The sequence below is a fragment of the Panthera pardus genome, unplaced genomic scaffold, assembly GCF_024362965.1.
Source record: "Panthera pardus isolate Hobbes unplaced genomic scaffold, ASM2436296v1 HiC_scaffold_22, whole genome shotgun sequence".
Lineage (NCBI taxonomy): Eukaryota > Metazoa > Chordata > Mammalia > Carnivora > Felidae > Panthera > Panthera pardus.
Genome location: NW_026526788.1, coordinates 59,936,689 through 60,219,936, shown reverse-complemented (window position 1 = coordinate 60,219,936; position 283,248 = coordinate 59,936,689). Strand labels below are relative to the sequence as shown.

The window sequence follows — 283,248 nt, the reverse complement described above, 5'->3', positions numbered from 1 at the left end:
CTTATTTAAAAAAAATAAAGGAGCGCCTGGGTGGCTCAGTCAGTTAAGCATCTGACTTCGGCTCAGGTCATGATCTCATTGGGTTTGTGAGTTCGAGCTCCGCATCGGGCTCTGTACTAACAGCTCAGAGCTTGGAGCCTCCTTCAGATTCTGTGCCTCCTCCTCTCTCTGCCCCTCCCATGCTCATGCTCTGTCTCTCTGTGTCTCTCAATAATAAATAAACATTTAAAAAATTTTTAAAAATAAAAAATAAATAAAAATACACTCCTATCCACTGTTCTGTGACTGGCTTTTTTCAAGTTTTAAACAGTGCTTGGATTTTTTTTAGCATCACTTTTTAAACCGGACAAACAATAAAATTATTTTTGTTTGGGGGAATAAAAGTGCATCAGCCAGGACAGAACATAATGCATGTGTGATCTGAGTGGCCCTGTGAAGAGAGGCGCAGGACAAAGGCTTCCTGTGTTCAGATCACCATGCTGACCAATATGGGTGGAGACCCTGACATGCTCAGTCAGCTCAGGAAATTGATTAGTGTCCTGTTCTGCCTAAATCTTTGAACCCACAGAGGGACTATCAGAGGTAGGTCCGGGGCTCAGGAAGGCCTAGACACTGGGCTGCAGCCTGTCCCAGAGATGCTTCCCCTGCATCAGGGCCCCTAGGTACAACTTCCATAGGCTCAAGCAGGACAAGGAAGAGGAAGAATACCCACCGCCGTCTGGGAGGCCCACTGCTACACGCCAGCAAACCACCACCTGCTGCTTGGGCTTGCTGCAGTCCCTCTTGAAAAGTACCCAAGGTCCTTTCTCTTTTCCTCCTCTGGTTCTAGTTTCAATTGTTATATTCCTGGAGAAGGGGCTCTGTGAGGGGTCAGAAATGCTGCTGGAACCTCATCAGAACTCTGCAGGGAGGAGCAGGCTGGCTCCTGGCCCCTGAGTCCCGGAGAGAAATCAAACAACAAGTCTGTTGCCACATCTGCCCTGTAAGGCAAAGAAGTCAGGCCTGGCCATGGAGACCTAATGCCAGGGAAGCCAGAGCAGAACTGTGTCTGGCTTAGGGAAGCCATTTATTTCCCACTGAAGAGAACTGTGAAGAAACTGAGCAAGAAAGCAGAATCCTTTGCACTGGCAGACCTCTGCATGGTATTCAAAGCTTGTTCCAGTAAACGCGCCAGAAGGCACACCCTGAGGTGGTGACTTGCCGTGTGGTAGTGGCCTGGGGCCGCTTCTCAGGGCTCACTGTCCTGTCCTCTGGACAGCTCTCTGAAAAATTCACGTGTGGTTATCCTTTTGGTTTTTCTTTTCTGATAATAACACCCATGCTCTGTGCAGAAAATTCTAAAATGACAGGAAGGTCCCAAAAGGAAAATGTCAATGACTCATAACTGTGTCATCCTAAAATGGCCTCTGTGATACATCTTCATGTGTCTCTTCCAATCATCCACGTGAACATGTATATACTGTTAACAAGATTAGGACCGGACTCTATACAGTGTTGTTTGGGTTTTTTTTTTCTTTAAGCCTGTTTCCTTTTTTTCCTGCAATATACTTCTTAAACAACAATGTAAATAATATTAATTGCTTCCATCTATTATTCCAGATATAGTACCAGGAGTGTTAAATATATTGGGAAGTAGATATTAATATTACCTCATTCCATAGATAAAATAACCAAGTCTTAGAGATGTGCACTTAAAAAAAAAATGTCTATTCATTTTTGAGAGAGAGATAGCATGAGCAGGGGAGGGGCAGAGAGAGAAGGGGACAGAGGATCCAAAGTGGCTCCGTGCTGACAGCTGCAAACCCGATGTGGGGCTCAAACTCATGAACCTCAAGATCATGACCTAAGTCGAAGTCGGACACTCAATGGACTGAGCCACCCAGGCACCCCGTAGAAATGTGCACTTTTGACCCCAGGTCCCCCAAGTCCCACAAGGTCAAGCTGGCAACCTGCCTCCTGGGCTCCTGCTCCCATCTGCACTATTCTCCAGCCCTCGTCATTGAACATCTATTCCATCATGAGCCATTTCAGGGTACCAAAGGGCTCACTCACCTCCTGCAGAGGTGCTGGGTCTACTCCTAACTCTCCAGCTGCTGGGCTCTACTTGCCCGAGGCTTGCACCGCCCCCTGCAGGGAGCATCCCTGAAATGCAGGTGCTAGAGACAAAGGAGCCACATTCTGCTTAGAGCCAACAAATTAACACTCCACAGGGGGCCAGAGATCAGAGAACTAGCCTGAGGGTGAATCATCTAGCTTAAAGGCTGTTTCAACACCCCCCCTTTTTAAAAGAGTTTATTTTTAAGTGATCTCTATGCCCAACATGAACCCCCAAAATCAAGAGTCATATGTTCTACTGACTGAGCCAGCCAGGAGCTCCTCAAATAACCCCTTACTATTAAGAAGCTCAAAGCATTTCATGCGGTTCTCCAGGTAAGATACTGATCCATGTAAGCTGAAGGAATTTGCCTCAGATCCTGCAGCAGCTCAGCAGGACATGCCTTCACCCCTCCCCAGCAAACCTCTAGGTACTGTGATCCTTCAATCCTGGGCCCGGGCACAAACCCCAGCTAAGGTAACTCATTTCACAGGGCATCTGGATATATCATAGAGATTTAAAGATGGCCACCCCTCCATGTAGGTAGTTATTCAGAAGTGGAAAACACGAAGTCAGAGGTTGGCAGACTTATTCAGTAAAAGGCCAGATATCAAATATTTTACACTTTGAGGGCCATATAATGTCTGTTATAAACTACTCAACTCTGCTGTTGTAGCACAAAATATGCCATAAGTAGTATGTAATGGGCATGGATGTGTTCCAATTTTATTTACAAAAACAGGTGGGTATCAGGATTTGGCCCGCAGGTTGTACTTTGCCAACCCCTGCTTCTGGAGTTTGAATCTTCCCTAAAAACACCTAGACTTACTATTGGATAGACTAAAATTTACATGGAAACCACCTAAATTTTAGGGCATACGCTCATTTCTGAGGGTTTGGCTCCTCCCACCCTCAGTGGAGTATCTTTCAACTATTAATCTAAAATCTTGGGAAACTGCAGAGAAGTCAAGGATTGTTTAGCCTTATAGCTGGTCGGTATTACTAACAGATGAAAGGGAAAATATTTTACAGATCCATAGCAACCAGAAAAGAGGATAAATCAGGCTGAGGGAAAGAAAACATCAGGAAAATTAAAAAGAGTACGAGGAAGAAAAATGATATTAATATAACCAGGCAGTTCCATTTGGCTTCAGTTAGCTGACTGGGGCGATGGGCAGCTTATCCAAACCAGGAAACGAGAGACCTTGACAGCTCTCATTGGCAATGATGGAGCGTCTCCTTTCAGAAAACTTTACTTGAGGCAAAGATATTAAGATCACATCCACTTGGGACCTCTAGAAAGAATGCCAGGTAAGCTGCTGCTGAGAGCTAAAGTGCTGCCTAGCAACATCTCACACCTGGGGACATGCTCTAAGCTCCTCACTCAATCTTCCTGACTTCCTTCACTCACCTGCAGAGCAGGAGTGAGGAAGCAAAGCCTGATCTGCCTCCTGGATCTGGAAAGAGATCCCTGTGGTATGCGGTTGGGCATAGGTATGCAGAGGCTGCTTACACCCCCAACAGAGAGGAGGGGCCCCTCCCTAGGCTGGAGGGCCTTACAAGAGAGGGGCTGGGGGGCAGGATTATACTAAGTTAAGGTCCCAAGCATTAGCAGGGCAGCACTGAGAGGAATCCCGGGGACTCCAAGTGCTGCAGGGGGCCGTAGCACCTTCTGGGGAAGAGCCACTCCCAAAATCAGGCAGAAAGTCTCCAATATGTCGAATCCAAGCACGTCTTAATTTTTTAAAAAGGGGGAGGATGGTTTCAATCCCCAGACTAGTCATTTCACCTTCCTCTTTCAAATGCTTTCTACTGCCCTTTGAATCAAAGTCAGACTCTTCATGAGACTTTAAGCGCCTGCAAGCTCAAGGTCCAGCACTTCCCCATGCCTGCTAAGCCTCCAGCTCTGCCTGAGCCCTCTCTGCCCCGTCCCCTACTTCCAGCCTCAGGAGCCTTCTTCCAGCTCCTCATATGCCTCCAGCTCTTCCCCTCTTCCGGGGACTACATACTGTGTTCCTTCTGCAAAGAATGCTTCTCACCTTTTGCCTTCATCGTGTCCTTGCTTGACTCTATCTCCAATTTAAAATGAGCCCACCCATCTTATTCTTTTGAAGCACCTTGATCTTTCCCTTCCATCGACCTTATAGAATCAGATATTTCTGTGCCTGTGTTTTCAGTGTCTCTCTCTAACGCCTAAGGGGAGGGACACTATATGTTCCACGCAACTTCCTTGGCATCTGGTACAGTCCTTGGCATGTAGTAGGCCTTAAATAGAAAATACAACTGATGAGGGGCACCTGGGTGGCTCAGTCAGTTAAGCGTCTGACTTTGGCTCAGGTCATGATTTCACAGTTTGTGAGTTTGAGCCCCGCGATAGACTCTGTGCTGACAGCTCACAGCCTGCTTTGGATTCTCGGACTCCCTCTCTCTCTGGCCCTCCCCCACTTGTACTCTGTCTCTCTCCCAAAAATAAAGTCGAACATTGAAAAAATAAAAATAAATAAAAAGTATATACAACTGACAAAAAAATAGCTCCTTTCCTTCAAGTCCTCTCTTCTTTAAAATGGATCCGTGGAGGCTCAAGAGACTACAGCATGCAAACCAGTGCTGGTTAGGGTGTTCCTGGAGGCTCGCTCAGCTGCAGGAAATTCTGCAAGGCTCGCCACTTCTCTGAGCCCATATTCCCATCTGAAAAGTGGTGGCAATACTAATATCTTCCTCATCAGGCCACCTACTGAGGAGGTTAAATAAGAGAATGCAAGTGTCTAGGATAGCTTGGTGCGTAATAGCTACTGTTCTATTCACTTACTTTAAATTATAAAAAAGCAAGTGAAAAAAAAAAGGGGGGGCCTCAACAGGAAAAGACTGAACTGTAAGAATAACTTTAACCTTAGAAAAGGTAGGAGAAGGCAAAAACTCAAGAAAATGCCATAATTCATTGAGATTCTGTATATAAAACCTGACCAGCTGTCAATATCTGGAAAAGTCTCTCTGACTTCAGGCAGCAGGCTGTGTCCCTCACCACTTCCAACTTCAGAGCCAAGAAGCATGATGGATGTGTTCCTGTGCTAACTATAAGCCATATGAGACACTGTATAAGGGCCTATTCCCTTCCCACCCCCAAATGTATGCCATTTAACATGTATTAACGATCTCTCTTACGCCAAAAACCTAAGAAAGGGGACCAATTCTCAAGGACTCAGGAGGCTACTTTGTCGTTATAAAAACAATTTTATATAACAACTATTCTGTTGTTTGTTGAAAACAAAAGCATTTACTACACAATCACAACAGTATTATTCTAATAATATAACCACTCATCTCAACAGCTATTAACATGTAAAATGTTCATTTCACCTAACCCAGCAATCGTGCTTCTAGGAATTCATCCCACAGAAATTCTTAGGCAAGAGTATAAAGACACACATACATGTGTGCTCACTGCAGGTTTGTGGTAGGGAAAAATTGGAAATCACCCAAATGTCCAATAATGGGAGACTAGTTAAATAAAGTACAGCGTAGGGCGCCGGGTGGCTCCATTGGTTGAGCTCTGACGCTTGGTTTCAGCTCAGGTCGTGACCTCAGGGTCGTGGGATAGAGTCCCCATCAGGGCTCTGTACTGACAACTCAGGGTCTGGAGCCTGCTTCAGATTCTGTGTCTTCCTCTCTCTGCCCCTCCCCTGCTCATGCTCTGTCTGTCTCTCTCTCTCTCAAAAATAAATAAACATTAAAAAAAATTTTTTTTTAAAAGAAAGAACATACTAACATAGGAAGATGTCCAAAGATAAAGTAAAACAAGCAAGCTGAAAAACACTATGAAAAGTATGGTCCACTTTTATAAAATAATGACTATTCTATATGGATCTATGCATTGAAAAGAAAATTTGGAAACAGGATAACCAACATTTTCTCAGGAGGGAGATGAATTATGAAGGATTTTCACTTTCTGGGTCATAAATCTCTACGTTTCAGTTTTCATAATGAGCAAATATTTCTTTTATAAATGGGAAAAGGAAAGAAAATATTAAAAAAAAAAGAAGTCTCTGTTGGCCTTAGTCTGTCAATACCACAGAGTTCAATCAGCTACCGGCTCTGGTAACTCAGGACACTCCACTGTGCTGCCCTGTCCCCCTGCTTGGGCCCGAATCACAAATTGAGCAGACTCAGCACATGTCATGAGGTTGTCATTAAACAGCAGCAAGCGAAGGCACTGGAATTTCCACAGTGTCAGTTACAAGGTTGGGGGGCCATGTTTCTCCTAAAACTCAAGTGAAATTGCCTCGGAATCTGTGGTTAAGGCCCACCAATGGCAGAACAGGGAGCAGACAGCCTCTCCAGCAGAATTCTGAAGCGCAGCTTGGAAATCAAGCCCTGCTGAGTTGGGGAATGGTTTCTCTTTAATGAAACCCAGAGGGTGGGGGGGCAGGGGAGCAGTCACTGGCAATCTGAGAAGAAGGAATAAGCTGATCATAAAATTAAAAGGGAATGGGAAGTAAGAGAAACTGGCTGCAAAGTGGGAAGGAAAGAAGCTGAAGTGTTTGCTGGTAGTTCCTGATGTATGTACTACAGAACTTACCAAATGATTCATGACGGAGGCTGGATTTGATTCTAAATCTCCTGTAGCAGGTGAAACGACAGCTCCCCTGTCCTCATGACTAGAACATTCTCTTTCCACTTGACACCTTAGTACTGGCCAAGTGTCCTGATCAATATGCAAGGGTCCTCTGACCCCAGGCCGGGAAAGGGCTCCTTGGGTGGGAGTGCAGATACTGTTTTGCCCACCTGGAGCCATTCCCTTCCTTATTAACAGAACTCCAATTTTCTTCCTCTGCCTTTCCTTGGCTGGCCCCTCAGGGCACCAGGGCCCATCTCAGCCCTAGGAGGTGGATACTAATTTGTAAACCAACATGATTGCACCTTCCTGACATAACCCTAGCCAAGGAGATGTAAGGGGAGATCAATAAGGGCAGTTCTATGCAGTTGTTTGGTCTTTAAAAGAGACACAGGGCAGAAGTGTCTCTTTTACTGCTTATAGACTCTGTCAAATGTGATTCCAAGATGCTAGAGATAATGGTAGCCATCTTTGGACTATGAAGGAACCAGTTTAAAAAGGCAAGCCAAAGTGCTGAGTAAGGCAGAGCAGGAAGTCAGATGGAACTCAGGTCCTAAACAACTTCACTGAACAGAGGACAACCAACCCAGGAACTGCCCCGCTTCTAGATGACTTGTAAGACAAGTGCCATTATTGTTAGGCCATTTTACTCAGGATGTTCTATTACCTGTGGTCAAAACCATCCCAACAGATACAACCAGGCAGAACAAAAGGCACCCGCTCAATCTATGCACTCTCTAATGATTGGACTTCCAAGCATAACTGCACACCAAGATTACTAGGTAACAGATATCCCTGTGGCCCATGAGAGCTGCTGATTTTGCCTACCCAGAACTATACCTAATCTTTTTCTTCCAGGAGTTGCTCTTTGTTTTAGAAGACTTCTTTCCTTCTCCATGTAGTTGGAAGTGAGGAGAGGGGAGAAGCTTAAACATAAATTCTGGTGCTCCATCTCAACCACCTCCAACAACCAGGGTGGTCACATGGCCCAGGCACAACTAATCTGAGTCCTTCCCCAAGACTGATGTAGGAATGTTGGAAGAAAAAAGCCTCCTACCTGCTGGGACTACAAACTGAGAGAACCAGGAACTAACTGGTGGTGTTCAATTTTCCTGGAATGTAGGGAGAGTCAGTCTATAGTACAAGACCAATACGTGAATCAGAGCCTTGAGGACACTGTTTGAACAGATAGATCAAGCCATGCCTGAAATCCTGGACATCCCATTTTCCTGAGCCATAAAGTCTGTTATTGTTTAAGGTAGTTTGAGCTGGGTTTCTGTCATTTCCTTTTTTTTTTTAATTTTTTTTAATGTTTATTTATTTTTGAGACAGAGATAGAATGCGAGTAGATTAGGGGCAGAGAGAGACACACACACACACACACACACACACACACACACAGAATCCGAAGCAGGCTCCAGGCTCTAAACTGTCAGCACAGAGCCCGACACGGGGCTCGAACTCATGAGCTGTGAGATCATGACCTGAGCCGAAGTCGGACGCTCAACAGACTGAGCCACCCAGCTGCCCCTGTCATTTTCTTACAACTAGAAGCAACCTGACTAAAATAAACACTAACCTGCCCCGCCCCTACGGCTTGAATCCTTCACCTTCTCTGGATATTCTTTCCCAGGCCTCTCTCATTTCTACTTCCTTTTCTCTACAGCTCAACTTCCCACCTCTGAGCAAACCAACCAACCGTCCTTCGGCTAAGTTTCAGGACCATTCTGAGTCATTCTTCAGAGCTGGCTTCAGAGGCAGCCTCACACGGCCCCACAACCGGGTGTGTGCCCTGCCACCCACCACCACACTCCCTAGAGCTTTGTCCCTCTTTCCCTTGCCTATCAAGTGCCCTGATGCTACTTCCAAGGCTGTGGATGCTATTTAGACCTGGAAAAGCAGGTCTAAGCATTCCACTTACTTGATGACGCTGCTCAGCATGTTCTCACATGCAAATGGGTGGAGTGCTCCATATAAAGTCACTGAGTTTAAGGTAGGCAGCACAGGTGAGGCAAAACCATCAAGCAGAATAATATTGTTAGTTACACACGGAGGTATACCTGTGTACACATCAAACCTAAAATATGTGTTCTGTATGACAGCATATGTGTAACCCTTGTAGAGGGTACCCACTCAGGGCCAGAGCAATGCCCACTCACTACAAGGGAGGTTCTCTGCAGCATCAAAAGAAGGATCTGAGAAATCCTGAAAGGCCTAAACTCAGTCTTACAAAACAGTTACAATAGGGGCAATTATTCACACTAAAAAGATTCGGGGAGCCTGGGTGGCTCATTCAGCGGTTAAGTGTTTGACTCTTGATTTAGGCTCAGGTCATGATCTGACGGGTTCATGAGTTTGGGCCCCACGTGGGGCTCCACCTCGGCGCTAACAGTAGGGAAGCTGCTTGGGATTCTTTCTCTCTCCCTCTCTCTCTGCCCCTCCCTGGCTCATGCTCGCTTGGGCATGTGCACATGCGTGCTCCCACTCTTTCTCAAAATAAATAGACTTAAAAAACATAAAAATAAAATAAAAGATTCTTCACCTAATAAAAGGAATTACTACAAGGCCCCACTAAACTGCATGGGCTCTATTGCACTTAGAATATGAATTGATCTGTGTAAGATTTTACAGGTACTGTCAACGACATAAACCAAGGAGACAGAGTTAAACTGAATTTGTTTTTTCGTTGTATGTGATGAACACAAGGTAATTTATTTGTACCACTATTACTGATTCTCTTTGTGGCAGAAAGATAATGGCATCAAATATCATCATATCAGCTGAGACAAGCATCTGATTCAGGGACAAGCAAGTCACTTCCTTCCTAACAGGGTTTTGCTGTCAAATGGCATCTTTATTGTCATTGCAAAGAAAGATCAAGGTACCGACCTTCTCCATCCATACAGTTTTTAATAAAAATATTAATAATATTACATATTTATAGTAATTGTAAATTATATATCAATTATAAATTTATATATGTTTATATTATATATAATAAATATATAATAACTACAATATTATTAATATTACAGCTAACACTTATATAGTTCTTACTTACATATCAGGTACCATTCTAAACGCTTTAGAGGTATTAGCTCATTTCATCCCCTCAATAACTTCATGTGTAGTTACTATTATTACCCCTCCTTTACAGATGAGTAAATGGGTTACACTGCCCAAAGTCAGGAGGTAGTAACTGACAAAGCCAAGAATGAAGGCAGTGGATCAGGGGCCCAGGGCCCATGCTCTTAACTGTCATACTAGGCTGTCCCCTTGATCTGGCAGTCACACACAGGATGGTGAACAGTACTCTTGGTTTAGGAGCAGAGGAGTGGAAACGGGGGCTCCTTAGCTTAGTACCAACAAGTTAAGGCATATGGCGCTCAGGACTTGTATTATGCAGTGAAATGGGGGGAAAAAAGGAAAGAAAAGAAAAGAACAAGGGACGGTGATTAAAAGGAGGCTCAAGGTAGGTTTCTGGAGAACTAGCCTGTTTCTTGATTTAGGTGCTGGTTATATGGGTGTGTTCAGTTTGTGAAAAGTCAATTTTCATATACGTGTAATTTTTATATACATTTTTTCATGAATGAAAAGTTAAAGGGTGGAAGGACGGATTTAAGAGGATTTTGGTGATATCATGAATGGTTTCTGCTCGCTCTATTTTTCAAATGTTCCAGAGTGATAGAGTGAGACATAATGGAGCTCACAGGCCATGTGAACCAGTGGATTCATCCACAGTCTCCAATCTCATTGCCCAGCCTGAGACATCCAGCGACCCAGACAGCAGCTGAGCCACAGGAAACACAGCCTCATGGTTAAAAGAACGGCATTAAGAACTAACCTGCCTGCGTTCAAATCCCGCTTTGCATCTCCTAGATGTGTGATCTTTCACATGCTACTTCACTTTTCCATACTGTCTTGCTCTCTGCAACTGTAAAGCTGGTATAACAGTGCCTAACTCATGGGGCTTCACTACATATTCAGTGAGCATCTGTAATCGTGGCTGGCACATGGAACACACAACTAAATGTGAGCTCTTGTCCTTACCATTTAGGCACACAGCCACGGTCTCCTACCTTATATTGGTTACCATATACTTTTAAAAGTCATTTTCCCATTATTTAAATAATTTATTATTCCCTGCCATGTTCCAAAAAGAATTTCAGCTAGACTTGTTTTAGCTATTATTTAAGTTGTATTATCATATTACAGAAAATCTGGAAAACAGAAAATCAAGTATCACACTTTTAGGAGTGTAGTCATCCTGCTGCTGCTGTGCAATGCCTGAAGTGATCTGAAGTCACATTAAAGACACCATGAAAGGGGCCACTGGTCCAGAAGGGACCGTGGAACATACACCAGCCAGAGTACACTCAAGGAACAGCCTCAACTTTTTATTTAAAAATTTCAGTCACATAGAAAAGTTAGGTCAGTACGGTGAATACCCATATACCCTTCACCTAGATTCACCACGGTCATTAATATTTTGCTACATTTGCTTTCTCTTCTCTCTCCACACGCTATTTTTTTGCCTAATCATTTGAAAATTAAGTTGTAGAATTTGTGTCATTTTACTCATAAGTACTTCAGCTTTTATCTCCTAAGAACAAGCACATTATCCCATATAACCATTATATTATATCACACCCAAGCAATTTCACAGTTGTATGATACTTTTATCTAATATACAGCCTATATTTATACTTTTCCAATGGACCTAAAAATATCCTTTTTTTCCCCAATTCAGGGTGCAATCAAGGATCAAAGTGCATTAAAAAAATTTTTTTAATGTTTATTTTTGAGAGAGAGAGAAAGAGAGACAGAACGAATGGGGGAGGGGCAGAGAGAGAGGGAGGCAGAGGATCTGAAGCAGGCTCCACGCCGACAGCAGACAGTCCAACGCGGGGCTTGAACTCACGAACCATGAGATCATAGCCTGAGCCCAAGTCAGAGATGTTTAACCAACTGAGTTACCCAGGTACACCCCCTGTTTTTTTAAAATTTTTTTTAATGAAAAGTTCATTTAAACTGTTATGTGTCAGGGCACCTGGGTGGCTCAGTCTGTTGAGCATCTGACTTCGGCTCAGGTCATGATCTTGCAGTTCGTGGGTTCGAGCCCCGTGTTGGAACCTGTGTTGACAGCTCGTAACCTTTAGATTCTGTGTCTCCTTCTCTCTGTTCCTCTCCTGCTCACGCTCTGTCTCTATCTCTCAAAAATAAATAAAGATTTAAAAAAAACCAACTGGGGCGGCTGGGTGGCTCAGTCGGTTAAGCGTCCGACTTCGGCTCGGGTCATGATCTCGCGGTCCGTGAGTTCAAGCCCCGCGTTGGGCTCTGTGCTGACAGCTCAGAGCCTGGAGCCTGTTTCAGATTCTGTGTCTCCCTCTCTCTGACCCTCCCCTGTTCATGTTCTGTCTCTCCCTGTCTCAAAAATAAATAAAACGTTAAAAAAATTTTTTTTAATAAAAAAAAAATACTGTTATGTGTCCTTTAATCTAGTATAGACCCCGACCCCTGCCCTTGTATTATCTTGCATAGCATTGACATTTTTGAAGGGTCCAGAAAGTTGTCTTGTAAAATATTCCTATCATCTAGATTTGTCTGACTGTTTGCTCATGATTCAACATAGGTGAAACATTTTTGGAAAAGTGCTACACACTTGATATCTTAATGATTATTTTTTAATGTTTATTTATTTTTGAGAGAGAGACAGCACAAGTGGGGGAGGGACAGAGAGAGAAGGCGACAGAGGATCCAAAGTGCGCTCCGTGCTGAGAGCAAAGAGATGAAAACAGGGCTCAAACTCACGAACTGCAAGATTATGACTTGAGCCAGTCAGGTGCTTAACCGACTGAGTCACCCAGGCACCTCTCCCACCACCGTTGATGTTTTATACTTCACACTGTCACGCATAAGAAGGTACATAAATAATAATTTATTTCATTATTAGTATTGCTATGTCCTAGCATTTGGTTAAGGTGATGTCCAACCAAATCTTGTCATTGTAAATGTATTTTTCTCTATAGCAAATACGTAAACTGTGGAGGGTTTCTCTGAGTCCCTGAGAATATCTTGCTCCCCAACAATCTTTTTATCCAATGGTTTTTTTTTTAAATTTTTTTTTTTTTAACGTTTATTTATTTTTGAGACAGAGAGAGACAGAGCATGAACAGGGGAGGGTCAGAGAGAGGGAGACACAGAATCTGAAACAGGCTCCAGGCTCTGAGCTGTCAGCACAGAGCCCGACACGGGGCTCGAACTCACGGACCGCAAGATCATGACCTGAGCCGAAGTCGGCCGCTTAACCGACTGAGCCACCCAGGCGCCCCTTATCCAATGGTTTTAAGCAACTGTTGATGATCTGCCTGAATCAATGATCGCATTAGTGGTTCAAAATGGTCACTAGTGATGTTTACTGTGTGAGTGAAATGAACCACTGCAGGTTAAATCTTACTTTTCCACTTACTTGCACTATTACTTCAGAACTATAAAGGAGAACTATTTCAGAAGTTCATCTGCTTGACTTCTCCTGACAGTGATTCATAATACCCATTTTTACCTTTCTCTGATCTCTATCTACCCGAACAGGTACATTAAATGGAAACAAACATAAATGCACTGGCTTAAGCAGTGGGCAGGGAATTACCTGTCTATACAAGCAAGACCTAGTCTTTAGAGCCCCCTTTCCTACAGCAGATCAAATTCCCCATCAAGAAAAGTCTATTTTTCCAAAGACAGGTTTTTTTTTCTAATGTTTATTTATTTTTGAGAGAGAGTGGGGTCTGAGGATCCCAAGCGAGCTCTGCACTGACAGCAGCAAGTCCGATGCAGGGCTTGAACTTGCCAACCGTAAGATCACCACCCAAGCCGAAGTCTGATGTTCAACAGACTGAGCCAACCAGGTGCCCCTCCAAAGACAGTTCTGTATTAGAGTCAGCCTCAGGCATCCCAAGAAGGGAAAGAGGGAGGACACAAAGGGTTCAGGCAATAGACTCTTGGCACAATTTTATTTTATTTTGTTATTATTATTTTTTAAATTTATTTATTTTAAGACAGAGAGAGTGAGAGCAGAGAAGGGGAAGACAGAGAGGGAGAGAGAAAAGATCCCAAGCAGGCTCCACACCGTCAGCACAGAGCCCAACATGGGGCTTGATCTCACAAACTGTGAGATCATGACCTGAGCCAAAATCAAGAGTTGGATGCTCAACCGACTGAGCCACCCAGGCACCCCTCCTGGCACAATTTAAAAGATTCTGCAAACCACATTAGGACAGTACCAAATCACATGGTCCACTGCTTCAAGCATCCTGCTCCCCCTTCCCCTGTGAATGTTACTTCTTCCTGGTCAACCATCCTTTAGACCCCAAACATCATCCCCAGACCAGCTGCATTAGAATCCCTTGGGAAGCTGATTAAGAAACAGATGCCTCAGTCTCATCTCTGATCGATCAACTGAATCACAGCCATTCAGGGGGTCTGGGAATTGGTGTGTGGACAAACTCCCCAGAGGATCTCATGAGCAGCCAGGTTTGGGAACCCTTGCTTAGAAAGGGCCTCCTATAGTCTCCCAAAGGGGACTATCCTATAGGACACACAATGGTAGATAGTAGTTAAGGATCAGTCCCATTATGTGACAGTCACCCTGCCAACAACTGACCTCAGGGGTCTGGAACAAGGACAGATGAGTGCAACCTAAAGGATCTATTGCACCTCCAATTTATAACGTACTTAAAGCTGTGGGGGGACAATCACTCTACTTATTAGAGAAGGTGCCAGATCTATGGTTCTCCAAATTTAGTCTCTACCAGAAGCATCTGGGAACATCACCTCTAAAAGACTGAGTCAGAGGTCTCCTTGGGGCCTACGAATGTGTGTTTGTAACAAGCTCTCTAGGTGCTTCTGATGCAGGGGATCCAAGGACCACACTTTGAGAGACCCTGGCCTAGATGCTGCTCATTTATGGCAACCAAAGAGCAAATGAGTTGGACAAAAAAGTCTTGGGCTTCATCTGAAGGCTACTTACCGAACCCAAGAAACAAAATCTGAGGTCATATGGGAAATGTTTCTCAGCAATTAATTAGCCGCACAGAAACATTCAGATGATAAGAAACCCTTCATAAAAGGTACTAAATTTTGCTCTAACGTTTCATCCCACTGCAAGACTATAGGCAAGCTGAGCTAAGAGCGGGAGACCAAGGTGCCAGCACAATGTCCCCACTTCAGGTACCATGTTAGCAGTCTGCAGAGGGGCAGTAGGAGCACAGGACCATCCCCTGGAAGCCACTTGAATCATGTGAATCAAATTTTTCTGACGTCAAGGTCCTGCCTGATTCCAGCTTCCCCTTTACACTCTGAGGGAGCAAACTCTTGGCAATTCTCTCTCTCTGCCACACCCTCTACTGTTAATCCAAGCCTTAACCAAGATTAACACATGAGCTTGTAACCCCAGAAATAGAGATGGCTAGGCCACTGGCAGCATGGAGCAAGGACCATGCTAATTATGGGAAATGGGACAGAGAAAGAGCTAGTCAGTTCCATGCTGAGTTGGAATTTGGCTCACTGGGCATCAGAAGAATGGCTGGCAGTCTGCAACAAGGGCTCAGGGTATTAGAATAGTGGCAGGAACCAATCTTCGACAAAGCAGGAAAGAATATCCAGTGGGAAAAAGACAGTCTCTTCGGCAAATGGTCTTGGGAAAACTGGACAGTGACATGCTGCAGAATGAACCTGGACCACTTTCTTACGCCATATACAAAAATAAATTCAAGATGATGAAAGACCTAAATGTAAGACAGGAAACCATCAAAATCCTAGAGGAGAGCAACCTCTTTGACCTTAGCTGCAACAACTTCTTACTAGACATGTCTCCAGAAGCAAGGGAAACAAAGGCAAAAATGAACTACTGGGACCTACCTCATCAAGATAAAAAGCTTCTGCACAGTGAAGGAAACAATAAAACTAAAAGGCAACGATGGAACGGGAGAAGATATTTGCAAATGACATATTGGATAAAGGGTTTGTATCCAAAATCTATAAAAAACTTACCAAACTCAACAACCAAAAAACAAAGAATCCAGTGAAGAAATGAGCAAAAGACATGAACAGACACTTTTCTAAAGAAGACATCCAGATGGCTAATAGACACATGAAAAAATGCTCAACATCACCCATCATCAGGGAAATACAAATCAAAACCACAATGAGATGCCACCTCACATCTGTCAGAATGGCTAAAATTAACAACTCAGGAAACAACAGATGTTGGCAAGGATGTGGAAAAAGGGAAACACTTTTGCACTGCTGGTGGGAATGCAAACTGGTGCAGCCACTCTGGAAAACAGTATGGAGGTTCCTCAAAAAATTAAAAATAGAGCTAAACTATGACCCAGCAATTGCACTACTAGGTATTTATCCAAAGGATACAAAAATGCTGTTTAGAAGGGGCACATGCACCCCAGTGTTTATAGCAGCATTATCAACAATAGCCAAATTATGGAAAGAGCCTAAATGTCCATCGACTGACAAATGGATAAAGAAGATGTGGTATATATACTCACAATGAGGTATTACTCAGTAATCAGAAGGAATGAAAGCTTGCCATTTGCAATGTGGATAGAACTAGAATGTATTATGCTAAGCAAAATAAGTCCGTCAGAGAAAGATAAGTATAATACGATTTCACTCATATGTGGAATTTTAGAAACAGGACAGATGAACTTAGGGGAAAGGAAGGAAAAATAAGATAAAAACATAGAGGGAAGCAAACCATAAGAGACCCTTAAATACAGAGAACAAACTGAGGTTGCTAGTGGGGTGTTGGGGTGGGGGATGGGCTAAATGAGTGACGGGTGTTAAGGAGGGCACTTGTTGGGATGAGCGCTGGGTATTACATATAAGTGATGAATCACTAAATTCTACTCCTGAAATCACTATTACACTATATGTTAACTAACTTGAATTTAAATAAAATTAAAAAAAAAAAAAAAAACTGTGGCAGGAACTCCCACTTGCTGCTGGAGGTCAGAGCAGCATATCCTTCTCTTCACTCCAGGCAAAACAAGCCACCTTCATAGCACAAATGGGATATGGAAGTCCCAGGAAAGGTCACTCCACAGCTATCAAAATATACCTAGGAGTTCCCCTTTAAAGCCAACCAGGCTTATGGCAAAAGAACCCCCACACCCACCAGCTCGTGGGGCTCTTACCTGACTGGAACACGTATCTGGCCAAGCCCTGCATTAGCTCTGCTGGCCATGTTGGGGGGGCAGACTCTCCTGTTTCTCTCTTCAGACGAAATGTCAATTCAAAGCCAAAACCACTAGGTCCGTCTGTTCCTGTAAATCTGAAAGGAATAAAAAGCAAATGTTTTTAGTTCAACTACCTTAAGAAAACACTGTTTTTAAAGTTCATTAAAGTTCTCCCCTATTTTTGGTGGACTCGGCATCCAAACCCCTTAATCAGGGGACTCTCCCTCAATAGCCTGTAAGGAGCCACAATACTAGTCTTGCCCTCCGGCCAGCCACAGTACATGGGTATGACCTTGGCCCAGCCAATCAAATTCCCCTGGTGGCACTCTAAATTATGAGTTCCACATTTTGTGGCTCTGGAACATTCCTCTGTGTGATTAAGGCTCCATTACTGAAAATCTTCCTTATTCACACTCCTTATTCCTTTGAACTGTTATTAAGTACCTACTTAGTGAGCTAAGGATACAATCCTACTGTATGCTCTGTGAGGATGAGATCCTTTCTCCACTCTCATCTGTACTCTGTCCCACAAGGGTACATACAATCTTTGAGCTGGGCTGGCTGGTCTCCAAACTCAGCAGTTGTGGACACATCCCCAGGCAGATTCCAAATACTGGGAAGGCCTGTATTCTTCCTGAAACCCAGCAAGCCACATGCACTCATCGATCGGCACATGCTCTTCCTGAAAACTGGCACCCTGTGTATACCTGTCAATCACTAGAATACGGGGGAAGTATGGTTTGCTCCCACTTCTCATCCCCAGGTGGCCAAGAATGATGACAGTTACTGCCTCTGTGGCCACACGCATCACAGTGACGATGAGGCAAGGGAAGAATGCCTGCCTCTGACGGCTAGGAAACACTCAGGGGCCCCAAGTCTTCAGGGAAGCCCCTGAAATGGACTTCTGCCAGAGAGGAAAACAATGTAGATGTGATAGCAAGGCCTGGCTGGGGAGTGGCATGCCCCCTTATGTGAGGGAAGAGTCCAGGGAAGAGTTCCTGAGAACTCAGGAGGCTTGCCAGCATGGGAAGGGTTAAAAGTTAAAATATGTTCATGATATAATTTCCAGTAATTATATCTTGTACAAACATGAGCCACAATGATTATACACATGTAAACTCCTCAGCAGACAAATACAAACCATAAACTAAGATGACAGCCAGCACCTCCTTGCTAGACAAGCTACCGGAACAGGCAGTCCGCGGCAAGAATTCTGAAGGGAGGGTGATGATGTCCAACTCTGGAATCCTGCGTGGCACCTTTCCTTCATCATCATCCTCATCAGCCTCAAGAGGCCAGGCCAGGAGACTGGACAAAAAGAGAGTCCAAAGTCTCCGAACCTCAGACACCTTGCTTGTGTGCCTGGGTGAGCTCAGCCGTCCTGCACTTGCTGCACCAGGCAGATCACCTCTGAGAAGCCACATCCTCCAAAGGACTGAAAAGGAATCCGTCCTTAAAGTTGTCATGCTTGTGCCTAATTACATCTAAAGGAGGTGTCCATGGTTTGCAACGTGGGAGACAGAATCCATTTTGAGGGTACACACCTAGAATTTCAGAGACCAGACTAGAAGTTGTTTGGCATGACACAGTATGAGCTATTTTCTTCCCCTGATGAGCTGTCAGGTTTGGGGGCAATTTGATGCAGGGGGGCTGAGGGAATAGCTAAGCAAGCAGAGGCCGGGAAAGCCACCTCCCTGCGGCTGCAAGCGTGAGAGGAGTGTGAAAATCCGAGGTAAGGCAAGACTGACTCAGAGTTAAAACTCCACCAAAGAAGATGGGTCACTAGGCCAAAGGGAAGATTTCAAGAAGCCTCCAATTAGAAGCAGCTTTGTGAAATGTATTAGACCATTATTCCAGGGCTTTCATCTTGGGCCAAGAAAAATACATGATTTCTAACCACAAAAACTTGAGAAACAGACAAAAAGAACATGTTCCTCAGGCTGCGCGATGGGGAGAACTCTCCGATGCAGAGAGAAATCATATGCATCCAAGCAACACCACCTCTCTAAGGAGGCTGTGCACACACACATGCACGTTGGGGTGTGCGTGTGCACACGTGCACATGTCCACCATCTGCCTGCACGAAGGGTGCTTTCTGGGCCAACTCTGTGGTAGGCAGGCCAGCCCTCACTTGGTTGGCTGGGAAGGACAGGCCGGGCCAGATGGTGTCCACCTGCATTTGATTACCACCCACCAGGCTGGCTGGAGGCAACCTCTAAACTCTGAAACATGCGTTTGGAATGGCCCAGCCTCAGGATAAACACACAACCTGGAGCCTGTCAGAAGGTCTCTTTTTCAAAGCAGACTGCCGAGGCAATAGCCAAGTGACAAGGTCATTCAGTCTTTAAAGTCCCCCGGAGAGGCCTGGCTTCGTCTGGACTTCCTCACGTGAGCGCTTCTCCAGCCAAACCGGTTTTGTCTGACCAGAGGACGAAGCCCCTCCTAGGGGGTGGCTGTCTCTCACATCCTCTGAGAAAGAAAAGCATGAGAGGAAACTGGCACACGCTGCAGGAGGAGGAGGGAGTTGGGTCAGAGCAAAGAATGTTTCTAACACAGAAGGCTGCTAAAATACTAGCTGGTGGTAAAGAGGGCCAGTGGAGTTTCTTCCTACGGAGATTTTAAAGGAATACAATACAGACTCTCCCCAATCTGGTAGGAGGGGGTGAGGGGTTCTAACGGTCTTGTTGCAGAAGGATGGTTGAGACCGTTTTCAGCTGAAGAACTTCAGATCCTGCTCACTGAGGTCCCCAGGGGAGAGGCTGGCTTTGTCCCAGCAGTTTGGTGAGCCTAAGAACGGATGTGGCAGCCTCAAGAGTAACACCAACCTGTGCACAGAGAGAACCTGTGCCTTTAATCCCAGACACAGCTGCCCGGCACTGGAATCTGCCCCAAAAGCCTGCCCCAAGCACCTGGACTAAGAAGGTATCAGTCAGCCTCCAAGAGGCCAGAATGACCACTAACACCAGGCAGAAGATGAACAGGAAACCAGGAGACACTTTCTGGAGGAAACACAGCAGCTGGGGTGGGCAGAAAAGAGCTGACCTAAAAGCTGGCATCTCACGCGCAACACTGTTAGTTAATAGGGAAATTCAAATCAAAACCACAGTGAGGTACCACTTCATATCCTCTAGGATGACTAAAATAAAAGACAAGAACAAGTCTTGACAAGGATGTGGAGAAACTGGAACTCTCACACGCTGCTGGTCAGAATGTAAAATGGCAGAGCTACTTTGTAAGACAGTTTGGCAGGTCCTCCTAAAGTTAAACATAAACTTGCCATAGGACCCAGAAGCTCCACTCCTAGGTGTACACCCAAGAGATGGAAAATATACGTTTATACAAAAACTTGTACATTAACGTTCACAGTAGCATTATTCGTAATAGCCACAGAAAGTGGAAGCAACCCAATGTATCAATGGATGGACAAACAAAATGTAGTCTATTCGTACAATGGAATAAAGAAGAATGACGTACCGATACAACACAGATGAACCCTGAAAACATGATGCTAAGTGAATAAAGCCAGATACAAGAAGCCACATAGTGTATGATTCCATTTATACAGAATGTCCAGAATAAACAAATCCAGAGACAGAAAGTAGATTAGTGGTTGCCAGGAGCTAGGGGGAGTAGAGAATGGGGAGTGACTGCTAATGGGTACAGTTTCTTTTTAGGGTGATGGAAATGTTCTGGAATTAAATAGTGATGATGGTTGCACAACCTTATGAATATACTAAAAAAACACTGAATTGTATACTTTAAAAGGATAAATTTCAGGGTATGTGAATTATATCTTTAAAAAAAGGAAAAAGCTGATGTCTCAGGTACAACTAAGTGCTAGAGGAGGTAAGGCCAACCACACCAAGTAAGCTGGGTTTACCTGACTCTACCTATTAATAACCACTATGATTAACTGAATGCCTGTTAAGTCTGAGGCCTTGGGCTAAGCACTTTTCTTATAGCATTTAATTTTCCAAGACTCACCCACTGTTATCTTCATTTTAACTCACATGAGAAAAAGACACCAGAGAGAGTTTAAGTAATATTCCACATGTCACACAGCAAGCAAGTGATAGAGCTTGGACTTGAAGTCTGCCTGACTCCAAAGTCCATCCTCTTATTGCTATGTGACCTTAGTGAGATATTTAACCTCTCTGTGCCTCACTTTCCTCATCCATTAAATGGGGATAATAACAAAACAGTCACTATATCAGAGTTGTTATGAGGATTAAATGTTAGAAACGACCTGGAATACTGTAAGCATTACATCACTTACGGTAAGTAAAAGGAGCCAGTCACAAAAGACTATATACCGGGGCATCTGGGTGGCTCAGTCGGTTGAACATCCAACTTCAGCTTAGGTCACTATCTCCCAGTTCCTGAGTTTGAACCCCACACTGGGCTTGCTGCTGTCAGTGGCAGAGCCCACTTCATATCCTCTATCCCCCTCTCTCTGCCCCTGCCCCACTTGTACTACCTCAAAAATAAATAAACACTTAAAACACATTTTTAAAAAGACCACATATTGTATGATTCCATCGATATGTGACGAATGATATAACTTGTAATATATAATACATATTATGTGTATATTATATAAAATGCCCAGAATAGGCAAATCTGTAGAAACAGAAAGCAGATTAGTGACTATGTAGGGCCAGGGGACTGAGGACAAACGTGGAGTGTCTGCTAATGGCTATGGGGTTGCTTTTTAGGGTAATGAAAAAGTTCTAAAATTAGATAATGATGATGGTTACATAACTCTGTGAATGCACTAACAACCACTAAATTATACACATACATGATATATGACAAGTATGTATTATATATGACAGGTTTATGTTAGGTGGGTGAACTGTATGGTATGTAAGTTATATCTCAATAAAGCTGTTCTTAAAAATTGAGAGGGAAAAGAAAAGATTGATAGTAAAAAAAAGGACAAACTATAGATATATAGATATAGGTACAGATGTATCTGCTGTAAGCATACAAGGAGATGTTCAACCTCACTCATAAGAGAAATGCAACTTAAATACAAATTAAAACAAGAGACACAATTCTCATCTATCAGGTTGGCAAAAATTAAGACGTAGGATATCATTCTCTCGATGAGGCTGTGGGCAAAGAGGTATTCTCATACACTGCTCGTGGGGATACAAGTTAGCACAACCGTTTTGGAGAACAAGGTAGCAATACCTAACAAAATTATATATATTTTACCTTTTCTTAGAGAGAGAGAGAAAGGTTGCAAGTGAGAGAGGGTGAAGAGAGAGAGAGAGAGACAGAGAGACAGAGAGAGAGAGAGAGAGAATCCCACAAGGGGCAGAGAGAGAAGCGGGGCTCGAACTCACCCAATGTGGGACTTGAACTCACGAACCGTAAGATCATGACCTGAGCCAAAGTCAGATGCTTAATCCACTGAGCCACCCAGGTGCCCTATATTTTACCTTTTGACCCAGAAATCCCACTTCTAAGAATTTGTAATTGCAAAATAGCGGATATAATCTAACTGCCATTCAAAGAGTATTAGGCAACTATGAGGGAGAGCTAACAAACTGATATGGATACTGTCAAGTAAAAAAAAAAAAAAAAAAAAAAAGTACTACAGAATACTACCTGTTGAGGAAGAAAGAGGGGGAAGATAGGAAAATATACATATATCTGCTCATTTGTGCAAAAAGCAACACAGGAATAATAAATCAGAAACTAATAATATTGGCTGTCTACAGGCAGTAGGCAGGAACTAGGTGGAAACGACTGCAGAGCAGGGAGCAGGGACACTTCTCTGAATATATATCTTGGTGTACAATAGGTGCTCAGTAAAGACGAAAAGAATGAGCTAACAGACTCAGGCAGCAACCCTTTCCATCAAGAACGAGCCTGACCCCAGAAGAAGTGGTCCCTGCTGGTCTCGAGATACTCTAATATCCAGTGGAAGTGCTCTGGCAATCCTATAGTGTAGCTGGCAACAAGCCTTATCCCTCTCACGTCACAAATGTGACCACCCACCTATCTTTTCAAGATGTGTTTGCCTACTGCCAGCCCACAGCTCAGGATGTTGCAACATACCTGAGTTGCACAGCAAACACTCTAGGCATTGTATAATTACACTCAGCTGTGCTCTGGGCAGAAAAATTGTGCTGCAGGGGAGGGTTAGGCTGTTAGCCAGCCCAAGTATCCGGGGTCCTTTTACACCCCTCTCCAAAAAGCAGCAAACACCCACCAACCATCAAAAGACAGTTAGTTACGAAGAGTCATCACATAATCTGATCCACTGCTCTCCTGGGCAGTTTAAATTCCAGAACACCAAGTAGGAGCCCTGGTCAGTGTGCCCAGAAACAAATGTGGACAGGTCAGGGAACAGGAAGTGTATCTGGCAACTTCCTCTCATCCTTCTGGCCATCACCGGCCTCCCATGATCTGGGGAAGCTCCAGCTCTTGACCTACTTACTAAAAACACTTCATCATGGGCCCCAGGACTCCGGTGTCACTGAAATAGGGTGACCAACTTGTCCTTGTTTTCCCAGGATTTCCTTGGCTTTAGAACTGAAAGCCTCATGTCTAGGGAAAGCCATTAATCTTGAGCAAATTTGGGCAATCACCCAACACTGAAGTGTCACTATCTGACCCACACAAAGCAAAATGTTGCCAAATTAGAAAGCGCCAAATATGCATCAAGAACCATCAAAATGTCAGCAGTGCAGAAAAGAAAGTCTCTGGAGCCAGGTGACCTATGCTCAAGTCCTGGCTCTACTACTTCCTGGCTGGAGGGCAAATCACCTATCCTCTCTGTGCCTCAGTTTCTTCATCTATAAAAATGGGGACATGAAGAATAAACCCTAAGGTAAACTATGGAGTATGGGTGATAATGATGTGTCCGTGTAGTTTCACCAATTGTAACAAACATACCATTCTGGTACTGGATGTTAATAGTCAGGATGGGGCACCTGGGTAGCTTGGTCAGTTAAGCATCTGACTTCAGCTCAGGTCATGATCTCACAGTTCACGAGTTCGAGCCCTGTGTCAGACTCTGTGCTGACAGCTCAGCGCCTGGAGCCTGCTTCAGATTCTGTGTCTCCCTCTCTCTCTGCCCCTCCCCTGCTCGTGCTCTGTTTCTCTCTCGCTCTCAAAAATAAATAAAAATATTTTTAAAAAATAGTCAGGGAGGCTGTGCCTGTGTGAGGGCAGAGGGTATACGGGAACTCTACTTCCACCCAATTTTGCTATAAACCTAAAAAATAAAGTCTGTTTAGAGAAAATAAATAAATAAATAAATAAAGTCTATTTTCTAAAATGGAGATATGAGGGGCACCTGGGTGGTTCAGTCGTTTTAAGCGTCTGACTTCGGCTCAGGTCACGATCTCACAGTTCGTGGGTTCGAGCTGGGCTTCGGGCTCTGTGCTGACGGCTGAGAGCCTCGATGGAGCCTGCTTCGGGTCCTGTGTCTCTCTCTCTCTCTCTGCCCCTCCCCTGCTCATGCTCTGTCTCTCTCAAAAATAAACATTAAAAAGAAAGAGCGTGAGTCGGGAGGGGCAGAGAGAGAAGAAGACACAGAATCTGAAGCAGGGTCCAGGCTCTGAGCCCTCAGCACTGAGCCCGAAGCAGAGCTCGAACCCATGAACCGTGAGATCGTGACCTGAGCTGAAGTTGGACGCTTAACCAACTGAGCCACCCAAGTGCCCCTAAAAATTTTTTTACTGGAGATACAAGTAGCTATCATATGGTAACTACTTAAATGAGTTAATGTATATGAAACACTCAAAACAGTGCCTGGAATACAGTGGGTACTGTCTCAAGTGTCAGCTATTATCTATAGTAGTTCCCAGTTCTGGAAATTCACCCTAAGAGGATAATCTTGTATTTGGAAAAAGTTTTTTGCATAAATATATTCCATGGTATTTATAAGAGAAAAGAATTTAGAAACAGTCTAAATGTTCTATAAGCTGAGGTATTCTAAGTTCTGGTTCATGTTGTGGTGGGACATCACAGAAACATTCAAAATGAGAGTTCTGAAAACAGGAGGACTAATCTCTTAAGCTTTGAGAAGCCAAGGGCTTTGCACCTCTAACTGGTGAGGAGAGAAGGGAAGATGATGTCAGAACCCCACTCTAAAGCCTCTATTATTTGCTGTTCACCTACTGTTAACTATAGAATAAACGTATAAATAAAGTGGTCATGACACTAGAAGTCTTGTGAGTTGCTGATGGGAATGCAAAATAGTGCAGCTGGAAAATAGTACGGTGGTTCCTCAAAAAACAAAATAAACATAAATTTATCATATGATTCAGCAACTCCACTTTTGAGTATAACCCAAAAGAAATGAAAACGGACTTAAACAGATACCTGTATACCAATGTTCATAGCAGCAATATTCACAATAGTCAAAAGGTGAAAACAACCCAAATGTTCACTCACGGGTGAATGGATAAAGAAAATATGGTACATCCACACAATGGAATAGTATTCAACCTTAAAAAGGAAGGAAACTCTGACACATGCTACAACATGGATAAACCTTGAAAAGGTTTGTATCACTTATGGCTAAGTGATATAAGCCAGACACAAAAGGAAAATGTATGATTCCACTCATAAGAGGTACCTAGGGTAGTCAAATTCATAAATACATAAAATGGCATGATGGTTGCCACATCTCCATTAAAAAAGGAGACAAGACTAGCTAGAATAGGGGTGGGGAGAAGGAGGAATGGGGAGTTACTGTTTAACGAATACAGAGCTTCAGCTGGGAAGATGAAAAAATTCTGGAAATGGATGGTGACTCCATAACAATGTGAATGTATTTAATTCCACAGGACTGTACATCTACAAATGGTTAAAATGGTAAATACAGGGGCACCCGGGTGGCTCAGTTGGTTAAGTGTCTGACTTCGGCTCAGGTCATGATCTCCTGTTCGAGAGTTCGAGCCCTGTGTCAGGCTCTGTGCTGACAGCTCAGAGCCTGGATCCTGCTTCGGATTCTGTGTCTCCCTCTCTCTCTGTCCCTTCCCCACTCATACTGTCTCTCTCTGCCTCTCAAAAAATAAATAAATGCTAAAAAAATTTTTTTTAATGGTAAATACATATTTTACTACAAATGGTCATGAAAAAGCATGAACCAAAATTTAATACAAAATGTAGTTCAAAATATTTGTGCAGGGGCACCTGGGTGGTTCAGTCGATTGAGTGTCTGACTGCAGTTCAGGTCATGATCTCACAGTTCATGAATTCAAGCTGCACATCGGGCTCGCTGCTGACAATGAAGAGCCTGCTTCTGATCTTCTGTCCCCTTCTCTCTGCCACTCCCCTGCTTACGCTCTCCCCAAAATAAATAAACATTAAAAATATATACTTTGGGGGGCATCTGGGTGGCTCAATAGGTTAAGCATCTGACTTCGGCTCAGATCACAATCTCTTGGTTTGTGAGTTCGAGCCCTGCATCGGGCTCTGTGCTGACAGCTCAGAACCTGGAGCCTGCTTCAGATTCTGTGTCTCCCTCTCTCTTTGCCTCTCCCCTGCTCGCACTCCATCTCTCTCTCTCTCTCTCAAAAATAAACACTAAAAAAAAATTTTAATATATGTATTTGTGCATACACACACAATTTTATGTAAAAATTTTATGTAAAAATTTTATGTAAAAATACATAAAATATATGTATGTGTGTATGTTTGTGAAAAAGAAAATACAATAAAATTATTATAGTGGCTACCACAGTCAATTTTTCTTTCTCAAAGTCTTTGCATTTTCCACATTTTCTGCTGTTATAATCTCTGGTCTAGACTGTAAACCCCACAAGGACAGGGCTGTGTCTTATTACTACTGTTATCTGCCAGACTTCTCATAGAATCTGTTCGCTGAGTGTATATATTGGACATTCATGATATGACAGGAGAGGCCCGTGGGCAGTGCACCCTTTCCCTGGTGGTGGCTTGGATATGTCCATTGGTATCTGAAGCAAGGAATGCCGGGCCAGCTAAGGCAGCTGTGAATGCTCCGCCTTGAGAAGGTGGTACCTCTAAAGGCAGGTCTAGGGACTGTGGCTCAGTCTCAAGCTCAATATTGTTATCAAAAGAAAAGGAAGAGTAGACTATTTGCCTCAGGAAACATAGGGCACAGGAGGCCAGGCCAGTCCAATTTCAGAACGAGGAGTGATGTCACTTCATTCCCTACAAAGGCTCCTCTTATCTCTTCTTCCCCCTTCCTCTTTCCCTACTCCCTCGTTGGTCTTCCCTTCTAACCAGCCCTTCTTCTTGGAAATTAAACTTAGTTCCCAGCCTTTCTGGGTTGGATATTCTCTCCCAGAAGAATGGAGCCTTTAAATCCTATCCCTGGGAACAGACCTACAGACCTTTTCCTTTGGTGGCTTCCCTCCAAGGCCACATACACCCCCCCCCCCCGCCCCCGCCATGCATATCTCTAACAGGCACAGGGCAAAGCCTAGCCTTAGTCCCAGCTGGACGCAGAAATTACAGAAAGACCTCAACCAAAGACCTCCAGTAGCTCTGGGGCTCTGCAAGGAGACTACCTCTTCACCTCTGCCTCCCAGAGCATGCCAAATAAATTCAAGGGCCTCTCATCCAAACTCTGGCACTTGCTTAGAGCACCAAGTTTCTCAAAAGTCAATTTGCTCCAAAGTCCTCAGTGCTGCCCCAAACCTCATGATACCCTGGAATTAGCCACTGCTCTGTCCCTTATACACATGCAGAGAATATAGATTTGCTTGGCAAAAGGAGGGCACCATTGGAAAGCACTTCCTCAGGGAAAACAGAATGTGAGCATTTCTCTGTTCATGGTCTTCACCCGTCCCCTAGGGAACTCTGTAAGTGAAAAAAGGACAGAAGCCAAAGCCCCACTTCCTGCAGTTTCTGCCATCTCCTTACCATACACAATCTCTGCAGGTAACCACACAAAGTGGCTTCGGGCACCATGCCTCTGTTAAGGATTCCCAAATCTATCCCCAAACAAAGGAGCAGACTCTAACACCTCCAACTCAATATATGCAAATCTGAACTCAGTATCTCCCCAAAACTGGTCCTTCTCCATCTTTCCCTAACTGAAAAAGAGTACTGTCATGGTAGTCTATATAATGGCTCCCCAAAGATGTCCACATTCTAATCCCTGGAACCTGTAAATGTTACCTTACATGGCAAAAAGGACTTTGCAGATGTGATTAAGTTAAGGATCTTGAGATGGGAAGATTATTCTGGATTACGTAGGTTAGCTCTATCTAAGCACATGAGTCCTTCAAAGAAAAGATGAGAGATAGAAGATGTAGAAGAATAGGCAGACAGGTGTGGTATGAGGACTTGGCCTACCCTTCCTAGCCATGAAGATGGAGGAAGGGGCATGAACCAAGAAATGAGTGTGGCTTCTGGAAGATGGAAAAGGGAAGGAAATGGGTTCTCCCTTCAGTCCCGAGAATGGAATGCAGCCCAACTGACATCTTGACTTTAACCCGGTGAGACCCATGTCAGACTTCTGGCCTCCATAACTGTGAGATCATAAATGTGTCTTTAAGCCACTAGCAATAGGAAACTGATACAGCCATGAAGCCAGAATCCTGAGTGTCATCATCCAGTCCTGCCTCATTCCCTTGCATAGCCAGACAAGCAGTCACCAAGTTGTCACCAAGTTGTCCTTCCTCCTCAGCAGCTCAAATCAATCCTCTTCTCTCCATCCTAGCTGCAATACCATAGGTTGGCCTTCTGCATTCTTCCCCTGGATGTCCATAACACTCACTGATCTGCTTCTTGCCCTCCTTAGTTATTTGCTCTGACATTCCCCAAAGGGAATATATCTCCCAGCTGCTTAAAAATCCTCTAAAACTCCCCCCACTAAATCTTCAGGAGAAAGTCCAGACCTCTCCCCAAACCTCACAATGACCTGGGTCCCATCCACCTCTTCTGCCGAACACTCTAAGCACCAAGCCTAATGAATGGAATGGCAGATATCTGGATACCCTAATGACCTCCTTGCCTTCGAGACTCCACACAGGTTGTTCCCTTCTTCTCTGCCCTCTGCCAACCTTCAGGAAGGATCAGGTGTTAATCACCTTCTCTGCACCAGGTGTCTGAGCTGAATATTTTATTTGCCCGTCCAGATCCATCCTCATTATAGCAGATGGATCCTGAGGTGGCGCCTGTGATCTCTGCCTCCTCTCCCTGAATGACAACAGGACCTTTGACCTGCTTCTAACCAACAGAATATGGCCAGGTGATGGGTTATCATGCCCATGAGGATGTTACATTATATAAGACTATGTTTTGTTAGCAGTCGCTATCTCTGTTGTTGGCTTTAAAGAAGCTTCTGTAACCCCTATAGCTACAAGAAAAGGTGTTCTGCCAACAACCTGAGGGAGTTTGGAAGTAGATCCTTCCCCAGTGGGGCCTCAGATGTGAATGCAGCCCAGCTGATACCATGATTTCAGCCTTGTGAAATCTGAAACAGAACATTGAGCTAAGCTACGCCTGGACTCCTAACCCAAAGGAGACGTGAGGTAACGTGTGTTGTTGTAAGCTGCTGAGTTTATGATAATTTGTTATGCATAGAAAACCAATATACTCACCTTGCTCTCTGCCTTCTGAAGCTGACCTGTGTCAGGGTCCTAAGCCCTCTGGCTTCCGATTGGGTTCAGTCAGTGGGAGCTCTGACAGGAAATTAGAGGGAGGCAGGAGAGAGAGGCCAGGGCTCACTCTCGCACGACTGCCTAGGGCTGGCAATCTCCCTCGATAGAAGGTCACTGCTAAAGGTCACTCTGAAGAGGAACACCCTACACAATTCTTTCTTTGCAGGTTCTCAAATCTCAATCCCTCCTCTGGTCCCTTCAGCGCCAGGAGAGTGGCAACCAAGCCAATCACTATACACTCAGACAATAAAGAATTACTATTTTCTTGGTTCACAAACGTGGACAGATTTTTCATATTGGAAATCATTTTTGCTATTATGAAAGGAGTAGAACTATCATATACTACAAAAGAGGAAATTATATATGCTCCTTTACTTGACCAAGGCTTTCTTGTAGGACAGGCGGTTGCTTCCAAAGCTGCACTCTTTTGTGCTTTGGCAAACATCTTGACGCATATTGCTTGTTTTCTTTTTTCCCCTCAAATAACCCATACTGGAGGAAATCCATATCATTTGCTTGGGTTTAGGAGTCCCAGAATAAGAGATTTCAGAAGTTGGTCTATGAGCAATAAGGAAAGAAGGCATCATGACTAGGATCCAAGTGTGTGTGTGCGTGAGTGCGTGCGTGTCCAAGACTGTATCATGTTATCATGTGTGGCTAACTTCATCCACCATTTTGTGCAGGGTCACCAAACTGGTAGGTCAAGAAAATGAGGCAGGCCACAGGTGTTGTGCAGCATTTCTGACATTGAGCAGCCTTTCTGCTCCTAGGTCCATACCATTACCAACACTACGCCATGACACCCAGCAACCCCCATGTCCCAAACACATGATCCCATGACTACTGTTGACCTCCCACCCTGGAAGGCCCTTCCAGTCCAGGCTTATCTTCCCAAGTCCTCTTGTCAAAGCCCTTCTCAATTACCATGTCTTTAAGTGAAACTATGCTCTTTTTTCCCACACTATGTTCTCTCAAAGCACTGTTTTATCTCTAATATAATTCTTTGTGTGGTCTCCCTTACATTTTAAGCAAGGGTCTCTCACATTATACTGTGGAGTCCTGCCATTCTTCTACCTCTTTGTAGTCCCCCAAAGTGACACACACTGAACACAGACCAATGCTGGGTACTTAGTAGGTGGCAAAAGACATCGGATGACTGACTACTGGTGACGTGCACACACTGAGACCAAACAAAGGTTTACTAACTACATTGAATCTGAGAAAAGAGGCAAAGTTTTATAATATTTAGAATGGTAGGTAAGGGGTAAGGAGGGAAATGCTCACCCAAGGTTATGGGCTGAAGGGCTTAGGCAGAGTGGTGAGCCCGCCAGCAGTGATCAGGAAGCGGGAAGTGAGGAAGGTAGATGTCAGAAATTCTTAGTCTTGATCTCCCTGGGCCCTTTGGAGGTCCCAGGGTAGACTTAGGGTGAAAATTACACAAAATTATACTACTCTAGCATCCAGTAAGATGCCAGAGACGAGTCCAGCAATGTGGGCAAGAATATTGGCAGAGGAAGATGCCTGAGCTAACACAAGCCCAGTCCACTACTCCCTCGCTGCTCCTTGGGCAAGTTAAGTTCCACATGCCCCCATTTCCTGAGCTATTAAACTGGGATAAGGATACTTGCCTCAAAGGGCAGTTAGGAGGCTTAAAATGGGATGGTCCAGTGTCCAGCACCTGGCCAGGGCCCCCCACCTCCCAGAGAAGCTAGTATTCATCCTTCCTTTGTTTAGTGCTCACTAGAAGCAGTCTCTGCATATCATTTCTCCCTTAAAACGTCAGCAGATGACTCTAGGTTCCCAACTTCTAGGCTCTGGAGTTTAATCAGCTGCATCCTTCAAGGGCTGCCCATGTCATCCAGCTTTGCCCAACTTCCCAATCTTGGACCTAAACATTTGCAAAGGTGACATTTTTATTTTTGAACAATTCACATTTACAGATAACTTCATTAGCTGTTCTAAAATCGTGTTTGGTGACTTACACAAATATTATACTGGGTAGTGAAACTTTGTACACTTCTTTTGAAATATGTTTTATGGTAATATTTTGACATAGCTAAGATTTTTTTAAAAACTTCCAGCTATATTATAGTAATTTTGTATAATCATAACAAAAGAAAGGGAGGAAGGGAGAAGGGTAGAAGGAGGAGGGAAAGAAGGAAGGAAGGAAGGAAGGAAGGAAGGAAGGAAGGAAGGAAGGAAGGAAGGGGTGAGGGAAGGGCAAAATAACACCCGCCAAGACTGCATTCTCACACTGAGCTGGGAGTCTGATGAGGCCACGGGGCAGGGCAGCGGCCTCAGAGTTTTAACTCTGAGTAGTAGATGCTCTTTCCACTACACGGCACCCAACCAGATTCATGGAATGCATTTGCCTCACTCAAGTAGATGTTTCCTGAGATCCCTTGCTGGGAGCCAAGGACCACATTCCCAAAGCATTCCTCAAGTTTAAAAACAGTAGCTCACAGGACTGATTCAGCTGAGAAACCAGCCGAGTTCACCTGGCTCTCAACACTTAGGGCATTTAACTCTATCCCAGGCTTTCAGTGAACAAAGAGCTTCCCCAGACTGAGACACTGAGTCTAAGAAAAACACCAGGCAATCAAAAGGTACAAACTTCCAGTTACAAGGTAAGTCCCAGGGATGTAATATACAACATGATGTCTGTAGTTAGCACTGCTATATGGTATATTCAAAAAATTTGGGGGGGGGGGGGTGCCTGGGTGGCCCAGTCAGTTGAGCGTCCAACTTCAGCTCAGGTCATGATTTCATGGCTCATGGGTTCAAGCCCCGCGTCGGCCTCTGTGCTGATAGCTCAGAGCCTGGAGCCCGTTTTGGATTCTGTGTCTCCCTCTCTTCCTCTCCTGTTCACACTCTGCCTCTCTCTCTCTCTCTCTCTCAAAATAAATAAACATTAAAAAAATTTTTTTAATTTTTTAAAGTAAGCTTCATGCTTAGCTCCAACATGGGGCTTGAACTCATGACGCCGAGATCAAGAATCACATGCTCTTACTGGATGTTGTACAGAAGCCAATTTTGACAATAAATTATATTAAAAATAAAGTAAATAAAAAGAATCACATGCTCTTGGGACGCTTGGTTGGCTCAGTTGGTTAAGCATCTGACTTTAGCTCAGGTCATGATCTCATGGTTCACGGGTTGAGGCCCCACATTGGGCTCTGTGCTGACAGCTCGAAGCCTGGAGCCTGCTTCAGATTCTGTGGCTCCCTCTCTCTCTTCCCCTTCCCCTTGTCTCTCTCTCTCTCTCTCTCAAAAATAAATAAACATTAAAAAAATAAAAAAAATAAAAACAGTCACATGCTCTAACGACTGAGCCAGCCGGACACCCCGATGTGAAAGTCACCAAGAGAATAAATCCTATGAGATCTTATCACATGCATACACACACAAACACATATACATTTCTTTCTTTCTTTCTTTCTTTCTTTCTTTCTTTCTTTCTTTCTTTCTCCATATAAGATAATGGATGTTAATTAAACTTACTGTGATAATCATTTCATAAAATATGTAAGTGAAGTCATTATGCTATACACTCTAAACTTACACAGTTGCTGTATGTCAACTATATCCCCATTAAACTGGAAAAGAATTTTATGTTTATTTGTTTATTTATTTTGAGAGAGAGAGAGAGAAAGCAGTCATGTGCAGGGGAGGGGCACAGAGAGCAGGAAAGAGAGAATCCTAAGCAGACTCCACACTCAGCACAGAGCCCGATGTGGGGCTCAATCCCACGAACCGTGATATTATGACCTGAGCCAAAGAAAAATATCAGACACTCAACCGACTCAGCGACCCTGGTGCCCCAGGAAAGATTTTTGAATAAAATAAAATAATTTTTAAAAAGGAAAAACACCAAGCCAAGAGCAGCACCTTTTCTGCAAGGTGGTGAAGCTCACAGTTCAGCCTCCCTTAGTGGAGACCTACTATACATTCTCCCCTCTACTCCCAACTACCAGCAAGAAACCAAAAGGTTGGTCTCCAAGCCAGCTGGTGCTGTATAAGAATTCTGGGCCAATGAAGAGCCTAGTGCTTGGGTTTCTTGGCATCATTACAATAGCTCCCACTCTTGGCTTTGGCTTAAACAACATCTGTACAAAACCTTTTAAAAAATAAGAATACGTTAAAAAAAAAATTAAAAAAAAAAAAGGGGGGGCGCCTGGGTGGCTCAGTCGGTTAAGCGTCCGACTTCAACTCAGGTCACAATCTCGCGGCCCATGAGTTCGAGCCCCGCGTCGGGCTCTGGGCTGACAGCTCGGAGCCTGGAGCCTGCTTCCGATTCTGTGTCTCCCTCTCTCTCTCTGATCCTCCCCCATTCATGCTCTGTCTCTCTCTGTCTCAAAAATAAATAAACGTTAAAAAAAATTTTTTTTTTTAAATAAGAATAGATTGGGGCACCTGGGTGGCTCAGTCAGTTAAGCGTCCGACTTCAGCTCAGGTCATGATCTCACAGCTCGTGAGTTCGAGCCCCACGTCGGGCTCTGTGCTGACAGCTCAGAGCCTGGAGCCTGTTTCAGATTCTGTGTCTCCCTCTCTCTCTGTCCCAACCCACTCACATTCTGTCTCTGTTTCTCTCAAAAATAAACATTAAAAAAAATAAGAAGAAGAATAGATAAGGGGGGGGGCACCTGGGTGGCTCAGTTGGTTGAGCCTCCAACTCTTGACTTCGGTTCAGGTCATGATCTCATGATTCATGAGATCAATCCCCGAGTTGGGCTCCAAGCTGAACATGGAGCCTGCTTGGGATTCTCTTGCCCTTTCTGCCCCTCCCTGCTCACTCATTCTCTCTCTCTCTCTCTCTCTCTCTCTCTCTCTCTCTTGCTCAAAGTAAATCAGTAAACATTTTTAAAAAATAAGAAATGATGGGGCACCTAGCTGGTTCAGTCGATAGAGCATGCAGCTCTTGATCTCCGGGTCATGAGTTTGAGACCCACGTTGGGTGTAGAGGTTGCTTAAATAAATAAACAAAAAAGAAGGAGGAGAAGGACGGGGGGGGGGGGGGCGTGGGGAGACAGGCTAGGCCAACAGTGGCAATACCAGTCTGATATGGTAAGCAAGATGCCACCTGCATACAGGTGTACAGCTCGGGGCTTCTTACAGACCCAAGGGCCAGAGCATTCTGCCCAAGGGCCTTTGTCCACCCACTATCCTCCAGGACCCTGGGAAGCCAGCCGCCCCAGAAGATCAAGACATCTGAAAGAGGATAATGGGAAGAAACAAATCTTTTCAGCATCTCAGTTCCCCAAGGGCAAGGACTGTACTTTTTGAGCTCTGTACATGGGTACATTATGTCACAGCTGAGCAAATGCTAAATGGTAATCATATTCCCATTGCCATCCAAAGAGATAATAAGGCTGAGACATTCAACAACAAGCAAGATAAGACAGTATTAAAAAAGCAATGAGCCTTCCTCTCAGTCACTATCAAAATGACTTAGTGGCATTTCCTTTGAGCCACTTTTGCTGCTGTTTCCTTTTTAGGGAAATAAAACACATCACTCGACTCTGTTCCCATGCTTTCCTACTGGTGCTGAGGTCCCACACTACTGGAAAAGTTTCCTAAAACCATACTCCTGCTTCCCCTCATCACATCATCCCTTGACTTCCCTCGAGTCGACAGATAATTTGTTGAATGTCACATTCTTTACATTGCCTTCAAACTCTCCAGCCTCAACATGCTCCATTGTCCTTCTCTCTTACCAAGTCCCAGACATACTGGCGGGTGGTTTTTTTGTTTTTTTGTGGGTTTTTTTGTTTGTTTGTTTGTTTGTTTTAGTTCCTTAAACACCTCAAGGTCCCTCCTGCCTCAGGGTCTTTGCTCTACCTATTTTCACTGCCTACAATTTTCACATGGTAGAATGACCAGAGCATTGTACAACTCCAAGGAGCACCAAGTGCACAGAATAATATGAATGGTGCCCGTGGACTTGAATAATGTGACAGCCCTGGTTACCACTTTGTCAATGAGTTCAAATGTTATATCTTCAGGGAAACCACCACTGGTTCCCTACTAAACATACCCTCTCCACCCACCTCAGCTCCTACTTCCACTCAGGTGCTCCCTAGCACATCACCCCTGCTGTATTTTCAACACAGCACCTGCACTATCTAAACCTATATGAACCTTTTACATGTTTTTCCTATAAGAATGTAAGATCCATGAGCACAGAAACATTGCCTTCTTACTCCCATGGTACTCTCGGCATGTCACAGAGCACCACACACACGTTTAGATAATGTGCACTAAACGGGTACAGAAATCAATTAAAGGTTTATGGTGTCCCAAGCATTGTGCTAGATGCTGGAAGTACTCCACCACCCCGATAAAGCAAAGTTCAGACATTTTTACCAAAATCACACCCCTCCTCTCAAAGGAACGCTCTGACTCTATGAAAATGCTGTGCACTTGGATTATCTCCCCTCTTAGGGGAATAAGGGTCCAGACTGAAGGAATCCTCCCGAAAGAGCTAAATGCTCAGGCTTGATGCTGAACCGAGAGAATTCTTCACCTCCAATGTGAGAATGCTTTCTCAACAGCCAGAGAAACCCCAAAGTTACCAGTGGGAAGCCAATGGATGGTTCTAAGCAGGGGAGTGATATGAGTAAGATGCCGTGGACAACTGCCCTCAGCCACAGAGCTAGCACAGAACTAAGGGATCCATATCAGCAATGTTCCTTCAAAGCTCCAAACCCAAAGGCTCCACGTGCAGCTACTGCCTTCCTTCTGGGCCTCTTCTCTGCACAAAACCCTGGCCACGGGAATGAAAAATTGTCAGACTGGCTCCAGGAGGGCAAGAATCCAGGATGCCTGCAACCTGATATATTGGAAAAGCTAGAGCAGAAAGGAGAAGGGGTTAGGGCAAGCCACAGCATCGTTGGCTGTCAGTTTTCACTACACTTTCTCCTCTAACCAACCAGCTTTTCAGAAGCATTTAGGAGTCAAATCCATCACAAGCAGAAAGTGCAGCCAGCTGGCTTGACCCCCTGGGATCAGATGGAGAGCCTGGGCCAGGCCCCATTCTCTAGTAGTTACCCCTCCCCACAGGCATGGCTCCTGAGCTCCTGACCTCATGTTAAAAGGCCTGAGATCAGAGTAAGGGAAACCAGTGGTCAGAGGCAGGGCTCCAAGTGCCCCCAGGCATCACAGGGCGGTCAGCCCTGGAAAAACAAAAGCATCTCCTTGACTGGCCTTCTTGTGGCAAAGCCGGTTCTATGACCGGAGCCTCAAGAAGCCTGAGTAACATGGAAGGGAGTAGGAAGGAAAGGGAGCTTTGAAGGCCACTATCTTTTACTAACACACTAATATAGAGCCTGGAGTCCAGTGGAACACGTCCCTCTCAGAAGTTGCTATGAACCCACTTTCTCCCCAACAAATGGGCAACTGGTCTAGCCCCAAACACAGGCCTCGCCATGTTTCTGAGTCTCAGGACTCCTGCTTGAAAAAGCCTTCCACCAGGCTTCAAGGCAGGGACTGCAGAAAAGAAGGCAAGGAGGTTCCGTGTGATGACCTCAGGCTCCGAGGCTGTTATCAGGCCCACCTGCCCATAATGTTTTCCAGTTCAAGGACTCTTCAGCCAAAAAGACTGGAGGCTCCGTGAAGACCAGACCAAGAGTATGCTGCCATTAATATATACCTCATGCCCAGAATTGCCCAAGCAGTGACTATCTCTGTACCAAATGAATGGCTGGCCTCCAAACAGGCCAGTGATTAATGCTGAATGAGAATCAAGTGTCCCCACCCATCAATGGGAGACCCAGTGCCAGGAGAGATCTACTATTGTTCAATTATTTGATTCCTGTGTATGGCAGAAAGCCTCACAAGCCCTGAATGACAGCCCATTTATTTCAGGCAATTACCTGAAAAGGATCTCATCCTTTGTGCTTATACTTGTGCTCATACCTATGAAACTTCTGTGCACATTGGGTACGAGGAGCCTGGGGCACTATGTAAGCCATCTCAGTCTTCTGTATCCACACACCCAAGAAAGGGAGAAATAAGGAGACTCATGGTGTCCATTTCCGGGTGATGGTGATCACCAGATCTAATCACCGATCACATTTCTAAAGGGAAAACAACAGTTGGAACAACACACATCCTCAGGGCTACCACCACCAAGCATGGTGATTTGTATTTAAGGGACTAGGTATTAACTGAGAGGTGGGTAGCCAGCACAGCACATTTACTATGGAAACTGCTCCTTATACCTGTGAGAAGTCAATCAGCTAAAGCAGGGGGGCAGGGGGCCGAGAACGAGGAGAATGTAGTTAATGCAACATGGCAATGAGTAGGAACCATCTTCCCAAACAAATGTGCTGTTTTCAGAATTTGGAAACCCTAGCAGCTGTGGGCTGATTGAATTTCGAAAAGAGCATTAGCCATGCAGTGGGGAAGCTCTGAAAGACGTTAACTCCCAAACTGAGGGGACTCGAAAAAGACAGAAGCCCTACACACACCTGGGACAGCAACACTCATCACGAATTACTTATGGAAATCACCGTGAAGATAGATATAGGATCACAGACAAAAGGTGAGAGGATTAGGAATACTTTTTTTTCCTCCCTTCTCTAATTTCCAACATTTTGGGTAAAATGGTTCAACTGTCTTTGTGAGTGAAAAAAGCAAACTTATAACTAAAAAGTAACAACAATGATGGATGGAACAAGAGAGGTACAGGCCAGGAAAGTTTTGGATTTTGGAAAATCTTCTCAATGCTGGTTCAATTAAGACGGAGAGTTTGAGGTCTGGCTGGGACCTCAAGGAGCCTGCTGTATTAATTTCTCATCTAAAGCAAGAAGAAACTCACCAGGACCTAGAGTGGAAAGTTTGCTCACAAGTCCTTCTATCATCTGTACTGGAAGGCACAATCAATCTTGAACCTTGGTCTTGAGACTATGGGTCCCAGTACCAGCTACAGATTTTATGGAAGACGCCATGATCGGGGAAAAGGTAGAGAATTCACGAGCTAGCCCCAGTTAGTACCAATAGAGACGGAGGAATTCTGATGTGGACTCAGCATCTACTCAGGGGAACTAACTTACTTAATAGCTTGAGAAGTGACCAAAGGGCAAACATGCCAAAAACATGATTAGCCCCACTGTCTGAACCCATAATGTGAGAAAAAGGGTTTGTGTGTTTGGGGGTGAAGTGGGGAGTGGGAGGACGTTAGGAACAGAAACCAAGTCACCAAAGCAGAGATACAGATGGCAGATAAGCAGATGGAAAGATGCTCAACATCATATGTCATCGGGGAATTGCAAACCAATACAACAATGAGATACCAATCCACCCCGATTACAATGGCTAAAATCCAAAACACTGACAATACCAAATGCTGGTGAGCACACAGAATAAGAGGAACTATTATTCGCTGCTGGTAGGGATGCAAAATGGTACAGCCACGTTGGAAGACAGTTTTGCTGTTTCTTACAAAATTAAATACAGTCTTACCATATGATCCAGCAACTTTACTCAAATGAGTTGAAAACATGTCCACACAAAAACCTGCATATAAATGCTTATGGCAGCTTTATTCAAAATTGCCAAAAACTGGAAACAATCAAGATGTCCTTCAATAATAAATAAATTGTAGTACATACACACACAATGAAACATTATTCAGTGATAAAAGGAAATGAGCAAGCCAGAAAAAGACTTCAAGGAACCTTAAATGCATATTGCTTGTAAAAAAAAAAAAAAGTCAGTCTGAAAAGGCTATGTTTTGGATGATTCCAACTATGTGACATTTTGGAAAAGGCAACACGGCAAAATAATTAGTAGTCACCAGAGGCTTGGGGAGAGGGAGGAAGGGATAAATAGGCAAAAAACAGCACATTTTTAGGGCAGTGAAACTATTCTGCACGATACTATAATGGTATTTGTCAGGACATGTATTTGCCAAAACTTACAAACCTGGGGGCACCTGGGTGGCCCAGTCAGTTAAGCGTCCGACTTTGGCTCAGGTCATGATCTCACCGCTGGTAATTTCGAGCCCTGCGTCAGGCTCTGTGCTGACAGCTCAGAGCCTGGAGCCTACTTCAGATTCTGTGTCTCCCTCTCTCTCTCTGTGTCCCTCCCCCCACTCACACTCCGTGTGTGTGTATGTGTGTGTGTGTGTGTGTGTGTGTGTCAAGAATAAACATTAAAAAAATATTTTAAAAAAACTTATAAAACTGTATAACACAAAGAGTGAACCCTAATGTAAACTGTGGACATCAGTTAAAAATAATGTATCAGTATTGGTTCATCAATTATAACAAATGTATTGCACTAATGCATGATGTTAATAACAGGGGAAACTACAAACAAAGTAAAGTAAAGGTGTGTATGGGAACTCTTTGTCCCATTGTTCAATTTTCTGTTAAGCCTAAAGCTGCTCTAGAATATAAAGTCCATTGAATAAAAAAAATCATTACATTTCATTCATAGGTGGAAATTAAGAAACAAAACAAATGAACAAAGAAAAAGAGAGACCAAAAAACAGACTCTTAACTATAGAGAACAAACTGATGGTTACTAGAGGGGAGGTGGGGGGAGGGAGGGGGAATGAGTGAAGTAGGTAAAGGAGATTAAGAGTATATTTATCATGATGAGCACTGAGTAATGTACAAAATTATTGAATCACTATGTTGTTGTACACCTGAAACTAATATAACTCTGTATGTTAACTATACTGGAGTTAAGATTTTTAAAAATAATGAAACAAAATTTTTTGAATGTTTATTTTGGGCAGGGGGCAGAGAAAGAGGGAGAAAGAGAATTCCAAGCAGGCTCTGTGCTGTCAGCGAGGTTCAATCCCACAAACCATGAGATCAGGACGTGAGCCGAAGTTGAACGCTCAACCCACTAAGCCACCTAGATGCCTCTAAAGTTTTTTTTTAATGAAATTTTTAAAATGGCTAAAATGGTAAATCCTATGTTATATACATTTTACCACAATAAGATAATTAATTAATTATAGAAATTAAAGTGTTTTTTAAACTAATAAACTAATTTGCATTAATATAAGGACAGAGGGAAAAAAATATCCTCTCCAGGGTGAAAAGACACCTTTATATCAGAAAAAATATCCTTCCCAGATTAGCACTGCAGACGCCCCAGCCAGACGGTGTAGGCACTCCCAACTTTGAAGTGTTCCTCATTTCCACACGCCCTCCCTCCCCAGAGAGAATGATCAGAGACCCCACACATCCTGGTCAGGACACACTCTGGGCTGATGGAATGCTGGGCACATCCCTGGCCACTAAAGAAGCATGACCATGTGAACTTGACACCCAAGCTGGAAGCATCACCTTCGTGCTTTTAAGAGTTGCAGACTTTTCCTGGCAACTTACTAAAAATGACTACACTAAGGCAGCAGAGGCCCTGACTGGAGAGATGACACAGGATCCTGTCACCTACCCTCTAGTTTTACCCTCTTGCCATTACCCAGCAGGACTCTTTCTTCTCTACAAAGTTGCTTCAACATCCAGTTCAACATTTCTGCTACAAAGCACTTCCTGCTTAACTATTCACACTCCATTAAGCCAAGATACTTTTGAACTTAGGTGTACAACTGTAACAGCTGCCCCCCACTCTGCCCCTGTGCAAGCAGAGGAAGGGACGGGTGAGGCCTGCTGGAGCCAGACTGCCTGGGTTTACGGCCCAGCTCCAGCATTCACTGGCTGGGTGCACAAGTTCCTTAACATTTCTGTGCCTCAGTTTCCTTACAAAAAAGATATCAATTCCTATCCCACAGAGCTGCTGAGAGAAAGAAATTAGAACAGTGCCTTGCACATAGTGAGAACTAAAGTACTTACAATTATTATTACATATTTTGAGTTTCTCAAAGCCCTGAAGTTCACAGGGTGAGGGGAGGCAGCCTCAAAGCCACAGAAATCAGGCAAAGCCAAAAACACTGCTCCCAGCCCCAAACCTCATTGTCTTCTTTCCCAGGGTCTCGGCCCCTTTTATCAAGCAGATGTTGGGTGTTTTGAGGACAGAAGGTAGGTGTAACTTCTCATTGTCCCCCCACCCCTCTCCAAACACATCACCTTCCCAAATGTTCTGTCTGACCGGGACCCTCGAGATAGTTTTGCCGGGGAGGTGTGCTGTGCAGCTCCAGGCTCTGTGTCAGAAAGCTCGGCAAGCAGGGCGGTGAGCTACAAAGGTACATGCCGCGCGAGGAGACCAAGCCTGTGGAGCTCGGGTCAGAGAGGACAAGGTCACATTGCACACATACCTTGGGACCCGACGTCAGAACTACACTACTGAAATAGAAAAGGTAGCTGAGTGGGATACCTCAGAGGCAGGATGGAAGAATGAATTGAGGAATCAAAGATTAAAGTCCAGAGTCATGAGCTCTGAGTCAGAATTCTGGGCAAGGCAAACGCTGGCAAACTGAGACCCAGAACACGGCCGGTGCAAGGAGCAGCAATCGATACGGAAAAAGCCTCATGTGTGGAAGACGGGAGACTAGCAGGGCAGGCTGAACAGGGAAGATTCCTGGGACTGAGAGATCAATCATGTAAAACCCATAAAGGCTTCCAAGTCTTTGTTTCTCTCTGTGGAAAGAGAAGGAAATCTTCCAGTGCTGACCAGCCCAGTGTCGCTGTGAGTGGCAGTCACTCCTGATAATCAGGCTGCTCAAACTTTTTAAAGTGCGTTTGACTGGGCCAGCTCAAGGAACCTCTTCCCAATTGTCCGCTATCCGAATTGTCTCAACTGTCTGAACTGAAATATCTGGAATCCTTACCCCATGAAGGAAGAGATGATCCACACTGCAAATGAAATGCTTTTTCAGGCCACATACCCACACAGATCTGCTGGGAGCCCCACACTTCCTTAGGTCTTCCTGAGGTTACAAAAGAAACAGAATTCTCAACATTTCAAAACTTGGAGATCTGGGCCCTGAAATCCAACCCAAAGTGGTGGTTTCAGCTTCAAGAATTCTAGCCCTGCTGCTGGCCATTACTCTCTGGGCAAGGACCAATGGCACCCCACTTTCTCTAGGTAGTCCAGACCCTCTGCCCTTAGCAGAGAGCACCACCATTTCACACGGTCCTCCCAAAACTTAACGCCTCTGGGATGAAAGGCTCAGGGGACCAAAGCTTCAGGGAGGCCTGCCCTGCCATGAGCCTGCAGAGCACTTCCTCAGCCTGCTGTGCCAGCCAGGAGGAGGGCCAGGGCCTGCCATCTGTAGGTGGCTTACAGAAGGGATTCCGGTTGTCAGTTTCTCGAGAGCTCTGGGAAGAAAGCAAAGGCCCAACCAGAGGATGGACCACGCTCCCAGGACAGGTGTGTTATGGCAAAGGCAGGATTTCCACTGGAAACCCCAGGGGATGAAATGACACATTAAAAAGTTCCTGCAAACCCAGCTTTAAGGAGGGAAAATTAGCATTTCCCAACTGCAGGGGACCAAGGCCACACAAAACAACAAGTGGAAAAGTTAATCTGTATCCAGTATTTTAATAAATAACTCATTGGTACAGAGCCCAACCTGAAGGGAACCTGAAGGGAAAAGGAGGTCCTCTACCAACCCAGCAGGGGCGGCCACAGAAAGCCGGGCAACAGCAGTTCCAGCCCCAAGGGGAGCAAGAACAACTCCAAACTCCAGACATACCCACCAAGAAGCCAGCGTTTGTGGGGCAGGGCCCAGATCGACCATGGGAGGTAGAGGTGAAGCTCTAGCCTGTGGAGCGGCCAGCCTGTGGGCCAACACCACACAGAGTCTGTCTTTGGAACCAGCCAACATGTACAGCAGATGATCTGCTCAGTGGAATCCCACCAGGGAAATCGGCCTGAGATCACAAATACACTGTGCAACTGGCCAGCCTCTTGCACCCTGGTTAGGCCTCCTGTCGTTTGGGTCCAGCTAGGGCTGCTGGAAGCACCAGGGCAGCTAGAAATCCCCACAGAGAGTGGTGCTGAAGCCACCTCTTCCACAGCCCTGCAAATCTTCACGTCCCAGTACACAGCTGCCGGCCACAAAGGGAAGGGCCAGAGCTGGAAGCTTCCAACAAGCACTTGGCAGCTGACGCTCACACCTCCCAGCCCAGGGGAAGAGCAACACGACAATCCCGGCCGCTAAAGTCAGCTGAGGGGAGCCTTTGGGGTTCCTAGAAAAGCACTCCATTCTTGCCCGTGGCTGCCCGGAGCTGGAACTTGTTCCATCTCTCCAACTTCAGAAAGAGTCTCTTAAGAGCCTTTTAATTCAAACAAGTGCTCTCTTGTCCTGTTTCCTTTGGTGAATGTGAAGAGGGAAAGAACCTGGCCATCTCAGGGCTCATGCAACCAGCTTGCTCTTCACTCCTTTTAGGGCTACCAGGGTGGGGGTCCCCTCCTGCTCCCAAAGCAAGCCTGCTAGGAGCAAGAAGAAATGCAAGGGACCCCTGGACTTCTGCTTGTCCTTATCCTCGACAAGCTGTGAGAAGGGAAGATCTTAATGGGAGGAGGCACGCTGTAGGCATTTAATAAATGCCAGTAACTCATTAAAATGGAAAGACAGGGACACCTGGGTAGCTCAGTCAGTTGAGCATCCGACTTTGGCTCAGGTCATGATCTCACAGTTTGTGGGTTCGAGCCCTACTTTGGGCTCGCTAATGTCAGCCTGTCGGCATGGAGCCCGCTTGAGATCCTCTATCCCCCTCTCTCTGCCCCTCCCCTGCTTGTGCTCTCCAAAAAATAAATAAATATTTTTTTAAATAAATATTTAAAAATAAGTAAATAAATAAAATAAGATAAAACGCAAAGGCAATACAGCATAGTGGTTCAGAATACAAGCTGTGGGATCACTAGACATGGCTTCTAATTTACCACCAATGCAGTAAGTTCACTAAGCCTAAACGCCTGTATCTATAAGCAAGATGTAATAAGAATTCCTTGTGTCGTAGAATTACTATAGGGATTACATAAAGGGATAACTTTATAAAAAGAATTTAGCACTAACCTGGAATATAGTAAAAGCTAAAAAAAAAAAAAAAGTTTGCTTATGTTATTAGGTTAAAAACAAACAATATCCATGCATTCCTTTCTTCCCATTCATGAAAGAGAGCTTAGGAGAGTGGGGACTCTGGGAGACCCTGCCACTCTCATTTGGTTGTGGTATGGTCTTTAGCAGCCTGCTGTACTTTCCTCCACTTACAATTAAGGGACATGGACTAGATCAGTGTTTCCTATTTGTCTGTGACAATAATAGTACTGAATCAGGGGCACCTGGTGGCTCAGTTGGTTAAGCGTCTGACTTTGGCGCAGGTCATGATCTCACAGTTCGTGAGTTCAAGCCCCGCATCAGACTCTGTGCTGACAGCTCAGAGCCTGAGGCCTGCTTTGAATTCTGTGTCTCCCTCTCTCCCTGCCCTCCCTTGCTTGCGCTCTGTCTCTCTCTCTCTCAAAAATAAATAAACATTAAAATAATTAAAAAAATAATAATAATAGTACTGAATCATTTTTTTTTTAAGTTCCCTTTACAATTCACTTTCAATTTTTCTAATCATGTCTAGGGCCAGGCTTTATTTGGTGTTAGTGTATCTTTTTAATACCTCTCTCATACTTGCTTATCTCTTGAACAAAGAGAATGCTGGCCGGGGCACCTGGGTGGCTCAGTCGGTTGAGCATCCGACTTCGGCTCAGGTCACGATCTCGCAGTTTGTGAGTTTAAGCCCCGCATCAGGCTCTGCGCTGACAGCTCAGAGCCTGAAGCCTGCTTCAGATTCTGTCTCTCCCTCTCTCTCTGCCCCTCCCTTGCTCACACTCTGTCAATCTCTCTCTCAAAAATAAATAAACATTAAAAAAAACTTAAAAAAAAAAAAGAAAGCTGGCCTCAGATTTAGAATCTTCTGTGACAGGCCACAGTACTAAATCAGAATTTAATAATATTGCTTTGTTATCACTGCATTTATTTCTATAGTTACCTTTAAATTATGGCAAGTGATACTGGTTTCCATACATGGTAGTGACTGAACTTTTATTTATTTATTTATTTAAAAAAAAAATTTTTTAACGTTTATTTATTTTTGAGACAGAGAGAAACAGAGCATGAATGAGGGAGGGTCAGAGAGAGAGGGAGACACAGAATCCAAAACAGGCTCCAGGCTCTGAGCGGTCAGCACAGAGCCCAATGCGGGGCTCGAACTCACGGACCGCGAGATCATGACCTGAGCTGAAGTCGGACGCTTAACCGACTGAGCCACCCAGGCGCCCCATGACTGAACTTTAAAATATATATTTAATATATATTAAACTTTTAAAAATATATTTATAATAGTTTTTAAAAGGGGAGAGTCAGTTAGTTTGTTGATTTTCAGTGAGCTCTATGCCCAACGTGGGGCTTGAACCCATGACCACAACATCAAGAATATCACGTTCCTCCCACTGAACCAGCCAGGCACTCCAAAAGGGGGGTTAAAGAGAACATAGAATAGATGATCTTACTACATGGCAAAAATCATGAAGGCAGCACTAGAAGTTTGGGAAACACTGGGCCAGAAGATTTTTAAAGTCCCCTCAATCCTGACAGTGAGTGCTGGCACCCTGAAGTGTCAGGTTGCAGATTCCCCCTGTGCCGTTCCTACTGGCCTGCAGCTTGCAAGTGCCTCTCCCTGGAGCTTCTTCCAATCCAGCAGCTTGACTAAAAGTCACGCCCTCTACTCTGCTCCCAGGTCATGTTCTTCAGCCATGGATTACGGCATTTATCACCCAGTACTATAAGCCTCTCTTTATATTCATCTCCCCTCTAGAACATGACCTCCTTAAGATAGGAATTACGTCTTGGCATTTTATCCCTCAGACACCTATTAGGATGTTCTGCGTCTGGTACAAAATAGGTGCTTAACGAATGTATGCTGAATAAATGAACCAATGCTTCGGCCCTTTTTTCACTGAATGGAAAGAGAAAAGACAGTGGGAGAAGAGCATTACCAGAGACTCATTTGCCATAATTCCAATTCAACATTTCTTAGCACTTAAACTGGATGATAGAACACTCGCCTTTCTAACCTCAACTTCAAACACTAAATTAAATAAGAATTTTTAAATCTGTTTCAAAGAGGCCTTGCCACATGAAATGTTTGGAAAAGCAAACTTTTCTTTAAGAAACTTACCAGGATCGAGAAGAGACCAGTCACACCAGCACAAGGCCAATTACAAAGGTACTTTTGACTTCTGTAACATAGACCAGAACTGGGTAAATATCCAAGAACACTCCTTCCATGTCCTTCTAGATGTAGGACATAATATCAGAAAACACTAGATTCCAGTGGTGAGATACAGCCCAAATGGAGATCTCACTATTGTCGTAAATGACATACAAATATCAAAGTGTTTTATCAGACAGAAATTGTACACATATAAAGGGGTACTTTCAAACATGAAAAAACAGTAAGGAAGGCCGTCTTTAAAATTCAGAGGTTGCCCCCTGTGAAATATGGAGCTTTCTCAATTATGTTCTTCTTGTCACTTTAGGCCTTGGACCCATACCCGATAAGCAGATAGAGTGTAAGAAGCTTTAACCCAAATAGGAAATGATATTCCTTTGACTGGAATAAATCTGTCAACAAAAAGGTACAGGCTCACTGCACTCTGCAGGTTCTTATTAAAAATATACATTAAAGTCCAGCATAGTGCCTTTACTCCCCACATCTGTTTGCTATTTTATCTCCATTATTAATACTGTAATGCAGGGTCCGCATTCAGGCAAGGTTAATTCACTGTTCCCAAAGCCTTCTGCTGACATTGCAATGGATCTGTTTGGAAGGCTGTAAAGGCAGGCCCAGGCATTGCTCTCGACATGTGATCAGTAAGGAGATGAGGCCTGCGCCCCCAGCTTAACAAGAGAGAAGAGGAAGTTGGATTGGACCTGTGATCAGAGAGGTAAAGTAGCCCAGTGGTTAAGAGCTCAGACTTTGGACTCAAGACAGCTCAAGTGAATCCTAGTTCTTTTATTTTAGGCAATTCATTTACCCCTAAGTGACTCCGTTTTCTCATCTATAAAACGGAGATAACAAAAGAACCTGGTAAGATTGTAAAGTATTTGATGCAATGATAAAGAAGCTAGTAAGAACTACAAAAAGCAAAAAAAAAAAAAAAAAAAAAAAAAAGATTATTATCATCTTCTTCATCATGATACCATGATCATCTCCAGAACCAGCCTCTTATGCTGAGGCAGGGCAGGAAGAACCCTGCTAGTCTTTCAACCTACACATGCTAAGTAGTCATCACCAAGATACCAAAATGATAGTATAGGAGGCAAAAGGGGACAAGAAACAAAAAAACAGGAGAGGCTATGATAACAGAAATAGAATCAGCTCTTGATTAACCATGCTAACAAGGGGGAAGAGAAGGAAAACATTTATTTGTTTGTTTGTTTTGAGAGAGAGGGCGCAAGTGAGCGAGGGACAGTGAGAGAGGGAGGGAGAGAGAAACCCATGAGGGGCAAAGAGAGAGAGGAGAGAGAAGCAGGCCTCACCGAAAGTGGGGCTCAAGCTTGCCCGAAGCAGAGAAGCAGGGCTTGTGCTCACCAGATGCGGGGCTCAACTCATGAACCGTGAGATCATGACCTGAGCCAAAGTCAGATGCTTAGCTGATGAGCCACCCAGGTGCCCAAGAAAACATTTGAATTGAAGAAAAGAATCCCTCCCATGAAAAGGTGTAGATGGAAACAAAAAAAAAAATTTGTTTTAATTACAGACAGTAACTTACTGGAGTACATGACATAATTGTTTAAGAAATGGGAGAGCACAGTCATTAAGAATATGAAGTCTGGATGGGTGCCGGGGTGGCACAGTCGGTTAAGCATCCGACTCGTGATCTCGGCTCAGGTCATGATCTCATGGTTCATGGGTTCAAGCCCCATATTAGGCTCTGAGCTGATGGCACAGAGCCTGCTTGGGATTCTGTCTCTCCTCTCTGCCCTTTCCCTGCTTGTGCGCTCTCTCCCTCAAAATAAACTTAAATTTTTTTTTTTTTTTTTTAAAGAGTATGAACTCTGGAGCCAAAATGCCTGCATTAGAATCCTGCTCCACCACTTCTAAGCTGCGTGACCTTAAGCAAGTTATAGATTCTCTTTGTGTCTCAGTTTCCTGATCCATAAAATGGGGCATATATGAGCATCTACCAGTATTACATGACTGTGTTGAAAATAAAATTAGTTTATATATACAAAGTGAAGAGAAGAATACCTGGCTCATCATCAATACTTAATAAATGTTAGCTTTCATTATTGTTAATGTAACTTATTTTTTTAGCAGACTTAACACTAAGTTGATGTTTAACTTAATATTAAAAATTGTTTAAATTCAGTGGTTATAGAGGGAAGTGGGGAAGGCAGGTGTGTACAGAAATGTACAGGGCAGAAATGTACAGGGCGGAAAATGGGACTAGACTAGACTAGAATAAAAAATGTACTATAGATAATCTGAGTACAGACAACCGCAGGTTAAAAGGAAGTAGACAAGGAGTAGATAAGATCAACAGAAGGATAGAGATGGATATATTCATAATAAAGCAAGTAGGTAAAATGTTAATTGCAGAATCTAGGTGGTGGGTATTTGTGTGTTCACTATAAAATTCTTTCAACTTTGCTTTATGTTTAAAATTCTTCATAATAAGCTAGAGGGAATAAAACAAGTAGACCTAAAAGCATCAACTCAAATTCTGGGTCATAGCTATGCTGACTGTCCTCTGGGCTCAAACACCAAAGCAAGCTTAGAAAACTCTGATGGTTTTGGAACACTTGCTCATCATCAACACTGTCCCACACCAGATGAGCAGAGCTCGGGTGCTGACGTGGATCACTCTGGCATATGCAGGTATAAGCAGAGGGCAGAAACCCAGAGGTTCCACCTGAAAAATGCCAACTTCACAGAACTATGACATTATCACCCCTGCTGAGGGAAACCCCAGAAATAAGGCTCAAGGCTAAGAAACAGACAGGTGGAGGGTGGGCGGGTGTCACACACTCACTCATGGACTCTGCTGTCACCATAGAGATCACTCAGGCCAAAGCTGATGTAGTGCCAGTGTTCAGGGATATTGGCAGAAGGGCTCCCCACGTTCCTGTACATGCTAACATAGTCCAAGGGGTCTGGGCCGCCCAACCTGCAAAACACAAAACACAAGGGAGTCAGTGTGAGTCTGAAAGCAGACAATGTGAAGCTAAGCAGTTATGCCTTACAAATCTAAAGACCCCATCGCGGAGGAACCTGGGATGAAAGATAACTAAAAGGAGGCCATACCTCTCTGGGATAAGATCAAGGGATGGGCAGCTAGAAACTGCCCGATTCTGTAAGCACAAGAGGCTCCCTTCTCCTGTCCCCTATATGCAGGAACTCTTTTAGAAATAAAACAGAGTGGGTGGTTGTCCCTTTTGATTGCTCCTGTTTCAAATTACCAATCCCAAACGGGATTGGAAGGGATTATCTCTCTTCCATGGCGCCTGTAAACATGCCAAGCTTCAAAGCAAGAGGTGCATTAGTCAATCAATTGGCTTCTGTTGAAAGACCATCCTGAGCATCCCCAATGGGCATTGTTCCTGGAAGCAGAGGCTCAGCTCCACTCCTGCCTCTTAGACAGCTAATTCCTGAAAGACTATATTGTGCCCTATGTTAATTACAGTTTGTTCTAAACAAACCCAATGCTTCTAGACCCCAGCCTGCACCCCACAGACCAAAGCTCGTCTTTTATCATGCAAGTGACAAAGGCCAAACTTAGGCTAGCCCAGCTCTGCACAGAGAACCGCAGCAGGCCAGGCTGAGCCTTGTGAGTGCCTGCATTTGGAAGATGATCCTAGGAGACTGTTGCCTCAAAGGTAGAGCTAGAATATTAAATGATTTGGGGCCTCTGAGGACCACATTAAACTTCCCCCATAATTCCAACAGAGAAGCAGCTGAGGAAGAGATTCAGTCATTATCTCACTCTGAGGATTTAATTCCATAAGGGTTTATTCCTTTATTCCTTTAGTAGAGCAATTAGTGCTCTTTAAAAAAAAAAAAAAAAAAAAAAAAAAGTCCTATGTTTCTTCAGAATGAATAGGGAAACTTGGTAGACTTGAGAAACAGACTAAATGGAACCATCAGCGGAAGGAAGTCTGCATTTAGCCCACAAACACTCTGCATTTGAGCTGCCTTGGACATCTGACTGTTTCACAGACTGCAAAAACTCTGCCTGCCCCTGGGACATTGATGGAGTGCACTTTGCAATTGGGATCATATGCTGAAGGAACGCTAATGATCAAATAAAATACATGTTACATGTGATCCCAGCACGTGTGCCAGTATCATGTAATTTAAATACTATTTAAAACTAGTAGGTCTGGTTTCATCCTCCTTTGTCAGGGTATTACTTGCCTTTATAGAAATCCTTATTCTCTGCTAGGAAATGCTGAGTTATTTATAGAACTTGTAAGAGAGTTGCTACAAATAGCTAAGAATATGAACTGAGTGGATCAGGAAAGGGGACAAATCTCTGTGTCTTCCCTTAACTGTGATTTGGCCAAATCATGAGACTATTTCCACAACCAGTTGGATACAGAAAAGTTTGCTAGGGAAAGGAGGAAACAAAAGGGTAGCTACCCCGAGAACCACATGGTAGTTGCCGAACCCCAGAACAGATGGGAGTGCCTACAGGCTCCATATCTGCTTGGGTTTCCTGCTGCAAATTCCCAATCTTGCTCCTTCTTCAGCCTAGGTCCATCCAGCAACAAGTAGAAAAGAGTATCTACAGTTCCATACTCTGCCACACCCCTGCAGCCCTCTTTCTGGCCAAGTCTCTCAGAGGATATAGCATCACGTAATGAGGCTTTATCTTAAAACTATAACTGCAGGGAATAACCAAGAGTCAGACAAAATTAACCTTGTCCCAAGCACAGAGTGTTCTGTTCTTACTCATAAACCTGATGGGAAACAGATGAGTATATAGAAAATAATCACATTTTGCACTTAGAAAAAGATGTTATCCAAGGACCCAGAGAATCCCTTGATGCTCTTCCTTGAACTTACTTCCTTGAACACCTAACTACACCCCACAAGGCAGTTGCAGGACTGTAGTGACTCCAGGTCACTCCATGCTGTCAGCCTCTTTACATCCTCCTACTGACGCACGGAACTGGCCTCAGCCCTAGCCAGTCTAGTTTCTGCCACCTCCAGATGAAGTTAAGAGGTTATCCTGGAGAAGACTCAGCCCTAAAGGGAAAGGTAACCAGCAAAGACATCCATTCTATCAACCTCCCCCTTTGGGTCTACCTGCCCCGTTGGCCACATTCCAAGCTGCTTCCTGAAGAGACAGTCTTTCAGGACTCAATGAAGGGGATCATCTAACACAATGCATGAATGCGGTTCTGGACAGATTCAACCAATTCCTCAATTTGGTCCAGAAAGACCATGAAGACAGGCTCTTTGTCAGAGTCCCTATAACACCTGTTTTGCCCAGAGGCTGCAGAAAGAGAAGGTTGCAAACAGGAATGGGAAACAAGAAAGGACCATTCCTACCCCAAGGGCAGCCCTTCTGTATACAGGTCTGATCTTAACAGGGCCACTTGAGGATTACTCTCTGCTTCCCTTAGAGACTACAGCCTAAATCCTGAAGTTTGTGGACAGGAAGCTCCTCTTAACATCTTAACTGCACTTCTTTCCTCCGTGTCCACGTCCCAGGTTTTCATTTTTTACTGTGGTCCTCTTCAATCCCAAACCATGGCTCTCCCGGATCCTGCCTCTGTTCCAGTCAATGTCCTAAAGCAAAGCGGCTGCAGAGCCAGAGGCAGCTCTGCTTGAAGAAAGAGAACCGTGCCGAGTAAGCAGAAAGTTTATCGAGAAAACTTGCTCCGTGAAACTTCAAACGCGAAAGCACGGCACCGATCTGACGTCTGAGCTCACTGGGAAGGTATCAAAAGAGACGTCCTCCTCCTCTCTTCACCAACACAACTCTCGAAACTTGCTCCCCCTCTTAACCTACGGGAGAGCCGGGGTTCCCAGAGCCGCCCCTACCCTGTGCAGTCTCCAGCCCTCTGAGCTCCGCCAGCCGCACTCCTCCAAAGCCCTCTCCTATGCTCCCCAGGCCCCGCCTCGCCTCCCCCAGCCCACTTCAGCCGCCCCCCGCCCCCGGCTTCCCCTCGCCCACTAATGACCCCCTACAGGCGCCCCCTCCTTTCACCACGTTTACAGTTCCCTCTCTCCTGTCGCCCCCCCCCCACACACCCCCAACTCACTCTATTCTCCTAATCCTAGTTAACCCTTCATCCTCCCTCGTTAACCCTTCGCTACCCACTGGCTCCGTTAACCCCTTTGTCCCCATTCTCAACTTGAGCCTTAACTCCTTCCCTCGCAGCAGGACGCCCTCCTTCTAAGTGCTTTAACCATTCTTCTCCACCTCCTTCTCCCCAGCAAATGACTTCGCCCTCGGCGCTCTAACCCTTCCCATCCCGCCCCTGTCCTTCTCCCCGCGGCCCAGAGCATACCAGTACTTGACGATAGCGGTAACCTGGAGCGGGTTCGGCTGGTCAGGGTAAAGGCGGCGGCACTCTCCGTAGATGGCGTGCAGTCCCGGGGGGAAGAGCGAGGCGAAGGCCGGGGGCGCATTAGGGCCAGGGGCCGGGGGCGCGGTGGGGCCGGGGGCGCCGCTAGGCCGCAGCTCCGCCATCCGGGCGCGTAAGGGCGCTGGGGGGACCGGGGAGGGTGGACGAAAGGGAGAGCACTGACGCGCCAGCAGGCGGACTCCGTGGGTGCGACTCCCCGAGGCGATGGGGGCTGCAGCGAGGTCTAGGCTCCGCGCCTGCGCACCGCGCACAGTCTGCCCAGGCCGTCGCCGCCGCAGAGACGGCCAGAGGGTGCCTTGGGGGCCGCGGGGCGCTCAAAAGGGCGGGGCGTCGGAGCGCCCTATTCCGGCATCCATTGGCTAGTGTCTGTGCCAGTCACAGGTGGGGAAGGCGTGACTTGACAGTAGGTCCCGCCTCCTTCTCCTTGTGTTGGGGCGTCCCAAGGCTCTTGGCCTCCCCCTAGTGTTAGGAGGAACCCAGGTTTAAATAGAGATGTTGCGGCATCCTGAGGTGCTAGGGTCCCACGAAAGCAGTGGGAAGTGCGCCGCCAAAGAGTTTGTCACTATTCCAACATGATGCTAACAAGAATTTAAACATAAATCTGACAATAATGGATTGATTCATTCACTCCTTAGTGTGTCATTAGTTTTAACAGATTATAAATCTGAATGTTTCCTACCGTCTTTGAATGTCTTTCTGACATTCTTACTGACTGACACTAACACCGCCAAATTCAGGAGTCCTATGTTGAAATACTTATTTTGGACTCCTGTTAAAAGTGGCAAGAGTTAGTTAAACTAGGATCAATTTAAAAGACTTGGTAATTTTTTTTAAGTTTGAGAGAGAGAAAGAGAGAGAGAGGGTGAGAGAGCACGTGAGCAGGGTAGGGGCAGAGAGAGACAGAGGGAGAGAGAGAAGATCCCAAGCAGATTCCCAAGAGAATCTCCACTGACAGCGTGGAGTCCTATGCAGGGCTGGAACTCAGGAACGGTGAGATCAGTACCTGAGCCAAAATCCAGTCAGACGCTTAACCGCTTAACCAGGCGCACCAAGACTTGGTAATTTTTTTGATAAATGCTTTTAGTGATGGCAATCTCTTCTTTGTTCTGTTTTATGCAGATGTATGCAGATTGCCTTGAGGAACACCAAAATTCGTTATCTACTATGGATCTGCTCTTTCCCATTACCTTTGACTTTCTGTAACTGGGAGAAGTTTTAAAAAGATTTTATTTTTTAAGTGATCTCTACACCCACCGTGGGGCTGGAACTTACAACCGCCAGATCAAGAGTCATATACCCCACCGATTGAGCCAGCCAGGGATCTCTGGGAGAATTTTTAGTTCCTAAGGCACCGGGTTGAGAATTATTTTCCTGTGTACAGTAAGGAATTCCAAGAGAAAGGAATAGAAAGAAGTCCTGATTACCAGTGCTATTGACTAAAGGGTTCTTGCAATTTGAAGCGGCGGGAGGAGGGAAGGGTGCCTAATCTGGAGAAAAATGCATTGGTGTCATTTGAAAGTAGTGACACAAAACTTCTCTTCACCTCCATTTTCTCATTCATCAATGTCAATTCTAATTCTCCATGAAAAATAGAGATATTAAAGCAGTTCCTGAAGCTATTAAATGAACGATGTTTTAAAGAACAAAAGATCATCTGTACCCGTAGTTACAAATGCCAGTCTTCAGACCAATGTTAACCTGTTGCAAAGTCTACACCTACCCAGGAATAAATGCGAAAAGAAGCAAAAAATGTGCCGGTTTTTTCCAAAAAGCAAATTTTATAAAATGCATTTTCTTTTGTTCTGAGAGTATGTCCTCCTTCCCCGTGTGCGTGTATTAAATGTTCCTTTATTAGAATGTGATGCTGATAAATGTTTATTAATGTCTTATTGACCCAAATAAAAATACAGCAATTGTCCAGGAGAACTGGTGGCAGGGACTGACCTGGAAAATCTAAACATCCACGAATTACCGGCCAATTCAAACCCAACTACAGACAAGTACTCCAGAAGACTACATACTTCAGCATGCACTGCGAATCCCTTCAATGGAACTACAGATCCAAGCGTGCAATACAGTCATCAATCTGCGTCCCCGTCTATTCATCGAAGGAGACTACAAAGCCCAGGGTACTGTGCGTCGAAATGCGACGCCCTACTCAAACTGGGCGGGGCTCCAAAGGGGCCTGGCGAGTTAAACCCAGTGGTAAGGCATGCTGGGGGTTGTAGTTCTTCGGAGGCGAGGTCTGGCCGCTCCCTAGCCGCCTTGGACCGGCGGCTAGACTGCGCATGCGTGTCAGTGGCGTTGGCAGCAGACCCGGCTGGCAGTTCCTTCCTCGGAAGGAGATATTCTTCTGCCATGGAGTCCTACGATGTGATCGCCAACCAGCCTGTCGTGATCGACAACGTGAGTTGCATCTTTCCTATCTCTAAAGGGGTTTATGCTCTCTTCCCCAAAGGGATCGCTCCCGGGTTTGGGCCTGGGCCACCGGCTCTTTGTCACTGGCCCAGCCTGTCAGGCGGGTTCAACCGCCGCCACCTCCGTCCTCCCTTCACCCGTAGTCCATAGGCAGGGCGGCTGGCCAGCAACCATGGGATGGAGAAGTTTGGGATGGATAAAGGCAAAGGCTGTAGTCCGAGCCGGGTTCTTGGGCCCTTGGCTCGAGGGGCCTTAACCGCTCTGTGAGCGCCCGGCGTCCGCCCCGTCCCCTGTTTCCGATCATGCTATTGGTTGTTCTGGCTGTCCATCTTGGCCGATGATCCCGCCTCTGGGCCTTGCCGGATGAGGGCAGCCCTCCGCAGTGATTGGCTTGCGCCCCTGCCGTTCTTCCGGGCCGCCATAGTAGTTCCTCTCTCTAAGGGGCGGGTGGGTGCACGAGGGCTGTGGGGATTGGCTTCGGGAACTCACAGCGGAGGGGCCTGACGGGCTAGGGCCCGCCCCCGGGTGGGGAAGGGCTAAGTTTCCTTCGGTCCCCAGCAGGGCGGGTGGCTTGGTGGTGTGTATGGGTGGGGCTCGGGAATCTGGTGCCGGAAATGGCCAAAGGATTGCAGTTATTTCTGTGATAATAAATTACAACGTTAATAAAGATCCAGAAGAAAGAGTGACCAGGCAAGCAGGGAGATACTATCCTTTTCGGAATGTGGGAAAAAATTACTAGACATATTTGCCAGGTGCTCTAGCACGTACAGGGGGCTTTCACATACATTTGAATTGAAAAATTGGGTGCACAGTTAGGCAGGAAGTTTGATCCTCGTTTTACGAATGAAAAAAAAAAAAAAAAACCTGAAGCACGAAGAGGTGAAGTGAACCCAAGGTCGTACAGTGGAGGTGACCTAAAACCAGTGCTTTATCCGCTATTCCTCCTGCTAGTAGCCAACGTATATGCATCTATAGTGACAAACGGAAAGAAACTGAATCCTGCTTTTATTTTGGGCGGAGGGTGACTTTTGTAAAACAACTGAATTTCTACCTTCCACTGAAAGGCTTCGTATCGCTGAGATTGGTTGGTACCTTCTGTGCCCCTTGAGGCAAAACTGCCAGTTCTGTCCTAAGCTATCAGATTCATTCTGTTGATCCAGCCTTGAGACCTTAGGCATGTTACAAGGTGCTTTTGTTTGCATCATCTCCTTGAAGCGTCAGCTCTAGTAGGTGGATAAGAATTACTTTCCCCCCGTTTATGCAGAAAAGTGAACCTTGGAGGTTAAATAACAGTCAGTATTGAAGCCGCCTGTCTTAGAAGTTGAGCCAAGACTCAAACTGAGATCGATCGGGTTCCAAGTTCCTCACTTTTTTTTTGGGGGGGGGGGGGGTCTCCCTCACTAGACTGTTAAATGCTTGGAGGAAAAGATGGTATTCCTTAATTTTTTTGTTACTCTCCCCTTCCCGCCCTCCTTCATACACACAGCATCTAGAGCCTATCACCACTATGTGCTCAATAAATGTTTTTTGTTGGATTGATGAGTGGGTGGATGAGTGACCAAATGTCACAGTAACAAAGATGCCCCTAAATAAAGATTTGAGGTGGGGAGAGAAACCTAGTCAGTTGCTGCAGCGGGCTGAGTAGGGGTCCTTGTTAATTGATTTTCAGAGAACACTATTTCTATCTTCAGCCAGTTTATGGGTACTTCATCTGCCTTTTTCTTAATTTTAAAAAGAAAAAAAATAGAAATTATCGATTTCCTGTTTCCATCAGCGATGCAGAAGGAGCAGTCTGTCCATCTTATTAGATCCTTTGATTCTGGAATTGTTGGGCAGGAGTTCCATCTGTAGCCATTTTCCTTAAAGTCAATTAAGCTAATGCTTTTTAGTTTCTCCTTTGTCTCTCTCCATAGTATATCTGAAATACATCAAAGCAGTGGTGCATGTTGAGTTTTAAGACTTAAAGAATTGATTTGTCTATTTTCTCTGGGAAAATATTTTTTTATTATGCCAATAATAATGCCAAAAATTGAAGTAGGAGAAATTCTCTCACATTATTATTTTTTTTTTATGTTTATTTATTTTTGAGAGAGAGAGACAGAGTACGAATTGGGGAGGTGCAGGGAGAGAGAGGGAGACAAAGAATCAGAAGCAGGCTCTAGGCTACAAGCTGTCAGCACAGAGCCCCACACAGGGCTTGAACCCACAAACTGTGAGATTGTGACCTGAGCTGAAGTCGATTGCTCAACCAACTGAGCCATCCAGGTGCCCCTCTCCCACATTTTTAGATCTGGGGCCTCAGATAGTTCTTGCTGTTTGACATTTAGAGAGCTTTATTTTGTTTCAAAGTGAAATAAGGATAGGAAAAATAATTTGAAATATTTGAGCCAACTTTATATTATTATGAGAATGGTGTGTATCTAGCAGATTTAACTGCTCCATAGCTTAATACATTGCTACAATTTTATTTCTGGGCTACAGAGAGTATAATTAAAAGGAAAGGAGAGCAAAGAACAGGAGAAAGAGAGAAGAGGCTCATTATCATTTCATAGCCTTTCTCAGTCTTAAAATAATTGTTGACCACTCCTTTCTACCTATTCTGGCACCAAACCAATTCATCAGAATTTAATGAGGAAAATGGGAGGGGAGGTGTACATACATGTACTTTAATGACAACGATAAACTGATAGGTGTTTTTAAAAACTAAATACAAGTCATTCTTCCCAAAGGTATGTAATGGATAGTAATACAAAAGGAGGGCAGCTCCCAGGCCACATTTTGAGGACTTATTTTTCAGCTTTCTTCTTTTTATTATAGAAAATGTGAAACATAAACAAAAGGAGAGGAAGAGTATAACAAATATCCACATATTCACCTAGCTGTAACAGTTATCAACTTGTGGCTAATCTTTTTTAACTTATTCCCACCTACTTCCCACTCCCATACCTTTATTTTTTTTTTTTTTTTACTTTTTTTTAATTTATTTTTTAAGTAAGCTCTATGCGCATTGTGGGGCTTGAACTCACAACCCTGAGATCAAAAGTCACATGCTCTACCAACTGAGCCAGCCAGGTGCCCTCTCCCACACTCTTCTAAAGACATAATCAGTATACTACTATCAAACCTAATACAACTCATAATTCCTTAATAACATCAAATATTTTGTCAATGTTCAAATTTGACTGATGGACTCAATTTTATTATTATTAGCTTTTTACAATTTGTCATCAGCTCTTGAGATGTACTGATTCACTTAAGTTTAAGAAACACTAGAATTAGCTGAGGAAATGAAGTCACTATATTTATTTTCCACTGTCACTTGCGATGTGATATTGACCCCATTGGTTGTACAACAAGCAACAGCAAGAATCCATCCCGTTTGTTGGCAAGGCTGAGAAGAGGTGACTTATAAAGATAGCTCACTGTTCAATTATGTGTATTTTGAGAGCCAAGGATGTGCTTCACACCAACCTAAACACTCTGAGGGTAAAAAAGAAACCAGGTATCATGTGGAGGGGGAATATATCATGAATTAGTTGCTGGCAATGCCTTGAATAGGAGTTTCAAACTCAGTGCTTGCAGAGGCCAAGCAGGCACACAAAAAGGGGGAGGAAGAGAGTACCTTTAAAGAAGTCTTGAGGAATCTGAAAGGTGCTTTGAGCATGTCTAACCAAAGGGCCGGCTGCTTTTCATTTCCAGCCAGTGGTCCCCATCCAGGAATGCAGGCCCAGTGTTGCCGGATTTTCTGATGTTTCAAGAGAAATCAGAAACACCAAATTTTATGTGCAGTCTCTAATTTTTAACTGTTGGAAGTTAACGTAAAAGTAATTCGTGGTCTGCAGAGACGGAAAGTAGATTAGTGGTTGCCTAGGACTGGTTGGCAGGAGAGGGCAGGTAGGATGGAGAGAGTGACTGCTAATGGGTACAGGTTCTGGGATGATGAGGAAGTTCCAAAATAAGATTGTGGTGATGATTATACTACTCTGAATATACCACGAACCATTGAGTTATATACCTTAAGTGGGTAAATTATACGGTAGCGAATTTTATTTCAATGAAATTGTTTTCCAAAAAGTACTTTGTGGGCCAAAATATATCTTTATGCCCAAATGAGCCACTAGTGCCCTAGAATCTGAGGCTCCACCTCTCAGCATCCTTTTCCCACTTGTAAAATGGAGACAACTAGCCTCTTTGCCAGCATGTCAAGAATAATCAGGAGTGCTTAGGCTAAAGGTTGCCCAAGCCCCAGGCCCATAGTTAGCAGATAACTGGGAGAGCCTTGCTGAGGGATTTGCTGTCTGTTTGCCTGCTTCAGAAAGAGAATGGTCATTGGTGACTGGCCGCAGACTTGAATCCTCAAAAACCAAATATTTATTATGGAACTGCTTTTTCAAGAAGCCTCTGCAAGGCGTTTGTTTACTTGGCTTTGCCAGAGTGAATAACAAAGAAAGTGGCAGCTCATTTGCCAGGTACATAGTTCCTAGTTAACAAATACTATTAAAGAAATTGACAGGGCCTTTTTTATAATCTTTGGTTTGAGCAGAATAGAAGCCGCTCAGCCGCCTCCTCCGTCCCACTCATTCTTTCCCCAACTGCTGGCCTAGCAGGCCAGCTCTTGGGACTGCAGGGACAAGCCGGGTCTGGCTCCACCTTGTGCATCATTCCCAATGCTGCCTCCACCTATCCAGCACCACCTCTGCCTGGGGCTTCTGGCATTCCAGCTGCTGGTTCAGGTTCCATATTTTAGGCTTCATCTGCCAATCGTTTGAGCTTGGATTTAATTTTAGGCAGCCAGCATCTATTTGAGTACCCTCAAATGCCAGATACTGCTGATATAGAAAGTCTCTGAGCTTGAGGACCTTGGGCTGAAAACAGGCAAAAATGGAAACCATAAATTCAAATAGAAGGCAGAAGGAAGGGGCGCCTGGGTGACTTAGTCGGCTAAGTGTCTAACTCTCGATTTTGGCTCAGGTCATGATCTCATGCATTCGTGAGATCAAGCCCCACATCTGGCTCTGCCCTGACAGCCCAGAGCCTACCTGGGACTCTCTCTCCCTCTCCCTCTGTCCCTCCGCCTCCCCCTCCCTGCCCCAGTGCGCTCCAACACGCGTGCTCTCTCTCAAAATAAACCTTAAATAAAAATAAACATTAAAAAAAATAAATACAGCAGAAGGAAATGCAGACTACCTTGTGGTATTGTGGTACAGGTAATGGTGATTCTGTGAAATAATAGGAAGAGGATAATTAATTCCAACGGGATTATTCTTCATGAGGAAGGCGATGATATTTGAACTGGGTCTTTATACTCTCTTGCTAGGAGGGCCAGAGAGGAAGAAACGAACCTAATATCTTCATTTGCCTTAATTTACTCAGACTCTAGTCTGATTTTGCTATTAAACTCACAATTAAATATCCAGGAAAATCGTCTCTTCAAAATATCTAGAGTCTGAAATGTAGGTCTCATCTTTACCTTTCTTGTTTTCAACCTCTGCCAGGAGGTCCAATTAGTCTGTTGGCATCACCACACCCAGGTGAAGGCAGTGAACAATTACTGGAAGCGTGAGCCAACAAGTGCCCGGAGTTCTGTACAGTGCCGTGCGCACTACCCATGCCACCGTCCCAGAGCCCGCAGGCTGCGGTACGATGGTTCTCCCTCCTTCCCAGTCTCTCAGCTCAGTTTACAGCTGCACCTTTTCCAGGCTCCTTGCTGTCCTGCCCAGGCCGATGAGTTTGCACATTGTCTCCTGTTTTTTCTGTTGGCAGAGGTTCCTGCTGTCTTAGAGAACTGGCATTCCCTATCCTTCAGCCACCCCATCCTCTCTGTTTTGCCAGAGTCAGGCACCAGAATGGCCTATCTACCCGCCCCCCCCCCCTCCGCCCCCGCTTCTCCTATAGAAGAGCAGGAATAAGAGACAGAGAGGGAACCAGGGATATTGCAGGAAAGCCTTTGGTGCAAAGATAACCTTGGCTATTTAGCATCTCCTGATGTGTTTACTGCTTGCTGCGTGGGTTTGGAAATACCGCTCTCTGCCCCAGGAGAAGTGGTTAACAGGCAGCAGGAAAAGGCTTGCCCCTACTACATGTGCAGCTGCAAACCGTGTTGGGGTAGAAGGGTGAGCATATTGGGTGTAGTGGTGCAAGAGTTAAGAAGGAAGAAGACAGGCTATATTTGCAAGCAGTAGCAAACCTCGACATCTGTCCTGCACAGAGTTGGTATCTGTATCTAGAGTCCCTGTTTACTTTGGTTGGGCCCCAGGAGGTACCAGAGATGGTGGTGGGGAAGTCACTCTCTTCCCCACCCGACTTACCAAGTATTGGAGCAGCAGGATTGTAATGTGGGGTCTCTTTGTAGCTGATGCTTTAGAACTTCCCTGCTCTTTACAATCAGGAGACCAGTGAGTAAAACAAAGCATAATAAAAAACAAAAAGCAACCACAATCCTCCAAGAAAGTGTAGAGGTTTGCCCCTGCAGTAAAAACCAGACAACATGTGCTCTGTCGGAGTCAGCTTCAAGCATGGCAGTGTTCCATGGTGGTGTCTGTCATAGAGACCCTGAAGGGCAAGGAGAGTTCAGGCTTGAGCTGGGAAAGTAGGTTAACAGCGTCTTGGTGGTTTAACAGAATCACGCGTTCTTCCCACCTTGGTTATGTTCCTGAACTTGGCTGCTCTGGTGCTTCTAGGTACTTTTCTCTTCTCTCCTCAGGTTTTCTCTTTTTCTTCCCTGTGTTAATAGTATTTTTTTTCTGTTTATTTTTGAGAGAGAGTGAGCATGCACATGGGGGAGGGGCAGAGAGAGAGGAGGACAGAGGCTCTGAAGCAGGCTCTGCACTGACAGCAGAGAACCTGATGTGGGGCTTGAACTCATGAACAGCAAGATCATGACCTGAGCCGAAGTTGGACTGAGCCACCCAGGGGCCCCAATATTATTTTCAATTCCAGAAGTAAAGCATGTTCAATGTAGAAAAGTCAAAGAATAAAAAAAAAAAAAAAAAAAAAAAAAAATCAAATAATACTTTGAGTGTGCAGTGAAAGCTCTCCTCCCCGTCCCTAGTCCCACTTCCCTCCTGGTGACACGTGTTCCCTCTATAAATGCTCATACAGATGGATATACTATACGCAGATAGAAGGTCGTCTCTGTTAAATAAAAATGGAACCAGGGGTGCCTGGGTGGCTCAGTTGAGGGAATGACTCTTGATTTCGGCTCGGTCATGATCTCACAGTTTTGTGAGTTTGAGCCCAATGTCAGGCTCTATGCTGACAGTGTGGGGCCCACTTAGGATTCTCTCTCTCCCTCTCTCTCTCTCTCTCTCAAACAAAAAAACTTTAAATAAATAAATAATAAAAAATGGAACCGTATTATACATATTGTATGATATATATCTCCTCTTGTTTTTGTCATACTTCTGACTTTTCTTTGTCTCTCCTCTCTCCTCAGGGATCCGGTGTGATTAAAGCTGGTTTTGCTGGTGATCAGATTCCCAAATATTGCTTTCCAAACTAGTAAGTAATTGTGTACCTTAGTCAGAAGCTTGAGAGGTATGTGTTGCCTGGCCGGCTCCGTTGGTGGAGCACGCGACCCTTTATCTCAGGGTTGTGGGTTCGAGCCCCACATTGGTATGGAAATTACTTAAAAAATAAATAAAATCCTTTAAAAAAAAAAAAAAGCAGCAGAAGCTTGGGAGGCTTGTCAGCTTTGTTATGGGGTCAGCCCTCTACCTTTTGGAGAGAAGGGATCTCTCGTTTGGGTCAGAAATTTGAAATAATATACAAAAAACTTAAAATAATACATGTTCATTGTAGAAATTGCAGGAAATGCAGAAAAGTAGAAAGAAGAAAATCAAAATCAACTGTAACCTCACTCCTCAGAGATAAACACAGTAGAACTGAGTCCAGCTCTTCCTGTCTAAGCATACACATCTGCACATCCGTCCTGTGTTATGTCATGAAAGGAAAAGTGACGGTCCCCCTGATCTCTTTTATAGTGTGGGCAGACCCAAACACGTTCGTGTCATGGCCGGAGCCCTGGAAGGTGACATCTTCATTGGCCCCAAAGCCGAGGTAATTCCCAGTCCTACTGTAGAAGCCTCAAGCCAACAGAGGACCTTCATTATTCCCAACATGGGCAGTGTCCCAGCAGTGGGATAGCCATGAGTAAAAGGAGCAATTTCCTCTTAAATCCCCCTTTGGTCCTCTCATCCTAGGTCTGATTGGTTCATTTCTCTCAGGAGCAGCCTCTGGTTTTGGAGAGGAAATATCTGGAAACCCACTTTGGGAAATAGAAACCAGTCTACAAAATAGGGCTTTTGCTTTCCTTCTGTATTCTGTCACTACCTTGCCAATGATGAGATTAGCTAGCTTGGTTCTTGTTTTGGCAAAAGGGATTCAGGGGGATATCCTAGCTGGGATACCCTGGGGATGAGTTAATTAGCATAGTTTGGCAGAGCCCTGGGGCAGCCTCTGGATACAGAACAACAGAATCATTGTTGCCAGCCTGGGCTGCAAGTGCTGACGCCCAGAGGTGGGAGCCAGGAGATTGTGTCCTGGGATCAGGCAATGAGAAGGGTGCCTCCTGTCACTTGCCATAAGGGCACCCAGGGCCCAGGGAAATGCAGAAGCCCTCTGCTTTGCCAGCTAATCAGGCAGTGAGAACAGTTTACAGCGTACAGTTTAGAGACTTGGCAAATGGGGGCCTGCCTTTAGCCCTGGCTGAGGACTGTGGGGTGGGAACTCCCTGTGCTGGAAGAGTGGGCCGCCTGGCTGAGAGACTGGCTGCTGCTGTAACTCCTGCTCTCTGCCCCCAGGAACACCGAGGGCTGCTGTCCATCCGCTACCCCATGGAGCACGGCATCGTCAAGGACTGGAACGATATGGAGCGCATCTGGCAATATGTCTATTCTAAGGACCAACTGCAGACTTTCTCAGAGGAGGTGAGGGTCCTATGAGCACGGCACCCATGCACAGTGTGAGAGCTGGACAGAGCCACTACCCCAAAGAGGAGGAGGAGGAGGAGGAGGAGGAGGAAGGGGAGGAGAAGGAGGAAGGGAGGATAACTGCCAGGAGGGTTTGAGTCTTACCGTGGCACCAGGCCATGTGCTCTTCAGACATGTTTGCATTCAATCTTGAATAGGACACCAGTCCTATGAAATACAGATAGTATTATCTCCGTTTTACAAACAAGGGAACAGAAAAAACGTTCAGAGAAGCCAAGTAGTCTTTCCAAGATCACCTAGGGAATAAAGTGGTAGAGCTAGGATTCAAACCCATGTCTTTCAGACTTCAGAGCTTATACTCTAACTTCTAAGGAAGAAACTCTCAGCTCAGGAAAACAAAGGAAGGTGTGTCCTAGACATCAGAATTTCCAGGGGAAGGAGATACAACGTCTTTCAAAAATATATTCAATATTTAAATGTAATTTTCTATTTAGAAAAAAATTTTATACTATTTTTTGTTTCATAGTAATTCCAAATTTAGAGTTTAGCAAAATCTTCTGGACAATTGGAGATTTACAGTAAATACAGAGGCCTATGTAAGAAACTTGGAGGATAGGGAGGGGAGGAAGGAGGCAGAGGCAAGGACGGAATGAGACTTCAGAGTGAATTTGGAAGGCTGACAAACTGGCTCACGCTGGGGTAGATGGCAGGTCCAGCTTGCCTGTTTTTGGAGGGAGGCTCACAAAGTTCCCCTCAGTTCTCTAGCATACCACACAGGGGCCTCCTGCCCGGGTGCTAATGAGAGGTAGAGATCTCACTTGGCCCTGATTGCCCTCTGGGCATCTTTCACCAGCACCCTGTGCTCCTGACGGAGGCACCTTTAAACCCACGGAAAAACCGCGAACGAGCTGCTGAAGTTTTCTTCGAGACCTTCAATGTTCCAGCCCTTTTCATCTCCATGCAAGCTGTGCTCAGCCTGTGAGTAGCAAGCAGCCTGGCCCCTTGCGGGCAGAATGGAGGCTGCCTCTCCTTTGGGTAGGAAAGGGGGTATGGAGATCTTCTCCCAGTCTCGCTTCTCTTATTCTCTCAGTGGTTTGGTGCCCAAGGCTCTCTGCTGTGCCTGCTGGGAAGGCCACACGCTGCTACAGCTCTTCCTAAAGGCCCCTGTAACTTATTGAGATATTTATCCAGTGCCTGTTTATGCCAGACGCTGTGCCAGGCTGGTGACAGAGTCGTGATGAAAACACCACCATGGTCTCCGTCTTCATACGCCTGTCATGCCTGTCCTGCGCCCAGCCTGCCTCACACTAGGGTTAGATCTAAGGCCAAGATTATACACTGGTGAGCTGCAGATAGGATGTGTTTGACTCTAGTGAGCCAGCATTTTAAGTTCACTTATTTATTTTGAGAGAGAGAGTGCATACATGCGAGCGAGGGAAGGGTAGAAAGAGAGTGGGGAAGAGAGAATCCCAAGCAGGTTCCACGCCCAGCGTAGAGCCCAAAGGAGGGCTTGATTTCACGAACCATGAGATCATGACCTGAGCCGAAATCAAGAGTCAGACGCTTCACTAATTGAGCCACCCAGGCGCCCAAGCCAGCATTTTAAAATTGGGAGATTTCCAGGGCACCTGGCTGGCTCAGTCAGTAGAACATGAAACTCTTGATCTCAGAGTCATGAGTTTAAGCCCTACATTGGGCATGCAGCCTACTTTAAAAAAAGGAGGAGGAGTGGATTTCCTATCAACATACTAATTTCTGGAAAGATCTGGCAATACTGGGCATGTACAAAACATAGGACAAAAGTCAGCTAGAGCTGAAATAGCCACTGCCATGTTAGGTAGTTTGCAAGTTTGACTTCACCGCAGCCTGCTCTATTCCCTGCTGTCCTCCCAGCACGAGGCAGCGTCAGTTGCTACTTATCAAACATCATGGGTTTTTTCCCTTTGGATCACAGAAATATATGTCTGTACCCTTGTCTTTACCAAAAGAGGAAAAACAAAAAACAAAAAAAAACTACGGACCTAGGAGGCCATGTGGGAAAAAAGCAAGTGTTTTGTGGAAGTGAAAATAATTCTTATTTTCCTTTCTTACCTGGCCCCTGTAGGCATTCGAGTTTTTTCTTCTTGTCTGGGAAGTAAAAACTGCCCCTGGGCTGGGACCCTGAAGCAGTTGAAGGCTAGGCTGTCTCCTGAGATTGGAAGGCCTCTTCTTCCGGAACAGGGGAGGGGCTGGGAGAGGCTGGGCTCCTTTCATTCAGGTTTTTCAGGCTTGCTTATGCTTGGACTTAGTACTGTGGCCAGTCTAAGGCCCCTAGAGAAAGGCAGGCTGCAGCTTAGCTTAGCTGACTTTGAATTCTAAAAAAAAGCGAGTGTTTTGCCATAGTAAAGAGGCAGGGGTTAGTGACGATTTGTTCCCTGTGCTGCAGTTATGCCACAGGCAGGACCACAGGTGTGGTGCTGGATTCTGGGGATGGCGTCACACATGCTGTACCCATTTATGAGGGCTTTGCCATGCCCCACTCAATCATGCGCATCGACATTGCTGGCCGAGATGTCTCTCGCTTCCTTCGCCTCTACCTGCGGAAGGAGGGCTATGATTTCCACTCATCTTCTGAGTTTGAGATTGTCAAGGCTATAAAAGAAGTGAGTGCTGCCCCATGGGCCCAGGGATGGGATGGAGAATGGAAACAGGGCAGCCGGGACCTCTGTGACCTGGAGTGAAAAGAGGCCAAGCCCCTGTCTTGGGGGGGGGGGGGGGATCCCTAGTCAGGCTCTGTTCTCCCCAGCCAGGCCTCCTGGCTACCCTGTGATCCCAGCTAGGCCCCCCTCACACTGACGGTCACTGTCCCCAAGTGCTGCCATCTTGTGGGAAGAAGGGAGGTGCTGCTCTTTCTTAAGCTGGTGATGGGTGTACCAATGTTCATTATGTTTTTATACCTTATGTCCAAATCGGGTATGTTCTTTTACATCTTTGAAGAAGTCACAATACAGTTTTCTTTTTAAGTAAACCAGATCCTTCTGCCACCCACGGCTCTAGGGAAACCTCTGAGCTGGGTAGACAGGCCCCAGAACCATGAGTAGTAGAAGGAAGAAGCCTAAGTCTAGATTAAAATTGGGTTGTGGTCTCAGACCCGGCTCCAGAGAGCCAGTTTCCACACCTGCCCACAAGGAAGGTGGAGCTGGTAGGAACTCCTGTCCGAAGTGCCACCCAGTGTAGGCCGACAGGCCATCCTGCCCTGGCTCCAGAACAGCAGCTCTGTGGACCTTTAGGGCAATCACTGTGGAGAGGCTGATATCTGCAGGAGTGCATCTGGCAGCCCTGGGGCTTTGACCAGGTGGGCCTAAGTTTCATGCCTGCCTGACTCCTGCTCGGTTCTGCAGAGAGCCTGCTACCTGTCCATAAACCCGCAGAAGGATGAGACACTAGAGACGGAGAAGGCTCAGTACTACCTGCCCGACGGCAGCACCATTGAGGTAGGCGTGGATCTCCCTTCAGTCGTCCCAGGCTGTCAGAAGCTCTGAGCCCAAATAACTCCCCAGGGGGAGGCTGGAGTCAGATGCACCAGCCCTTTTACACCCTCTGCCTGGAGCACCGGAGCTCTGGAGCAGCACTGTCTCCCGCAGAACGAGGCGTCAGGAACTTTGCTTCTCCCGTGTAGAGGAGAGGAAGCATCAGGGGCACTTGCCTAGGTCAGGAAGGGGTTCGGAAGAGGGTGGTTCGTGTTCTCCGTAATCACTTGGGCACAGTATAGTGTGAGCTGCCTCTTCTATTTTCACTCCCAAAGGGACCTCAGCCCTGGTCCCAGCCTCTGAATTTGCTCTCCACCCTACAGATTGGTCCTTCCCGATTCCGGGCACCTGAGCTCCTGTTCAGGCCAGACCTGATTGGAGAGGAGAGTGAGGGCATCCACGAGGTGCTGGTGTTTGCCATCCAGAAGTCGGACATGGACTTGCGGCGCACGCTCTTCTCTAACATTGTCCTCTCGGGAGGCTCCACCCTGTTCAAAGGTTGGTCTTTGCTCTCGGCCCATCTCCAGGAAGTTTCCAGATCTTGCTGGGCCCAGACGCCCAGAGGATTGACATGAGATTCTCCTGTCTTGCCCATTCAGGTTTTGGTGACAGGCTACTGAGTGAAGTGAAGAAACTGGCTCCGAAAGATGTGAAGATCAGGGTAGGAGCATGGTGGGGGCTGGCGCTGGGGCTGCGTGGAACCGGGGCTCCCCTCCAAGGCTACACAGTTCCCAGATTCCACATTGACTTTGAGGTCTGCCAGCGGGAAGAACCCATTTTCCCTCTCCTTCCCCACAAAAGGGGGCAGTTCTGAGACCCTGATGTGGCAGGGTGTTAGGCTAAGGGCCCACGTGTGGTCTGTCAGAGAAACTGTAGCATTGGCAGGCTGACTCTTGCCGCTCTCGTGACACAGTCCAACATCTTGGTGCCTGTTGAGGGGAGCGAAATGTTGGAGTGTAGTTCCTGCCATGGAGTCTGCTTCCCATCAGCCCCCAGCAAAGCTGGATCTTGGCCCCTGTTAGCACCAGCTTTCCTGGGAGCTGTAGATACTTAGCGCTGCTGGAAATCTGCTTCTCCAGATGAGTGTCAGGTTGGCCACAATACCCCCCAGAGAGCCCACTGGGTCCAGCAGGGACATAAGTGAAAGCCTGTTATGTGAGACAACACATCCACTGCCATGGGCAGTGGAATGGGCCGTAAGGATGAGCGTTGGGCAGAAAAAGGACAAGGAGGTTGAAAGTCTCAGATTCCTCTTTCCACCCACCTTTTCAGATATCTGCACCTCAAGAGAGACTGTATTCCACATGGATTGGGTGAGTAGTTCTCCTAGGGAATAAGAGTGTGACAGGAAGTGAGGGCATCATTACCACTCACCACCCCATCCCTTGAAAGCAGAGCCTCATCTGCTTTGGCCCCACGGGGACTGGCTGGCTCCACGAACACTTCCTCCCTCTCACAACATTCCTTGGGATTCCCTCCACTCCAGGGGCTCCATCCTTGCCTCCCTGGACACCTTTAAGAAGATGTGGGTCTCCAAGAAGGAATATGAAGAAGACGGTGCCCGATCTATCCACAGGAAAACCTTCTAATGTTGGGACATCATCTTCACCTCTCTCTGAAGTTAACTCCACTTTAAAACTCGCTTTCTTGAGTCGGAGTGTTTGCGAGGAACTGCCTGTGTGTGTGAGTGTGTGTGTGAGTGCGTGGATACGAGTGTGTGCGCATATGCGAGTGCCGTGTGGCCCAGGGATCCCAGGGCCCAGAAAGGACAATGAACTACCCATGATGGTGATGGCCTGAGGCCTGGGGTTGACCACTAACTGGCCCCCAACAGGGAAGAGTGCTGGCAGAGGGCCACTTCGTCAGCTGGGCCTTTGGCTGGCTGTGTGGGACTATGTTTACTACCATAGGGAGACAGAGAAGGTAAATCCCGGGAGACCTTGCTGCTGCCCATCCCAGGCTGGGCTAGCCCCACCCCGTCCCACCCCCAGGGTGCCCTGAGGCCCAAGGCAGCCGCTGCCTCCCTTGCTGGGCCTTCTGCTCTTGATGCCAATCAATCATGGACTGAGGACTGGGGCCAGGGTTGAGTTCTGTCTGGTTTTGTTGCAATTTGGGTTTGGGAGTCTGGAAAAGCACTCCAGGAGCTGTTACTGAGACTCTGGGGTCAGGAGACGGCAGGGTCCCCTCAACCTCACCTGGGGACCAGTACCGTGCTGGGCATTCAAAGAGGCAGGAGTAGTGCTACTTCTGATTGGTGGCAGAGCGAACACCCCAACCCTTAGCCCCTGTCCAGGGGGGTCTCGGGAGAGTTTCAGGAGCCTGTCAGCCCCAGGCCCTGTTACTTGCTTTTCATTCATCCTTGGGCAATGCCATCTTCAGTTTTATTTATTGAAGTGTTTGTTCAGTATGGGACTGGAGAGAGGGAGCTCATCGCCTCCTGCCCACCAGTCACCCTGTTCACACTAATGTTTACAGCACCTCAGTTTAGCATAGCGTCCAGGGCCCCGCCATTCCCTGCTAATGGTGAACCGACAAGTATCCATAGGCCTCGGGCCTATTTAGGATCAGAGGCTACATTCAAAGTCACTACCGCCAGCCTCTTTTTTCCTCTTCCTTTTGCTCACTGCCCTGGAATCAACAGGCTGGTTGCCGGTTAGATTTTCTGAAACAGGAGGTAGAATTGCTCTTTGGCAGAGGCCCCTAGCAAAGGAGGGGTACTGGGATCCAGCGCTCTTAGGACTAGAGAAAGAGCTGCAATTAACCAGGTTGCCTTTTCCTACTCTAGCTGACCCAGGGGGGTAGGCTGTAGAGGAGAGAAGGCCCCCCACTGGGCTGATTTGTGCCATTCGTAATTTTGGACTTGTCTAGTTAAGGAGGGAGGGGGCCAGACCAGAGTGCCAGGAACTAATGGGCCTAGGCTCATCTCCTCTCCAGTGGGGCCCGGTGCCTACCCTGGACTGGGCTGGCCTAGCAGTGTCCAAAAAGGCTCCTCAGCCCAGATGTGCAAAGCTGGGGCTAGCAGATCTTCACCGGCACCCTCACCTGTGACACCGAGACCCGCCCCAGTCCCAGATTCCAGGCAGCACTCCCCCCATGCCGTCCAACGACCAAAGGCCCTGCCAGGTATGGGCCACAGCAGCAGGTGTGTGTGAAAGCGATGTGGCGACCCGCAGACTGCAGTGTGCTTAACCAGCTCACCTCCCTTCTCTTAGCCCAAGCCTGTCCCTTGCACAAACCACGTTGCCTGGTGGGGCCCAGTGTACTTAAATAAAGTCGTTCCAATAGACCCGGCAGCTGGGCCTCTGTCTCTTGGTGCTGGGTGGGAAGAGAGGAACTGCAGGCCCTGAATCTGAGGCAGTGATTGGGCCTCATCTGTCCTCTAGAGGGCACTCTTGTACCAGCAAGACTCATCTAGCTCTCAGCCCAAGTCCCGGCCTGTCAAGTGGATACAGAGAAGATGGTATTCATGCCAAAAACCCAGGGACTGAGGGTCCCAGCCCTGCACACATACACAAAAACCCATGAGTGAGACCACCTCGAATGAGGGGAGCAGCTATTGACATCCCTGAAGTCAGAGGCTCTCAAAGCTTCCACATGGATGAGAAGCTCAGGAACTTATTAAAATATAGTTCCTGGGGCATTCTGACTAATCAGTTCTCCATTTGAAACCTGTATGCTTGGGGGGGCGGGTGGCAGGGATTGCCAGGCATTTTACAAACACTAACGTGTTTGATCCAACAACCCTACAAAGTGTGTAGGTATTTTTATTATCCACCTTGCAGATGGGGAAATAGAGCCACAGAAAGATTATGTAATTTCCCAAAGCTCTGCTCTTTATTAGCTAGGATATGAACCCAGGCAATACAGCCCTAGAGCCTAAATCTTTAGCCACTGTATAGACCTTCAAAAACCATTGGCCTTGAGCGGTAAGTAGTTCCCAATCAAGCCAATTTTGCCTGTGGGACACATTTGGTGATGTCTGGAGACATCTGGTTGTCACAACTGGTAGTGAGATGCTACTGGCATCTAGGAGAGGCCAGGTGGGGCGCCTGGGTGGCTTGGTCGGTTAAGTGACTTCGGCTCAGGTCATGATCTCACGGTCCGTGAGTTCGAGCCCTGCGTCGGGCTCTGTGCTGACAGCTCAGAGCCTGGAGCCTGTTTCAGATTCTGTGTCTCCCTCTCTCTCTGCCCCTCCCCTGTTCATGCTCTGTCTCTCTCTGTCTCAAAAATAAATAAACGTTAAAAAAAATTAAAAAAAAAAAATAGGAGAGGCCAGGGATGCTGTTATAAATATCCATAACAAAGAACTATCTGGCTCCAAGTATCTCTAGGTTGACAAACACTGGCCTAGAGCACAGGGGCATTAGTCACAGGTGCCCAGTAAAATCACAGAGCTTTCCAAAACCCCAGTGCTCAGGCCATACCCCAGATCCATGAAATCCGAATCTGGAGGAACAGAACTCAAGACCTCAGCATTTTTGAGAGCTCCCAGTGACTCCAGGGTTGGGGACCTCAGTCTTGGAAGCAGCTGCTCTTGCTCACCGTGTCTGGCAGTGGTGTATAGGAAAGGCACCGGGACATGACCACAGGCCTCCAAGTCATTTCGCTCCCAAATACCCATGCAGATACCAGTCTGCATGCTTTTCCTGCTCCCTCAGTGAAAAATCTGATGAGGGTGCCCTCCCCCATCACCACCACCAACTCATCGGCAGAAGAACGTTCTCAGGGTACTTTTCCTATTAAGTGAGGAGTCCTGTTCCCCAGCCCGACCAACCCACTGCTCCCACACACAGCACACGCCTCAAGAATGGGAATAGAAATGACTGACTTTAATCAGTCTGCGATGAAATGAGCCTCTTTTAGAGGCCAGGTGGGGTGGGGAAGCCCTGCAGCAGCTAGGGCACACTCCTTCAGGCACAGCTGAAGCAGACAGCTCAGAGAAACCACTGGAAAGGTGGAGGGAGGGGGCAGTGGGACTCACAGCTTCCCCTGAGTGGGTGAAAGTGGCTTCTGAGACCGCACAAAGCACCGGCCCCAGCCAGGTAGTGGGATAGGCCCCCATGCTGCCCATGCAGCAACCCCGTGTGACCACAGGGCGGCCCCATCCCTTCTTGGTTCTCTTCTTCCTCCAGCCCCAAAGCGGGGGAAGAGGTCCCTGAGCACATACAGCCCAGCCCTTGCCCAAGCTGGGTCAGACAGCCAAGCAGGAACTTAGACCCCAGTGACGCTCCCGGCTCAGCCTCAGAAACTCCCACTCTGCCATCTGTCCTCCAGGCTGTGCCCCAGTAAAGGCACAGCGGCAGGATGGGGGGCTGGCAAAAGTGGCTTCTGACCAGGGTGGCAGACAGTGTCATCAGCAGGATGGCCTTGCTGTGCCTGCCTGTCACACCATCTTAACCTCCAGGGTTTGGGCCCGTGATAGGTTCTGGCGCTGGGCTTTGACCATGTGCAGGCGTCTCCCGTGCAGCGTGAACTGGGACCAAGTGAACAGCTGCAGCACAGCACAGGTGATGGGCACCAGCACCAACAGGTAGAAGCAGCCCTGGCGGAGCGTCGGGGCCTGCGCCGGGGGCGGGGCCGGGGGCTCTGGCCATGGCTGAGCACTCCCCACAGGGGCCAGCGGGGGCTGCTGGAAGAGATCGTGACCTAGGACAAGAGAGCATGCAGAAAGAACAAGGTCAGCCCTGGTCTCCTCCAAAGTCCACAGCACAGCGCCACATCTCAAACAACACACGTGTACGTCTAAACCACAGCTCAATTCCTCCCCAAACTTGCTTCGCCTCCGCTCTTCCCTTCTCGGTGTCTGGTACCACTGTCTACCAAAACCTCAGTCTTCCTGGGTTCCTCAGTAAACCTCACCACTCCCCAAAAGCCAATCCTTCACTTCCCCCCAATTCCAAAACACATCCGGTACCAGGACACTTTCTTCCGGCCCCCTTGGCACCGCTTGCTCCAAGCTTCCATCGCCTCTGCCACAGCCTCCCCACAACCCACTCTCCACACAGCAGTCAGGGTGAAGTTGAAAAAACATACATCAGACCACGTCACTCCCCTGCTTAAAACCGTGGCAAATACAATCTCTTCACAACAAGAATAAAATCCAAACCCTGTCCTGATTTACAGAGCCCTCTACTTTCCCGGCCTTGTCTCCTAACCACCCCTGATACCTGGGGCCTTTGCACTTGCCTCCCCTTCTGTCTGGGATTCACTGAGGTCTTTCAAGACCAAATCCTTGCTCTTCAGTCCACATCCTAGGTGTCATCTCAGAGAAGCCTTCCTGGACCACACTAAAGTAGCTTCTCAGTCCCACTGTCCATTGTACCATTGCTTTTACCACTACCTGCTGTTTTCTCATTTGGCTGTTCACTGCCAACCCCATCCCTCCCCTCTGACTAGAATAAAAGTTCCATGATGGCAAGGCCATTGTTATTTCCCTAGAGGACCTGGAGCAACTCTTGGCAGAGAAAGTATTCAATACACACTTGTTGAATGAATGAATGACTGAATGAATGAACGAATGAACGAACGAACGAACGAACGAACTATTGAAAGACTGGAAGACTGGAGACTCAGTTCCTCTACCCACGTAGGCAGAGGCCGAGGAGGAGTGGCCCAGGCACAGCTTCTGTCGGCCAGCTGCCATTCTCTCTCCCTTGCTGGACCCAGTTTGTCTGCTGGTGTGCCAGGTAAGCTTTGACCCCTGGAGCCTCAAGAGCCCCTGCGCCAGCTCCCAGGGCCCTCACCTGTGTAGAAGCAGAGCAGCCAGGTGCCCAGCAGCGGGGCGAAGGTCTGGCCTGGCTTGGTCACCAGGGCCACCATGCCAAAGAGAAGAGCTGAGGCCGCCTGTTTACGGTGGTTCAACACCAGGTCCTCGTCCACCAGGTCAGTGACCACCAGGGTCAACAGCTTACAGGTGCCCTCAGTGAAAACACGGTTACTGCCAGCAGAGAGAGGGGGCGAGAATGAAGGGGTGGAACAGAGGCGTGGGGGTGAGGGAGGGCAGCGCATACCTGGCAATGAAGATGCAGAGCAGGCCGGGGCGGTCAGGGCCAGCCAACAGCATGAGCAGGCTCAGGCCCAGCTTGAGCAGGAAGAGCCCCCGCACCACGGCGTAGACGCCCCAACGCCGGCACAAGGGCAGGAAGTAGAGGTTGTTGAGGTGGGGAGCGACATAGGAGATGCCTGGGCAGAAAGGGTGCGGCTTTGTCAGGGGCCACTGCCATAGCTTCCACAATTACCCACATCTTGGGGTAACCCGGGCGGGGGGGGGAGGAGGGCTCAGTTATTTGAGCAACCAACTTTGGCTGGGGTCATAATCTCACAGTTCATGGATTTGAGCCCTGTATCGGGCTTTGCACGGACAGCACAGAGCCTGCTTCAGATTCTGTCTTCCTTTCTCTCAGCCCCCTCCCCTGCTCGAGTTTTCTCTTTCTCTCAAAAGTAAACATTAAAAAAATCGTTTTTAAGTATCCACATCTTAACGATCAGAATCAGAGTTGGCATTGATTGAACACTGACGACGTGCCAGGCTCTGTGCGAAGAGCTTCACATCCTTTTCTTTAATCCCTACAACTCTTTAGGGTAAGTACTATATTATTCCTACTTTACAGGTGACAAATGGAGGCCCCAAGAGTTTAAATAAAACATACCCAAGGCCACACAGCGAATAAGCAGAGTCAAGAAGCACACCCAAGCCCCTCAGCCTGTAATCCTAGTTGTTAAATAGCTACTGCGGGGGGCACCAAGAGAGCAGCCCTACCCTACTCACATCCGCAACAGGCCCCACCCCTCCCCCCCGCAAACAGGGCCGGGTGGGGGCTGGACATGCAACCCCACAGCGGCCTCTGCCCCCTCTGCCCCCTGCCAGCCAGGCCCCAGCGCGGGAGGGAGTTGCGTCTGCAGCTGGGGGAGAGGTCCTGGGGTGCAAGCTTCAGTTCCTCCAGCCTGCACGAGGCGCCCACTCACCCAACAGGAAGGAGCCCGTGGACAGGGAGATGTGGTCCGACAACAGATGCTCCAGGAAGAGGGGGAAGAAGTTGCTGTTGAAGTGGCAGTGAAACACCTGCAAGCCGACAGGGGCAGTGAGGAGGCCGCTGGGCCGCAGGGCTGGGCAGCAAGGGCACGAGCAGGCTCTATCCTCATATCCCTCCACCTGGAGCATGCCAGAATAAAACCCCAAACCAAATTCCTATTGCTTATCTAATTTTGCTAAAAGGTAGAAGGAATGATAAAATGATCCACGGAATGATTAAGATTTTTTTTACTGTTTAGTTTCAAATACTTGAGTAAAACAAGCTTGACAGTATAAACACCATCTATGTCTAGGCTGGGCTAGCCTCTGCACTGCATGTGTTTTAGCTATGGCACTTAGTGTTTTAAAAAGACTGTCACAGAGTTCCCAAAAGGGCACCCCTTTTTCATATCCTCACTGTGCAGGTGAGGACACCCAGGTCTGCCCCGACAGACCTTCCCAAGATCACACAGGGAGTTAGAAGCTCTGAGGGCGCCGGAATCCAGGCCTCCTAACTACCCGACCTGTGTATCCGCTATCAAATTGCCCAGCAGTCCTCACACGAGGCCCAGAACTGCTTTCCCAGCTTTTGAGGAGCCTGTTCCCTCGAGTGGAGCGCGGCCTACCTGTCGGGCAGGGGCCTGTTCCCATACCTGCACCAGGTCCATGCCCACGAACCACAGGAAGTTCCGGTGGCGTGCCAGCTGCTGGAGGTACTGGCCCAAAGTGATGCTGCCTGCTTCCTTGCAGCCCACAAGCAGCTCCTCTCCACACAGGCTACAGGGCAGAGGGGAGTCACTGATGGCCTAAGGCTGGGCCAGAGCCATCTGCCACCCCAGGCCAGCCACCCATCAGCCAGGGGACTCAGCGTTGAAATCACACTCAGAAGTGTTGGTGGGAACCAGAAGAGCTGGGCCAGGCCACTCACCCGCCATCTACAGCCAGGGCTGGGCACTCCGGCTCCCTACCGGCTGCCTCAACCCGCCTCCTAAGCAGCCGTGTGGCCCCCACAAAGCCCAGCCCAGAGCCAGTGGCCAGTGCCACGCAGAAGGTGCGGAAGGAAGAGAAGTCTTCCTTGTTCCAGAAGGCATAGGAGGCAAAGACGGAGAGGGAGCCAGCTGCACTGAAGAGGGAGCAGTAGAAGTTGAGGTGGGTACGGTCATGGGCAGAGAGGGCCAGGTCAGCCAGCAAGGCATGATGGTGCAGGTCCACGAGAGTCAGGAAACCATCATAGAGGCACAGGCACAGCAAGAACTGCAGGCCAGCTGGGGCCCAGGGCACCCAGAATGCCAGGAACGACAATGCCAGCAGCGGCCCGTGCCAGCCCAGGGCCCGCACCCTTGCCAGCACCACGGCCCTGGAGGAGAGCCCGGCACCCGACCTGCCAGAGAGAGGAGGAAAGTTGGGAGATGCTTTTACAAACTTGATGAGCCCCAGTCCCCCCCTGCCCAGGCCCCAGAGGAAGGACAGAGGCCCAGAGTATGGAACTCACACCAGGGTGGTCCCACTGAGCCCTGAGTCCTCAGTCTCTGATTTGGGAAGCACAACTCTCCAGGGGGTACACTCTCTTGTCTGGTCCCTTGCCAAGCCTGCCAGGGCTGATGGCCAAAGGGTGGTGGGACACCTATTTCTCAGGGTTGGGGGCAGTGGTGGGCCCAAACAGGATGGGGTAAAGGAATTTGCCAGAAGCAACAGAGAGTGTTTGCTGTACAGCTCCCAGTTCTAAGGACCTGACAAGGCAAGCTGAGGTAAATCTCTTCCCATGTGAGCAAGGCAACAGTTAGTCAAGGCCATTCTCCCACATGGCCAGAGCCTGACTGACCTTGGGAAGGGAGGGAGCCTGGTCAAAAGCTGAAAATGGTTTCCTTTTTCTCTCCCCACCCCAAACATAGACACCCCCTGGGGAGGAGTGGGATGGGACAGGACCCGTTGTGACCCACCCACAGGACACAAACCGGGGCTGGGAGCTGAGGAACTGACGGTCACTCAGCCAACCGAAGAGGGGGTCGTTGAGGCTGTTCCAGAGGAGAAACACCGTCTGTGGGCAGAGAGGAGATGGGGCAGGTGGGCTCCAGGCAACCTCTTCTCCGGAGGTTTCCCCACCCAGCCTGCTCGCCACCCCTCAAGATGAGCACAGCTTTCCTGCCTGCAAACCTCTGCTCAGGTCAGCCCCTCTGCTAAAACCCACTCTACCAGCCACCGCCCCCCCATCAAACTCCCACCCATCCAGGGTGAATTTATCCAGCTGATAAATGAACATTTATCAAAGCTCCAGCTCCAGCTTTTCTTGCTGAATTGAGGTGGGCAACCTGGCCAGCCCCAAGCTCCAGACTGGGTGGGACCCAGCCTTGCAATCCGCCTGGCTCCCACCCAGTGCTGGCCTACCTCTCCAACCCAGAAGGCAGTTTTGTTGATCTTGTACACCGAGACAAAGGTGTCCACATAGTAAAGCAGGAACACGTTGTGCAGGACGGAGATGAAGAGGGCCAGGGAGCCATAGACCACAGCCGTAGGCAGGCCCAGCATCCAAGCCTGGAGCCTGCCCAGCCCCATGGCTGCCAGCTCAGCCTCAGCCCCAGGAGCACTGAGGAGCGCTCACAGCCAAGGGCAGTCTGGCCATTCTTGTCCCTGGGGAAGAAGGAGCCCGTTAGCTGCAGGGATCAGAGCCAGCTCTGTTCCCAACCCCAGACCTCTGAGTCACTTAAAAACTCATTTCCACTGGGAGAAAGTTTGTACATCAAACCAAGCTGGGGAATCATCACTGACATCAATGACTGTACAGCGGAAACAGTGCTGGGCTGGATACCACTGAGAGTAACCCAAGAAGACTGATAAAGTCGTGGGAAAAGAAGTGCTGAGCCAGGTCACATGCTAGGGGAGTGTGCTCAGTATCTTCTTTCATCCACACTATCTTATCACACACACCTTCACAATCTGGATGTGATGACTGTGGGCCTGGGCACACAATGTCCCTGTAACCTCAGGCAAGCTACTTGACCTAAGCCTCAGTTTCCTTTTCTGTAAAAGGGCAAAGGGGATGATCATGTCTACTCTGCAGTGGAGGGTAAGGGTCAAGTGAGGTAACTCACAGAAAGCATTCAATAAATGGATGGTGGTGGTGTCATGATTATCCTTATAAAATCCTACAATACAAAAATTATAGCACAATTACGATGTTATTGGAAAGCACCCCCAAGCCCAGATATGTTAAGTAATTTGCCCAATGTCAGATAGCAGAAAAGTGGGAGATTTAACCCCTGACCTGTCTGGTTCCAAACCCTTTTCTGCCATTTGACCTTTCAAATCAGGTTCCTGTTGGGTAGAATAGAGAAAGTTGCTACGATGTCAGGTTCTGTAGGTATAGAAGAATGATAAGATCTGGCAAAAGTCCACACCTACTCATGCACTTTGATTCTGGAAATTCCACTTCAAGGAACTAGGCCCAAAGGAATATGTACAGAGACGTTCATGGCAGCAACAGTAATAAACAGCAAAAAGTTGGACACAGCCCAAGATGCAACAAAGGGACTGGCTCAACAAGGCCAATGCTCTCCAGAAAAGGCAAGCATGTGGGCCACCTTGACACGCAGGAGAGAAATTCAAGAACATGTTACATGAAAAGAGAGAATAAAGCACAGTGTGGGTTCCTGTCTTCCAACCAGGCTGACTTGTACACAGAGGCGGGAAGGCAAGACTGGCCATGAGTGGGAAGGAAATAAATCAGATTTTTATTGGAGCAGGACTTCTCAAACTGGAACATACTTTCAAGTCACCTGGGTACTTCAAAATGTAGATTTTTGACTCAGGAGGTCTGGGGAGGAATCTGAGATTCTGTATTTCTAAAGGGCACCCAGGTGGCGTTGGGCTACTGGGCCATGACCACACTTTAAGCAGCGAGGCATTAAGTCTGCCTTTAAGCAAGGCATTAAGTCTAATCTTTTTTTAGATTCAAAGCTGCTGTTCTCTTTTCAGAATAACCCGTGTGTGTTTGTCTGACCCCCCAAAGGGAAGCTATGAGGACTTCCTTCTAACTCCCTGTTGCAAGTTAAATCAATGTCCCCCCAAAAGATATGTTCAAGCCCTAACCCCCAGTACTTGTGTGACTTTATTTGGAAACAGGATCTGTGCAGATGTAACCAAGTTGAGATCATAATGAATTCGGTGGGCTCTAATCCAGTGATGGGTATCCTTACAAGGAGACAGGAATTTGGACACAGAGACAGACACCCACAGAAAGAAGACGGCCATGTAAAGACAGGCAGAAATTGGAGTGATACAGACACAAGCCAAGGAACGCCAAGGGCAGCAGGCAACCACCAGGAGCTAGGGAAGAAGCAAGGGAGGATTCCTCCCTAGAGCCTCTGGAGGGAGCACAACCAACCAGAGTTGATTCAGACTGTGAGAGAATAAATTTTAAGCCACCCAGTTTGCAGTAATCTGTTACTGCAGCCCTCTGAAATTTACACATACTCTCAAGGACTATTCCTCTTAGAGCCCTTGTGACCCAAGCCTAAACTCAGGCACACTGATGTGCGCGCACACACACACACAGTTGAAACTTCTGCTTCCCATCATAGTCGGGCCCTAGAGAGCCAATTTCAGCCCCAGTCCAACAGTAGTGACCCCCAGGACCTGTCCTTGCCCCATGACCCACTATGGCTCCCCCTCCATGTCCGCCCTTCCAGAGCCTCTGCAGTCTGGCTTCTCCCTGCCTCCCCGAGTCTCCAAGTCACCCTCTCCTCTGGCCAGGCCTTTGTCCTTGCTGGTACTCCTGCCAGAAGTGGCCTCCCATATCCCATCCTTCAAGAGACCACACCATATCCAGACTTTCTCCAGCCCCTCACGGATGCCTCCTGCCGAGACTCTCCTGACTGCCTCCACTCCAACCTGTGGGTTTCTAAGAGCAGGGCCTGCTTCTTTGCCCGCCTTCTCCCTCAGAGGGCTGGACTCCACCACTCTCTGGTAGAGAAACAGGCCCTGAGGGGAGAATAAGTAAGGAATCCCAGAGGGATCTCTCAGGCTCATTGGAAAATGAGGGCAGTTCATTCAAGAGATCCAACCTGGTGCTCGTCTTTGCCTAGTGGTGGGGAATGAGGGAAGGAAAAGCAGATGGAACAACCTAAAACCAGCCACGTCTGTGACAATGTCTCCTGAGCTACAGTGATCCTACTTTGGCATCAAAGCCAGAAGATGGCCAGGTAGCCTCTCTCTGGGGCTCTTGAGCCCCTGAAGAAACATTTGTTAGGAAATATCCACCCCCCCCCCAGTTTTATTGAGGTATAATTGATACACAATGATCTGCATATATTCAAAGTCTGCAGTGTGATCAGTTTAAACTGTTTACACCTGTGAAACCACCGCCACAATTGACATCATGAACATATCCATCACCCTAAAAGTCTCCCTGGCACTTTCTAAGGAACATAGCAGAAAGAAAACACAGTGGAGGGTCTTGTAAGTCCTGACTCTACCATTTACTTCCTGTGTGACATGGAACGATTTGCTTAACCTCTCTCTGACTTTCTTCATGTCCAATGTGGCGCCGACTATCGTTAGCAGTCTAGGGGAAATTATTCTAAAGCCCTTAGCACATAAGTGTGGTGAACACTCAAACTTCAGACATTACTGCTATTGAGCCTCTCAGACCTTCCAAACCCACCACACAAGGATGGGGTGAGTGTTTAAGTAGGCTTCACGCCCAGCGCGGAGCCCAACGAAGGGCCTGAACTTCCGACCCTGAGATCAAGACCTGAGCTGAGATCAAGAGTCAGACGCTCAACCAACCGGGCTACCCAGGTGCCCCAAGGATGGGCTATTAATCTAAAGGTGCTTTGGGGCTGTGAAACACAACTTACACCTCTGTTGCTATCCTTAACCCAGGTCACTTTCTCTGATTCCCCAGGGCCTTTCAGAACCCCTTGCCCCCACACACACCCCACCCCACCTCACCTCACCTCCAAAGCCTTTGTCCAAAGGGAGTGAAGGCTCCCAGGCCCCTACCCAGATGTCCAGTGACCTGCCCTGGTTGCTAGAAGGTAAACCTTGCAGGCAAGTCCCCAGCCTCCACCAGCTGGCTTCCTGCTGAAATGGCAGAAGAAAACCTCAGAGGGGGTTGAAGTGGGAGGGAAGGGTGTGACTTTTGCCATCAGAAGAGGGAGAGTTTAAATCCCAAATGCACTTCCTACTAAGAATGTAACCTCAGGCAAGTCACTTAACCTGTCTGAGCCTAGGTTTCCTCCTGTGTAGGATGTGAATAATAATACCCATCCTTTTTTTTTTTTTTAACATTTTTTTCATTTTTGAGAGACAGAGACAGAGCACGAGCAGGGGAGGGGCAGAGAGAGAGGGAGACACAGAATCCAAAGCAGGCCCCAGGCTCTGAGCTGTCAGCACAGAGCCTGACGTGGGGCTCCAACCCACGAACCGTGAGATCATGACCTGAGCTGAAGTCAGACACTTAACCAACTGAGCCACCCAAGTGCCCCATAATACCCATCCTTTAAAGGAATGCAGGAAGGATTAAACTAATGTCCAGAAGCCCAGAGCACTGTTACATGGAAGATGTTTAGAAACTGGCTTTTTCTTGGGCTCACTCATAAAAGATCGGAGTAGGAGCAGGGGAATATCTTGGTAATCCAGTCCCTTCTCATGGTAAGGCAATTTGAGAGAAAAGACAGGGCACACAAGGGTAAATCAAAAGAGAGAATCTAGGGGCACCTGGGTGGCTCAGTGGGTTAAGTGTCCAAATCGAGTTCGGGTCAGGTTATGATCTCATGGTTCGTAAGGTAGAGCCCCTTGTCCTGCTGGGATTCATTCTCTCATTCTCTCTCTCTCTCAAAATAAATAAACTTTAAAACAAAAAAAAAAAAGGTTAAGAAAAAGAGAGTCCACAAGTAGCAGGAATGCACGCAAAATTCAGGAGTGCCAGACACAAACCCGCGCCACAGGCCAAAGCTGGAGGCAAAACAACCTGTCCAGATAAGCCTCTGCCTGGAAGAGGAGCTGGGGAAGGAGTGTCCAGGGTCCTTCCAGCAGTTTCTCTTCCAGATTCTGCTCCTCCCCCAGGAAACACCTTCTCCTACTCACCCTTCCCACCCTCAATACGCCCCAGCAGAGAACAAGAGCTCAGCCTCTCCAGGGGAGGAACAGCTTGGAACCCACACCAGCTCAGGTGCATAACCCAGGGGAAATATCCTGTAACCAACTCCACCCCTACCTTGGCACCTGGCAGGAGAGCCTGTTGGAGGCCCCCAGGGCCTACCCCCTCCCCCCGCCCCCTGCTGGTATGGTGCCAGTTATGTGGCTTTGAGCCAGCCTCTTCTTCCTAGGCCCAGTCTCCTTATCTATAAAGTGGGATGATAATGCCAGCCTCTTGGATTGCTGAGGGGCTGAAATGCAAAAACGCACCAAGCACAGAACCTGGCACATACAAGTTCCTCAATAAATAGTAGCTACTGTTACTCTTTTTCGTATCTCTGATGTCTGGTTTCTTGGTCTTTCTAGCACCCAGCTCTGATGCCTCTTGCTGCCATCTCTCAAATTCTCTTTTAAATGCCACCTCCGCACCTTCGTTCATGCTGTTGCTTCCACCTAAAATACCCAAGATGTAACTACATATCATTGCTCAGGCATCTGGGTATGCCTGGCTTTTACATCCATCATCAAGAATCCTTACAACTCTTGTTACGATTCCCATCTCCTAAGTGAAGAAACCAAGGCTCTGAAGGTTAAATACCTGGCCCCAAATCACAAAGCTATTAGGTGCTGGAGCAAAGATTCACAACAGGTGTTTTTGACTAGAAAATCTCAGCATTTCTCAAGTCACTGTGCCCAACCCCACCACCATCTTATGAAACTCTGCTGATTCAAGGCCTAGTTCAGTGGCATGGCCTTCCTGAGTACACCTACTCACGTGTTCTCTCCCTTTTCAGGTCGCTTGGCTTCTTTCTCAGGATCCAAATACCTCCTGTACCCTCCTCCAGTACCTAAGCTCCTTAAGAGCAGGGCCAGGTCAGACCCGTTTTCTACTCCCTGCCCCCACCAGGCTTCTTCACCACACAGCAGGTACTCAATTAATACCTGCTAGGTCAATTTGCCCCAAACAGGCCGCTATGGACATCCCCAGCACTAGGGAAGAGTAGCAGCCATAGGAGTGCCACCCCCAAATCCCACTGTACCCCTCAGCTCTGCCTGGCTGTGGGAGTCAGAAAAAGGCAACCTGGGGAGCTGTGATGTACCCCGCTGAATAAAACATGTACAGCAAGGCAACTGGGGCACAGAGAGGAATAGTGATAACAAAAAGTAACATTTATTCATCTCGTACCATGTGTTAAGAAAGCAGATACAATATGGAAAGGGAGCTCAGAGCAAGCAGGCAGAAGAAAGACACCAGATCAGAAAGGGTTTTGCAGACTACACACAAGATTCTATCCTGAGGACAATGGGGTGGGGGACACGGGGGGGGGGGGGGTGAGGTGACAGAACCAGATCCGTTTGGAAGGAATCCCGTGGCATAAAAACTCTCTCCTCTTGACCCATCGGGCCTCTGGAAGAGAAAGAACTAGAAAGGACGGAAATCGTAGCATCTCCCTGATTTCTGAAACTTTATCAGGCCTATAGTGGGTAGGGGGCTGGTGGATTTTGTGGAGGAAACCAAGAATGCCAGACTGGGACCCTCGAGTGAGGGGCGTGGGGAGGATGGGTGTTGATTCCCTCCAAAAGGCCTACTGACTGTAGGCAAAGCAGTTTAATGCAGAGGGAAAAGGCCACTGACAAGCATAACTTAGAGTTAGGAGCCCTGAGTCAAGTTTGAACATTATCACTACTAACTACCTGAGTTTATTCCTACATCTGTGAAGCAGGAGAAAACAATTCTATTCTCTACCTGTCCTCAGGGGTATCAAATGAAATTGAAAGGTGTAACTCCCTGTGCAAATATTAGGTGTCCTTTTCTCAACAAGCAGCTGACCTCTGAATTATCTGCTGCATTTTCTGTTTCACAACCACCTTGCCTCCTTGCCCAGTCTCCTCAGAGCAGGGTCCAGGCCTGGCAGGAGGACCTCCCCTGGGGGGGGGGGGGGGACACCCTCCATTCCAAATACTCATGGACCTATTCTCCTCACTCTGGAAATGAACTTTCTACTTACTGGGGGAGGGACCTTCCTCCTCTCCCTCCCCAACAGGCAACTACAGCTGCACTACTGGATGGTCAGCGACTTCACCCTAGGACCACCTGTCCCCACCAAGCCACTGAGCAGTCTGGGGCTAACCCAGAAGCTCTTTACTCAATAGCTGGCATGCTGCCGCTGAAACATGTGCTTCTCCAGCCCGTCTGTACATTAAAATCACCTGAGGAACTGCTTAATATCGAGGTCCAGGCCTCACTCCTGACCAATTTAATCGGAATTTCCAGGGATGGGGCCCAGCATCAGTGTTCTTTTAAAGCTCCCCAAGTGGTTCTACTATGGAAGCAAGGTTAAGGGCCATTATGTTAATGAAATGGATCCCAAGCCTGATGCATCCCGCGACCTCAGCTCCCCCCCGCCCCGGGGGGCCCTTCTGCAAAGATGCCACCCTCACCCCTTGAGCCCAAGCTTCTCCCACCCTGACCAGGGGGCTCTCCCATCCCACAACCTCATCACTTCAGGGACCCCCCGCAGACAGCTCCCAGGACTCCCAGAGCAGAGAGCATTCCTGTCCCCCTCGGGTCCGTTCTTTGTGTGTTACCGGCCCCCAGTCCGGCCCGCTCCTGCCCCCGCGCCCGGGCCACGGGAGAGCCCCTCACCGCAATCGTGGCAGGCGAAGCCTAATCCTGCGGCTGCCTGGAGCCAGGTGCGAGCCAGTGCGCCTGCGCATTCCCCGCCGGAGGCTTCCCCAGCCTCTCCCTCCGCCCCCGCCCGGCGATTGGCTCCGTGCGGCTCCCGGGACCGCGCCCCGGCAGGTGCCCGCGCCCGAGGCTGCCGCCGCCATATTTTTCACGGGCGCTTACCCTTAGGGACCGAAAAGAAAACGTGGGCGCTGTCCAGAAGAGCAGTTGGCTCGGGTTCCTGACGCTTCACCCCTTCTCTTTCAACTCTGTGAAAGCTTAAAGCCAATTTCAGTTCAAATCAATAAGGCTTTTCTGAGCGCTCCCCCTTCTCTCCCCTGTCCTTACTTAGTATTAATTCACAGAATGGAGAGCACAGCACCTTCCTACAGGCCTTGTGACCTGCCTAGATGCACAGCGAGGCAGGTGAAGAGATGGCAGTGGCAGGACCTGGGACTTCCTGACGCTGGATTGTGAGCCCCTGAGGAGTAGACGTTCCCAGCTTAATGTATGGGCACCGGGGCTCAGGCCACAGATGCCAGGCCCGGAGAGAGCAACCTTACAGCCCAACTATTTCGTATTAAAAATAGTAATGATAAGGGCGCCTGGGTTGCTCAGTTGGTTGGGTTCCACTCTTGATTTCGGCTCAGGTCATGGTCTCCTTGTTCGCGGCCCCAGGACAGGCTCTGCGCTCCACAGCTTGGAGCCTGCTTGAGATGCTCTCTCCCTCCATCTGTCTCTATTCCTGCCCTACTTGTGCTTTCTCTCGTTCGGTCTCAAAATAAACTTAAAAAAAATTTTTTTTATAGTAATGATAAAATACAAGGTGTACTGAGCTCTCACTATGTGCCCTGTACTGTGTTAAGCCCTCTACATGCATTATGTTGTTGAGTCCTCACATCCCTGGCAGATAGGTGATATATCCCCACTTGACAGATGAGGAAATAGGTTTAGAGAGATTCAATGACTTTCATACAAGCAAGAGGCCCAGAACAACTGGAACCCAGCTCTCCTGACTCTCAGAACATGAGTCTTTCCTCTTCCTACCACTGCCCAGGCCCTAAAGTCAAGTTTTGTTTTGCTCAGTCCAGTCTGGTGAGGATGTCTCATGTCTTCTCCCAATAAACCTATAAGCCTCATTAGGTTTCCAGGCAATCAAACAGCACACACTTCAGACCTACTGTTTTCCAATGGAGCAATGCACCTGGCCTTTAGCTTCTGGGGGACCTGGGGCTCAGTCCCCTAGCTCCATTTCTTTGTTAAGGGACCCACCTTTTGTGAGCCTCTGTTTTATGCCTTATAGGGATTTTGTAGGCATTAAATGTGAAGTGGGAGTGTTAGTGTTTTGCAGGCTTTTGGCTTGTCAACAGCCTTGATGGTTGTCACCAGGAAAATCGTCCAATTCCTCCTGCCTGACAACCTGGCAAAGGGCCCACCGACAGCAAATGGTCCAACAAAAGAGCCCTGGAGTGCAGGGATTAGAGTCTGTCCAACCAGTTCCTGTGGAGCCCCAGGGGTCCCATGAACTTTGCTCCCAGCATCCACCTCTCACCAATCTGTCTCATTTCCCTCCTCCCTAATCCTGCCCCTTCAAACCTCCTATCTATTCCCTAAACTGCACAAATCATCTCTCTTTTAGACTTCAAGCAATTTCTGGAACCCATTCTGTTCCAGAAAGCCCTCATGAGCAAAAGGAAGGTGACCATTATTCCCCCATCCCAAACCCATACCCCCATCTGTGCTTTCCTGGCTGAGAATACAAGGCAGCATTCAGCATGGTGTCTGGCACACCAGAGCCTCCAGAAATTGACGAAAGGAGTTCCCTTTTCTATCTCAGACCAGCATGTGTCTTTGTTGCAAAGCAACCCTGACTCTTTACTCAGCCCTCCCTGGGTGTCCAGTGGGGAAACAGGGGACCAGGAAGGGCTGCCAAGGGGCCAGAACTTAATGTGACCCAATATGAAAATCTTTGGCCCTCATGTTGCACTTAACGTCCCACAGTTACACTGAGGTTTCTCATCCCTCTGATTTTATAGACAATGCAACCAGTTACTCTCTTGTGTCAGCACTGGGACTGGGTCTTGTAATTATCTCTGATTTCCCTTCCTGGTTGCCAACCAGAGCTAACTGGGAGGTGACATAGGGATGCAACTAGGGAGTCACAGCATCTCCCTGAATTCTTGAGTCGTATCAGAGTCCTTGAATTGTGGGACAAATAGATACATAAACACTCTCTCTCCTTGAAATTCTGTCCTCCCTTGGCTTCTGACCTCTCTGATCTACGGTCCATCATGTTCTCTCCCTATCTCTCTTCCTCAGTCCCCTTCCCTGGGTCACTTTTCCCCCGAGGCTTTCTAAAAGTGGAGGGCATTTCCTCGAGTTTCCATTTTCAAAACTCTTTTCATTTATTCTCTCCAATTTGTCAGGCCAGGGTAAAAGGGACTTCAAAAACAAGATTGCTGCCTTCAAAAGGCAGCAAAAGTGGAACCCAACAAATTGGCAGCCATGATGACAAAGTGAGGTGTGGGCCAGGAAGCAGCTGTTCCGGTCCTTCAACTACTATTTTTCCCTCCATGACTACCCCACCTCCCATCTCCAGCCCGAATACAAAACTGCCGACAGGACAGCTCCCCAAATGAACCACCTGACTGCATCATTGCCTTAACTTCCAATCACCCACTAGGTTTTTTTTTGGTTGTTGTTTTGTTCTTGTTTTTATCTCCTGGCTTGCCTTGATTATTCTCCCAGACAACCAAGCCAAAAACATGTGCATCCACCCCTATTCTACCCTTTCCACCCAGGCAACTATATGGGATCAACTCTAGGTGAATCTCCTCCCCTCTCTTTTCCAACCCGTTCTCCTGTTTTGGGTGTCAGTTTTCCTGGGCTAGTGTGAGAACCTCCTCCGCAACTGGCTTCCAGCCTCTCTCACCAAACCATCCTCTACTTTGCCCACAAGACAGCCTCTGAGCATGCGGTTTGCTGTTCAAAAACCTCTCAGGGCGCTGTATTTTGAAATTTTTCATAAAATGCTGGGGAAAACACTCAGGGTGTATTGCTGATGCAAGCATCAGAAGACTCCACTCCACTGTGTGAGAACCCAAACTTTTACTTTTCTAAGGACTTAGGGTGATGGTGCTTTGTAATTAAAAATAAAAGCCTATTTCATTATGTCTTCTGTAATTAAATTTATATAAAGGAAAACACAACTGGCTATGTGGGGAAAGAAAAAATAAGACTCCACTCAAACCAGATTAAGCAAGAAAGGAATTTATTGGGGAGGGGGGGGGGCATAAGGAGGAGGCATTGGATGAAGGTAGTCCAAGGTACAAAATCCAGTTAAATAAGTACTAGGGATGTAGTGCACAACATGATTATAATGAACACTGCTGTTACGCTGTATGGTATATATTTGAAAATTGTTAAGAGAGTAGATCCTAAGAGTTCTCATCACATGGAAAAAGATGTTTTCTTCTCTATAAAATTGATGGATATTAACTAAACTTCATGTGGTAACCATTTCACAATATATAGAAGTTTAACCATTATGCTGTATACCTTAAACCTATATAGTGGGGTATGTAAGTTATATCTCAATAAAACTAAATGGGAAAAAAAGAATTTATTGGTTCATGTAACTTTATTTTTAAAAAAGTTTTTTTTAATGTTTATTTATTATTGAGAGACAGAGAGAGGCAGAGCGTGAGCAGGGGAGGGGCAGAGAGAGAGGGAGACACAGAATCTGAAGCAGGCTCCAGGCTCTGAGCTGTCAGCACAGAGCTCGACGTGGGGCTCAAACTCACAAACTGTGAGATCATGACCTGAGCTGAAGTCAGACGCTTAACCAACTGAGCCACCCAGGTGCCCCGGTTCATGTAACTTTAAAGTCCAGGGTTCAAATGATGACATCAGGACTGAATTTCTCTGTCCCTTGGTTCCGCTTCTGTGGTGCCATGCTCAGCCTTTACCTCTCCACCCAGACTGCATACTTTTAGATTTCCACCCAGGGGAAAGAGAGCACTTCCCTCCACCCCAAGACAACAAAGTCCTGGGCCTGGCTCCCACTGACCCAAACTGAGTCATTTGGCTACTCTAAACCAATCCCTAGGGCCAGAGGGATGGCAGGTGCAATTGATCTTCCCATAAATCATCCCTAACTAAGGACAGAATAGAGCCAACTCCCCCCAGAGCCACTTTACTGCGTAGATTATGGCACCGAACCCCAAAAACCTAGGAGCTGTTACTGGAGTCAGGGTGAATGAATGTTGAGAAACTCAGTTTGGTCCTTATTTTTCACATTTTGCCTGAACCACCTCCAGACCAGCAGAGGTCTTCAGCAAGCGTGTAGGGACGAATTGTTAAAACACAGGCTTCTCACCCTCCCAAACTCCCAACTTGGGCTTGGTCTCACACTTTCCCCACTTCCCACCCAGGTGTGACCAAATCCCCATGTGGGAGCAGGTGGAGAAAGGAGCTAGCCCCATAGGTCCCATCATTGAGCTCCAGGCTGGGGTGAGGTCAGTCTATAGGTAGTCTTGGACATTCCTCAGGCACTGAGATTTGGAGAGGGCAAAGCTGTAAATAGGAATGGGGAGGGATATTAATTTCCTATTGACACTGTAACAAATTACTAAAAACTTAGTGGTTTAAAACAACACAAATTTGTTATCTTACAGTTCTGGAGGTTAGAAGTCTGCCTCATTAACTAAAATCAAGGTGCTGGCAGAACTATGTTCCTTTCTGGAGGCTCTAGGGAAGAATCCATTTCCTTGCCTTTTCGAGTTTCCAAAGGTCAAAAGCTCACGACCCTCTTCCATCTTCAAAGCTAGCAACAGCTGGTTCATCCTCATCACTCTGACTCTTCTGCCTCCCTCTTCCACATTTAAGGACCCCTGTGATTATATTAGATCCACCTGGATAATCCAGGATAATCTCATTTTAAGGACAGCTAATTAACATTAATACCATCTGCAACCGTAATTCCCCCTTGCCATGTAACATATTCACAGGTTTGCAGGGATTAGGCTGTGGACATAGCAGTGGGAGGCGTCTCCCAGCAAAGGCCACTGTGTTCTGAGACCAGTTCTTAGCGTGCACGGAAGGTAAGGCTCCCTTCTTGGAGCTCTGGGATAGGGAGTGTTAGGTAGATAGTCCAGCCCAGTCCCAATAGCTGTCCTCACTAGGCCAATGGCCCAAGTGAAGACTTGAGAAAGCAGCTCACTCGGGAATATAAAAGTGTGACATCACCAAGGTGAGTGTAGAATTTCCCAGAGGGCAGCTGGTCTTTGAGGGATGCTGAGAACTTAGAGGAGAACCCGTAGGGGTTACTGCTGATGCTGCTTGAGTCAACAGAAGAGGAAGAAGGAAAGTATGATGGCCTCACAGCCCACCATCTGGGAGAGAGTATCAGTTTTTAACCATCCAACAACTACCACCCACCTCACTGGAGAAGAGAGAGGTGGAGGGTTGTAGCTTGCAGCCAGAGGAGCCTGGAGCTTAGACAGGGTTTCACGCTGCCTGGATGAAACTGTCTGGTTTCACCCAAGCAGCTTCTGGGCTTTGGCCTTAGTTGGACTGGGTTCAAATCCCACTCTATTTAGACGGTGTAAACCTTGGAAAGGTTCTCACCTTCTCTGAGCCTCTAGTTCCTTACCTATTAAATGAAAATGGTATCACCATGTTCTTCACATGGCTATTAAGAATTAGTTCTTGGGGGGGGGGGGGCGCGGGGGTTGTTCAGTCAGTTAAGGGTCTGACTCTTGGTATCAGCTCAGGTCTCACTCATGGTCTAGCTGATGAGATTGAGCCCTGCGGCCTGGTTGGGATTCTCTCCCCCTCTCGCTGCCCCTCCCCACCTCAAAATAAATAAACTTAAAAAAATAAAATTAAAAATAAAATAATTAATTATAATAAATAACTTAAAAAATAAATTAAATAATTCTAATGCAACGTTCTAGAGGCAAGGATTATGAGATAGTGTGAAAGAAGCCCCAGCATGGATTAGCAATAAAGCTACGTCTTGAGACAGACATGGGGTTGAATTTTGCCCTTACCATAACTAGTTGTGTGAGTTTGGGCAAAATATTTAACCGCAATAAGCCTACATCACTGGGAGTGTTTCCTAGTCATAGAATATGTTTCCTGTGTCCCAAATCTGAGGCAAGCAGCTTCCTATTTAAATGGGGAAAATATTAGTACCTCCTTCCTAGGGTTGATGTAATCTTATAGATGCTCATAAGCAACTTGATTCAGTGCCTGATGTACGAACTTCACTCAAGTTAGGATAACTCAACCCATTTGGAGGAGCTGGGAGGACGGGACGTGGGGAACAGAGGGCTAAACTGATTGCAAGATATCCTCAGGGATGTAGTGGTGAGGGCATCCCTAAGCACAGGCCTCTAGGACAGGCCAGTATGAACAGCAGGCTCACCCAGTGTGGGCACAGGCTGGCTGGCTTTTGGCCAACAAAATGTGTTTCCCTTTGCCTGGAAACCAGAAGGTGTGGCTGAGGCAGGGCATGGAGAGGAGCCTTCTCTGGACCTCTCTGGTTCCCCAAATGCTGGGGACCAGCTCCCCCCGGGCTGAAGGAGACAAGTTGAGTGGGAAACCACCTGGAAGAACACTTCACGGCTGAAGGCTTGAAAAGGCCTTGGGTCCTTACTGCCTACTGGGAGCCTAGGGTTCAGGTCCAGCCCTGGGACAACAGGTGAGATGGAAGCTGAACGCCTTAGGAAGAGTTCCCCCAAGCCATGATGCGCGGTGGACGGGCTCCTACTGTGAACTAGAGCCCTGGGTTAACAGGCCCCAGGGACGGGTGGTGGAGCTAGAACAAAGGGTATCCACGCACACTTCCCACCGCAGGTGTGGACCAGGAGCCAGTATAAATGCCCGCTGCCTGAGCTTCAGACCATGTACTCGTACAGCTGCCTAGAGCCCGGAGCGGGCGTCTGGCCTCCGCTGCAGCCCCTCACTTACTCCTACCCGTCCCGCCCTCTGCTGCTGCCCCTCATCCACGCCCACAGCTGCTGCTGCCGGCTTCCGAGCCTGACCGCGGACGAGTGGCCGGCTCCGCGGGAATACCACTGCTTCCACAGCCAAGGCGCGCCCCTGGCGGCCGCGCCGCCCTCGTGGGCCTTCCCGCAGACCTACGCCGCGGCCCTGCGCCCGCCTTACCCCACGCCCGGCTACCTGGGGCCATTCCTACAGGGGTGCGCGGCGGAGGGGATGGCGGCCGCCCAGCGCAACGCGCCGTGGCCCGAAGGCAGTAGCTTGCAGCTAGAGCTGCGATGGGGCCGCCTGGAGCGTGCTCTGGGCCCGCGCCTCCAGCTGCCCGACGTGGTGCGGCAGGAGCTGCGGCGGATGTACGGCACGTACCCGCGCACCGACGTGCGCGTCACCTACCGCGGCGGCCAGTTCCTGCTTCAGGCCGCGCCGCGCGTCCCCGAGCCTGAGTACCGTGTGCAGAGGCGCGTGCTTCGGCCGTCCGCCAGCAGCGGCAGCGAAGACAGCAGCCCGGCCGCTGAAGCGGCGGAGCGTGGCCGTCGGAGGAAGAGAAAAGGCCAGAGCTGAGGACGCTGAAGGGTCCGGTGGCCGGCCGGGTGAGCACGCGTGCGGCTCTCCTCCCCTGCGCGCCGCTGCCCACCCGCGACGAGGGAGACCTCCGCGGTGCGCCGGCGCTGGGTGCATCTGTCACTCGCCCTTTTTTTTTTTTGTAACCACACTGCACGCCTCCCACCTGCTGCATTTCCCTGATTTCTCTCATTTTATTGCTGGATGGCGGGGGGAGGGCGAGAAGATTATCAAGGACATCTCTTCTTGTTTCTCTTCCCTTCCGCTTGGGCTTGGGAAGCCTGGGTTTGGGGTGGAAGAAGGGCCTGGACCCTTTGTTTCGTCTCTCCCTCCTCCCCATCTTAGAAGCCTGCCCTGCACCAAGCCCCCACTTTCCCTTTTTCCTCTCCTCCCTCTACCAAAGCTCCCAGAACTGCCCAAGTTCCTTCCCAAGCTGAGGGCCCACTCATCCACAGATTGTAGTGAAAAGTAAATAAATGAGTGAAGTGTATGCTGCGAGATCACTTTTCTGTTTGGGGTGAGTGCGGGTGTTCCCATTTGTGTATGTGAGCCCTACTTCCCTGCCTCTGGAAGAGCCCGTGTGCCTCCTCATGGGCCTGGCCTACCTCCCTTCTTCAGCAGCTCTTCTCCAGTGTGAGGGACGACACACTCCTAGGCCCTGCAGCCAGTCAGGTGCCCCGCCACCCACGGAGGTATTGCGAGAGCATAAGCTCTTTTCTTGAAGCATGGGTGGTAGGCGCAGCTGAGGAAGGAATGCCTAGGATGTAGATTTAGGGCTGCCACTGACACTTTCTAGTCATGTAACGAGTCTTTCTGAGCCTCAGTTTCTTCGTCTGTAGAAGCATAATATCAACCTAGTCTACCTGGAAAGTTCACTAGGGTTGAAATTTAAGATGAATGTCACTTTTCGTCTCCTAATTCTTGCTAACCGTCTTTAACAGGCTGAATTTGCAGTATTCCAGAAGTTTGCGGGAGGGGTAGGCCACACATCCTATGTGAACTATGGGTCTGACCAGACCCCACATCTGATGCCCATGCTGTACAAATTTGGCTCCTCGTTAAATTGCTTTTACTGAACTTCCACTTGTTGGATGGAAACAGCTAGCCTGGGTATACAGGTATGTTATTGAAGCTGTGCACCCCTTGATTGATTACTGCTATATCTGTGAACTTCATGGAGACGTTCTCTCAAGCCTCACTACTTGGGAAGGGTGTTTCTCCTAACGAGTGGTTTACTTTTATCTTGGAAGCACCAAGGATCTCATAACTGGTCATATTTTTCTCTTTGTCCTGGCTTCTAGGGAGCTCAGAGGCAAATTTGCTTAGCATCTTTTGTGTAAAGCCTGGATCATGAAATTAGGATCATCCCTAATTTCATCTTATTTTCCTTTCCTTTTTTTTTTTTTTTTTTTTAATTATAAAAACACAGGGAGGTGGTGTAATGAGTCTGCTGTGTGACCTTAGGTAAATTGCTTAATGTCCCTGAACCAATTTCCTCATCACAAATGGGGGTGATGGGGACTTCTATCTCATGAGGTTATTGAGAAGATGCCATGAAATGCACAAAATGTTTACCGCAGCGTCTGGCATGTATTAAGTGCTCAAATGTTAGTGTTTGTTTTTAAAATAAAATAGTTGGCTATATAGAAATATATCAAATAGGATAAAAGTCTTTTTTATATCCTCAACCCCAAATGATAAGTAGGTTCCAACCTATTATTTTTCCAATTTTTTTTTTCTGTGCACATAATATTAATTGCATAAAAGGAATTTCACCGTTTTACCTGTTACATTTTACAGTAAGTATATTTTGGACATCATTCCATGGTAGTGTACCTGGAGCTACCTCATTCTTTAACAGCCACCCAATATTCCATAGCATTTGGATTCTTTCCAGGTTTTAGCTGTTAAAAGTCCATCCAACAAATGTTTTGAGTGCTTATTATTTTTTTAAGTTTATTTATTTTGAGAGAGGGAGAGAGTGAGCGAGCAGGGGAGGGGCAGAGAGAGAGGGAGACACAGAATCTGAAGCAGGCCCCAGGGCCTGATGTGAGGCCTGCCCTCACGAACTGTGAGATCATGACCTGAGCCAAAGTCAGAAGCTTATCCGACTGAGCCGCCCAGGCACCCCGTGAGGGCTTATGATTTGCCAGGAACTGTTCTAGACCCTGAGGATACAGTGATGAATGAGACAGCCATGGCAGTTTCTGCCTGTACGAAGCTTACATTTTAGGGGGAGAAATGAGGATGGGGTAACAGGCAAATAGATGAAGGGAAGTTGTTATAAGTACTACAGCAGGAATAAGAGGCTGAAATAGAAAATGTGAGCAGAGTAGTGGAGCCTAGAATAAGATAATCAAGGAAGGTTTCTCCGAGGAGGTGACGTTTAAGTTGAGATCTAAAGAATGTGAAAAAGGTAGCCATGCAAAGAGAAGGGTGAGGGAGAAACCAGGCAAAGGGTATAGTGGGTTATCTGTGGGAATATAGTGGGAATGAAGAAAGTTATCTTCATTCACTCAGGAGGCAGGTGAGAATCCATAGCATGCCAGGCCTCATTCCAGGCACTGGGGTTACAGGAGAGAAGCAAACAAGTCCCTGCCCTCATGGAGCTTATTTTAGAAGTGTAACACAGAGAAACAGAGACTGACAACAAGCAAATGGGTGAAACTATGATGTAATATCAGATAGTGATAAATGACGTGGTGCTCTTTTTTTTTTTTTTTTAAAGTTCATTTTGAAAAAGAGAATCGCAAGCAGGCTCTGTGCCCAGCTCAGAGCCCGACGTGGGGCTCAACCTCACAAACTGTGAGATCATGACCTGAAATCAAGAGTCAGATGCTTAGGGGTGCCTGGGTGGCTCAGTCAGTGAAGCGTCTGACTTCAGCTCAGGTCATGACCTCATGGTTCGTGGGTTTGAGTCCCATGTCAGGCTGTGCGCTGACAGCTTAGAGCCTGGAGCCTGCTTCGGATTCTGTGTCTCCCTCTCTCTCTGCCCCTCCCCTGCTTGTGCTCTGTCTCTCTCTGTCTCTGGGAAATAAACAAATGTTAAATAAATAAAAACACAAGTAAAAGAGATGCTTAACTTAGCCACCCAGGCAACCCTGGGGTGCCGTTTTCAATAGGATAGCGAGGTAAGGTTTCTCTGAAGAGGTGATTCTTAAGTGGAGACCTAATAAAGACCTTTACGAGCCATTTGAATACCTGGGGGAGAAAAGCAGGTACAACAACCCTGTGGCTGGAGTGCCCTTGTCCTGTAAGTGAGCAAGAAAATAATGATTAATGAGATTAGAGATGAAGCCAGATCCCATGGTACCTGGAAGCCGTGTTGAGAATTTTGGACTTTATTCTTAGGGGTGGAGGGTTATAAGCAGAGGAGAATGTGATCAGATTTTTTTTTTTTTTTTTTAATTATTCTGGATGCTGTGTGGAAAAGAGACTGTAGAGGGGCCATTGTGTAAATAGGGGGACAAGTTAGGAGGCTTTTAAAGTCATCCAGGCAAATTCAGATGGTGGCTTGGTCTTATTTGGAAGCAGTGAGGGTGATGAGAAAAGGAATGTCCTTGAATATACATCTTTGTTCACATATACAAGTATTAAATTGTTGAATATAAAGTCTTAGAATTAGAAATTGAATCATTGAGCAATGACACCCTGGTGGCCACAAGCACAGCCAGCACCCAGATCTTTGGTTCTAAATTCCATTCTCCACGGAAAGAAACCAAGCACATTGGGAAAATGGCTGTTTCCAAGGCTGTAGCAGGGAAGGTACAAGAAGAGCCTGGAACAACTTGTGCCAGAAAATAAAGGACTCCTCAGAAATGTCAAACAAAGGAGCCAGCTTGAAGGGACCTCCACTAGCCAAATCAGGAACAATTTAAACATCAAAACGATCACAGTAACAGATTATTATCTACTGAATAAAATAATATCTATAAGTACATACTAACATTAACTAAATAAACCAATGTGAAAGGAAAGCTTGCTCACAGCAGGAGGAACAATGAGCTTAGAAAATCAGCCCAATCAGTAATTGATTCCGGTGAGAATCATTCATAGATACTAAAATTATTGGGCAAAAGTTTGAGGATAAACAGGCTGTTATATAGTTTAGAGGTATGTTCCAATAAGATATTTATTAATTACAAAGAAAAAAGTAGTAACTTAGTAGAATCGTAGGGAAAACGAGGATAACACTTTAAGCCCACTGCCCAAGTGGTCCCTCTTGAATAAAGTCATTCTCACCATCTTTAATGAGTGTCTTGAAAATTTTTTCTTTAACAGAGACATCATGTGCTTTCTGGTATATTGAACTGAGAAAACACAACATCAACTCAGCAGTAATGCATAATCCTGAGGAAACATCAGATAAATGTAAACAGATAACCACAGTGACCTTTATTGTTCAAAAATGTCCATGTCATAAAAGACAAAAGAAGGCTAAGAAGCTGTTTCAGGTCAAAGGAGACTAAGAGACATGAAAACTAAATTCAGGGCATGATCCTGTTTTGGATCCTGGAACAGAATGAAAGTCGTTATGAAGGAGGTGATTGGGACAAGTTGCAAGATTTGAATAAGGACTGTAGATTAGAGAAAGCAAAATGGCAAAAGGTTATTAGTTTCTGAATCTGGAAGAAAGGTAAGCAAGAGTTCTTTGCATTATTCTGCAAACCTTTTTACCTCCAGCCTCCAGCCCCAGTGAGGGAGGAGGGCCAATGATTACAGGCTTTTTGAAGGAGGTACTACCACTCAGCTCAGTCCAGCATGCTGCCATGCACGTACTTCCAAATCCCAGTGTTTGCCCCAGGCCATATGGATGTAAAAGAGCCCTGAAGGGAGCCTAGATGCCCCCTTCTTTGATCTTTTCTTTGAACTTAACCCTTAGAAGCTTATAACTCATAAAACATCTCTGCTGCCAGGGACCTTGCTGTTCACCTGGTCCAATGCCCTCAATTTACATTATGCTGGGAATCCAAGGCCAGAGAGGAGGAGTGACTCACCCAAGGTTATACAGTAGGTGGGAATCCAGAACTCCTAGATCTCAGTAGGGCTTGGTCTACCAAACCTGGTCCTGACAGCCTCCTCCTGATCTTGCCCCAGCCTTACCTGACCTTGGTATATGGTCTGGAACCCTTCACTCAGTAAACCCTGACTGATCAATTTTAAGCCTTAACCCACCCCCCAAAAGAGTAACTCACATTCTACTAAAGGAATAATCCTAATAAATTCACACACATAACTGAGAACTTACTGTGTGCAAGTACTGTGCTAAAGCCCCAAACGGAAACTATCAACTCATCTAATTTAATCCTCACAAAACTTTGATGTCTATATAATTATTTTTTTCCATTTAGAGATGAGGAAACTGAGGCCTATAAAGGTCAACAACTTACCTGAGGTCACACGTGGAGAATGCACCTGGGAAATCTGGCTGTACCTTAACTTCTAGGCCAAACTGCCTCTTCATACCTAGACACACTCAACAGAATGTGAGGACAATTTTTTGAACAGCTACTATGTGCCGAAGCCTGGACTAGACACTATGGGCTCATGAATTGAGCCCCGCTGGAGAGGTGTGTGGAGGCTTGGCAGGAGGTCGTCTGCACTGTTGGGAAGTTGAGGGAGGCTTCTTGAAAGAGGTATCTTGAGAAGACTTTGAAGGATGTCTTTGAAAGTCTCTCTGAGAGAGACCCTGTGTCCGAAGGATTTATAGGATCCTAACAGGTAACGATGGGAAGGAGGTGTTTCAGGATGAACTGAGGAGGGTTCAGCATAAGTAACAGGGAGCAACAGGGTTTCAGTAGAGGGCAGGTTATGACCAGGGAGCAATTGAATCTTGGGCTTGAAAGCTAAGTGGAAGCCATACTGTGGAAGACTTTAATGACAAAGTAAGGAGTTTGGGAGAGCCATTGAGATCTTTGAGCAGAAGCATAGGCCAAGTTGGTGTTATTAAAAGATCTGGCCAGTGCCTGGAGGAGCACCTGGTTGGGACTCCATGAGCCTCAGCCAGCAGCTTCCATGACCTCTATATTGATGTAATAGCACAGCCGAGCACCAGAACTGAGTCCCTAGGCCATTTGCTTGAGCTTACAGCCTATGGAATTCAGTTCTCAGAGCCAGGTGGCCAACGTTCTCTCAGCCTTGATTCTGCCCTCCTGTGCTCTCTTCTGTGTATTTTCCCCATTCCCAGGGTGGGCCAGATGAAGAACCTGGGTCCTATCCTAGAGAGGATAGCTCCTAATAGCTAAGCTCAGCTCCTGAGCTTAGAGCTGAAAATAGGGCTCACAGCCAGGGAAAGGGGCAAGCGTTTTCTGAATTCCAAAAGGATTGTTACAGGATATGAGGAGAGGAGAGGTTGAGGGCCATGGCAGGGATTCCATGAGTACTATGGAGTCATTTCTTGCCAGATGTGCTCCTGGCGGGACCAGATGTGGAGATGTACTCCAGGAGGAGTCAGGGCTGCGGGAAGACCCAGAATATATATACTGAGAAGGACATCTCTCTGGAGACTGAGGGGCTTCCCGAGCCAAAGGGTACCCCTAAAACATGGATCCTGAAGATAGGAGCCCAGAAGTTCCAGCTCCCTGAAAATTTCCCCACCACAAATGAAGATCTGAGATACCTGGCATAGATAGGGGAGTGGAAAAGAAACCTTTCCCTGAAACACACTCTTATTTCTGGAGAGTTAAACAGAAGGCTAGGTGCTATTCCCACTCACCAGGCAGAGCTGTAGCCTATCCCTAGAGAGGGAAAGTCAAGCATGCAAGCTCAGGAGCCACCCTACCCCCACCCTGCTTGTGTTGTGAGTCAGGGCCCACACTTACCAATGAAGCTTCCTCTCCTGTTCCTGGGGCTGGATCTGCAGTGATGCTCTTAGAGAATGCTCCTTAAATAGGGCCCCCTCCCTGCCCTAGCCAACTCCCACCCCCGCCCCATCCTGGCTCTTCTGAGAAAGGAGGAAGGTGTGGGAGGGCTGGGCACCTTGCCCAGAGAACCCTTTCTGACCTCCAGCAAGAGCGGGGACCCCCTTTTCCCCCCCATCCTTTTGAAGTGTCCCCTTCCTCACCTCAGTCTCTGACTTTGTCCCTCCTACCCCTTGAGACCAGCCAGCTGGGCTTTTATCTCTGCTCTGAATGTCTAGGAAATCTGCCCTTCATGCCTAATTCAAGCCCAATTCCTCATTCTGAGGTTGGATGATGGGGAATTGATGTTCTAGGGGAAGCTTCAGCATAGGCTTCTAACTTTTCCCTTCAGCTGAGGGGACCTAGGTCTCCAAACACCAGCTGCAAAATTCACTTGAGGGAATGGGAAGAGAGGAGTCATCATGTCACCTTCTTTCACCTTATGTGGCTTCCGGCAGCACCCAAAGGGCAGGTGGAAGTCTGTTCCTATCTTGGGGATGGAGAGACTAAGACCTGAGGGGACAAAAAAATGAGGGGCTTAAGGTCCAGCCAGCTATGGAATGCCAAGCAGGACACATGTTCCCCAGAGCCCCTATTTTACAGTTCGTGTGTGTTGTGTCTGTAGTGGTCCCTCTCCTCAGCCCATCCTCTATCCTCTGACCCCAGAACCAAACCCCTGCTGCACAGAGTCAGGACGCTTCAGAATAGGAGCTAGTAATCAAGGGGCTCCCCCTAAGAGGTCTTTCCCATCATCCTTCTCCCAAAGCTCAGGAAGTTCTTTCTGATATCTAGCTACATCCAACTGCCATCCAAGAAACACGCCCGAGGGGAGGGGGACGAAAGGCAATGGGATGGCTGCAGGGATCTTGGGCTAGAACTAGGCACAGCTCTACTAAGGAAACGTTAAAGTTCCCGTAATGGGGGTGGTAGGGAGAGAAGAGTCATCTGCATTGTGCAATGCCTGGGGGGGGGGGGGGGGGGAGGGGGGGGCTGGGGGAAGGGAGGGATGGCCAAATCTTTAAAGGGCTGGCTGGCAGAGGCCTGAAGCTGATGAAGCTAACCTTCACCCCTTCCCAGGGGCTAGCCTAGCTCAAGTTCAAACCGGCTGTCACCCCACCCCTCATTAACCCTAGCAGCGCCAGGCTGGCAGCGGCAGTGTTTTTATGGGAGAAGCAGACGCCAAATGTGCTCCTTCCTCCCTCCCCTTTGCTGCTCTGTCTTCCCAGCAGTGATTGTCTGGCTTTTTGAGGCCAGAGGATCCTGGTGGGGGGAGGTGGGAGCCTACAGCGAGGGACAGAACTGAACGCTTCGATCCTTAGTCCTTCTCCCTTGGGGGAGAAGAGTGGATAGGACTGTCTACCTTGGACTATGAGCTCCTGAGGGCAGTGACAGTCTCTGAGTACCCCGCAACTTATGAGGGAACTAGCAGAAGGGGCTCATCCCTGTTGATTGGGGATGAACTAGCTCACCCTTGAAGGGAGCTCTTTCCTTCATGACCCATTGCGGGATTCCTGGGAAGGGATGGCTGCGGGCTTCCCCACAGGATAGCACCAGGAAGCTGAGGCAGCAGGAACAGAAAGAAGAAGGCGAGGCCTTGCTGGGTCCTGGAGTTCATGTGTCCTGTCCTAAATGAAAAGTCCTGTCAACATAGTCATGAAGGTCCTGGAAGTAGGCATGGCCTTTAGGCTGTCCTGGATCTGAGCTCAGGTCATCCTCACCCAGAGCACCTGCTCCCTGCTGCCCCCATCCAAACCAGGCTTCATGGTCCCAAGACCCAGACCCTGCAACCCACCCTAATTTGGGGGAATACATCGCTGTTAAGGGAACGCAAAGGGGACAGATATGGTGGGGAAGTAATCACCTAAGAGTTGATTGCATGACGGGGCTTGAACCTAGACTGGACCTAAAGGGGGAGAAACACTGGGATTTAGGAAGAACACCAGGTCTGGGTGTAAAAGGGGCCACCAGATCCAGTCAGGGAGCCAGGCCTGTGGAAGAACGGTAGGGATAAGGGGAGAGAAAAAGCTATAGGATTTGAGGGGACAGAATTTGGGGAAAGGAAAGTGGACGAGAAGACAACTGGGTGGGGTCTAAAGGTTCTAGGTGTTTGGCGCTGACAAGGAACTGGGCGGGGATACCGTCAGCCACTGAGACTCCACCCACTGGCGGGACCTCCACGCCTAATTTCTCCCAACCCGCAACAAAAATGGCCGCCGCGGGAGCCTGTCCAAAACCCTAAAACAAATGAAAACGGGAGCAGAAGCCCCGCCCAGTTACGGGCAATTGCCCTTCTCAAAAATGGCTACCGCGGCGCTTCTGGAAGGGAACCGCTCTGGGCCCCGCCTTTGATCTCGTTGGTGGGGCTGGGGGATGAGAGCTGTACCGCGCGGGACAAGTCGCCGGCGGCGCCCGACGGAGCAGGTGATTTCCCCTCCGGCCCCCGGCCCAGGGCTAGGAGAGTCGCGGAGAACGCTGACCCAGGGTACCCGTCTTGTGTGTCCCCCCACGGTACTCCCTGGGGCCCGTCAGCCCCCCATCTCTGATTCTCGCCAAGGCCTGTATCAAGGCACATCCCAGTTTACTCAGGCCTCCCTAGTCTTGTGTCCCCAGGGCTGCAACCTCATTCCGGTGCCCTCGGGCCCACTATTCCGTACCCTTAGGGGTATCCCGCTAGCTTGTTTAGGGAGCTCCTGCTTCAGGGGTGGGCCGTCATCGCGGTTCCACTTCCTGTGCACCCCACTATCCCCGTTTGTGCGCCCGTCTGACTTTGGATACCCGAATCCCTTGTAGCCCTCAGTGTCCTTGGCGCCTCTAAGACTTGACTTGGGGGTCAGAGGACAATGATGTCCTCTGGAACCTGCATTATGGGACTAGGGCCTCAGGAGCTGGGCTTTTGAAGACCTCCATGCTGGACCCTCTGAGGGCCCACACTGGTTCCCAGGACTCCTCCCACATGGCCTTCTGCTCTCCCTCCACCTTGAGCACCTCCCCACCCCAAGGGAACAGCATAGTGCTCCTTCTCCCAGTCTCACTTGAAGTGGTCCAGAAGGTCTGTATGGAGCATCTGGAGAGTCCAGGCTTATGCCTGGTCCTGGGGCCACTCTCACGCCAGCCAGGGACAGGGAGGATGGGACAGTCAGGGTTGGCTACAGAGAGGAAGTGAGTCCTGCAGAATGAGAGTAAGAGGAAAAGGCATTCTGAGTGGGGAGAACGGTGTGAGCAAAGATTCTGAGGGAGGCAAGAGGGCAAGCTAGGCAGGACAGGAGGATCAGAACATGGGCTGGGGCCACATCATTTACTTCATGAGAGGTGGTATAGCGTAGCGTTAATAGTGAGGGTTCCGGAGCCAGAGTCCTTGGGTGCAAATGTGCCATTAACTTACTGTGTGACCTTGGACAAGTTACTTAACCTTTCAGTGTCTCCATTTCCTTGAGGGTAAAATGGGATAGTATAATACTATTAGTATCTGTATTTTAGGGTCATTGTGAAAATTAGGTAAGTTAACACATGTAAAGTGCATACAGCAACCCTTGGCACAGTGTAAGCATTCAGGAATTGCTAACTATTACCATCATCAGAGGTATTTAAACAGGACTCATGACAAGATGATGATCGCATTTCATGGATGCTAATAATCCAGTGAGCCCTGATTTAAAGACCCCAGGAAATAATGGAGTTCTGCGGACTATATCTAGAATTTGAAAAGTCCCATGGAAATCATGTTCTTACCTGGGAGAAGCCTGGCTGCTTAGGCTGCAGCTTTCCCAACTCAGAGACTGTGGAGGACAAATACTAGGAGAAACTCCTGGGCAGGAAAACAATGCTAAGGAAGGCTAGGGGGATGGAGAAGGGTGAAAGAAAGAAGTGGCAAGCTTTGAATGCTGGGTAAAGTTTGGGCAGCCCTGGAAGAGGAGAAGGGAGGTGTTGCCTTAGGAGATAAACCAGAGCAAAAGCTTAGGTGAGGAAGACTTTCTTTGGGACACAGTGAGGAGTTTCCCAGTAACAACTCCCTGGCCCTCAGACCTTGATTAGAAACCTGAAGTCATCAGACAGATCCCTTTTTCCCTAGAAACTAGACTTTCTTGCAGCACCCTTTGTCCCAGCAGAGATTGCCAAACAACTGACAGCAGCCAGGATTTGATGTAACTCGGGGTGGATATAGGTCTCTGTAGGGGGCTGACCCCTTGGGGGAACTGCATAATGGGATCTGGTACGCCTGGTGTGAGCAGTTCTGCTCCTCCCCAGGGCCCATGGTAGGGTCTGGAGCAAGGGTCGACATTCCTCTTGGTAGGCTAGAGCTTGTCAGTTCTGCTATCCAAAGTGAGCCCCGTGCTGTCACTGCAACACTGTGTTACTACTCAGGGGACCCGGGAACTGTGATCACAGATCGAAGCTCTGTCTCAACCCACTTGGAAGTCTTGATATCCTCTCGTTCCCTGGAATATACACTCAGCTAGGTGACCTGGATTTAAATCTTAAGTACCACAGTTCAGCCAAGTGATGTTGGGCCAATCATTAAACTCAATGAGCTTTAGTTCCTTTGTCTGTAAAGCGGGGAGTGACTGTTTGAGTGTCCTACTTCATGGGATACTCACTGTACACTGATTAATAAGCCAGGAGTGGAGTCCCTGCCCTCATGAAATGACTGGAAGAAACATTAAACATTGCCCAGAGGATGATTTAATTATACCTATGAAAAGTCCTGCTAAATAAGGAAAAGTGTAGTCTGCGGTGAGGGTGTATGATGGAGGGACCAAAGCAGTTCTACAGAGTCAGGGGCAGCATCCCTTGAGGCAGGAATTTTTAAACTGAGACCCAATAGGTGAGAAGGTGTTGGACAAGTGAAAGGGTAGAGGTGGAAGGTTGCCCAGGCAGAGGAAACAGTTTGTGGAAAGGCTCTTGCCGTGAAAGAGCTTGAATGTTGGCAAACTGAAAGAAAGCCAAGGTGGATGGGAGTGATCCGGGGAGGGTGTAGTGCATGATGAGGCTAGAGAGACTGTAGGCAGGGGTAAGGTCCTGAACTAAAGGCCACAAAAAAGAATCTGGGCTAATCAGAAGGGAGGTGGGGGGGTGGAGCACCTGGGTGGCTCAGCTGGTTAGGGATCCATTGGTTAAACTTCAAGCCTAGCATTGGGCTCTGCACTGATGGGGTGGAGCCTGCTTGAGATTCTCTTTCTCTCCTCTCTCTGCCTCTCCCCTGCTTGTGCTGTCTCTCTCTCCCCAAAATAAATAAATAAATAAATAAATAAATAAATAAATAAATAAATAAAAGGGCATTGGGAAGTCACTGAGAGATATTAAGCAGGAAAAACATGATTTTTTTTTTTTTTTTAAAAAACAGATCACACAATTGTGATCTTTGTAAAGAATAGGTTCTTGGAGGCGCCTGGGTGGCTCAGTCAGTTCAGCATCTGACTTTAGCTCAGGTCATGATCTCACAGTTTGTGAATTCAAGCCCTGCTTTGGGTGAGCCCCGCTTCTCTCTTTCCCTCTCTCTGCCCCTCATGGGATTCTCTCTCTCTCTCTCTCTCTCTGTCCCTCACTCACACACTTTCTCTCTCTCAAAAAAAAAAAAAAAAAAAGACAGAGAGAATAAGTTCTTGGTGGGGGGGCTCTTGGGTGGCTTAGTCGGTTAAGCATTTGACTCTTGACTTTGGCTCAGGTCATGATTTCACAATTCATGAGATAGAGCCCTGTGTTGGGTGCTGTGCTAACAGCACAGAGCCTGCTTGGAATTCTCTCTCTCCCTCTCTTTCTGCCTCTTCCCCCCTTGCATATGCTTACTCTCTCTCTCTCTCTCTCTCTTTAAAATGAATAAACTTAAAAAAAAAAAAGAATAGGTTCTTGAGGAAAAGACAGTAGTGGGGGAAGGGTTAGGAAGCTCTGGCAGTGAAGACAAAAGGTGGAGCAGAAAGGGAGGAGGGATGGAGAGAAGCACACGTGTTAAGGTGACAGTCAGGCCTTGGTGCCTGGATGTGGGAAGGCAAGGGGTAGGATGGTACCAAGGACAATTCCCAGACTTGTGGCAGGAGTGGCTGGGTAGGTACATGGACATGTATTTACTGATGACAGTCTTGGAGGAGCAAAGGACTTGGGAGGACGTCAGTTTGGAACAGGTGAAGTCACTCACACGGAAGTGTCAGAGAAGTAGATATGCAAATATGTAGCTCAGAGGGGGGACCTAGACTAAAGGATTGGCATTTGAGGATTGTGACATAGAGTTGGTTCATAAACATGTGGCCCAGACAAGGTCTTCCAGAAGGAGAGGGTGCAGAGTGAGGAGGGACGAGGAGCAGCTTTGAGCCTGAGCTTTCCTGCCAGTAGAAGAGAGGGGGACAGAGGAGGGAGCCTGGGACGAAATGGCCAGAGAGGTAGAAGAGAAGCAGGAGAGTGTGATGCCTCAGAAACTAACAGTGACACTGCTTGAAAGGGCAAGTATTAGGTGAAGCCATAAGAAATTGCCTTTCCTTCTTTCCTTCCTTTCCTTTCCTTCTTTCTGTTGACCAAAAACAAGCATACTGGCAAGCTTATAGGGTTCAACCTGAATAGACCCAAACTGAAAAAGTAACTCATGACCTTAGACTGAGAAATTTTTGTAGAGACGTTGTAGCAGAAGCCAGATGAACTGGGGAGAATGGATAGAAAGGACACTAGTAAGGGAATAGAATCGACAGGATTGGTGATCAGCCGAGTACAGCAGGTAGAGTTGAGAGAGGGTGAAAGCAAGGGTAATTTCCAAGTTTCAGGTTTGGCAGCTGAGTGAGTGAATGGTTGGGTCAGCCAATGAAGTAGGAGGGGGATGTACACTAATTGAAAATATTGTTGAGTGTGGGGTAGATGGAATGTGAGGTATCTCTGAGACTTCAGAATGGGATGATGAGCTGACAGTTGGACCTGTGGCTCTGGAGCCATTCATTACCATCTATGTGTTCCTGACTCCTACATATGGACTTTGGGGAGTCAAAATCATGTAGGTGGAAATGAACTCAGCCAGTCAGTGTTTATGGAGCATCTACTAAGTGCTGGGGTTACATCAGTGAATAAGACGAAGTCCCCCTGTACCTTGGAGCTTATTACATTATATCAGGGAGGTCAGACAATAGGCAAACATAAAACAACATTAAGCTGTAGTAAATGCCATATAGAAAATAAAGCAGGGTGAGGGATTAGGGGGTATGAGGAATACCTATTTTTGGTAGGTTAGTCAGGGAAGGTCTGTCTCAGAGGGCAACATTTGACCAGAGCTCCAGAGGAGGTGAGGGGGTGGGTATATGAAGGAGACAGGTAGGAAGAAACTGGACAAATTTGAGGACTAGCAAGGAGGCTGGTGGGGCAGGAGTGGAGTGAGTGGTGAGGTTGGAGAGGCAGGCAAAGGCCAGACCTTGTAGGGTTTTACAGGCTTTGGGAAGGAAAATGGAAGGGCCTTTGTAGATAGCCTTTTGTGCAGGAAGAGAGAATTCCTCAAAGACTTCCCCTTCTATCAGAGCCTTGTAGCCAGAAAAGCCCCTTTGTGCGGAGGGTGGGTGGGCCATTCTGGGTGGGGGAAGGCTGTGCTTGGTCCTGGGGCCTGCTCTTTGGGGGGCTGGACAATGGGCCCCTTGTGGTTAGACTTGAGGGCCAAGTGGCCCCCTCAATGATGGGATTCCTCAGCCAGGAGGCATGTGACCCCAAGACCTTGGCTTCTTGCCTGAGGGTCTGGGCCTGCTGCTGGGGAATGGGGTGGCGAGATGGGGAGAGGTTGGGGGAAGGGTGAGGGAAACCGCTTGGGAGGCCTTCTCCTACGGCAGTGCCCTGTCCTGTCTCAGGCTGAAGGAGGTAGAGAGATGGGCAGGGAGGGGGTTGTGGCTCTGCTTGAGAGAGCGGGGGAGGGCTGGTGAGCTGGGAGTTATGGACAACAGTAACAAATGGTTTCCACAGCAGGGCAGGAGGGAGGAGCTGGCCGCCCCTGGGCCTAGTGGGTAGGAGCAGGCAGAAGAGGCCCTGACAAACCTACATCTTCTGTCCCTTCAGAAGAGGAGAGAACATGGAGCTGGAGAGGATTGTCAGTGCAGCCCTCCTTGCCTTTGTCCAGACGCACCTCCCCGAGGCTGATCTCAGGTAGAAGCAGCTTTCCTGGGAGGATCATGCTGGGGTCTGGGTTGGAGCTGCTGGGCAGTACTCCGGGCCCCAGCCAACGGAAAGACTGGGATGGCAAGCACTCAGCTCTATTCCTGAGGTGGGGGAGGGCTGATTATGATTTGCTGGTATGGCCTTACATCTTAACCTGTCCCTGGCACCTTGTTGGACAGGTGGAAAACCAAAGCTCTGTAGGAGGATGGGATACTTTCTGGCTTCAAGACTTGAAGTCTGGCTCATAGACCCAGGGAAGCCGAGGGCTCGAGTCTCAGGCTAGGTGGGGGTGCTGGAGGTATCCCGTGTCCTACCTGGGACTTGTCCTGTCCCCTTCCTGCAGCGGCTTGGATGAGGTCATCTTCTCGTATGTGCTTGGGGTCCTGGAGGACCTGGGCCCCTCAGGGCCATCAGAGGAGAACTTCGATATGGAGGCCTTCACTGAGATGATGGAGGCCTATGTGCCTGGCTTTGCCCACATTCCAAGGTGGGATCTGGCTGGGGTGAAGAAGGGGTGGAGGGCTGGCTGATTGTGGAAGGTAGGCAGGGGTGTCCTCTTACCACCCTCCTATCTTTTCAGGGGTACAATAGGGGACATGATGCAGAAGCTCTCAGGGCAGCTGAGCGGTGCCAGGAACAAAGGTGAGCTTGGGGATTGGGCACTTGGGAAATTCATAACCCCCATCCCCCAAAGCCCCGGCAAACCTGATGCTCTGCTTCTTTAAGAGAACCTGCAGCCACAGAGCTCTGAGGTCCAAGGTCAGATGCCCATCTCCCCAGAGCCCCTGCAGCGGCCTGAAAAGCTCAAAGAAGAAACTAGGGCTTCTCCTACTGCTGCTGGAGACACCCAGGAAGAGGTACTGGTAGGAGAGGGGACTGGTGAGGGAATCAGGGGCCAGGAAAGAAGGAAGTACTGCCTCTGGTCAACATCTATGCCCACAGGCAGCCAGTGCCGAGGAGGAGCTGCTGCCAGGGGTGGATGTACTCCTGGAGGTGTTCCCTACGTGCTCGGTGGAGCAGGCCCAGTGGGTGCTGGCGAAAGCTCGGGGAGACTTGGAAGAAGCTGTGCAGATGCTGGTAGAGGGGAAGGAAGAGGGGCCTCCAGCCTGGGATGGCCCCAACCAGGTATCCTCTCCTAGACCCCCCCTTCGACCCAAGTAGCCTTAGCTACATTCCACCTTAGTGTTAAGCCCCCACCCCTAGCCTATCCCTGCCTGCTTCTGCTGGTGCCCTAGGGTTTAGATGAAGCTTCCCTTCTCTGCAGGACCTGCCCAGGCGCCTCAGAGGCCCCCAAAAGGATGAACTGAAGTCCTTCATCCTACAGAAGTGAGTCTGGGCTGGGCTGGGCTAGGCCCTTAGAGGGTCATCCCAGGGTGGCAGGAGCTTCACCCAGCCAGTTTTTGGCAGGTACATGATGGTGGATAGCGCAGAGGATCAGAAGATTCACCGGCCCATGGCTCCCAGGGAGGTAAGAGAGTTTATGGCTGCTAGAGGTGTGAAGTGGGTGGGACTCTCTCCTGGCTTCTGCTACTCACTCCCCAGTTGCCTCCCAGGCCCCCAAGAAGCTGATCCGATACATCGACAACCAGATAGTAAGCACCAAAGGGGAGCGATTCAAAGATGTGCGGAACCCTGAGGCCGAGGAGATGAAGGCCACATACATCAACCTCAAGCCAGCCAGAAAGTACCGCTTCCACTGAGGCATTCGCCAGACTCTGCTGGAGCCTTCTTGGCTCAGATCCCAGAGGGATGCAGGAGCCCTACATCCCCACACAGGGCCCGCCCTAACTCCTGTCCCCCTTCTCTACCCTGCTCTCTACTTCCTTGCCCCACTATGTTGACCTCCTCTTGGAGCTGCCCACGGGCACAGTAAAGGTGGCCCCAGGAAGATGTGAGTGCATTCTGGTCATTTCTGCCTCAGCTGGGGTGCTGGGGTACTGTGTCTGTCTGACCTTCTCTCCCAACTTCACATTCCTTATCTCCAACACGGCAGCAGCGCCAGGCAAGAGGGGGTAAAAAGCTCTTTATTTGAAGCTCCAGGGTGGGGCAGGGCATCCGCCTCTAGCCAGAGGCCTCCACAGTCCAGTTTCCCTACAGTTCATAGTCAGGCCCCCGCCACACAGTCCAGCTGTGACCCATCGGCAGGCAGGTCAGACCTGCAGGTTGACAAAGGGTGCAAAACCAGCCATGTCCTGCAGGAGCACCAGGGCCTGATGCAGCGGCGGCTCCACGTCGATGTCCACGCCGCGCTTCCGCAGGCGGCTCAGGCTGGGCTCGGCCACATGGTGGCAGTGCCGCACCCGCAGCGAGCGCAACGCCGGGCAGTACTCGGCCAAGGTCCTGGGGGAGGAGCTGGGTGAGGCTAGGGGCCAGAAGCTGTTGCGCCCACGGTGGGGGAGCCAGCGAAGCCCCTGCCTCCTTCAAACTCAGAGCATACTTTTTCCCTCCATAAACCTGGATGGGGGGGGGGGGGTTATGAGGGGGTCTGGATGGGGTCATACACCAATGTCTCCAGTGAACTTGGGACTTCCTCCTATCTCTTAAAGGGGGAACCTGCTCCTCAGCTCCGCCCAGGATTTCAAGGTTTTCCCCTTGTTGAAAAGAAGCCTGAGAGTCGACTGTCTGTGACATCCGCTCATGCGTAAATACTGGTTCCAAAAAGTTTTTTAAACTATGGGTTCTCTGGCCTCGGCAATCCTAGAGATCTTTCCTGGTCTGAATGGGGGTGTCGTGGTAGCAGAAAAACCCAGAAACCACAGTTCTGCCTTTTGACAGCTGCACCCCGTCCCTAAACCAGAGGCTAAAAAAGTGATTGCCCTCTTCCCATCCCACCAACCCAAGGCCCAGGCACCTGACGCCGTCGCTTCCGACGCGGAGGCAGCCGGTTAGATCTAGGTGCTCGAGTTCCGGGCAGTTCCGAGCCAACTCCTGGACGGCGGCATCCCCCACATTGGCGTTGACTGCCAGCGAGAGGCTGCGAAGGCCTGCGCCGCGCCTCTGCGCCAGGTATACGATGGCCTCATCCTTGAGCTGACGGCAGGCGGTGAGGTCCAGCTCCTCAAGGGCCGGACAGCGGTCGGCGAGGCCGCGCAGCGCCAGACCGTCTACCCAGTCACAGTGCGCAAGGGAAAGGCGCTGCAGGCGGGGGCAGCCCTCCGCCAGCGCCCCCAGCGCGCGGCGGCTCAGTTGCCCGCAGCCGGCTAGAGCCACGCTCCGCAGCTGCGGATTCCGCGTCAGCACCGGCACCAGATCCTCATCCGACAGCCATTCGTGACACGGTGCTAGGGCCAGCTCCTGCAGCCCCTCAGCGTCCCGCAGCAGCCAGGCCAATGCGGCCCGCGGGATCTGCGGACCCACCTGCGGGCAGGGAGGCGCCTCGACTTTCAGCTGGTCCCGAGGGCGGGGCGGGCGCTGCCTCTCCGCCCCATTAGAGTTATTTCCCGGCAGCAACCTGCCTTCGGAGTTTGCCCCCTGACTCCCAGGAGAGACCCCACGTGCCCTCTGAGTTGATACCCGGTACTCGCCCTTTGAGAGTACTTCCCGAAGGGTGGGTCGCTTCCCGGGAGTTGCTGGACGCGCAGGGGGTCGGGAAGGGTAGACAGCTGGGCTGGGGGCTGGGTTGGAGGCGGGGAGGGGGCGGTACCCGGACGGGGGCGGGGCTCTGGCCCCTGGCTCACCTGAGCGGCGTCGAAGCGGCGCAGGCCAGCCAGGTGCAGCTGCACTAGCGCCCGGAAGGCCCGGCTGACGCGCTGCAGCCGGAGCAGCTGGCGCAGCGGCACCCGGCTCAGGACGTGTGGGAGCAGCACGTCTTCCCAAGGCAGGTCCAGGAGCCTGCGGGTAAAGGGGCGTTGGCGGTGGCGTTCCCGGGCCGCTGTTACCTGCGAGTCCGCCTCTGTTATGCTTCTGCGCCCCGGCTCCTAAGAGCGACCCCCAAACCCGGCCCAGTTCAGCTCCCTTCCCCCAGGTCCTTCTTCCCTCTCTCGGCCCCTCCGGTGCTCGGTACCTGACGGCTCCGGGCTCTTGCTCCCCTCCGGACGGCTCCATCGGTGGCTCCATCGGCGGCCTATTGCGCGTGCGCACTAAGGTCCTCTCGCTTTGGCCTTGGAGCGGCCTCAGCGAACCCGCCTCTTCGGGCTGTAGAGACAGACCGATTCAATCGAGTGTGGTCTCACTGAGGATCCTATCTGAAAGCGTTCCGGATGGATATCAAAACTGAGGGCGGAGCCGACCGGTGGGGTAACATCAGACCTCGCCTTCTCGGCTACAGGGCTTGAGACCTGAAGCTGGAGAACGCGATGGTGCAGCAGAGACTGGCTCTTTTTTCGTCTTGGGCCAGTGGCCGCCGCTGAATGAAGTGGTGATGGGAGGAGCAGGCAAAGCCAAACGCAGAAGGGGCGGAGCCATGACTCCAAGGTTCTGGGCCTATTCTCTGCCCTCTGGTCGCGCTTAGCGACTTTGAAAAATGGGGAGAAACTATCCAGGCTTTTACTGTCTCGTGTGTAGTAGGTGCCCAGTAATTTGTTGAATGAATTGAATGGGCGAAGCTAGAATTTTTCTTCCTTCATCAAGCAAAATTGCCCAAACCCTCATTCCTGGTTAGTTGTCAAGTACAGGGCTGTCCAGCCCCTTCCACTCCCAGAAGATTTGGAAAAGGTTTGCATCTTGAGGGGAGGGGCGTAGAGGGCGCTAAAAAGGACTATCTTCCCAGCTGGGTCCCTTTCTTTTCCCCAGGTCTAGAGTCCTGAGAACAATGAGTGCTCAGCCCAGCCCACCAGGAGTACCGCTTCTGGGCTGACTTGGGGATTAAGCTGTGGGGTTTGGGGCTGGGCCCGCCCTGGGGCAGTGATGCCCCAGAACTCCAGGCTCAGACTCTGGGCCACCCTCTCACCGCGTCCACAGTTCCTGGTTCCAGGGTCCGCTCCGGGGAACCTCCAGAGTAGTGCTTTCCCCATCATCCATTGGTGGGGAGAGTATGAAGGACGCTGAGGGCTACCGCTGTCGCCGAGAGCTGCACCCCAACAGGGCTGCGCTCTCCCTTCGTGCAACCGCTTCACCTGCCTCTGCATAACGAAAACTGCTTCCCATCCATTTTTTCATCAGGGTCGGGCACTTCTGCAAGGTGAGCAGGTCTGTGCTGTTACTCCATTTTAAAGATGGAACCGAGGCCCTTGGAGAGGACGCGCCTTGTCCAGGGTCAAGCGAGTCGCGATAGAGAATTCAGGCATCCTAGTTTTCCCAGAATCCCTTACACAGTCCCCCCCCCCCCCACCCTACCCCCCAACGCAGCAAGAAGGGAGAAGCCAGCAGCGGGGAGGGACCAAAGCGAGTTAGCTTGGGTAAGGGACTTGTTTCCTCTTCCTCAGCCTGCTTGGGGAGGGGGGAGATGAGAGGACCGACCTATGCTAAGATAGAGCCTTGTAGGCGCGCACCACCTCGGGCCGCGCGCCTCCTCCTCCTCCCAGCTTTGTTCGCGCCTCTGCGCCTGCGCAGTGCGACAAATCTGGCGCTGTCCCCTTCAGCACCACGCGGAGCCCGCGCCCCCCCCTCCCCGCGGTGAGCCTCGCGCGCCCCCGCCTCGCACGTCCTCGCGCCCCCTGACCGCCTGAACAGACCCCTTGTTCCTTCCGAGGTCACCACCTCCTGCCCTGGCGTTCCCAAGGAGAGCAGTTGCCATAGGAACTCTGGCGGAGCTTTCTTAAAATAGCTGGGCCCCTTTCTACCTTGGCCAAGGGCACAAGGGTTGCCTGTTCCCCACTTCCTCCACTCCAGGCGTCATCCCGTCTAACCTTCTACCCCATATGGGCAGGACACCTAACTCAGGCAGCAAGGAAGTTCTTTTTAAAGTCTGACTAATATCCCTCCTGCTGCATCCTGAGCAAGTGGTCAAGGGTTGGGTCTCCTGGGTCCGAGACTCAGAACCCCTTAGGGTTTGAGGCAGTGTTTCCTAGATCTCTTTTCCATAAGTTGATGGTCTCCTGGATTTAGGGGGCGGGTCCGGTCTACACCCATACGGTGTGCTTGGCGCGGCCGCGTGCTCGTGGGGGCGGGAGCGCGTGTGGCATGTAACAGGTCATGTGGCAACCTCCTAGGGACACGCGTGGGGTCTGGAGCGGGACACGCGTGTGCAACTGGGTCCGGTGTGTGGCTCAGGGGGCGGTGGAGGAAAGGGACGGGGACAGGATTAGGGTGGGGCACGTGAAGGTCTGGCGAACTGAACCGGGGGTTCCATATATCCTCCCCCTCGTCAGGGGCGGGTCTCAGGTTGGCGGGAGAGCCCAGTGGGGACCTAGCGTCGAGAAGGGGGGCTAGCCTCCGGGGCTCAGGGCCCCGGGAGAGGGCGGGGGGTGGGGTGGGTGGGGGGATTATCTCTGCCTGAGCCGCGCGTAGGGGGGAGGAGGAGGGAGTGAGAGGCAGGCGGGCCTGGAGCAAGCGGGAGCAAGCGGGAGCCGCGCTGCCTTCACAGCTGAGCTGGGCCCAGCCTCTTCCCTGCCTTTCCTCGGCCCCAGCTCCAGGCGAGCAGCGGTGAGTACTGAGGCAGCTCCAGTCGGAGCTGCACTGGGGATGCCCTGGGCCCCCACTGAGCTTCAGAAACCTGCCTGGCAGGGTTGCTGCTCCTGACCTCTGCCCCTACCCTGCATTGCCACCAGAGGCCCCTTTACCCCCTTTAAAATCTATCATTCCCTTGAGAGGGAGGAGGGAGAGGGGTCTGGTGGTCTGGTGCAGCCTTCCCACCCAGAGACAGGTGACTGGTGGGGGTTGGGGGAGAGGGTGTGTGTACCTGCTGAAGCATGTGTGAGCATGCATCTGTATTTGTGTGTAACTGTGACCATAGGTTTCTGTGAGTGTCTGATATGCCTGTGTCTGTGTGCATTGGAGAATGAGGGCCTGGGTGTATATTTGGGTATCTCTTTGTGTGTTCTTGTTTGATGACAGTGTGTGTGTAAAATAAGCATGTGCCTTTACATTACACGCATATTTGTTATGACTGTAAGACTGTATGAGGGTGTGTCTTTGAGCAATGTGTGTGTGTGCCTGGGTCTGTGTGCACTGGAGAGTGTTGCCTTTGAATGTGTTTAACTGTGTATACTGATATTGTCTCCGTGTGTGTGTGTGTGTGTGTGTGTGTGTGTGTGTGTGTGTGTGTATGAGTGTGTGTACCTGTATGGAGAAAAAGAATGTCTCTTTCCCATTTGGCATGTATATTTTGGGAGTAGGGGCCTCAGTTCAGGCCTTTCTCCTCCCCTTCACCCTATGTCTTTCAACCCCTCATGGTCCCTATATAACACCACCCCCCGCCATCTTCCTGCTTTTCCTTCTAGGATGGCTGGGTTCTCTCTCACTGAGTAAGGGGCCTCCATAAGAGAGACTTTGGGGGACCTGTGGATTTATGATGATTATGAATGGCTGACATTCCTGGTCCAGAGTGTGGGGTACCAGCCTTCCCCAGCCCCCATCAGAAGTAGCTCCAAAATGCCACAGGGATTCTGAACTTACTCAACTTCTGAAATAGCTTCCTTTCTCCTCCCAGGGTGATGCTCAGGGCCCCCAGAAGAAGGAAAGGAGCCAGGGGCCTATTAGGGGTATAATTCTTTTCTCCTCAGGCCTCCATGGAAGTAGCCCAAATAGGAGGCCTGATCACCTCCAGGGGTGGGGTCAATGATGCTATATTCCAAGGGTGGGCTAGGCCCCCTGGCACTCAGATGGCCTATCCAGCTTTCCCCTCCCTATCTGTGCTCTCCTGCCCATCCACCTCCCCTGCAGCTCACCCCCTGCTTCCCTTCCTCTCTTGCAGGCCTGTCCGAAGAGCATGCTGCCCCCTCACTCCCCGCCTGGCCTTGCCATCCCTGCCCCCCCAGCCTGACCCCCGGCCCCAGCATGGCCCAAGGTGCCATGCGCTTCTGCTCCGAGGGCGACTGTGCCATCTCCCCACCACGATGCCCGCGCCGCTGGCTCCCCGAAGGCCCAGTGCCACAAAGCCCCCCAGCCAGCATGTATGGCAGCACAGGCTCCCTGCTACGGCGGGTGGCAGGGCCAGGTCCCCGAGGCCGGGAACTGGGACGTGTGACAGCACCCTGTACACCCCTGCGTGGTCCCCCCTCACCCCGTGTTCCTCCTTCACCCTGGTCACCCTCTTCACCCACTGGGCAGCCCCCACCAGGGGCCCGGAGCTCTGTGGTCATATTCCGCTTTGTGGAGAAGGCCAGTGTGAGGCCATTAAATGGGCTACCTGCTCCCGGAGGCTTGAGTCGGAGCTGGGACCTGGGTGGGGTCTCTCCTCCCAGGCCCACTCCAGCCCTTGGGCCTGGCTCCAACCGGAAGTTGCGGCTAGAGGCATCCACATCAGACCCACTCCCAGCCAGAGGAGGCTCAGCTCTGCCTGGTAGCCAGGGCCTTATACATGGGCCACCAGCCCAACCTCAGATTGGGGCAGATGGCCTTTACTCCTCTCTCCCCAATGGGCTGGGGGGACCTTCTGAGCACCTGGCCAAGCTATTCCCAGGACCTGCTGACACTGGACTCCTGAACCAGGTATGCGACCTCCCTTGGGCTCCCTGGAACTCTAGAGCCCCAGAAAAGGGGCAAGGCTTGCCCCTTTGGGAGTCCTGGGCCTGTCAGCTCTTCACTCTAAATTCTTTGATCTGTCCTAAATCTGTCTCTTTCTTGCCCTCTGTGTTTGCCCCTGTGTCTTGGCACCTCTATTATCTGTCCTTGTGTGTTTTTCTTTCTGTCTTTCTGTCCCATGTTCTTGTGTCTTTGTATGTGTGGCTTTATCTCTGGATGCCTGTGTCTATTTCTCCCTTCTTGGCTTAGGGGGACACCTGGTCCTCCCCCCGGGAAGTTTCCTCTCATGCCCAGAGAATTGCTCGAGCCAAATGGGAATTCTTCTATGGCTCCCTGGACCCCTCAAGCTCAGGTAAGGTCCTGGACTGAGACAAGGGGAATAGGGCAGGGTCTTCTCCCCAGCAGCTGAGGCATGGTAGGGGGCCTTCCTTTAAACCTCCCTCAGTCCTTCCTGGGGTCATGAGTTGGCTAATGCCTCTCCAGGCCTCAAACTTTCCATCTGTCTTATGATGGAGGGTTGGGGGGTCACAGCTGGGTTGGGCACCTCGTGGAAGCTAGATAGAAAGGAGGGCATGACAGGATATCAAGGGTCATTCTGCGGAGCAGAAAAGAAGCTGGTCTCCCGCAGGCCCCTCAAAGTTATTCGACAAGAACTTGATTTGAAACGAGCTCCACTGGCACAAGGAACAAGCTGGGTTCATAGCAGGAGGAATGGTGGCTAGACAGTGAAGGAACTTCCTGCCAATATGAGGCAGCGGGGAAGAGCTCCTTCCTAGAACAGAATCAGGACAGGGAGCTGACCAGGATAATCTGCTGACCGGGATGCCTATGCATACTGCAGGTGCTAAGCCCCTGGAGCAGGCCCCCCCATCTCCACCTGGGGTGGGCTCAGGGCAGGGCTCTGGGGTGGCTGTGGGGCGAGCAGCCAAGTACTCCGAGACGGACCTGGACACGGTGCCCCTGAGGTGCTACCGCGAGACCGACATCGATGAGGTGCTGGCTGAGCGGGAAGAGGCTGACTCGGCCATCGAGAGTCAGCCCAGCTCTGAGGGCCCACCTGGCACTGCCCGCCCACCTGCTCCACGTGCCAGCCCATGCCTTGGCCCTTGTCCCAGCCTGGGCAGTGGCGATGAGGACGAGGATGAGGCAGGTGGGGAAGAGGATGTGGACGACGAGGTGTTTGAGGCCTCAGAGGGGGCCCGGTGAGTGCGGGAGTGGGACAGGACAGTGGCTGGCTCCTTTGAGCTGGCCCAGAGGCAGAGCTGGGGGGAGAGGGGCTGGACTAGAGATGAGGGCTGGACCGGGAGGGTCAGGACCAAGCTAGTGGTGCCGACAGGGCGATGCACCTGGAGACCGGACAGAGGCCCGAGGCCTGGCAGAATGCTGGGGACGTGGAGGGTGTTGGCAAGAGCCCATAGGGCAGGGAGTAGCGAGGACAGGGGAGGAAAGGGGTTCTAGTAAAGAACAGGAGGCAGAGTGAGAGGCCAGGGTTCAGATTCAAGCCTGGGGGCACGGGAGCATCAATCTGGATCCTGGCTTCTGGCAGGAGAGTGGGGAGCGTGGGGGCTTTCTTCTCCGTCTCACACCCCACCGCAGCCTTGGAGCCTCATCTTCTCCTAAGATGTTGCCGGAAATAGACACGGGATGGCAGGAGGGGAGAGGATCAGGGAGGAGGAGAAAGGGAGATTAGCAGGGAGGAAGAGAGGAGAGGGATTGGGTACTGGGGACGGGTAAGGCTGGGGTTCCTCAGGGGCACTGAATAGCTTGGTGAACCTGTGGTGGGGACTCCCTACCCAGATTCCTTAGAGGGCTGGGGACCTGTGAGAAGGAGAGGATAATCCCCTCCACAGAGTGGTATGAGAATTCAATGAAATGCTACCTAAGAACTGTCTTCTGGGCCCCTGATCAGAGACTCTCCCTGCCCCTGCAGGCCAGGCACCCGGATGCCTCACCCTGGGCCTCTCAAGTCGCCCCTGCCCTTTCTGCCTGGGACCAGCCCCTCGGCTGACGGGCCTGACTCTTTCAGTTGTGTGTTTGAAGCCATCTTGGAGTCACACCGGGCCAAGGGCACCTCCTACACCAGCCTCGCCTCCCTGGAGGCCCTGGCCTCACCCGGCCCAACCCAGAGCCCCTTCTTCACCTTTGAGCTGCCTCCCCAGCCCCCTGCTCCCCGGCCTGACCCACCTGCTCCCGCCCCACTTGCACCTCTTGAGCCAGATTCTGGTACCAGCTCTGCTGCTGATGGGCCTTGGACACAGAGAGGGGAGGAAGAAGAGGCAGAGGCTGGAGCCAAGCAGGCCCCAGGGAAGGAGCCCCCTAGTCCCTGCCACTCGGAGGACAGCTTTGGGCTGGGGGCGGCACCTCTGGGCAGGTGAGTGATTCCTTTGGTTCCTCAGACTTGAGGCCCCCCCAGAGCCCCAGGAACAGTTGCTTCAAGGGAAAGATCCTGAGTGGGAAGATGCAGTTTATATTCCTGACCCCTGACAGAGTGGTTAGGGAATGCCGATGTTTGTTTTTCCATTTGGAGGACTACTTCCTTTGGCTATGAGGGGGAGCCCCTCACAGCCCACCCCTAGGACCCCCTTGGTCCTAGACCCAGTGACTTGACAAACAATGATTCAGGATTGAATGGGTCCCAAGAGAACACTCTCCTTTCCAGAAAGGCCCTTCCTACCACAGGCAGAGACTTTAACCTACTTAGAATTCTTGTGACCTTACCCCTACCCAGCCTGGAGGCTTCTCCCAAAGATGCAGCCACCAGCCTCTCTCATTGCCTCCCTCCCATGTTGCCTCCCCCCTTCAGTAAGGAGTTTCTCACCCTTCTCCAGGAAGTCCTGTCACCAGTCTAACCTTTCTGCTCTCCCTCTGCCAGCTACCCTCTCAGTCATGGAAGCCATGGCAACAGGAGGGGGTGGCCAGGGAGACAGGGTTGCCTAGCAACCAGGAGTTTCCGGCCTCTGTCTCTGGGGTGACAGGTGGCTTTGCTAGTAGAGCAGCTGGGATGGCGGGAAGGGAAGGGGAGGAGGAGACAGGGGATGAATGGAGTGCACTCTGACCCCCAATCCCCTCTGCTTGTTTGTGGGTGGAAAAAAAAGACCAAGGAGGAAGAGCCTCCTCTCCCTAAAAGGCCAGAAGAAAAAGACATAGGAGTGGGAAGGTGTCCCTGCTGCCCTCAAATCATGGTTTGACCCTCCACTGTTCCTCTCTGGCAGCCTATCTATCCCACTTTTGCCCATATTCTCAGAGATAGAGGACTATGTTCTGACTAGGGCCAGTGTGACAATGGGGAAACTATGCCTATGCCTAAGAGCAAACCTAAGACCTAAGGGCTTTGGGGAAGCAGCAGAAATCCCCACAGCAGAAATATGGATGCTTATTTGAATTTGATGCAGGCCTTCTACAGAGAGATGGTAAGGATGGAATCGGCTGATGGAGGGAACCCATACAGTGTCCTTCTCTGGAGAAAAGAAAAATGCCTTCTCTGTGTCCCAATCTCCCCCACTCTGTCTTCTGGGTTTGGAGGCAGAGGAAGGATCTGGATGGTCCCAGAGGGACTGCCCCACCTCTGAGCTGGTGTTTTACCCTGGCAGTGAACCACCGCTGAGCCAGCTGGTGTCTGACTCGGACTCAGAGCTGGACAGCACAGAGCGGCTGGCCCTGGGAAGCACAGACACCTTGTCCAATGGGCAGAAAGCCGACCTGGAGGCTGCGCAGCGCCTAGCTAAGAGGCTATACCGACTAGACGGCTTCAGGAAGGCTGATGTGGCCCGGCACCTGGGCAAGAAGTAAAGCCATTGGCCGGGATTGATAATACGGGGAGAGGGGATGCATCCTGTGGGCAGCACCTCCACACCCCCTCTATCTAATGCCCCCAGGTCTCTAGGTAACCCCATCTGGCCCCTTGACCCTTTCCCTTGAGACTCCACCTATCTGCCCTGCCCACAGCAATGACTTCAGCAAACTTGTGGCTGGCGAGTACCTCAAGTTCTTTGTCTTCACGGGCATGACTCTGGACCAAGCTCTCAGGTGGGTGTTAAGCCCTTTGAAGGCAGGCCCCACGCTCCAGCCCTGCTTTGCAGCGCCTCAGTTGTGCCTTCTCTGAGCACCTGTGCCTTCCCTAGGCTGCCCTGATGTCATCCTTCCCAGGCTATCAGGGCATGGCTAAAAGCTGGGGCTGCCTGGTTAGGGGACCTTGGGTAGAGGTGACATGCTCCCTCTTTCCCCCTTCCCAGGGTGTTTCTGAAGGAGCTGGCCTTAATGGGTGAGACCCAGGAACGGGAGCGCGTGCTGGCCCACTTCTCCCAGAGATACTTCCAGTGCAATCCAGGAGCCCTGTCCTCAGAGGGTGAGGAAGCCAGGGGGCAGGGCTTTCCCAGCTGGTCACTGAAGCAGATGGGCACAGTGTGTGCGCATAGGAGCATGAGTGTGTATGTAAAAATGAATGCATGCACAGGCTTGCAGGCATGTGAGCATGTGCGTGTGCGGTGCTGACATGGCTACGTGGTTGTGGAACTGAGCATGCGGGCAAGCATTGCTAGGGTCTAGTGTGTGTTGCGAAGAACCAGGTGGCAGGTGTATTTGCATGCCATTGTTCACATACACGTGCAAGACAGCGTTTGGCTTGAGTGTGTATTCTGTTTGGCTGCACTGATCTGCAAACTGTGAGGGGCCCACTGGCTTTTGTGCATACTCACAGAAGCATGTAGGTGTTGGGGAAGATGTCCCTTTCAGGGATCTGCTGGAAGAGTGAGGTCTTTTGGCTGAAGGAGGTAGGGTTCACTATGGGGTTCAGGACTTATAAAAGTATGATTGTGGGCCAGAGTGGGCTGGGGGTGAACTGGAAGGCTGGGGAAGACAGCTGTGGGAAGAGTCCCTGGGAGGTAGCTGAAGCCGAATGTCAACTTTCCCTAGACGGTGCGCACACGCTGACCTGCGCCCTCATGCTACTCAACACTGATCTCCACGGCCATGTGAGTGAGAGGCTGGCAGGAGGGAACCCCCCAAAAACAGACTGCCTTGAGACTTAAAGGCCTGGGAGCCCAAGGCCCCCCTCACAGGCCTCTGTGCCCTTCCTTAGAACATTGGGAAGCGCATGACCTGTGGAGACTTCATCGGGAACCTGGAGGGCCTCAATGAAGGCGGAGACTTCCCCAGGGAGCTGCTCAAGGTGGGGGCCGGGGGTGGGGGTGGCGGGCTGGGGGGGTGGGGCAGGGTAGAGGTTGCTGGAGGGGAGGGATTGGGACCAATCGGGCAGAGTGGAGGTTGGAGGCTCCTGCTGCTGGAGCCTGGGCTCCCGTGACTCAGCTTGGGGACCGCCCCCTCCCCCAACCCCAACACGCAGGCTACCCGGGAACATGCGCACTCGCGTGCAGTCTTGGCCGCTCAGCGGGGGAGGGGAGACGGCTCTCGAAATCCTGTTTTCTGGCGGCCTTGGACCTTGCATTTGCCTACTTCGGTGCCCCTCCTCCAGTGTTCACTGAGGATAGGAGGGGTTCCAGCACAGGGCAGACATACTGCTTCCCTCCTTCTCCTCCACCCCCTGCCCCAGGGTGTATGACCACCAAGGCCCTTCTGGTATGTTGCACAGGAGGGACCCGGAGGTAGAGGGGCCCAAGAGGGACAAAGGCTTTTCCAAGGTCTGGAATCCAGTTACCTCCAACTTGGGACTAGATACTGCTCTCCTGACTCCCTTGTTGCCAGGCCCTGCGCCCAGGCGCCCGCACTTGAGGGGTTAGCTACACAGGGGCTAATATGCATGGGAGGAGGAGAGGGCACCCAGGTCTCATGGATTCACTCATTTCCTTGATCCAGTGGTTTTATCCAGGGATGCCTGGACCTATTTGAAACGCCTATGCTTGGCAAAGGGGCTCTGGGCCACCACATACATGTGACGCACAAGAGTGTCCTTGGGCGCGTCTGTGAGCTTGGGGTGTGTCGGGCTTCTGAGTTTGGAAATTTATTTGTGTTTGGGGGAGTCCATTGTGAGTTCGGGGTGTCAGAGAGTTGGGGTATATGTTTGAATTGGAATATATGCGCTTTAGGGTGTTGGTAAATCCGGGGATTTGGCTGGGGTTTGTTTGTGCTTACGATTTAGAGAGTGTGTCTGAGCTGGGGTGTAGATTGGGTGTTTCTGTGTATTAGAGTGTACATCTACAAATTGGCTGATTTGTGACATGTATCCATAATCAGGGGTTGTTTATGAGTTAAAGACTAAATTTTGAGGTGTGTATCTGAATTTGTAGTCTCTGTGAGTTGGGGTGAGTGTGAATTGGTGCATCTGGTTAGTTGGGGTGTATATCTGTAAACTGGGGTGTGTGTACGTAAGTGGGGGTATAGTATAGCCTTGAGCATCTGAGCTGTCTTCGGTTGGGCGAGTTGGATGAGGCTGGTGCCATTCCACGGCTGCCTCCATCCTGCGCGGCCCCTACTGCGTGGCCTCTCCTGGCTGGGGGGGGGGGGGGGGAGCAAGAGGACGCGTTCCTACCTCTCCAGCCCCTGGCCCCCCAACCCTGACCAGCCAGGAGGGAGCTGCAGACCCTACAGGGTCGGCCCGCCTTTGCAGCAGCAGGCCTAGGGACTCCCGGTGCCATCCGCAGCATCCCCAGAGCCGCCCACCCTCTGGCACTTGCCCGGGCTGGCCCCCCGAGGCCCCGCCCCCGTGGCTGCGCGTAGCGCCGCGGGGCCCCTGCGCGGTGGGACGCCTCCATTTTGCGCCGTCCCCGCCCCCAGCCCTCGCCCTCCCTCCCCGTCGGCGGCCCCCTCCCTCTCGCGCCGAGCCGCAGAGCCGACAGCGCCGCCGCCGCCGCCGCCGTGCGCTCCGTGCGTCGGTGGGAGCCGGGCCGGGCTCGGGCCGGGCCGGGCCGGGCCGCTCGCGCCGGCTGTCGGGGGAGCCGTCCGCGGGCCGTCCGGGCCGTCCAGGCCGAGGGCGGACGGGGGCATGGCCGGGGGCCGCAGCGCGCCGGCCGGGCCAGCATGATCGGTGTCAACAGCATCCACAGCAGCGCGGGGCGGCTGCGCTCGCGCTCGCTGTGCTCCGTGCGCTACGGGCGCACCCACCGTGGCGCGGAGACCCTGTGCTACGGCTGGCCGCAGCGCTCTCGCAGTCTCAAGCCCGTGCTCTACACCGACCTGGTGGTCAGCCGTCTGCAGAGCCGCAAGAAGAAGAAGGCGGTGAGGGCGTTGGGGCCTTGGCCCACGCCAGGCTGGGGGGCGGTCGAGGGGGTTGTGGAGGGCGGCGTGGCTGAGGGGGCGGCTTGAGGGAGGCACCGAAGGTGGCACGAGCTGGCGGGGGGGGGGGCATCGGTCAGACCAAGGCGGGAGGCCAGCAGGGACAGAACCCATGGGTAGCCAGGAGTGGGCATGGACTGGAGGGGGAAGGGCACACACCGTCGGATCAGTGTGGATATCTCAAACCAAAGGGTCTTTGGGTCTTCTGCCTGGGAGCATGACATGGGGCTCACCGATGGGGTTTAGGACTTTGGAAGGAAGACATGGTTGTGGGCCAGAGGTGGTCCTTCGAGGGGCCAGGGGATGAACTGGAAGGCTGGAGACAGGTTGGGTCTGGTTGGACACTTCAATCTCCTGGTCAGAGTTGGAGAGAGGATTAGGGTCGGGGTTATGCCGGGCTTGGGCTGGGGATGTGCTGTGAGGGCTTTGTGTGCACAAGGCTGGATTGTGCTGTGTAGGGGGTGGAGGTTGTGGAATGTACCCATCCCTGGACAGGGTGTGCACATGTGGGATGCCTGGCTAGCCGTGCGGCTGAGTGTGACAGTAAGCAGTAAGATAGTCAGAGACTGTGGTATGTTGGTGGTGGAGTGGGGGACTGTGTCCCATCACGGAGAAGGCACCGACGTCACCACTGCACCCAGCTCACGCAGGCAGCATCACACGCCACACGCATAGCCCAACACGCACATGTTGGGGACACACCCACTCACAGACAGGCTGGTGGAATCGCCCCCACAGTGGGAGGTGCTGCTGTGGACGCATGCTGCAGGCCACTCCTGAGAAGAGGGGTCCCCTATACAACTCCTGGAGTCTATTCTCTACTCAGACCATCCCAAGGCCCCCACAGGTCCCCCATGCCAGCTCTACAGAGGGGAAGTGACTGGTCCAGGAGCTCACAAAGAGCTTGGGGTATGCAGGGTTTGGAAGCTGAAACGTCTGCCTTTTAGACTAGTGTTCACTCTCCAGTAACATGAAGGATGTGGGTGGGCAGGGCCCTGGCCCACCCTGGCATTCAACTTGGTGGGGCTCTCTGGGTTGGGGGAGGTGCTCAGCTTGCCCTGGGGTTAGGAGTCATGAGAGTGTGTTCTCTACTAGCCAGGGAGGGAGGTGACAGGGTGAATCCCTGTTGCTGGGCCTCAGTTTCCCCATATGTTCTGTGTGGGTTTATCCTATGGAAATAGGCCAAAGCACATGGTCCGGGAAAGGAGAGCTTCTTGGGAATGCTCTTTTCTATTCCTTCCAGGGCTGTGCTTCTCCCACCCAGGATCTGGGCAGGATGATCCCTAATAATAACAACAGCAAAGATAATAATAGCAGCTGCCATTTATTGTGCATCAGCCATATGCCTGGATGCCCTGTGCTAATTGCCTGCCCTGTGTTACACACCTGTTAGTACGTTTGTTCTCCCCATGGATACTTGCCCAAACTCATGCAGCAAAAGTGACACAGTACCGTCTCCTAATACTCTGTTCCAGAGCCCGTGTTCTTGGTCCTTACACCCTGCTACCCCCATCCCCACCCCCCATTGTCTCCTCCCCTCGAGTTTGGAGGGAGGGCTCTGAGTTCTGGCATTGGGGTACATAGTTTGCCTCCCTCAGGAGTGACCCATACCTGCCTGATTTGTTCCTCCCTTCCTAGGCCTTGTACAGCTCCATCAAGAATGAAAAGCTGCAGTGGGCCATGTGAGTCCTGGAGCTGTGTGGTGAGGGAGATGGGGTGCAGGGAAGGGGCTGCCTGGAGAGGCTGAGAGCACTGAGGTGGGCCCTGTGAGTCCAGGTTGGATTGTGGGGCAGGGAAGGCGGGTGAGGCCATGAGAGGCACTGAGGCTGCTTCATTTCCTTCTTTGGAGATGGCTGCCTGGACTTGGGGTTCTGTGTCTTTTCTCTAGCTGGGTTGTTATGACAAGCTAGGTTGGGATGGATGGCCACTGTCAGCTGGCCTGGGAGGGGGGATGCTGAAACAGAAAGGGGAGGTCCCTTGCCAACCCAAGCGGGAAGACAGAAGTCTCTGGAGATAGAGCCCCGACCAATAGCGTGAGAGCCTCCTCTCAGGTCCTAGGGAGTCCAGAGCATCACAGAACAAGGGACCACATTGTCTACTCTTGGCCAGGAAACAGATTCAGAGTAAGTCTTAGAGGAGTCCAGTGTAAGGGAGGAGGTCCAGTTTAATGTTGGGCCCCCCAGTCTGAGGGTAGAGCCTCATCTAAACAGTCAGTAGGTCACTCATACTTGCTGGTGTCTGCTGAGAGTTCAGTCACAGATCAGGTCGGTTGGGAGCTCCCAGTCTGCAGGAAAAGACCTCAGAGGAGGCAGAGCTCAGCACTGGGATGCAGATTGGAACTTGGGGCAAGCCTTGAAGGAAGGGAAGCATTTGGAGAGAGAGAAGTTGGTATTTGGGAGGCAAATATGTGGTGGCTGAAATGAGCGTGGGTTGGGGATACCAAGAGGAGGCAGGCCTAGCTGGCTGGAGAGTGGAAGGAGAAAGAGGCAGTATGGGCAGGGATGTAGCATAGGCCTCACGCAGGCAGAAATAGGGAGCTACTGCAGGTTTTTGATCGATGGAGTGACAGGATAGAACCGGATTCTTTAGATGGTACCTAACAGAGCCTGTGGACCAGGAGGTACTAGGTGACCACTAGGAAGCCACTTCTGCCACCACGTAGCCAACAAACTATGAGCAAAACATGCTGCTGGGTATAGTTGGGACAGCCGAGTCAGACATGTCTGCCCTAGTGGAGAAGGGTGTGAGGGCTGGTGTGCAAGTGCAGAAACAGAGGATGGGGAGGAAGGGACAGACATGGCCCTACCCTTGGGAGCTCTAACCTGAGCAAGGAGATACGCTGCCCGGAGGAGCCCTCATCTGAGCAGGGGGGGTCACAGCTACCCCTGGGGAGATCTGGTGCGAGGCAGGAAACAAGGCTCCAGGAGCCTCAGGTGGAGGGGAGCCACACCCTGTGAGAGGGGCAGTTCCCCCATTCCCTCCACAGACAAGAGGGTGCTTTCCTGGGTGGGCAGAGGCCAGGACTGAAGCGGGGGTTGTGGCTGCAAGGCCAGCCCCCTCTGAGGTGATCACACCTGCAGAGACGAGGAGGAGCTGAGACGCTCTCTGTCTGAGTTGGCCGACCCCAACCCCAAGGTCATCAAGCGGGTCAGCGGGGGCAGTGGCAGCGGCTCCAGCCCTTTCCTGGACCTGACTCCTGAACCCGGGGCTGCAGTCTACAAGCACGGGGCCCTGGTGCGAAAGGTGCACGCAGACCCTGACTGCAGGAAGAGTACGTGGCTGGGTGGGGAGGGTCTGGGGGATGGAGGGGAGGGGGCCTGTCTCAGGCCCCCTGACCTGTCTTCCTTCCCCCCAGCACCTCGGGGCAAGCGGGGCTGGAAGAGCTTCCACGGGATCCTCAAGGGCATGATCCTCTACCTGCAGAAGGTGCGGGGCCAGCCCGAGGGGTTGGGGCTGAGCTGGCTCAGGGGAGTGTGGGTGGGCTGGGCCAGGCTGGGGTGGGACCATGGCCAGGACAAGATGGGCACCCCTGCAGGAGGAGTACCAGCCTGGGAAGGCCCTATCAGAGGCAGAGCTAAAGAATGCCATCAGCATCCACCACGCGCTGGCCACACGTGCCAGCGACTACAGCAAGAGGCCCCATGTCTTCTACCTGCGCACAGCTGATTGGCGGGTCTTCCTCTTTCAGGCCCCGTGAGTGCCCTCTTCCTGCCCATCCTGGACCCCTTTGCCCCACTCCTACCTTGCTCCCCTCCCTTGTCCCTGGATTACCTCCTTGCTTCCCAGGCCGCACCCTGAGCCAGGACAGGCATCCCTGGACAGGAAACCTGGGGCCAGGTCCTAAGTGGTGGTGTTGTCTCCCCAGGAGCCTGGAGCAGATGCAGTCCTGGATCACTCGCATCAATGTGGTGGCTGCCATGTTCTCTGCACCCCCCTTCCCAGCTGCTGTTAGCTCCCAGAGGAAGTTCAGCCGCCCTCTGCTGCCCAGCGCTGCCACCCGCCTCTCCCAGGTACCCCCAGCTCTGTCCACCTGGTGCCAGTGGGATGGAGTGTGGCAGGCCCAGGCCGACTGCACTCAGGGCTGCCCTGTGTGATCATGTAGATGTCACTGCACCAGGACACTAGCCATGGGGGGTGAGTGAAGGCTGAAATCCAGTCTCCACTGTACTTGCCAAGGTGTTAACCTAGATATGGTGCTTTGCTCATCCAAAGGCAGGGGCACCTTTCTAAAAAAGCTTGCACAAAGGCACTATATGTGCTCGAGTGACCCTGACCAACACTCCCCCTGGCCCCTAGGAGGAGCAGGTGCGGACCCATGAGGCCAAGCTGAAGGCCATGGCAAGTGAGTTGCGAGAGCACCGGGCTGCGCAACTGGGCAGGAAGGCCCGAGGCAAGGAGGCTGAGGAGCAGCGGCAGAAGGAGGCCTACCTGGAGTTTGAGGTGAACCTCCCTGCCCTGGCACCTCTTTGGCTCCTTTCTTCGTCAGTGGGGTCTCACTGTTGCCACATACAGGCTCAGGCTAGTGGTTAAGGGCACGGACTTTAGTAGGAGAGTGGGACCAGCTGGGTGACGTTCGGCAGGTTGCCTAACCCCTCTGAGCCTGTTTCCACGTCTGTGGGCCAGGGAGGACGTTCTTTACCCGCTAGGGTAATGAAGGGAGCTGAGGTCTGTCAAGGGCTCAGTTTTTCCCAACTCTGGTTCAGGCCTAACAAGTATTAGATGTCATAATATGCAGTCTCGAGAGAGCCCAGAGAGGGTAGCTAGCTTCCGAGGGGATCGTGTCATAGTCCCTGGGGGCTCTGGGGGCCTCAGAGTTGGGCAAGAACCTGTTGTCTCCTAGCCTTTTTTGGCATCCCTCCTTGGTCCAGATTGGGGTGAGATGGGCAGAGGGTGGAGAGCAGGCTCACAGCCCCTGCCCCTCTGCTTCAGAAATCCCGCTATGGCACATACGCAGCGCTGCTTCGGGTCAAGCTGAAGGCGGGCAGTGAAGAGCTGGATGCAGTAGAGGCAGCACTGGCCCAGGCCGGGAGCACAGAGGATGGACTCCCTCCACCTCACTCCAGTCCCTCCCTGCAGCCCAACCCTGCCAGCCAGCCCCGGGCTCAGTGTCATGGCTCAGAGCCTCGTGGAGGGGTGATCAGTGGGCGGTGGAAGCTCTGAGTTGAGGGTAGGAGCGTGGGGGTTTGGCGCCCACTGGGCACCTGCATGACATAGCCTTGCCTGAGCCCGGGCCGGCCTCGGGCCGCCCACGAGGGGCCCCCGGCCCAGGGCCCGACCGCGCCGGACGCGGTGTCCGGGGCAGCGCAGGGCTAGGGCGTGGGCCTTGGGAGCCTAGGCCAGGGGCCCCTCTGAGACCCCCATTTTGTGATAATGTTTTGCACTTTTTCGTACGGGGGCTGGGGTGGGAGGGGCCAGGGCCCCTTGGACTTTTGATGCTTTTTTTTTTTTTTTTTTTGGGTGGGGGGAGGCCTGACATTTCTGCTTTCTGCTGAGACCACCCACACCCAACACCAGCAATCCCCCCTCCATCCTGGGGCCTGGCTCAGATAGAGGCCAGGAGTTGGGGCTGAGCTGGTTTTCCCTCCTTCCTCCCTGAGGCTCACCCTCTCTCGTTCCAGAGGTGGAGGAAGGGTATCCATGCCTAGGCCCCCATACGGTCTGGGGGCAGCATGGCCTTGCTTTCCCTCCTTCAGTGGGCCCTGCCCTTTGTACAGCCTCTAATCCCATTAAAACTGCTCTGGACTTGCTGGCTGGGCCTCCTTCTCCATTCTCCAGTACCTGGCTTGGGTAGGCAGCTGGTTCCAGGGACAAGAGTCACATCAGGGGTTGCCATAAGTTAGGGAGGGAGCCAAGCACCCTCCCTTTCCCATGAGAATCTTTATTTGCCCCAACTGAGGGGTGGGCATGGGGTGTTAAATAAGAACTAGAATAGGTAGGGATGCTGTACAGAGGGGCCCAGGGAGGGGAGCTGGTGGGTGGGCAGCAGTTCAGTGCACCTGAGGCTGGGGGTGCCCGTGGCAGAGCCCTCCTGGTGGCTCAGGGGGTGAGCCCAGCTTCTCTGTCTCCTGTTCCACCGACTGGCTCCCGTATGCACTGTCCTCTTTCACCTCTGCTAGGCGAGTGTGCACGGGGAAGGGGATAGGGAACAGTCAAGGTCTCAGGCCTCCCACTGTCCAGGCCCAGACCAGCCTACCAGGTGGGGACCCCTTTACCTGTGCTGGGCAGCTTGTCTCGGGCCTCAGGGCCCCTCAGCAGCTTCACTCCTTCCTCCAGGCCCATTTCAGACAGGGCATCCAGCAGGCCCGCCAAGTCCCCACCAGCCAGCTGGGGAGAAGGAAGAGGCATGAGTCTGAGTGTGGGGGCAGGAGCCCTTGGGCCAAGGGAGAATCTGGGATCTGAGACTGGGGGAAGGAAGCCAGGCATGCAGCAAGGGATGGGGACCAACTGACCTTGTAACTGCGCAGGAGGCTGCCGCTGGGTGAAGCTGTCTTCCGATATGTATCCACCAGACTGCGCAGCCCCAGCCGTTCTGCCAGCTCTGCCCAGCTGCCCTGGGCTCCTGGCCCATCTAGCAGATGCTCCAGGTTCTGTAGGACTGTATCCTCAAGGGGCAGCTCTGGCCCTGATGGGAACATAGAGATGTGTCTGGTACGCCCAGAGATGGGCTCAGGCAGACACTTCTTTCTCAAGGTAATCTGATAGACAAGGCGGCCAGAGTACTAGGGCAGTGGGTGGCAACAGGAATGGAGCAAGGGACACCCACCCCCCCACCCCCGGCTCCTTCAGAGGTCCTGAAGAAGAGCCCTCTGTGAGCAGGGGTCTGAAATCTGGCAGTGGGTGAAGATATCTCACCTGCAGGGCTGGGAGGGGTCAGGGGGGGTGCTGTGGTGTCCTGAGCAGCATTTAGCAGCAAGGTCTTCACCTGGGGAGACAGCCTCAGCTTGATGACCTCCCACCCCAGTCCTCAAGCCCAGGTGCCAGTCATCTGGGCCCCAGCCCTAAGCCCAGGTGCTCCATTCCCTGGTGCTTCTAGTTCCGGGCTAGCCTCACCTTGGTGCTGCGAGTGAGGTCAAGAGGTGTGTGGCCCCGGAAGCTGCCTCGGGTGTCCCTCTCAGGTCCCTCAGAATCTGAGTCACTACCAGAGGTGGGGGGCGAAGGCAGTGGGCACAGGGGCTCCTCATTCTCTGCGTGGATGTCAGCACCTGAGGAGGGAGGTAGTCGTGGGGAGGTACAGTGAGAGCCCACATTAAGAACTGCCAAGTGGGGGGACTGGTAGGCACCCCTTTTCCTCCCCTCAGCCCTGTTCATATGTCCCAAGGATGAGGCTCACCAGCCTTTAGAAGGAGACGGGTGAGGGTGGGAGATCCCAGTCCAGCTGCCAGGTGTAGGGGTGTGTTTCCCGCAAAGGTGCGGGCATTCACATTGGCACGGAGCTGTGGGGTTCAAGGGAGTGATTGATGGCACCACTCACTGGCCGCCTCTCCCCCTGCATCTTCACTGTCCTTGGTTCCTCCACAACCCTTGGCCCCACCCCTTCAGCAATCCTCAGTCCCACCTTGGTAACCAGATGTGTGACCAACCCCAGCTCCTCCATCTCTGTGGCTAAATGCAGGGCTGTTCGGCCCCCCTGCCGCTCTGCAGCCTCCACTTCAGCCCCACTGTCCACCAGCAGATCCAGGCACTCGGGGCTTCGGGCACGGACCGCCAGGTGTACTGGGTACAGGCCTAGGAACATAGATACTTCGCCTACAGCTGTGACCCCATCGTGGCCCCTGTCACCTCACGCTCACTCTAGGCACTCACCAGGTACCCTCCCTGGTCCCCACACCTTTGCCCCCCGGTCCACATGAGGTGATGAACTCACCCTCAAAGTCTGGCATGTGCAACAGCTGGGGAACAGCGGGAACCCCACTGCGCAGAAGGACGCGCAGCAGTTCAGGGGCACTGGCACCAGCCCGGAGCGCTAGGTGCACTGCGGAGTCTCCATGCCGATCCAGTAGTGCCGGGTCTGCGCCCACCTGCAGCAGGAAGCTCACCACGCCTGTCTGCCCAGTGATCACCGCCAGGTGCAGCGGCGTCTGGAAAGACAGGCAGAGTAAGCCAGGCCCACCCCTGGCCTAGGCCCACCCCTGGCCTAGGCCCACGTGCCTTCCAACCCCTGCCCCTCACCGATCGGTGCCCCTCACCTGGTGCAAGTGATTGGTGAGGTTGACAACACCAAGGTGCCGGGCGTGGTAGATGACATGGGCTATCTGCTCGATGACACTGGTCTGCCCGTGGATGATGGCTAGGTGCAGCGGCCTGAGGGTTGGGGAGTGAGACTCTGGCCTAGCGAGCCCAGCCACTCAGAGCACCCTCTAGCTCCAAAACCCCCCCGCCTCCATAATCTCCGTGCCTAGGGCTTCTGGAGCCCAGACGTCTCCAAGGACATCGCTGCCTCTGAACTTAATCCTCCCGAGCACCTTGTGCAGTATATAAGTACTATCATCTTGCTCTTTTAACAGTCAACAAAACCGAAAGGTGGAGAGATCAAGCACCTTGAGCAAAACTAGTACATAATGAAGCCGGACTTGGAACCAGGTCTGTCCGACTCCACGGCTCTGGCTCTTTGCAGGGTCCTTTCCCGCCCCGTACCCCGACCTACCGTCGAGCTCCAAGTCCCGGACCCCCCTCCCACCCCCCTACCAAGGGAGCCCGGGTCGCTCTCCCTCCCTTCCCCCACCTACGTGTCTCCGTTCTCGTCTTGAGCTGTCAGCAGGTGGCGCTGTCCCGCCAGCAGCGCGCGCGCGTCCGCCGTGACGCCGTAGTCGAGCAGGGCTCGGGCGCTGCGCTGCGCCAGGCCGAAGAGGCGTGCGTTGTACTCCCGGGCTGGGGGCAACAGGGACGTGGGCGCGGGCTCGGTCCCCACCCGAAGCGTCCCGACCGCCCGGATTTTAGGGGCCGTACCTCGCTGCAGCAGGTCCGGGGTCAGCGGTTCGCGCTGGGGGGTCAGAGGGGACGCGCTCGGCTCTGCTGCTTCCTCCCCGGCATCCACGCCAGGCGCCTCGGCGGCCATCTGCGCCCCGCCCCCGCCTCCCGGGTAGCAGCCCATCGGGGCCGAGCCGGACGGGTAGGGGCTATAGGCCAAGGAAGAGGGGAAAAAGCCGAGGCTGCCACCTGTGGATATAGGCCGGGCTGTGGGTATAAGGCACCATCCAGGACTCTCCCCGATTTTTTACCCCACAACTTCTCTCCCCCTTACCCCTCCCTCCTCCATCCCCCTTCCCGCCACCAGCACCCCCCCCCCTCACCTCCTCCTCCAGCTCCTCCATAACCTCCGGCTGAGCCCCCAGAGCCTCCACCCATGTGGGAGCCACCCCCGAAGTGCTGGGAGAAGGTGGGCAAGGCTTTCCTTCGCTTCCGCTGCACCTCTTCCTTGTCTGGGGCCAGAGGGAAAGGAGATGTTAAAACCCCAACTCCTGCACCAAGCCTCAAGAACTCTGTCCCCAGTAAGGTCATGGCCCTCCCTCCAAAGGCCCTCAGGCTAGCTTCTAGGACCACCTCTTCCCGGGCCCTTCTCCACTCCTGACTTGACTCATGGGTCCCCTGATCTAGTCTGGGGACACTCCAGCCCAGCCCCCATCTTAATTCCAGCTCCACCTTCCACCAGAGGGTAATAGGTGAACTGTTTGGAGTCCGAGACATCCCCCCCACGCTTGCGTTTCAGTTGCAGGAACACGGTTACAGGACGCTCAATCTTCATCTTGTGATAGGGTGGTGTCCGGAACACAATGGCATACTGGCAGGAGGGGGGAGGGCATAAGGTGTCATTGAGGCCTTGGTCTAGTTCAGCCCCCAGCCCTGGCCCTGGCCCTAGGGTACCTGTTTATGAACATCTGTGGGAGAGAAATCCCCAAAGGCCTGCCATCCATTCTCATCATCCTCGTAGAACCGAACCTCAATGTCATCTATAAGGGAAATTGAAGCTTGGCCACACCTCCTAGTAGAATCTCCAGGGCCTTTTATCCTAGAGCTGCCCTGGCTCCCCATCTTGATACCCAGCATCCCTAAGTCCCAGCCTGGGGTCCAGTCTCACCTTTCTGCACCTTGTCACAAAGCAGATAAACCTCATCTCCACCCCGCACAGAGCCAGCTGTCTTGTCCATTCGAGAAATCTTCAGGTTTGAGGCCCCAGGAGACTCTGTGGGGGTGGGATATCAATTACTTGAGCTGACATAATAGTCATGGCCCCATTTATGGAGCCAAGTGTTTTGCATTATTATTTGAACAACCCTAAGAGGTACAGAAACTACTAGTATCTTCATTTACCCAAGATGGAAGCCATACTCAGGGGAAATGACTTACTCAAGATCACTCAGCTCATATGTGGTGGGTCAAGTTGAAACTCAGGCTGGACTCCACAGCCTGAAATTGCCCCCCATGCTTCCTCTGGCACCTAGCCCTGGCACCCCAGATGGTCAGGATACTCACTGCTGTCGTGGATGGGCTGGGAAATGACCGGCTTCAGGGGCAGGGAGAAGGAGCCATCACTGGCTCGAAGGAAGGCAGAGAAGCGCAGCCTCACAATGCTCAGGTCCATCACCTTCTTCAGCTCCTTAGCCTCCTGCTCCAGCTCCCGCCGCTCGGCCTCTGTGCGGTGGATGTACACGTGACCCTGGCACTCCTCCTTCTCCATTCCTTCCATGACCACCTCCCATGACTCCCTCTCTCCCTACAAGTGCTCCCCCCCCCTCAATACCCGTAAGGCCCTGGGGCCTGGAGCGGAGTCGCTGCCTCTGAAGTTTCTGTATCATAATCTCCATCATGTTCTTCTTGGTCACATGCAGGACGCCCAGGTTGTTAAATCTGAGTGGGGGAGTGGGAGTCAGAGCTTAGCAGGCATTTCCTTCCTGAAGCACCCTCCCCACTGCCAGGGCTCAGCTCAGCCCTACTTCCTCCAGGAAGCTTTCCTGGTTTTTACTTGGGACCTTGGGTTCTGGGGCCAACCTAAGTCTCTCCCCTTGGTCAGATGCTAAGCTCATCATAGAAGTGGGCTGGGGCCTAGGACAGGTGGGCCTAGGACGGAGGGGCACCTACTGGGCAGTCATGTCCTTGGGCCCCACAGACACGGCGCAGACCCCCAGCTCCGAGCATTGCTTGCCCACCAGGCTGTGGGCATGAGCACGAGGCGGGTCACTGTGCGTTACCAGGTCCACCTCGATCTTGGCTGGTCCCTCGTAGTTACAGATCTGGGGGAGGTGAGGACTGTCAGTGATGTCCCTGAACACACTATCCACTAGCCCACCCTCCAGCACCATCCTAACTCACCTTGACTGTGGGATAAGTCTTCCGGCCCTTCTCACTGGAGGCACCTGGCAATCCTCCATGGGAGGGGCCTTCACAGCCATATCGAAATCGGAAGCCACGCTGAAGGTCCCAGGGCAGATTGATATTGTGACCAGGAGAGACCCCCACCCCCCCTAGCCAGCCACGCTCCCAGCCAGCAGTGACCATAATCATTGGCAGCGTCTCTCCTGAACCACAACACAACCCTTGTGATTAGCAGCAGCCAACCATCCCAACCTGAAGCGTCCTCCGGTCAGTGACCCTCCCCATGGCCACCCAACTACAACTACCCCACTTGTCCCCAAGGCTGAAGTCATCCCACACCATCCCTTCCATTCACTCACCTGTTTAGGCTGCTCCACTATTACCAGGTAGGGGCCATCAGCTGGGGAGAGAGGGGCCTTGTTGAGCCAGGATTTCTGAGCCCATTCCCAAGGCAGAGGGCACATGCTCCTCCCTCCCGCTCTCTCTAGGACATGGGAAGGTTAGGAACTTACTAACCTGTCTCTGGGGCTGGCTCCTTGGGCTCCACAATGGACGGGTCGAATTTGAAATCATCGTATTCAATCATGCCATCCAGACCCTGGTTTGGAGACAGACTGGGGTGGCAACTGATTCTGAGCCACCCCAGAGCCCTCCACTTCCCAGCCCTGAGTAACCACTCCCTTTCCTCCCAAGGCCGTTAAAAAAGCTCCTAGTAGAAGCAGTTTGCAGATAGACAGACTGACTGACAGGCAGGTTGAGATAATGAGAGGGCACTACAGGTGTAGGGAAGCAGAGAGGACTCCGACAGACAGGCAGACAAAGCAGACAGACATGGGGGTAGCCGGCTGGCTTCAGGGCCAGGTGTGACTCACTGGGTCGTAGCAACTTTCCATGTCTCTGGGCTAGGCCCGGCTCTGTCTGGTGGCTCCGGCCGGGTTCTGTTTCCCAGAGTTTCAGGCGTCCGCCTTAGGGGGGGAGGGGGGAGGGACTGGCGGGGGAAGGGGAGAGACAGATCAGGGCAGGAGTTGGGGGGGCAAGGGGAGCCCAGATTTGGGGGAGGGTCTGATCTCTTCCAGCCACCCGTCCGGGTGTGGCGGGCGAGATCCGGTGGAGAACGAGATCCGGAGCTGGGCTGGGTTGGGCCGGGGAAGCGGCAGGAAAGTTAGAACAGCTTAGGAAAGTCCCGAAAATACCAGAGGGAGGCGGGGCCGGAGGGGGGCGGGCCTGGAAATGACGCCACTAGCCACGCCCCCGAGGCGGGAGGGGCACGAAGTCTTTGCTGGCCGGCTAGCTCTGGTAGCCTCTCTTCGGGCAGAGGGGCAACCAGACCCAGGGAAGCGTCCTCGGGTGTTGGTCCCCACCCCCTCGTGTCAGGGCGGGCTCCCGGGACTGGAGGGTCTTTCTAGGCCGGAGGACGCTCTTAGGCCGAGGCCAGGCCCGCCTCCCGCCCCCTTCGCCTCCCCCGTCCTGGAGCAACCTTGGGATTTTCTACCCCGAGAGAGGCCACGGCTGATTCACCCGGGGGCTTTTGTGGGGACATTCCTGCTGTAGGAAGGCCTCCTTTCCGAAGGCCTGTAGGCGGGGGCTCTTCCCAGTGGGGGGCCCCTGGGTTCTGCCCCAAGAACGGACTCTGGGCCCGCTGGGCGGGGGAACGAAAGGTGTCTGTTTCTTGAGATGGGGTCTTCTGTTACCTCTCCCCAAAACGTCAACAGCCATTGGATTCCCGCACCACACCTGCTCTGGGTGCCCACGCCCCCTGCCCCAGTCCCGTATCCGTGCATGATACTGGTGTGTGTCTCTACCACACGTACAGAGTGTGTGTTGTCCCATGTGCTTGCGTGCATGTTGTGTGTGCGTAGTGTCAATATGCATGTGCAAGTGAGCATGGCTGTGTACAGGTGAGCGTCCTTAAAATTCTCATTGTGGAGGCGTCTAAGCTTGTCTTGATATATAAGAGCACAGGTGAACATATTTGAGTTTGTGCGTGAAAAGTATGGGTCCAGGCACCTGTGCACGGGTGAGCAAGTTTGCGTGTGCATATGTGCATTCTGAATGGACAATGCTGTGCACTCGCCAGCACACGCGTAGGTGCACGTATGGCTCCGCGTGTTTTTTTATACAGGATGTCGATGGGTATCCATGTGTCTTGTTTGTGTGCGTACTGTGTGTGTGTGTGTGTGTGTGTGTGTGTGTGTGTGTGTGCGCGCGCGCGCGCGCGTGCGTGCATAAGCCGCTCTCCAGCCCTGGGACTCGGTCAGTTAAAGGCCCTCCTTCCGCCCTTCGCCGTGTCCTAGCCACTCAGGGGTTTGAACCCGGCCACTCACCGCGGCGGCGGATCCGATTCCGGCTTCTCTCCCGGCCCGACCCACCTTGGACGGGTAGCGTCACCTCTCCACAGCCACTGAGGCTCCAACCGGGAAAGCCCCTTTTCCACCCCCGGGAGGGGGGAATTCCCGTGACGTTCCCGTGCGTCACGCCCCGTGCCCTTTTTCATTGGCTGAAAGTTTAACTCCGGACTCGTGCAGCCAATCATGAGCGACTCAGGCGCGCCCCTTAGAGGGGAACTATTAGCTGCGCCCCGGGAGCCTGGAGCGAGGTTGACTGTCAGCTAAAGCGCGAGCTCTGGCTTGGGGACCTGCCTGAGGCTGGATTCTCTGACCAAGAAGCATCCTCCGGCCAAGGGCCCTGGCTCCGGTCTCCTCACCCACCCTGCCTGTCCCAGACGGTTGACAGTCCCCGCTGCTACTTGGTTTATCTGCTGGACCTAATGCTTGGTCACCTCTGAAGCCGGGGAACCCCAGGGGGAAGCTGGCGGGCCCCAGCCCTCCGGTCCGCCCGGAGCGGGGCCCCACTGACGGGAAGAGTTAGGGGAAAAGGAAATTGATCTTGCAGTCGGTCCCGGGGCGCCATCTGGCGGTCCTTGTGAAGCCTCAAGGAGACTCCATAATCCTTTTTCTTGCTCAGTCTCTCTTACTCAGCCTCCCCCCCCTGGAAGAGACCATCTGAACCTAAATCTTATTCTATAAATTCCCGGGTCACAGAGGGCCAGATTTTCAGATCTGAGCTCCAGAGTTCTGGGCAGAATGAAGAAAAAGAGGTGTTTATCTGGGAGACTCAGGTCTTGCTCATCCATCACGGAGATTTGTAATATTAGAATTGAAAAGGCATCCAGGGGCGTCTGGGTGGCTCAGGCGGTTAAGCGAAGGGACTCTTGATTTCGCCTCATGATCTCACGGTAGTGAGATCCAGCCCCACGGTTGGGCTCTGCGCTGGGCATGGAGGCTGCCTAACATTCTCTCTCTCCCTCTGCCCCTCCGCCCCCAAAAAAGAAAGAAAAAAAAGTTTTTTGAAATGGCATCCAAAATCCTAATAGTTCAAACTTCCTCCAATGTAGGAAATTTCCTTTTATATAGCTCCCAACTGTGTTTGAACACTTTCAGTGGCAGCAAGATCAGTACAGGATTACCTAAAGTAGGGACTCTGAGGCTGAAGATCTGTGACTGGTAGAGTTTCCCTTTAGGGGGTCCATGAGCAATCTCCTCTCCATTCCTGGAGTAGTCCTCCCTTAGGCTCATGACCTTAGGCTCATGGTAGAACACTGATTTTTTTTTTTTTATGTTTATTTATTTTTGAGAGAGAGTGTGAGTGGGGGAGGAGCAGAGAGAGAGAGGGGGGCAGAGGATCCGAAGCAGGCCCAGCGCTGATAGAAGCAAGCTGATGCTCTGCTCCAACTCCACAAACATGAGATCATGACCTGGGTCAAAGTTGGATGCTCAACCGACTGAGCCACCCAGATGCCCTGGACACAGACTTTTGTTTCAGAGTTCCCCTGCAACTTGCCTCTGACCTTGGTAATGGAATTACAGGCCTGCATGGGTCTGCATAAAAGGCAGACTGTTATGGCCCTTGATGTGGGCTATTTCCTGTTACTTCCCCCTCCTCTTCATCTTCCCTGCAAATGGAATGTGTCAGGTAGTGTGTTAAGGTACTATTAGTATAAGTTCTTATTCTTCCTCCCAACAGCCCTTGGAGATAAATATTACCTTTACCGATGAAGAAATTAAGGCTCAGAGAGGTGAAGTAACAACCAAACACAATAGCTAGAAATGAATATACCCAGTCTACTAATTCTAGGATGAAGCTCTTCCCTAAACTGATATAAAACAAAGCAGGCCTTTCCACTGTGAGCCTCTCAAGTCAATATCATAAGATACCACTGAAAATTTTGCTGACATCCAGGGATATTGCCTACTACATTCCCCTGGTAAGTCAGATCCATAACCCTTACATTAAAATGGAATGAGGTTGGTTTGATAAACTCCAACTTAGTGAGCCTGTGCTTGTTGCAATGATCACAACTGTCCTTTCAAAGTGCTCATAAACTACCAGCTGAAATTGGCATCAATTCTTCCAGTCTCCATGACTGCCTCTAAAAAAGCCCATACAAATTGAGCTATTTTATTTTTAAGTAATCTCTCCACTCAACATGGGGCTTGAACTCACGACCCCGAGATCAAGAGTCACAGGCTCCACTGACTAAGCCAGGCACCCCAAGGTTGAGCTATTTTAGTTATAAGATTCTGAGTTGTAATTCAGAAGATTAAAAAAAATTTTTTACATTTATTTATTTTTAAGAAACAGAGTGAGACAAAGTGTGAGCGGGGGAGGGGCAGAGAGAGAAGCAGACACAGAATCTGAAGCAGGCTCCAGGCTCTGAGCAAACAGCACAGAGCCTGAGGCAGGGCTCGAACCCACAAACTGTGAGATCATGACCTGAGCCAAAGTTGGACGCTCAATCGACTGAGCCACCCAGTTGCACCTATCAGAAGATTTTTAAAGCAAAACTATTATAGAAAATTTCAAACATATAAACAGTGGAGAGAATAGTATAATGAACCCCCACTTATCTATCAGTCAACTCCAATTCCCACTATTTTGTCTGGAGATTTTCACTGATTCAAAGTAGTTTGTCAGTTACTATAGCCTCATCTATCTGGGATTAAGAAACCTCTTGTTTATTCCACTAATTTCCAGCCTAATGATTATCTGTTTCTGTACCTAGCCCTATCACTATACCTGGCCCCAAAGCAGAGGCACCATGAATTCACTCCATTCATTCACTAATAAATAGTGAGGGCCTACTCTAGAAAATAAGGTCTTCGTTTGTAGATAAAAATCAAATGGGTTATATCAGTTGGTGATAAGTGCTAGTAGAAAAATAAGGTAGGCAAGGAGATAATAACAAGGGTTTTCTTTGTAGCAATGAGGGAAGACTTGTCTGATGAGGTAACATTTGAACTATGACTTGAGAAAAGTGAGGAAGGAAGTGATGTGGACATTTGGGGGAAAAGCTTTCCAGGTGGAGGGACCAGTTTCAACACAAATGTGTTTGGTATGTTTGAGAAAGAGCAAGAAGCTTAGGTAGGTGGGATAAAATAAGAACTTTGGACTCTATTCTGATGAGATGTAAAGCCTTTGGAGGTTTTTTTTCTTTAATGTTTATTTTTGAGACAGAGAGAGAGAGAGAGAGAGAGAAGGGGGGGGGGGCGGGGAAGGGCAGAGAGAGAGGGAGACACAGAATCCGAAGCAGGCTCCAGGCCCCGAGCTGTCAGCACAGAGCCCAACCTGGCCCTTGAACTCATGAGCTGTGAGATCATGAACCTGAGCCCAAGTCAGCCGCGCAACCAACCGAGTCACCCAGGCGCCCCTGGAGGGTTTTGAGCAATGAAGTGAAAATGATATGACATGTTTTAAAAAGATACACTTGCCTGCTGTGTGGAGAGTAGAGAGTACAGGACTGGAATAAAGGAGGGAGACCAGTGGTCCAACAGATGGTGGCTTAGACTTGGGTGAAAATGGGTGAGGATGGCGAGAAGTAGGCACATTCTAGATAAATTTGAATGACAGAAGCAACAAGATTTGCTTGAGGAGTCAGATGTAGGATGGGAGCGGTTTGGCTGAGAACCTGGAAGAATGAAGTTGTCCTTTAGTGACATGGGGCACACTGGGGGAGGAGTGGGTTTGTAGGGGGTGATCAAAATTTTTCCTTTGAGAGCCTGAGGCATGCAAGTGGAGATGATGAGGGGGAGTTGGACAAAAAGTCAGTGTAATGGATGGTATTTAGTCTTGACAGTGGACAGTATCACCTAGCAAGTGAGTGTGGAGAAAGAATTTGAGGAACAAGGGCCAGGCCCTGGGGCATTCTAATGATTAGGACTGAGGAGCCACCAGCAAAGGAAACTTAAGAGGTATGGCCAGTGAGGCAGAGGAGAACCAAGAAAAACTAGTGTCTCCGAAGCTGAGCGAGGAGTATCGAAAGGAGGTATACTTGAACTAAATAAAATTCTTTTTCTTCAACTGAAGCTCAGGGGCTGAGTGGTTTTTACCTACTCATGGCCACCTGTCTCTCAAGCAGTGAACCCAGAACAAAAGCAAATACCTGAGGGGTGCCTGGGTGGTTCTGTTGGTTAAACGTCCAACTTCGGCTCAGGTCATGATCTCACTGTTGGTATGTTCAAACCCCAACACTGGGCTCTGCACTGGCAGTGTAGAGCCTGCTTGGGATTCTCTCTTTCTCCCTCTCTCAAATAAATATTTAAAGGCAGTGCTTGTGGAGCTCAAATGGGAGAACAGAGACATCATAGCTCATAGCTGAAGCAGAGGGCCCTAGTGTCCACCTGACTGAAGATCCAGGCCTGTCTGCATTCATACAGAAAAAGTGCAGATCAGGGGTGTAGCTATTCTCCTAATTTTCCTAGGGATAGGGTCAGGCAAGGCTTCTGGTTAGTGTGGAAACCAGGCATGGTCTGGACTACCTGGGGAGAATGAAGGAAGAGGGGAAAAACTAGTGTAGGAACTTCACGACGTTGCATGTATTTTTCCACATCAAGCTCTTCCCATTTCCAAGGTGCCCTTTTCTATACGTGAGGAAGGTACTTCCTGAGGTTTAGACTCCCAGCAACATCCAGGTGGTGGTAGTGAGCAAAGGGAAGCCCGAGGTCCTGAATGATCATATAGCCCGCTGGTCCCAAATGAAGAGGGTGAGTGCCCATAACTCCCCATGGGGGAGGCCAGCCGGTAGTACAACAGGTAGTACCACTCCCTTGTCTCCCCGCAGAGTCGAAGGGACCACTTTGGAGGAAGAAGCCAAAACGAGGTAGATGCTTCATCCGGAAAAGCTCAATACATAGCATTCTACATCCCACCCTCAGCCCTGTAGGAGCCACTCTGCCTGCCCCCAACACACTCCCACTTATCTTACCATAAAACAAAGGGGAAGAATGGGAGGGGTTCTCCAATCATGCTTCAGTAACTGAGATGGATGGACAAAACTGTCCCTCCTCAGTCTGGGGCCAAAATGAATGCCCTGTGCCCAGAAACACACGATCACAGCTGTGGACAAGATGGCATCCTTCCTAAGCCCCACGGACTCCCCTTTGTGCTCCTGGACCACGAGGCACATCTGAGGGAAGACTTCTGAAGAACTACAGCTCAGCTCTGGTTCACTTTCCTTTTGACCCCAGTCTAGGCTGTCTCAGGTGTCAACCTTGGAGCAGTTAGGGAAGAGGACAAGTGCCCAAACCCTTGAATATCCCTGGTAACAAGGGCGCACTGCTGTTGTAGTGGTGGTGGTGATGGTTGTAGGGCAGCAACACTGGGGAAGGAATCCTGACTGGCGCCTGGATGGCTGGTAGCCTGGGGCCATGTGGGCCAGACTGTTGGTAGGCCAGCCTCACTTCTGTTCATGCAAGGTCCAAGCCCTGGGTATCCCAATAACATGGTGCCCATAAGTTCAAGAAGGAAACCAGAGGGAAAAGCAATGACATTGGTACTAAGACATTTATTACATCATAAAAAGTCCATTGTTGTCCTGTTTTTCCATATGTACATGCTCCTGTGGGTAGCAGTCCCTCTGTCCAGCCCCACCTGCCAACCCTCCATGGTGCCAATCAACTCTCCAAACCGACCAACTAATTAATAAAAGAGGAAGAACTGGAGGAGGTGGCCCAGGGCTGATGGGAATGGAGATGGGAGAAGGACACAAAGTGCAGAATGGTTGGCTTGGCTATCAATGCCTGACCACAGGGCAGGAGGGGCAGGAGGGCAGGCACTGCAGGCTGGCATAGAGATGCCTCCCCAGGGCTGCCAGGCTGCAGGCAATACCTGAGTGCGCTCTCAGGTTAGAACCCCAGGAATGGAGAGCAAAGGAAAAAGGTTCCTCAGCCTGATTGTGGATTCCAGGAGGGGCTATAAAAATTCTTTTTCAGGTCCCCATCCAAGTAGCAGCGACAGCAGCTCAGGCTGGGCCTGAGAAGTTTGTGGCCCTTGGGACAGGTGGGAGGGTGGCCGAGGACAGCCTGATAGGAAGTACTGGTCCTGATCTCTGAGGAGCCTACCTTAGTTGACCTCAGAGGTGGGCATGGGGTCTGTGGGGCGGGGTGTAGCCAGGAGGGGCACTGGTGAAGTGGCCTCAATGAGAGCAGGGTTGAGGATGATGGGCAGAGTCATGGGTGGTACACCCACCTGCAGTGGGGAGGCCAAGGGCTGCAGGATCAGTGGGGGCTGAGCCAGGGGAGGAGGCCCATCTGGAGTAGGGCTCAGTCTGCTGGGGCTAGACGCCACTGGTGATCCAGGGGAGCTGCTGTTGGCAGGCCGAGGGCCCTCAGGCTTCTCAAAGTCTACAGGGAGAGCGAGGGGCTGGTCAGACTCCCTCACATTCTCCAGCTGGCTTACCTAACCTCTGCTTTTCCCCATTGCTGTGAACAAAATGACTCCTACCAGGCTATGTAGTTGGCAATCTCCCCTTTAACGCATTCAAAAATGCAGTTACCTTATACCTACCCTCTATCTCCTTTGCTGTACCTCCAGTCAAGTAAATTATGGTCTGAAATTTACTAGGATCCCTCCTGAAGGGCAACTGCTGCATATTTATGTCAAGTCCCTGATCCAACTTTCTCCTCCCATGCCTGAAAATCTCAAGCAGGTAGCTCATCAGAGCTTATTTGGTCCTGTCACTTCCCACAGGAAGAGCAGGTGACCAGAATACTCTGGTTCCCTCCTTTCCCTGGCTCACAGCCCATGCTCAGTGGCAATCCCAAACTACCCTGGGCTTCCTCTTAGGCCTCCTACTTCTTGCTCAACACCCAGGAGGCTAGCTCAGAAGGACTCACCACAGACCCCCAGCTCAGAAGGCATCTCTGGAGGAGGTGGATGGCCAGGTGTCCTTGTGTCCCCAGCAGCAGGAGCCATGTGGGCTGAGGCCATAGGTTTTTGGGCATGTGGCTCCATGGGCATGGGGTCTGGGGAGGGCAGAAAAACCAGATGGCAGCTCTTAGTGTTTTCCTTCAAGCAGAGCCCTGGCTACCCAACAATCCTCCCACAAATATGAGATACAGAGAACTATTTATTAGCTCCAGACTCTCTGATGGGGACTCTTTTTGATAAAATTGAGCTAAGCCTCCTACCCTGGATGACAGTCTGCTTGAAGAGCTCATCTCGTAGGTGGGGCAGAAAACAGTCAATGCGCTCCCAGGTAATCTCCCAGAGGGCTGAGGGGCTGCCTCCTCGGGCATCTGCGTTGTGGAAAATCTCTGCTGTGTCCATCACCAGGAGCATGTTCTTCAGAGACTCAGGGATGGCCTCTGACTGTAGGTGGCAGTGGGACCATGTGGATGGGAAAGAGGGCATGGTGGAATATGGTAAGGAGGCATCCATCGAGGGAAAACAGCATGTCTTCCCAGCAGGTGGGAGAGGAAGCAGGCAGTGGTAGAACATACCAGTAAGTCACTGGAGCCTGCATGCATATACTTGTCCATGAAGTCCAGGATGGTCAGCCAGAGGGCCGCAAAGGTAGAGAGTGACAGCAGCGGAGACAGGTGCTGCAAGAAGACCTATGGCCCACCAGCCCCTTTTAGCAGAGGGGTCGGAGCAGTCTGCATCCCTCTCCAAGGCTGGGAAGGAAGCCTGCTCTATCTTGCATGGGAATCCTATAGCAGAGATTCCTCTGAATTCCAAGATCCTCCCAGGTCTCTGGGTTCTGCCGAGTCTCCACAGCTGGGGATCCTGAGCACCCACATTGCATCTCTAGGTCCTAGCAGAAGCCCAGCTTCCCTCCTTGCAGAGAGGCAAGTATGGGGAGAGTGGGTGGGTGAGGGCATTGAGCAGTACCTTAGAGAGCAGTGTGGAAGCCCTCATTCGAGTCTCCTCCATCCCACCCACATCTGCAGGGCTGATGTTCTCCAAGAGTTTGGTCAGTAGAGGAAACAGCACCTGGTAGGTAAAGAGCCAATGTCTCCCTAGCAGGGTCAGTTGGCAGCCTTGCCCCAAGGAAGCCAGGGGGTGGGGTGGATAAGCACAGAGCAGAAGAGAAAAATAGGATGCAGGCTGAGGACTGACATCAGGGGCTCTTCAGGCTGCCCAGCTCTATCTTAAGGCTTTGAACTTTGCCTTAAGACTAGAGGGGAGTCCTACCTTGTTAAAACAGGACTCCCACTCCAGGGCATCTAGCTTTTGCAGATCATGTACCAGTAGTGCTCGCTGCAGATAGGTCAGTGCCTGCATCCGCACCTGGCGCCGGGCATCACAGCACAGGCAGGCGATGCCTGAGAGTGAGAACAGGCTCAGGATCCTTCAGGCATCCTGATCCTGGTGCTTCCCAAGCTCCAGCTTCACTTCTGCCCCTGCCCTGCCTGCTCCCCTGATGTTTACCCTGCAGTAAAGGGCACCAACAGTGGGCCCAGAGGGTGCGTGAATCTGCTTCGATCTTCCGACCACCTGTCTCCAGGTGGCGCTGCTCCTCCGCCCACGAGCTGTAGATAGAGGCCGCTCTCGTGTGTAGGGTGTGCATCAGGTCTAACAACTGGGGGTCACAGGAGAGGCAGGATGAGTTAAGGTCCGTGGGTGCCCCCCTACCCCCAAAACACTGTCCCTGACTGAGTCTTCAAGGGAGACCCTACTACCAGTGACACCATACTCTACCCCTCCCACCCCGCCTTTTCTCTTCAACTTCATGAGCTAGTTGCCCCCTTCCAGCCAGTGCTTCCCGAAGTTGGGTATTACTCCTAGTGCAGGAGACGTGAGGAGGTGTGTGGAATAAGTATTTAGTAACAATGCATTACATGGTGAAAGAGGTACTTTCTTTTCAATTCTCTTTCATACCTTCTGATGACAGATTAAGCCTCATCTTATTAATTTCACCTTACAAACAGAAAGCAAACATCAGACTCAGAGGCTCTGGTGGGCAATAGTGTGTGGTCAACTTTAATAATTTTTTTGTTTTCAGGATTTTTCTACAGTTATTAAGGCAATTAGTTCTCCATTTATTCAGTGATATGAAGTCTGCTTGTAAAATAAATTTTATATACCTTGAATAGACAAAGAATAGCTCTGGAAGGATAGACAAGAAACTGGTGGCAGTGTGTACCTCTGGAGAGGGGAACTTAGCAACTGGGGGCAGAAATGGAATGCGACTTTTTTTTTTTTTTTAAGTTATGCGTGTTTTTTTTTTTTAATGTTTATTTATTTTTGAGAGAAAGAGAGAGAGACAGAGAGAGGGGGAGAGAGGGAGCAGAGGAGGGGCAGAAAGAGAGGGAGACGCAGAATCTGAAGCAGGTTCCAGGCTCTGAGCTGTCAACACAGAGCCTGACGCAGAGCTCGAACCCACTAACTGTGGGATCATGACCGGGGTCAAACTTGGATGCTTAACTGACTGAGCCACCCAGGCACCCCGGGACTTACTTTTATCTGTTTACCCTTTTCTACTTTTGAACTTTGTACATATGCATGTATTACTTATTCAAAACATAAACCTTAAATATTAAGGTCTGGATATTGGATAGGGGAACACTGTGGAGGTGGTGGCCAAGGTCCTGGGTTGGAAAAACAGGTCCTTCTCAGCCTTGGCTGTCCCTGGCTCTGCCCAGGCTCCCAATGTCACGAGGAGGGAGAGGAGAGCAAGTAAAGGATGCCATACTTACGTCCTGACTGACCTGTAAAGACACCGTATGGTAGCTGGCAGGCACGCCTTCATCCTCATCATCGTCACTATGCCCACCTCTAGTGGCATGTTGGCTGGAGGTTCGAGGCCGCCGAAGCACTGAGCCTTCCTTGGATTTCTTCTTGAAGCGGTTTCCTTTGCTGTCATATTTGTGACTCTTGCCACGTTTCTCCTGGGACTTGCACCCTGAGCAGAGCCAGACCCAGGTCACAATTCTACATCCATGGACACAGACGGCCTACCTTTTCCTCCCTTTCCCCTGTATATTCCCATGGTTACTCCCCAACTGCCCCTTCATTGGGTAACCCACCGCCATTCAGACTGGCCTCCACAAAGATGCGGAGAGTCTTGACGCAGAGCTCAAAGTTGTCAGGTGTAATGTGGGCAGCATCACGCACAATGAACGACAGAGATTCCACACATTTAAGCAGGGACTTAGTGTCATGTGGCCCGAGGTCCAGCCCCACTGTTAGGCTGTACTGATTGACCAGGGGTGAAGGGCCTAGCCGGCTGGGCCCAGGACCTGGCTTGGAGTTATCGATGTCATCCTTCCCCACCTGTAAAGTACACAAGAGTTGCTGGGAACCCAGGCTTGAGCCTGATCTTCCCCCTAGATGTCCTGCTGGAGGACCAGGAATCTTTCCCACAGGCCAAGGAGGGAAGACTCACCCACTTCCTGTATGCTCACTTACCACTAACCAACCGCTGTTGACCACATCAGCATCTGTGGCTGATCGGTGGATCTTGCCAGGCCTACAATGGTCAGCATAGACCTCTGAGTCAGAAGTGTATCCTCGGTCCAGGCTCACATCATTCTGATGGTAGGATGGGAGTTCGCTGTCTGATTGGGCCCCTGAGTCAGCAGGGAGAAGGGCAGAGTCAGGGTGGAAAGGGGGACACTGGGATGAGGGATGATTTCAGTTCTGAGAAGTAGGTGCTGAAGCCTGGCCTCTCCTCTCTCTTGGTCCAGCTTAGTTTCAACCCTGTCATCAGAGGGCTGGAGGATGGTCTGGACAGATTTTTTTTTTTAAGTTTGTTTATTTATTTGGGGAGAGAGAGAGGAAGAGACAGAGACAGAGAAACAAACAGACCATGAGTGGGGGAGGGGCAGAGAGAGAAGGAAGAGAGAGAATCCCAAGCAGGCTCTGCACTGTCAGCACAGAGCTTACCATGGGGCTTGATCCCATGAACTGTGAGATCATGACCTGAGCCAAAGTCAAGAGTCAGATGCTTAACCGACTGAGACTTCCAGATGCCCCTGGACAGATTCTCTCTTGACCAAATGTGGCAGCAGGCTAATTTGGGCTCCTGATGGTATCTAGTAGCAGCTGTCAGGGGGTGCGGGTGGTGGTGAGGACATAGTTTCTGATAAAACAGTCCTCAGGACAGTAGGAAGCCTGGTATTATAGCTGTTTATATTGCCTACTAGCTTTCATGCTGTTTAACCCATGGGTGCTGGGGAAAGGCCAGTGGGTACAGGAAGCTCTGGAAGCAGATGGCAGAAGCCAGGGGTGTCTAATCTGCTAAATGCAATAGCCTGTATTTTGTTTTCCTGTCTCAACCCCTGGGGCCATAACTGTTTATCTGCCAATGTGGGTCTCCCTGGGAAAGGGCTTACCAGCATCAGGTGCATCAGCCCTGGCTGTGGCCTGCAGTGCAGCTGGAGGTTTTACGCCTGAGCCAATGCATTCCAGTAGCGTGAAGAGGGTGGCCCAGTCATCACCTGAGTGGATGTTGGCTGCGTTGGTCTTAAGGAGTTCATGGAGCCCATAGGCTACCTGGTGACTGACTCGGGACAGCACGCTGGGCTTCATTAGTAGCAAAATGCGCAGGGAGAGCAGCACCTAGGTGGATGGGAAGCAGGAAGTGGGCACACAGCTTCTTGTCTAGTCTCCTTTCCCACCAGTTTTCTTAGGCCAGTGAGGATGGTTTGGCTAGGACCCAACTGGTCCTGCTGCTGGTCTTTTCTTTTTTTCAGTCTTTTTTTAATTAAAAATTTTATTGAGCTATGGATTCATATGCAGCTGTAAAACCTAACACAGAGAGATCTCTTCTATGCTTTGCCCCATTTACACCAACGGTAACGTTACGTAAACTATAGTATATGATAACCAGGATACTGATATTGATACAATCCACTGATCTTATTCAGGTTTCCCCAGTTTTACTTTACTCATATGTGTATTAGGTTCTTAGTCACCTAAGTCACTTAGTCAACTTAGTCACCTAATTTTAGGTCTATGTAGCCTTCGCTAGTCAAGATGCTGAATAGTTCCACCACCACAGGATTCCCCGTGTTGCCCTTTTATAAACACATCTGCCTCTTTTTTGCCCCCATCCCTATCCCCTGGCAATCTGTTCATAACTTCTAAAATCCTGTCGTTTCAAAAATGTCATATAAATGGAATTATATAATATATAGCCTTTTGAAATTGGCTTTTTTTCACTCAGTATAATCCCTTGGAGATTCATCCAAATTGTTGTGTTTATCAATAGTTTGTTGCGTTGGTTACTGAACAGTCTTAAGGACTTAAGGACATATGTCCCACAGTTTAACTATACCTGTTGAAAATCATTTGGGCTGATTCCAGTTTTGGGCTATTACAAATAAAGCTTCTATGAACATTCATGAATAGGTTTTTATGAGAAAGTAGGCTTTAATTTCTTTGGGATAAGTGCCCAAGAGTGCAACTGCTAGATTGTGTGGTAACTGCATATTTAGTTCTATGAAGAAACTGCTGACAGAGGAGCTGTACCATTTTACATTCCCATCAGCAATATATGAGTGACCTTTACCCTTGCCGGCATTTGGTAATATCACTATTTTTTACTCTAGTCTTTGTGGTAGGTGGGTAGTAATATCTCATTGTGGTTTCAATTTCCATTTCCCTGTGGGGTAATAATGTTGAACATCATTTAAGTGCTTTCATGTGCTTATTTGCCATCTGTATATCTTCTTCAGTGAAATGTCTATTCATATTTTTTGCCCATTTTCTAATTGGATTGTTTCCTTACTGTTGTATTTTGAGTTCTTTTATTTAGATGTTAGTCTTTTCTCAGATATGTAATTTGCAAAGATATGCTCCTTATCTTTTCATCCTTTTCACATTAGCTTCCACAGAGTATAGTTTTAATATTGATAGAGTCCAATTTATCAATTTTTCCTTTCATGGATTGTGCTTTTGGTATTAAGTCTAAGAATACTTTGCCTACCTCCTGAAGATACCCTCCTGTATTTCTTCTTAAAGGTTTCGTACTCTGGGGCACCTGGGTGGCGCCTGAGACTTTGGCTCAGGTCATGATCTTACAGCTCGTGAGTTCAAGCTCCGTGTCGGGCTCTGTGCTAACAGCTCGGAGCCTGAAGCCTGCTTCCGATTCTGTGTCTCCCTCTCTCTCTGCCCCTAACTCACTCGCATTCTGTCTCTGCCTCTCTCAAAAATAAATAAACATCGGGGCGCCTGGGTGGCTCAGTCGGTTAAGCGTCCGACTTCAGCTCAGGTCACGATCTCACGGTCCGTGAGTTCGAGCCCCGCATCGGGCTCTGGGCTGATGATGGCCCAGAGCCTGGAGCCTGCTTCCGATTCTGTGTCTCTCTCTCTCTCTCTGACCCTCCCCCGTCCATGCTCTGTCTCTCTCTGTCTCAAAAATAAATAAACGTTAAAAAAAAAAATTAAAAAAAAAAAATAAATAAACATTAAAAAAGTTTAATAAAAAAACCCAAATTACTTAGCCTAACTATATTTAGAAAAAAAAAAAAAAAGGTTTCATACTTCTACAGTTTACATTTAAATCTACGATTCTTTTTTTTTAATGTTTATTTATTTTGAGAGAGAGACGGACAGCGCACACAAGCATGAACAGGGTAGGGGCAGAGAGAGGGGGAGAGAGAATCCCAAGCAGGTTCTGCACTGTTAGCATGGAGTCCCATGCCGGGCTTGATCTCATGAACCATGAGATCATGACCTGAGCTGAGATCAAAAGTTGGACCCTTAACCGGCTGAGCCACCCAGGTGCCCTCTAGGATTCATTTTGAAATAATTTTTCTATAAGGTATAATACTTAGGTCAAGGTTCACTTGTTTGTTCCCCACCCACTGATTTCAATTGTTCCAGCAACTGAAAAAGCTATCCTTCCTCCACCGAATTGTTTTTGCACTTTTGTAAAAAAAAATTAGTTGAGCTGGGCACCTGGGTGGCTCTGTCAGTTGAGCGCCCGACTCTTGATTTAGGCTCAGGTCATATTTCCCAGTTTGTGAGATCGAACTCTGCATCAGGCTCAGTGCTGACAGTATGGAGCTTGCTTGGGATTCTCTCTCTGCTCCTCCCCTACTCACGTGCATGCTTGCTCTCTCTCAAAATAGATTAAATATATAAGCTGAAAATAAATTAGTTGAGCATCTTTGTGTGGGTCTATTTCTGGGTTCTTTCTTCTGTTCCACTGCTTTATGGGTCTGTCTCTCCACAAATACCAGTCTTGATTACTGCAGTTATACAGTAAGCCTTAATAGCAGATGGAGTGATTCTTCCCTCTTCCTTCTTTCTCAAGATGTCTGGCCATTCTAGGGCCTGTGTTTTTCCATCTAAATTTTAAAATAAGCCTAGGCCTACAAAAAACCTTGCTGGGATTTTCATGGATTTTCTCCATTGTATTAAACTTACAGATGAATTTATGGGAGAACTGACATCTTTACTATGCTGAGTCTTCAAATTCATTAACATGGTATGCCTTTTCAGTTATTTAGATCGTCTTTGATATCTTTCATTAGAACTTTACACTTTTTAGCATACAGATCCTATACATGTTTGTTAGGTGTGTATCTCAGTATTTCACTTCATTTGAAGCACTTGTAAATATTGTGTTTTTGGTTTCATTTTCTATACGTTCACTGTTAGTATCTGGACATGTGATTAATTTTTTGTGTTAATCTAATATCCTGTAACCTTGCTGAAGTCACTTATTAGTTCTATGCTGGCTGTCTTTTATACTTGAGCCAAGAGATCTCAAGAGGGTCCTAAGCATGAGAACCAGGAAACCAGGTATAGGGCTGAGAATGCCACAAGGCAGTAACCATCCAGCCCTACAGAGCAGAGCAGATACAGAACCTGCAGAGATGCTAAGGACCAGCTTAGGCTCATCCCCAATGCCAGCTGTTAGATTTCCTCCAGCCCTGTGACAGGTCACTGGGCTCATGCTATGGAGCACTAAATGTACTTACTCTCTGTCTCGGGCATTACCCATAACGGACACTGTGGCTTTAGTCCCCTGCATAACTGCCTGCCCTCCCAGCTGCACTCTGCTTACCTGGCCACTGATCTCTTCTCTGCGGAGCAGTCGAATGGCCAAGCGCAGCAGCCCCACCACTGCCCGCTCCACAAGGAAGCAGAAATCCTGTGCCTGGACACATAGGTGATACAGATGGTCTCGAACAGTCTGCCACACACAACCCACACGGTCCCTGAGGAACATAAGGGTGAGGACAGTTTCAGTTGGAGAGGCCACTAGGTAATAAGTCTCTTTTTTAGATCCAGGTTAAGCCTTTCAGGGCTCATTGGTTATTATACCCTAAGCAGGCAGGTATAATGAGCAAGCTTCTCCTCCACTGTCTACAGCTTCATGTGCTTCTTGCCCCTAGAGCCCACTCAGCAAGATGGCTCCAGTCTTCCATCCCTTTGGCACAAGCCCAGTATAAGGCCTGCCTAAAGACTGCCTTCTACCTGTTCTCCAGCACAATCCTCAGCAGCATCTCCAGGCAGAAAGCAGCATCCTCCTCATCATATGTCTCTTCATCTGGTGTCACTGAGACTAGAGCCTAGAGGAGAACAGCAGGAAAGCATGGAGAAACCAGCCCCTTGGGCCTGCCCTGACAGAAATTAAGGCATTTAAACATCACTGTCCCCACCTCCCCTCCTAGACACAGCCAGCCCTTTCATCTCTCTTTCCTCTTCATTCTGTACCTTCATGAGCTCCTGCAGTGACTCCAGCTGAAGAAACTTGCTTTCTGTGATCATTTTTTCTGGGTCACATTGCTAGAGGGGGCATGAGAGAGACGGGGTCAGTGACAAGCACTGGAGGGAAGAGAATATTCCCAAGAGGTAGGGAGAGAGAGTAGGAGTGAGCTCTGGCCACAAGTCCTGGGTGATTCTACTCTTCAGTTCCTAGGGCAGCATCTATCTAGTAGGGAGGGATCTAGGCTTGTTTACCAGGGGTAGGCAGGCCAGTTACCTTGATACAGTCTAAGGCTGCTCTTTTGGCCTCTTGGTTCTCAGTGGATGGGCCTCGCACACTAGACTGTTCAGTACCACTTAGTGTCAGCCAGCTCACAAAGCTTAGCACTGTTGACTCTCCTCTGTAGAAAGAGTTCAAGCCCTGGTGAGCTCCAGAGTTCTGACCTTCCCTTCCCGAAGCCTTTAGCCTCTGATCTGCCCTCACCGATTTGATGGTGTCTCCTCCCTCTGTAGAGAGATCTTGCCATTGGGATCCACGAAATCTTCTACCTGGAAAATCAGGCCAAGAATAATTTCTCTCCATATGCCCTTTGCATTTCCTGCTCCTCCATGTAAAGTTCTCTGGCTTTCTTCCTGAAGCTCACTGCCCCACATTACTGACTAGACCCCCTACAGTTGGTGACCGGCAATGGTTTATACCAGCCTTCATTTATAGCTATCCCTTCACCCAAGATCTGTGGTCTCACATTTGAGGTGTTCTTGGTAAGCTTCAGCAGTCATCAGGCCCAGTGCTACTTTCAACCAGTTCAATACACAGATAGCACAGAGTTTACAGGCTTTTGCCTTGTTATTAGTCTCCTATAAGAATTACCTCCACCATAGCTTTGGGTAGCAGTTGGGCCCGGAAGAGCTGCAGCATGGCCTCCATGATATTCTTCCAGCCCTCCCGCAGGATGTCACCGTGACGATGGGCTAAATGGAATACCGTCTTAGCTGCAATATGGGCTTTGGGGTTGCTTCCAAACACACTAGGCAGGTTCTCAATAGACTAAAAAAAAGAAGATGAGAAAAGGCTTAGGGTCTGGTAAATATCTAGAAAGAAGATCTCTAGGACTCTGCCTATGGCTCCCTGAGGGCCCTTCTGTTTGCTACGCTTCAATCCCTCCTAATACTGGTCGGAAGGGCTAACCTGGATAAGGCTTTCCCCAGTGATGTATCTCCTCTCCCATCCCAATTACATGAGGTGACATTATTCTCATCCTAAGGGGTTACAATACATGAGGTGACATTATTCTCATCCTAAGGGGTGTGAAACAGAAATGGCCTAAGTGCTGCTGTAGTCTAGAGGGAGTGAAGGAATACTCTGAGAGAAAACAGCTCCACAGATAAGGATAGATCCATGACTAAAAGAGAGGTCCTCCTTTGGAACTCTAAGTACATAGTTCTTGCCGCTGCTCACCTCACTGCTGAGAGCTGTGAATTTGCACAGAGATATGATGAGATTGTCAAATACATCGCTGAGGCCATAGTGGGCGGAGATCATGGCGCACTTCCTGTAATGTCACATCCCAGAAACAGAGTGAGTCACTGGAAGGCCAGGCAGCCCTTCCAAGTCCCTGAGGAGGCTTACTTGGGATTCTTCCCCAATCAGTTCCAGGAAGAAACCTTCTACTCTTGAGTTTGTTTAAGACTGAGCTTTCTCAAGCTTCGGACTCCCTCCAAACACTCAAGAGAAATCCCTTTCTAAGAAACTTAAGAGCAGGAGTCTGAAAGGCATGGAGGCAACCATGTTAACTCAGAGAGGTGGGAGGAGGTCAAGACCAAGGCCAAAGCTGGACTACCTGAAGCCCGAGATGGCTTTCTGGATGATTGTTTCCTCAAGGCTTTTGTCAAAGACGTAAGAGAGAGCAGCAATAGTGGGGCCCCAGGTCATGGTGAAGAGGTCAAGATCATAGCTGCCAGCAGGCACACGCAAGAATATGCCTTCTGGGGTGGCACCTCGATGAAGCAGCACATTCCACACATAGTTCTCCCGAACCAAGCCTGTCTGCTCTTCAGGCATCACAATTTCCTCATTCCTGTCCAGAGGTAAAGGAAAGAGTAGGTGCACTGCTGTGAACCTGACTGGTTCCAAACTAGGACAACAGGTTTGGCCCATACTGGTTCAATCCGTCAATGAGAGGTCACCAAAACTGCAGCTCAGTGGTCTGCTTCCTACTCACCAGTGGGACCAGGGAGAAAAAAAGGGAGTGTCCAATAATCCCCCATAATCTCAAAGCCCTGTCTCTAACTGTGGCCTTTAGTCCTCTAGTGAGATCTCACATTCTTTCTGGGTATGACAGGATGAACATTTCTATCTTTTCTGATTTACAGTGAAAAACCTAAGTGTCCATCTCTGACTTCTGACCCAAACCTCACCCTCCAGAGCCCCTCTTGTGTCCTCTACCAGCTTCAGAATGCATTTTGTGAGCTCGACAAGAAAACCCAGCTGCTTTGGGTTCAGAAAATGAGCCCATGATACTCTACTTAGCAGAGGCAGTTTAGATCCTGGCTCAGAATCCTAGAGCTCCAGTGTTGTTCAGGCTTCTTTAAGGAAAAAATGGGAAGGAAGGGGCTGCCCAGCTGAGTCTCAAGGCTGAATCTAGGGCATATGAATCACTGAAGTCTGCTGTGACTCTAAAATCTGGAAAAGGAAGCAGTGTGCTTCTGCTTAATAGAAAGCCAACCTATTTTCCACAAATACTTACTTGATGGCATGATACATGTCCTCCAGAATGTCTTGCTCAAAGTCCTTGCCTCCGTTCACACCTTTTAGGTTTTTGCGAAACTCCTAAAGACAGGCCAATAAGCATTTCCCCCCATGTGTGAATGCTGAAGCCCCCCCAAAGAACTCCTGGGTCTATGGTAAATAGGACTCAGGAAACAGAAAGTGAAAGAACCCACCTCCCTAACACAGTTCTTCTCTTGGATTGGTCAGCCCTCCCTAATTCCCCTGGACAGACTCTGTCCATTGCACCCACTGGAAATCCCATGTCCTTCCTGCTACACCCCCAAAACTGTGCTGGACCCTCTCTGCCTTGGCTGGGATCCAAACTTACCTCTAGAGTCATGGGTGCATTCTGTTTGCGAACATTGTGGTTGTGCTGGTCAGTATTAAGCATGATGACAGCATAGGCCAGGGCAAAGCAGGCATCGCTATTGGCAAATGGGGAGCCATTACAATTCTGAAAAAGCAAAGACCCCATCTGTGTCAATGCCCTTCTCTGGCCAAACCCTTACTACCAACCCACTGGCCAATGCTAGGTAGAGTAGGGCTCCCAGAAAGAAATCTGCCAACCTCTTGCCAACTCCTTAACAGAAGCTGGCCTTTCTATAGAAAGCTCACTGATACTGCTCTCAGCCTTCTAAGGAGACAGCAGCAGGAGCCATAAAAACCCTCAGTCAAATGAACTTGGGATGCTGGGCTCAGGCCCTACCATTCAACTCACCCTCCAATGCTCTGTGAATGCCTCCAGCAACCTCTGGATGACTGGTGCTTCCCCAGGTAAGCGGAAGGCTTCCAAGTAGAGACGAAGAGCTTCATCCAGCCGCAGACCCTGAAAGCTGAAGGTGCTACAGGGAAAGGAAGAAGGATGAAGAGACTAAAGATATATAAGCTGCAAATGTTGGGTTCCCTATTAGCTCCAGTCCCTCTAACCTTCTTATACTAGAACAGAGGAGGCTCAAGTCTCTGGAAAAGGGGTCATCTCTATCTCCTGGTCATCTTTAACACAGAGTAGAATCTGACAACTCCTAACTTTAGTCCTTTCCACATCAGTGAGTTCTTGCCTGGAAATCTCATCCACTGGAACCCATAACCTACCTTGTGCTCAGTAACCCTGTTCCATCCCTTTGCAATGCTCTCTATGCAGAATGGAATGGCTCCCAAAGCTATCTTGCTGGAGACACTTTCAAGTCCAACAGACATAAATCATGGGAAGAGGAAGAGTATGTGACCTATGTCCCCCATTTCTTACAGCTTCCTCACCTTACAAAGCTCTCCAACAGGTCAATGTTTTTGCGGTCACTCACAAACTCTCCAATCATTTTCTTGTCCAGCCGAGGGTTCTCTCGGAGCCACTGGGCTACTTCTGTGTTGTCCATTGGGATGGTGAGGAGGCCTTTTTCTTGCAGAAACTGGATCCCCTTCTTTGGTTTCTGATTGAACTGTTCTGTGCCCGTGATTAGCAGCTGGAGGAGAAATACCAGAGGTGTCACAAGATGCTCTGCTCCTAAACCAGACAAGGCCAGGCTGGGCTCCATCATGGTCCACAGTTGGTAACCTAACCGGCTCCTAGGATGTGGTTCTAAGTGACTCCAAAACTAAGGCTGGACCATACAGACTCTAGCTTTCCCCAATCTTCATGTCTAATTAGAACTGGCTGAGGAGTTCCTTTTCACTCATTTCTGAATTCCCAAGATGCATAGGACAGCCCTTCACCAACTTGGGGATCAGGAAAAAGTAAAAGAGAGATTAGAGGAGGTTCTCTTCTCTCCAGTTTTACGGCCATCCTGGCATCAGTTTACAGCCTAGCTTGGATTTCTCTTCTTACTTTGGTTTCCCAGCTCTTAAGGACAAGGTGAACTAACTATGATGATAACTCCACTTTTTATCTGTCTAGTCACAGCCCTGTAATTAAGGGGACACATAAACCGAAGTCATTTAGGCTGACCATAAGAGGAAAAAAAGGTTTTCTTGGAGCTCCTGAGGGGTTCAGTCAGCTAAGTGTCTGACTCTTGATTTCAGCTCAGGCCATGATCTCACGGTTCGTCAGATTGAGCCCCATGTTAGACTCTACACTGACAGCACACAGCCTGCTTGGGATTCTCTCGTTCCCTCTGATTCTCTTGTTCCCTCTTTCTCTCTGCCCCTGCCACATGCATGCTTGCTCACTCACTCTCTCTCAGAAATAAACATTTCTTTTTTAAAAGAGAGGTTTTCTTTGTTTTAAAATACACACACACACACACACACACACAGTTATTTGAATTTTATTAAAGCAGCAGATAAATGTCAATTTCCTTTCATTGCCAATCTTCACCCCAGAGCTTGAGATGACCAGTTAACCTCCAGTGACACATGACACCAGGTCCCAGGCTTTTGTTACCACCAGTAACACTTAGCTGTCACCTAGGGCAGATTTTGCCCAGAGGCACACAATAGGGTATGCTTAATTATAAGGCTTAGAAGTGAAGGTCTTCAAAGGAGACTGGGGGGTTGCTGAAGTCCCAAAAAACTGCAAAGATTAGCTTTGGGAAACCATTCAATGAGCTGCTACTCTCCCTTATCCTTTGAGACACAAACCCTACAAAAGACACCCAGACAGAGGCAGGCAGAGGTTAAGCTCTGGAGATAGCGCTATATATACCTTCTTTTTGTTTTTAATTTCAATCAGTTCCCGTGGATCTGGCAGGAGACAGGAAAATCGAGGTGGCTTCCGGGTAAACTTTTTGTCAGCTAGGAATGGGAGATGGGTGGAAGAGAAGAAAATACCCATAAGATCTCTTTTCCCAGGCTTTTAGAAAGGTTGCCAATATACTCTAGTAAAAAAAGGAGAATGACTCAGAAATTTTCTTGTCTTCATCAGTCTTCCTACAAATCCTATCTTCTAGGGCTCCAAACATTTTATTTCCTCTCTCCAGGTTTGAGGGCATGGGTGAGCAGCCAAGGTTTACCCACATGTTGCCCTAGGGTGTCTGTGCACCCCACCCCTCTGCTCTCTACCAGACCCTCCAGTTGAGGGGGCTGAGGATCATGGATACCCAGTACCCACCCCCAGAGTCACCAGCTTCCTCCAGATCACTGCATCCTGGCTTCCCGTGTTCTGCTGGCAGCCGCCCTCCACCTGGTAAATGTAGGCCTGGGACATCTGGGGCTATGCCTACAGGTTTCCTGTCGTTGGCTGCTCTCTCAGCTGGTAAGAGAGAAGAAGACAAATGAAGATGGGGTAGGAAGCCAAACAGAGTTATAGGAGAAGTTGAGTCCCAGGTCAAGGAGACCTGCCTAGGTCCCACATAGACCCACATAGGTCACCAGCCCTGAATAGGACAAACCTAATCCCAAACAAGTAGTCAGGTTAGCTAAGCATTAGATTCTATAATTTATTTTTTTTAATTAAAAAAAATTTTTTTTTAATGTTCATTTATTTTTGAGAGAGAGAGAGAGCAAGCGAGAGTGGAGGAGGGGCAGAGAGAGAGGGAGACACAGAATCAGAAGCAGGCTCCAGGCTCCGAGCTGTCAGCACACAGCCCAACATGAGGCTCGAACTCATGAACCGGGAGCCAAAGTCGGACGCTTAACTGACTGAGCCACCCAGGAGCCCCATATATATATATATATATATTTTTAATGTCTATTTATTATTTAAAAAAATTTTTTTAAGTTTATTTATTTTTAATGTTTTTATTTATTTTTGAGACAGAGAGAGACAGAGCATGAGCAGGGGAAGGGCAGAGAGAGAGAGGGAGACACAGAATCTGAAGCAGGCTCCAGGCTCTGAGCTGTCAACACACAGTCCGATGCAGGGCTCGAACTCACGGACTGCAAGATCATGACCTGAGCTGAAGTTAGACACCCAACCAACTGAGCCACCCAGGCACCCCTATTTATTATTTTTGAGAGAGAGACAGAGCATGAGTGAGGTTTGGGCAGACAGAGAGGGAGACACAGAACCCAAAGCAGGCTCCAGGCTCTGAGCTGTTGGCACACAGCCCAATGTGGGGCTCGAACTCACAGACTGCGAGATCATGACCTGAGCTGACTGAGCCACCCAGGCACCCCTAGATTCTATAATTTAATAGAGATTACCCAGTCCCATTCTCTGGTCATCTGCAACCTCAGTCTCAAGGGGATGTCAGAGAAGATTAATTAGGGTAGAAGCAGATACTGGGGTGGGGGACAGTAGGGCCTGGAGCTCTCAGGAACAGAAGTCCTATATCCTTTAATCTAGGTTCTCTTTCCCCCCATAAATAAATAATTCTCCTATGCTGTACACCTGAAACTAACATAACACTGTGTGTTAACTATACTTTAATTAAATAAATAAATTTAAATAATTACTATATTTAGTATTAATAATTATATTAATTAATAATTTATTATTATTATTAAATGAAAGCCAAAGCGTGGAGAAGAAAAGGACAAATCCATGAGTGTTGCGAACCTGCCTGCCTAGCCTATGATTCAAACCACCAAATCCTGGAAACATAGAACTGGGAGAGCCCCCAGTGGAAGTGATATAAGGAGAGAGGATTTGGTGAGTAGAGAAATGATAAGCATAGAACCCAGGGATCCTCAAAGAAAGAAATGCTTCTCACTATTGCTGGCTTCTCGGATGCCATCTACTGTCTCATAGCCAGGTCTAGCTGCTTCTTTCTTCTCTTGTTGGGTAAGACTGTTGAGGACTTTGGCCTGGCAATGGGCCTCAGTGCTATCAATCACTGTTAACAGGGCATCAAGAGAGAGGAGGTGTGTTGTGTAGAGCTGACCAGACACAGGGAAGGCATTCTGGAAAGTAAACAGATTCAGTAGACTTGAGGTTAATACTTTATCTTTTTCCAAAAATCCTGAAACCACCTATAACTTCTGCATTGTCCTGAGAAAATGCCTTTCTTCTTCCTGTTCCCCAGCTTTCAAGTGTTGCACCCCTCCCCCCCCCGCCCGTGTATAATATGCTCACTACCACCAGAGAGATTTCCTTAATAGAGCCTTCTTTCTAGAGGACAGTAATAATGCTCAGCACCTTGGACAGCAGCTTGGTGAGGTCTTCAAAGAGGTTGGAACAGTAATAGTCACAATCATAGTTGATATAGAGCTCAGTGACAAAGCTGGGGATGTGCCAGAGCTGCACAATGGCCTCCAGTGCCATCTCCTTCATCTCGTAAGGCATCTTGGGGTTCTCCACAGTGATGATTTCCATAAGCTTTTTGATGTACATCTGGCAATAACCCAGTAATAGCCATTTGAGTGGGATAAGGATTCAAGACAGAAGAGAAAAATTAGACAGGAAAAACATTAAATACAAGAAGGAGACGCCCAGCCAGGAGGCATGCGTTAACATATCCTTAAAGACATTCCGTCCTTCTCTTTGGCCTCCACATTGGGGGAGGCCTGGCTCTCTACCTTATGCCTGATCCAAAACAAGTTGCCTATTGCCCTCTTTGTGCTTTCTATGGGAGCCTTACCTGGTACTATTCAGAGTTCCTTTTTGCAACTTAGTGGCAAAGCCAGTTTGACTTGCCTGCCTGTTTTGCAGAGGAACTGCTGGGCAGAAAACCTGTACCCACTCATAGTGAGGTTGTCCACCAGTCCTCATATTTGGCTTCTTTCATTTTATAGCCAACCAGTTTTCTCTGGGCTCCCTTTAATTTCTCCACCAAAGAGGACAGCCAAGGAACCAAACTACAGAGGCTAATAGCTCTCTAGGATTTTAGGAGCCCCTAAATCCCATCCCCGCAGCAGGACAGAGCTGGCCCCACTAAAGATGCTATATATCTTGCTATTTTTTCTTTATCCAAGTTCAAGAAACTCACCTCCAATTGGAACTTGAGGTGCTCCCTCATGCTCTCAAACAGTAGGAAGCATACCCGCAGGGAAGCAGCATAAAGGTTTAGTCGCTCTACACTGAGTAGCTGGAGATCAGAGTAGGGTTAAATCATTAGGTTTCTGAACCTATGGCTCAACCAAGAGAAAAGTAGGATAATAAACTCTGTGAAGTTGCCACTAAGGTCCTGTACTCTAAGGAAACTATATCTAGCCATTCCTATATTTTTCTGGCTGCCAGAGTCCCCAGAGAACTAGTAGAGTCCTCTTGATGATGACCACTGGCCAACTGGGAAGGGAGATTCTTTTCTGGATCCTATACTCTTTTCACCAATCAACCAAACCTCCTTGTGCTCCCCCTGGTCCCTGAGAGACCGTGGAAAATAGCCAAGGGCTCAGAGACCCTCTAGAGGTCCAGTCTTACCTGGAGTAAGTGGCGGCACATCTCATCCTTGATGAGGCCCAACAGGGTTTGGCACTGGGCTACAGGGGCTGATTCAAGAGCCACTGTCAGCAAATGCAATCCCATGTGGATCATAACCTCTGAATTATGGCGGTCGTGTGGATTGGTGAGGGAGATGAGGAAGCGGAAGAGTTCGCGGATGCAGGGAAGACCATAGGGGACCAATGCTGTACCTGGGGAAAGCCAGAAGTAAAGTGGGAATGTCAGGAAACAACTGGACTGAAAAGTTGGCCTGGACTGCCCTGCATTATACAAGGCAATTTCAAATAAGTGATTCTCTTCAAGAAAATTTTTTTAAAGAAAGCTTTTTTTCTGGAAAGGTAAGACTAGTCTCACTCACTAAAGGGAATCAGAATTGATGACCCTACTTTCTGTTAAAAGTCTCAAGCTTTCTATTCTTCCCTCTCACTTCCTATTGTTCATCAAAGTCCCTCTCTGTATAGGTTGGCAAGGGCTCCATCCATGCCAAAGTCCCCCTGGCTTGATTCCATTTCCTGACTAGAAAATGTGGACAGCAGACACCTTGGGTCCAAGATCATCTAGGCTCAGGATGCTTAGTGGGCAGGATGGGGGAGGTGAATAGGCAGAGACTGCTTGAGAGAACTCACCTTCCTTCTGGGAGGACTGTGTAAAGCGTACACCCCGGGGATTGACGTAATCCATGTCATGAACAGAGGCAGAATCAGAGTGGTCAGCAGGGGATGTGCACTCCTCTAACACTTCGGGGATGGATTCCACGGATGCTGACTGGGCCTTTTCCACATGAATCCCTTCCTGCTATGACCAGCAGCAGGGTGATAGGAAGAGGGATGAAGCAAGAGCAACTTGGAACTTACTCCCCCCTGAAGTGTTTAAGCTCCAAGTGTCTCTAATGGACTGCAGGTGTAGGGCCAGCTCAGTGAGCTATGAATCAATGCAAGATGGCTCAGGGCAGGAGTGTGAAGGACTCAGAAAACACTTCCTGAGGCATCACTGACCTAAAGTGACTAGAACTCTAGAAACAATAGAGGCTCTCATAGGCTTGGGATTTATATCATTATCTTCCAAAGCCATGGCCATTTCCCTCCCCTTTGCCTAGTACTACCTGTATGCAAGACTTGATAAATCCCATGAGCTACCTCTTACAGTGAGTCATGCTGTGGATTTTCTAGATTGCACAGCTGATTCTAGGAAATAAGAAATAATGAAGTAACTCTACACCGCACCCCCCCCCCCCGCCCCCAACCTGACCTTCTTTTGAACCAAAACCTGGATAAAGGATGAAAAGGGTCAAGCCAATTCTACACTAGAAGATTAGAGAGGGGCCTTAAAGCCATACCTGGGGATCAGGCTGCTCAGGAATCCCCAGCTCGCTGCTGCCAGGCTCTGTAGCTGTGCTATACCCTGGAGAGCCAGGTTGTTCCAGGTCAGTGAGGTCTTCCTTGGAGGTGGTCTGGGAGGAGAACTCCAGGCCACTGTCTGTAGAGGGGCTGACCACTGCTGAGGCAGCTTCTGAACTTGCAGAAGAGATGGGAGTGGGCACATCAATGAAGGGCATTCCCCCTGCCAAGCAAAGTAGGCGAGGCTTGAAGAAAAGAGACTGTAGGAAAAACATAGCCTCCATGGCACTAGGGGCTCTTTTCCTAGACCACATACTACTAATCTCTGCATACACTGGTCTCTAAAGTAGTCACAGTTCCTCTGGAAGGATAACAACCCAAAGTCACTGCAGAATTGCTAAGTGGTCACAGTCTGAACAGACCTGGAGTTTTCCCTTTTTACTCTTAGCAGAAAGACCAAAGCCCCTCAGTTGACTAGTTTTCAATGTTAAAATGCCTGAGAGAGGAAGGTTTTCTTCTATCTATTCTAATTAGAGGAAGCAACCCAGGGCACTCACCAGTGAGGTTAGAGGATAAGGTAGTTCCGTTGGGGGTGGGCAGCTCTGAACCCGGTGTGACTTTGGTCATATGGCGCAGAGGCCGGGGGGATCTCTTCTGTTTCTTCCACTTGGATGAATCACTCATGCCTCCTGCTCTCATTTTCAGCTGGAAATATCATACCTCATTAGCACTGGTACTCAAACTAAGACTCTTTCCCTAGAAATCTCCCTTCTTTTATTCCTACTGGTCCCTAGAAAACAGCCTATATGCCGTGTCTGTGGCAAAGCAAGAATCTAGACCATCAGAGCACATTCCTATTCCTCCAACCTTGCTTCTACGTCTGCCATTTCACAGGTCAGCCTGGTGACCTCCTAAACATTCTGCTTTTCAGCTGATCACATATTACTCTGCTTCCCTGAGTCCTGGGTGGCAATCTTAAGTCCTGTAGATGGTGCCTGACCCTCCTGCAGAAAAGCTAAGGGCAGAGGTTCCTTTGCCTGAGGCTTCAGATCTACAAGGACTCCAGGGCTTTGCTCCTCAACTATCTGTAGCACAGCCTTCTACTCCTAGGTTCTTAACCAACTATGAGAGTCTATTCCTTCCCTGTCACTCTCTTAGCTTCCCTACTGGTTCTTGAACGGGGCCTAGATCCTAAATACATCCCTGACTCTGAAATTTTTGTATCAAAGTGGTCAAGGAAGGAGTTAAGGAAGGAGTGGTATCCCAGCTGATTTTTGGAGTTAAGGATGGAGGGTCATGTCATGCTGCTGCTCCCAATTTTGTACATCAGTGAGACCTCCTGTCTCACTGTTGGGTCTTTCTAGATGCAGTTTTATGTTTTCAGATGGTAAGGCTACTGATTTCTTGTACCTTGCTCTATTCTGTTTTCTTCTGTCCTGCTATATTTCCTATAGCTTCCTTTTAGTTACAAAGGAAAATTTCTAAAACCTATTGTGGGAACTACTCTAGGATATAAATTTTTATGCATTTTCTCCACCCTCAGTTCACAGTTACTTTATTTAAGCCCATTTCATTTTTTCTGGTCCTGATGCCTTCTGTTAGGGTTTGAGACCAGTCCTTTACCAGTCCCTCCAAAGTTATTCCATACTATTTCTAGACTAAGGGACCATTCCTAGACTGGGTAACTGTAATGGTCGAGGAATCATCAGAATGCTCTAACAAAGTAAGAGCCTCTTTCTAAAGGCCGAATATACCCTGTCATCCTTGGCCTGTTCAATTCCTTCTAGCATTTGGGGGATAGGCCTCCTTCTTCGACCTCCCCCAAGCCCTCCAGAACCTGGGTAACCATTAATTCTTTGTTTAGAAACCATATAATTCTTCCTTACCAAAAGCTCCACCCAGAAAGGAGAGAGGTCCAAAAGTTGAGCCTCACACCCAGCTCTTACTAATGTGGCAACAACTTCACACTGGATTTATACTATGCCACCATCGCCAGAATGCCTACAGTCATATGCCTAGAATGGAACTTCAAGTGTTCTGAGCACTGTGGTTAAACAGGACCTAGAATGCTCTCTCTAGTAACCACTGAAGCTCATCTGAAGAAAGTTCATGGTAAAAAAAAAAAACAAAAAAACAAACGAAAAAAACAAAAAAAAAAAACCTATGGGAGTAAGAGTCAGCCAAACATACAGACAGTCAAGAAGCTCAAGAGATTAATGAGGGAAAACAAGAACCTCCTAGCTTTATTGGCAATTGTCACTGAGATCCAAAAATACTAACATCTGGATCCACTTTTGTGAGATACCTTTTCTCTCTAGGCGGATTCCCAATTTTAGTGACTCCAGGTGGTCCTACTTCCACCGAGAAACCAGTCACTCAATGAGCTTCCTTCTGACACTAGGATTAGTCCCTGCCTGTTTCCTTCTTTAATCTCTGCAAAACTAGCTCCAACCTGATCATTTCAATTAGTATTCTCTGCCTCCTGGCTGGAGTAGGGGATGAGAAGCTCCAATTCTCACAAATGCCTCAGCCCTGACAAAGTACAGTTATGCTCCCTGTTCATGGAACCCTCCAACACCTAATCCATATAACTTTGTATTTCCAAAGAGCAGTATAAGCTTTACAAAGAAAGGGCAGGTCTTAGGTTAATAATCATGGCAAAAGGCAGGGTAGCCACTGAAGAGAGAGCTGCAACTTGAGATGAGTCAAGCACATAAATGAAAATGGACACTGTGCAAAAAGAATGCAGGCCTAGGGACCTAGGTGTACACACACATACACAGTTCTTTTAATCTTCAATGACCTGGATTTCCACAATCACACCTCCAGAATGCCACTCATGTGACAGCCTAAACATAGACAGCCCATACCTCCTTCTCTCCCTCTTCTTCCTAAAGCAGGGATATGGGGTTAGGGGTAATCTTTAACTTGGACCTCTCCCCTAAACTCCTCTACATCTCAACTTTTAAGGGACAGAGAGCATCTCTGCAGAACCCATCTTGAGCTATCCAGCTCCTTCCCCTCCACCTAGAGTCCTAAACCTGGGAATGAAGGAACGCTTTAACACTAACTACGAAAAATAAAAGACCCCAACTAGATGGGACTATCCTTTCCCTCCAAACCCAGTTCAGGTATCTAAATAGAGCCAAAGACTGTGCTTAAGCTCCATATGCCAGCTCTGAGACAGGCAAAGGGTAGAAGAGGGAAGGGGCTTGCTCAGAGGTCCCTCACAGTTCCCCCAAATTGGTAGATATTAACATCCCCGCAAGATGTCAGCAGGACCCAAGCTCTCTATCCAGGCTCACTACATGATATGTCACCAGTTCAAAGCTTCCTTCTGTCTCCATGCAACCAGATGCCCCCAGGGAAATTCCCAACACTGCAAAGCTACAAACACATGCAACTCTTCCAAAACCGTGCTGTGTTATTAGGTAGGGGTAAGTTGTGCTCTGCACAATGGAAATGTGACCCAGATGTTACATATTAAAAAAATAAACATTTAAATAAATAAAAAGGGGGGAAAGGAGAGGGAGAGGGAGAGAGACCTTGAGGTTCTTAAAGAGTAGTACCCTCTCTAACTGGTTCAGGGCTTTGGTCTGCTCCCCACTACTTAGCTCCAGTTTGTTGAGGAGACATGGAGAAATCTGTGAAAGACAGGCAAACGAACGATTTAAACAAAGTGAAATAAATTCAGACACACGCCAATAGGGCATAGGGCAGGAATAGGGATGGAGAGCTGGGGAGAAGGGAAGGTCAGGTGCATGCACCAAACAGCCAAGGGCCATCTCCACGGGAAGAACCTCTTAGGGTTGCAAGTAGAATCCTCATCAGAGGTCTGTGAAGTTCAGGACTTCAGTTTAAAATAGAAAGAGGCCATTCTTCTGATCACATTCTTTTATCAGTTTGAGAACCTTCTGATCTAGAGTCAGGCTTAATTTGTCTCATCAACAGAGACAAGCCCAAGTGTGAGCCCATTCTAATCCAGCATTATGGTGGGACTTAGGGCATAGCCTCTTTAGGCCTCCTACCTACTGACAAGTCTGGGCTTTGAGGGGATGGCAGAACGTTCACTTTTATCAACATACATTTTTAGCCCAATCTGATGGGCCTTACCAAGTTTCCATGAAGGACTGGTTCACCAGCTTATGTGGTGGGTCAACAAAGATAGGCTGGGAAGGAAAGGTTGGGGAAGGAAAGGTATCTGGGGAAGAATAAATTTCTCACTAAATGAATGATAGCTATTTTTTAGATTCCAAGCAGACCTGTCTAGGCAAAAGCATGTTTTTGCCAAGCAAGGGTGTCCAGGAAAATCCCCATAGCACTAAAGTTGAGAGACCAAAGTTTGGATGAGGGACAGCAGCTCATACCTTCTTCATGTTGGTGCCCATATAGTTCTTGGGTTCTTCTTTAAACTGAGGTAACCTACAAGATAGAGAACCCCATGAACTGTCATTAGGGATAACAACAAATCTCCCCAGCATGCTAGCCACAGCCCAAAGATGCAGTGGGCCAGGGCATGCCCTGTCTCTTAGGAAAAGCTAGGAAGAGAAGCAGGCTAATTTCATCCTTTTGAGAACCTTATCAAAGTAAGAAGTTGGGAGACTTATAATACAGACACATTCTTAAAAAAAAGGGAGTCACCAGGGCAAAGTGACTAATGCCCTTGGAGTGTGGAGGCTCTTTTCATCCTAAACCGACCCCTTCCTGCTGGTATTTACTTAACAAGTACAGATGAAAGGCACAATATGGGGAGAGGGCAGTCCATCAAAATCCCAGGAGACTGGACATAGTGTGAGCAGTAAAAGGCAGGTTGAGTTTTGAAAACAATAAATCTGAGCCTGAAGAGTGGGAATGCTTTGTAGCAAGGAGCAGGGGCAGATCTAATGTGTGGATAATAAGAATTATTACTTATGGATCTGAGAGCAAAATGAAATACCATGGGGAATTTTTTTTTTTTTAACTAGATTGTTTTTTAGAGAAATTTTAGGTCCATAGCAAAATTGAGCAGAAGGTACACTGATTTCCTATATAACCCTGGGCCGCACAGATACATAACCAACCCCGTTATTAATATCTCCCAGGGGAGGCTTTAAAGCTCTTGCCTCAGTCAGCTCTTCTCAAAGTTAGTCTACTGAAAAGAGGTGTAGGAAACAGGCAGTTAGGCATAATATGAAAAGGCCTCATAGCCCCTAAATTGAGGGCCTTGATGAGGGTAACCAGCAGTCTTGGTTTGCCAGAGAATGAAGTGTTTGCAGGGATGCAGGATTTTCAGTGCTAAAATTGGGAGAGTTTGGGCCAACAAGGTTTGTCACCCTAGCCTTGGTCCTTTCTCACAGAAATCAGACTGAGCTCTGGGAGTTCAGCACCCTGTTCCAGGCTCCCTTGAATTTGGCTTCCTCTCTGCGTTCCCTTTCCCAGCTGCTACCTGCACAGAAACAGACACAAGTTTGGAAAGCAGAACAAGATCTGTTGGCCTAGATCAAATAACCCCCTGCCTCCCTCTGAGGCCAAGCCAGCTATCTTCTCCTTTCCCCTTATTCAGTAACCCTGGGCCCAGTGAACTACCCCCATCCATAATCCCAGTGGCCCCTGAAGTGGCTGTGGGGTTGGCCAGGTCCCTGAAGTGGCTGTGTGGAAGCAGGCAAGCTCAAGAGGCCCGGGCAGCCGGGCTGAAGCAAACAGCAGCAGGTTTACCTTGTGAAGAGCAGCTGCACCATGTCTACGAGAGTGTGCTCTGCGGATTTTCTCAATAACTCTGCACAGGCAAAAACAAATAACACAGGTGTCATTACTTGCTGTGCTATTATCAGGAGGCTTCTCAGAGCAGACTCCCCTCCAAACCTTGTTTACTAAGGATTATGCCAAACTTATTAAAACCAGCTCCAGCTCAGCCTGGCAGCCACAACTTCAGTAGCCCACTAGGTGGCACTACTGAGACAGGAGAAAAAGCTGAGGGCGGGCGGGGTGTTGGTGCACGATGATGCGTTTTTAAGGGTTGCAGGCTGGTGTCAATCCCCGAAAGCCCAAGGGAGGCAGATTTGGTGCCTGGGCTAAGTCATTTGGGGATCTATCCCAATTTCTGCCTTGGCACAATGAACTAAGGTCTCTATTCTAGCTGCACAATAGTCAAGTAAAGACTTCTAGACCTCTTTGGCTCCACAAGGTAGGTGAAGGACAAGTCCAGAGTTTTCCACCTCTCTGGGGCTCAGAGACAGTATCCTATATTTATACTCACAGACACTGGCCCTAGGAATGGTGACAGGCCCAATATTCAAGCACCTACCACTGAGCCTCATTTCAAAGCAGATCCGGAAGCAAGACTGCATAATCTCACACACAGATTCATTGGTTAGGTGGGAACCCACTGGGGTCAGCAACAGAGTCCGCAGCACCTACCAGGAAGAAAGAGGAGATACAGCGATAAATAAAGCAGGCTGGGTAAAGTGGGGTGTACCTGAGGGGAGAGAAGCTGCCCTCTGTTCCTTTAGTCTCCTACGGAAGCACTCGGGTGAGAAAGAGAGGTTAGCAAGAATGCTGACCTCACTTCAGTTTGATGGGTGTGGGGGGATCTCCCAGGAACTTATCTTGGGAACTGTGCCTTTACTCTCCATGACCCAGATATAGTTCAGCACTCATTCCAGCCCTAGCCCATGAGTCCCACAGATGAACGGCAGATATGGTCCACCAGAGGTACAAATGTATTAAGTAAGGGCTTCTGGTATTTGATATCAATTCATCTAAAGCTGTTAATTATTTTCATTAGAAAAGCTTTTACTCTGGGTACCCGAGCTGCTTGTTTAGAAACAAAGTAGCTCCCTAAGCCCCAGCGGAGTCAAAACACAGCTTCGTGCTGCCGGCAGTCTTGGGTAAGGAGAGCCGATAGCACCAGCTCCTGGCCATTAGCCTAATTGCTCTTCCCCTCCATTTACCTGAAGGATTTTCATCAGGACAACCTCATCGCTGGCAGGATCTGTGCCCACAAAACGGGCATGGGTGACAGCATCCGCCATGTTCTCCATGCCCTCTGCTGTGCCCTCATGAGTGGGATCTGCTCCAACAGAAAAAGAGACTAAATTGTATGGAGAGGAGAGACAGAAAGGCAAGATATCCTGTATAGGCACTGCCTTGAGAGACTGTTTTTCTCCTCTTCAATTTCCCAACCCATGGTTACTTGAACTACCGGAGAATTTTGCTCATAACTGGCTTTAACAAGCTCCTCAGCACAAATCCCACTGTGTAAAACAGTGGTTCTCAAACCTAAGTATATATCAGAATCACTAATAAGATTTGTTAAAAATACAAATTGCGGGGCGCCTGGGTGGCTCAGTCGGTTGAGCGTCCGACTTCAGCTCAGGTCACGATCTCGCGGTCCGTGGGTTCGAGCCCCGTGTCGGGCTCTGGGCTGACGGCTCAGAGCCTGGAGCCTGCTTCCGATTCTGTGTCTCCCTCTCTCTCTGCCCCTCCCCCATTCATGCTCTGTCTCTCTCTGTCTCAAAAATAAATAAAACGTTAAAAAAAATTTTTTTTTAAATAAAAAAAAAAATACAAATTGCTGGGTCCACTCCGAGAACTTTTGATTTAGTAGATTTACAGTGGGGCCTGACAATGTGCATTTCTAACAAGATATCAGGACAAGTTAATGCTGCTGGTCAGGGGGACCATACTTTGGAGTCACTGGTGTAAAGCCACTCATTTTAGAGAAGAAGGGCCTAGAAATAGAGGAGTTTTTGGCCCAGAGCAAGGGCCAAGTAGGACGAGACCTTCGAACACCAAGGTTGTAGACTTTCTCTGTTCATGTTTTCTCCTTCAACACATCTCTCTCTGGTTGCTTCTGGGGTTTTGTGTTCAGGTGCAAGTGAGGTAGGAGAGTAGTGGAAAGAAATGGACAGTCCCTGCTGCCAATACATATATCTGGGTGCCACTTTATAGCAAATCAGAGACTTCTTCCTGCTTTGCATTCTTACTTAAAACAATATGACATGGAGCAAGAATCATTCTACCAGCTTAACTAAACATGCATTAGGAGAAAAAGGGGACAAACTAAACAAGATTGGAGGCTGGCTGACCCGGGAGTAGGAGGAAGAGAGAATTTCAACAGTGAATAAGAAGAGGGGAGAAGCTAGATCAGACAACCAGCACCATGCTGGAAACTAACACAAATACTGCCAAGGGAGAAACTACTCCCATTAATCTGCTAAATATCCAAAAGGAGTAGCCAAAGAAGTGGCCTCCCTCAAGCCCTTCAAGGGTCTTGCAGAACTTCCCAGATTATCCTTGAAAGGGAAACATAAGTAGGGGAAAAAAGGAGGGACATGGCAAGGCTTTGCGAGTGACAGAGAAAGGTTGCTCCAGAGGTAGCACGGTGTACTACAGGAGCACCTCCTAGTTTTAAGTAGTGGGAATTAAAAGAAATTCTTACCATTTTTTCTTTCTTGGTACCTGAATAACAGAGTTCCTGAGCCTAAAGCTCAGGGGTGCAGCTGAGAAACCAAAACATTTCCCTTGTAACAACGAGCCTGAAGACTTTCATGAATTATAAGTGATTCTCATTTGTTTTCTTTTTTCTCTTCTGTCCTGGTTAGTCTCTGACACCTGGTCAAAGACACTCTGTCCATACAGCACGCCCCCACTGAACACCAGGAGTGGTTACTTAGAGTTCATGCAGAAGAAAGCCAATTTCGGGGCGCCTGGGTGGCTCAGTTGGTTGAGCGTCCGACTCAATTTCAGCTCAGGTCGTGACCTCAAGGTTCATGGGTTTGGGCCCTGCATCGGGCTCTGTGCTGATAGTGTGGAGCCTGCTTAGGATTCTCTCCCTCTCTCTCTCTGCCCCTCCCCTGTTAGCTTTTTCTCTCTCAAAAGTAAATAAAAACATTGAAAAAAAAATTTTTTTAAAAAGAAGGAAGCCAATTTCATGATGATACATAGTATACGGGGTGCCCTAGCTCCTTCTATCACCCCAACTCTCCATGTTTCTCCCATTCAACTCAGAAAATCTGAAGTTTCTGAGCCTTCAATAACCCGAAGGCCTTCAAGGGCCTTCAATAACCTGAAGGCCCTTGCCTGAGTCTTCTCTCATAGCCCTTGCCTGACTATTCAGGCCTCCGTGGTCCGTAGCTGGACTTTTCCTTGCACAGGAAATCCAGGTCCTCAGTATTATGTGGGGTTTCAGAGCTATGTGAATGGCAGCTTTACTCCTGCTTCACAAGGCTCCTACAGGTCTATTTCTTCCCCTCTTTCAGTAATCTCCCTTGTTAAAGTAGTTTAACTGATCTCTTTGTTGCTCTTATCCCCTGAGCTTGAATGAAATAGCACAGTTAATTTTCTAAAAAAGGCAGGTGAGAGTGATAGGTCTTTAGAACCACAGACACAGCCTGCCAGGCAATCAGTGGCACAAATCCTGGTCTGGCAGCTGTGTGGGGCCAAACAAAAGGCTGATCCTTGGAGTAGGATCTAAAATAATTCTAGAAGCCTTGGGTCACAGGATTGACAGGTGAGGGATAGTTTCTTCTAGGATAGCCTAAACAAAATATTGTTTGGCTTGAGCTCACTTAGCAGAACGTGTCTTCCTTAGAATGTCCTCCTTTCCTAGCCACTCTGGAGCAGACTGAAGGGAAAGCTGCCAATCTCATCTCCTTTGCCTTCTGGCTTTCATACACTCCTTCCTGCCCCCTTTCTCATGCCCACTGCAATCACCACCTCCAGCATTCTCTTTTCCCACCACAGGAAACTCCAGTGACCAGCTGGCCTGAGGTCTCCAATGACAAGCGTGTCTGCCAAGTCCAGGAAGGGGAGACAGTAACACTGACAAGAGAGCAGAGGGAAGAAGCACGGAGGGCAGCCGCTGGAGGCTGTGGAGAGAGATGACCTGCAGGTGGTGCTCAGGGTGAGGCTGGAAGTAGCCGGGCCTGGTTTTTGCTCAGGAAAAGTATGAAGCTAAGACTAGGGTATCTGGAGAGATGGATGCGCCTCTTCAGAACCTAGCTGGCACCCAGGATTTCTGCTCAGGATCCTGAATGCATCTGCTAAGCAAATCCCACTTTCTAGAAAAGATAAAGCGCCTTCTTGCCCTGAATCAAAGGTCTTTTTTTTTTTTTCCCTAGCTAGCTACAGCCAGAGCTAGTCTTTTCTTGTCTCCTTCCTTAGAAACAAAGACAGCTGTCTGTTTTCTATGTTCCTCACCCCTGCATATGGGCTAGCAACAGGGGAAAAGGAATTCAGGATCCTGAGTGACAAGACCAACTAAAAAGGAATCCAAAAGACACCATAAACAAATTCAGAGATAAACAACAGTCTGGATAAAATATTTGGGCTAGATTGGGAGAAAATATTTGTAATACTATGATAGATAATGGGGTGATATCCCCACTATATAAGCTCCTATAAATTAATAAGACAAACAAAAACAACTCAGTAAAATAACAGAAAAAGGAGAAGAGATTCAAATGTTTAACTTAAAAAAATAAAAACAATAAAATACTAGTTTTCACTCACCAAATTAGCACAGATGAATAGTGCTAATATTCAGTGCAGGTGTAAGGGTGGGGAAATGGAAACTCTCAAACATTACTGTTGGAAGTATAACTACTATAAGCTTTTGGGAAAGCAACCTGGTAGCACATATAAAAATGTAACTTGCGGGGTGCCCGGATGGCTCAATCGATTGAGCGTCCGACTTTGGCTCAGGTCATGATCTCACAGCTCGTGAGTTCGAGCCCCATGTCGGGCTCTGTGCTGACAGCTCAGAGCCTGGAGCCTGCTTCTGCTTCTGTGTCTCCCTCTCTCTCTGCTCCTAACCCGCTCACATTCTGTCTCTGTTTCTCTCAAAAATAAATAAACGTTAAAAAAAAATTAAAGTAAAAAAAAATGTACTATGCTCATGGCCTTTAATCCAAAAATTTCAAGCACAGGAATCTATCATACAAAGGAAAATTAATAAGTAAGGACATATGAATAAGGATGCTTATTTCAGCATTATTTGTAAGTGGCTCAAATTAGGAAACCTAAATATTAAATATTATTCAGTAAGAAAAAGATTGATATTATATCTATATTATAGAAATTATACACTTTTACTACGAAGAAAAAAATCTTACCAAGGGCTTGGGGGGAAGGGAAATGCTGTATTGTTCCTTAATGTTTAGAGTTTCTTTTGGGGTAAAAAAGTTTGGGAAACAGATAGTGGTGATGATTGTACAACACTGTGAATGTAATTAATGCCAATGAATCGTATACTTAAAAATGATAAAAATGGCAATTTTTACATTATATATATCTTATGACACTAAAAGAAGAATATATAAACTTCCAGTTATAAGATTTATAAGTTCTGGGGATGTAGTGTACAACATGATGACTACAGTTAATAATACTACATTGTGTATTTGAGGAGTGCCTGGATGGCTCAGTCAGAAGACAGCATGAGACTCTTGATCTTGGGGTTGTGAGCTTGAGCCCTATGTTAGGTATAGAGATTAAATAAATAAACTTAAAAAAACCTACATCGTATATTTGAAAGTTGCTAAGAGAGCAGACCTTAAAAATCCTCATTACAAGAAAATAAGTTGAAACTATATGAGGTGATGGATGTTAACTAGATTTATTGTGGTAATCATCTGTAACATATATTAAATCATTATGTTGTACACCTTAAATTAACACAATGTTGTATGTCAATTATATCTCAATAAAACTGGGGGGAAAAGAACAAATCAGATGGATAATTATATCATGTACATCTTTCTAAGTTAATAGTATTAAGTAAAAAAAGGAGAAAATGCATAGCACATAATCCTATTTTTTTTAAATGATACTTTATATATAGTTGTATACATGTAGAGAAAGGTATAGAAAGATTCAAATCAGTCTGTCAACATTATTTACCTAAGGAAGAAGGAGGAACATTAAGAAAAAGGAGAAACCATTAATTCTTTTAGTCACCTCTTTATTATCTTAAAATAAGCATGCACTGTATTTGAAAAATAATTTTAAAAATAAACCGAACCAAACCTCCAAGGGCACCATACCCTTAACTCCCTCCAAAGCACAAAGAAACCAGAGTCCCAAGGAAACGTTCCCTCCCTCCCCACACTGCACGACCTGAGTCAATTAGCATAATGAGTAACCAATAACCGTCCTATTTCTCTCCTTACAAGGAAACAGATGGCTGGGACAAACTTTTCCAGTGTCACCAGATCATTGCCTAAGGCCTGACCACCCCAGGCGAGGCAGGAAATGAAGTGCTGTGGTCATCCAACAAAGCCTGAGTTCTTACCTATGAGTGCATAGGACAGGAACTTGTTGACAGAGGTTAGCGCCAGTCCAGTGATAGGGCCAGTGGTATCTTCAGAGCGAATCACTTCCAGAAATGGACGGAGGAACACATTGGGCTCAATTTCTGAGAGTTCTGCAAGAAAACAAACAGAAATGAAATGATGCCATCTGACAAAAGCTAAACTCTAGAAAAAGGCCCTTCTTATCTGTGCCATGAGGCTAAAGTTCCTGGTTGCTGGGTCAATCTTCCTCCCTTTGGATTACCTTAAAGCAAATCACAGATGTATCATTTTATCTGTAAAATTTTTAGTTATGTAGCTCAAAGATTAAGAAGTTAAAAAAACCCACAGTATCATTATCATGCTTAAAAAATTAGCAACGGGGGTGCTTGGGTGGCTCAGTCAGTTAAGCATCCAACTTCGGCTCAGGTCAAAAATGATCTCACGGTTCTTGAGTTTGAACCCTGCATCAGGCTGTCTGCTGTCAGCACAGAGCCCACCTCAGATCCTCTGTCCCCCTCTCTCTCTGGCCCTCCCCACCCTCAAAAATAAATAAACGTTTAAAAAAATTTTTACGTTTATTTATTTTTGAGAGAGAGAGAGACAGAGTGCGAGTGGGGAGGGGCAGAGAGAGAGAGGGAGACACAGAATTCAAAACAGGCTCCAGGCTCCGGGCTCGCAGCACAGAGCCTGATGCAGGGCTTGAACTCAGGAACCGCGAGATCATGATCTAAGCCGAAGTCGGATGCTTAACTGACTGAGCCACCCAGGTGCCCCTAAAAATAAACTTTTAAAAAATTAGCAATAAAATAGTTAAGATGGTAAATTTTATCATATATATATATATATATGTATATGTATATACATATATATACATATATGTGTATATACATATACATATATATATATACACATATATATGTATATACATATATATATATTTTTTTTAACCACAATTTTAAAAATTAAAAGTAATTCTTTAATATCACCATTGTTGGATCAATTTTCCACGTCCATTTCACCACTCTCCCTAGTGACACACAGATAAACCTCATCTCAACTATAGCCAACATAACCAAAGAGGTTCTAGGATGAGCTATCTTTATGTCTTTTGCTGTTATGGTCAAGGTCACTTCTCATAGAGATAAAGAACGTAGCACATCCCAGGAAGGTGAGGGGAAACCCTAAGGTTTATAGTCCCTCGCCTGAAAAATAAGCCTAAAAAGAACAAAAGGCTGCACAGTCCCAACTCCTGGAGACAGCCTGTATTCTTGGAAAGTCCTATCCACTCTTTAGCTCCCTTTCTGCATAGAGTAAAGCAAAGGGCTAACTGCTCTGAGATGAAGGAGCAATTCATAATTTTTATTTTACAGATGAGAAAAATAAAGCTTAGATAAACTACATGATTGGCTCCAAATTACACAGCTGTTAAGAAGCAGAGCCGGGATTTGAACACGGTTTCAAAATCTGTGAAACCATTAGATATATTCTACCTAATTACCAGCACGTATTCCTGAATTTAGAAGGTTTCATTCCAGGTCTGAGAAGCTGCACTACACTGGACTAGCTCTCCACACTGCTGTATAGCGTCTGCATTTCTAGATTTGGCTGTGCTCCAGCCTTTGAGAGACCAGCTCCTTGAAAAGCTTCCTAAATTGCCCAGAAAGATTTAGGGACAAGATCAAGGCTGCCCACCTTTAGAGACAAAGAAAGCTGGGTTTTCTGAGCACGTTCATATTCATGCAAATGCAGGGAGCTTCCCACTCAATTCCTACCACTCCCCTCTTTGAGTAAACATTCTCCAGCCTGGCTGCTCCTCAGATTAATGCTTTAATTAATTGGCAGATTGGGTAGCATTTTCCAAGCCTGTATGTACAGTGATCACATCAGCTGTATAAAACCTGCTTCTTATCCCCCACCTACCCCCACCTAAAGATGTACAATTTGCAGGAAAAACCTGGAGAAAAAAAACCTTTGTGTGTGTGAGGTGGTAGAGGGTTGAACTATGCAAGGAATAGAAATACTAGAAAAAACGGAAATATATAAAATACTTTTTTAAAGCACATTAAAAAATGTAAAGTCATCTAGTCTTGCTGCTTTAGAAACATAATTATTACATATGATTTGTTCTGTCATTTTAAAAATATGGTTGGGGCACCCAGGCAGGTGAGCATCTGATTCTTGATTTCAGCTCAGGTCAAGATCTCACAGTTCATGAGATCGAGCCCCGTATCGGGCTCTGCACTGATAGCTCGGAGCCTGCTGGGGATTCTCACTCTCCCTCTCTTCCCATCCCCTGCTTGCACACTTACTCTCTCTCTCAAAATGAATAAATAACTTAAAAAAAAAAGGTCATGTTTAGTATATTTGAGATATAAAAGTCTAGATGGAAAAAATAATCTTTAATTGAGAAGTGGGGCAGGGAACAGATATTCTGAGCTTTCATCCAGTTGCTATAGCTGTACTTTCTAGAAAGACTAGGGAGATTTCACAGCCGTGGTTTGACACTTCCAGAGCCATGTACACCATTTTTTTTTTATTTGGTAAAATCGACTCTTTTTGGTATAGTGTTCTATAAATTTTAACATATGTATAGATTCCTGTAATCACTGTGAAGATGTGACAATTGGGATACAGTACGTGTTCTATACGAACTCCCTCTTATCTCTTTAAGTCACAACCTCCTTGCCACCCCAACCCTTCTCAACAACCATGGATGTATTCCCCCACACTGTGGTTTTATCAAGAAGGTCATAAAATGAAGTCATACAGTGTGTTACTTCTGAGACTGTCTTCTTTCACTCAGCATGATGCGTCTGAGATTCAGCTAAACTGTTGCACAGATCAATAGTTTGTTCCCTTTTTAACGTTGAGTGGTATTCCATTGCATGGATGTACCACAGTTTGTTTATCCTATCCATTCACTAGTTGAAGGACATTTATTTGGCTTCTCCAGTTTGAGGCGATTTTGAGTACAGCTGCTATAAACATTCACATACAGGTTTTTGTGTGAAGAACATCGGTTTGCATTTCTCTAGGATAAACACCCAGGAGTGGGATCTCTGGGTCAAAGGGTAAATGTATGTTCAGCTTTATAAGAAACTGCCAAACTGTTTTCCAGTCTCTGTGTGACTTTGCATTCCCACCAGCAGTGAGAATTCTGGTCTCTGCCCATCCTCTCCTGTACCTGGTATTTTCAGTATTTTTACTTAAGCCATCCTAGTAGGTAGGTAGTGGTATCTCCATGTGGTTTACATTTGCATTTCCCTAATGGCCAGTGACACTGAACCTCTTTTTCATGTGGTTATTTGCCATCCACGTATCCTTTTTGGTGGACATGTGTGTTCAAGTCTTTAGCCCATTTTTTAAAATGAATGATTTGTTTTCTTACTGTTGAATTTTTTTTTTAAGTTTATTTATTTATTTTGAGAGAGAGAGAGAAAGAGAGGGAGAGAGAATCCCAAGCAGGCTCCGCACCATCAACGCAGAGCCTGATACGGGGCTCAAACTCAAAAACCCCAAGATCGTGACCTGAGCTGAAATCAAGAGTCAGATGCTTAACCAACTGAACCACCCAGGAGACCCCTTACTGTTGAGTTTAGAAACTTCTTTTTTTTTTTTCTTCTAAGTTTTATTTATCTATTTTGAGAGAGAGAAACAGAGGCAGCACCAGTGGGGGAGGGGCAGAGAGAGGGATAGAGAGACTCCCAAGCAGGCTCTGCACCATCAGCACAGAGCTGATGAGGGGCTCAAACTCACGAGCCCCAAGATCAGACGTTTAACCAACTGAGCTACCCAGGAGCCCCCTTACTGTTGAGTTTACAGACTTCTTTATTCATTCTGGACTCAAGTCCTTTATTGGCAATACAGTGATTTACAGATGTTTTCTCCGAGACTGTAGCTTGTCTTTTCAATCTCTTAACGGTATCTCTCATAGAGCAGGCATTTTTAGTCTGGTGTATCCATTTTTTTCTTTCGTGCATTATGTTTTTGGTGTCATATCTAAGTACTCTTTGCCTAATCCCAGGCCACAGAGACTTTCCTATGTTTTCTTCTAAAAAATATACAGGTTTATGCTTTTTGTTTTACATCTGTGATCTACTTTGTGTTAATTTTTCTACAATGTGTGATGTTTCAATGGAGGTTCTATTTTGTTTTGCATATGGATGTCCAGTTGTTCCAACAACATTTCTTGAAAAGAAATTCTTGCTCCACTGAATTGTCTTTGCACCTTTGTCAATCATTAATTGGCCTTATTTTTGTGAGTATATTCTAGGTTCTCTATTCTGTTCCACTGATCTGTGTGTCTAACTCTCTGAAAGTACACTGTCTTGATTAACTTGATTCTAAGTCTTAAAATAAGGTAGTGATCCTTCCAACTTTACTATTTTTCAATACTGCTTTCAGCATTCTGGTTCCTTTGCCTTTCCATTTCAACATAAATTTGTCTGTATTTACAAAACAAATCTTGTTGGGAATTTGACAGGAATTGCACTGAGTCTATAGATCAGTTTAGGGAGAAATTACATCTTTACTAAGTTGTGCCTACCAATTCATGGACACGGTAGTCTCTGTTTATTTATATCTTCCTAATTTCTTTCATCAGTATAGTTTTTAGCATACAAATTCTATATATGTTGTTAGATTTATATGTAAGAATTTAGTTTTTATTTGGTATGTTTGTAAATGATATTGTGTTTTATTTTCAGATGTTTTAGTATTTAGAAATGGGACTGATTTTTTTGTTTTGTTTTGTTTTAAACCAGAACATGTATTATGTGACTGATCATTGAAATCCTTAAGATGAACTGGATACTGCAAAAGTTGCCCTCTTGGGCTTAGATGCCATTCTTTCACGGAATCCATGCCTGAATCTGCAGTATACAATTTTTAAGTGCCTCATTAGACCGTCCCAGTGGTATTTCATCTTTTAGCCTTGGCACTCCAGTTTTACTTTCTCTTCTGCTTGGCAGGATAGCCGTAACTGCCACAGGTTGACTTCTGAAGGTGGTAGGCCTTAGAGTCACAGCAGTGTCACAACATGTGTGTCTTATTGCAACACTTTCCAAACGATGATATTCCCTTCATCATCTCATTTCTGTGGCCAAGATCAAAGAGATGAAGTATGATTGATTTTTGTGTGCTGAACTTATATTCTGGGACCTTACTAAACTCACTTATTAGTTTTAGGATTTTGTTGTTGTAGATTCCTTGGGGTTTTCTACATAGACAATTATGTTATCTGTAAATAGTGAGTTTTATTTCTTCCTTTCTAATAATGTACATGCCTTTTTATTTCCTTTTCTTGTCTCACTGCACTGGCTGGGACTTCCAGTAGTGTGAAAATAAACATCTTTCTTTGTTGCCAATTTTAGGGTAAATGCATTCAGTGTTCCACTGTAAAGTATGATGTTAGTCATATGTTCACTACCAGGAGTGGATATTATATTTTATCAAAAGCCTCCTCTTCATCAATTGATATGATGAGTGGTTTTTCTTCTTTAGAATGTTAAGATGGTAGATTAATCGATTTTCAGATGTTAAATCATCCTTGCATTCCCAGGATTAAACCTTACTTAGCCTTGGTATATTATTCTTTTAATATATCGCTAGATTTTATTTGCAAATCTTCTGCTCCATAAGGTGAAAGAGCTCACTATGGCATGAGAGGCCTGGAGCAGTCAGGAGTGATACCATATAGAAGCTTGGACAAAGTCCCATAGAGAACTCTCTGGAGGCTCTGGATGTGGCTCACATAGTATATAATCCAGTCAACGGACAAGTGATCATTAGTCTCACTACTAACAATAGCCAGGCATACAACACCCAAGCTCATCTGTCAAATTAGGTAGCTGGAATCTATAACTGCTAAAATACATTCATTCTAGCACTTCTATTGTGTGAGTCAATGCTTATGGAGACTTAGTGATAGAAAACTAGAAGAGCTGGATTTTTTTTTTTTTTTAAGATTTTATTTTTAGGTAATATCTACACCCATTGTGGGACTCAAACTCACAACCTGAGATCAAGAGCTGCATGCTCCACAGCCAGGTGCCCCAAAGCTAGACTTTTTAATGAGCCTACCAGGAACCTTCATTATCACCCTCACTCCCATACCCCTCCAAAAAAAAGAGAATCGTGATATATACAATTAACTTTCCCAAGAGTTTGGTCTAGGCAGAATCAGTTTTGCTCTCTAGGTTCAACTGCTGATTGCTAGGAGCATCAGAGACATTCTAACAAGAATACCCCCTGCAGCTTTTGGTGGGGTGGGGGTGGGGGGGAGGTGGGGATGGTGGGAGATTGTGCTTCTAGCAGGGCACCACTTGTAAGGTCCTTCCCTTCCTTCCTTCCTTCCTCCCTTCCTCCCTCCCTCCCTTCTTTCCTTCCTCCCTCCCTCCTTCCCTTTTTCTTTCTTTCTTCCTTTCTTCCTTTCTTTTTTTTCTTTCTTTCTTAATAAACACTGTTTTTTTTTTATGTTTATTTATTTATTTTTAGAGAGAGGTACAGCATGAGCAGAGGAGGGGCAGAGAAAGAGAGAGAGACAAAGAATCCCAAGCAGGCTCCCCACCATCAACACAGAGCCCGACATAGGGCCCAAACCCACAAACTGCGAGATCATGACCTGAGCCAAAATTAAGAGCTGGATGCTTAACTGACTGAGCCACCCAGCTGCCCCAAGATATTTCTGATTATTTTTTCTTTTTAAAATTAAAAAAAAAAAGTTTATATTTATTTTTGAAGGAGAGACAGAGCGTGAGCAGGTGAGGGGCAGAGAGAGAGGGAGACACAGAATCTGAAGCAGGCTCCAGGCTCCAAGCTGTCAGCACAGAGCCCGACACGGGGCTTGAACCCATGAACCATGAAATCATGACCTGAGCCGAAGTCCTACGCCCAAAGGACTGAGCCACCCAGGTGCCCCAGGCATTTCTGATTTAAGAGGTACCTCTTTGTAAACACATTAGTAAACACATTTAAAAAAAACAAAACTGGAATTTCAATTCATAATCCTGTTAAGATGTTCAGATGGTCCTCTAAAACAGTGCTTCTCAAACTGTCTGTGGTTAAGGGCCAATTTTTTCCCCCTTTATATCAATCCATTGCAGATCCATTGTTTTATAAACTATAATAAAACGAACTGCTAGAGAAGGAAATTTAAAAAACAAAGACATAATACAATATAAGCTCTATTTTATTATTATAACATATATAAAATTGTCAATATATATAAACTGTCAAGATGTTATAAAAGTTTCTAAGTGTTTTCCCTCAATTTCTGTACACATCCCACCACGTACCAAGCAGCAGTTTGTGAACCTAAAATGGTTTACAGATTATACTTTGAGTAAAAGTGCTCTACAAAAATAAACCCTAATTTTCAACTGGCCTTTCTAGAAAATGCTCCAAATCCTAGGTATTACAGCTAAGATAGGCCCTAAAAATAATTTATGAATGAGAGATTTAAGATTTAGAAAGGTTAAGTAATTTGTACAGGCTACAAAGCAAGTTAGTGTTGGAACCGAGACTAGAAGTTGAGGGCGCTATGTAAAAACATGAACTTCTGAGCAGGATCCAAATTCTAGTTCTGCAACTTAATGGCTGTGTGATAGATACTAAATTTTCAAAGACTGTATTTTATTAGGTGTTAAAATAGGTGTTAGAGAATTAAAATAAGTTATATTTAAAAACAAATAACAGCAGCTAACATTTATTGAGCATATACTATGTGTCAGGCACTGTGCTCGGTAATTTACACATATTATCTCATGTAATACATGTAAAATATGTTGTACAATGCATGGAATAAAGTGTAGTGAATATAACTAAGATATTATTATTCTAGTTTTTTAGTTCTGGAGTCCCAGTCCAGGAGTCTTTTTTTTTTTTTTTTTTTAATTTTTTTTTTTAATGTTTATTTATTTTTGAGACAGAGAGAGACAGAGCATGAATGGGGGAGGGGCAGAGAGAGAGAGAGAGACACAGAATCGGAAGCAGGCTCCAGGCTCTGAGCCATCAGCCCAGAGCCTGACGCGGGGCTCGAACTCACGAACCGTGAGATCATGACCTGAGCTGAAGTCGGACGCTCAACCGACTGAGCCCCCCAGGCGCCCCCCAGTCCAGGATTCTTAATACTCTAAGTTACTGTAAGTTCAGTTTATTTCTTAAGATTTAAGCAAATATCAAAAACTTCAAAGGCAGGCCTTCTATCTTTGATTACTAAAGCTTAAAAGGGATAAAAATGAAGGATAGATGCCAAGATAACTAGTAGTTATTATTTACGTAGGGTGCAATTTGGGATAGCTCTTCTAATTTCTGAGGGTTTCAGCTTTTTCCAAGGTATGCACAGTTATCATAGAAAGGAAGAGGCTTCCCTTTTTAAACAAATGACTGAAACATTCATCCTCTTTTTAGAAGAGATAAAAATAACAATATTAATAGCAGGTACTATTTATATTACCTTGTGCCATGCCATGTGCTAAGCACCTTATATACCTTTTCTCTTTGTAATTATCCCCATTTTGAAGATGAAAATGAGACTTAGGAAGTGATCTACTCTTCAGCTAAGACTGTACAACCAGCAAGTGGTGTAAATGGGAATCAAATCCAGGTTCATGTGACTCCAAAATCTGTGCCCCTAGCTATTTAACTCCACTGCTTCCTATGAAGCCAGAACAGAAAAGTTTCTGGTGTTCTGCCGCCTGGCTCAGTCTGCCCTGGGAATGAGATTCAATTGTCTAGATCTTCTTCAGAAGAGTGAGAAAAGCTGCCTGAGTCCTTCAGGGGAAAGGTGCCATGATGCTGCTCATAGTAAGCAGGCTGATTAATTTCACAACCAAGGAGACATCTGATACCACTGCCAAGCAGCCAAAATTCCCGCCCTGGAAAGTTGTCAACTTCAAGGCACAAACAGTCCAGTAAACAGAGAGTGCAGATCAGGTAGAGGGGTACTCTGAAGGTGACTGGTTCATGTTCCAAGATGGGAAGGGAAAAAAAGGAATGATTACAAGGAGGGGAAATTCAACTCCCTATTGAAGAAAGAACACTTGGGATCCTTCTAGGACTAAGCCACCTGCTTCTAAAACCAAATCTGAGACCTACTTCTGGCTAGTCAGTGCTGAATAAGAACAATTACAACAAGAATTATTAAACTATTTCTGGAGAAGCTCATGAACCACTTCAACACAAAGCAAAGTGAAACCCTTTAGAGATGTCTTGGTGGTACTCTGCTCACACTCTGTTCAACAGCAGTAAGCAGGGAGCTCAACTCCATATATAATGATATTAAAACAGAGAAGTCTCAGTTTGGCCCAATAGCAATTTGAGAGTCTACAGATGTCCCCAAGTCTCTTGTCTTTTCAGATGATGAGGTGACCTGTCCAAAAGGGAATGAATCCTGACACTGTTTTCTCTTTTTACGTGAGAGCTTGCCATCCTCTCTGATAATCTATGTCAAAGGTCTCAACAGTGGCATCAAGTGCTGCCCTTAGACAAAAGGAAACACTTTCTTATTAGCCTACAGGGGAGCCGTCACCAACCTCTCAGGAGGTTGGTGTTCTCCAGCCTGCAGTAGCCTTTTCTCATTTGGCCAGCATTGGGCTGGCACATTCCTGAGCCAAAATGCACACATAAGCTGCTTTCCCTGGTAGCGAAGCTCTTCACTCCTGAGTGACTCTTGTCAGGGGCGGTTGGGCATTCTCAATTGGATTACGCTGACAAGGAAAAAGGCCTGTGGTATATTATTTCAACACCATTTGGCTTCAGAAATGCCTGTCTCGACCCTTTTGCCCTCAGAGCCTACTTCTCCCTTCTTACTTTCTAGAGGGTCACCAGCCTGCTCCCATCCTTGCTCTTCATCCTGCAAATATTGGCTCATGTTTCTGGAGACAGAATATCGTCACTCACAAGGTGGATCATGTATAACAGACTAATAAATCAGAGCATGATATAAACAGAAGTTCATTTACCCCTCTTGATACTTCTATATCCAGAGGCACAGAACAAAATTATCTGAGCATAAAAAGCTTTTCAGTTTTTGGCTTTTCTGTTTATGCCTGCACATTCCATTTTAGGAAAAAGTGTTAGGTCCTCATATTCTACTTTTCTGACTATGCTATACCCAGGAATATTTCTTGTAAAAGACAAAGCAAGATTAGCAACGATCTACAAATGGAATTTTTGAGATACTGTAATCTCAGGAGGAAGGAGCTGTGCTCTTTGTGGTCACTAGGGGGGACATCAAGTGTAGTGGTCCAAAGCATAAAATAAACTAAACTTTGGTAAAGCCAGAAGCCTCTGGAGTATCTGCCACACCTGCCATCCCTTTATTTCCAGACCTCAAATGGTCAGGTGGGGATTTAGATTTGACTTCAGGAACTGACTTGAAGGAAGACTACCAAAGGACAGCTCTCAGAGAAATGTACTACCTTCCAGACTTAAGGGTCAAACCCAGACAAGGCTTTGCAAACTGCTCTCTACAAGAGGAGAAATAAAATAAAGAAATGTCCAGTCTTGGCCTATCACTAACTATGTGACCTTGGGTAAAACACTTCACTTCTTTGGGCCACAGTTTTCTCATCCACAGAGTTTTCTTAGGGAAGATGGTGGTGGCAGTAGTTTAACTGAATTCCTTAAGGCTCCTTTAGATCCCTAAAACTTAACAAAAAGCAAAGTACAGTTTGGGAGTAAGTGCACATGAATGCAGACTGTCTGTTAAGAAGGTAGCCCGGGGGAAAGCAATTCGTTTGTCTAAGATCTTGACAGTAGATCCTCTTTTTTCCTTTTCTTAAACAAATGCTTAGTTTCTCAAGGTACCTTTAGATTTGGGATGGGAGAGTGGGGAGATTGTCTTTGATATTATAACTCTTTATGAGACAAAATATGATGGCTTAATCACTATCACATCCAGGTATAAGGTGGGTCGATGGGCCAGCTAGAAGATAATGGTACCAACCATTTACACTAAGAAAGGCAAATTATTTCTAATACTTGATCCTTTAAAAATTCTTTGGGAAGTATTCATTTTTAGGCTGATTCTAGCCCTTAATGGCCAATCCAACCTGAATAGCCAATTTAGCTTGATGCTAGAAGCTGCCACCTACCACCCTTTCAAGAATACTACTACTCCACTGTCCAGGACAACAACCTTAATTTGACTCAGACATCAGTAACAGCTACACAGATTATTAAGCTTAATTGTTATACATAGATTATTTTATCCTCCCAATAACCCTGAGAAACAGTATTACTGTTCTTATTTTACAGATCAAGAAACCAAGGCTCTAAATGGTTAAGTGACTTGCCCAAGATCACACAAAAAATGAAAGAGGCAGAATTTAGAGCCAGGTCTGTTCTGGTTTCCAAGTCCATGCTCTTAAACACTTATTATATTCTTAAATGTTACACCATGCTATTGCTACAGGTTTACTTCTAGATGTATTAACTCCATGAGTCGGATGGCAAATAAAAATTTAAAATTCAAATATCCTGGAATTGAAGTTTCTTCTCTAACTTTCCTCCTCCCTAACTGATGACTAAACACTGTTAGTTATTGATTTTAGTACTGCCACAAGAATTAAGTATCAGGTTTGCCCAGGTTCCCTCCTAATCCAAGAGGAAGAGTGAGGCCCCTTTAACAAGGCCGGCAGGGCTAAATGAGGCCCACAGGGACTGGCCTCAAACGTATTGCAGAGGCCCAAGGACAGACTGATCCATCTGTCTTACTGAGAGCAAAGTTTGATGTGTATCAACTCTATAAACACTAGTTTTCACCCTTCTAGAGGAAATTGGCACATATTGAAAGGAAAGCAATTAGATGGTAACATACAGGCAAGCCAGAGCTGCTCTGGTCCTTTACTCTGCCTTGCCATTTTCTGCATACATTGTTCAAGACCAAGCCCAAACTTAAGCAGGCAATTTGAAAGCCCAGGAGAAATTAAAAAACTTGTGTTACTATACTTTAAAACAGAACAATTGACCCCAACTTTATGCAGTCATTACACTTGAAGCAACTTTTTCAATCCTAATTCCTCTCGTATTCTAGTAAAAAGTTCCAGTGTTCGATAGCAAGAAGAGAAGACAATTACAGGTTTATTATCAATTACTACCCTGTCAGGTCTCCTAGAGGAGACCCTAGAGGGGCCCTGAAGAGGCAGTAAAAGGAAATGAGAAAGAACTAAATTCTGAATTAACATTAGCAAAGTCTACAGATATGTAAAAGACTAAAGGGTCAAGAGCCAAAACTTCTGGAGAAGATTCGGAGAATCCCCAAAGAGTATCAATTATAGGCCTGGGAACAATCTTCCCTGCCCCTTACGTGTACAGAATCCTATTTTTCAAAATTTATGCTTATTTATTTTTTTAATTTTTACTTTTTTTTTGAGAGAGAGAGAGAGAGAGACAGGGCATGAGCAGGGGAGGGGCAGAGAGAGCGAGACACAGAATCCGAAGCAGGCTCCAGGCTCTGAGCTGTCAGCACAGAGCCCAACGTGGAGCTTGAACCCATGAACTGCAAGATCATGACCTGAGCTGAGGTCGGATGCTTACCAACTGAGCTACCCAGGTGCCCCTATTTAAAAAAAAATTTTTTTAAGTTTATTTTTTTAATTTGAGAGAGACAGAGGGAATGAGAGCAGGGGAAGGGCAGAAAGAGAGGGAGAGATAGAGAGAATCCCAAGTAGGCTCTGCAGGGTCAGCACAGAGCCCGACTTGGGGCTCAAACTCTTGAAACTGGGAGATCATGACCTGAGCAGAAATCAAGAGTCAGACACTTAACAACTGACTAAGCCACCTAGGCGCCCCCAGAATCCTATTTATTCACTTTTTTCTAACAGCTGAAAATGGTTTCTACAGCAGCAGATCATAAATTCTTAGGACACTAAGACTAAGGAATCTTATTCTGCCTCAGCCACTCTTTGCACTATTGGGTTCATCAAGAATTTGATGATAAGGTACATTTCCCATTTTACAGATGGGGAAAACAAAGGCATCAAAAATGTAACCCATAAGGGCCAGGACAAATGTTCTAACCGCTTGCCATTGCTGTCTCTAAAGACATGTCTGTGAGCTGGAGAATGAACAAGAACATTTTTGGAAACAGCAGTACTCTGAGAAGTCATGTTATTTGCTCTGAAAGGTGCCCAGGGAAACTTTTAGACAGCTGAATCTGGAGGAGCAATCCTAAAAGTGTTGGGAAACAACCATATTCAGAATACATGCAACAGAACCCGAGTTCAGCCAACACCTGTTTCCCCAACAATATCTGTCTATCTGTCTCTTATTTTATCCCAAATGCACACAATACAAAAGCTGCATTATTCTGGTAAAGTTGCATACCAGCCCAGAGCACACAGTTAATGTTTTTTACAGCCCACATGCCTTCTTGTGATGGATGGCCATTTTATAATGAAATACTTTATGCTCAATCAACTAACTTACAAATAATAAGTGTTCCATTACATGCCATTAAAAATAAACCCAAAATCAGGAAGACTCCAAAAGAAATAAGAACAAGAGGACAAGGGTGATTCCTGGAAAGAGAGGAGGGACCCAAGTGTGAATCCTCTGTAACTCTTTCAGGACTAAAGAGGTACAGTCCGAAGGAGAATTTGGTCTAAAAAAGGCATTGATTTCAACAAATGATGTTAGAACAACTGGACATCTATATAACAACAACAACAACAAAAAAGAACCTCCAATGAAACGTCACACAGTGTAGAAAAATTAACTCAAACAGATCATAGATGTAAACAAAGAGCTGAAACCTGTATATTTTTTAGGAGAAAACATAGGAAAGTCTCTGTGGCCTGGGATTAGGCAAAGAGTACTTAGATATGACACCAAAAACACAATGCACGAAAGAAAAAAATGGATACACCAGACTAAAAATGCCTGCTCTATGAGAGATACCGTTAAGAGATTGAAAAGACAAGCTACAGTCTCGGAGAAAACATCTGTAAATCACTGTATTGCCAATAAAGGACTTGAGTCCAGAATGAATAAAGAAGTCTGTAAACTCAACAGTAAGGGGGCTCCTGGGTAGCTCAGTTGGTTAAACGTCTGATCTTGGGGCTCGTGAGTTTGAGCCCCTCATCAGCTCTGTGCTGATGGTGCAGAGCCTGCTTGGGAGTCTCTCTATCCCTCTCTCTGCCCCTCCCCCACTGGTGCTGCCTCTGTTTCTCTCTCTCAAAATAGATAAATAAAACTTAGAAGAAAAAAAAAAAAAGAAGTTTCTAAACTCAACAGTAAGGGGTCTCCTGGGTGGTTCAGTTGGTTAAGCATCTGACTCTTGATTTCAGCTCAGGTCACGATCTTGGGGTTTGTGAGTTTGAGCCCCGTATCAGGCTCTGCGTTGATGGTGCGGAGCCTGCTTGGGATTCTCTCTCCCTCTCTTTCTCTCTCTCTCTCAAAATAAATAAATAAACTTAAAAAAAAAATTCAACAGTAAGAAAACAAATCATTCATTTTAAAAAATGGGCTAAAGACTTGAACACACATGTCCACCAAAAAGGATACGTGGATGGCAAATAACCACATGAAAAAGAGGTTCAGTGTCACTGGCCATTAGGGAAATGCAAATGTAAACCACATGGAGATACCACTACCTACCTACTAGGATGGCTTAAGTAAAAATACTGAAAATACCAGGTACAGGAGAGGATGGGCAGAGACCAGAATTCTCACTGCTGGTGGGAATGCAAAGTCACACAGAGACTGGAAAACAGTTTGGCAGTTTCTTATAAAGCTGAACATACATTTACCCTTTGACCCAGAGATCCCACTCCTGGGTGTTTATCCTAGAGAAATGCAAACCGATGTTCTTCACACAAAAACCTGTATGTGAATGTTTATAGCAGCTGTACTCAAAATCGCCTCAAACTGGAGAAGCCAAATAAATGTCCTTCAACTAGTGAATGGATAGGATAAACAAACTGTGGTACATCCATGCAATGGAATACCACTCAACGTTAAAAAGGGAACAAACTATTGATCTGTGCAACAGTTTAGCTGAATCTCAGACGCATCATGCTGAGTGAAAGAAGACAGTCTCAGAAGTAACACACTGTATGACTTCATTTTATGACCTTCTTGATAAAACCACAGTGTGGGGGAATACATCCATGGTTGTTGAGAAGGGTTGGGGTGGCAAGGAGGTTGTGACTTAAAGAGATAAGACAGAGTTTTCTGGGGCAATGAAACTCTTTTGAATCCTGATTGTCACAGTGGTTACAGGGATCTACGTGTGTCTTAAAATTCATACAACTATACACTAAAAAAAGTCAATTTTACTATGATAATGAAAAGAAAAATATCTACAGAAAGAATTGTAGTCTATGAATCTCAGCTTACTTCATACGCAGAATGGCAACCACGTGATGCAGCCCAACAGCAGACCCTGCATCCAAGAGTGAGGTCTGAAGATATCCAGATTAGGTGTAAAGGAATGGCCACCTGTGAAGGTGGACCTAAATTCAGAAATGTCCTTTCCCCTCAAGGATTTGTGGAAACACTAGACTAGCATGGGGAGCTTATTTCTTCTCTCCATGGACTCTTCTAACCAATATTAGAAAAGATTTAAAATTGGAACCGATTCTTTCAAATTCTTCAGTTGAAGCAGCCCTGTAATGATAGATTACACTTCTGTCAACTCTGACTCCACTGAACATGGTTAGAGAAACTACAGTTTTGGTATAATACGTCATTTGGCTTTGGGTGCCTGCACCCTAGCATTCAATTTCTTGCTTTAACCTTTGAGAATTAGTTTCCCAAGGCCTAAGTAAGATAAAGGCAGTAAAAATATAGAGAAATACTTTACCAGGGAATAATTTATTTCCCATAATATTTGACACACAGGATACTAAATCCTACCTGGCTAAAGGCCCTTGGCAAAATTAACATCACTAAGGGAAGTGCTGACTTCTACTGCACATAGCCTCAAGGAAAAGAGTGGGGGGTTAATAAGCAAGGATAAGGAAGGGCGTTCATCTAGCACACAGACTCACCTATGTTCAAGAAGTACTTGGGACCCTAAAGGCCCCTCTCCTACATAAACATGTACATCTACCTGCTTCAAATATATCAAGTCACAGTATATACACTATTATGTAGTCATGTCCCGCAAAAGTCTCTAATCCAGCATCCATTAGATTAGGTCTGAATTCTGCTGGCCGAGCCCCAGCCTCTCAGGGGGCTGGCATCAAATAGGGAGGCTGGAGTAGGGTTTCAAACACCTGTTTCAACTTTTTAAGTGTCTGATTCAGCCACTGTTCTCTGGCAGCAGGGACCCTGATGATGTGGGTTCTCTTCTCCTGCCAAATCCTTAACTTAAAGAGCCTAGCTCCTCAGGGGAGAAAAAAGATAGACTGGGTGTTACAGCTACTTTGAAAAACTAATTCTTTTAAAGTTAAACACACATCTACTCTATGATTCAGTAACTTCACTCTTAAGTATTTACCCAAGAGAAACTAAAACATACATTCACAAAAATACTTGTATAGGAATGTTTATAGCAGCCTATTCATAATGGACAAAAACTGAAACAATCCAAATGTCCTTTAGTAAGAGAATGGATAAATATTCTGTGGTTTATCCATACAACTGAAAACTACTCAGTAAAACAAAAAACAAACAAAACAAAGATCAAAACAAACAAAAAACTAGTGAGACATGCAATTAGAGGGATGAATTCCAATGTGCTAAGTGAAAAGAAGCTAGATATAAAACAGTATATCCTGTATGATTCCAACTATATTAAATCCAAAAACAAAACTGATCTATGATAATAGGGCACAGAAAGTGGTTTTGTGTGTATGTATGTGTCGGGGGTAATTTAAAGGGGGCATGAGGAAACTTTCTAGGGTAATGTTAATGGTCTTTTTTTTTTTTTTTTTTTTTTGGTATGGTGGTTACAGTGGGTTTATATAAATATCAAAATTTATCAACTAAACACCCAAGATCTGTATATTGTATTGTATATTAATTATACTTCAATTTAAAAAAGGGACAGAGCTGGCAATTTGGGGTAAGCCTCTCCTACTGAGCATTATTTGGAAGAATGAAGATACAGAACAAACTTGGTTCCCAACTCTCCATTCTGGGAGCAGAGGCTCAACAGCCAGCTGAGCTGCCACCTCAGTGCCCCTTGGGCAACCTTTGGGGAAAGAAGAGATTTTCAGGTGGTAACTGACATACCCTCAGGGGCCCTGTGCTTCCCGAAGGAGTGTCACTGAAATGTCTTCAACAGAGTTTACTTCCCCATTGCTAAAAGTATAATCAGAGTTCCAATTTAGAAGAAAGTTCACATACAACAAAAGCTATGCCCTTAGTAATTACAACTCAAGTCTTCAAAAAAATTAAATTATAACCAGACTAACAGACAAGTAGGTCAGCACTCTAGTTTCAGAACCACCACTACTGTGTCAAGAGGCCTTGCATAAGACATGGCCTCTAAGCCACAGTGCTCTGTACAATGGACTAGAGGGCTTCTACGTTTCAATTTTAACTCTATCAAGGTATGATTTTATAACCCTTCTAAGTTCATGCAGCCTTCAGGATCAGATGGGATTCTCAGCATTGTTACATAGACTCATCCTTTCACCTTAATGAGGATCTCCAGAGAGATTCTGTGTTATCATGTGAAATGATGTCTCCTTTCTAACACACTTAAGAGGTAAACTCAGAGAGAAAAGCAACAAATCTATGATGTGAGAAGCTGCTTAAACAGCAAACCCAAAGTGGGCATAGGATAAAAGAAGAGTAAATATCCTCAAAATCCAGTAGGAAGATTGGAGAAAAAATAAACAAACAAATGTATGTTGAGTGCCTACTATGTGCAAGGTATGCAATGTACTAGTGGGCACCTTGCACACATTTCGTAAGTCCTCACAAGAACCCTATTAGAAAGTTTTTATCTCCATTTTACAGATTAAATAATAGGAAGTTCAAATAGGTCAAGTAACTGCCCAAGACCACCCAATGGTAGAGATGGGATCTGAACCTAGGTCTATCCAACTCCAAAGTTTATGCTTTTTTCCACAACCATCTGGCAGGAAGTAAGCTGGAGACCCTAGATCTTCAAGGGGGCCTGTAAATCCTAGCATTTTCTCCTTGCAAATAGCTCATTTCATCTATCTTGGGTAGCCCTTGACACTACACAGAAAAAAGGGTTAAATCTACAGTTAAGAAGAGGAAATTCCCTGGAAAATTGAAACACATGCTGTGGCTCTGACTAAATTTCACACCCGTTCTGTTGAGCAACATCCATAGTGTGTGAGAAAAGATTCCTCCCCCCACCCACCCCCCTACCCATACCCCTATCTTTTATGCATTCCATCACCTGCTGCCTTCCTTCAGACCAAGCTAAGGGGGAGGAAGGGAGGAGGACTATACATCTTTGCTTGGTGCATATTTAAGCCCAAGTTAGTAAACCCAGGGTGGGAAGAAGTACTATGTGAAAAAAAAAAGAAAAGGAATAACATTTTATTTTATTTCTACTTGAACCAGCATAGGAGAGAGCTCTTGTGACAAGCCATGATGAGAGAAAGGGTTAGACTGGTGCTGGGGAGGAAAGGGGGAGGCTGTCCTTCCTGGAGAGTAGGCAGATTCGGAGAACAAGTACAATTTACACCTGTCCCCTTGTCTGGCATTCCATGATCAAGTGAACTCTGTATTTCTGTCCATGAGAGTTATGCCTCACCAAAGAGAACAAATGGGAAGGTGGAAACATTTTTGTTTTTCCTCTGCTACCCTGTTCAACCAGATCCCTCTTTACAATAATAAATATAGTTATTTGGTACTGGAAGTTGACTAGACAAAAGATGGCTGTGGGAACCTAAGAGTTTAGAGTAGCTACTTGGTCTAAAAGAGGGAATTAATAAAGAAGGTAGGAACAAATTCCATTATGATAATTAGTCTTCAAAAACAGTCCCATACAGGGGTGCCTGAGTGCTCCGTTGGTTGAGCATCCGACTCGGTTTTGGTTCAGGTCATGATCTCATAGTTTCGTGGGTTCAAGCCCTACACCGGGCTCTGTGCTGCCAGCACAGGGTCTGCTTGGGATTTCAGTCTCCCTCTCTCTCTTCCCCTCCCCTACTTGCACTGTCTCTGTCTCTCTCAAATTAAACAAATAAACTTAAAAAAACAACAACAGCCCCATACCAACCCCTCACATGCCCATCCTCCAATCACGAAGTAGAACTGGGGCACCTGGGAGGCTCAGTCAGTTAAGCATCTGACTTCAGATCAGGTCATGTTCTCGTAGTTCATGGGTTTAAGCCCTGCACTGGGTTCTCTACTGTCAGTGCAGAGCCTGCTTTGGATTTTCTTTTCTTTTCTTTAATGTTTATTTATTTTTGACAGAGAGAGAGAGAGAGAGAGACAGAGCATGAGCGGGGGAGGGGCAGAGAGAGAGGGAGACACAGAATCCGAAGCAGGCTCCAGGCTCTGAGCTGTCAGCACAGAGCCCAACGCGGGGCTCGAACCCACAGACCATGAGATCATGAACTGAGCTGAAGTCGGATGCTCAACTGACTGGTAGCCACCCAGGCGCCCCTGCTTTGGATTTTCTATCTCCCCCTCTCTCTGGCCCTCTCCCGCTCGCATGTAGGCTCTTCCTCTCTCTCCCCAAAATAAACAAACATTTTTTAAAAAGGTGGCAATAAAGATATTAAGGGGGAAAAAAAAAGAGGTAGAGCTTATGTCTGCTCCCCTTGAATCTGTTCTGTGAGTGCTTTGACAGATACAGTGTAGACAAAATGACAATCTGAAACTTCCACATCTAGGCACTAAAATGGCCACACCCCGGCACTAAAATGGCCTTGAAGCTTCCATTTCTTCCATTTTGGAGATCTGAACTGTCATGTACAAAGTATAAGCTACCCTGTGGGAGAGGTCATGAGGAAAAGCCCTGGAGACTGAAGCATCACGTCAAAAGAAGCCACATGGTGCCAGACATCCAAGCAACAGCCACAGCTGACTTTAACCACAGAAGATACTCCGAGTGAGACTATTAGAAGAACTGTCCAGCTGAGCCCTAGTCGACCCATGGAATTTTGAGATACAATAAAATGGTTGTTATTTTAAGCCACAAAGGTTTGGAGTGGTTTGTTATACAGCAATAGATAACTGAAACAGCTGGCTTTTGTTAAAAATGAAGCTAGTAGTTCTTTTGTCCTGGCTGGGCAAGTAACATAAACTCTATTGCAGGAATACAGGAAAACCTATCCAATTTTAGTTAAAATAAAAGGAATTTATAATGGGGGCAGGGGAAGAGTCCCATTCCCATTAGCAACTGAAAATAATACCTAAGAATAAACTTAAGAAATTTATGGGACAAAATGGGGGAAATTTTACTAGAGTCACAAAAGAAGTCTTGAACAAATGAAGAAGCCATAGCATGTTCCTGGTTTGGAAAGCCAAATATATTATAAAGATGCCAATTCTCTCCATATTAAGTTATGTTTTTGAATCAAATCAAATCAAATGGGAGTTTTTAAAAGAACTTAAATGACTTGGTATATGAAAGACCAACCAGACGAGGATAGCCAGAATATTTTTTAAAATAACTAATGACAGGGGTGCCTGGATGGCTCAGTCAGTTAGGCATCCAACTCTTGATTTTCAGCTCAGGTCATGATCTCATGGTTCATGGGTTTGAGCCCCACATTGGCTCCGTACTGACAGTGAGGAGCCTGCTTGGTATTCTCTCTCCTTCTCCTCTCTCTCTGACTCTCCCTGCTCATGCTCTCCCTCTCAAAAATAAATAAACTTGGGGCACCTGGGTGGCTCAGTCGGTTGAGTGGCCGACTTCGGCTCAGGTCATGATCTCGCAGTTGACGAGTTCGAGCCCCGCGTCAGGCTCTGTGCTGATAGCTCAGAGCCTGGAGCCTGCTTCCAATTCTGTGTCTGCCTCTCCCCTGCTCATGCTCTGTCTCTCTCTGTCTCAAAAATAAAGACAAACATTAAAAAATAATTTTTTTAGTAAATAAATAAACTTAAAAAAAGAAAAGCAAAATAACTAATGACAAAATTTGCAATATCATTTAAAAATGTATAATAAAGGGGCGCCTGGGTGGCTCAGTCGGTTAAGCGGCCGACTTCAGCTCAGGTCACGATCTCGCGGTCCGTGAGTTCGAGCCCCGCGTCGGGCTCTGGGCTGATGGCTCAGAGCCTGGAGCCTGCTTCCGATTCTGTGTCTCCCTCTCTCTCTGCCCCTCCCCCGTTCATGCTCTGTCTCTCTCTGTCTCATAAATAAATAAAACATTTAAAAAAATTTTTTTTGATAAAAATAAAAATGTATAATAAAGCTATAACAAGTTTATTACCAGCAAAAGAACAGGTAGGACAATATACAATATATTATATATGATAAAAGAATATTTGATAAGTAGTCCTATAACACATGGTTAATTATTACAGAGTAAAACTTAAATTCCTATTTCATTCCACTTGATAAAATAAATTCTATTTGATTAAAGGAAGATACTAATTCACTAAACAAATATCTATAAGCACCAACTCTGTGCCAGTCACTGGAGTAGGTAATAGGTGAACAGGGCAATGCAATCCCTGACCCCACTGAATTTCCTGTGTAGTGGAAGAGAAAGACATTATGCAAAGGCTCACACAAGTATTATGAAGGAGAAGTCTAAGATGCTAAGAGTGTTCAAAAGTTAAATATAAAAACCGAAATATAGAGTACGTAGAATAAAGTGACTTGAGGTGAAGAGAAAGTACTGAATGAGATTCACCAACATATTCTTAGCAGAAGCAAACGGAAACAGATCTGAAAAGGCTGAATAAACCAAGTGCCTTTAAAGAGAAGCACCAATGAGAAACAAGCTCTGAAATGAGAGGACGAAATTGAAGATAAGAAAATAGAAGGACCAGTTCAGAGAACAGGAAAAAAAATGGAAGAAGGGGAAATCACTGAAGAATACAAGATCATCCCCTAAAATCAATTAATACGATTTTCTAGACCAAAAAGACCCTCCCTAAGAACCTAACACAATGAATAAAAAGAGACCTACACTAAGTGTTTTAGAACACTGGGAACAAAGAGATTGAAAAAAAATATGTCTAGTTCAAACACAAAAGACTAAGAATCAATATGGCACCAGACTACTCAAGATCAACACTGGAAATGAGAAGACAAAGAAGCAAAGCCATCACATTCTGAATGAAAATAATTTCCAAACTAGATTTTTTTTAAGTTTATTTATTCTGAGAGAGAACGTGCAAGTAGAGGAGGGGCAGGGTGAGAGGGAGAGAGAGAATCCCAAGCAGGCTCCACACTGTCAGTACAGAGCCTGACCAGGGCTGGATCCCAAAAACCATGAGATCCTGACCTGAGCTGAAATCAAGAGCTGGACGCTTAACTGACTGAGCCACCCAGATGCCCCTCCAAACTAGAATTCTACATTCTGTCAAGTCTTCAACGTAGTGTCAGTATAGAATAAAAATAGTTACAAATCTGCAGGGTCTAAAAAAATTACATCCCAGGTATCCTTTCTCAGGATCCTTTGGAAAGTGTTTTTATTTTTGTTTTTAAACCAAAATAAGAGAGTAAACAAGGAAAAGGTGGACACGGAATCCAGGAAAATGGAGTCTAGAGAAAAGTGGAGGGAAGTTCCAGAGTTCTGCCTGATGCCTAAAGAGCAACAATGCAGAATGGAAGATGAGGATGGGAGACTCTGAGAAGGGTGCCTCCAGGAAGAGAGAAAATGGAATAGTAGAGCTGTGTGGTCACGTGGGAAAACAGTATTCAGAGAGTTTCAAGAAATGTATCATAGAGCTGGGGAAGAAATAGTGATAGTAACAAAACTGAGCATTTTTTAAAAATGTGTTATTTATTTTTGAGAGCAAGAGAGAGAGCATGAGTGGGGAAGGGCCAGAGATAGAGCAGGACAGAGGATCTAAAGTAAGCTCTGTGCTGACAGCAGAGAGCCCAACATGGGGCTCAAACTCAAGAACCATGAGATCATGACCTGAGCCAAAGTCAGACGCTTGAGCGACTGAACCACCCGGGCACCCCAGCATAGATATTTTTTTCCCTCAGCATATTTTTTGAATAGGGAGAAATACTTGACTGGGTAGTGCATAATACTTAATATCTTAATAAAGTAAAGACTGAATACTGGTTACCAATTGGAGAGACAACAATATTGGGAGGATAGAGGGAAGGAAAATGTAAATATGAAGTACTACAAAAGTGGTCTCTCTACATCTATGAGTAAGAAATCAATAGATGCTCTTCAAATGTAAAAAATTTATTTTAAAGAAAGGTGGTATAAGCATATTATTTAGAAATATAAAAGTAAATATCTAAACAAATAGCTAAAAGAGTTTAGGGAGGGACTGTAAAAGCTGAGTGTGAGGGCAGCACTGGTTACGGGCATTCAGCACTATTTCACTTTTTATTTTTTTTTTTTATTTTTTTATTTTTTAATTTTTTTTTCAACGTTTTTTATTTATTTTTGGGACAGAGAGAGACAGAGCATGAACGGGGGAGGGGCAGAGAGAGAGGGAGACACAGAATCAGAAACAGGCTCCAGGCTCCGAGCCATCAGCCCAGAGCCCGACGCCGGGCTGGAACTCACGGACCGCGAGATCGTGACCTGGCTGAAGTCGGACGCTTAACCGACTGCGCCACCCAGGCGCCCCACTATTTGACTTTTTAAAACTATATATTACCTCAATGTTAGTAAAAACAATAAAAAGAATCTATCATTAGGAAATAAAATAATAGGCAAAGAATTCTGTACATTTATATTACATCACTTATAATACTGAAAACTGGAAATAATCGAAGTAACCAATGATAGGAAACCATTTAAATGAACTTTGAAACATTCATACAATGAATATCATTAGATCTTGTTTTCTAAGAGTGTGCAATGACATGGGGAAATGCCCATAATATGAAAAAACAAAAAAGAGGCAAAAAAACATAAAATACGATCCTAAGTTTGCTGAAGGGTATTATTTTGTGTGTGTGTGTGTGTGTACACATACATAAAAAGAGATAAAATAATAGTTATTTCTAGATGATTAGACTATAGACGTTTTTTATTTCCATATTTTACACTCTTTTAATATGTTTTAAGTTTATTTATTGAGGGCGGGGAGGGAGAGAGAGAGAGGAAGAGAGAGAGAATCCCAAACACGCTCCGTGTTCAACACAGAGCCTGACATGGAGCCTGATCCCATCACCACAAGATCATGATCTGAGAGGATATCAAGAGTCAGATGCTTAACTGACTGAGCCACCCTAGGTGCCCCTTAATATTTTTAAAAGCTAGTCGGAAGAAAGGGAGAATTAGGTGTGATGCAATATTATTACTCAGTTTTAATAAAACCCACCCAAAACAATACGAATACTGATTTTGTTGTTCACAAACAGCTGAGAATGATTTTTTTTACTGTAATATTCTCTCCGCTTTTAGAAAATTAATCATAAAAACTTTGCACTTGTAAGGTCACTGAAACAATATTGGCCTTTCTGGATTTAAACCCCTCATCTTCTCCTTCAACAAATACTATTTTATACCTCCTGTGGGGCCTGGCCCTATGCTAGACCTTGGAACTACAAAGATAATAACCAAAGTTCTTGCTTACAGACTATAGACTACGCTAGTTTGTATGATCATGGTCAAACATCAAATTTGCGGGAGGGGTCTTAACTTATTCATTTTTCTGTCTATCTATGGAACTGGAAATGACTATACAGCTCTGAAATTAATGACTATGATCTCTAATTGTCAGGCATGCCAAGTGTTCCTACTTGTTAATGAGGGCACAGTTTTAGATCTGTAGCTCACATAGCTACATGAATGTGGTTCTGTTCCTAAAGCTTGTTGAAGAGTTGCTAATACTGGGATAATATGAAGTATGAAGAAAGGAGAAGGGGAAGACGACAACTAAAATTACCAAGAAATATAAGCAGGCCATGTCCTCACCTAAACTATACTCAAAAACTAGAAAGTAGAACCTCTCACAAACATGATCTAAACATAGAAGTAACTGACAAAAGACTATTGTCCTCATTTGGATATGAACTGGCATGTTACTTTGAAAAAAGTAGATAAACTGAATGACAAAGAAAAGTGAAGAGTATAAGCAATGAAGAGGATTACCACTGCCCATCTTGCAATAAAACTAGTACTATTTGCCCTCATGATGTGTCAAGATCCCTATTCTGAGTTAGTTCTTATCTACTGGTTCAGGGTACACATGTCTCTGCTTTGATGGCAGTAGCGAAACCAAAGTCTGGCTCTCTACTCACTTTCTCAATTTCAGCAAAGATAAGTATACTTGATTTCTTGCTACCAGAATTAACCTCACCCTTTGTGGTACGTCCAGGGTGCTGTTGCTTTAGTATAGCATATATACTGGTTTATGGAATAGCTAACCATAGTTTGTAACCTGGCAGAAAGGGACAAGGTTTCTTTGCTTTTGTGTTAACCAGAAGACCTACTACAGGGCCATGAACACAGTAGTATTCAACCAATGTTTTTGAGCTAGTTAAAAAAAGGTCACAGGGAAGTACTAAAGAAATCCACACTCCAATCTTCCTATCAAAGATTTCTTGTCATTTCCAGGACAAACTGGTAAAAAGTAATGTTTACAAGGAATAGGGCAGCACCTGAACAGAAGGTCCCCCCATATGTAACCAGTGGCCAATGGCCAAGAGTGAGAGTTTAGAGAAGTAACATCTCTAAGAACAGCCTGCCAATAGTGATGGAAAGCAGCCTAAACTTTGAGGTGGCTGTATTGGGAGAGGAGAGGAAATGGAGGAGAGGCCATTTTGTGCTCTTTGGGGAAAATGTTAATGAGAGGTTTCACAAATGTCAGACTTGCCTGATTAAACGAAGCCAGCTAGGTAGATGTTTTTCATATTAATGCCATCTCTGCTAAAAGAGCAAAGAGGGGGAATAAAAGGAGGTTTGAGAAAGGAAAATGATAAACCTCAATTATTTACAAAAGAAATTATGCTTCTGCTAGCTTGGGCAAGGATATCAAAGAACAGAACTGTTATCTGGAAGGCCTGGCTGCTCTATCTCCTTGCCCCTTTCAAAAAGAAAAATTTAAGCATTGAAACCAGAAGAGGAGATAGACCAGCATGCCTAATGCCCTGCCTAGGATGTCTACTGATTAAGAACTCAAAGAATCTAAGCAAGTCATAGAGAAAGTTCTATTTGAATACTCTTAAAACTTAATGGAAGAAAAAGTATAGGAGGAAAGTCATTCAAATATAATTGATATGTTCAAGGGATTTCTTCCTCCTTAGTTTGGACCTATGTCTTTAGAGTTTTTGTAGTTTCTGCCACTTAAATTAAAAACTAGGGGTGGGCAAATGCTGTTGATTAGAGAGCTCAGCCTCCTTTTGCCCTTGTTTCTCCCCAGTCCAGCCCGCAATTGTGTCCCAATCAGCCAGCATTAATACAGATACACAGAGGTATTTATATGCTGCTGATTCCGCCTGGCTGTATTCAGACTCGATCTCCATGTGTATTTAATAAATCACACTAGTTAGGTGGACAGGATTAGTTCCAAGTCACCTAATGACTATATCATGAACTGCAGCATTAAAGGGATTAATATTAATCTGAGCCGTTGCTGTTCAGTGGGAAAGGCCAGTCTGTTTTCCAACAGGAGCTCTAGCAGGCAAGAAATCCTCAACAAGACCAGAAAGATTAATGAGGGCTTCTACATTCTGCCTGCAAATCTTCACCTACCAGGGTGTGGGGTGGTGAATCCCAGCCCAGACAAGATCATAAATAACCCACAATATCACAAGTATTTGGGGCAGCTGAGCAAGCCCCAGCAAGGGAGGGCCAGCTAGCCCTCTCCATCTTCTCCTCCTGTAACCCACACCACCGAGGTGGCACAAGAATTTTACAGGCCCACACAGCCGCCGGTTTTGTTTTCTTTCACATAAGGGCCCACACCTCGTAAATCACTTTCTTATTCAGGAAAAGAAGAGTACTAACTAACTGCAATGTGGACTTGTGTGTACGCAGAACACGAAGCTTCTTGTTGTAGTGTCACTTCCCTTAAGTTGGGAAAATAACTTGCCCTCCACAATACAAGGAGCCTGCTTTCGAGTCATGTAATCTTTCCATTGCCCAGAGGCACAATTCCTCTTCATGAGCACCCACAGTATGCTACCCTTGCACAGGCCTCTGAAGTGCACATTCAGAACTACTTTCTTGGTCTTGCCAAAATGAGCACTCAGTAAGAACAACTATATCCACAAGACACCACAGAAACAAGGATTTCCTTGCACCTTGGTCCTAATTTCACCATCAGGAGACCACCAACATGAGCCTAACCAAGCCTTAGATCTCCACAGGACAAGGTGCATCTTTGCTTTGCCTGGCTTGGAAAGCAAACTAACGGTGCCAGCGTGAGATGCAGAGAGAGAATGCAACAGGCCACAATTAAACTCAATTTATTGGATATCTGTTTCTTCCTCGGTGACTCTGCAGGGATCTGAGGAAAACACCTGGAGCGGAGTTTCATGAGCAGAGTCGTTTGTGCTAGAGAAACCAAACTGAAACAGCTGCTTCTACCTTGCAGCATCTCAGTTTCATACTTTGGAACACCAAAAGTATGGGTTCACTCCAACTGAAGACTCTTTAACACAGACAACAGTGGATCGGCTGCCAAGACTCCCATGGAATGGATGAGAATGCCAGCTAGAACGGTTAGGCCCCCACCAACAGAGGTTATCGAACTAAAAGCTAAACTTCACTAGCATTAAACCATAAGTGAACCGAGGGCCTGGTGCCAGGTTATCTGAAGTTTCTAAATGCTTGCTAAGCTACCAAAGCATAGGCCTGCCTGGCTGCAGCTAAGAAGAGACCCTTTAAGTGCATCATACTTCAACCTCTCAGCCGAGTGAGGGCAGAGAGAAATTTAACATTTTCTGTTTGTAAACATTCCATCACACTTATAGGAGGGATGTCTAAAAGTGGGGCCCATTCAAGCTCTTCACTAACAGAACACTGGATCTCTCTTTTTCAGTTAAGAAAGAAAAGCCTCTTATTAGTGGGGGAAATGCCTTGATAAACTAGAGAACCTGTTAGCTCTTAGTTCCACTGGAGTGGAACTTCAGGGAAATTCACAGAACACAGGAATGGCTGACTCTATAGCCAACAAAGGCAGTTCACCTGGGTGGGGACAGAAGAAAATTAGGCCCATATCCACAATTCATGTTTTCCTGACAGGCAGGCTAGTTAAGCATGAAGTTCCCACGGGATTGATGGACCTAAGTGACAAAGGCTTTCTCATCAACCTTACCAAACCAATGAATACTCAGAAGCTACAATCAGACATCTAAGTCTCATCCTCCACAAGACAGACAAACAGGAATAGCAGCATGTGATCATCCTGGAGAGAAAGATGGGGACACACAGCAACTTTTCTTGATAGCTGCAAAAGGCTCAAGTCTCTCTCCACCTACATCCCGTGTACTGTTCACTCACTTTCTCCTCCCCTGCAGCGTCTCTCCTGGTTCTGAGATAACTAACCACCAAACGCATAGGCTCCAAAGCCCTTTCTTCACAGACAAGTTAGCTCAATTTAAGGCTCAATCAAGCCAGTGGCTTCAGGACAGCTAAGGCCTTCATCAGAAATGTTTCCACACTAAGATCATGTGCATACACCACAGCAATCTGCTTAGAGCTTCAGCCTCAATACAGAAAGGAAATATTTATATTTCTTAAAACCTCCTCTGTCTCTTGCCAGGCACTCCTGTACTTCTAACAAATAAGTCCTCAAACCATCAAAAGAAAGGTGCTCCCCAGACATGAGGAACCTGTGTTACCTAAGTTTATGGGAAGGGGATTTCTGCAAGTGGCAGTAAACATTCCTTCCTCAAAGCACTCTCTAAAGGAGAGTGCCCTGCACACTGCTGAGTCCCCAGGCCATGATGTACACAGGAACAGGGCCATCCAGCGAGATGCATCAGGCTCCAGGAATGCTGAAGTCTACATATTTGCCATTCAACACCAAAATGGCTTTTCAAGTTCAATCAGCTATAAATGTTGCTTTGTTTTAATTTTCCACTGAACTTCCTGGAACCTATTATCCAACTGTCAGGGATGTATATTTAGCAAGAGCAACATGGCCTCTTTGCCGCTGCCCCACTGCTCATGTCACCTCTAATAAATAGAAAATCAACCCCTTCCTCAACCCCTGCTCAAACCCCCATGGCTTGGGGCTGATAAAGAACAGCCTTGTGTAGAGGCCACAGACTGACCAACCCCCCTCACCCCATAGTTACCTGCAAACTCCAAATCTCTTCTAGGTTGATGTTGCTGCAAGGTTTTCTAACAGTCCCAGGAAAAACCCCTAACACTTGTACTCATCAGAATACAAACATGCATGCATGCCTCTATTTTAGGGGATGCCAGGTGTAGAAATGACTTAACAGAGACGAGAAATCTAATGCAGATTAATAGGGAACTCAACCAATACAGGCATAACTGACTGAAATATTCAATGCTAAAATACCATATTTAATAGAAGATTTGAAAAAAAAATCAGGACTAAGAAGAATAAGCAGGGCAGATATACAACTTCAGTTTCATGTCAGGAAGCTAGTTTGAAAATATAACCTCCTCTTGGTTAATAGAACACAAGGCACAACTTTTCCACTCTGTCAAGATGTTTTTGCCTTTTCAAGCTACTGAGACTTTTTCCTGACATCAAATAGACTAGACTTGAATGAAAAACACGTGTACCCTACTACTTTTCCAATTCACCACTTCTACCCACTGCAAATCCACCTAAATCCCATAACTATCCACATGGCCTCTTTCCAGTTCGACCATATCCAACACAGCTCTTTAGGTCCAACAGAAAAGATGAGGCCTCTATATATTTAAACTACAGGTGATCGCATTTTCCTGAATTATACAAATGTAAACAAAGAATCATAAAATAAGATTTTTCTATAACCCAGAAACACAGAATAAATTAAACTAGAATTGAAGGCAATTTCTAGGACTAACTCCATCACTAAATTAGTTTCTGATTAAAGCTTTATGACAGCAGATCTAGAATAGGGAGAAAACTCAGGTAATTTTTGCAGGTATATTTTTTCCAAAATGTATCTTGCCTTTTATTCCACAACTAATAATGAATCAAGTTCCAGATCCATAAACAAGGACACATAAAAATCTTAACTAGAAAGACCAAAAACCTAGCCTAATCTGAACAAACATAATGTATAAGAGTTGCTAATCATACATGGCAAGCAATATCTTACTTATGAACAAAGACAGTGAGGCAAAACTAAGAAAAGCCACAAACTGAACTGTATAAAGAGAAATATCAAACTTCACGTATGTACAACCTTTGGAGCCTGACTCTGATAGGGGGAAAAATTAGTATCAGGGTAAATAGTACACTTTCTCTTGGGTAAATAGTACACATTCTCTTGCCATTTTATTTTAGTGATCTTACATTCATTTCCCCAAAAGCCATCTTATTAGTACAGATAACCAAAATAATATATACCCTTGCATCCATAGAATTTAACATTTACTATTTCAACTATTTAAGAGTGACTCTGAAGATTCAAGACAAATTACAATTAATAACTTTTCTGTGCTCGATTTGGCAGCACATATACAATTAATAACTTTTCTCACACAGAAGTTTGAATCCTGCTCTAATGCTGATTTGTAAGTTATTTAGCTAGTGAATGAGGCTGGTTGATTCCTCAGCATCTGCAAATGTTAAGCCTTGCTTCCCTTTTAAGGAAATGTTAAAGTACATAACATCATTAAGTGTAGCTCAATAAATTTTCACAAATTTAACCACCCATGTAACCAGGACCCATATCAGGACATAAAACATTACCAGGATCCAGAACAGAAGTGCCCATCATAACTTCTTCCAGTCACAATCTCCCCACAGGTAACCATTCATTATCTTGACTTCTACGCTCACTGATTTGCTTTGCATAATCAATGTAAGGCATTTAATGTATAAATGGTATCATGTAGTATGGACTCCTTTGTGTTTGGCTTCTTTTGCTCAATATTACATTGGAAAACGTCATCTGTGCTATAATATGTTATAGTTCACTAATGTTCCTTGCTGTACAGCATTCCATTGAGAATACAGTATACCAAATGAGAATATACCACATTTTATTTATCCATTTTATTTCTGTTGGACATTTGGGTAGTTTCCTCTTTTTGCCTTCTATGAACAGCACTGGTAAACACATTGTTATACATATCTTTTGGTGAATGTATTGTATAAATTCTTATTGGGCATATCCCTAGATATGGAATTGCTGGCTCACAGGATATAGGCATTATCAGCTCATTTTAGTCATTCTGCTCTATGTCTAATAGTATTCCACTGTGCCTTTGATTTCTCTAATGACTAATGAAGTTGAGCACCTTTACCTATGTTTACTGACTGTTTAGATATTCTCTTTTGTAAGGTATCTGTTCAAGTCTTTTATCCATTTTTCTGTTGGAAAACCTGCCTTTCTCTTACTAATTTATACATGTTCTTATAAAGACTTTTTTATTTGCCAAGTTTGGTGATTTGTATCATCAGGAATGTTCCTCTCAAACATCAGGAGTTTACTGTGTTTCATACATGTCTTTATCATGCTCTGGATAAAACCCAATTCCAATTAAGCTTGTAGTCCAATTTTTAACCAGCAATTCCAACTCTGATCCTACCATCCTGAGTCCCTTGGCATCTAAGAATAGCAGGAAGCACTAAAATGTCAGGTCCCAGTAAGAGCTACAAATCATCTTCCCAATATAACAGGGACATAGTGTAAAGAAATAGAAAGAGAGAAAGCAATACTTTTCCTGGGATGAAAGCCCCTCTAGCACACAGACCTGATTAGTAAATGGAAATTCTAGATAGCCTCTGAATAGAATCCTTTTCCACCTTTCAAATAATTTACAGCTTAATGTCAGCTAAACTTAGTAACTTCTCCCATTTGTCCATGGCAAGGAGATTCTTGGCTGGCTTTCCATGGTCATTACAGGCCTTCTCATAGATCCTTGAAATATGATGTGGCCATCAAAATGTCAGCACTTACCTGCTGCCCACACTTGGGACACATGTTCCAGCTCTCAGGTCAGTAAATGATAAAATTAGGAAACAAGGCTAGCTTTAGATCTGATTCAAGAACAGATACTTGGTAGTTCCCAAGTTCCTAAGAATATAACCTAATAATGATAATGATGCCTCACTCCTTGACCACATCAAGAACTATCTAAAGTGAAAGTCCCTCCAGATCAACACATAACTGTGGAAGAAGCAGCATTAGTAAAGAGAAGCATCCAAGCAGTAAAACGGCAGTAATTCTGCTGATAACAACACCAATGCTCATAAACCTTCAATGATTTCCCACTTCTAACTGAATTAAGGAGTATAATAGAATCTTAGAGTTATAAGGAAACATTCATCCAGCCATTTCCCACTGTGTGGATGTGTGTGTGTTAATGAAACTGAAGTTAAGAGAGGTTAAGTCACTTACCCAAGATCACACACATAATTATGAAAAAGCCCCAGTCTATATCTCAAGTCTCCAGATTTCCAGTTAGGTCTCTTTTCACTATACCCAGTGGCCTTCCTCAGTTGCAAGAGGAAAGCCCTTTAGAACATGAATCCAACCTACCTATTACCCTTCTCTCTCATTAGACTCCTTGCTCTCCCCCCAACCCTAAATTGTCATACCTCCAACTATTAGCAGCAATGTTCTTTTACTCTGTACCTGTCCAAAACAGTACCTGTCACTCACTAAATGTGATTATCTTTGTGTTCTACAAATCACCCCAAAGAGTCTGGCATACCAAAGACATTCAATAAAAATTTATTGAAATGACTCTTTAGGAAAGAAACATAGTTGAAAGGACTTAGATTTGTACAGCTAGGAGAATGATATTGCCCAGGATTAGAAGTGGTACCTCTTAGTACTATTTCACTGTGATCAAGTTTAAAACTAACACTTCCTCAGCACGTGGAACCAAGAATGCCAATTCATAAAGAAAAGGAAGTCTGAACACCAGAGTTGGGAAGAAGCTAAGGATCACAGGATAGCTCTATCATTTTACAGATGAAAGAAAATGAAACACACACACACACACACACACACACACACACAAAAATCTCAGTTCACAGAGATTTAGAAATGTATAGCTCTGTTTGAGATTCCGATGAGATACAGATCTTCTCAGAAAAGTGTGCATATAGAGTATACACATATACATACACAATTCTCCATATAATTTCAGGAAGTCTATTAATCTCCTGAATCCCATTCCCAGACTCCATATCAGAATGTCTGATCTTAATCCTTCCTGAATCAATCTTTTGTATAAAATTTTATAATAATAATTGTAATCTACTTACAACCACACAAGGAAGAACTTTTACTTTTTTATATTTATTTTTTTATTTGAGAGAGAGGGAGGATGGGGGGAGAGAGGGAGAGAGGGAGAGAGGGAGGGAGGGAGGGAGGGAGAGAGGGAGAGAGGGAGAGAGGGAGAGAGGGAGAGAGGGAGAGAGGGAGAGGGAGAGGGAGAGGGAGAGGGAGAGGGAGAGGGAGAGGGAGAGGGAGAGGGAGAGGGAGAGGGAGAGAGTGTCAGTCTCAAGCAGGCTCCATGCTCAGCATGAAGCCCAATGCAGGGCTCAATGCCACAATTATGACCTGAACCAAAACCAAGAGTCAGACACTCAACAGACTGAGCCACCCAGGCACCACAAGGAAGAACTTTTTCTTATACTTAATTCCAATGTAAAGATTATGTTCCTGAATTCTAACATTCCAAGACTTGGAAGTCCCTTTTTCATTTTATTTTACATTTCTCTGAATTTTTTTCAGGTTCTTAAAAAATATATATCTTTCTTAGATGTTGCAAGCAGAACCACGTACAGTATTCAAGGTGTTGGCATGCTATAATTTTGTTTTCAAAATCTTATAGGATGAGGCCCACCATTATAGGAACCTCTTTAGTTATACAGCAAATAAGAAGACAGTGTGTTCAGAGAACAATCTATATTACCTTTCTGGGTCAGAATACAAACTAAAAAAGGTCAATGAATCTTAAACATAGTTTAGATTCCCTCCCCCCCTCCACACACACACTTCAAGTATATATTGGTTTGAACTTAAATCTCATGTACCATTTTTCTGTTTGCATATATTTTTACAGTTATTTTATTCCTATTAGAAGAACTCCATTTATGTGAAGATGTAGACCTCATTATATGCTCTCTAAGGCAGTAGCCTTGAAGTCAAAAAGACCTAGACTCAAATTCCAGTTCTGGTATGACCATGGCAAACTCTAAGCCTCAGTTTCAGCATCTATAAAATGGGAGATTTAAAAATCCTACCTCACAGGCTTGAGAATTAAATAAAATAATGTCTATAAAACATTCAGGCAAGAATAGCTAAGAAAATTTCTGAAAAAGCTGGGTACTGAGAGCGCACTTGCCTGTACATTAAAATATATTATAAATAATAATGTTAGAATTCAGAATACTTGGTAGAGAATTGGATTAAATCATCCCTTCACAATTTTAATGCCACACCTTAGCTTGAGGAACTCTCAAGTTGCATGGTGTGGGCTGCCTAAATATATGACAGGAGGAGGCTTAGAGACACCCTAACCCTCACTTAACCTGTTCTTACTCAGGTGTAGCTTCATCTATATGGAATCATTCTGCATTATTCTTCAGATAGCTAAGGCAATAGAGTCATCAAGATTATCAAAGCCTGTGTAAGGCTTTTCTAGGGGAAATCTGTATAAATATCAAAGTGATTTATACCAGGGTCATTTATGGTCAATTGATTTTGACAAGGGTGCCAAGACCATTCAATGAGTAAAGAATAGTCTTTTTAACAACTAATACCGGACAACTAGATATCCAAATGCAAAATGCAAAAGAATGAAGTTGGACCCCTACCTCATACCATATATAAAAATTAACTCAAGATGGATTGAAGACCTAAATGTAAGAGCTAAAACTATACAAATCTTAGAAGAAAACACAGGTGTAAATTTTACCCCACTGTTTTTCAACCTTGACACTAACCATAGTTTGAGCCAGATAATTCTTTGTTTTGGAAGTCTACTGCGTGACTGTAGAATGTTTAGCAGCATCCCTTCTGGCCTCTACCCGCTACAGACCAGTAGCCCACCTCCCTCTCCAATATATGCCTCAATATACCGCCAGATTTCCCCCGGGAGGTAAAACTACCAGTTGAGAGTCATTATTTTAAATCAAATGATGTTCCTTACCCTCTTCCCTGGCAAAACTACCAATGTTTATGTCATGAATACCCGAATGGCTATTTGCTTGGTAGATGAACTCCAAGAACTTTTCAGAAAAGTCATTTAATACTCCATAATCCATCATTTTGAGATGATCTCAGAATCCTGCCTAAGTACCAATATCCATCTGGAAAATTTTTAGTCCAACTCCTTCCATGAAAAAGTTATAGATCAGTATGGCATTTTGGGGGATAACAACTTTATTGAGATATAGTTCACATGCCATATAATTTACCTCTTTAAAGTGTACAGTTGAATGTTTTTTAATATATTCAGAGTTGTGTAACCAAGCATGGGAATTTTTGAAAATACTGATCCTCTTTATTTTAAACCACTATCCTAACCAACTACTTGGCATAACTACCAAGAAACTAAAAACCAAAACCAAAGCAAAATAATAGGCTAGTCACCTTGGCATTGTCTCATCATAACCGAGAAAAGAGTAATGTTCCTCAGAGCAATCAATGACTTAGTCACATATATAATAAGACAAGGTATGGAAGAAGCAAATTGAATGACAGGCTTTGCTTGAAATTTAGTGTCACCATTGTGAAGAAACTAGGAAAAAATAAGTCATTCCTTTTTTTTTTTTAATTTTTTTTTTTAACGTTTATTTATTTTTGAGACAGAGCATGAACGGGGGAGGGTCAGAGAGAGGGAGACACAGAATCTGAAACAGGCTCCAGGCTCCAAGCTGTCAGCACAGAGCTGGACGCAGGGCTTGAACTCACGGACCGTGAGATCATGACCTGAGCCGAAGTCGGCCGCTTAACCGACTGAGCCACCCAGGCGCCCCAAAAATAAGTCATTCCTAAACCACAGTCCTGTACTAAGGTCCTCAAACATCCCCCCCCCCCCCCACTTTTTTCCCTGCTTCCTGAATTCCAGTGTCATTAGCTAAAATGAATGTAATTCACAGACCAGTAAGTGCTAGTAATACTGGTAAGTAACTAGTATAGCAGACATTCTAAGGTCAGAATCCTTTTTACTACCAGTTCAACTTGTTTTAATTCAGGTTCTGAGCTCTGTACAAGACAACTAATCTATGTGGTGTAAAGGTCAAGGTTTCACTTCAGAGTCTCTTTTTCACTGCTAGTACAACTACAATGCCACTTCGACCTTAACTTTTTTTTTTTTTTAGCTCTTGAATAATGCTTGCCCTGCTGCTGTCACTGTCTAATCCAGAGACTGTGGCTGGCAGGAGGAAATGGCTCTGGAAGCCACAGCTGTTATACAGACCAGCTACCATCTTCCAAGTATGAGAACCACTTCCAGCTCCTTCTTTGATCAGTTTGCTCAATCAAAATTTCAGCTCTAATCTGAAGCCAGTGAAAGGAGCTGTGGCTTCTGAGACCAAAGCTATTTTATTGAAGAATAATATCAAGGGAACCGTACATGCAGCCAGAAAAGAAGCCAGCTGCAAGATACTCCTAATCTTTCTCTACCTTCCAGAAGACCTCAGGTCCCTTGCCAAGACATGTGAAAACACATACTCCATCTGACTCACAGTTACTCATTTTTCTGTTTACTGACTATACCCATGTAGATGGTGTGAAAGTTTATTCCATCTTCCTTTCAATGAATGTCACTGTTTTTAATATCATACTTTATTTTTTTTTTAAACGTTTATTTATTTTTGAGACAGAGACAGACAGAGCATGAGTAGAGGAGGGGCAGAGAGAGAGGGAGACACAGAATCTGAAACAGGCTCCAGGCTCTGAGCGGTCAGCACAGAGCCCGACGCAGGGCTCGAACTCACGGACCGCGAGATGATGACCTGAGCTGAAGTCGGCCGCTTAACCGACTGAGCCACCCAGGCGCCCCTTTAATATCATACTTTTAATGATAAAAATAACAATAAAAAAACCTTTAGTCATCTGTACTACATGCCAGGTGCTGTGATGAACACTTTTGTTACATTATCTTACTTTTAATTTTCATAATGACCTTATGAGAAAGGTTTTATTGCTATTTCTAAATTTATTTTCTAAAATTAGCATACAGTAAATTGAATTTTTGGGGGTTGAGGGATATACTTTTCTGAGTTTTAACATATGAATGGAGTCATTTAACCACCACACACTGAGGATACAGATCAGTTCCATCACCTCAAACATTTCCTCTACTACCCTTCTTTTCAGTCATACCCTCTCCCCACCTCTAACCCCTGACAATTATAATCTGTTCCTTGTTGCCACAGTTTTGCCTTTTCCAGAATATCACATAACTGCAATCATTCACTCAGCATGATGGCTTTGAGATCCATCCAAGTTCTTGTGTATATCAATAACTTATTCCTTCTTATTGTTGCGTAGTAGTCCACACTGTCCTTGTTTTGTAGATAAGGCAGATGAAGCTCACCAAGTAACCCACTGAAGGTCACCAAGTTGAGGCCTGTCTTCTAACCCAGGTCTTTGTGGCTCAAGAACCCATACTCTTAACCACTATACATACTGTGCACTATTAGCCTCCTAGGCTCTCAGAAGAGCAATCCATGATCCTAATTTAAACGTAAAGGGCTCTAGACCCATAGAATAAATGAGTTTCCTATTTACTAAAAAGGAAGCTAAGAATACTTTATCAAGACTACTAGCAATGATTCCAAAGCTCTTAAGGGAGCATGATATGGAGGTAAGAGCAGTAGCTATCGTCAGTGAAACAGGTCTAGGTTTAGAATCCCACTTCTGCCACTTATTTTTTTAATGTTTATTTATTTATTTTGGGGGGTGGGAGGGGAGAAGGGGAGAAGGGGAGGGGGGAGGGGGGAGGGGGGGAGAGAGGGGGGGAGAGAGGGGGGAGGGGGGGGGAGAGAGAGAGAATTCTAAGCAGGCTCCACGCTGTCAGTGAGGAGTCTGACATGGGGCTCAATCTCACTAATGGTGAGATCATGACGTAAGCTGAAATCAGGAGTCAGACACTTAACTGACTGAGCCACCCAGGTGCCCCTCTGCCACTTATTAAGTTTGTGAACATACAGAAGTTCTTCACTTTTTGGAACCTCAGTTTTCTCTTCTATAAAATGGGGATAACATTATGTTGAAGTATGCTCAGAAGGATTAAATGAAAAAACAGATATAAGGTTCCTGACATACAATATTATTGCCACCTAAGAAAAGGCGGGGGGCCTGGTTAGCTCAGTCAGAAGAGCACGTGACTCTCAACTTCAATATCATAAGTTAGCCCCACGTTGAATGTAGAGATTACTAAGAAATAATAAATAAACTGTAAAAAAAGAAAAAAAATAACAAGGGGCACTTGGGTGGCTCAGTAGGTTAAGCATCAGGCTCTTGACCTCAGCTCAGGTCTTGATCTCACAGTTGTGAATTAGAGCCCTGTATTGGGCTCCACGGTGGGCATGAAACCTATTTAAAAATCAATCAATCAATCAATCAATCAACCTTAAGTAAAACAAACAAACAAACAATAGTAGCCCCTGTGTGGCTTAGTCAGTTAAGCGTCCAACTTCAGCTAACGTCAGTATCTCAGGGTTCAGGGGTTTGAGCTCCACATCAGGCTCTGTACTGACAGCTCAGAGCCTGGAGCCTACCTCAGATTGTGTGTCTCCCTGTCTCTCTCTCTGCCCCTCCCCTGCTCACATTCTCTCTGTCTCTCAAAAATGAATAAATGTTTAAAAAAAATTTTTTTAAACCCACAATATTATTGCCATGTAAGTTAAAAATAGAGCCAATAAAGTCATGCCAAACAAAATAACTACTAATACACAAGTCAGCATTTATTAAGCTCTGAAACTCCAAGGAGCATATATTCTGGCTAAAGAAACAAACACTTCCTAAAACAGCACTGATGCCATTATATAGTATAACACTAAATTGTGTAGCTGGGTCTATAAAACTATAGAGATAAACTAAATTTAATTTTAGCCAATAGCTTTAACTTTCTATTTAATTTTTTTTTTAAATCAGAATCAAGATTCAGCTAGGGAATCCACCTGTCTTCCAGTCTAGAATACACCTTAGGCATAGTTAAGGGCAAAGTCTTTACCAGTCAACATCTAGAACATATTTTCAAAACTACTGGTTCCAGCTCTTTCCTTCTAGGTATCTGCATCAATTTCAAAAATGGCATTTTTCCCTAATAATTTTTGACACTTGAGAGGAAGAAAAATACATAAAGGCCTAATTCTAGGACAGGTGAGTGATTGATGAGTGACTAGTTTAATAAAATTTTCGGTTTCTTTAGAAAAAGAGTATGTTTCAAAAGGGTTATTGAACTAAAGTCTAAAGAAACTCAATTTCCATACCCAAAGGAATTCTGTAAGATCATTTCCTTCCCTTCTGCCTCTGTTTGATCTTGGTGGGAAAATATACAAACAAACAGGCTTAGGGTAGGAGGGTAAAAAAGAGGAGAAAAAGCTAGAATGGTGGCAAGACTATTGAAATCTATCTATAAGAATCATTCTATCTTTTTCTGGTACTTTCTATAAATCCTCTTCCTTCAACTGGTGTTTACTATGTGAATCTTTGCCAATATAGCAATAATTCTTTGTAAGTCAGCTCAGGTTTATTAGGCTTTTAAATTAAGCATGAGGGGCGCCTGGGTGGCTCAGTTCAGTTGGGTGTCTGACTTCAGCTCAGATCATGACCTCACAGCTCATGAGTTTGAGCCCTGCGTCAGGCTCTGTGCTGATAGCTCAGAGCCTGGAGCCTCCTTCAGATTCTGTCTCCCTCTCTCTCACTGCCTCTCCCCTCATCATGCTCTGTCTCTGTCTTTCAAAAATGAATAAACATTAAAAAATTTTTTTTAATAAAATAAATTAAGCATGAAAATAAAATATATACAGGGGCGCCTGGGTGGCTCATTTCGTTAAGCGTCCAACTCTTGATTTTGGCACAGGTCATGATCTCAGGGTGTGTAAGATTGAGCCCTGAGTCAGACTCTGCACTGACAGTGCAGAACCTGAATGGGATTCTCTCTCCCCCTCCTCCATGCATACACACACTCTCTATCTCAAATAAATAAATAAACATTAAAAATAAATAAATAAGGGGTGCCTGGGTGGCTCAGTCGGTTGAATGTCCGACTTTGGCTCAGGTCATGATCTCACAGCTCCCGAGTTCAAGCCCAGCGTCGGGCTCTGTGCTGACAGCTCAGAGCCTGGAACCTGCTTCAGATTCTGTGTCTCCCTCTCTCTCTGCCCCTAACCCACTCGCATTCTGTCTCTCTCTCAAAAAGAAATAAACATTTTTAAAAAATTTTTTTAAATAATAAGATAAATTAATTAAGTTAAATATATATAAAGTAAGACTAACTAAATCCCTATTTCCCAATTTGACCTGGGAACAAAACCTAGCAACAGCTCTATAGCAAAGCATCTTACCAAGGCTGTTACAGCTACTTAGTATAGCACATATTCCCCACAGTTGGCAAGTCTGCACAGGTCTAGTGCTCTGGACTTGGAGAAAATAGTTAAAATAGTTAAAATAGTTAATAAAACAATTTTTTTTTAAATTCATATAAACAAGTAGTGTTTAGTGGAAGTGAAATTTCACTTGGGGATTAAACAGAACCAATGGGTTCATTTTTCCAGTCCTGCCTCAGCTAAAGTTTTATGCTTATAATTTGCTTAAGCTCTGCAATTCCTCATCATCTTAAGAAATATAACCATCCCTAGGCCTGAATTTCCACCAGACTTTAAGGCAGAATCTCTTAGCCCTATTACCTTATAAAAAGAGAGAAGCCAAATCTCTAGCCAATGCTCTAAAAACAAATATCTAAGGTTAGCAAACAAGAAAACTGCCAAGCATAACCATAACCCTGTTTTCTTAAGTCAGTTGGGCAATTTTCTCATAAGAAGTGATGAATATGGGGGGCGCCTGGGTGGCTCAGTCGGTTAAGCGTCCGACTTCGGCTCAGGTCACGATCTCACAGTCTGTGAGTTCGAGCCCCGCGTCGGGCTCTGGGCTGATGGCTCAGAGCCTGGAGCCTGCTTCTGATTCTGTGTCTCCCTCTCTCTCTGCCCCTCCCCCATTCATGCTCTGTCTCTCTCTGTCTCAAAAATAAATAAAAACGTTAAAAAAAAAAAGAAGTGATGAATATGGGAGCACCTGGGTGGCTCAGTTGGTTAAACATCCAACTTTTGGTTTCAGCTCAGATCATGATCTCACAGTTTGTGGGTTTGAGCCCCACATCAGCTTCTGCACTAGCAATTTAGAGTCTGCTTGGGATTCCCTCTCCCTCTCTCTGCCCCTTCCCTGCCTGCACTCTTGCTCCCTCTGAAAATAAATAAATAAACATTAAAAAGAAGAAGAAGCAATGAATATGGAATCAGGAGACCTGTGTTCTAGTTTTTCCCCTCATAAGCTATGTGACCTTGGTCAAATCATAACTACTCTGTACTTTAGTTTCTTCTGTAAAATGAGAAGGCTGGAACAAATTCATAAATCACAAACTGAAGTCCAGGTAAAAAATCTGGGCTGGATCCACAGATGTGGTTTTTTTCTTGGTATATGCTGTTTTAGTATTTTTTAATAGCAATAAATGAATTTATTGAGAATAACTGAAACCACATTTTGGAATTACATGTTATTACCCACTACTTCAGAATACAAATAAATATTTAATTGAGTATATAAATATGACACATATTTATAATAACAAATAATTATTTAACTGAATATATTATTAAGGGTCTGGTGGCAACCTTTTTTTTTTTTTTAATGTTCTATTTATTTTTTTTTTTGAAAGAGAGAGTGCAAGCAGGGAAGGGGCAGAGAGGGAGGGAGAGAGAGAATCCCAAGTAGGCTCCACACTATCAGTGCAGGGACCGACATGGGGCTTGAACCCACAAACTATGAGATCATGATCTGAGCTGAAACCAAGAATCGGACACTTAACTGACTGAGCCACCCAGGCACCCATGGTGACAACCTTTAAACAGTACAGCTAATACAACTACATTTGTTCTAGCCTATTCTGGATTCCTTTTTACCTTCCTTATTCTATGCTCTTCTGTTAAGGAGACTAGATTTGAATAATGTAATGTTTAAAATATTTATTATGAAAATTTTCAAAATTACACAGAAGTAAACATATTAGTATAATGAACTCATTTGTACTGTACACCCAGCCTCAGTAATTAGCAACTCAAGGCTAATCTTGTTTTTTCATTATCTCCTCCCACTCCCCTATTATTTTGAAGCAAATCCTGCACATCACATCATTTCATCCATCTAGAACATAAGCATAATACCATGTCATCACATCTAAAAGAGTAATAATTGCAAAAAACATATATATAAAAGAATAATGTTACATTTTATCAGTTACTATTTTAGTGCTCAATTTGCAATTATTCGATTTCTATCATTATCATAAACTTTTGTTTCTTGTTATTTTTGTTTGTATGAATCAGGATCCAAACAAGGTCCATATACATGCAGTTAAAAACAGAACTGAATGTTTAGGTGGGGGTAGCCTTCTAACTTCCTGCAGTCCACACTGCTCCCTATTTTCATACTCATTTTGATAGGCCCTTGAAGTTTTTGGGGTTTTTTAATGTTTATTTTTGAGAGAGAGAGAGTACACGTGCACGTGAGCATGGGAGGGGCAGAAGATCTGAACCGGCCTCTGTGCTAACAGCAGAGAGCCTGATGCAAGGTTTGAACCCATGAGCCATGAGATCATGACCTAAGCTAAAGTCAGATGCTTAACTGACTGAGCCATCCAGGCGCCCTGGCCCATGAAGTCTTTTAAGTCTGGGTCTCTGGAGGATCTGAAGTCTCTTCCAGTTCTAGGATATCTTGACTCAGATAGAAAGAAAGAAATGAGTGGAACTTCATGCTTAAAACTAAAAAACCAAGAAGTAGCAATTTAAGCTTGTTACCTAAGTATACAAATGTAGAAGTGAATTCCAAAAGAATCTGCTAGAAGAGGTGAAAGGAGTTGCCAAGGAAGTAACATATAATGGAAAGACACATCTTCATGCCTACCTCACAGGATTGTTATGAGGCTTAACTGACACATACTTATATATATATCTTCATATATATTAATATATAAAATGTAAATTATAATAAGTAAAAAAAATTTTAAATCAAAATAGAACATGCTCTCTTGACATTCATGCGGTATTAATCCATTTTTAAGACATACTGAAAATTTGGGGGCACCTGGGTGGCTAAGTTGGTTGAACACCCAGTTCTTGATTTCGCCTCAGGTCATGATCTCACAGTTCATGGGATCGAGCTCCACATCAGGCTCCACACTAACTGCTTAGGATTCTCTCTTTCCCTCTCTCTCTGCCTCTCTGCCCACTCCCTGCTTATGCATGCTCAAAGGCATGTGCTCTCTCTCTCTCAAAATAAATAAATGTAGAAAAAAATTACTGAAAATTTTAAGAGATACAAAAATCTCAAAATCATTCACTTGATATGTATAGTGACATTCATATAGAACAGAATCCTTCTGAAAGAATTTCCAAACTTGTGTGGTGGGCAATGAACCCAAAGACTCTTAGGACTTCAGGGACATTAGAGACCATTTGGTCCACTTTTGTCATTTTAGAGAAGAAAACTGAGAGCCCAGAGAGAACTCTAGAAACTTGCACCACAGACAAAGTTCTAAGAGTTTGGGCCTCTGTCTCTCTGCAGAGACCAATCAGGATGACTGGGCATGGCTGTTTATAAAAGAGGTAAAAAAGGACCTCACTCAATGGTGAAAAGAATGACACATGCTGGGTTACCAGCTCCCCTTTCACGTGGTCAGTCTGTCCCAGGCATGGTGCCACAGCAAAGGGATACGGGGCCTTTCACCGTTTAGAATTCCACTTTCTTACTTAGGAAGCTGGATAGCATGTCAAGTTAAATCCCCAAACCCAGACTTCTCACTCAGTCATCTCACTCCATGAGAACTGAGAAAGGAGGCAGACCTGGCCAGTATCAGCACTCTTCACTTTTCTGAAAGCTAGAAACTGTAACATTTTCTCTAAAAGTCCTAATGCCTCTTCTTCATGGCCAACTGGTAAAAAACAGGGAAGACAATAAAAGTGACCTAATTTCTATTTTAAAGTACAAAGCTAAACCTTAGGTTATTTATAGGTCTGGTGTCAACCTTGTCCTCATCTCCCCTCCTTACACCTTGGACAGCCTGCTCTCCACACAGGGAGGCTCCCATGTACATTCTGAGCCAAAGGTTCTCACAGGACCTCTCATTTCTACACTTCAGGTGCAAATAAACTAGTTGATGCCCAAGCACTTTTCTGTAATGACCCCAAGTACCACCACCCACCTGGTTTTAAATAGCCCACAGTAATAGGGGAAAAAAAAGACCTGGCAATAAATGAAAAGATAAAAAAGCATTATCCATATATGAAGGAGCTGATACAAATGTGAAAGAACATTAACCAATTTCTGTTAAATAAGTGGCCAAGAGTTAAGAACACACAGGAAAAAATCCAAACAGTAAAACACTTGAGAAAATGCTAGTAATTAAAGAAATATAAAACAAATTATAAAGGTATCATCTTATCAACTAAATTAGCAAAAACAAAAAGTTAAACTCAATGTAGGACATAGCATGGCTATAAAACTCAGTCATTCCACTAATGGGACTATTATGATAATTAAAAAGAAAAACAATATTATCACTACAAAGATGACTAAGGTTTCATTATATGTAACAAATTAAAAATTTTTAAAGAATAGTTAACCTGTGGTACTCTGATTCAATGTGTTTTTATAGTACCATTAAAAGAAAATAAATATATAGGTGACTTCAGGGAAAAATTCTGTATTAAATTGTGTTAAATGAATAAAAGGAACAAAAATAATACGGCATATTGATTAAACTACTTAAATTATGTGTCTGTAATGATAAGGACTAAAGGAGGTCAAAGAGTTAGGTAAATAGTGATTTTAACGGTGAAAAGGTTTTTTGTCTGCTTTGTCACTTTTGATTATAGTCTTCTATGGAATTAAACACAACTTTGGATCCTCTCTGGTTCTGTACAGTCAAAAACAAAACCAAAACCAAAACAAAAACAAAAAACAAAGCAAAAACCAAAAGCATATGCAATGGATTTTGCCAGGTATGAATTTTCGACTAGGCCAGTCAACAGCCACAGGAATATGAGACCAGAGTTCATTAACAGCTTCAGACTGTTTCCCAAGAAGCCAAAGATGATCTAGAATTTTTGAGAAAGCTAACTATTCTCCATTTTAACCACCTAAGAGCTGAACAAGTTCAGTTTTACAATAGAGATTTGTTACCAGGTAAAGAGTTTGGTATATACCAAGGTGGGGGAATGATGTCAATGTAACAACATGGCTCACATGGTGACCAAATAGGAAGGACAGTGTCCTTGGTTAGCTGCAGGATCAACCTACATATTCTTCCTCACTATGACTGTAGACCTGCTTGTCCTAGAAAGGTGAAGAATAGCAGATAATTCTTCAGTCTCTTTTCTGATTGGTATACAAAGAACCAGTTGAATCCATCAAGTAAGAGAAAAGTAATTTAGTCTTTAACTGTTTTATTTATTTATTGGGAGAGAGCACGCGAGAGCACACATGCGCATGGGGGAAAGAAGGGGGGAGGGGTGGACAGGAACAGAGGATCCGAAGTGGACTCTGTGCTGACCGCAGAGAGCCTGATGTGGGCTCCAACTTACAAACTGTGAGATCATGACCTGAGCTGAAGTCGGACACTTAACCGGCTGGGCCACCCAGGTGCACCAATAAGTAATTTAGTCTTTAAATATCTCCCATGCAGAAGGCCTTTACCTCCATTTCAGAGCTCCTGAACAGAATCCAAGAGCTCGCATCATTACATATCTTAGTCTGGAAGATCCATGGTGGCTCCATAAACTCTGGTCACTGTAGTCTATTTGTACCAAATTTTAGACGATCAGTAGTAAAAAGGATTGAGGAAGCACATAGGATTACCTGAATCCAACTGAGGGGTTCTCATGAGAAGAGGGGTCCTTGGACCAGCTGCCGCAGATGTCCCCTCGAAAGAAAGAGATAGAAGAGGGAGAAGAAAGAAGGAGGAAGCAGCAAGAAAGGGAGGGATCATGCTTACTGGCTTGCTTTAGAAAAAGAGAAGGTTTTTGTTAGTGCTTATGGCTAAGATGGCAATGCAAGAGAAAGAGATTCACATGTTGTAGCGATGTTCGTACATTTATTTGCCATATACACTCTGGATAATTTCAGAGACAAAAGAGTTTGAGAAATGGGAAAAGAGAGACGGAGCGGGGGGGGGATGCTGAGCAGAGAGAACACAATTTTTCAGAAAAAAAAAATCAGTCTTTAAGTACAAGTAAACATTTGAAATTTTCCAATTAACTTCCCGTGTAGCCAGCCTCCAAGATAACACACCTTTGTTCAATCTTCTCCCAGACTGTGTCAGGGTTCGTCTGGGTGACCAATATAATATTGTAGAAGTGATAGTAAATTACTTCTAAGACTAGGTCAGAAAAGACAGTGTGGTTTCTGCTCTCTATCTTGGATCTCTTTCTTGGATCATTCACCTGGGGAAAGCCACCTGCCATCTAACAACATAGCAGCTCCATAGCAGCTCTATGGAGAGGCTCATATTGTGTGGAACTGAGGCCTCATAACAGTTACATGAAAGCTTGGATATGATCCTCCAGCCTGGCCAAGCCATCAAATGACCACAGTCTTGGCTGACCATCTTGAGAGACTCTAAGCCTGAACCACTAGCTAAGCAGCTCCCAAATTCCTGACTCTCAGAAACTGTGTGAAATAAAAAAATAAAAAATAAAAAAAATTTAAGCATCTAAGTTTTAGGGTAATTTGTTATATAGTAACAGACAATAACGTCACATCAAATTAAGTAAGTTTGAGGAGGAACTATGCCATGTGGTAATATCATGATTTCATCTACCAGGTGAAGAATCATCTCCAAATTAAAAGTGGTACAGACAATAAATTATATTTAAAAAAAAAAAAGTGGTATGCTGCCCAAGATACCACTAAAAGCTAAAGAAGGCTAAAGAACAGGTAGAGGTGGTGGAGGGAATGAACTGTTCCTCTCTCCCAACACTAATTTAAGGATTGTCACAGTCAAAGAGAAGAGTCCAACACAATTCCCTCCCACTAGTTATGTTTCCTATAGCCACAGACATGGGTTAGTGAAGCATAGGTTTCACATACAAGCCACTATGAGGGTGGTGTCCCATATCAGAATAGTCAAGGGTTAAAGTTGAGGCAGCAAACTTATCCCCAGAGATGTATGCCTGGAACTAAGCTAAGATTCACAAGATTCTCCTTGAGTTTTCCTTACCTCTAAATGCTGGGATAACTGATGCTCACTGAATGCCGATATTTGTATGAATAAAAATGAAGGGATTTAGCAAATCTTGTTCCTGCACACAGTTGTCAAAAAAAATCTGACCTTTACAACAGGAAAAAGAGGGGGGATTTAAAGATTTAAAGAAGAGGCAGTGACTGTCTGATGTATAACAAACCTTTGAAAAATTATGAAGCAGTGAAAATCCCCTACAGGTCCCAACAAAATGTGTCCAATTTGCATTCCAGCAAAGCTTTCCATACATACCATTTGGCTCCTGTGTGTACTTCCAGGCAAATAAATCCCGAGGAATAATCCCACTGGGACCTAAGTCTGATCTCTGATATATTACTGCTCCACAGCTCCAGACCAGCTCCACAAACTGCCTTTTTGGTTCCAAATAACTAAATCAAAGTCATCCTGATAAGCTTTGAAAACAGGGAATGTGAGGAGTGGTTTAATGAATGTTACAACTCAACCTATTATAGACCACAGTGTATTATTGGAAGAGAGAGAAGGAAAAAAAAAACCCTCATACTTTTACATCCCCAAATCTCTCAAGACCAAATCCAGACATACCTGTCATTCAACCACACCTAACTATAAAGCCTTTTTCAAAGCCTGACTTTGATCAAATGGTTAGGATGCATTTGCAAACCTAACACCAGTGTGTGTTGCGGGGGGGAGATGCAGTAGAGACTACAATTTTCTGTTTGCTTTGAAAACTGGTCCAAACTCATTAAAAAAAAAAAAAAAAAGCAAGCAATGAAAGCAATAAACATGGAAATGTATTCTGATTTGAAATATTATAAGGAAAAAAAATGCAGCAAACACATTATGGTTAGCAAAAAAATATTTTTTCTAAAAGTCAGAAAAATCTACCACCAAACACATAAACTAGAGAAAGTAGTGTCAAGAAAAAAAGGAAAGCTAGATTTACAGAAAAAACTGAGAGAGCTGGAAGTGCAAGCATCCTAGCTCCCAGCATCAATTTTCTCCTTCCACAAAAAGAAAGTAACTTTCACAAAAGGAAAATAAATTTAGATAAGACATACTAACACATTAACTACAGTGACCATTAGACAAATCACAAATATATAAACACAAGATGTAGAAACTGATGACCTAAAAAAGACCACAGTAAGAGAAAGTCATGTAGGAACTCAGTAATTTGATGCAAGACGTCAAAATAAGAAACCATCCAGCCAAATAGCAAAGAAATGGGAACATCAGAGTTTTAATATCTGTATGTAATCTCATATAAGTAGTAATGGAGTGACAACTGAAATCAGTTTATACAGCACCTTCAAAAGAACCAGTCACTAATCAGGAATTAGAGTTAACCCACTTTCCAGAAGAAGGTTATTCAACAAGCAGGAAAATAAGCTGGCAATCTACAAGCAAACTGAGCCTCCTGTATAGTCAGCAAGACCCAGCCTATTGCCTGGTCCAGCATTCTGATGGCAGATGAAACCAAAAATACCACCACCTACTCTCAAGACCCAAAATGTAACCAACAATCTTTTTTTTTGACAACTGAGATTTCAACCCTGCCTAGGCAACCCTTATCAGCTGTGATCGCCATGTTTGTGGCAGATTTTGGAAGCAAGTCATTCTTTTGCATAAAAGCTGGAACCTCAATACCTTTTTAAGCCCAGAAGAGCCATCCAGCTACTTCAAGAGAAGCATACCAGGAGATCCATAAAGATTGGAAGAAATTTTATTGTCAAAGTCTTATCCAGTCTCAAAAGATTTTGAAGCTATAATCCAAAAAAAAAAACAAAAAACCAGAAAATCACAAGTATTGGTAAGGATGTAGAGAAAGGGGAATCCTCACACATTACTGCTGGGAACTGTGAAATGGTTCAGCCTCTGTGGAAGACAGTTTGGGAGTTCTTCAGAAAGTTAAACATAGAGTTACCATATGACCCAGTAATTCCACTTCTTGGTATATAATTCAAAATAATTGAAAATAGGCACTCAAAGGGGCGCCTGGGTGGCTCAGTCGGTTAAGCGGCCGACTTCGGCTCAGGTCATGATCTCGCGGTCCGTGAGTTCAAGCCCCGCGTCGGGCTCTGTGCTGACAGCTCAGAGCCTGGAGCCTGTTTCAGATTCTGTGTCTCCCTCTCTCTGACCCTCCCCTGTTCATGCTCTGTCTCTCTCTGTCTCAAAAATAAATAAACGTTAAAAAAAAAAAAAATTAAAAAAAAAAAAAGAAAATAGGCACTCAAATACATGTACACACATAATCCTAGAAGCACTATTCACCATAGCAAAAGGTGGAAATAGTCCGAATGTCCATCAGTAGATGAACGGATAAATAAATTGTGGCAGATACATATATACTGGATATTAAGCAGTCATAAAAAGGAATAATGTACTGATACATGCTACAACATGGATGAACCTCAAAAACACGATACTAAGTGAAAGAAGTCAGATACAAAGCTCACATATTATATAATTTTATTTATATTAAATATCCAGAATAGATAGATCCATAGAAACAGAATGCAGACTGGTGGTTGCCAGACGTTGGACAGAAAGGAGAAGGGGAAACAACTGCTGAACAAGGACATGGTTTCCTTTTAGGATAATGCAAATGTTTTGGAACTAAACAGAGGTGGTGGTCACATGATATTATGAATGTACTACATGCCACTGAATTATCCCCTTTAAAATAGCTGATTCTATGTTATATGCATTCTACCTCAATTTTTTTAAAAAAGCTCTTGAAAATGAAAGTAAAGATCATCTTATCTCCAATTCTACTTTATTTTTCTAAAGTGCTTTAACAGGGTATGAGCTTCCCTTCTGGGAAACCATAAACAAGTTCCACTTAAAGCCTGCTGGTGTCTCCTCTGTAGCTTTTGTAGAGACAAGCAGTTACCTCAGGCTATGGTACAAAGGGATCATTTCAGATTCTTACAAAAATGAAGCACCCCTGGTAGCTTTCCACTCACCAAAACTGGTTGCCCTTAATCAGAAATGCCAGTGAGCCATCTCTGTCTTGCACTCCCACTGCAGGCTTACTGAACCTGCACTTTAGCTGGCCACAAACTCCTTTATATCTACTAAGATCTCATGAAGGTTTCACATTATGCAAAACCACAGGAAGGAATTTCCCCCTCCTCCATCACAGCTCAATGCAGCTCAGAATATACAGTAATAGACTTCACTGTCTCCTGTCTTGTATTCTGAACAAGAGATCTTCTCCCAGTCTTTTCCTTTAACCTGAGGATAATTTCAATCTCACCAACAGATGGGATTTTCTGGTAGAAGCACTTTGAATAGTCATTCTTCATACTGTCATTTTGTCTTTCACATTTTCTCTTTGTAATTGTTGAAGCAAAAGCATTTTCAGAGTATGAGGTCCAGCCTGTGATGTTTAAAATCTGTTGTCATCTTTGCTCCCATCAATAGCCTCCCACCCTCTGAGCAGAAGGCCTCAGTTACCAATGCCCTTAATTTAAAGACTCCTATAATTGCTAGTTTATAATATCTACCCTGTTCCCAACCCACTCTGGGATGCGATGAAAATACATAATACATACAAAGGGCTTCCTAAAGCTCTTCCTCAATGCTATTTCCACAGCTTCCCTTTGGAGAAAAAAATTAAGCTTTTGCCAGCCTCAGAGTTAACCAAAAAGGGCAGTAATCACTACCACAAGGTCCCAAACCAGCCCCTATGCTCACAGCAATACATCATAAAAGTATAAACTGAAAAATATCCCCTTAATACAAAACAACAACAACAAAAACCCTTGTGCTCTAATAAAAGTGGTTGTTAATGGTATCAATTGACCTCTTACCCTGTCAGCTTAAGTTGGAACACTTTAAAGGTTGTCCTTTACGATCCAGGTACAATCCTTATGACTACTTGTCTCAGCAAGAGGTGCTACACCCTTCCTTAGGATCTGAGGATTTGTATCCCCAATAGTTTCCATCACCCTGAGATGATCTTTAAATAGTATCTAGGAATATCAGTAATATACTACACTTGACCTCTTCTCACCTCTCCCCTCACTCATCCCTCTAGGTAGAGCCGGTAATTGCCATGTCTTGTTGTATTTTTAGTCTTTCTACTATCTCTCAGCACTGCATTTCTGTGGGTCTCCTCACCCCAAGCCAGAATTTCGGCCTGACCAACTAGATACTAGAACTAAAAAATTCACGTGCTTTATTCCGATAGTTAACCTCAACACACTCCTGAAACAGCCTGGTTGTATTAATGTGTATGCCAGGCTTTCAGTGAGCGTTTCTACCGAACTTGGGTATCTAACAACAGGGACCGGTGAGTAGCCTGAAGTCTTCCGTGAGAGAACAACATCAGGGGAGCAGGAGGCCAGGTTTCTCTGGAACCTGGTCCTTTGGTAGACACAGTGGAATCACAAAGAGAAAGGGTGTTTCCCCCATGGAACTGTTATGAAAATGATAATGTTAATTTGTATCCAGGTAAAACAGAAAAGTCCAGAAACAAGTCAGCTATGTCTCTTGTTCCTCTTCTGCAAATGTCCCACTTGAAGGTTTGCTATGGTTCTGCTCTCATTCACATAAAAAGGAAATAGAGTTACCTCACTTCCTTTTTCTAATCATAGTCATATTTTACCAGAAGCTTCTACTGTGTAGCCTTGAACATGTTAGTTACTCTTTCTGAGGCCTGAGTTTTACCTGTGAAAGGGAGATGCTAATAAAGGTTCAATCTATTTTGTGAGTTGTTATGAAATTTAAATGAAAAAAACATATGCAAACTGTCACAGCCAACAGGAGCTTAAGGAAACATGACAACTAAATGTAATGTGGTATCCTGGATGTGATCCTACAACAGAAAAAGGCATTAGATAAAAACTAAAGAAATCTGAATAAAGTATGAACTTTAGTTAATACAGTACATAAATACTGGTTCATTAATTGTGACAAATGTAACATACTAAACTGTTAATAATGGGAGAAAGAAACTTGGCATGGAGTGTATGGGAACTTCATTACAACTTCTCTCTAAATCTAAATCTATTCTAAAAAGTTTATTTTAAAAAGTAAAGAAAATATGCAAAAGCACTTTATAAACTGTGAGGTTCTACTCAACTGTAAAATACTGCATAATTTAGTAGATTTAGTTTTTTATGTAGACTGCTGGTAGGTAGGCAGTCATTTTAATAGCTCATATAACAGAGATGGCTTGAAGAGTTAAGTTCTGGTGTGGAAGAGTCTAGCCCCCAGAAACATCCCAGCTGTTTCCTGCCAGCTGGTGCCTCATGTCTGACTTTCAATAGAGTTGATTCTCTTTGTATAATTATCTCTCTCAACCTGTCAGTTTTACTAAAAGAACAATTAGTTTTTAAAAAGAGGCTCTCTGCAGTTACATGCTTTAAGACTGCAAAACGTGAACTGTAAGGCATGGATATAGCTATTTATTGGGTCCATTTCCTAACTGGCTGAAATAGATCTGATTTCTACTCCCAACTTCAAATGTAGGAACAGACAGACACTCAGAGATAGAATACAGCAAGTGTACCCAACTCCTGCCAACTCCTATTCTGCCCTGGAAAAAAAAAGAAGAAGAAGAAGAAGAAAGCAAGAGTCCCAGAAGTGCAGGAAATTGTTTCTCAGACGAAAGACAACACTTCCTTTCCCAGAACAATCCATCTCCCACACTGACATCCTGCTCCTGCTATATTTACCCAACCCAAATCTGCCGATGATATACTTCCAGCTGCACTCCTGCCACATGGTCCTGTCACTCAGCCACTGCACTCTGAGGGGACTCTGTCCAGAGGGCAGAGCCTAGAAATCACTACACACTAATCCACGCTTCCTCTATCGGTAGCCTTCAGAGTAAAGTGAGACAAAATACGGACAGTATTACTCCCTGTTTATTTTGGAAGTGACTGGGGAGACAAGAGGTACTTTATTTTATATAGTTGCTAATTTTGACTGCTCTCATGGTAGCCAGTGGAGGAGCCTGAACAATGAAGGGGTTGAAATGGGAGGTTAAAAATAACTCTGTTAATGCTAGCTGCCCAAAAAGCATCACTTAATAGCCTCTTCCACCCCAACCTACTATGATCAGGCTCTCAAGTCACCTTATTACAGGGTAAACTCACCGGTTTTGAGTAGATGAATCTAAGGAGTCAAAGATGAGTCCATTTTATTCACCTCACCTCACCTTACCTTGTAGCATACTCTACTGAAAGGGGAAAACCCAAACACTGTACTCGGTAAAGGTAAATGCTAGAGCTGACTCCCATTTTCCTATTTTAGCAGCTCTGTATTCTTGGTCCTTCCCTTCCACTTCTGTATTCCCAGTCCCAAGTCCTTTTCTTTTGTTCCTTTCTGTTCATTCCTCCTTACTTTCTGCCTCTCTACTTGCTTTTCTTTTCTTTGCTTACTTATCTCTTTTTCTTTTAATTTACCATGGGCAAGATTCCCTCAATAAAACATAACTGATAGCGGCGCCTGGGTGGCTCAGTCGGTTAAGCGTCCGACTTCAGCTCAGGTCATGATCTCACAATCCGTGAGTTCGAGCCCCGCGTCGGGCTCTGTGCTGACAGCTTGGAGCCTAGAGCCTGCTTCAGATTCTGTGTCTCGCTCTCTCTCTCTGCCCCTCCCCTGCTCATGCTCTCTCTGTCTCAAAAAAATAAAAGCATTAAAAAAAAAAAAAACATAACTGATAGCTGATAAGGCTTTCATTAGTAATATCATACCATTAGCCTACTCTCTACAGTAACAGCAAAGAACCTGAGACTCAAGAGCAATACCTCTCTCTCTGCCTTTTCTTTTTTTTAAATTTTTTAATGTTTTATTTATTTGTGAGAGAGAGAAAGAGACAGAGTGAGAGAGGGGGAGGGGCACAGGGAGAGGGAGACACAGAATCCGAAGCTAGGCTCCAGGCTCTGAGCTGTCAGAGCCCAACACAGGGATTGAACTCACAAACCATGAGATCATGATCTCAGCCGAAGTTGGATGCTTAACTGAGCCACCCAGGCACCCCACTCTGCCTTTTCTTTTAAGGAGGTTCAATCATGCATATGAATCAGATCCTTCAAGGAAATGAAAGGAAAACAGAGGCAAAAGGAAAGATGCAGAGACAAAAACAGGGAAAGAGAGAAAAGGGTGATAATAAATAAGAATGGGGAAATATTTTTCTAAACTTTTCTCTCTTAACTGGACTAAGGGCATCACCAAACTACAGATTTTAAAAAACTAAAGAAGGGGGAAACAAAAAAACAGAGAAGGGACCCAGCTTCACATGACTATTCCCAGTCTGGCTTAGAGAAGAAGCATTTATGCCGTTGGCTGAGGGGAGAACAAATGCCACTAGGTGATGTTACCATATCCTAAGAAATTACTAAGCCCCTAGTCAACCCTCATGAGATAAACCTTTTTCTGATTTTGAAATCTCTCTTTAGTTAGTATTTTTTAAAGAAGCATCACCAAAGTCATAAAGAAATATAAACTTTTAGGGTATACGATTGTGTTTCTTAGAAAAGAAACTCTTGGGGTGCATGGCTGACTCGGTAGAGCATGAGACTTTTGGTCTCTGTGGAGTTCAAGCTCCATACTGGGCATAGACATTACTTTAAAATAAAATCTTCACAGCGAAGGAAACAATCAGCAAAACTAAGGCAACCGACAGAATGGGAGAAGATATTTGCAAATGACATATCAGATAAAGGGTTAGTATCCAAAATCTATAAAGAACTTCTCAAACTCAACACCCAAAAAACAAATAATCCAGTGAAGAAATGGGCAAAAGACATGAATAGACACTTCTCCAAAGAAGACATCCAGATGGCCAACTGACACACAAAAAAATGCTCAACCTCACTCATCATCAGGGAAATACAAATCAAAACCACAATGAGATACCACCGTACACCTGTCAGAATGGCTAACATTAACAACTCAGGCAACAACAGATGTTGCCGAGGATGTGGAGAAAGAGGATCTCTTTTGCACTGTTGGTGGCAATGCAAGCTGGTGCAGCCACTCTGGAAAACAGTATGCAGGTTCCTCAAAAAACTAAAAATAGAACTACCCTATGACCCAGCAATTGCACTACTAGGCATTTATCCACAGGATACAGGTGTGCTGTTTCGAAGGGACACATGCACCCCCATGTTTATAGCAGCACCATCAACAATAGCCAAAGTATGGAAAGAGCCCAAATGTCCATCAATGGATGAATGGATAAAGAAAATGTGGTGTATATATATGCAATGGAGTATTACTTGGCAATCAAAAAGAATGAAATCTTGCCATTTGCAACTACGTGGATGGAACTGGAGGCTATTATGCTAAGTGAAATTAGAGAAAGACAAAAATCATACAACTTCACTCATATGAGGACTTTAAGAGACAAAACAGATGAACATAAGGAAAGGGAAACAAAAATAATATAAAAACAGGAAGGGGGACAAAACAGAAGAGACTCATAAATATGGAGAACAAACTGAGGGTTATTAGAAGGGTTGTGGGAGGGGGGATGGGCTAAATGGGTAAGGGGCACTAAGGAATCTACTCCTGAAATCATCGTTGCACTATATGCTAACTAATTTGGATGTAAATTTTAAAAAATAAAAAATTAAATTAAAAAAAGTAAACCAATTTTTGATACCTTAAAAAATAAAATAAACAAACAAACAAATGTTGAAAAAAAAATTCACCATCAGTTGACCTAATTAAATGTTTTGACACCAGTTAGGCAAAGAGAACACTAAAACAACCTCTGGTGGCGGAACAAGCCAATCTTTTCCTTCCCTTTGGAGCTTTTAGAGGAAGACTATTACCAACGTAAAGATTTCTATTCTCTGCCTTCTGTTACTGCATGCACACAAGTTGATTCTTGAGCTGTAGCCTACTTAGGACCCTGGCAAAGTCTTCCATTTTCTGAGTACCCAAGAGTTCTACCAAATGCTCATTTCCTTCCTTACAGAGAACCTAGAGAATGGAATGAGTCTTTTTTTTTTTTTTAATGTTTACTTCTTTTTTTATTTTTAAGAGAGAGAGGAGAGGCAGAGAGAAAGGGAGACAGAGCATCCCAACCAAGCTCCACACCATCAGCACAGAGCCCACATGGGACTTGAACCCACAAACTGTGAGATCATGACCTGAGCCAAAACCAAGAGTCAGACTCTTAACCAACTGAGCCACCCAGGCACCCCTGGAATGAGTCTTAAAACCTCTGAGATGAGACTGATTAAGATGCCAATCTTGGGCTCCCTTGGGAGGATTAATGAGCCATATTTGGATTCTGGCAACAGAAATCCATTTTCCCTTGCTTACTTTCCCCACGATGCTTCTGACCAAGTGAGCCAAACCAAGAACTTCTCTTCCTTGGCCAGAGGGAACCAGGATCCTCTGCAAGCATCACCAGGCTCTGGTCACAAAAAGTATGTGGCTATGGTAGGTATTAATGATGTACCTTGGCAGTAGGCTAATCTCAGAAAAAAAGAGGCAAAGGAGGGGCACCTGGGTGGCTCAGCTGGTTGAGCACTGACTTTGGCTCAAGTCATGATCTCATTGTTCATGAGCTCAAGCCCCACGTGTCGGGCTCACTGCTGTCAACAAAGAGCCCGCTTTGGATCAGATCCTCTGTCTCCCTCTCTCTCTGCCCCCACCCCGCTTGCACTCTCTTGCTCTCAAAAATAAATACACATTGGGGCGCCTGGGTGGCTCAGTCGGTTGAGCATCCGACTTCGGCTCAGGTCACGATCTCACTGTCCGTGAGTTCGAGCCCTGCGTCGGGCTCTGTGCTGACTGCTCAGAGCCTGGAGCCTGTTTCAGATTCTGTGTCTCCCTCTCTCTCTGACCCTCCCCCATTCATGCTCTGTCTCTGTCTCAAAAATAAATAAACGTTAAAAAAAAATAAAATACACATTAAAAAAGAGAGAGACACAGAAGAAAGAACTACTCTTTAAGTTCAGAACACACTAAGCTATCAAGCAAAGAATAGGTCACCGATCTTTTTGTGGAATATATTTGTATTTCAACATCCACTCCAACTTTCTCTTTTAGAAATATCTTAACCACTGTTTAATTGCTTCACTGTCTCACTGTATCTTTTTCTGCCCTTGAAAATCCTAGAAATACTTTTCCTAAGGAAAAAGGGCATCTCTAAAGGGCATTCTCTGAGAACCCAAGGTTCCCAAAGGCTACTTCTAAATAAGGGTGCTTTCTCTGGGATTCAAAAGATAAATATATGATGGGATACTCTACCAATCTGAAACCAAATCCTACCCAAAGTTACATGGGTTTTGATACTTCTTTCCTCACATGAGGCTTGTGGACTAAAGACAATGGGTTGCTACTAAAAAACATTCATATAGCTCAGTCGGTTAAGCGTCCGACTTCAGCTCAGGTCAGGATCTTGCAGTTCATGGGTTCGAACCCACATCAGGCTCTCTGCTGTCATCACACAGCCCACTTTAGATTCTCTGTCTCCCTCTCTTTCTGGCCTTCCCACTGCGCACGCACATGTACGTGCAATCTCTCTCTCCCTCTCTCTCAAAAATAAACATTAAAAAACCCCAAAACATTCATACCATTTTTGAGGTGGGACTACTAGATCTAAACTATAGCAAAGGACTTTCCTCATTCTGTTAGCATTTTAGCTAAGCAACCATTAACATCTTTGTTTTGTGCTCCTAGACTTCAAAATCCTAACAACTATGTCAGAGACCCAAGACTGAGAGCTGAATTTTATTGGCATATTTTATTAGAAGCTAATTTTATTAGAAAAGGTAAACAGCCATTGATATCTTATCCTATGGTACAATTTTTGTTAGTTCAGTTCTGAGATGCACAGATTGGCTAATCACAAGTAAATATAAATGGGCTAATTGAGCCCTAGGATATCCAAGGCTCTAAAGCAGCTAAGTAAACTTCCATCCACTTGGCTACTGCTGTCAGGCAGCCAGGGCTAGGGCAGAGGATGGGGGTGGGATAGACAACGCAGACAAACACCACTGCTATTCTTCTGACCACCCCAGAACCTCTTTCAGCACAGGGCATACAACAATTTCCTGAGGTCACATGTGGAAGACGGGCAGACTTCAAACCAATGCCCAGCTGTCCACTCAAATTCCAGGGCTTCTCAAATCACCAACCCACTAGACCATAAACTTTATGAGGACAGGAACTGTGTCAGCCTCCTCGAAAACCAGGTCCCTAATACCTATTCAATGTCTGGCACACATTAAGCACTCAAGAAATATCTACTAACTGAATATATAAATGAATTTCTGCCAAGGGCAAACTTCTTGGAGAAGATGCTATTTTGGAGTCTTTCCAGCATAAATGATTCCATCCTCAACTCACGAAAAGGACTCAAAAGCATGGCCAAGCCATGTGTAACACAACACGCTATCCCCCTTTCCCTGAACAATTAGCTTAACATCACATAAAAGGGATCAAGTACAAGGTGCAAAGTGACTAGTCATCCACAGTCCTATTTCCTTGGGAAAGAATACTTATTCTAACATTCTCTAGGGATGTTATGACTCAAATGGTCTCAAATTAATCTCTGCTTTGCAAAAGCTGCTTCATCCAGAGAGAAACAACCATATTAAAAGAACTGCTTCAGCCATAAAAAAGAAGGAAATCCTGCCATTTGCAACAACATGGGTGGCCCTTGAGGACCTTATACTAATTGAAAGAAGTCAATTTCAAGATAAAGAAATAATGTATCTCACTTATATGTGGAATCTATAAAAAAGTCAAATTCATAGAAACAGAATGGTGCTTACTAACGGGCTGGTTGGTAAGGGAAATGGGAAGATGTTGCTCAAAGAGTATAAACTTCCAGTTATAAGGGGTGCCTGGGTGGCTCAGTTGGTTAAGCATCTGACTCTTGCTTTCAGCTCAGGTCATGATCTCACGGTCATGAAATCAAGCCCCATGTCGTCAGGCTCTACCCTGAGCATGGAACCTGCTTGAATTCTCTCTCTCCCTCTCCTTCTGCCCCTCCCCAGCTTGTACACCTCTCTCAAACAAACAAACAAACAAAACCTTCCAGTTATAAGATGAAGAAGTTTTGAGGATCTAATAAGATAGCATGGTGACTATGGTTTAACAATACTGTATTACAAACTTGAAAGTTGCTGAGAGTAGATTTTAAATGTTCACACACATACAAATTAAAATTATGCAAGGAGATGGATGTGTTAATTAACCTTATTGTGGTAATAAATTCGCAAAGTATACTTGTATTAAATCATCACACAGTACAGCTTAAACTTACATAATGTTCTGTCAATTATATTTCAATAAAGCTGAGGGGAGAGGAATAAAATAACATGTAATAGTAGATCTTTAAATAAATAGATAACAGAAAAGATAAGATGATAGACAGATAGATATGCTTTTCTGAAATCAAAGCTGATAAGAATAAAACGCAGGTCTAACAGTCCATTGGATCCCAAATATCAAGGGGGCTAAGTCACTTCACAGAGTCCTTCACGGAATGTCAAGAACTCAACACCCTCTTTGACTCCTCGCCCAAGAAAAATAACATTGCAGAGAGACAAATTCAAAACAGTGCTAGAAGAGAAGTAAATCATAAGCTCTCCCCATCAAAGCTTTCAAACTTTTTTGACCATGACATACAGAAAGAAATATAGTTTACACTAAAACTCAGAATACATCATTTCTAACTGAAACAAAAGTTCCCCCAAATAATACTTATCCTTACTATGTGTGATGCATGGATACTTTCTATTCTATTCTTTTTTTAACCTCCCTTCATAATGGAAGCTTGTAACAGAAAACAGGGAAGTGCTCAAAGGGATTGCATCAAAGGAACAAAGGAACAAGTTTAAAGGGGCAAAACTCAAAATGATTTGAGCACCAAAAATAATCAAAAAGGTAATGAATTATAAAACACTGAATAAATAAAAATTCACAAGCCCCCAAAATGGAAGGAAAATCCTCATTTGCCACCATTAGTGGTCATCATTAACACTAACTCCTTACTCTGAAAGTTGGCAATTAAAAGAATTAAAGCATTTTCCCTGCCTTTTTAGGAGAAACTATGGTTCATCCTCCAGTTTATGAAGGTAAGTGATTCTTTACAGGGAATGCCAGTTAATAAACGTAGAAACAAATGACAGAATTAGAAAGTCATCGTTTTGCGAACAACACTGAAATAGATGACTGGCAAAAATTCATTAGCAGATGATCATTAAGTAAAAGGTGCCAAATTATTACTTCAGATTACTTACTAATTACAAATAGAAAAATTAATTCATTTTACAATGAGGAAATGTGGCAATCACAACCAGAAGCAAGTAATCAAACTTACCACCACCTTAGCAGGATCATCCTGACAGTATATACTTCCTGTGATGATATAATATGAAATACACAATATCATCTACAAAGTACTCTTGCCAAAAATGTTTAACCTGCATTAAATTAAGCCTTTAATCCTAACTTCTAGAATATAGGAAATACATGAGATAGAGAAGCAAGTTAAATGATACCACAAGGACACAGACGAACCCAGAACATACAACATTCTAAAGATAAATGGCCTAGTCTCTTCAAAAACTCAATGCCTAGAGAATTAAAAAGAAAGAAAAAAGGTGAAGAAAACTGTATTAGATTTTAAAAGTCTACAGAGATATAACTACTTAATGAAATGAGAATTTTGCTTGGATTTTGGTTTATAAAAACTGCTATAGCAATAAAAGGCAGTTTGGAGGCAAATCGGAAATTTTTAATATGGACTGGTATTAGCTAATACTGGTAAATTATTAAGTTTCTTAAGTGTGATAATGGTACTATGATTATGCAAGAGAATGTCCTTATTTAGGATGAATGCTGAAGTATTCAAGGGTAAGATGCCAACATGTCTGAAACTTATTTTCAAGTAGCTTATAAAAAATAATACACACAGGGGCACCTGAGTGGCTCAGTGGGTTAAATGTCCAACTTCGGCTCAGGTCATGGTTTCATAGTTTGTGAGTATGAGCCCCACATCAGGCTCTGCACTGATAGCTCAGAGCCTGCTTCGGATTCTCTGTCTCCCTCCCTCTCTCTGCTCCTCCCCCACTCATGCTTTCTCTCTCTCTCTCAAAAAATAAATAAACGTTTAAAAAATAATAATAATACGCACATAGTGACTCTGTCGGTTAAGCATCTGACTCATGAGATTGAACCCCATACTGGGCTCTGTGCTGACAGCTTGGAGCCTGCTTGGGATCCTCTGTCTCTCTCTCCTGCACGTGCTCGCACACATTCTCCTCTCTCTCAAAATAAACAAATAACCATTAAAAAAAAAAAAAGCAAATATGGCTAAATGTTAATAGTAAGTATGAAAATAAATGTGCGGAAGTTTAAAATTTTTCACAATAAAAAACTGAGGAGAGGCGCCTGGCTCAGGTCACGATCTCACAGTTCGTGGATTCAAGCCCCGTATCAGGTTCTGTGCTGGCAGCTCAGAGCCTGGAGTCTGCTTTGATTCTGTGTGTCCCTCTCCCTCCCTGCCTCTCCCCCACTCACACTCTGTCTCTCTCTCAAAAATAAACATTAAAAAAAAACTTAAAAACAAACAAAAAAAACTGAGAAGAAAATGCTGTGTGACCCTTTAAAATGATTTCACAATCCACTAACAGAATGCAACTTGCAATCTGAAAGATACCACTCTAGCCCAAGGTAGAACAGTCAGAATAGTATCTTAGCTCTCACTTTATCATCAATTTGGAGCTAGTTTTCTTAAACCTGTTGTTTGCCCAAAGAGAAGAAGGTGCCTTCATGAAAAAGCTCATGTGGAATGAAGCTTTCTTAACAAACTTTCCCTGTTAGGAGTCTCCCAAGTTTTGTATTTTTTTCTACCAATTAGTAACTCACTTTATTTGAAAGGAAAGAATAATCAGTGGAAAAATCCCTACCAGTATCAGGGAAATTTCATTTGCCCCTACTTTTGGAGGATTTTTCCCAATTCAAGGCCCATCACAGATAACACTGAAGTCCTTTTGATCCTTTTCCTCCCTAGTTAATGTTCCCAACTACCCTTAGCCTCCAGTTCCCAAGCTGCTTTCCAGGACACCTGGAAGCAAGCTGCATGGCTGAATGCAGAAAAACCCTTGCTCCCACACTACATCTGGCCCTGCCTTTCCACCAAATCATATGCCAATTTATTGCCCTCTGATGTACAGTCTATCAGGCCACTTCCTGGATGCTCCCACTTCACACTGGGCCAGAAACGCAAGGCAATAATGTGAGTTCTACAAATGGGCAAGTAATTGCTCAATAAGCGTGGAACAAGGAAAGGTCAGTTGTGATGTGTGCACATGTGGCAGCTCTTCACAACTCAACCTACAGTGGTAACAGAAGGCTGGTGTTACAGAAGAGGTATGCAGGAAGAAGCCAGACAACAGGCAGCCATGAGTGCTTGTCCATCTAAGTCTTCAGGATCTCCAAAGACCAAAGTAAAGAAACAAAAGCCTTAAACCTGCTAAGGAGCATCTTATCTTCTGGTTTCCAGAAGCAAAACTAAGAACTTAGGGTAGTCACTGCTCTCCATCAACTACCCTTTCTTAATGAGGTGATCTGAGCTGAAATGACTGAATCTTCATTTTCCTGTATACGCAGCTCTATCTTTTAATGAATGCCAGGAGAGAAAAGACAAATGCATTCATTCTTTCCGTAAACATATCCAATATCACTTTAAAAACTACGGTGACCAATTAAGCATCTATGAACATAGAGAGGTGGTTAGAAAAGGCAAGGCTGAGACAAATAACTCTTTACTATCTCTAATCAAAACTGCACTTTGAATTTCAAACATTTGGCTTCTTCGGAAACTCTCTTGGCACTTACTCTGAATTTGAGTGGGTGGAAAAGAAGAAAGAGACTCTGCCTGCATCCTTGTTAAAAACAAAGCAGCAGCTGGCTTTTCCTCTTTTTATTCATCTGACTGCTGTCATGGCAAGCTGGGCACATACTCAGAGAGAAATTTCAGGCCTCAAGAGGTGGCTGTGCCAGAGAGGACAATGGCAATGACAACAACACCAGCAACTTTGACACCCACTTCAGACCACACTGTCACACTGTCCCTTAACCTCTCCTAGAAAAAAATTAGGTTCCTTTGCCTCTGCTTCTGAACCAAGCTATTAAGAATGCCTTTTTGGGGGCACCTGGGTGGCTCAGTCAGTTAAACATCCAACATCAGCTCAGGTCATGATCTCACAGTTCATGAGTTCGAGCCCTGCATCGAGCTCTGTGCTGACAGTGTGGAGCCTGCTTGGGGTTCTCTCTCTCTCTCTAACTCTCTGCCCCTCCTCCACTCACACTTTTTCTCTCTCTCCCAAAAATAAATAAACTTAAAAAAAAATGTGCTTTTTATCATAACCCACTTTCAGATACATGTAGTGGAAAATGTGCCAGCAGACCAGTTCTGATGGCTAAATGTGTTTAAATATTACGGACAGAAAAAGGGAGAGCTGGGCTCATAAGAAGCCAGACTATGCAGAGCTGCTGCTTCTCAAGAAAGTCTTCATTTTCTAATCTCTAAGACAAATAAATGTTTGGAAGAGCTTCTTGGTTTAGAAGTGTCAAATCAGGAGGATTCAGATCATTTGGGTAAGGCCCCAGGAAAAGAAATGACAAAGTCATCAAAATACACCTCTCAGAGTCACCTTCTTGATATGAATATTATATGGGGAAAAAAGAATCCCAGTACCTTTATTTTCTCTTACTGTGCTGAAATGCCACTCAAGCTACCAAGATTCTAAGGTCAGTCTGACTCAAATTCAGGTCACATCCTAATGTGTTTTTCAACAATCTCCAAACTAATACAATCTTTTATTATAGAACAAAAAAGTCAAAAAGGGCACAAGAAATACTTATGTAAGTGTGCCCAACCTTGTTCTTCCAACACTCAAACCATTACATGAATTTGTCTGCCAGATGTTATCATACACACTTGGTTCTTTCAGTCTCCACTTAGGCCTTGAACAATTCACAAGCTCAATTCCAAGTGAGACAAAGCTAATGACTCATTCGACCTTCTTCTCATGCTTACTAACAATGATACATTGCTTACTACTCCCTAAACTACAGACCTCTACAGAAAAAATTAAGGTATGCATTCAATCAGTATGGGAGATGATAACTCTAGGAAAAATATTTTTCAAATAATGTACCCTTAGTCAATCTTTTTCCTTACAGAAACTACTAAAGTCTCTTTTCCTGACACCTTCCCATGTTCTAAATTAAACAGATTAAACTTGAGGTATGAGGCATCCTTGAACAGTTTTGCTTCTTCTTAGAAGGGTATTTCTAAGAGACCTAACCCAGACAGATGTTAAGTCATCATTCTTCCCAGGTTGGCTTCCAGACTCTGTTTAAATGTTCTCTGCAAACCTCTAGAGGTTACATGGATTCAAATCTCCTAGCTCAGACTGTGAATTCACAAAGCTTGAGACAGACAGTACTCTACAGGTGTGTTTGTCCAGGATAAACTATATTTAAATAAACTCCTGATACATCTACTTTCTCCAACCACCTGCTTCTCCCTCTTAAACTCAAGGATGCCATATCTTACTGTCCAGTAAAAAGAAATATCCTCTCCTTCAGAGTTACTCTAGGCAAACCACCAATGTCTTTGGGAATATCTAAACTCTGACCAGAACTGCTTTATAGGAGAAAGCCAAATAAGAAAATGTATAAGCTATAATTTTTGTTCATTTCTTTGGCTTGTTTGTTACAAGACATGAAAAGATGGCAACAGACTGCCCTCATTCACTACCAGCTATTCCATGCCTGATAGGGAACCATATGGCGTAGAATACAGGCTACAAAAGTTAGCTTTGGAATGGTCAGCTAGAGCTGCTAGTCTTGTAAAACCAGTGGCTATGAGGGCAGGAAGTCTGTTTACCATTATAGACCCAATCCCTAAGTGCCTAATCAAAATGCCTAGACCATAGCAGATATTCAATAAATAATGGTTAGAAGTAATCCAATAAGCCAGATCCAGAAGGAATTCAAATCTTGTTGAACCCCAGCAAAAAAAGATCCAAGAAGCTAGACCAGTTCCATAGTTAATACAGGTGCTTACACTAGGCCTCAAGACCATCTTAGTCTTATGCAAACACCCCCAATCCTCATAGGTCCTTGGAATTAAAAATGTCTAGGGTTAAATCTCCAAAGGCAAACCCACTACCCACTCCACCCTATCCCCACCATCTCCAAACACAAACACCACTAAGTGTACCTCAAGCTCTGGCCCTAAAGTCTTTAAAGTTATTAAGAGGTAATCCCTGGGGCATCTGGGTGGCTCAGTCAGTTAAGCATCCAACTACAGCTCAGGTCACATCTTGCGGCCCATGAGTTCAAGCCCCACATCAGGCTCTGTGCTGACAGCTCAGAGCCTGGAGCCTGCTTCAGATTCTGTGTCTCCCTCTTTCTCTCTCTGCCCCTCCCTCGCTCTCTCTCTCTCTCAAAAATAAATAAACATTAAAAAAAATTAATGGGGTGCCTGGGTGGCTTATTCGGTTAAGCATTTGACTCTTGGTTTTGGCTCAGGTCATAATCTCATGGTTTGTGAGTTCAAGCCCAGGATCGGGCTCTGTGCTGACAGCACGGACACTGCTTGTGATTCTTTCTCTCCCTCTCTCTCTGCCCTTCCCCTGCTTGTGCTCCCTCAAAAAATAAATAAATAAACAGGGGCACCTGGGTGGCTCAGTCGGTTAAGCGGCCGACTTCGGCTCAGGTCATGATCTCGCGGTCCGTGAGTTCGAGCCCCGCGTCGGGCTCCGTGCTGACAGCTCAGAGCCTGGAGCCTGTTTCGGATTCTGTGTCTCCCTCTCTCTGACCCTCCCCCGTTCATGCTCTGTCTCTCTCTGTCTCAAAAATAAATAAACGTTAAAAAAAATAATAATTTAAAAAAAATAATAATAAATAAACATAAAAAGAAAAAAAAAAGAGGTAATCCCTTAAGAAAAGATTCTGGTTGTGATACTTTTAGACTATTCCACTCTCTCTGCTTTAAGCCAAAATTTTCCTGGGGCACCTGGCTGGCTCAGCCCGAAGAGCATGAGACTCTTGATCTCAGAATCATCAGTTCAAGCCCCAACATTGGGTATAGAGATTACTTAAATAAATAAAATTTTAAAAAATAAAAAAAATAAGCCAAAAATTTCCTGGAAAAGAACCTCTTTAAAATGATCTGAGTTTAAAGACCAAGGACAAAGGCAGCCTAAATCTGGAGGCAAATGACCATAGCCAAACACCACAAATCATAACTGACTAGGAGCCCTTCCCATGAAGCTATACTGGATGAGGACACTAAGGCTGCAAGGACTTGTCTAGTTGGGGAACAAAGGGATAAAAAACCACAGACCATGTTGGCTAGAAGGATTCCTCTAAACCGCTTACTTTTTTCAGACCTAAAATCAGGAGTAGTACCAAATATCCTGATATTTCACTTTCCCTTTAACCCTCCATCCCATGCCACAGATCTAACGATCTGATCTAGCTGTGAGACTGAAGATAACTTCAATATGCAAGAGCCCCCACAAGATCTCTAGAAGGATAAAAGGAAACGTGTCTTAGGAATCTAAGCCCATGTTAGAGCTTGGACAGATGTAAGAGAGAGGCAGTAGTCCTGCCCCTAAGGCCAAGACACCCCAGCCCTGCAGGCAGCACAGAGTTAACTACCCACCCGCTTTGAGAAGCACAAAGGTACATCACTGCAACATGCCTAACATTTACATTGCCTCTCTCTGCTCATTAAACAGGTTTTGGTTAAATAATGAACAAACTGTATTACAGACTCCGATGAGAATTCCAAAATTATAAATCAACTGGGAAAGCCCAACGGGGCAGACAGACAGGGAGGGGGGAAAAGGATAATATTGACTAATATAAAGGGCGCAGCTTGACAGTGGATATTCCTGCCACACCTGATCAAACACACTCCGTGGGGGGAGGGGAAAGAGAGCAAGAGAGGGGAGATGGGACAAGACAGCCTGAAATTTGCATCCGGAAAAGATTAAAACGGATTCTTTGGGGATAGAGAAAATACATAATATATATTACTATAAATGCAAAACTGTACTAAAAGCTAACTCAAATGTCAAAGATTACAGCTTGAATAAATTTAAATATAAAAGCCATGTGCTTTTTGAGTTAATGAGAGAGACATAAAAGGACAAACTGGGCCAAGAGGCTGAAGAGAGCCTTATGCTGCCTTTGCTGGGTAATGGGTTCAAAGCACAGCAGCAACTATAATCGGAGGCTTCCCTCCACTGCTCTGAGTCCTGAGGAAGAGCTGGCAAATCCCATCACTCCTCCAGCCTACATTTTCTATTTCTAAAAATTAAGATGTAATTCACACGCCATAAACCTTACCCTCTTAAAGTGTACAATTCAGTGTTTTTAAATATATTCAAAGTTGTACAACCATCACCACTATCTAATTCTAGGACATTTTCATCACCCCAAAAAGAAACCCTATACCTATTTGCAGTCCCTCCCTATACCCCCACCCAAACCTGGTAACCACACATCTGCTTTAACTCCTTCAGAATAACTTCCTAAAAGGATTCCAAAGAAGGCTTAAAGACCAAATGAGGGGTAGCAGTCAAGTCTCACTGGTGGTAAACTAAGGCTTTATCCAAAATAGCAACATGCAAACTCTACTCTTAGGCACCCTGTATCTTCCAAGTGCAACTATCATTTTAGATTTGGTATTAGACTATTTTATTACTCTAAATGCTACAGGGCATATAGTTGTCATGCAGTTTGGGCAAATACTGACTGCAAATGTAGTCCAGAGACATGTATCTGGGAGAATAACTGGTATGGACTTAGCCAACCTGATTAGAGACAAAAGACTTATTTCTTTCACAATACTCAGATAATACTCCTGGACAAGTAGGTAGTGTTTATCTATCTTATTTATTTATCTATCTTATCCTCTGTTTATAAGAAAAAAAAATCATTTTGGTTTACTATGTCCAATCAACTACCCATTTCCAATAGTGGTATTCTTTTTTTTTTTTTTTTTTAAGCATTTATTCATTTTTGAGAGTGAGAGAAAGAGAGATCGTGAGCAAGGGAGGGACAGAGAGGGAGGGAGACACAGAATCTGAAGCCTAGGGCTCCGAGCTGTCAGCACAGAACCTGATGCAGAACTCAAACTCACAGAATGTGAGATCATGACCCGAGCTAAAGTCAGACGCTTAACCAACTAAGCCACCCAGACGCCCACAACAGTGATATTCTTAACCAACCAAGGTAGCAGATAGCCTAGAAAAAAGCAAATAGAAAGCCTCTGTAGGAATAGTCTAAACCCAAGTCGGTTTCATGAGTTAAACTTATTGGAAGTCCTAGAATTCCTGCCATGCCTCCAATCTAGGTGGGACACCATTCCCAGTCACACAGCACAGGCAATCCCTTCAGTTTCTCTCTCCAAATTCAAAACCCTTTCCCAGCCTCCTACCATTAGCAGGCTTCCAAGAAAGCAGTCCTCCTGACACTGCCAATCAGAAAAATCTGTTTGTCTCAGTAAAAGAAACAAGAAATTGGTCATGGACCACAGAGTCCAGGACCACAGGGGCAGCTGACCCATAAACTTGCTTCCTGGAAGCCAGCACTGTGCGGAGTCAGAACCAATCAGAAGACTATGAGATGTTCTATTTCGGGTCCACTGTGTCATTTTCTCAGGCAGGTAATATGTTAAAACCTAAGAACAATGGGCAACCTTGGCAGGCACCATTTCAACATCTGCTCTGGTAAATACTACCAACTTCTTTCTTGCTCCAAAAGAAAGCTTGGCACCACCTAACCATGTCCTTAGTACCAGTGACAGAACTGGCTCCTCAGCACATTCTGGTTTTATTAGTTTCAAGTAGCAGATAATCTGGATTCCTGATTCAAAGATGTAGGAAAATTAAGCACAGACTCAACTTTGGCACCTCTTAGATGGTCTAGAAATCCCAAGTCCTGGACTGCACCACTCACCACAGATATAGTTCTCTTGAAACATGTCAGGGATATGTCAGGATAGAGAAAACAAGTGCGGGATATGGATGAGATGGCAAGCAGGAAATGTGGCTATATCAGGAAAACCTCACCATCTCAGCTCTTCAAGGTCTGTAGAGTGCCCAAAAGGCCAACAAGGCTACCCAGTCTGATCTCAGACATTTTAGGGTGTTTCTAACCACATATAATACCAATATTTCACAGTGTATAAATTGTGAAATGTTGTGTTTAATCCTCTTCACATCTCTTAGAAAGATAGTACAGTTGACCCTTTAACAACATAGGGGTTTGGGCACCAACACCCCTTACAGTTGAAAATCCATGTATAACTTTTGACTCCCTGAAAATTTAACTACCAATAGCCTGTTAACCAGAAGCCTTACTGATAACATAGTCAATTAATACATATTTTGTACGTCATATTATATACTTTATTCTTCTAATAAAGTAACTAGTGAAAAGAAAACATTATTAAGAAAGTCATAAGGAAGGGGCGTCTGGCTGGCTCAGTCGGTAGAGCATGTAATTGTTGCTCTCAGGGTTGTGGGTTCAAGCTCCAAGTTGGATGTACAGATTACTTGAAAATAAAATCTTCAAAAAAAAAGTCATAATGAAAAGAAAATACATTTATTTTACATACAATACTATTATTGTACTGTATTGACTGAAAAAAAAAATCCACACATAAGTGAACCTACACAGTTCAAATCCATATTGTTCAAGGATCAACTACACTCTGAACTTTGGCCACCAAAAAGAGTTGTAAATACTTACTCACTACATTTTCTTTCCAATTGAGATATGTAAGCTTTATCTGTAAAGTCAAAAAAAAAAAAAAAAAAAAAAAAAAAAAGTCCATGCAAGTAGCCAACTTCCTAAAGCAGCCAAGTCACTTAAAGTACAGGCCACAAAATAAGAACATGCCACCTAATTGCAGCTTTAGCCCTGCTAACTGGCTAACAACCAACCACTCCCTCTATACTTGATCCTTGGCTAACATTTCCAATGCTTTTAAACTGAAAATGCTCCTTTAAAGAAAACATGCAGGGAACCTTTAGATAACTTCAGCCCATGTTTAAGAAAAGAAAAAGGAATTTTTCTCCAGATACTCTCCTACATTTCTCATGAAAGGAGAACACTGGTTTATTGTTTATTTACCTTGCAGAAGCCTAGAAACTAGGCTAAAAAACATTCCAGGAATACACATTGTAAAAGCCCTCTATGGTTGACAGAGGAACACAGCTCTGAGGCTTTCCCTTTCAGTCTATCTTTCCCCTTGAAAAACCCAAAGATGCTGAGATTTGCCTCCTCCTCCAACACATACCTATACATAACAGAAGGCACTTCCTGCATACAGTCTCCTCTAATTGTACGAACAGAAGCAATGCAGACCAGGGCACTAAACCAGGCCTGAGTTCTAGTTATGACTTCATCTCTCAGGATCAGTGTGACCTCAGCTAAATCACTGAAAATGTCTCTGGGCTTCAACTTCATTCATAAAAAGAGGACAACACCTGCTACGCCTCCTTCACAGAGTTGTGTAAAAGTTCAATAAGGTAATAAACATGGAAGCAGCTTTGAAAATTCTCAATACATGGAGGCGCCTGGGTAGCTCAGCTGGTTAAGTGTCTGACTTCAGCTCAGGTCATGATCTTGAGGTTCCTGGGTTCGGCCCTGAGTCAGGCTCTGTACTAACAGCTCAGAGCCTGGAACCTGCTTCAGATTCTGTGTCTCCCTCTTTCTGCCCCTCCCTCGCCCACTCTCTCTCTCTCTCAGAAATAAACATTTAAAAATTTTTTTAAAAAAAGAAATTCTAAACATATAAATATTATATAAAGTTATTATGATTAGAAAAACGGGGAGTGAAAAAGGGAACACATGAAGACTGAAAGATCTGCATTACACAGAATTAAGGCCCTAAGTGATGACCTTCTATAAGACCAGAGTTTTGCTGCAAGTACTAAAAACTTGACTTGTGCCACCAAATGTAAAAAGACTTCCTACCTCACAGCATGCATGAGGTAGAGAAAGAAAGTAGTTAAAACAAAATAAAACCAAAAAATTACCAAAAATAACTTCATTATAACTCAAACAATAAAGGAAGCTTATTAATTGTATGAACACTGATTCCCCAGGAAAGTAGGACATCCTCCTAGGAACTCAAGGAAAAGGACCAGCAATGCAGTAAATCAGGGGCAAACTACATCCACAGGCCAAACCTGGCTTGTACCTGTTTTTTGGGTGGGGGGGGGGGGGGAAGTATTTATCACTCTCTCAAGTATTATGTCTGCTTTTGAGGTACAACGGCAGAATGGAGTAGTTGCAGTTACTATGGTCTTCAAAGCCTAAAACATTTACTATATAGTCCTTTACAGAGAAAGTCTGTCCATCCCCGCAATAAAAACACATGTTCATTTTATCAGGATAAGTAATCCTACTTAGATGTGGGGACTTACCTGTTATATTGTTCAAAACCTCCTTTAGATGACTGAAACTATGCAGCAGAGGATCCCGTTCTTCATCCTATAACACATAGGTTAAAAAAAAAAGTCAGTATCAGACAAAGAGGAAAAAGGAAATAACAGACAGATCAAGGGTTCTTTGTCTGAATCCAATGATTAAGTTTTCCTTCTGAGGAAAAAAAAGTTAGCCATGGTTCAGTCTTCCAGTTCCCTGATGTCCTATTTTCAAAAAGATACTCTGGACTTACTTAAAATATAAATCCTGAAATATTAATCTATACCATGACCATAGCACTCAAGCTACCATAGATTGCCAAGGCCTTTACATGCTATGGTCTGAATGTTTATGTCCCCTCAAAACTGCTTTTTCTTTCTTTTTTTTTTTTTTTTTTTTAATGTTTATTTTGGAGAGAGACAGAGTACAAGCAGGGGAGGGACAGAGAGAGCAGGAGGAGACACAAAATCTGAAGAAGGCTCCAGGCTCCGAGAGGTCAGCACAGAGCCCGATTCAGGGCTCAAACTCACAAACCATGAGATCGTGACCTGAGCTGAAGTCGGATGCTCAACCAACTGAGCCACCCAGGCGCCCCAATCCCCTCAAAACTTCTATGTGAAAATCCTAATGTCCAATATGATAAGAAGTAGAGCCTTTAAAGGATGGGTGATTAGGGTCTTCAGAAGGTGGGTAAGGGTTCTGCCCTCATGAATGGAACTAATATCCTTATAAAAGAGGCCCAAGAGAGCTTCCTTGCCCCTTCTATCATGTGAGGATATAATGAGAGGTCTGAGACCCAAAAGAGGGTCATCTGACCATGCTGCCATCCTGATCTTGAACTTCCAGTCTCCAGAACTGTGAGAAATAAGTTTCTCGTTTATAAGCCACCTAATCTGTGGTATTTTGTTATAGCATCCCAATAGATTAAATTACATGTATTATTCTGTCTCTTCTCCTTCATACTCATTATATAATCGTACATGTTAATTTCAAAGACATTGCTGACTGCACTCTCACTTCTAAACAATTTTTTTTTTTAATGTTTGAGAGAGTGCAAGCACGTGCGTGAGTAGGGGTGGGGCAGAGAGAGAGAGAGAGAGAGAGAGAGAGAGAGGGAGACAGAATCCCAAGCAGGCTCTGTGCTGTCAGTGCAGAGCCCCACATGGGGCTTACCCCAAGACATGAGATCATGACCTGAGCCAAAATCAAAGGTCAGACGCGTAACAGACTAATCTACCCAGGCACCCCTAAACTATTTTTTTTAAGATTTTATTTTTAGGGCACCTGGCTGGTTCAGTCAGTGGGGCACGGGACTCCTGATCATGGGGTTGTAGGTTCAAGACCCACATTGGATGTAGAGATTACTCAAAAATAAAATTAAAAAAAAAAAAAAAAAAAAAAAAGTCTTTGGAGCACCTAGCTGGCTCAGTCAGTAGAACATGTGACTCTTAATCTCAGGGTCATGAGTTCAAGCCCCACACTGGGCATGGAGCCTACTAAAATAATAATAATAAAATAAAATAAGGTTATTTTTAAGTAATCTCTACACCCAACGTGGGGCTGAAATTTACAACCCCAAGATCAAAAGTCGCATGTTCTACCAAATGAGCTAGCCAGGCACCACTAAACAATCCATTTTTATAAATGAACATAAGATATTTCCAAATATATATATATATATATATATATATATATATATATATATATATATATCTCCATCCATATCCACTGAGGTAGAAACGTCTAAACTTGTTTTTACAATTGTGCCAAAAACCGTTTTATACAACTGCACAAAAAATATCTTTGAACATACGTATACAACAAAGAAAGCCAGTTTTACAACTGGTAAGTTTCTTACTCATCTGATTGGCAAGACACGGCCTGCTTGATATACTCCTATTCCTAAGGAGTACCACCAAGTCACATTCCATGTACCATTTTGACAGTTAATTATAATCCTAGGGAATCTGAAGATAAGGCGTCTTTCTGACATTTTTAGGTATATTTAGGAGGTCCCAACTACTACCGTAAGTTGTCTACAAAAATAGCTAGAAGAAAAACAGTATCATCTTTTGGGTCCCAAAGCAAAAAAGGCAGCCTATAAATTTGATGCCAGTTGGAATAAAACAGAAGGGTCCTTGATACCAAGGACAACTCTGAATTCCTTCTGCTCTCATTATTACTGGGAAATTGATAACTCTTTTAACCATGCATCAGATCGCTTACAACAACTCAGTGACCAAGTGATCTGCCCATTCCCCACTTACCAGCGGAGTATGAGTGCTCCATCGGGCATTTCGTTTGATTGCCCCAACCACAATGTTAATCTCCCCTTGAATGATGTAAATATTTTTATCCACCATCCTGGCAAACCTACCAAAACAGTTAAGAGAAAAGTTAATATGTGGTTACTCAGAGTATACCCATATTTAAATCAGTACCTGTTAAGATCAGAATTATGATTTAACTTCTTAGTACCAAGATTTCCCACCTGTAATACTAGGATGGGATGAAGTCCATCTTATGTTATGAATCCAGCCACCTGGCTCACCTAGAGGTCTCTGGAAGCTCAAGAAACAACTCAAAAAGTATCAATCCAGGAAATTTCTCAAAGGCACCTCAACAATCTCTATTAAGTATGTCAAATTCTTCAGTCAACTGTCCTCAAAATCTCTCCTGTGAGGACTTTAGGTATGCAGATACATCTGTGCTACTAGATTGTTAAAGATATATTTCAGATCTTACTTTTGTTTTCTTTATCCCCTCAATAAAGTAATAATGAAGGTTTGACTTAAAAGAAAAGAATGAAGGCTGTTAGAAAAACAGCCTTGGTTTGGAACCACAGTTACAACGTCCACTCATCTACTACATCCCTTCTACCAGGTCAGCTCCAGAAAAGTGGACAGTGGCAGTGACAACAACCTTTAAAAAGTTCTGAAAAGTCAAGTTTACTTGCTTATAGCAGTAACTCTCTAATAAGATAGATTGAAAGGCAGACTCATTTTAAAGCTGCTTCTATATGCATCTCTGAAATGAAGCTGAAGTAACTACTTTAGTATTTTATGTGCTCCCAACTGAATTATCACACGATTTTCTTTGCTGCCTAGAAGAGCACTTAGAAAAGATATGTAATTCTCTTCCCAGGTGAAAACAACAAAAACAAAAACAAAACAAGACAAAACAGAATTTCTCCTTGGCATAGAGAAAAACCTAGGAGCATGTAAAACCAACCTTACTGCTTTCCATTACTTAAAAATCCTCTTCACAAGGACAAAATTTTAAAAAGCAAAGAGGGAAAAGGGCAGGGGGAGCATATAGTTACACAAACATTTAGATCAGACTCCAGGGAAGTTAAAACAGTAAGGCTATCAGGGTTAAGAGAAGAAAGAATTCCACAAATATTTACTTATTAAGCACCTACTATGCATAAGGCATCTTTCAGAGTACTAAGGATACAAAACAAATAAGACACAGAAAGAGCTGTCAGACATATTGTGGAATGAAAGAAACTGTAGTATATGACTCTATGTTACCATTTATGTAAAACCCAACCAACCCATCCTACAAAATGCTAGATTTTTGTTTTTGAAAATATGTAATATTCAACTTACAGTATGACATAAAGAGTAATATAACAGCCAGTATCCAGATTAAGAATAGTTCAACTGAAGTCACTGTATGTTCTCCCTAAATCATATCTTCCTCTCTTTCATCCATAGGTCCCACTTTTCTAAATGTGGCGTTTATTAAACTTTTATGTTGCTTTGTACTTTTACTTCACTGATATGTTTTTTTTTTTTTTAATGTTTTTATTTTTGAGAGAGAGAGAGACGGAGCATGAGCGGGGGAGGAGCAGAGAATCTGAAACAGGCTCCAGGCTCTGAGCTGTCAGCACAGAGCCCGACTCAGGGCTCGAAGTCACAAGCTGTGAGATCATGACCTGAGCCAAAGCCGGACGCTCAACCGACTGAGCCACCCAGGTGCCCCTGATATGTATCTTTAAATAATATATAACATCATTCCATATATTTTTGTACTTTTATTTAACTAATACAATATTAGTTTTCTGCAATTTGACCTTTTCCCTTGAAACATTATGTTTGTGAATCATCCATGCTATTAAGTATACTTTATGTATTTTGTCCAGGTAATATGTATATATGTAAACAGAGAATATATATACCCCAAACTCCATAACCATAGTTATCTCTAGAGAAAGTACTGTGAAATCAGTGAGTAATCAGAGGATACTTTAGCCTTATATAGAATGTTTTAATTTTTTACAAGAAGAATATATTACTGTACCATCAATATAATTAAAAATTAATTAAAGAGATGAGATATAATTTCTGCCCATGAGGCATTTAGTGAGTTTAGTGGGATCTAAAAGAAAATGAGCCAAAGATATACAGAAAAGAATGCAACCTTCAAGTAGTTCCATTTGCATATTGTGCAGAAGACAGGGTCCCCAGAAAGCAAGAAGTATGAAAAACATTACAATAAAAAAATTTTTTTAACGTTTATTTATTTTTGAGACAGAAACAGAGCATGAATGGAGGAGGGTCAGAGAGAGAGGAAGACACAGAATCTGAAACAGGCTCCAGGCTCTGAGCTGTCAGCACAAGAGTCTGACGCAGGGCCTGAACTCACAGACCGCAAGATCATGACCTGAGCCGAAGTCGGACGCTAACCAACTGAGCCACCCAGGTGCCCCATTATAATAAAAATTTTTTTAATGTTAATTATCTATTTTTGAGAGAGAGAGAAAGAGAGACAGAAAGTGAGTGGGGGAGAGGCAGAGAGAGACAGAGACACAGAATCCAAAGCAGGCTCCAAGCTCTGAACTGTCAGCACAGAGCCCAATGCGGGGCTCGAACCCACAGACCATGAGATCATGACCTGAGCCGAAGTCAGACGCTTAACCTACTGAGCCACCCAGGCGCCCCACAACACATTTGTTTTAATGACAATTTAAAGAAACAACTAGATTAGTCCCAGAAGACTATCTACTTTCTAAATGTCCTAGGCACACAATGTTCTCTCCTGAGAAGATCCAACAATGAGAACATACACAACAATAAGGAGGAGAACCAAGAAACTAAAGATAAACAAATTAAAAAGTAATTCAAAGTATCAGAAGAGAAAAGATAGAATCTCTAGTATCTCTCCTTCCTTAAATTATTTAGGCAAGATGAGTATGTTCTAGATCTCTAGAAGGATTTTGAAGAAATTGCTAACAGAGGCTGCCCCCAGAGAAGGGAAGAGAGGAACAGGGATAAGAGGAAGACTTACTTTTCTCTGTATATTCTTTTTTACCTTTTGAATTTTGTGTCACACATATATATTACTTATTACCTATTTTTAAATTAGAATAGTGAAGAATAGTTGTATTATTCCATATATAAGTGATTAAGATCAGCAATCAATGTTAATTAGCTAACATTTACTTTAGTCAATAAGACATTACCTAACACATGCTAAGCAAAATACTAGGCACAGCATACAGAATGTCACTACCCACGCACAAGGAATTTATAATCTAGTAGTTTAGATAAAACACATATATACACACACAAGCCCATATAGATCTTCAATACACGAGTAATACACAGTGTCATAGTAGTGGAAAAAAGAAAATTATTTCTGGCAAAAGGCTCTAGAAAGGCAACTAAACGACAGACAGGATTCAAACAATAAAAAATATAAGGGAAGAATGGCAAGGGTAAAGGTTCATAGGTAGGAAATTCAGTAGGTATTTAAGGAATCATGATTATTCCAGATTGGCTAGAACATTATTCCTAGAGTAATAATAGGAGGTGTGGGGCATATCATGGAAGGCCTTCAATATATAATTATTATTCAGGGCACCTGGGTGGCTCAGTCAGTTAAGCGTCCAACTTCAGCTCAGGTTATAATCTCACCACTCGTGAGTTCGAGCCCCACGTCAGGCTCTGTGCTGAGAGATCAGAGCCCAGAGCCTGCTTCAGATTCTGTGTCTCCCTCTCTCTTTGTCCCTCTCCCGTTCGCCCTGTCTCTCTCTCTCTCTCAAATATAAATAAACATTTAAAAAAATACAGTTATTATTCAGTATGTATACTGAATACCTATCATTATAAAAAAATATTTTGGAAGGCCTGTAAAGGAACACTATAAAATAAGAATAATTTCTCTTTCAAAGAACAAAGAGAGGGGCTCCTGAGTGGCTCAATTGGTTGAGTGTCCAACTTTGGCTCAGGTCATGATCTCACAGTTCGTGAGTTCGAGTCCTGGGTCAGGCTCTGTGGAGTCCCACATCAGACTCTGTGCTGACAGCTTGGTGCTTGGAGCCTGCTTTGGATTCTGTGTTTCCCTCTCTCTCTGCCCCTACCCAGCTCATGCTCTTCCTCTCTCTCAAGGATAAATAAACATTTAAAAAAAAAAAAAAAAAAAGAACTAAGAGAATGAGAGAAAACACTCATACTGAAAATAACAGCAATATAGGTAAACAACAACACTATACTACAAATTGCAAAAAAAAAAAAAAAAAAAAAGTGTCAATGGGATTAACTGAGATCTAATAGGATCTAGTGGTTATTTGGAAGGCTTCCTGGAAGAAATAAATTTTGAACTGGGACTCCAAACTGAAGTAACCAACCTAACACTTGATCAAAATTTATTAGGCATCAAAAGCTAACAACTTTCTTTCTTTCTTACTTTTTTTTGAGAGAGAAAGAGAGGGGGCTCAAGTGAGCAAGGGGCAGAGAGAGAGACAGAGAGAGAGAGAGAAGTGGGGTTCACCCAAAGCAGGGCTCGTGCTCATCCAATGTGGGACTGGATCTCACAAACAGTAAGATCATGACCTGAGCCAAAGTCAGATGCTTAACAACTGAGTCACCCAGACTCCCCAAAGCTAACAACTTTCCAAGATAGTGAGGACCTAAGCAAGAAAAAATCATTGTCTTAAGCTTCTTTTCTTAGTTTAAAAAAAAAAGAAAAAAAGAAACTAGAAAATGAAGAGGAATTATTTTCAAGGTCTATGGGGAGTTGCTTTATCTCCTGCCCGGCCCCTGAGCATTTGTTTCCTCACAAAGTGATTGTCCCAAGGGAATCTGCCCTTCAGCTTCAAATGGGAAGCTTGGATGAACCACTTGCTGCCTGGTAGGCGACAGCCTAGAACCCCTGGTCACAAGGTCACAAAGGCCTGCAGAGGACCTCATAAATTTAAGGTGTATCTTCTATCAGAAATAACGTGAGAAGGAACAAGTAAATACACAGCAACTAACATCCCCAGCCAATAGGCCACTGGCCCAGAGACTGTGAGCCACATATACCCTTTGAAAACACTGTGTATAGCATTCCCCTCGTGCTTTGTGGCATCCCAGTTACTCACCCCAAGAGGATTCAAAGAGGAGTCACTCTATCAACTGGCAACTCCCTCTAGATCTAAACAAAAGCAGGAGAAACAGAAACCACAAATTGGATCCTTACTTCATGGAATACAAAAAAAAAAAAAAAAAAAATCAACTTCAAATGAATTCAAGACTTAAATGTGAAAAAGGAAACTTGAAAATTTTTAGAAGATAATATATGAGAATACTTTTATAACCTGAGCATAAGAGAGAACCACCTAAACAGAAAATAAAAAGCACAACCCATTTTAAAAACTGGTAAATAGGGGCACCTGGGTGATGCAGTTAAGCGTCTGACTTCGGCTCAGGTCATGATCTCATGGTTCATAGAGTTTAAGCCCCATGTCAGGCTCTGTGCTGACAGCTCAGAGCCTGGAGCCTGCTTTGGATTCTGTATCTCCCTCTCTCTCTCTGCCCCTCTCCTGTTCATGCTCTGTCTCTCTCTCTCTCTCTCAAAAATAAATAAATATTAAAAAAAAATTTTTTTTAACTGGTAAATTAAACCATGTTAAATTACAGACATTTGTTCTAAAGATACCATAAAAAAAGAGGGGAAAAATAAATCACAAGCTGGGAGAGAAAATATTTGTATATTTTACACATATAACTAATAAAGAAGCAATGTCCATAATATGTTACAAAACTCTAAGAATAGGCATATAAACCTTCCCCCAAACTGGCAAGAGACATGAATAATTATTTCACAGAAAAAGAAAATACAAACAGCAAATATAAAAAAAAAACATTATTAGCACCATTAATAATCAAGAAAATTATAAAAGAAGTTTATGAGATACCATTTTACAGCACAAAAATAGCACAAAACATTTTTTTTTAAGTTTATTTGTGTGTGTGTGTGTGGGGGGGTGGTTTGCAGAGAGAGAGAGGGAGAGAGAGAGAACTCCAAGCAGGCTCCATGCCATCAGCACAGAGTCCCTATGCAGGGGTTAAATCCCATGAACCCTGAGACCACGACCTGAGCTGAAACCAAGAGTAGGTCGCTCAACCAACTGAGCCACCCAGGGACCCCCACAAAAAATTTTTAATCTGACAATACTAGGAGTTGGTAAAAATGCAGAGGAAGTGGCTAATATGTAAACTGATTCAATTCATCTGAATTTCAATTTGGCATTATCTTGCAAAACTGAAGAACTTCATATCCTGTATCTCAGCAATTCTACTGCTAAGACCATATCCCAGAGAAACTTACAAAAAATTTAGAATACTGGCTGTGGGGAAGAGGAATGTGACTAATAGGGAAAGGTATACAAGTGGCCTCAGTTTTGGTGATATTCTGCTTTTAGGGGACACTGATGCCCCATATAAGCTATACATATTCTGTCTGTATGTATGAAATAGACCATCGAAAGTTCCTTTATTTTTTTAATGTTTATTTATTTTTGAGAGAGAGGGGGAGAGACAGAGAGAGACAGAAAGACAACTTGTATGCACGCGCACAAGCGGGGAAGGGGTAGAGAGGGAGAGGGGAAGAGACAATCCGAAGCAGTTCATGCCAACAGCAGAGAGCCCGATGTGGGGCTTGAACTCGCAAACTTTAAGATCACAACCTGAGCCGAAGCCAGACTCTTAACCAACTAAGCCATGCAGGCGCCCCAAAAGTTCCTTCTTTTTAAAGTCATGGTCTTTGTTGTCTGCCTTTGCACATACTGTTCCTTTTTCTGTTTTGAGTATTCTTCTCATTCTTATCCATCTGGTAAATAAACCCTTATTTCATCCAAGAGTCAATGAGTCAGAATGTACCACAGTGGTTACAAGAACAAGCTTCAGAAGCAAAACTGTCTTGACCATCACCACCTCTATAATCTTAGCCAAGTTTCTTAGCCTTTCTGAGCCCCAGTTTACAATTCTCCATTGCAAAATGAAGAGAGTACCTCCTCATCCATTTATTATGAGGCCTACACAAGAAGGCTGTAAAGCACCTAGCATGGAACCAAAGCTATTAAAACTCCCCCAAATTAGCTGTTATTATAATGCCTGCTCTATGAGACCTTTCCACTCTCTCAGAGAGTATTAGTACTCCTTTTCTGTCATCCCATTACACTGTACATAGCTCTATTTAAATAACTTATACTGATTTATAATTATTCATTTAGTGTGTCTCTCCCATGAGTCTATAAGCATCTCAGGAAGACACCATGATTTATTCACCTTTTTATCCCCAATGCCTATAACAAAAATGATAAATACTGAAGGACCAAATGAACAAATGGGTGGACTAACATAAGACTGACTATTCAATATAGTGCAGCTAACATCCACCTCTTGTAAGAACAATGACTTCATAGAAGACAAGGACTCTAAGCCTATGCAGGCAAACCTTTCTGCATCCCATATTTGTTTCTCTACCAAAAGTTACAAACCTTCCATACAGGCTACTCTACAGACAAAAATAACCTACATCTGCCCACCAGTCTATTCTGTTTTCGCATCTATCTTCCTGAAGTCTCCTCATGTGCTATTTGCAAGTTCATCTTTCTTCTCTGAAATACATAATTCTTTACTGTCACTTCTTTTTTTCAAGTTTATTTATCTTGAGAGAGAAAGAGAGCACACGTGAGCACAAACTGGGGGGGGCGAGAGAGATAGACAATCTGAAGCAGGCTCCATGCTGTCAGTGCAGAGCCCAACCTGGGGTTCAACCCCACAAACTGTGAGATCATGACCTGAGTTGAAATCAAGAATTGAATGTTTAACCACTTAACCTACTGAGCCACCCAGGTGCCCATGCCAACTCTTCATACATGTATATATGGGTCTTATTTTCTTTGGTTGTAAATAGGTGTTACTAGTACACCATTGTTTACGGGGTTTTTTCTTTAATATTTACTTAAGTAATCTCTATATCCAATATGGGGCTCAAACTCACAACAACATGCTCTTCCAACTGAGCCAGCTAGGCACCCCGAAGTTTTTTTCTTAATTGCTTTTAAAAGTTGTCTTTATCCAATAAGAAATTAAATTTCCAGGGTACCTGGGTGGCTCAGTTGGTGGAGCATCTGACTCTTGATTTTGGCTTAGGTCATGATCCCAGGGTCATGGGATTGAGCCCCGCACTGGGCTCAACACTGAGTGTGGAACCTGGTTGAGATTCTCTCCCTCCCTCTCCCTCTCCCTCTGTCCCTCTACCCCTCTCCCCACCCCCCATCCATTCTCTCTAAAGGAAAAAAAAAAATTACATTCTCAAAAAACAAAGACTGTTTCATGGTGCTTTGATGTCTAATACAGAGCTGTGCAAACCAAGAAAACTGATGGACTTTCTGAGAGGGTAAAAGCTAAATGACCCTCAACTGGCCCTTCCAAGGTTTATTTTTACTTAGTCTCTCAAACATTCCAGAAAAGCACTAAAGATACAGCTTGTAAGATTCCCAGAGCTGGCCAAGGACCATATATATCATAGTTCTGTGTTAATAAAGCACAGAGAGTGTCCAAGAATTACTGAATTAGTAAACAACTTACTAGGCTCAAGAAATTTATCCCAAGGGTGGAGAGGTAAGTGTAAGTCAAACTAGGAAGAGTTGGTGCCCTGACAGGCCACAACTGGAAAATCCTCCCAAACCCAATAATCAGGTGTCCAGTGTACTTCAGCTCTGCCACGACACCTCCCTCTACGGAGATCCTGAGTCTATCCCAAGAACTATATGCAAGGTGAACCACTAAGATATGTCCAAAGATGTCCCTTCTATCAGCCTAGAGATAAAAAATGAAACAATGCTCCTCTCTTTCACTCATCTGTTAACCATGCAGAGCACCCAAGGTGAAAATTAAGGGTAACAGTTTGCAGAGTAGGACAAAGATAAAAAGTTAGTCTGTGTGATTATACATAGAGAACTGCAGTGATTAAGTCTCATAAGGCATGTCTATCTTGTGTATCAGGGGTCATCATCCACTGATGATGGATAAAATCCAGACCACAGACATACTTTGTTCTGCCTGCAAAAAAGGTTTTTAAACACTTTATAACTAGTTGCCAAGAGTTTAAAACACAATGATCTGAATTTCAAGTTTCTCCTGAAAAGCACCAAGACTGGTCACATTGTGCCCACATGCCAGTACACTACAGTCCCCACTACACCCTTATATATTCGTATGTGGCTTACTTTACTCATTTACATTACCTGCCTGAAACTCAGGCATTTAAGCTTGTAATCCTTGCTTTATGTGATGGCAACCAATCACTACTTCCATGATTACTTCCACTCTGACTGGGGCTCCAAATCACCATACTGCTTTATTGTATTTTCATTTAATTAAACAATTGCTGTTGAACATACTGAAATATAGAAAAAGAACAATAAAAGCTAAACAGCTGCCAATTACATTTACACAATCCCTTCTAGCCTGACGGTAAAACCTCCCCTTCTCCCTTCAACTCGACTCCACCATTATCCCAACAGCAGAATTATTCTAATTAGTCACACTGAACCACAGGAGCAGACTGTGATCAATCAATAGAAATGGCAAACAAAGACTAGGATGATCCTTCCAGTGAATGCTGTATAAATACAGTGAGTCTTCTCAAAAGCAGGAGCTGTGTCTTTTTCCTCTCTAGCTGCTCATACTAGCCAGTCTAAGTACCCTATCAATGAAGTTAGTATCTAAAAGTGGCAATCATCCTTCATTCTGGAACACTGGGGAAGTGCAATAGTGGTGGAACACTGAGAACTTCAAGTTCAACTGGGATTGGTACCCGGCTACTCATGATATGTGCCTACAACCTGAGCTCTTACTGAGTCAATGAGCATCAATCGCAAGATTAGACATCACTGGGGGCGGGTGGCTCAGTCGGTTGAGCGTCCGACTTCGGCTCAGGTCATGATCTCGTCGTCTGTGTGTTCGAGCCCCACGTCGGGCTCTGTGCTGACAGCTCGGAGCCTGGAGCTTGCTTCTGATTCTGTGTCTCCCTCTCTCTCTGCCCCTCCCTGACTCATGCTCTCTGTCTCAGAAATAAATAAACATTAAAAAAAAAAAGAGTAGACATCACTGTCTACAGCCACTTTTGAAATGAAGCTCAAGTACAAGTCTTGAAGGAAGAACAAATTTTCTTTTCTTTCTTTTTTTTAAATGTTTTTTAATGTTTATTTATTACTGAGAGAGGAGAGAGAGAGAGAGAGAGAGAGAGAGGTGGGGAGGGACAGAGAGACAGGGAGACACAGAATCCGAAGCAGGCTCCAGGCTCCGAGCTGTCAGCACAGAGCCTGACGCAGGGCTCGAACTCATGAACGGTGAGATCATGACCTGAGCTGAAGTCAGATGCCAACCGACTGAGCCACCCAGGCGCCCCCTTTTTTTTTTTTAATTGAAGTATGGCTGACATACAAAAGAAGAACAAAGTTTTTGATTTGAGATGAGGGTTGGAAGCAAAAACTATTACTATCTGGAAAATGACATTTTGGTAAAGAAAGGGAAAATCTTTGAAGCCTGAGATACTTCCAAGCCCAAGTGAAAAGATGCTGGATTGGTCACACTATCTAATCAAAGACTGGATTGCTTATTATGCAAAGCATATCAACTCAACAGGGCTCACCAGGGCCTATCAACCCAGGTGAGCAAGGCAGGCTCATCAAACCGGGTACTTCCTAGGCTATGTCATTTCATAAAGCCACTTTTTTTTTTTTTTTTTTTTTTAATTCTGCAACTTAGATCAGCAAGTTAAAACACAAACTATTTCCTGGACCATTTCCATCCCACTTATTTTAAATTGATAAATACAAACAATAAATACTGTCCCACACCAACACACACACACACACACACACACACACACGCGCGCGCGCTTCAGGAGGGCAGAGGGTATTAGGTAGGAAGAAACTGAGTTTAGTCACTATAGATCCTACATAGTTTTTCCTTCTAACACAAGGAGGTTTTGATCCTCCTTGTCACTACTTCACCATGCAAAGTCCTGACTGCCAGAGCCAGAACCAGGCCACAAGTCAGGATCACATACTAAAACTAATCCTAGGCAAAGATAACATTTATTAAGTGTCCATTACTTTCTGAAAGGCATTAGGTTGATACTGCTCATTCCCACCTCATGCTCTACCTAGGCCATTGCACATATATGCTACTGCTTTTAAGAAGTATGTAAATTAAACAGAACAATCCCAAAACAGACCTTTCTATTTGTATCCCCCACAGGGCCCAGAGAACTGCCTTGTGTACCTGAATTAAAGGCATAAAATTTTCTATGTTATGCATTAAAAAACACTACTTACACTATTCCTCATTTCTGAAGACACTCTTTACCTCTGGGGACTTTTACAGTTTTACAATACAGAAGTTTATTGAAAGTTACCACAGCGCCATAAACTACTCCTTGGAGTTAGGCTCCATCGTTCACTCTGCTGAACTTTTAAATTAGCTGAACATCTTTCATGACTCTTTTACCCACTAAAAATAATAGGCCAACAGTACCAAACCACCAATATTCAAATCCTTCTCTGTTCTCAGCCAAATATGCCACAATAGAGTGGCTTCCTTGTGAATGAACATCTCTTTAGGCCAAATGAATTGAAGACCCTGGGGTAAATGCCAACTGAAAACATACACCAGAAGAGAATATCTGTAAACAATCATGTAAAGGAAGAACAGGCTCAGAAGGTAAGTCCAGGGTTTACATATAGACGCAGACTGGCAGCTGAGCTGCCCTAGAAGAGCAGTCTTCTCTTAGTCCCAGTCTCCTAAGACTGACCTCAATCCTTCCACACTTCTTCTCACTACCTGAGTCTAGGTTGCACCAGTTCATCATCCAGGATTTAAAAAGCAGTCAGCTGTATTAATGAGGCAGTCAAACAGAAGTGGACGCTGTACAGGATCTGCAGAGACTCTCATACCTAAGGTCTAAAAATCAATCTTAAAAAGTACATACAATGTTCTTTAGGTTTGCTTTCAGGTTTTGAGGACTGGGCTCTTTGGGATGCAGAAAGCTCGAGAAGAGGGAAGCTGAAGGCTAGATTAAGCCTGAGAACACAAGAAGAAAGATTCGGACACCCGAAAGGGATCAGAAGTCAGAGCCGAAGTCGCCCCTCCAGCCGCGGGGGCCTGACCTTTGCCCCCTGCATGCCTTCCAGTTCCCTCCCACAACAATCTCTCCCCGACTTATTGCGTCTGCGTCCTTAACCCACCCGGCTCGTCCAATTTAAGGGCCCTCCTCCCCTCATTCCCTGTGGCGATGTCAAGGTGGCCTTTACGACACTGAAACTCTAAGAGACTTCGCTGACCTGTCAGCGGATCCAAAATGGCGGGGCCTAGTCCCAGGACCCGCAGCCGCTGCTCATGTCCAGCCCGGGCCCCGAAGGCGTCTTTAAGCGGCTCTCCCGGCTCTGGTGGCAGATGGGAGAAGGGAAGGAGCCTGTTTCCTGGAAGTTGAGGCCGAAGTCAGGGAGCGCACAGACGGCCAGAAAGAGTCGGCCGGAACGGGCGGTGGAGCCGGCTACCTTCCCTGTCAGCTCTCTGACGTGGTAACTAGCCTCAGTCTAGCCCGCTGCCTGGTAACTGCGCGAGCCCTGCTGCTTACAGCCAATCATAGCATTGTATCGTGAGAAGTGGCATTCCAGCTACCCAATAGAAAGAGAAAATTAGCTTAGGGAGGCGGGTACTACCTAAGGAGGCGAGATTACAAGGGAAAGAAAAGGGTAGGTAGGGGACAACCAACGGATACGAGGACTCTCTGAGTGACAGTTAAAAGAGCCAATAAAAATTAAAAATCGTGCTGGGCGGGTGGAGAGGTGGAGCTTGGTAGGTTTGGTTGCAGTGTGCCGTTTAGCAGTGGCTGCTGGGCATTATGGGGAGGAAAGTTACGATTTGCTGGAAAGTGGGCGGGGTCCGTTTTGAGAGCCTGAGCGGGCGACCTTACTGCCCTCCACTTCCCTCCCCTGCCCACCCCGGCCACCCCCTAACAAAAGTTATCTAGGCCAATATCTTGCCCTTTGAGGGATCACTCACTTCCTTTCGAGGCAGCTCTGGGTTCTTTCCATCCTAAAACCAGTCCCATAATCCATTGGAACCTCCCCACCCTCCCGGCCGCCTGCCCTGTTTGGCTTCTCATACGGGTGTCTGTCCCTTTACAACTGTTTCTGCATCTTGTGCCGCATTCCTATCATTCAGAAAGAGAGAAAATGAGAGGGAGCAGGAATCTTGGATATCTAATTCAGGTCTCTGTAAACCGCGTCCCAGGGTGGAAAGATGGCCCCCACGTTCATATACCTAATTAATGCAGAGCAGAGAGACAAACCCAGGTGTCCCCACCTTCAGTCCAGCTTTCCTTTTCACTGCCTCTCACTACTTCTTATGCCTTAGACTATCGGGTTGTACTTCCAACTCTCCTCTTCATACTAAGCACTGGACACTACTTACCTACCTGAAAAAAATCTGATCATGAGGGTTAGTCAACATCACCCGGGGCCGAGAAACTAAAGCCTTTCCTGTTTGCCTTGGAAATGCTAAGAGGCCCAAGGACTAGATGTCCACCCCAATCTTCACTCTTCTACCTCCAGCTGCCTCTCCCCTTGCAAGAGATGATGATAGAGGTTGCCGGGATATTTAGAATTACCCAGAAGTGAGAGTGTGTAGGAAGAAGACAAGAGGATGAGTTTTCTCCTTGCTGATTGAAAGGTGTAATTCTCAGACTGTCTGCTGGAACAGAGCCCAGGTGTCCCAGCAGACTTGAAGAGACTACCGAGGCAGGGGGAAAAGATACCAACTTTCTCCCCATTTATGGATGACCCGAATCCAGAGAAACTCCATACCTAACCCCATAGGAATGTGGGAATGCTCTAGATTCCTCTAATTTGAAGACACCACAAGATTGAACATCAGACCTGAGAACTCCTCAACAGCTTCCTGCACCTGCAGACCAGGCTTCTGAACTCTGGGTCCAGCTTGAGGATCTTGCCTCTTTCACCCAAAGAGAGTTAGAGGAAGAAGACAGAACCAACATATCACCTCTTTCCACAGTACCTGAGCCATTTCCACTTTCATTTGAAACCTGGGATTCGGTCTTCTGGGCCTGTCTCAGGTTGAGAGGTCCTGGAGAGCCAACCGGAAAATCCTAAGTACACCAAAACTCCCTACTCTCCTCATCTCTGCTCCCATATACTTCCAACAATTAATCAACCTAAATGCATGAATGGGAGTGTGTTAGAAATGAGGGGGGGAAAGATGACAATATCCATCATCTTACCAGGCAGAATATCTCCCTCTTAGATTTCAGTATTGAGTTCTACATAATGCCTAGGAATAGAAATATGAGGAAGACATGGTACTTGACCTCCTAAAGCTTAGCATCATAGAGGACTTCACATAAGCTGATCTCTTCAGTATGGTGGGTGGAGTAATAGAGAGTGTGTGTAACAGGGTTGTGGGAGCATGAAGCTAGACATCTAGCTATACCCTGGGTATTTGAGGAACCCATTTTCTCTGAGAAAATGAGACCTGATTGGAGCTTAGGAAGATGAGTAGGAGTTGGCAAGATGAAGGCTGGGAATATGTTACTGTCCGAAGAAAGGCCAGAGGTGTGCAGGAAACCACTAGGAGATTGGAGATTTAGACAAGGTCAGGTCCAGGCAGCTCTTCCTGCCCATGGGTTCTGTCCCCATGCTTTAATAAAAACACCCTTTTGCACTGGGGTGGGGTGGGAGGGGGAGGCAGGGTCGGGTCCTGAAAGTCTTGTATGCCAAACTAGGGAGCTTAGCCTTTGTCTTAACAATCGGGAGCTATTGCAGAGTTTTAGGCAGAGACATGACTGTTCAGATTTATTTTAGGATCATACTGTATGATAAGGCCTAGGGCCCTCAGGGGCACCCAAGCAACCCAGCCTCACTCCACATGTTCTTTGGCACATCAGTCCTGTCCCTTGCAACTCCCTATCTAGCAAGCATCAAGGCCACATCTTGCCCACAGGATGAACCTGGTATCACCCTGGGAGAAGCTAGCCCTGTCAAGCCTGTGAGAACATAGCCTGGGCAAGCCAAGGGTGTAGACTAACAGGTGAACCACCCAGGCCCTGACTTACAGTGAGAGCCTCCTTTAATTCTGAGGGGTAGGCGGGAGTAGGCGGGTAGTAGATAAGTTACTTGCCCAAGGACACTCGGTGGTGGTGGCAAGGTTAGAATGACACCTTGGTTTGCCTCATTCCAAACCCTGCTTTCTTAACGAAGCCACCTTACTTGGAGAAGAGGAGAGGTGGGGGGACAGGACGGGAGATAGCTGAGAAGAGGAAGAAAAGAAAGATGTAAAGAAAAATAGCACGGAGAAAGATAAATTAGTCTTTCAAAGGGGCAGAGGAGGGAGGAGAGGGACAAACAGCAAGAGCAAAGCAGCGGAGGAGAAAGGAGAGGAAAGAAAGGCAAGACATGGGAGTACTGGAGCAGAGACAAAAGCGCGGAGACAGACAGCGACAAGTGGAGAAAATCAGCGAAACTTGAGCGACAACCAAGCGCTGAAACCCGGTGGCCTCTCCCGGCCCGTGCGCCCTCCCACCTGGCGCCCCGGCTGCACTGTACAATTCCCCGGCACCACTGTACATTGCTCAGGGTAGCTGCCTGGCCCCACTTCGCCGCCGGCGCGCCCCGACTCCGCGGGGCCACCGGCCCCACTTTACTCTCGCCCGCTTGGCTCTGCCAAAATGTTCTGGCTCAGCGAGGTTTCAGCCACGTGGGGAAGGGCGTGGCCCAGATGCTGAGGAGTGCCTCCGATTGGCCAGGGGGCGGGCTTCTTGGCGGTGCGCCGGCCCGATCCCTCCCCCGAAGGCGGGGCCTGAAAATTCACAGCTGGAAAGGGTGGAGCCCGGGAGGCGCAGCTGGAAGGGGGCGGGGCCCGAAGCGCGAGGCTAGCTGCCGCGGGCTGGGGGCGCCCTGGGCTGCCATAAAGTGAATGGGCGCCGGCGGGGGGTGGCAGTCAGCCGCGAGGCTCACTCTCTCCCTCAGCGAGTCCGGGAGCGCCGGAGCCGAGCGGCGGTCCGGGCACAGGGGGGTGGCCCCCGCCCCGGCCGGGTGCCCGGCCCCTGGCCCCTGCCTGCCCTCCAGACTGCCGCCGCCGCCGCCACCGCCGCCGCCGGGAGTCTGCCTGCTGCGGGACTCACTGTGAGTGCTTGACCATGCGGGGAGAGGGGCTCATGAGGCCGAGGGGTCACGGCCGAACTTCAGGATCCCTAGAACAGGACCTGGGTGGCTGAACTGGGGAACGGTGCCTGGGGAACGGGTCTAGACTGGGAGGGCGTACTGTAGACTCGGGGCCAGGACTTAGGAAAAGGGAAACTCAGCGTCAGGACTCGGGGGACAGAGAAGAGGGAGACTCGGGATCCGGAGGGAAGCCGGAGACAAGAAGCCCGGACCGGAGCTCCGCGAAGCAGGGAGTCGGGAAATCATTACCAGAAAGAGCCCTGGAATTCGGGGGCGCGGGGCAGGCGGTCACGGAGCAAACAGGGTTGCCGAGGCCCTGGCCAGCGGGGGGAGCTGGAGGCGGCCGCGCAGCGTGGGGGCAGCTGACGGCTCCGGACGCCCCTCTCCCAGGGATCAGACTTGAGGGGCTGGGAGCAGGAGTGAGTCTGGTCGCACACGCTTCTCTTCCCAGCCACTTCGCAGTCGGGATAGGAGCCGTGTTGTGAGAGCCTGGCTGCGACTGGGTCAGATGGCCGCTGTGCGGGTGGCAGGGCCGAAGCTGGGCAGCCCGAGCGACTAGCCAGCGGGTCTGGCGTGTCGGGCTTGGGGTGTCACGGCCCGGATGGGCTACGGCCTGGAGCCACATGGAATTGGACGGAATGTCCGCCGCGCGCGCGGCTCGGAGCGGACAGAATGTCCGGGGAGGCGAGGTGGGTCTCTCCGGAGCAGGCACTGTGTCCGGCAGGGGCGGACAGAATGTCCCTGGCCGAGTGGCATGTCCATCTACCCGGCCGCGCCTTGCTCAGCTGCTGCATGTGCAGTGGGGTTCGCTGTGGTGGGTCGCCTCAAATCCCAGCTCACACTTCGCAAACTAGTTTCTGCCCCTAGGGGCTGCGGAGGCGGGGAGGGGGACAGGGAGCAGGGAGTGAGAGCAAAGGCCTGGCCTTGGAGTGGAGTGGCGCTGGGGGACCTTCCCTCTCCAACCCAGACTAGATCTGAGCATCATCCCCCCGCACTTCTAGAATCCAGATTTGAGGAGAGAAAGACAATGGTGGGATTGCTAGACCAGGAAAGGAAAAAATGAACCACAAAGGGCAATAGGAGGGTGAGGAGGAGTCGGCACAAGCCCCCCTGACAGCTTCAGTTCCCTCACAAACTCAGAGTCAACTCCTAATTCCAATACAGCTGACCAGACAGCCCCAGATTCCTACCTGGGTGTCAGCAGGCTAAAGACTCCTTCCCTGCAAGGGGCAGAAGCCCAGGCCTAAAGAGAAAACTGCAGCCCTTTAGCAAAGCAAACTCTGTGGTTTTGTCTCCCTTTTGGCTCTCTCACCCCCACCAATCCCAACAGCACCCTGGTGGCTAAGAGGAAGAAGGAAGGAATGCAGACTCTGGGGTCAACATGGGGCCTATATGGCCCTCCGAGTCTGTTGGGGAAGGATGTCTCAGTCCCACCCAACTGTCGCTTTTGTTTTATCTGCAGTTGGGGAAGGGCCTTAATTCCTTTGGACCCATACAGTGATCACCCACCCTGACCCCAACTCTTTAACCAGAGCCTAGTTAAGCTAAAGGGAACAGAGAAGAGAGAACTTTCCCTGTCTGTGTAAGTCAGCAGAGCAAGCCATCTAGGGACTGAGTTTTCATGGGATAGGTGCAAAGCGATGTGTTTAGCAATGAGTAGCCTAAACAAGTGGGTCTCAACCTCTCTCACCCACCACCCATGAATGACATATAATATATACGCCCCACACTACCACCTTCATTCCTCAGTTTTAAAGTTTGCTTATCACTGGCTAGACCATTGTTTCTCAACCTTTTTTTTTATCCCTTGCCTGCTTTTGATAAATATAAAGAAACACCCCAATTACTCCCACCATATTCTGATACCTTTTTCAGGGGCTTGTGCTCCCATCACCTGAAAATATGGGTGAAATGAAAGGCAATTCATTTTCAAAGTCAGGAAAGGAATAGGGAAGGCATTACAGATGGTTCCCTGAAGACTTTAGCCTAAAGTTCTGCATTTGCCAAAAAGGCCAAAAAGCAATACCATTATAATGAAGACGAGTAGAAACAAAAAATAGAACTTTCTCCCATCCTTTCATAAAACCATGTAGTTGAGCGCATGCCTGGTCACTGGCTCTTATGGAGAATGTCATGGACCTAGAGAAGGATCAGAGAAGGATTCACAGAATGGGGAGCAAGGGGCTGCTGGAGAGAGCAAACTTCAAAGTTTAGGCCTCTGGAAGGTGAAATAGGATGGAAATCCACAAATAATGAAAGGCCTAGATAAGCAGAAGATTTGTTTGCTCCCCAAATCCTGAAATGGGAGATGAGGGGGCCTCATAGAACCGGAGTGATGCAAGCTCAGGATGAATAGGAAAATGTTCCTTGGCACACAGTGGGCAGCAAACTTCCAAAGCTCATTTCCAGAAAGGAGGTAGAGGCAGGAAGTAGAAATGGAATCCTTCAGGGCTTGGGAGGATCAGTGCATGTCAGAGCCACAAATGGTTGCTGGAGTGGAGGGGGCAAGGCGTGGAAAGAACTCAGACTCTGGTTTTAGGAGAACTGGATTCAAATCTCTTCAATCTGTGTAACCTTGTACAAATTCATCTTAGAGGTGAAATGAGAATGCACATTCCTGACACTCAAGGTGGTTTTAAGAGTTCTATGAAATCATGTATTTGAAAGCCCTTTGCAAATGGAGAAGCACCACAGAAATAAGAAGCATTATTGCTATTATTATGCCCAAGCTGTAGGTCCCCTGTAACCACAGAATCTTTGTTTGGAAGGATGGGGTCTCCCAGGATGCAGCCTGGTAGCATCTGATCCAGTCACAGGAAGATTGTCAATGACAGATGGAACACCCTATCCCAAGCTTCTGATGCCTGCCATTTACCCCTGCTCCTCTCCAAGAAGAGTTCTAGGGAGCTCCACAAATGCTTAACTCTTCCACTAATCTGATCTGATCCCTGCCTGCCTCCTCTTCAAGGCTATGAATATGAGCCCAGGACCCAGATCCAGGAGGGCAGAGGGGAGCAGGCTGGAACTGAGCTGGGGATAGGCATGAGAAAGGGACAGAGCCACCCAAATCTTTTTTTCTCCATTCATTCTAAATGATGAGTCCTAGAGGGTGGGGAGGAAGAAGGCAGCTAACCTGAAAGATCCATTAGGTCCTGAGCTTTGGGATCATCTGGAGTGTCTAGTCCATGGTCATGGACCAGGGACCCATGAGGAGAGTGATAGGGACAGAAAGGCAGTGGGGTAAGTGAGAGCTGCTTTCAAAACTCTCTCCACTCCTTTTCCATTGTCCTCCCTGGGGCCTTCTTTACACTTCAGTTAAGTGCCCCCTTTCCCACCTTTCCCCTGCTCAATCCATTCTGTTCACCACAGCCAAATAAAGGTCTCAGAGATGCTGCTCTTATGTCTCTCCCCTGCCTGCAAGCTTCCAGTGACTCCCATTGCTTGGAGCACCGCTTCTCAAAAGGGGGGATGGGCGAGAGGGCAGGACAGGAGTGGAAGGGGCATGACGCTGCAAGATAAACATGGCCCATCTTCCTGGTGTGTGATGTCACTTGAAGATGTCACGTGGAGATTTGGAGAGAAAACATTATTTTATATTAAGACAAATATAATTTAAGTATGGAACAGAATGCAAAATTTGCTTCAATTTTTACCATAAGGTTGGAGATCTCAAAGAAGTTCCATATTGGTGGCAGATGTTTGAGGTTGTGCTCCCAGTTTCCCAGAGTCATGTTCTCTCTTACTGGTCTTAGGGGTTTTTGATGGAAAAGCTGGAAATGCTCTAGCCTAGACTCTATCAAACCTGAAGCACCATCCCTTGTCCTTCATTGGAGTCCCCCCGACCTGTTTTTCTCTGATGATCTCCCATGGCCCACACTGAGACCCTGGCCACATTAGGCTGCCTGTTGCCCTCTGAACCTGCCAGCTCATTCCCAATACTGCTGTGTTATTTAGAAGCCTCTGCTCCTTTACCTCCCCAGTTCCCAGCTCTGCCATGTGCTACCTTCTCTGAGCCCCAAAACCTGATACCTTACATGGGATTCCATCTCTTTGATCCCCCACAATGTGAATATTAGTCCCATTCAGCCTATCGTCGTCCATCCTGCTTGCCTCCCCAGACTGTACAGGCTCCTAGAAGTTAGGCTCTGTGCCTTACCATTCTTAGGGATTTGTCTTAGCACCTAACATTTGCTGAAGGAAAGAAGAAAGGGGAAGAGTGGGTGTGGGGGCCCATTTCTCTGATCCCTAACTTACCCCTTGATAAATTAACCACATCAAATCATTGCTGCCTCCACTTGAGTCTTAGGGTTTCTTCGTGGGGCTGTGAGCCTCGTCTACAGCTGTCTTCGTTTGCTCCCATTTGCTCACCGCAGTTCAGCAAACCAGACGGTTTGGGTGCTCGGCATCCCTGATGAACTTAAGGGCCTCACTTCAGATCCAGGTTTCTAGGTGGGCTCCATGCTAGTTAAGGGCCCTGGTTTATACTCTATTGCCAACCTGCTATTTGCTGAGCAGAGCCACAGCACCCCAACTCTATCCCCTCCATCTTCCTCTTCATTCAGTGGTTTTCTCCCATCTCAGTTCTAGGGTATAACTTCTGCTTAGGCATTATTATTTCAACTACTTGGGAGCTCTCTGGCTGTAGTCCTGGTTTCTCCCGTTGGCGTCAGGACAAAAGTGGGCACACATGGCATTTGCCTTCTTGCCATGAGCTTGGGTCTCTTGGAAGCCATGGCCTCCCTACTGTGAACTCTCTGGCCTGTGATGACCTCTGCTCTCCACCTTAATATGCCTTGAATATTTTGTTCTTGCTGCAGTCCATGATAGGCTTCCTGTAATTCCATGTAGGCAGCCTATACCTCAGAATCAGAGTGCGCCTGCAGGCCCTTTCTTCTTCCCTGGGCTAGGATTGTCACCCTGACCCCACGGAGCCTTGCCCGTGCATCCCCAGCAGGGTGTGTCAGGAAGGCTGGATGGGGGACAGGCAGCCCCTCCCAGAACTGGACTCAGCACCACCGTTAAATCCTGACTCTCTTTGGCCCTGCCTGGTGTTTCCTACCAGCGTCAACCAATCCTGCAGCTTCCAGACTTACTGCTTGTCCCTGTCCACTGAGTGAGGCGAAGCCCCTGGCCTCAGTCCCAACTCCCCAGCTTCCTGACCTCCAACAGTTTGGGGGAGCTTAATCCTCAGCCAGCCTGTCTCCAGCTCAGACAACAGCTTGGCGCCCCCCGCCTCTGCCTGGCCAGCCCACCCAGCCACGAGTCAGCTAGAGGCCTGTGCCCCCACCCTTTATCTCTCTGTTGCCTGCCTGACTGTGGTGTTCTTGCCTTTTCAGTTTCACAGGCAAGGCCCTTCTCAGCCTCATCACGCCCTTGCCACTGTTACTACCCCAGTCAAGAGCCTGAAAGCTTCCTTCTTTCCTTTACCAGTCCCTGATCCCCAAAGTGGCTCTTAGCTTGGGTTATTCTGTCCATTTTGTTGTTACCTTATTGACTGGGCCCTGCCTTATGTGTAGGGTAGAGTATTCACAATACACCTTTTCATTCCACTCTCAAATGCAGCGTACTTACGTTTATTCAATAGAGAAATTCTTCACTGGGAGATTCAGGGTCTAGGAAGGTGAACTCAAGCAAGGGCAGATGTGAGGATGAGATCTTACCACTCTAGCCTCAGTGCCTTACTCAGTGCCCAGCTCACAGAGGTGCCAAATAAACATCTGTTCAATGAATAAGGAGGGAGGGGAAAGCAACTTGGATAGAGTTTTACCCCCACTTATTTTCACATCAAGTTTTATTTTAACCCTATAACAATACTAGAGGTAGGTAGGGAAGGAATTATGTTTTCCCTTTTAGAGATGGAAAAAAATATGTCCAGAGAGGTAAAGAACACATAGCTAGGAAGTTGGGGGGCCAGGACATGAACCCAGATCTTTGTCTCCAAACCTAATTTCTTCCGGCTATACCAAATCACTTTCCTAGGTGGGAGCTGGACAATTTCTGCCCTCTTCCCCCAAGCCATCCTCTTATTCAGACTCCTCCCCACCCAGCCAAACAGGCTCTCCCCCAGCAACCACTGAGTATAGAGCACTCCCCTGGCCCCTTTGGCCTCCTCCTCCCCCATAGAGTCCTTAGTTCCTGGGACTGAGAGCTGAGGTTCAGAGGGGCCAGGAAGGGGGGAGGGTAACGGCTAGCTCCAAAACAGCCAAGGCAGCTGTCCCTGTCACAGAGAGAGGAGACTGTGTGACGGTGTGGGTCTGTCTGCCTGAATGTGGGAGCACATGTGTGGGAGAGTATGTGTTTGTATGCCTCTAGCTCCGAGTCCAAGTGCTTATTTTGTCTGAGTGGAGGCCCATGTGTGTCTGCATGTGTGTCTGTCTGTCTCTGGGAACACACAGCCTGAAGTCCACTTTCTCGGCCTCGTCTTTTACTTTGGCCCTTGTCTCTCCTCACCCTGCCTCCCTCTGCTGCAATAGAGGGTGAAACCAAGACACAGGTATGGAATGCTGGGGGAAGGGGAGTTTGGAATAGTGGAAGTCTGGAGCCAAAGCAGACTGGAAGGACAAATGGCACCGTGGGATTTAGCTTTCCCTTCAGGCGAACCCAGTTATCCCTCTTTTCCCAGTGGTGTTGCTCCCATGGCCTCCGGAGAAGTCAGGGGCATGGTTTGCATTTCGAGAGCATCTTGGATATGAAGTAAAAGGAGACTTCAGAACACCCCCTTTTCCAGCTCCCAGTTCTAAGCCTTTTGAGCTATTTGGGAAGAACTACCAGTCAAGGCTGCCAGAGGCCCCACCCAAGGGCATTTCCCTTCTATCAGACCATCACTGGGGCAGCCCCAAGCCTGATTCCTGACTGCAGATCTGGAAGGGGAGGTAAGCTGAGCACACCCACCCCGAACCTGACGTCTCTCCTTCCCAGGTTCCCCTTTAGTCCTACCTCTCCAACCCTAGGAAAAGGTCCAAGGTCTAGACCCCTCTGCCTGCGGACAGAATGGGGACTGCTTCTCAACCTCCTGCCTTGACCTCTGTCCCATGCCCAATCTCGCTTGAGAGGTGGGGGGGGGGGCAGCTGTCATCTCTCAGCTGGTTGATGGGGGCATTACCATGTGCAAATAAAGGCTGCTGCCCATCTGTGCCTCCCTGAGAAAGGCTCCTAATAAATTCAGAGCAGCCAAGTGACACACATCTCAATCTAGGCTAATCCGCCACATTAATGCCACCTTGCACAGCCTGCATTAAGTCCTTGTTAATGGGGAGGCAGATGGACCCCTCCTACCCAGCTAGCTCTTCATCCTGCTCCTCTGTCCCTAGCCTTCTTTGGTTCTCCTCTAAGAGGCATCCAGAGTTCTTGAACCTCACTAGTGCTCCTTTCTCCTCATCCCACCAGAGGGGACTTGGAAGAGCCAGTAGGAAAAAGGACCCTGCAGGGGAGACTTGGAGAGGGACCCAGGCAGTCTCCCGGGCAAAGTCAGGCGAGGTTTGGGATAGGCAGTAAGGGTGGGAATATGACCTTAAGAAGCCCACATCTACTGCTGTGGGTGGGGAGTGCTGGTAGAGACTGGCATGAGTAGAACTGGTAAGGGTGTGATAGGTGCCCAGGTAGGCACAGAAGCAGACAAGGCAAGAATGCCCAGGGATTTTCAAACTGATTTCTGATCCTGGAACCCTTTCTTCAAATGCTATCTCTCAAGAAAGGATAAACAAAACAGGCAAAAGTAAGACTGCCCTAGTTGAAGCAGATTCAAGCCAGGCCAGGCTAGAGCTCTATCCCTGAGGCTAGTCCCAAGTTCCAGTCCCTGAGGGGGTTTGGAACACAATTTGAAAAAGCAAATGAAGAAAAAGCATTAGCTGAGGAGTTTCCCAGATCTGGTTCAGATCCCAGTTCCACCACGTATGAGCTCTGTGACCTTAGTGGTGGCTTCAAGTCTCAGTTTCCTCACTGGAACAAGGGTGATAATACTTAATATCGATGCATTCTTGTGAGAAGAGAGATAATGACGTAAAGGCACATAGTAAGTACTCATAAATAATAGCAGTGATTTTCCTTGTGTGAGACATATTGGGCCTGGTTCAGAATCAAACCTGTCCCACTGAAGAGTGAATAACAGAGGTTCAGGTAGTGTCTCATGTTAGCTGAGGGGCATGTATGAGTTTGTGGGGATACTGGACATACATGCGAAAGGGAACTGAAGTTTTTGAGGTTGTGGTATACAGTATGTGTTGTGCAATAGTGTAGTTTTCATTAACTTGATAAGTATCTATTGAACAGCAACTGTGCACCAAGCAGAGTTTTCGGTGCCCATCAGTGAACAAAACAGTTTGGTGTGCATATCTGTGCATGAAACTTCTGGGTATACACCTTCTCCCCCTTAGGCTACTGTTTCTCCATTCTATCCTAGGGTACGCACACTGGAGTAGCTTATATTGGTGGCTGAGAAAGGGGACAGTGAACTTGAGGGGAAACACTACTGGGAACGGGATAACTGTGAGATGTTAGCCCCATCAACCTGGTCTGTGTCTTCTCTCCTTTCCAGAGTCCTCCCTCCATGGAGTTCGGCCTGCTCAGCGAGGCGGAGGCCCGGAGCCCGGCCCTCTCGCTGTCAGATGCGGGCACTCCCCACCCGCCACTCCCAGAACACGGCTGCAAGGGCCAAGAGCACAGCGGTGAGCGCACCCCCTACTGGGAGTAGGGGAGATAGCAGCTCAATCCCTCTTGCGGGGGCGAGGGGACCTGGGAGTGGAAGGCAGGGTGGGAGTGAAGGCTCGGTGGAGGAGGTCTGGGAGCCGCAGGGTTCGCGCAGGCCTGGGCGTCCAGTGACCTGCCCCCATCTCGGCCCCCAGACTCTGAGAAGGCCTCGGCTTCGCTGCCCGGAGGCTCCCCGGAAGACGGCTCCTTGAAGAAGAAGCAGCGGCGGCAGCGCACCCACTTCACCAGCCAGCAGCTACAGGAACTGGAGGCGACCTTCCAGAGGAACCGCTACCCCGACATGAGTACGCGCGAAGAGATCGCCGTGTGGACCAACCTCACCGAGGCCCGCGTGCGGGTAAGGTCCTCTCAGACCTGCAACCTTCCCGGCACCGCCCCCTCCCCCCGCCCAGTCCCCGGCCCCGGCCTCCCTCTAGCCTGCCGCTCAGCGAGTAGCCCTGGAGCCAGCAGCCTGTGCCTCTGCCCTGACTGCCCACCCTCGGCCCAACACCCAACGTGCGGAGACCTCCGCCTGCTGCCCTGCACCGCCTCCTTAGAACCAGCCTCTGGCCTCTGCTCTGACTCCACCCTGTCGCTCCGGGCCGCGCGTTTCTTCTCCTCCGGCACTGTCTCTCGTTCCCTTCTTCACCCCTCCTTGACCCCATCCTACAGGACCCTCCAGACCATGGCCCCCTGACCCAATCTTGCCGCCCACAACTGTTCTCAGCCCCTTTACGCGGTGCGCTGCCCCTGCCCCCGGCCTGGCTGCCCAATCCAGTCTCTAACCACTCCCGTCTCGTTTATCCTCCGCCCTGCCCCTGCCCGAACCCGGGTCTCGGTGACCTAGCCGCCAGCGGCGCTGACCCCGGGCCTCCGCCCGGCTGCTGCTCTGACAGTCTTTCTCGCACTCCCGCAGGTGTGGTTCAAGAACCGGCGCGCCAAGTGGCGGAAGCGCGAGCGCAGCCAGCAGGCGGAGGTATGCAAGGGCGGCTTCGCCGCGCCGCTCGGGGGGCTGGTGCCGCCCTACGAGGAGGTGTACCCCGGCTACTCGTACGGCAATTGGCCACCAAAGGCTCTCGGCCCGCCGCTCGCTGCCAAGACCTTCCCGTTCGCCTTCAACTCGGTCAATGTGGGGCCTCTGGCATCGCAGCCCGTCTTCTCGCCACCCAGCTCCATCGCCGCCTCCATGGTGCCCTCGGCCGCGGCCGCCCCGGGCACCGTGCCAGGGCCCGGGGCCCTGCAGGGCCTGGGCGGGGGGCCCCCCGGGCTGGCTCCGGCCGCAGTGTCCTCCGGGGCAGTATCCTGCCCTTACGCCTCGGCCGCCGCAGCCGCTGCTGCAGCCGCCTCCTCCCCCTACGTATATCGGGACCCGTGTAACTCGAGTCTGGCCAGCCTGAGGCTCAAGGCCAAACAACACGCCTCTTTCAGCTACCCCGCCGTGCCCGGGCCGCCCCCGGCCGCCAACCTCAGTCCGTGCCAGTACGCCGTGGAACGGCCCGTATGAATGGCCCGGTCCGTCGACCATCCCCGAGGGCGGGGTCGATAATTCACAGCCTCCCCGGACTGGGGTCGTCTAGACTGGCTTGCCCCTGCCCCGGGGTCTGAGAGGGGTGCTGGGGCAGCTGAGGGGTGGGGGGGAGGCGGCCGGCTCAGGAGAGAGACTTCCCCCACCGCCGACCCTGAGGGGTGGACTGGACCCTACACACAGTCCGCGCCCCTGGGACTAAGGCCAGGAAAAGGGACCAGTTCCCCAGGGGCCAACTGACCCTTGGCCCACCCCGCCTTCTTCAGACTCCTCTCCTCATTTTCAAAGATTAATGAAATAAACGTGCGCGGACTGCCAAAGGCCTGATGATTCAGAGTTGCGATTCAGCCCCCTCCCCTCAAGCTCTCCCATTTCTAAAGGAGAGCTGGATGTGCAGGAAAGAAGGGCCGGGGCTTCTAGGGCTTCAGTACCCCCTCAGCTCCCAACACCAGGATGGAAAAACTGGGGGATTCCTGGACCCACGGAGCGCACCTGCATGCGCGTTTGTTGAGTGTGGCTTAGGGGCCAGCAACTTGGCCGGCGTTGGCCAAAGTTGGTGCTGCGGCGCCACCCGGTGGTCTCATGGCGGATAACTGGGAGGTCTGGTCTCCAACGCTTACTTGGCAGGAATCAATTCTGCAACTTAGGGAAGCCTATGATCTTAGATAAGTTACTCCGCCTTTCTGCACCTGTTTCTCACTGTTCCTATGAGGGGCTTGGGCCTCTAATAGCAATAAAATTCTGGTCTGTGACAGATATTTATTAAGTGCCTACCAGGCCTAGGGTTCTTGAGTGTCTGTGTGTGAGCCTCTCATCCTTCCACACACCTTAGTCTCCTCACCCAGTGATCATCCTGCTTGCCAGCAGCCCTCTCCCATCACAGCAGTCCTCCTCTTCCCCCAAATCCCAAAGCCCCCAAAATCGTGTTGAAATCTTTAATTAAAAAATAGATCAAGAAGAAGATTTCTGGATAGAAATATAAATAACTCAGTTCTGGGGATCCTCTTCAGTCCTACCCCCAACCCAGGACCTGCTTGGCCTTCACATTAAAAATGGAAACATCAAAGTACTAGATTGCACCCCATCCCAGGGCTGACACTTCTTGTCTGACATAACTTCCTGCCACCTTGGGGCACACATCCCATGGGGAAAACCATGCAGGAAAGGCATCCTAATCATTCTCCCAAACCTAAGCTCAGCCCCTCAGTGCCTTGGTGGGGAGAGAGACTGGGGCTCCTTTTTCTCCAGCCCTTCACTGACTCTTGGTCTTGGCTTTGGCCTTGGGCGCTATGTAGGTGTGGTGGAAGTAATGGGCAAAGAGAATGAAATAGGTCGTGTACAAAACGAGGGACCAGAAGAAGTGTTCCGTTGTGGTGTGGCATCCCTGTTCTTGTCTCCAGATGTAACTTAGGATGCCGACAATGGCTCCCATAAACATCTGCAGGATCTGCAGGCTGGTGATGAGCTTGGGTAACCACGTGGGGGACTTCACTTTGGCAGCCCTCAGAGTGTAGTAGATGTACATGATGGCATGCACACCGTAGTTCATGGTCATGAACCAGCCGCCTGCAGCCACCTTGTTCTTGTATCCAAAGCTCGTGTACACTAGCACTGTGCTGTGGTGGTACCAGTGTACAAAGATGAGCGGCCGCTTACGCAGGATGATGAAGGCCGTGTCTCCTGGGAGATGGGGAGTCATAGCTGGCATACCACCCAGTGCTGGAACCACCCTCCACACTGGCTGTAGGGGAATGGGGGGAATTCTCAGGGCATGGGGAGGGGTCTTTGTGGAAAATAATCTAAAGAGGGGCTTTGGTAAGAGGTGTTGTTAGGACCCAGGGGCGGGGGGAGGCACTCTCCATGTGATGGGGGGGGGGCACTGAGGAGGGATGCAGTTGACCAGGCACCAGAGAGACAAAGCCTTGACACTCACCAAGTTCAATGACCTTGCTGAGAAGAAAGAGGCAGGACCAGAATTTGATTACGGAATTTTGGATGAAGACGGAGAAGCAAACAGTGTGCTTTAGGCTGCCCCTAAGTAGCACGGTCCCCATATAGCCCCACGTTCTCACTGCCCCCAGGATACTGAAATAGGAGAGAGGGAAAAGGTGTAAGGGTCATCCCCAGACACCAATTCACCCTTCCTCCTTGGCCTGGCAGGTCACTGTCCCAAGCTCCACCACTTCTCCCCCACTTCCAATGAACTGGATCACAACTTCTGAGATCTGGGGCCAGGATCCAACCAGTAATCTAGAGGAGATGAGGGCTAGGGGGAGGACCAGGGAATGCTGGAGGACTGGACTGAAAGTTGAGCTAGGGAATAGGGTTCTTGGGATGGGTAGGGATGGGTGACAGGATGGAGGAGATGGAAGGAGTTTCGGGGATGAAATAGGAGAAGGAGGGGCTAGAGAAGTTATTGGAAGGTCTTGGGAGAGGGTGTTAGATGCTGAGAGTATTAGAAGCTGGGCAAATTCGTTAAAAGTACACAGACTCCATGAGCACAAGAGTTCTCATGAGATAGAGCAGAAGCTATCAGTATGGGGCCTGGGGAAGAAGGAAAACAGGGTCTAGGCACCTGGGCGGCTCAATCGGTTAAACATCTGACTTCTGCTCAGGTCATGATCTCACCGTTCGTGAGTTCAAGCCCTGCTTCAGGGTCTCCACTGACCATGCAGAAGATCCTCTCTCTCTGTCCCTCCCCTGCTGTCTCGCTGTCTCTCAAAAATAAATAAACATTTTAAAACGGAGAGAGAGAGGGAGAAGGAAAACAGGGTAATACGAGTGGGTGGGTGGAAGCCAGGGAGGGGGCTGGAGCTGAGGGAATGGGTTAGGGAGAGGGTTAGAGGGCAACTTAGGGAGTTGACTCAGTTGGGGTTTCTAGAAAGCTTTTAAGGATAAAATGAGTGTCTAGGGTCTACAGGATAGGCAGGGAGTGGAGGTTGGGGGGGGGGGTGTCTTACCTGAAGATTGCAAGGCAGAAGGACCAAAGGATCAGAGGCCCCTGTAGGTTGAAGCCCTTCCGTGCCTTCATGTAGTTCTGCCCCACAAAGATGAGCAGCAGGTAGACCAGAGCTATGGGGAATGAGGTTGCCCTGGCAGGCAGAAGGCAGAGGGGATGGGCTTACAGGTGGGTGCTCGTTAGAGGAGTACCCACCCATCTCTTAAGGTGAGTGCTCTGGGTTGGAGTCACATCTCTGTCATTTATTGGCTGTGTGACATTGGAAAAACTATTTAGTTCTCTGAGCCTCAGTTTCCTTATTATAAAGGAGAAATAACACTCCTCTCCTGGCAGTGCTAAGGTATATAAAGTACCTAGCACAGGGCAAGGGCTGTGGCCAAGGTTTCTGTAGTTATTGCTCTTTCGGTGGAATTGTGAATGGGTGATGGCTGCTGGCCCATGCCTAGAACAAACCCAGGGCTCTGGTGCAAGAAGAATGTGGCAATAGTGTCTGCCTGGTTGGGTCATGGAAAATTAGCTGGAGCTCAAAATTAGCCCAAAAACACTTCTGAGGAGCTTCAGGGCAAAGCCAAAGAGCCTGGGGAAATCTTGCAAAACCTCCCTGGCTGTGTCTCCTTCTCCACAGCAGGGACGATGTAGCATTGGGGGAACAACATGATAATTTGAAGGGCAGACTGTCTCTGGGCACCAGCACTACTCCTGCACGTGTGCACACATGGCCACAAAGGACAGAGGAGAGCCGTCTATAAAGTGGGTGGGAGTAGGAGTAGGAGTTCAGATTAACCCCCTTCCTCAGAGATCATTTCTCACTATATTCTGTCCCCTCAGTTTCTGCCTCCTACGTTCCTCACCCCATCCTTTCTTCCATTCTCCCTCCCGCCCTTCCTTTCTGTCTCTCTCTCCCTCTTTCTCTCTTTCTTCCAGATCTAATCTCTTTGAGGTGCTAACCCTGCACTTGGACAACAGATATGGAGCCATTACAGGGGAGTCCGATACCTTTGCTCTTTAAGAAAATCATTGCAGGCATTCAAGTGTCTCTTCCCTCACCCCCAACCCACCCCAAATAGCAGTCATCAAGGTAAGGACCTTGGCACGGCCCTTCTCCTTCTCCGGGTCTTACCAGTATTCCTCCAAAAAGGGCCTCATGTCCTGGAACAGCTCGAAGTTGTAAGGCTGGAACAGCTGGTCTATTTCGTCCGAGACATTCATAGCTGTGACCATTTCGTTCAGCAGACGTCCAAGTCCGGAGCTTCGGAAGCTAGGTGAGAGGTTAGGGGACAGAGGATGGAGCGATCTTGGGGCAGGACAAAATGCACGCCGGACTCAAGGAACTCCGCGGCAAGCGAGGAGCGTCAGATTCAGGGACTTGCGCCGCAATTAGCCAGCTTCCACTACAGTCACCACTGCAGTATATGAAGCGGATTGCAAAGCGGCGGGCGCAGGCGGCGCGAGGCCCCTCCCAGCGCCAGGCCGTTATCCAATCTTGACCAAGATATTCCCCCGGTCCCGCCCCTGGGCCGCAACCCGCTCCTGATTGGTTATCCTCAAGGGCGCCTCCCCTCCAGGTGTTCTCACGCCCCACCCCATATATGCCTGTCATGGGCTCCCGCCACGCCCACTTTCCCACCCTTTTCTCCCACACCTCCATCCTCACCTGCTTGGTTTAGCCCCTGCGGCCTGGCCAGTAACTGGGCAGGCTAATCTCCCCCTGGCACTGCCAACCATAACTTTTGCCTCAGTTCTCTTCAATCCTGACCTACCTGGCAGTGAGGAGAGTGGGGGTGTCCTCAGCCTCTGGTGCATGCATTCAGGCATAAGGGTGTCAGTTTTCCACCTCCCTGAGACCATGGGAAACCCAAACCCCTAATGAGGATCAGTCCCCAATAGTCCCATCTACCCGCCTTCAGGTCTGTGGTTGTGGGCGGGAAGGAGACGGATGTTAGTAAGTTTTATTGTTGAGGTTGTTGATGTTGGTGTTTGGGAAGATGGTTGTTGAGGCTGTTGTGGTTTCTTTACAGTTTCCTGAATTCCCTAACTGCTCCAGCTTGAAACCCTGTAATAACCTTTGAGAGGAAATGGGGTCACCCTCTGGGCTTCTGGGATTATTGTCTTCAGGTTTCCTGGAAGCCTTCTAGGGTTTATAGGAAGAAGACATGCAGTGCATCTCCCCACTGTCTTACTATTCTCTCCCAGAGTTTGTGTTTGTCTAATCAAATCTATTTTTTCCTTTACCTAGCACCAAAGAAATAAATATTTTTAAAAATTTTTAACGTGGGGCGCCTGAGTGGCTCAGTTGGTTAAATGTCCAACTTCAGCTCAGGTCATGATCTTGCCATTTGTGAGTTCAAGCCCGGTGTCAGGCTCTGTGCTGACAGCTCGGAGCCTGCTTTGGCTTCTGTGTGTGTGTCTCTCTCTCTATTGCTATCCCACTTGCGCTCTTTCTCTCCCTCTCTCTCTCTCTCAAAAATAAATAAAGATTAACAAAAATCTTTTTAACATTTATTTATTTAAATAGAGCATGAGCTGGGGAAGAACAGAGAGGGAGGCAGAATCTGAAGCAGGCTCCAGGCTCTGAGCTTTCAGCACAGAGCCTGAGGTAGGGCTCGAACCCACCAACCATGAGATCATGACCTGAGCTGAAGTTGGATGCTTAACTGACTGAGCCACCCAGGTGTCCCAAGAAGTAAATATTTTAAAGCTTTTAGAGCCTTGCTTGTCTGTCCCTTATTTCTCTCTTAGGCTTTATGAAACTGAGGGAGAAATACAAGGCTTGAAGGCAGCTTGAGATAAGATGGTTATTTGCAAAACAAGAGCCAAGCGACATAAATAGAAATATTTTATGTGGGGATATGGTTATAAATGGCTATGTGCAATAAAGCCCAAAGACACTAGAGCCTGAGGACCCAGGTAGGAATCCCAGCTCCACTTCTCTGAACCTCATCCACTCATCCAGGAAACCTGAAGACAATAATCCCAGAAGCCCAGAGGGTGACCCCATTTCCTCTCAAAGGTTATTACAGGGTTTCAAGCTGGAGCAGGAAAGAGTAGAATGGGAAATCCTGCCAATGCTGTCTACATGACCCTCAAATGCCTCCCTTTGTCTCTGTACTTCATCACCTCTCACCTGGTTGTCTCGCTCTACAGTCACTACCTTAGTCATGTTAACTGGTTGCACCACCTCCTTCTCTAATACAATGATTCTTTCTCTGTATTGCATTAGATTTGGAAAAGAATTCCAAACCTGGCTGATCAGGAGATTACTAAATCCCAATCTCAGAGATTTAGACCCCGTGAGTGATCCCAGACCACACTTTGGTATATGTGCTGCCGAAGCGAGCACTCAGACCATACTTTGGAAACCATGCTGCTTTCCTGCTTCAAATCCTTCAGTGGCTCTTAACTGCTCCATATGTAGCCTGACACTCAGGTGACTGGTACATGTTTGATGGATAAATAATAAATGAAAGAATGAATATTATAAGAATAATACCATCTAGGTGGTACAAGA

At 46.5% G+C, this 283,248-nt stretch overlaps 10 protein-coding genes and 1 pseudogene across 33 annotated transcripts in view; 4 read left to right on the top strand and 7 right to left on the bottom strand.

Annotated features, from left to right (window-relative positions):
* SUFU (SUFU negative regulator of hedgehog signaling) overlaps positions 1-53,406 on the bottom strand; it is a 123,995-nt gene extending 70,589 nt beyond the window's left edge. For 2 of the 6 annotated variants that reach the window (XM_019459267.2, XM_019459271.2), the window contains exons 1-3: positions 53,015-53,406; positions 49,528-49,662; positions 16,916-17,052 (exon numbers count right to left, since the gene is read on the bottom strand). In XM_019459267.2, coding sequence (XP_019314812.1) covers positions 16,916-17,052; positions 49,528-49,662; positions 53,015-53,196 — 454 coding nt within the window. In that variant the 5' untranslated portion in view covers positions 53,197-53,406. The remainder of the gene's footprint in view (positions 1-16,915; positions 17,053-49,527; positions 49,663-53,014) is intronic. The other 4 variants (XM_019459268.2, XM_019459272.2, XM_019459269.2 and 1 more) reach the window with 2 other exon arrangements.
* A 1,957-nt stretch (positions 53,407-55,363) lies between these two features.
* On the top strand, positions 55,364-71,235 carry ACTR1A (actin related protein 1A). Its single transcript, XM_019459266.2, has 11 exons — positions 55,364-55,498; positions 62,946-63,010; positions 63,493-63,568; positions 64,312-64,437; positions 65,294-65,418; positions 66,866-67,082; positions 67,821-67,913; positions 68,273-68,447; positions 68,549-68,610; positions 69,222-69,262; positions 69,436-71,235. Exons 1-11 carry the CDS (start codon positions 55,451-55,453, stop codon positions 69,536-69,538), a joined length of 1,131 nt encoding a protein of 376 aa, XP_019314811.1. The 5' UTR covers positions 55,364-55,450; the 3' UTR covers positions 69,539-71,235.
* A 1,522-nt stretch (positions 71,236-72,757) lies between these two features.
* On the bottom strand, positions 72,758-85,837 carry MFSD13A (major facilitator superfamily domain containing 13A). The gene is made up of 9 exons (XM_019459264.2): positions 85,745-85,837; positions 78,346-78,588; positions 77,916-77,998; positions 76,889-77,341; positions 76,614-76,737; positions 75,915-76,011; positions 74,960-75,131; positions 74,693-74,886; positions 72,758-73,595 (listed from the first exon to the last, which is right to left on the bottom strand). The coding sequence occupies exons 2-9, from the start codon at positions 78,511-78,513 to the stop codon at positions 73,333-73,335; spliced, it is 1,554 nt and encodes a 517-aa protein (XP_019314809.1). The 5' UTR covers positions 78,514-78,588; positions 85,745-85,837; the 3' UTR covers positions 72,758-73,332.
* A 16,685-nt stretch (positions 85,838-102,522) lies between these two features.
* On the top strand, positions 102,523-110,230 carry CUEDC2 (CUE domain containing 2). 3 transcript variants are annotated; one of them, XM_019459257.2, is made up of 9 exons: positions 102,523-102,654; positions 108,244-108,330; positions 108,686-108,829; positions 108,923-108,984; positions 109,069-109,199; positions 109,285-109,467; positions 109,607-109,668; positions 109,750-109,810; positions 109,896-110,230. In XM_019459257.2, the coding sequence occupies exons 2-9, from the start codon at positions 108,257-108,259 to the stop codon at positions 110,040-110,042; spliced, it is 864 nt and encodes a 287-aa protein (XP_019314802.1). In that variant the 5' UTR covers positions 102,523-102,654; positions 108,244-108,256; the 3' UTR covers positions 110,043-110,230. The 3 variants fall into 3 exon arrangements, with proteins under 3 accessions (XP_019314802.1, XP_019314804.1, XP_019314803.1); XM_019459259.2 differs by having other exon boundaries at positions 102,528-102,654; positions 108,247-108,330; XM_019459258.2 differs by having other exon boundaries at positions 102,534-102,715.
* A 120-nt stretch (positions 110,231-110,350) lies between these two features.
* On the bottom strand, positions 110,351-112,453 carry FBXL15 (F-box and leucine rich repeat protein 15). Its single transcript, XM_019459263.2, has 4 exons — positions 112,346-112,453; positions 112,020-112,173; positions 111,194-111,699; positions 110,351-110,682 (listed from the first exon to the last, which is right to left on the bottom strand). The coding sequence occupies exons 1-4, from the start codon at positions 112,396-112,398 to the stop codon at positions 110,493-110,495; spliced, it is 903 nt and encodes a 300-aa protein (XP_019314808.1). The 5' UTR covers positions 112,399-112,453; the 3' UTR covers positions 110,351-110,492.
* An 894-nt stretch (positions 112,454-113,347) lies between these two features.
* Positions 113,348-129,878, top strand: PSD (pleckstrin and Sec7 domain containing). Of its 4 annotated transcripts, XM_019459248.2 has the most exons (18): positions 113,348-113,461; positions 114,806-114,864; positions 116,135-116,871; positions 117,154-117,256; positions 117,746-118,106; positions 118,835-119,275; positions 120,495-120,689; positions 120,850-120,930; positions 121,137-121,249; positions 121,816-121,874; positions 121,982-122,071; positions 125,770-125,813; positions 127,212-127,402; positions 127,487-127,557; positions 127,667-127,824; positions 127,997-128,141; positions 128,428-128,571; positions 129,061-129,878. In XM_019459248.2, exons 3-18 carry the CDS (start codon positions 116,218-116,220, stop codon positions 129,289-129,291), a joined length of 3,081 nt encoding a protein of 1,026 aa, XP_019314793.2. In that variant the 5' UTR covers positions 113,348-113,461; positions 114,806-114,864; positions 116,135-116,217; the 3' UTR covers positions 129,292-129,878. The 4 variants fall into 4 exon arrangements, with proteins under 4 accessions (XP_019314793.2, XP_053765853.1, XP_053765855.1 ...); XM_053909878.1 differs by lacking the exon at positions 114,806-114,864 and having other exon boundaries at positions 113,362-113,461; XM_053909879.1 differs by lacking the exons at positions 113,348-113,461; positions 127,212-127,402; positions 128,428-128,571; positions 129,061-129,878 and having other exon boundaries at positions 114,718-114,864; positions 127,997-128,111.
* Positions 129,879-129,957: 79 nt separating this feature from the next.
* On the bottom strand, positions 129,958-137,848 carry NFKB2 (nuclear factor kappa B subunit 2). 2 transcript variants are annotated; one of them, XM_019459253.2, is made up of 23 exons: positions 137,766-137,848; positions 136,314-136,429; positions 135,958-136,039; positions 135,801-135,841; positions 135,439-135,537; positions 135,208-135,359; positions 134,870-134,976; positions 134,602-134,760; positions 134,207-134,311; positions 133,993-134,078; positions 133,771-133,909; positions 133,422-133,550; positions 133,078-133,287; positions 132,858-132,999; positions 132,318-132,432; positions 131,996-132,209; positions 131,687-131,856; positions 131,462-131,564; positions 131,182-131,333; positions 130,984-131,053; positions 130,581-130,753; positions 130,344-130,455; positions 129,958-130,240 (listed from the first exon to the last, which is right to left on the bottom strand). In XM_019459253.2, exons 2-23 carry the CDS (start codon positions 136,332-136,334, stop codon positions 130,119-130,121), a joined length of 2,703 nt encoding a protein of 900 aa, XP_019314798.1. In that variant the 5' UTR covers positions 136,335-136,429; positions 137,766-137,848; the 3' UTR covers positions 129,958-130,118. The 2 variants fall into 2 exon arrangements, with proteins under 2 accessions (XP_019314798.1, XP_019314797.1); XM_019459252.1 differs by lacking the exon at positions 137,766-137,848 and having other exon boundaries at positions 136,314-136,660.
* Positions 137,849-143,261: 5,413 nt separating this feature from the next.
* On the bottom strand, positions 143,262-262,927 carry GBF1 (golgi brefeldin A resistant guanine nucleotide exchange factor 1). Of its 12 annotated transcripts, XM_053909867.1 has the most exons (42): positions 262,672-262,927; positions 255,415-255,467; positions 250,313-250,418; positions 248,045-248,111; positions 176,016-176,147; positions 170,674-170,792; positions 170,028-170,136; positions 169,439-169,499; positions 168,112-168,166; positions 167,290-167,388; positions 164,302-164,449; positions 163,744-163,967; positions 163,034-163,202; positions 162,387-162,598; positions 161,953-162,051; positions 161,163-161,357; positions 160,738-160,927; positions 159,195-159,335; positions 158,790-158,878; positions 157,409-157,611; positions 156,870-156,993; positions 156,480-156,605; positions 156,129-156,211; positions 155,223-155,459; positions 154,841-154,934; positions 154,253-154,429; positions 153,866-153,930; positions 153,659-153,782; positions 153,391-153,462; positions 153,151-153,245; positions 152,738-152,891; positions 149,055-149,280; positions 148,129-148,289; positions 147,747-147,993; positions 147,417-147,622; positions 146,149-146,299; positions 145,912-146,042; positions 145,609-145,710; positions 145,218-145,331; positions 144,906-145,086; positions 144,612-144,740; positions 143,262-144,119 (listed from the first exon to the last, which is right to left on the bottom strand). In XM_053909867.1, the coding sequence occupies exons 3-42, from the start codon at positions 250,406-250,408 to the stop codon at positions 143,839-143,841; spliced, it is 5,688 nt and encodes a 1,895-aa protein (XP_053765842.1). In that variant the 5' UTR covers positions 250,409-250,418; positions 255,415-255,467; positions 262,672-262,927; the 3' UTR covers positions 143,262-143,838. The 12 variants fall into 12 exon arrangements, with proteins under 12 accessions (XP_053765842.1, XP_053765841.1, XP_053765844.1 ...); XM_053909866.1 differs by lacking the exon at positions 255,415-255,467; XM_053909869.1 differs by lacking the exon at positions 255,415-255,467 and having other exon boundaries at positions 147,429-147,622.
* Positions 179,698-183,914, bottom strand: LOC109272816 (60S ribosomal protein L37-like; annotated as a pseudogene).
* Positions 262,928-266,266: 3,339 nt separating the features above from the next.
* On the top strand, positions 266,267-277,101 carry PITX3 (paired like homeodomain 3). 2 transcript variants are annotated; one of them, XM_019459242.2, is made up of 5 exons: positions 266,267-266,532; positions 273,194-273,443; positions 275,105-275,234; positions 275,412-275,614; positions 276,173-277,101. In XM_019459242.2, the coding sequence occupies exons 3-5, from the start codon at positions 275,117-275,119 to the stop codon at positions 276,758-276,760; spliced, it is 909 nt and encodes a 302-aa protein (XP_019314787.2). In that variant the 5' UTR covers positions 266,267-266,532; positions 273,194-273,443; positions 275,105-275,116; the 3' UTR covers positions 276,761-277,101. The 2 variants fall into 2 exon arrangements, with proteins under 2 accessions (XP_019314787.2, XP_019314789.2); XM_019459244.2 differs by lacking the exon at positions 273,194-273,443.
* A 601-nt stretch (positions 277,102-277,702) lies between these two features.
* ELOVL3 (ELOVL fatty acid elongase 3) lies at positions 277,703-281,183 on the bottom strand. The gene is made up of 4 exons (XM_019459245.2): positions 280,861-281,183; positions 279,742-279,873; positions 278,715-278,866; positions 277,703-278,461 (listed from the first exon to the last, which is right to left on the bottom strand). Exons 1-4 carry the CDS (start codon positions 280,959-280,961, stop codon positions 278,034-278,036), a joined length of 813 nt encoding a protein of 270 aa, XP_019314790.1. The 5' UTR covers positions 280,962-281,183; the 3' UTR covers positions 277,703-278,033.
* Positions 281,184-283,248: the final 2,065 nt, after the last annotated feature.

Coding starts and splice junctions, on each gene's coding strand:
- FBXL15 (XM_019459263.2), bottom strand. CDS start 112,398: ATGGAGCCACCGATGGAGCCGTCCGGAGGGGAGCAAGAGCCCGGAGCC. Junction 112,174..112,345: donor CAAGAGCCCGGAGCCGTCAG/GTACCGAGCACC, acceptor CTTTACCCGCAG/GCTCCTGGACCTGCCTTGGG. Junction 110,683..111,193: donor GTCGGAAGCGACGGCGTCAG/GTGCCTGGGCCT, acceptor CTCCTCCCCCAG/GACCTTGGCCGAGTACTGCC.
- PSD (XM_019459248.2), top strand. CDS start 116,218: ATGGCCCAAGGTGCCATGCGCTTCTGCTCCGAGGGCGACTGTGCCATC. Junction 116,872..117,153: donor ACACTGGACTCCTGAACCAG/GTATGCGACCTC, acceptor TTCTTGGCTTAG/GGGGACACCTGGTCCTCCCC. Junction 121,250..121,815: donor AGGAGCCCTGTCCTCAGAGG/GTGAGGAAGCCA, acceptor AACTTTCCCTAG/ACGGTGCGCACACGCTGACC.
- MFSD13A (XM_019459264.2), bottom strand. CDS start 78,513: ATGGGGCTGGGCAGGCTCCAGGCTTGGATGCTGGGCCTGCCTACGGCT. Junction 76,012..76,613: donor TGGGCATGGACCTGGTGCAG/GTATGGGAACAG, acceptor GTCGGCTTGCAG/GTGTTTCACTGCCACTTCAA. Junction 74,887..74,959: donor CTCTGCATCTTCATTGCCAG/GTATGCGCTGCC, acceptor CTCTGCTGGCAG/TAACCGTGTTTTCACTGAGG.
- ELOVL3 (XM_019459245.2), bottom strand. CDS start 280,961: ATGGTCACAGCTATGAATGTCTCGGACGAAATAGACCAGCTGTTCCAG. Junction 279,874..280,860: donor CCCTTTTTGGAGGAATACTG/GTAAGACCCGGA, acceptor TCTGCCTGCCAG/GGCAACCTCATTCCCCATAG. Junction 278,867..279,741: donor TTCTGCCTTGCAATCTTCAG/GTAAGACACCCC, acceptor CTCCTATTTCAG/TATCCTGGGGGCAGTGAGAA.
- CUEDC2 (XM_019459257.2), top strand. CDS start 108,257: ATGGAGCTGGAGAGGATTGTCAGTGCAGCCCTCCTTGCCTTTGTCCAG. Junction 108,331..108,685: donor CTCCCCGAGGCTGATCTCAG/GTAGAAGCAGCT, acceptor CCCTTCCTGCAG/CGGCTTGGATGAGGTCATCT. Junction 109,200..109,284: donor CTGGAGACACCCAGGAAGAG/GTACTGGTAGGA, acceptor CTATGCCCACAG/GCAGCCAGTGCCGAGGAGGA.
- NFKB2 (XM_019459253.2), bottom strand. CDS start 136,334: ATGGAAAGTTGCTACGACCCA. Junction 133,910..133,992: donor CCACAGATGTTCATAAACAG/GTACCCTAGGGC, acceptor CCCTCCTGCCAG/TATGCCATTGTGTTCCGGAC. Junction 130,241..130,343: donor AGACAAGCTGCCCAGCACAG/GTAAAGGGGTCC, acceptor CTCGCCTAGCAG/AGGTGAAAGAGGACAGTGCA.
- PITX3 (XM_019459244.2), top strand. CDS start 275,117: ATGGAGTTCGGCCTGCTCAGCGAGGCGGAGGCCCGGAGCCCGGCCCTC. Junction 275,235..275,411: donor CAAGGGCCAAGAGCACAGCG/GTGAGCGCACCC, acceptor CTCGGCCCCCAG/ACTCTGAGAAGGCCTCGGCT. Junction 275,615..276,172: donor TCACCGAGGCCCGCGTGCGG/GTAAGGTCCTCT, acceptor GCACTCCCGCAG/GTGTGGTTCAAGAACCGGCG.
- GBF1 (XM_053909867.1), bottom strand. CDS start 250,408: ATGGTGGATAAAAATATTTACATCATTCAAGGGGAGATTAACATTGTG. Junction 163,968..164,301: donor CTTATCCTCTAACCTCACTG/GTGAGTGCCCTG, acceptor TTTGCTTGGCAG/GGGGAATGCCCTTCATTGAT. Junction 156,212..156,479: donor ATGCACCCATGACTCTAGAG/GTAAGTTTGGAT, acceptor GCCTGTCTTTAG/GAGTTTCGCAAAAACCTAAA.
- ACTR1A (XM_019459266.2), top strand. CDS start 55,451: ATGGAGTCCTACGATGTGATCGCCAACCAGCCTGTCGTGATCGACAAC. Junction 63,011..63,492: donor AAATATTGCTTTCCAAACTA/GTAAGTAATTGT, acceptor TCTCTTTTATAG/TGTGGGCAGACCCAAACACG. Junction 69,263..69,435: donor CTGTATTCCACATGGATTGG/GTGAGTAGTTCT, acceptor CCTCCACTCCAG/GGGCTCCATCCTTGCCTCCC.